This window comes from Bombyx mandarina, chromosome 05, assembly GCF_030267445.1.
Source record: "Bombyx mandarina strain Sakado chromosome 05, ASM3026744v2".
NCBI lineage: Eukaryota > Metazoa > Arthropoda > Insecta > Lepidoptera > Bombycidae > Bombyx > Bombyx mandarina.
The window spans coordinates 10,046,061-10,334,418 of NC_143212.1; the positions used below are offsets into that span (position 1 = coordinate 10,046,061).

At 36.6% G+C, this 288,358-nt stretch overlaps 2 protein-coding genes and 1 long non-coding RNA gene across 11 annotated transcripts; 1 reads left to right on the forward strand and 2 right to left on the reverse strand.

Annotated features, from left to right (window-relative positions):
- Nucleotides 1-35,077: 35,077 nt before the first annotated feature.
- Nucleotides 35,078-225,067, forward strand: LOC114252606 (agrin). Of its 9 annotated transcripts, none has more exons than XR_016323150.1 (27): nucleotides 167,029-167,253; nucleotides 174,466-175,252; nucleotides 190,861-190,896; nucleotides 192,631-192,840; nucleotides 194,399-194,611; nucleotides 197,421-197,645; nucleotides 198,989-199,204; nucleotides 199,641-199,862; nucleotides 203,058-203,161; nucleotides 205,509-205,623; nucleotides 208,378-208,617; nucleotides 208,945-209,244; nucleotides 209,370-209,522; nucleotides 210,128-210,403; nucleotides 211,065-211,211; nucleotides 212,781-212,914; nucleotides 213,553-213,853; nucleotides 216,068-216,235; nucleotides 217,467-217,830; nucleotides 217,938-218,150; nucleotides 218,275-218,669; nucleotides 218,751-218,997; nucleotides 219,098-219,262; nucleotides 219,540-219,736; nucleotides 220,109-220,298; nucleotides 220,630-220,725; nucleotides 221,699-221,835. XR_016323150.1 is itself a non-coding variant. In XM_089727694.1 (27 exons), exons 2-27 carry the CDS (start codon nucleotides 174,466-174,468, stop codon nucleotides 222,454-222,456), a joined length of 6,129 nt encoding a protein of 2,042 aa, XP_089583820.1. In that variant the 5' UTR covers nucleotides 167,030-167,309; nucleotides 174,392-174,465; the 3' UTR covers nucleotides 222,457-225,067. The 9 variants fall into 9 exon arrangements, 8 of the variants coding, with proteins under 8 accessions (XP_089583821.1, XP_089583822.1, XP_089583824.1 ...); XM_089727694.1 differs by lacking the exon at nucleotides 220,630-220,725 and adding an exon at nucleotides 222,311-225,067 and having other exon boundaries at nucleotides 167,030-167,309; nucleotides 174,392-175,252; nucleotides 221,699-222,063; XM_089727693.1 differs by lacking the exon at nucleotides 220,630-220,725 and adding an exon at nucleotides 222,311-225,067 and having other exon boundaries at nucleotides 167,030-167,253; nucleotides 174,392-175,252; nucleotides 221,699-222,063.
- LOC114252626 (luciferin 4-monooxygenase) lies at nucleotides 41,750-47,971 on the reverse strand. Its single transcript, XM_028187185.2, has 10 exons — nucleotides 47,262-47,971; nucleotides 46,981-47,188; nucleotides 46,703-46,915; nucleotides 46,270-46,375; nucleotides 46,041-46,197; nucleotides 45,741-45,886; nucleotides 45,497-45,626; nucleotides 45,181-45,402; nucleotides 44,356-44,526; nucleotides 41,750-42,332 (listed from the first exon to the last, which is right to left on the reverse strand). Exons 1-10 carry the CDS (start codon nucleotides 47,385-47,387, stop codon nucleotides 42,204-42,206), a joined length of 1,608 nt encoding a protein of 535 aa, XP_028042986.2. The 5' UTR covers nucleotides 47,388-47,971; the 3' UTR covers nucleotides 41,750-42,203.
- Nucleotides 88,445-91,422, reverse strand: LOC114239267 (uncharacterized). The gene is made up of 5 exons (XR_016323149.1): nucleotides 91,083-91,422; nucleotides 90,692-90,942; nucleotides 90,358-90,544; nucleotides 89,898-90,028; nucleotides 88,445-89,820 (listed from the first exon to the last, which is right to left on the reverse strand). It is a non-coding gene; the product is annotated as an uncharacterized LOC114239267 (long non-coding RNA).
- Nucleotides 225,068-288,358: the final 63,291 nt, after the last annotated feature.

A 288,358-nucleotide genomic window follows, 5' to 3' on the forward strand; every position in this document is an offset into this window, starting at 1 on the left:
TTAACATTGTTCTGCCAAAAATGCGTTTACTAAAAACATATTATTATGTTAATGCTGGCTGTATTTGGGTGCAGTAGTAGGTAGGGCTGTGCATATTTTTTTTATCTGCCAAAAAATGTTTTTATGTTTAATGGGTATTAAGTAGCATATGGCATTAAGACGTAGTCGCTCACACTGGGCTTCATCAAAAGACTCAAAATAACCCAAAGATAAATGGAGACGGCTATCCTCCGCGCTTCTTCTGAGCAACAGATTTGATAAAACATTAGTTTAATGTCACAACATATTCAATGTTTTTTGGCTTACAACTATTTCAAATCCTTCCGAGTTTATGTGTTCATTAAAGTTAATCTCACCATTGTATGTAGAATTAATTTCTTTTTTTAATACTTCAGGTTCTGAAAAACCTCCTTCATTTCTGTTACTTAGTACATTAGGAATTTCGACAGTTGTAGGAGAATAATTATAGCTTTTTTTATCTTTCAGATTTTCTTCTGAATTGTAGCATTGTTTAATTTTTAGTTCTTCCGTTTGTATTAGTTTGAATTTTTTTATACAATCCAAACCAATTAAAAAATCATAATTAAAGTTTACGTTATCTATTATAAATACATCCATAAAACCTTCAATATTATAGATTTTTATTTTTAATGTTACAATACCTTTTGTTTTCTTCTCACCATTAATAGTTTTCAAATTAACTTTTTCTATATCACCTGAATTTTCTTTGGGTTGTATTTTCAATAATTTTGCATTGATCAAAGACACATTTGACCCAGAATCATAAATTCCAGATACTTTTAAAGTATCATTTAATGTTAACTTGACTTTTATTAATGGTGGCACCTCTAGTTTTTTGGATTCTTCTCATTTAATTCGATTTCCAATTCAGAATTATTTATGTTTCGTACAACTGTTTTTTTATTATTTTCCTTAAACCAACAGCTTTCTTCGGGATGGTAACGTTTACCTTTTTTTTCCTTTAAACATATTAAGCAAGGTTTTATTTCTTTATTTTTTCTATAATAATATGTAGTATCGGAATATTTAATATCAAATTTATTATCAAATTTATTTTTCCCTACAAGATGTTCTAGTCTTCCGATTTCGTTATAAAGATCTTCTGTTCCCTGTATGTTTTCCCTATCTATTTTGTCAGCAACATAATTAGGTAATCCGAATGCTATCAGGTCTATGAGTGTCCCAGTATCAATCGACTTCCTGACTTCTAGCAACAATTTTTCTTTCTTTAAAGCATAGTCAAGTAAAGATCCAACTTGATATTTGAAAGCTAGAGCATATTTAACGGGTGACCAGCCTTTGCTTGCAAATGTCCTGCAAAAATTTTCTTCCCATTTTTTCCATTCTGAGTCTATATTCAATTTCATTAACATACAATTATACCAATCTACACTACTGCACTCCAAAAAAAATTTTAAAATTTCTATTTTGTTTTTGTCTTCTATTATTTTAAAACGCTCACATTCCTTATTGAAATCTTTAATCCATTGTGAAGCGTTTGGATTTCTCCCAGAAAATTTTTCAATGATGAATTCCTTAGAAATTTTGTTTAAATTTTGAGTTTCCGTTTTATTTATTTTTTCTTCAAGCATTTTTTCTAATAATTTTTCAACGTTCTGATTCGAATCGTCAATAGACTTAGCATTGCTCTCCGAAATTTCTTCCAAATAAAAATCATCAAATTGTAAATTTTGATCCTCGTCTAAATAAATTCTTGACATATCATTTGTCAAAGTAATCCATACTTTTCTGGTTTGGTGTCTTTTGTTTAAAGATTTTTTTACCTTTGCATAATTTGAAGTTTTTGTAATTTCTTCATGAAAGTTGGCATTTTGATATTCGGTTGGTATCCCAAAAATCTGTCCATCAGGTGTAGCAATTGAAGTTATGCATATAACATTTGATTTTCCATCTTCCGTTGATTTCACAGCAAAATCAAACCTTAATTTTTCCATTTTATTCATGGTGTTGCAAAAAATGTTGTTTTATAATGATATTGGGTACTCCAGAATAAATAAACAATAAAAGACTTAATTGCGTTTTCTGTTATGTGTATAATGAGAAAACAACATTTAAAGCCCTTAATTTAATAAAATTATTATATTAACAAACTGAACTTTCTTTTTACTTAATGTCAAACTTCACTGAATGACATTTAAGAAAAATCCTTTTTATAAAACTAAAGAGTTTTAGACTATGAAGGTTTTTCTTTACATATGTTGTACCCGTTATCTGTGTTGATTTAGATGTGTTTGTCTTAAGAACATTTTGCAAATGTACAAGTATTAGTCAATCTCTCTTTTGAATCAAACGTGGTCTAAAGGATACGGCATTCTTTCTCTTCATTAAATAATATATTCGATTGCTTACAAAACATGTATACTAATTCATACATTCCACATTAATACATTCCATAACCAAAAACGTTCTTTTATACATATTTCTCTCCATTAACTAAAATAAACATGCATGTGACAGAGATGCGAATTTTAAGATGGATGTGTGGAGTGACAAGAATGGACAAGATAAAGAATGAGTATATCAGAGGAAGTGTGTGGCGTATTTACGTTGTAGATGTCTATGGGCTCCAGTAACCACTTAGCATCGGGTGGGCTGTGAGCTCGTCCACACAGCTAAGCAATAAAAAAAAAAAAAAAAAAAAAAAGTGTGAAAGTAGCCCCGATAAGTAACAAATTAAAGAGAGAAAGTTAGCGTGGTATGGACATCTGATGCGTATAGAGAAGATGCATGTGACTAGGAGGTCTATGGAAATGATAGTGCAAGGTAGAGGGGGAAGAGGTCGACCGAAGAATACATGGGTGGAGTGTGTGAATGACGATATGAGAGAGAGAGGAGTGAGTGTTGAGATGACGGCTGGTAGAAGAGAATGGGAGAGAAAAAATAACTGTACCGACCCCACCTAGTGGGATAAGGTGGAGAAAACAGAAGAGAAGGACTAAAATAAACGGTTTATATTGTGAATCTAAACGAAACTATGTCTTAGAAAAAACGTATCTAAATACTAATCGTTCAAGAAGAAAGAACTTTTAAGTCAGTAGAGATAGTAAAGTGGACGATTTTTACGACTAACTTTCGTAACAAGTATTAGGTCGATTCGATTAGATAGATACAGCGTTTACGGGACGTGTTTATGGCAGCTGAGAAACACGCGCGTAACTTAAAGTCAAATTTACTGTTTCTATTTCAAGAACTTACTGAGAAAAAGCGGAGAGTAATATATGTGACATCAAAACAAGTTAATTAAAGCGTTTGCAATCGATATCGCACTAATTTGTTAAATTTCAAATTAATTGGTCCATCTATCGTCAAGATTAGCATTCAGAGAGAAAAATCTGTTTCCGATTTAATTATATGAGCGCGGGATTAAACCATAAAAGTTGTCTTAATTAAATAATGTATCAATTAGTTTAGATTAAATATTTTCCATTTAATAAGCTAACACAGGCCCTTATTTTTTTTTATTGTCATTAGTAGAAATTACAAGTACTTACACAGATGGTGTACGCAGCAGAAAAAGTACTCTTTTAAGCATTGTTAATACAGGTTAATGATTTATTTTGGATTTTATAATTTTATGCATGCTATGTTTTGACGAGGTCACTGACTTTTTGCTAAGAAAAATCTGAATGCTACCATTGCGTACATTTTTTTATATACAAAATTTGTGTATTTTTAATTACATGTTTTCTATACTTTGTATGTTTAGACATAAAACTTATTAGATTTGTAATTAAAAAAATTCAACATTCATACCTGCAGTACTAGCATTCGGACAATAGTCGTAAATAATAATAAAAATCACTGAGACTGAGGTTTATAATAAATCTATAGATTGCATTTTCTCGTTCGTTTCGTTATTGTCAATTTGAAAAAATAATCCAATTTGATTTTTTATAAAACAAAAACACTAAAACTCTAAAGCACTAAAGCAAAACGATACCGTTTGGTAAACAGAGGAGAAAAATGTACTTAGTGTTTTGTCTTTTAGATATAATAATAGTAAAAAAAAAACATGTTTTTAGTGTCTAGATGCCCATCTAATCTAAAGCGATACCGTATCTTCGATTTCGATCATCCATCGAAAACGTGTTCTTTTAAAATAGTGTTGGCAATTTTTTTTTTTTTTTGCTTAGGTGTGTGGACGAGCTCACAGCCCACCTGGTGTTAAGTGGTTACTGAAGCCCATAGACATCTATAACGTAAATGCGCCACACACCTTGAGATATAGTTCTAAGGTCTCAGTATTGTCACAACGGCTACCCCACCCTTCAAACCGAAACGCATTACTGCTTCACGGCAGAAATAGGTGTGGCGGTGGTACCTACCCGTTCGGACTCACTCAGAGGTCCTACCACCAGTAATTACGCAAATTATAATTTTGCGGGTTTAATTTTTATTACACGATGTTATTCCCTCACCGTGGAAGTCAATCGTGAACATTTGTTAAGTACGTATTTCATTACAAAAATTGGTACCCGCCTGCGGGATTCGAACACCGTTGCATCGCTCGATACGAATGCACCGGACGTATTATCCTTTAGGCCACGACGACTTCATAATAGCAATGAGTGAATATAATAGAGAGTAGTGTAGCACATGTGTAACCACGCTGCTCTAAATTATAGGTGTTATGTTTGTTTAACTCTGACTGCCATGTAGGTCATTTATGCCCTAAGGGCGCATTGAAGTAAGTTTGTCGATTTTTCCCTTCGATCTTCTTGAATATCTAGTAGACTCCGACAAAGACGAGTCCGAAGATACTGAGAATGAATCTATTTCAAGTGACAACTTTTCAAGTACACGGTGTAGTTATTTTTGGAAAAAAAAGAAGATCTTTTGTAAGCAAAGGTCGCTCAAATTTAGATACAGTACATTTAAGAATATAATAAAGCATGTGCGGCGAAGTGCCGCCCGTTAAAGACTTCATTAGTTTCTCGGTTTAATAACTTAGTTTGTGTCGGGTGTCGCACAGACGTATAAATTGAAAGCAGCCACTGTTATGGCTTCCATTAAAACCTTTTACGATACACTAGCAGCTCTCGTTTCGTCTGTTTCAGTCACGCGTGTAAATTTCGAATTAGTTATTATAATTTAATTTTGGGTTAACGTGGCTGGTTGTTTTGTTTGCGTCTTCCAGTTTTATTATTGCAGATTACGTAATGTCTAAGTTAGAGAGGACTACATGCATTGATGTATTTATGTTCATCTTTTTAGTATTTTAGCGAACAGTTGGCATCTATAGTTAACGAATTAAAGGCTTTTTTCTTTTAATGATTACACAAGTGAACGAGCTCGTAGCTAACCTGGTTTTAAGTGATTATCAGGACCCATGCATCTAATTATATAGTATGACAGCTATATGCCAGGAATACGCAGGATTGTGACACCTATCTGTGCGGACTCACCGGATCCCATATCAACTCAAATTAAATTAAAAAAAAAAAATTCAACATACATGAAAGTACATACCATCAGTAATTACACAAATTATATTTTTTCCTGATTTGATTTTCATTGCACAATATTCTTTATTGTACACACAGTTAATACAATACAATGATTGCGAAAAGGTTATAAAATGGCGAGCTTAACTCAACAATTGAGTTATCTACCAGCTAGCCGTTCTTAAAAAGGGAGAGCTTTACACAATTGGGTAGAAGAGTACAATCTAATCAAGTCACTTATTAATACAATAAAAAAAATTATAATTCCTTCACCACGGGAGTCATTCCTGAAAATTTGTTGAGTACGTATAGCGTTAGAAAAATTGGGTCGTGTCACCAAGATTCGAACCCTGGCAGAGCGGTATCGTCCGATTCGAATGCACTGGGCGTTTTATCCATTGGGCCACGACAACTTCTAATATATCGTTGTGGCAAATTTAAAATCTCTTATGTGACATTTTGGGCCAAAATGATGTTTTCATATATTATGAAAACTCAGCAAAAACTCCCATGTGCATATCTCAATATTTCACTTTATTACGCCTCAATCTTCAAAAATCATAAGTGTCGGTTTGCATTTTATTGTAGATCAAAGTATCTTATGTGCTAAAAAATATTAGCGTCTTTTTTTTTCAGGAGTTAGTTTTATTAGATTTTCTCGAAAACTACATTTATACACATAGGAGATTTCAAATTTGCAACGACGATATATATATTTATGCATTTATATATTATCAATCTACTTATAAATTTCATGGCCGATTTATTTAAATAGTAATCTTAAAAATAGTGAAAGCTGAGACTCTACGAAAAGACAGAAACCCAAACAAAAACTGACTTTACGGAAAATGTATCTTACTTCATTTGGTTCCGTCGAGATTTATTTGCCTGCGGAGCTGTTTGTATTTCATTTTTCAGAATCTTATACATACCATTCACTGAATTTTGTATTATACATTTAATATAAAACAAGAAACTAGCTGTGACTGCTTTATACATAGATAATACAAATTCTTCAAAACTATCGCGAATTCATCAAACAGTATTGAATCTCATAAGGCCTTTATGTGTACCGTGTCTTGATCTTGTGGTGCGATTACGAAACTTTGCTAAATAACTTGAGCTAACTCAACCCCTGAGCGACCTCAACCCCATGTGCGTAACTTGTATTATTTAGTACCTTGTATTTATTTATTACCCGGTTAACGAGATCTTTGCGTGCCGGTAAATGAATGTGGTGTGCGCTATCCGGATCTTGGATGTCCCACGAGAATCTCGCACGCCGGATCCCGTGATGAAACATTCACGTTGTAAATATATTGAGCAGTTTCATTGTTTAAGTACTAGCCCGGAAAGGGGTAGGTTAGAATTTTATCTACTGTCTAGTAAACAGTTAATGTATGAGTAGGGATATTTAAAATAAGAATTATTAAAAAAAAATTAAATGAAAAGGCAAGAAAAATATTTTTGTTCTCTGATTCCCTTCTTCATTATGTCCAAAATACAATAAAATTGTTCAGATTATTAGAAATTTAGTTTAAAATCAATTATCTATCTAAGCAGACAATGCCCAAAACGAGCAAATAAATATAGTAAAATTACGCAGAACTTAGAATCCAACATTTTGAAATATATTATAATGTGAAAAGAGAATTATCAAGTAGTGAGTCATTTGTCAATACAGTCAATTGAGTATTTAAGTTTATAGAATTACAATATCCACACATGTGTACATACAATTGTCATATTGTGTGGCATAAAAGAACATAATTAATTATTATGACTGTTTGCATTTTAGACGGAAGCAAATGTCCATTTTAAACGGGTTCTGTAGTTATATTGCTGTAGTAATAAATTTTTAGTATGAATACCATAAGACTATTTATTTGTTGTTACCTATTTAACTATATGTCCGTCCGCCTGTGACTTCGAAACAGTAAAGTCTATTAAAGCATTAATTAATGCTGGAGCACGAAAGACATCATGCCAAGGGTCCTAAAGTTTACATCTTGACGGAAAATCAGATTTACGCTCTAATTATAGGAAAATTGTTTGGAATGTCCGGGTTTTTTTTTATAGCCCTTGTAGGCAGACGAGCATACGGCCCACTGGTGGTGAGTGGTTACCGTCGCCCATGGACATCAGCAATGCCAGGGGCATAGCCAAGCCGCAGCCTACCGAAAATGTAACCGGGTAAAAATGTCCGGGTATTGTGTAAATAATAATGAAAATTGAATACATGAAAAAACTAATATAATTTGAAAGATACGTGTGTATACACAATAAATATGCTCAATTAAAAAATGCATCCAACTCGGATAGCATCAGCGGAACTGACGCCTTTTTTCTTTTATTTTCTATCTGAAAGACAGTAAAGGTCTTGCAGTTTCATTATTAGTAAATTAAATCTGTATGTCAAATTAGGTAAAGTAAAATATTTTGTAGATTTTATTTGTACTATATGAAAAAAAAATGCTCATTTCTGTTAAAGTAAATAGCACAAATTAATCAAACAACCCGGATTATTACATAGTGTTTACTTCTAATTCAAATAATTTGGATCACTGTCTCTGATAATGTATAATAATATGATAATGATATTAAACAGAGTTGTAAGCTTCGATTTTTTACTATATCGTTGTACAGCTATGTAATACATAAAATGAAGTAAGAGCCTTATATAATATTATAACTATACTGAGTGCTTAGTCGTTTTAATGGAGTAGAAGGGGGGTGGGGGGTTGGGGGGAGTCCTGCTCCCGAATGTTAACTAATAAATTTACTTTTTACGTGATTCAAAGCGAGACTACGTTGTACTCAGGCAGTCGATTTTAACGCAGACCGGAATAGTCAATAAAATCTCAAGAACACTCTTGCATCGCTGTAAAATTTGATGCCGTTTTAATCAACCATTTCCAAGTGTTGACGTTGGATAGTTTGGTGGGCGGGTCTTGATGTTGTCGTCTGAAACATGCAAATGAAGACATGATCGCAACACCGGGATGTTTATGTTCGGTAGACGGAGCGCCGAGTCGAAGTGAGGCCCAGATGTTAATACAACTGTCGTGCTATCGTCCTCGCCATCGTCTTAAACACGTTTTACGTAACGCCGAGCATTCGATGGCTATCTACATAAATTTGCGGTTATTTGTAGTCTCATAACGGTGTAATTTGTGGGTACTAGATCCCGACTGCTCCCTTTGCTCCAATGTTGTATTCCGGTAACATAATTGAGGGATTAATGAAGGAGAAAATATTTGATGGCTCTGTTTAAATTGGCTATATTTCTCTGGTTAACTGCCGTTTTATGCGTACTCTTTTTGCAAGTTTACTGCTATAAAATATCATTGTTTTCGATTTTTAACTTAGCAGTATTTTAATGTTGAGCCCATTAGTTAGTAAGCGATTTTTTAGAATTAGTTTTAATTGGAAATAAAACGTTTGTTAAATGGCACGCTATTTGGATGAACTATTTGCCATTGTTAAAGGATAATTAACACAAGCATAGCGTAATGCCCACGCGCACTATTATGTCCTTGAATATCCTAAGTCCGCAGCTTTAGTGATGTTTCTCTCCATACATTTCGCCGTGATATAGACGACAGCGAAGAGCAATTTATCTCATTGATCCCTTTGCATACGTCTCAGTCACTGCGCGCCCGAATGGATCCTTATGTGCGTCTCCACTGAAAAGGATTTACGTATGTTAAGTTCTAACATAAAAGATGAAAAAAAATGTGAAAGCCTCTAAGACTGAATTCTGATATTCATCACGGCCCCAATAAGATGATGTATTCTTGAGATACTAGGACAAGAGATATACGTAAAAAGTTTAGTTTTTTTGTTTTTAGTCAACGAAAGCGGACGAGTGAGCACACGCTACACCTGATTGTGAATGGTCATTATTACTTATGGGCATCAGTAATGCCAGGGGCTAGCCTCGTTCGAGGACATGTCATCGCGCTCCAAACATTTAGCGTGGAAAAGAGTTCATCTGAGATCCGCCTGGTACATGGCAAAATTATGTGTGAAACCGATATGTGGATGAGCGCAACGGTTCTGGGTAATATGAAGGTAGCTTCGGTGATGGGAATGCGTAGTTAAAATGGGGATAAGATACTTAGAGTGCTTCCTGTGGAACATACGGTACAGAACACAATGGACTAAAGTTCAAGCGTAGATAAATAGACTATAAGCGGTACGCGAGATTGGCAATACGATTAATTCGAATGGCCATCTTTGGAATGGAGTTATTTGAAAGCTTAGCGTTGGCAGCTGTACACCATACCAGAGCGGTCTCTATTGGGGCGTAAATTGTCGCTTTGTTTTGCGAAGTCCTCCTAACGTAGAAGCCCAGTTAGCTATACCGTTCCCATGACTCCGATAATAGCCACAGCCCAAAATAGGGACCCCAAAAATCCAATAAACTCTAAAATGGATGCACCGAATTATTGTTAGTCACCTTATTAATCAGTTAAAGTAAATAGGGACTTTTAGATGAATTTTGATTAACTAAGAATACATCTATATATATAAATAAAATTAGAGTGTCTGTTTGTAGTATTGAAATAACCGCTTTTTACTACATGCATATATACGGTATATACATCAAAATAACATTTTTTACATTTTTTGTCTGTCTGTCTGTCTGTTTGTTCCGGCTAATCTCTGGAACGGCTGGACCGATTTTGAACCGATTGCTAATAGGTAGCTGATGATATAAGGAGTAACTTAGACTTACTTTACTTTTTTTAGACTAGCTTCGCCCTGCGGCATCACCCGCAGTTATTGTCGTACCGCGCGCAACAAGGCAGGCTTCGCCTATCAATAATAAAATTTAATGTTTCCGAAGCAAAGCGAGGGCGGGTCGCTATTTCACAATAAAGTTGAACTTACGCTATTGAAAGTATTTCTTGTAGAATACAGAATCTTATTAATTAAGAAGTACCCTTTTACAATTTAGCAATCGTTATACAAATTTATTCTTGTGTTCACTAGCGCTAATGGAATCGTTCACTTGACGTGAGGTGAAGCAAACAAAAGTTAACGCTTAGTTTGTGTTCGTTTTTAGCCGTATGCAATTTGTATAGCACCGCACTAGCGTTCCTGGGATAAGCAAATAAACTCAGTAAAGTTAAAATAATTAGGATGTACTTCAGATGTGCTAATGTTTAAAACTGTTCAGATAATTTGCATGTAATTTCTTATTTAGATAATAGTGTGTTTATTTCTGCCCAAAAACTGTCATGTGTAATCTGATTGGCAGCATAACCGTCGCATGTCTAAATTAGGATATTGTAAAGTGGCATTGTATTATTATCATAGTTAATATTGGTTCGTAAACTTATTTATGTGCTCTTATTTTTTATTTTATTCATAATTTCATATTTCTTCTTACAAACTTCTTATTTAAACTTTCAACCTCTAATTCATTCTATTAGAGTTAAAAAAAATTTTAAAGTCACTATTCTATTTATATTTATTTCTGAAGAGGTATATAAAACTTTGTGTTTATTACTTTGAAAATGACGGAGTTCCATACAGTGGTTCATCTCTTAGTTTATTAAGGATAAGTATAAATTGTCCAAAAATTAAGTGGACCAGTACAATCCAAAAGGCATTAGCCGCCACAGTTGCAAGGTTGTAGCCCCAGCGTCTTAAACTCTTTATGTTGATGAATTGTCTAGTCAGTCAGCCAAGACAATGAATTATGTTTGTTTAAGTTGAGACTATGAGTTTCTGTCTAAAGGTTGATAGTAATGTTCATGTTGGTCAGGATAGTCACCAATAGACCAAAAGTCGTGGTCTCGTCACGTCGAGCAAATCTCATAAGGTACAGACTAGTTGTAGTTAGACAATGCCAAAACCATAGTTAAGCTGCAGCCTTCTGCTAAAATATTAGAGATAAGCGGATCAATAATTAGTTATGTCGTATTCTTTTAGCTTGTAAATATTAATTCTTATAATATAATGCAGTGAACTAGTTATATTATATGTATACCAGTTTTTTTTAAATATTATTCTTTGTTAAACTTTTAACGAATTTCTATGGGCAAATGGCTGTGTGTTAAAGTGCACATAATTTAATTAAGGATTATTGTAATATCGAGTATTTAAATTGTGCACAAAAATGTAATGTTTTATTTATTATATTAGGCCCAGCTTATCGCAAAATGTAGAATGGAATGTGTGGCGGAATACTTGACCTAAATATGTTCCGGGCACATAGCAACATTTTACTGCCTTAGCCAAATTTAGTTATAGAAAACTTACATTAACATTACCGCATAATGCTTAAATACGATCACAAGCCATCAGTCAACAAGTTGAAATTACTATGTAGTTTTTAAGCATATGAAATAATGATTTCAGTAACACAAAATTTTATCTATTGATAAAGTTTACTCTTTTATACTATACTAGCGACCCAACCCCGCTTCGCTTCGGAAACTGTAATTTATTATTGACTTCTCCACTATTTAATGGATGTTATTATACATATAAACCTTTCTCTTCAATCACTCTATCTATTAAAAAACCTCATCAAAATCCGTTGCGTAGTTTTAAATATTTAAGCATACATAGGGACAGAGAAAGCGACTTTGTTTTATACTATGTAGTGATTAAAAAAATATATATATTATAATACGAATTTCACACCCTGTGTTTTTCCAATTTTCATTAAGTTAGGTTCTAAGTTGTTATTCTGATTATTGTTTAATACATAAACCGATTTTGCTGTATGCCGTGGAGCAATTGTAAAATTAGCATATTAGCCAAACCTCGCTAATGGATTACGCGCGTCGTCAATAGCAAGAGCAGTTGTAGGTACTTGTTCTCGACAATCAACATAATTGAATACTTAAAGCAGCTGAGCATCGAAGTGATGGCTAATATTATTTTTGTCACGAATGAATGGTTTCTGTCAAAAAGTAAGGGCTTAATGTAAATCCTCCTCTCAGCACCTTTTGTCAAAGTTTAAACGCGTAATTATAAGTTGTAATACCGGTTTTTTTTAGGTATTTATTAGAAAGTAGACTGAATAAACAGTCAAGCAATACGTTGAATTTCAAATACCACGTATCATGCAAATAATTATAAATGTAGTTCTAATACGTAAGGTTCAAATTGCTGTTCCCAAGATTAGAAAATAAATAGATTTAAATTGTTTTGTTAATAGTATTCAATTATTCTTGCGTTTTAAATATTTGAGTTTTCAACAGATGACTAGTCTCTTCACGTAGCTACGGGTTGGTGTTTATTCTACCTATGCTGATAGCCTTGAGAGGCTATTTCAGCTTCACCGTAACGTGTGTAGGTGAACTCACGGGGCTCAAGCCGGAGTGTTGCTAACACTGACCCTAGCAAGAGCAGTGCTTCGCAGAATTTACCACCGGATCGGAAACGCGACCCACTGAGACGATCCGGCGAGAAACTCAGTGGGCTGTGTCTATGGGTTAATTCGCTCGTCGAGCCCTTCGTCGCAAGCGACGGGTTCGACGAGGACGGTGACTGGTGCTTGTGGTGCCTAAAAGCACAGCAGCAGTTAATGGATCGGGAGGATCCGTAATGACGTGCTTTGTGCGACGTCGACTGTTTACCATTCGGTCTACAGAATCGGGTATGTAGTTTCCAGCGGCCACGACAAGAGGGTTCTCATGTCGTGACGCCTTCTCGAAGTGGCAGGTAGCTACCAGATCTCAAGATACTATTAGTTCGTTCTGTGTGAAATGAAAGTCCGTAATGAATAACATACTACTCGTCCGTGACCACGAAAACTGTGAAGTGCTCCAAACGTCGGAAATAATAATATAATGACAAACAAAATACAAGATTAAACCTTAAAATTAGTTTTGGTAAGTTAATGGTATGTTGGTGGTAAGGGTATGTTAATAATGCACCGTCAATGTTAAACGCGTCAGCGAAATTAACGAAACATTGATATATTAGAGGTTAAAGTATAAAATTGCCGATTTGTACTGAAAAATTGAAATCGTTTTTTTTTATTTAACATATTTATTTAATCAAAATATCTATGATTATTATCTATATATTGCTGCCATCTATTAGGAAGGCCATTTATGCCTTTGCGATTATCTTTGTTATCGTAAAGAATCCACTTTTCATCACATGTCACAATTTGATCCAATATTCCTTCATTTCTGTATCGATTCAACAAGGCAACACAAGTTTCAACACGTGTTTATTTCTGCAGATCAGTCAAATCATGATGCACCCATTTATTATTTATTTTTATTTCATTGATTTGACGCAAATGAGTCAATATTGTTGGCAAGGTATCGTTATACTATGGCGCTAATTCCCGGGTAGTTTGGCTCGGATCGGGTTCCACCATCTCTTTCAATTCATTGTTATTCACATGTGTCTTTCACATAATTCGTTCTTCAAATCAAAATTTCCATCACGAAAGCGTTTAAGCCAAAATTTTACGTTGCGTTCATTAGCAGTCCTCTCTCCAAACGCAACATTGATATTGCGAGCTGTTTCTGCAGCGTGAGTTCCGCGTCGGAACTTGTATTCAAAAATTTCTCGAGTTTTCGAAGTATCCATCTTTCTTGTCTAAGCTGAATAAAAAAAAAACTGAAAGTCGATAATCGAATGTTGTACATTTTTTAAAAGAAGAACCTCATAGGTACCATTTGAAAAAAGTTTCACTCAAAAATGTCAAACCATGAAGGCTCTATGTCAATTCGAAGTTATCTGCTACAATAGAACGGCAATTTCATACTTTAATCCCTACTATTTTATTTTATATGCAAGCGGATATATTGACTAATTTTGGATACTTATTCTATAATTTAAGGTTGTTAAAAAAACTACAGTTACATTTTCATCGCGGCAGAATCAAGCAAATCAGTGAGCGCTTATTGGATGCAATACTTTTTAAATTCCACAACAGCTCTTAATTCATGACAAATAAGACGTCAGCGAGATAATCAGAAGCTCGTTTGTAGATTTAATTTTTATTCTCAGTGTTTTGGCATTTTGATTATAATTTTAGGACACTATTTAAGTAAATAGTATAATAAATTAATAATAATAACTTATCTTATTGCCTATATTTTTGTTGAACGAGCTGACTGATTTGAAACTATGTGATTGTGCTGTATTTGTTACGTTTACGTAAGAAGGAATTCAAAAGAGAATTTGCATCTAATTTATTCTATTGAAATGGCGGTAGAGAATTTTCTTCGCATACTAATAAGGCGTTCCTTTGTTTTACGTGAATCCTCTAATAGATTTCAACTGAATCTAGTTTCTGGACACTTTCAATCTATTACCGCCCACATATTTTGTCAGACAGTCAATATCTCAGCGAGGTATGCAATCTCGCCTAAGGTGCTCTGTCCGGATCGCTCGCATATCTACAATCGGCGCCGGGTCTCTGCTGTGTGGGCATTCCCGCTTGGAGTTCAGGACATCTCATAGTCTACGATAGTAAATAGCTTAGAACATATTTGGATAATATCGAATATTGTAAAACTTGTTAGATAATCCATTTTGTTGTGTTAAATTATATTAGCTCATAACCGGGCATGATTTAACCGTTGAAGAATACCAATATACTATGTAGTTTTATATTTTTGCTAGTTTTGATTGCTATTAATAGAAGAATTGAGGATTCATGTGATGCTGACACCTATGAATCTGACATATAAAGTTTCAACTTAATAATTCGTCCTTCAACCCAGAACCCATGCCTGTTATGTCACAGAAGAAGAACCACCCTCTTCTTACTTAAACTTTGATTGTTCGAATGCGCGAACAAGCTCACGGCAAATCTGGTTTTAAGGGGTTAGCGAAGCCCATAAAAACCACCAGAATACCCTAGGTACTCATTTAGAGACACGACTTTGAAATATCAATTATATTATACAACGGATGTCCCATCCTTCAGAGCGGAATGCAAAACTGGTTCGCGACATATATAGCCAGGACAGTGGTAACTGCTTCTAAAGTTATAAATTTTGCGGCTTTGTATTTTATTATACGATGCTATTAATTCATAGTGAATGTCATTCGTGAATTCGAGATAAGTGTTTCAATAGAAAAGTTGATACCCGCCTTCGGGTTTCGAACCCTGGTAAAATCGCTTCGCTTATTACGATTAGGTCGGGCATCTTGTCATGGGCTACGACAACTTCAACCAATATTACTTTAAAGTTGAGGGTATTAGAAAAAGAAAAAACCTCTATTTGGAGCTTTAGGAAATTCGAGCAATGTATCACCTCATTTCAAATTGTTGGTTTCACCGCTTTACTTCCGTGTTATATTTCTGTCACAGTTTTGTCTTCTCAAACTGTAGTACTTGATTGTTAGGAAGTAAAAGCCGCCTGATAACACAATCAATGTATACCTAGTCTTGCCATAAATACTGAAGGAAAAAAAAATCTATTGCAAGTAACATTTATTACTTTTACAGTGTGTTAGTTTAATACATAAATATAAAACAATTTAAAGTATAAAAAGCTTATTCGAAGTGGTCTCGATTGGCTGCAATACAGTCCTTTAAACTTTGAGGCCAGTTATCAATAGAAGCACGCACTCTTTCCATGGGAAAATTTTTCACTGCCAATCGTACGGATTGTTTTAGGGACTCCAAATTATCATGGCGTTTAGAGCAAGCCGTACTCTCTAAAACTGACCATAAATCATAATCCAGCGGATTAAGATCGGGACTAGACGACGGCCAGTCTTCAGCTCTGATGAAGTCCGAAACGCTCGTTTCCAACCAAGACTGCGTAGACCGAGCTTTATGACCTGGCGCCGAGTCTTGCTGGAAGGACCATTCTTGATTATTGAACATGGTGTTGTTAAGGGGCTTCACTACCTTCTCAAGAATGGTATCTTGATACACTTGTGCCGATGTTTTGATACCTTTTTCACAAAAGTATGGCTCAGTCACTCCTTCATAGCTAATACCCAACCAAACCATCACTGAAGTCGGATAGTGCCCACGTTGCACTCTGACGACTAATTGGGAAGCTTTCTTAGAGCTTTGAGCATAAATACGGTCATTTTATTTGTTAAAATTTTGCTCAATTGTAAAAAAAATCTCATCCGTAAACAAAATTTTTCTATGACCTCCCTTTTCGTACCGCTTCAGTAGTTGTTTCGACTTTACCACCCTATTCTCTTTTAAATTATCAGTTAAGAAATGACCAGTACGTCTCTTATAGGCTGCAAGTCCTAAGTCATCTTTTAAAATACGCGACATGGTTCTAGGTGCTATCTTCATCTCCCGAGATAAAATCTTTTGCTTTCGGACAGGATTTCTTCGAATTCTTTCCTTTACTGCTTTGACTACCTATTTCGTACGAACACTACGTGGACGGTCAGATCTTTTTCTGTCACAAACAGATTAGATTTCATTGCACTTATTAATAGCCTGGTACATAAACATTTTACTAATATCAAGCGTATGGAGAGTTTTAAAAATTCCATTTGGCTCCATACCTACTTTGTGTAATGCAATCACAGAGATTCGGTTCTCTTTATCATCCCACTCCATTTTAATATCGCAAAATATTGTACAATGTATTGGCGCCAAAATGAGAAAACTCAATGAGCAATCATATAAAAATGACAGATTCCAAATTCAAACGTAATAATTTGTTTATTTTTAATTGTAACAGTATTTATGGCCAGACCAAGTAGAATAGGTTCTTTTTTTACGTAATTAAATGCTTTGGTGCGAAACCCTTTCAATTTTAATAAATTTCGTTTTCCCAAAATAATCTTATTGGGGTTTCTTCGAACGGTTCGGTAATGGGCATAAATATTGATATCAGGAATCTATTGGTATCAGGCGCATTGTCTGAACACCTGCTCGTCGCTGTATCGGAGCCTGGAGCAATACCCACAGGTAAACCCGCATAAATAACCATGATGTTTCAATTTATATTCATGATATTAGCAAGTCAAATGGAATGTACGTCACATTTGATTCCCTTTGTTGTTTAAACAAATATTGAAAGCTCGTGTGCTTCAGAAATTGCACGCTCGGCTTATTGCGGTCTAGACGGTGTTAAGCTATGGCTGAGTGAATATCTTTTGTTACAAGATTGTTTGTTAAGTTTTAAGCTTTTATTTCATAAAAAAAACAAAGTTCTTTGTTTAAAATTTCAAAAACAGTCTTGTTACTTAAACTTCACATAAGAACCTATACTTCTTGGGCATAATTGAATTATTTATCAACTGTCCTGTCACAAAAATTATTTATTAATTGTCATATTATTTACTTTACTCATAAATACTTTCATATTTATATATTATATAGATTTGGATTTTTACATTCTCTACAGTGAAATAATTTATCGGAAATACGCCATCCCTTAAAATACACTGTTATATGAATACTACTACTACTAAATAGTACCAATAATAGTACTACTATTTTTACGGCTTAATTTCCTTAGTCTTCCATCTCCAAGTTCTTCCGTGTGTGGGTATGGGTGTGTACAAAGTGGTATCGTCTGCATATCGCAGGCCGGAGATCTTCAAGCCACCAATTCTGTCCAGTCTTGAAGTATAATCCTTCTAAGAAAAAAAATACGATGGTTGAATATTACTGATTGTCTTGAAAAGAAAATTTTATAATAATTTTAATATTTTCAGTCTGGTCTACGAGTAGCGATCTACCATCGGAATGACGAAATTACGCGGGTTTGAAATTGTACTCTATACACAGCAACTTAGCATTGGTCAGTTGTTCAGTAATGTGTCTGATCTATTTCTAGTAATTTTTATTCCACGTATAGATAATTTTTTTATTTTTTTTATTGCTTTGATGGGTGGACGAGCTCACAGCCCACCTGGTGTTAAGCGGTTACTGGAGCCCATAGACATCTACGACGTAAATGCATCACCCACCTTGAGATATAAGTTCTAAGGTCTCAGTATAGTTACGACGGCTGCCCCACCCTTCGAACCGAAACGCAATACTGCTTCACGGCAGAAATATGCAGGGTGGTGGTACCTACCCGTGCGGACTCACAAGAGGTCCTACCACCAGTAACGAAGAATCAGATTTGAAAGTGTAGTAAATTTTCTCTGTTATGGCATACATACATATACGAAAACAGCAAGCCTTGATTTTTGCCGATTCTTCTCATTCGTGAACTTCATATCGAATCAATTATAAAGTCATGCCCAATGGGTCATTCTGGCCTAAAGGATAAAAAGCCCGGTGTTCCTGCAGGCAGGTTCCATTTTTTCTAAGGTAATATATACTGAGCGAATAACTTCGACGGTAATTATATCGTGTAATAAAATCCAAACTCGCAAAAAAAAATGTGCGTAATTACTGGTAGAGATTTTTGCGAGGCCGCACGGGTAGGTTCTACCGCCCCGCATATTTCTGCCGCATAGTCGTTGTACTATAGAACTGAAACTCAGACCTCATGTCCTTAGGTGGATGGTGGCATTTACGTTGTTATCTATGTGCTTTACCATGCCATGGTCCATGATCTCGTTCTCTCGTTTAACCAAAAAAAAATCATTTTTGTCTTCGTAAAACGGTTTTAGCTGAAATTAACTGTTATAGTCTCTGTTAAGCTGACGATGTAATTTCAGCTTGAATGCAGCCTCCAATGAGAAGGCAAATTGAATTATCGATGCGATGTCCTCGTCACGGCGGCGGCCGGATTGAAGTTCCGACGCGCGTCTAACGCTGCTCGGTTAAGTTTCAGTCTGACGGTTCTAATTTAGACTAAAATAGCCAATCTGTCCAATCCCCTATTACTGACTTCCAAAGTAGCTTAAATGTTTGTCGTTACTGTGGTTTCGGTGCTATCAGCTCCAATAAAATGTCTTATAATAATCGTATCGTACCTTTGTTTGATCTGCCTGGAATTTGGGTTGAATTTCATGAATATTATTAGATGGTTGTCAAAACTGACAAAAGACAAAATTATTTATGTTATTCGGACATGTGTTACTAAATACGTCAAAATATTAGGTACCTACGAATTTTCCGTTTAGAATACAGATTGATTTTGTAATTATTTTTTATTTCTATCAATCAAAATAATATGTACTCATGGTATCGTTGCATCTCTGCGAGTGCAGTGGTGATTGTTTAATGCCTTTCTTGAGGAACTCAGGTGTACAGGAGCCAACAATCTCTTCGAATGCATTTTGTATTGCCTCTCGGGTATATTAGCTTTTCTTTGCCCAGAAGTTGTCCAAACTTTGGAAAAAGTAGAAGTCAGTCGGCGCAAGGTCTGTAGAGTTTGGTGGAAACCATTTATCTAGCTCTTGTAGCTCAGAGAAGGTCTGTTGTGCCGTATGAATTTGAGTGTTGTTATGTAGGAGCACCAGGGATGAGTGATTAACGAAGGCCGCAGATTCGAGAGTTTCTACATCATTGTGTCCAGTTTCTCACAGTACATATCCGAAGTAATCCTAGTGCTATTTGGTAAGAAGCTGTGATGAATTATGCTGAGAAGGGAAGGGAAGCGAAGGGATGAGAGAACGAAAAGAAAGAAGGAGAAAGAGAAAGGTATTATACACTACTCCTTGTGTATACGACTGTCGCGCCTGCGCACGTCTCATTTAACAGTTTTATTCCACGGACTTTTTCTTACGGTTTTACTATCACATTTTTTTCAGTTCGGTCGCGCAGCAAAATCCTTATCTCCTCCAAGCCTGCCGTAAGGAACTTCGTTCCAATTATAAACGCGAAATTAAACCGCGAACGTAGTTTTTGTAATTTTAATGGTTTAATAAAAATCACAGCTGTTTCTTGAAGGAAACTTCAAAATATCAAATAACATTTTAACGAAATGTCTTCTTTATGATGCAAACTTTTACGAAAAATTTAAACTCTCTACCGTTTTGACAATTGAGACCTATTGTAGTCGGGGTTCAAACGATGTCCAGGAAGTCACTTCAGACGCCTGATCTCACACCTTTGTGAGAGATTCTTTGACCTGCTGAACCGTGATTTGTAACGAGTGGCTAATGATTCTTGAATTTCCTCATGTTGTAAAGCTCACTTTAATGCATTCGCGCGTTGATACCATTGTCATCATTATGCAGCCATGCGTTCTTGATTGTGGGCATTATTACTTGGTTATGTCCGTGGGCTCCGATGACTACTCGAACTCGGGTAAGACTGGCGTTAAAGTGAACTGACGGCCAAACAATTTTTACGCAAAATGTGAAACTACAATTTCGTGGTAAAATAGTAGTTAATTAAAATGAGAACTATCTACTTTTAAATACGAATTACAACTGAAAAAAAGCGGAATGATGAAAACTATAAAAAAGAATGCAACAATTGTAAAATGATGAAAAAATAAACAATGTACCGCTTCTGAAATTATTATCAGCGTGACTTTAAAAAAAAAAAAACAGTTGAAAGTTGCACGTCTTCGTTATCCAGGGCACGTTTTGAAACGGGATCAACTGAATCAAGTAGAATGAAATTCAATCTAGCAGATTTTATTGTTTTTTGCTGCTTCGCGAGTATTTCTACGACTGGATCAGAATTGTGACTCGCTAAGAAGATCTTGCGAGAACTTTGCGAGATGTTGTTTTGGGCTAAGTGTCGGTCATTTCAAGCTCATCGAAGAGTGAGGTGATCTGTGCTTTGGCTGCTGTTAGTATTAGAACTAGTAATATCCAACAGCTCGAGTGGATCGAGTGACTCCATTAGGACGTGATGACGAGTAACATTTGGTTGTATTTTATATTTGGCTGTGGACACGTGAGCGAATATTACACTCACATACATATCGACGCTTGAAAGGCAAACGTGACTAAGAGACAATAACTGCTTTGTACATAAATGATAGGCAATAACCATATTCGATTTGCAAAAAATATATATTTCTAAGTCTATTAAAATCATTTCAATCCTACAGCTAAATTCGTTAAAATAGATTTTTTTTCAGGTATTTCAACTTTAAATTAGTCTACTGTAAAGTTCACGCATTGTCGCTTAGTCACGTTTGCCTTTCAAGCGTCGATATGTATCTCATTTGGGGGCGAATGCGAATTTTATAAAGTATCACCTTACTACAAAGGCTTACTTTGTTAACAGATTTGTAGCATTGTTTTTTTTTATATTATTACTTATAGACTTCAGCAATGCCCAGGGGAGAGCCAAGCCGCTGCCTAAAAGTAGAGCCTGCCTAACGCTATCGTGTCAGGACAGAAGGTCATCAATCTTTCCAGGGTGACTCTCAGATATATGATCTTCTTGGATCCGAGTATGACCAAATTAATAGCCCAAGGAATTGCTAAAGAAGATAGAGTGGCTTTCCTGTGATTGTAACAAGAAAAGAATAAGATCAAGAACCCTCTTTCGAAGGTCTTCCTGCTTCACGTAGGGTTAACAGCAATTCGTCGCTTCTAGAATCAATCGTTGTCGCAAAGTTAGGGCAGCGGTCTGAAGATTTTTCGCGATGAAGTTAGGAATTTAATGCGACCCGTCTTCGCATACAACGGCTTCGACGAAGACAGTGACCGGTGCTTGGAATAGTGTGTATTGATAGATAGATATTTTTTTATTATTTTTTTATTGCTTAGATGGGTAGACGAGCTCACAGCCCACCTGGTGTTAAGTGGTTACTGGAGCCCATAGACATTTACAACGTAAATGCGCCACCCACCTTGAGATATAAGTTCTAAGATCTCAGTATAGTTACAACGGCTGCCCTACCCTTCAAACCGAAACGCATTACTGCTTCACGGCAGAAATAGGCAGGGCGGTGGTACCTACCCGCGCGGACTCATAAGAGGTCCTACCACCAGTAAAAGTAACCACTTAACACCAGGTGGGCTGTAAGCTCGTCCACACATCTAAGCAATAAAAAAAGGCAAAAAAGATAATTTTATAGTGGAATTTACTAGTTTCAAAAGCGGTCACAGAACACTAAAAACATTACTCTGAGGATGTATAGCAACCTAGTCGTACTATATACATAATATATGTCGTTTGTCGTATCACTCTTGTCAGAGCGGTCGTGATCGTCATCCAGCATTATTGTTGTGGGCAGATGTTATGCGCCTCACGAGCAATCGCCACTCCTCCCGGTTTGTGGTGAGCCTGGTGCACTCATGCAAACAGCCGCCAACTGCCGACTTGATCTGGTCGGTCTATCGCATGGGCACCCTTCCACGCGGTCTGGTGCCTTCTACTTTGCTCTGAACGACAAGGCGCGCTATGGAGTCATTTCCTCGCCGGGAGACATGTCCAAAAAATGATAGTATGCGTCCATGCACGAGCGCCGAAAGACGCTGCTTAATGCCGAGTTCTCGAAGAATGGAGATATTGGTGAGAAGTTCGGTCCATGAAATACCAAGTATTCGTCTCCAGCACCACATCTCCAGCGCATCAATCTTCTTTCTCTCGACCTGCCGCAAAGTCCACATCTCCGCAGCGTATAGGAATATGGGGAAAACAAGAGTTTGTACGAGCCGGATCTTTGTGGCTTTGGTAACGCTTCTGTTCTTCCATATCTTCTTCAGACTGTCCATTCCATTTCTTGTGATCGCCATACGCCGCTTTACTTCATCTATGCAACCGCAAAATAAACCATAAATCTAATAAATTAATTATTTTACGTTTTAAGTTAAAATAAATCGTTTATTAATGGTTGTTGTTATAAAAGTAGAAATTTCAGTCGCCCACGTACACATAGGCTGTCCTCCCAACGCTGCCCCACAGCACTGTAAAATGAATATTATATAAGGGAGCCGAAGATATCTTTTACGATAATTTCGCTAGAAATTGCCTTTAAGTGATGCCTCCGGGGTATGTTGTGTGTTCTATGCAAAGCATTATACGTAAGAAAATAATCTTAATGAGTTCTTTGCACACCTATTAATTTGCATAAAATTATGGCCCTAGACAGGATCGGTTTTAATCTTATCAGTGAGTCTAAATCACATAAATAGGTTTCAGAGAAATCATGGCTCCATGACTTGTAGAAATTTTATTGTCGTATTCACGATCTTTTTCTTGAAATTTACAGGAACCTCCTTGTTATGCACTATTAAAATTTTGGCAGTTAAATGTGCTAGGACAGATCCAACGCTTGGGTTATAATTAAAACTGTTTTTATGATTTTATTTATAGATAGATGCTCATTTCCAAGAAATGAAAAAGTAAGAAATGACCTTGCTACCATTTGGTCTGGGCACCTAAAGAACATCTATCTTTATTTTGTTTATAACTCCGGGACGAAAAATATGCAGATTGGTACCTATCTGTGTGTGGACTCACTCTGTGCCCCACTATCAGCGTCGTATAAAAATAGAGAAGTAAATCACGGTCCTCGTCTAATTCGTCGATTACAATAAATAGCTCGACGTGAAAACTATCCCATAGACACAATCCATTGAGTTTCTTGCCGGACCGTCTAAGTGGGTCTGGATTCCGATCCGGTGGTAAATTCTACGAAGCACTGTTAAGGTCAGTGTTAGAAATTCTTTCAAGCTTAGCCCGTGAGCTCACCTACCGGTCCGTGAGTAGTTGGAATAGCCTTTTAGGCTATCAACGATTAGGTAGGAAAATAAAAAGTGAAATTTTATGAATGTAAAATAGGGTGAATGATTTTTCTTTAATCAACGTTTCAATAGCACACTTATTATTGTTTCAACTGATTTATGACACTCGCCTCGTTTTCAGAGAGTTGATTGAGTGAGCTCCATTACTGTAGCGTATGAAAGAAGTATATTATTTTATTTATTTATTTCATTTACTTCAGATTTTGTATCCATATTACACTCATTAATATTTCATTTATACAAGAATTAAATAACAATAATAACTACAATCTCGGACTAAAACAAAAGAAATAATAATAATATCATTACTGCACTCCAATATCTGTTGAGATATCATTATATTTGATATTTTACTGTTGTGTTTATTCGCCTAGCTTTATTTGACATAAAATAGATATTTTTCGAAGCATCGGCATGGTTTTAACAGTTTGTCGAAGCCCAGAAACGAGATCTATCTTTCTATAGCGTCGAAATACTGTTGTCCTATCTTGCAAAATGGGACACGCGCGGCAGAAAAAAACAAGACGGTAATATTCAACCATGTGGAATTATAATACATCTAACTTCAAAATTATAATTTCAAAATTATAATTTGCATAATTACTGGTGGTAGGACCTCTTGTGAGTCCGCGCGGGTGGGTACCACCACCCTACCTATTTCTGCCGTGAAGCAGTAATGCGTTTCGGTTTGAAGGGTGGGACAGCCGTTGTAACTATACTGAGATCTTAGAACTTATATCTCAAGATGGGTGGCGCATTTACGTTGTAGATGTCTATGGGCTCCAGTAACCACTTAACACCAGGTGGGCTGTGAGCTCGTCCACCCATATAAGCAATAAAAAATAATAATAAATAAATAATAAGGGGATTCTAGAAGCCAGGGCCAGAAAGAATTTGGCTTATGAGAATTTCAGTTCAGTGCATCGAATTTGTTCGCTATGTTTTTTCCACACGTTAGGTCTAGTGATCAAAGCACTCATCTGTTAGAAGCGTGTCGGTGTTTACTAACCGGGGCGGATTTAATGAGCAGCTTGTTGTAGTTTGACAGAGTGATTTAATATCGCAGCGTGATCGTTTCAGTAAATCGGGATTAGTTCGGGGTGAGACCGAAGCGTGAGTTATTGCGGTGGAATATGGCGCGCGTTTGCTTTTACTTATATGTACATAATAAGTTACGTGAAGTTTTCCTACAAAATATATATTTTAATAGAACATTTTATTGTTTAAAGATAAGTTTCATTAAATACTGATACAGTTTTAGGTATATGTTATAATGATCCTGCTTATTTGTGAAAACTGTAATAAATTCATGTTTTAAGATTAGAAAACAGAGTCGTAATAGATCCATTTTATTTCAATTCAGTTGTACCTCATGTAGGACTCGTGTCGTGATTCGACAGAGCGATATGGACATGACTCATGGACCCCGATGACTTTTATATGTGGAACATGAACTGATCTTATACATTTTACGGCTACTACTCTTTTAGAAACCAGTACCTATATAAAATTAGTAGTTTCAGTTAGTAAAATAAATATAGGTAAAATTGTAAATTCAATTAAAATAACGCTCTCTAATAATTAAGTGTTAAATGAATTTAAAATACTTAAATTTAATTAGCACTAGACGCACTTCCACTATCATCCCATTACCGAGCGAATAAAATTGATAGTTTCTCCGCAAAGCCCTGTTCTCATTCTAGCTGTTTTTTTACTCAATGTATTCGGTTCCAGAATAAGTTACGCGAAGTCGTCCGCAGTAAAAGCTACGATCACGAGTCGATTGCTGGTCTACTAGAATAAAACGAATCTATCCAGAATATCGGAAAGCAATTATAACTAAAAATAGTGCTTGGAATTGTGTTCGTAATGTAAATAGCTGCAAAAGCCTAATACAATTATTTTTTTGTTCATTTGTTTTAAAAGTAGCTAAAGGAGAAACCCCATTTTGGGCCTAAGCGTTACACGAATGGGATATGTACCAAAAAATTCGTCTATTTTGCTTGATTAACCTATTAAAATCTTAGCTTCATTGACAATGGCCAAGTGTAGAAAATAAGTTGAATTCAATTTTTTGTTTTAAACAATCTTTGTAAACATCTGCAACACTTATTTCAATATACGTAACTAGCTCCACAAACGTGCGGATTAGAATTAGAACATCCATAAAATAGGATCGATTTAGTGGAAATCAAGTGTAAAAAATAATTAATACTCTTTTGCTTTAGGATAAATGACTGTTTTTATAGGTATTTTAATCAATGTAAATAGAGTATGGCCATCGAATCGTGACACAACTACTTACAATGGCGGCAATTCAAAATATCTACAACTGACGACATTAAATATAGCATGAAAGGGTAGTTTTGCATTTTTATATTAATGTGACTATGCCATAGAAAAACACAAATGTATCAAATCGTGTTATGTTATCTTTAATGTTGCCAACTGAAGATATTTTGGATTTTGCCGTAAAGCAGTAATTCGTTTCAGTTTGAAGGGCGGGGCAGCCGTTGTAACTATACTGAGACCTTAGAACTTATATCTCAAGGTGGGTGGCGCATTTACGTCGTAGATGTCTATGAGCTTCAGTAACCACTTAACATCAGAACTAAAATGAAATGAAATGTGATGAGATAATATGGGAGCACGTAATGATTTATATTTTATATAAAAAAGCTATCATATAAATATAGTATTTCATATAAAAAAGTTTTCATTAAAATTAAAATAAGACTGACCTAAAGTCTTAGTTACCAGGTCATAAAATCCCTTAAAAAAATCATTTCGTGCGCAGCGCGTTTCGCATTACGTTGTTTTTAATTTTTGGCTTTCGTTCGTTTTCGTAAACAACCTAACGCGCGATTTCTCGTAACAGGTTTCATTTTTATTTTAAAGCAACCTGTTGCTGCAACAGGTTTCGTAAAAAATTACTCATCTTTAGTAGGAAATAGCCTCAAAAATATCGTTTTTATTAAAATATCTCGAACAATAAACATAACCTAAAATGTAAACATTGTCTGATTTTACCAATTTGGCCATTGCTGGGAGACCTGAAAATTGGGCTCATGAAACCTTCTTAGGTATTGTAACTTATGCCCAAATTCTAGCACTGTAACGCCAGGCCCAAGTTTGTATGGATTTCGGGTTTGTCCTTTGTGTATTACGTGTAAAAATAAAATAAAATGGTCCGCAACCAATAAATCTTCCGCACTTCGTACTGTCTGTTAGGTAATCGTTGACTTTATAATATGCTTTACCGTACTAATTTTCCTTTGTTAGTTTTCTTAAGCTTATGAATAGGCATTAATTGAATATTATCTGAGATCTTTTTATATAAGAGGCACGCAAAAGCCCTTAGAATTGTTGCTGATGTATTCGGGACGTCGGCGAAGTAAGCCTATCCGCAGAGTTCCTAGTGCTTATATCGTGCAAATACTGAGACCTTAGAACTTATATTTCGAGGTGGGTGGCGCATTTACGTTGTAGATGTCTATGGGCTCCAGTAACCACTTAACACCAGGTGGGCTGTGAGCTCGTCCATCCATCTAAGCAATAAAATATAATAAAAAAATAATAATCGAACAACCTATATAGCATTTTTTTGTAATGTGTCATTTCCATTATTGAAATGTTGGAAATTGAAATTTGAATTGTTCGATCTTTTCGACAACGCTGAAGACTAAATTTAGTTAATTGTAGTTTATATTTATCTAATGTTTTTCCAGCCATCAAAGTCTGTAACTGAAGTTAAGATCAACACAACTAAGTGAGGGAACCAGTGACTGAAAATCGTTATTCAAGTTTGCGAGAGATAGTTGTCGAACTTTCTGGGTTTCACGAATCGATCCGTGCTATTTATTTAAATAATCATATGGGTATAAAACTTGTCGCTTTGCTAGTTCCAAAAGATTTGAATTTTCGATGAAGAGTCCGTGAAATTCTTGAACGATAAGTGGACATTTGGGCAGAAGAATTGAATAAGACATGCTTGGACAAGTCAACGCCGAACTGTTTTTTTTTGGTCAGGGTGCCGAATCTCTTACGAGGTATCCGCGCCCAGGTGGGAATGCGGGGTATGTGGGACTTGACGGTCTGCAGATGTTGGGAGTAGACCACAGGCCTTTTTTTTTTTAACGCTGGGGAGTCCATTTACGGATACCCGGTCGAGGGGGGTAACGGACCGGGTTATGTCGGACTCCGTCGCCTCCTGAGAGGAAGAAGGGGAGAAGAGAAGGGCCGAGGTCCTTAACCTCCCCCAATTTCTCACAGGAGACTACGCCTTGAAAAACTTGCCCCGCAGAACGACTACCGACTAAACCCCATCGAGCTCCACCACACTGACTACACGAAACTTACGGTACCGCGATGCGCGCCGAAAGTCTCGCCTTAGGCGGTACCCGTACTAATGTTAAGACGGGATTTCATCCCCGGGAAAATCCCGTAGAACCTCGTCTCGGGAGACACACCGTGAGCGGCGCACAGGAGCCACCTTGCACCGCTTCACCACCGGACCAACAGTCGAGTGCCAGGCGCCCCCGCACCCGGCACTCGATAGTCCCTACGAGGGCTAAGCGGCGACCTCTCGCACGCGCCGTCCACCCCGCCTTCTGCGCTGAGGAGCTGAAGTGGGATCCTATTCCCTTTCGCGCTCCTCAGCCTCACGAAGCGCCATGACCAAGTCACAGAACCCAGCCATGGCCTCCCACGAACTCCGGTCCTCTACCATACGGGCGACGACAGCCCGCAAAGAGAGGTCCTGCCCCAACACCGCGACGAGGTTTCGCCGCGGGTGCTCCCACCGTGGGCACGCTTCTAGCGCGTGCTGAGCGTCATCGTTCGGGTGCCCGCACTGGTGGCAGCCCGGATGTGGCTCCCTTCCGCAGACTCTGAACAGATACCTCCCGAAGCAGAGTAGACCACAGGCCTAAGGATATTTTTAGGGCCCTACCGCACTAAACGACTTGCACTCTCACACCTGACATCCGATCTCCACACGGGGTCTGAACCAGATCAGAATAGAGGGGTTACCCGCGGTCAGCACTAGAACCAGACTCGCGGCGTCACCCCTAAGACGCTCGAGCGACGGGTCTTCTCGGTAAAGTCAATTCCGAGCTAACGTATTGTTACCTACTGGTGAAGAGATTCAGCATGCAAACTAGCGTCAACGATGCCGTCCAACTGAACTTATGCAATTATAATTAGACAATAATAATTTAATATTAAAACAATAATAAAATAAAACCACGCTATATCGCGCGAGAGAGAGATGGGCAGACTTTTTATGATGCGCATGCAGTGCGATGTCACGCCGCGCGCTTATTCACAAACACTACACAAGCGCCACGTGTGAATGAGTTGAACGCGAGCTACATGGCAGGCGGAGTGGGGTGTTAGGTTTTATTTTCGTTATGGAATTTCTTGATTCGGTTGCCGTGCTCAAAGCCCACAATAAAAGCTATGCAATAGCTTAAAAATATTGTTTGAGCCTTATGCGGCGTTTAAGAGAGCAAATTCGCCGAAATAGGCTAGATTCGAGGAAAGAAAATTCCTGGATTTTACACTACAATAACGTGCCTTCACACAAATCCATCGTTCTGAACGGATCTTTGACCAAAGTCAACAAATACCATCAAGCTATTACTAAATTCATCAGATGTGGTTCCAGTCGACTTCTTTATTTTTCCTAAATTAAAATTAATACTTCTTGGCACTGGCATTCGGTACAAGACATAAAGAAGAATACGTGGCGAGAACTGAACAGAATTCCGGAAAACGCGATTAAAAACGTTTTGATGATTGGATTAATCGTTGGCGTAACTGTATCGTTTCTGAAGAAGCATACTCTAATGTGATAAAATTAATTTGGATGAGTAACTAATATTTTTTGTATTATTGACCTTGTTCCAGTTCCTTTTTTTACAGTGTAATATTATTTTGGTCGAAAAAGGCACATCATACTTTGAAACGATGATGTAAGATGAACGTGATCAAGAATTGCAAACTAGTGAAAGCTTAAAGAACATTATTTCCTTATTACCTACGTCTTGCGAACAAGCCGATTAACGGCGGTAAAAAAAATATAATTTATTCTACCCGTATACGGTTTCGAGAGATCGGCGCATCTTTTGATATACTTCATCCACTGATCATAAGTGGTCCATAACCACATCAATTACAAGTTATGGCACGGACGGAACAAAAGCATGCCAACAACTCGTACAAGAGTTGCATGTCAGCGTAAATATAATTAGTGCAGAAGGCTTAGTATTATGTTTTACCATTGGAATAATTGGAATTGTTCAAATATTAAATAAATTATCGTATATTCCTTCTTTTAAATTGAATAAATATATAAATTTTTTCAGTAAATTTATAAAAATGTAGAAAACGTGGATAGCTCTCTTCAACTTTTTTTAAGATTTGAATTAAAATACGTTATGTTTATTAAATTTAATAATATAAAATTAGCTTCAGAATTAATAATATATTATCATAAATATATTTTGTAAAATCACTCGGTGTGTCCCGTGACTTTGCCTGCCTTCTATTTGTTTTTGGCAATGAATGAAACACCTTGAATTTTCCCAGTATAAAGAGAGCCGCTTGTTTAGTTCATGTGCTATCTGTAGATATGTAGATCCTTTGACATGTAAAATGACGATCCGACGAACACACTTGAGTGTTGTAACTACTGTAGGAGATATATCCAGCGCTACCGCGGTCATGTCCATTACTGTTATAAAATGGGTACTGTATGTTGTAAACTATATCTAGGGTATATACTATCTTTGCGTAAGTATAAAAGTGCTAAAGGTGATTATTTAAGGATTGAGGACAGTAGTGTCTGATTATTCATCCAGGCATCACGCATAAAATTCTATTATAGATGAATTCTGATAAAACTCTTTGTTATCAAACTGTTTACACAGGATGTGCCCCGTCACAGCTGCTAAATGTATATCTCTGTATAATCATTTAACTACAGAAAAGTTTCATTTTATTTAGACCCCAAGTGTAAAAAGTAGAGGCACCTTCTTCACAACACAGTAAGCAGAGTATTTTCGCGCAATCGCGGGCCCATGCTGTATTAACATATTAAAATTATAAAACTAAATACTTTGAAATAGTGCGCATGCTGTGATATTTTTTTTGTGGCACGAAAAATAAAACTTATGCGTTTATTGCCACAAAACAAAGCTCTGTGTGTGGGAAGATACGCATTGTGTTTACAAAGCCTTTTTATTTAGTTTCACGATCATACACTCGCGCGGGTCTCTTCCATTATAATTAAACAAATATTTTATTTTAATTAATAATTTATCGAAGACGTCTCTCTTACAATGCTTTTTGCATTACACGATGTAATTTACATCGGGATATACAAAGGAATATTATATTGCTGTTTTATCTATAAGATATTGTCATAAATTATCCGGCTCGTTTGGATACAACGTTTCGCCATTAGTGTTGTTGTTTGTAACGGAGCAGATAATATTCCCGTTTCGAGCCTCGGCATTTCTGTATCGACGTAGGTATACTGCAATTACACCTCAAAGATTTGTTAGCAACCATTTCAGTTGTGGTCCAAAATAAAGGGGTTTGAATGTGAAGATGATGTGAGTGAGATATGAATTTCCAGCCTCAATGGACTCAATGGTAGATTATAGCGGAACGAAGTTGCATATGAGTGTGCTCAAAGTTAGCACCAACCCACTTAAAAATAACTACTCACTTCTTACAAACATAAGAGGAATAAGTAAAATATACTTTTGAGATAATGCGATCAAATGATAACATAAGAATAAAGATTAATCTGTCTATATAATGTCTTATTGCTGGATTGAAAAAGACAGTTAATATTTTGTGTGTAATCACTTAAAACACAATCTAGTATTATACATATTTTTATTTTTGAAATTACCTGAAGGTAAATCCAGCATAGTAAAAAAGTTTCTCGTAGTTTGAACCGTAGGCAGCGGCTTGGCTCTGCCCCTGGCATTGCTGAAGTCCATGGGCGACGGTAACTACTCACCATTAGGTGGGCCGTATGCTCGTCTGCCTACAAGGGTAATAAAAAAATAAAAATCCTACCTAAATCCAAATGTGAATGTAGCAGCGATTACGATTTTTAATTCAATGTCACTGAATTCACAATCGTCCGTGACCACGAAAACTGTAAAGTAATCAAAAAGTCAGAAATAATGTACTGACTATAAAATCGCGAGTTTAAATCGTACAAATAATTTTCATTATTTCACTGAATTGTTAGGCTCTACAGCGTAACAAACAAATGAGTGTGGTTGGGTAATTGGCGATTTAATTTAGCATAATAGTTTCATACTAAATTTTTTACTATCACAATACACATTCTTGAACTAAATGATAGTAGAATATTCAGCATTCAACTACTCTATGCTAGAATTATCTCTTTTGGTATGAAACACAAATACGAGACAATCAATAAGCGCTGGATGACAACTGTCGTTTTTAGTTGTATAGTTTTTTTTTAATTGCCATTGTAGGCAAACGAGCATACGGCCCACCTGACGGTAAGTGGTCACCGTCGCTCATGGACGTCAGCAATGCCAGGGGCAGAGCCAAGCCGCTGCTTACCGTAAATAGAATAACAGTAAGCATCTCTTCCTGTGTTTCATAAAATGCGGCTTAAGGATTCACCAGAGCATGGGCTAGCAGAATTCTTTGAGTATTTTACCAGCGCACGACGATCGCCAACTGGTATTTTTACTAATAGGAGAGGGTGCAGTAGGTTCTCTTGCTTATTTGCTCTGAGAATAAATTCTGCGTCCAAGTTGAAGTATAGCAGAGCAGTTACATGTACATTACTATTAATAAGACTTCAAGTCAATAAGGTGGTTAAGTGAAACATACTTTACGATTATATAAATAAACACTAATTAAAAAAAACTAAATATATTGGCATTAACTTTACAGCTTTATCTGTACAGTGAGTTTATTTACTTTTTATATTAAATTATTGTGGCTTAGAGAAAGAAAAAAGAACCAAATCGCCATAATATCATACAAAAATTATGAAAGTAAGTCTGAGAAAATAAGAGCTTAACAAAATCAAATTACCAAGATAAATAGGTAGCATTAATAAATGAAAAAGGTAAGACATAACATTATTTAAAAAGAACAAAAGAAACAAAACAAGAAGTCAGTACGGTGTCATATTATTATATTACTAGCGACCCGCCCTCGCTTCGCTTCGGAAACATTAAAACACACATGAAACCAAAAAAATAAAATAAAAAAAAGTAGCCTATGTTCATCAGGGACAATGTCGGCTTCTAATGGAAAAATAATTTTTCAAATCGGTCCAGTAGTTTCGGAGCCTATTCGAAACAAACAAACAAACAAATCTTTCCTCTTTATAATATTAATATAGATCAAAGTAAATTGTACATATTTTTTTATCATTAACATTAAAATATAGACGAATAAAATTATAAATAGAAATATCGATTGTATGTCATTAAATTATTCGGTATATCAAACTAATTTGGCTAGATAAATATGTCAAACTAAACCACTGTTAAAGTTTTAAGTACATTACTTTTATTTTATTATTATAGTATTTTACTATAGTATTTATAGTATTTTGCTTATACTTATTATCAAATGTATAAAATGAATAGCTGTTCGTTAGTCTCGCTAAAACTCGAGAACGGCTGGACCGATTTGGCTAATTTTAGTCATGAATTATTTGTGGATAAATGAACAATGGTAACAATTTTGTTTTTCCTTTGATGTGTCCTTCGTCGGACGGATTCCTTTTGTTTGTTTTAAGTTTATTTTATACAAAAGTTTAGGTCTATTATTTATCGATTAAGGCACTACGAAGTCTGCCGGGTCAGCTGGTAGTATATATTTTACGTATAATAGTATTTTACTTTTAAATGTTTAAAAATAAAAATCGATAATTTGAATCGGTATATCTTATTGCTTGTACCGTTTAAGTAACGCGGTGTGTTCGCGGCGCGGCGCCACGGCTCGTCCGCCCACGCGTCGCACGCATCGCGATCACGAGCTTTCACAACCAGCGGGAATATCATCTACTATGGCCCAATACGCTTCGAACTAATGTACAAAGTAATTTTAACTTAATTTCATTAAAATTATTACCCAATAAAACTACTAGAGAATTTCTGCCGAGAAGTATTCATGCGATTCGATTTGATTTAAAAGGCAGGACAGTCATAATTCTGATGGTCTGTTTGGACTCCGGATCCAGATATTTGAATCTTTCGTCCAGCATTCAGGAGTACTTACTAAGTACGGCACCACTCAATACATAATATGCATAGCTTATCATTACGAATATGACATATTGTTTTACCTTATCTTTTTGGTTTGCTCTGGTTGAAATCTACTAATTTAACTTTATTAAAGAACATTATTTTATGTGATACAAACGTTTAAAAACGGCTTCGCTCGCGTAAATTACAAAAATGTCGCCGGATCTTTTCAGTGGGTCGCGATTCCGATTCGGTGTTAGACTCTGCGAAGCAGTGCTATTGCTTAGGCTAGTATTAACAAATTCTCTCAGGTTGAGCCCGTGAGCTCACTTACTCATCCAGACGTAGCTGGAGTTACCCCTTAGGCTGCCAGCAAACAGGTAGGGGAAAAAAAGTTAAATTCTACGTTAATAGTACTTTATCTATGGTGAAAGAAACCTCAGTTTTTTCAAAATTTCGTGATGTTCAGTAATTACAATCGTGAAGACGATAGATAATAAGATTTCATCATAATTCATTCATATAATTTCTGTATTGCTTTTGGTAAAATTGCTGTTGGTAAAAAAAAAGTATCTTAAAAGGTAGCTGCAGCAAAAGAATGATTTAATATTGGATAACGTACGAGAGAAATTTCAAATCAGAATTCTTTTAACTGAGTCGTTTAATTGATTCTCGCAGAGCATTTGATTTTATCATGAACGTGATTTTAGCTGTATTTGAATAAAGCTCTCCCTTATTTTCCACCGGGAGGCTCCTGCGCAGATAGCCTTCAGTCCAGTCAGTCGGCGGAGTGCAGCGCGTACGCACGCGTGTGACGCAACACACGTTCCCCCAGAGGACCGATCGTTTTGTTTACAAACATTACCGTAACGTACGATTGTGAGAATTCCATCTACGCTCGGATGATGTTACTTGAATACGCATAATTGCTTGTAAATCGCACTGATAATATCGAATAAGAATTAATTCGAAATGATTTTCTTTAAGTGAGATGTCAACGCCTCGATCCTTTAATAAGCCGTCGCAGCCACTTTATGTGCTACTGCGGACATAAACAATGTGCATAATGTGACAGAAACATTGGTTGCGATCACACTTAGTGGTGTCAAACAAGATCTCGCGATATGAAGCTCTTGATGCTTATTGTTTATGTTATCGCTCTGACGATTTTCGTCGGAGGCGAATTAAAGATACGAGGTAAAGTGAGGAAGAGATTCACCGTTCACCGAAGACATAGAGCTGTATTGCCGCCTTGCAATTTCAACGAAACAATTATTGCCGACGAGTGGTCCTTAATGGAAGCCATTGGAAAATCTAAATACATATTTACGGGTAAAGTTTTAAATGTGAGAAAAATGAAATCGGTCGATGAAAATAAAGGTAAAAGATCAAATTTGTATCGTGTTCACTTGCGTCGAATTTTGAAGGGGGATGTTAACGACTTGAAAATGTTTCTAAAAGTGGAAGGATCTTTGGATGATTCGTTGAGTGGCTCAATACTTATAGCTGAAAGACCTAGAGCCCAGGAGCTATGTGCGCCGTCGCCTCGGCCGCGTCTCTCTGCAATATTCCTTAGCAACGAAGGCTTGCTCGTCGATGTTGGTAGAGGACCTATTCCAAGGCTGCGTATCGTAACTGATCCGGTGCCGTTGACTTTGTACCACTTGGATCGAATCAATGCTGCCGTTAAAGGTAAGTCCAAAAATAATGATAATTTAAAACGTTTCCTTGTCAAAATCGATATCGGTTTGCGATATCAGATTTATTCATATCGATTTTTAAGAGTTGTAATATTAAGAACGTTCAAGCAGAAGGTTAATAGGATTGAACTCGATGAGTCGAAACCGATTTATCTTTACCATCTACGATAATGCGTAGGTGTTTGTATCCATAATGCACGTTACCGCACTATGGCATTAAGAAGTGAGCCTGATCGACATCTTGACATCTGTTCGTTAACTTAATGGAGTGAATGCCTTCGGTACGTTTGTGCTCGGTCCGATGATGCATAACAAACATAGCTCTAGTTAACCACACAAGGATCAATCAATATCACGGTACGAGATTATCGGTAAAGCAAATACGTACTAATTAGTTAAATAAACATTTCCCAAAATGTTTAACAAATGATTTAAAAAAAAGTTGTTTTGGTAACATCTGTTACAGTCTTATTCATAATCTTTTAAATGCTATCATTCACGAAATAAATATTTCTGATACCACATTTTTAAGGCTAAAATTATTTCAATATCTTCGGGACCATTTGTAAAAGAGGATTGCGCAAAGTGAAGGAATATAAATAATATAACGCCGAGATGGTCTTTAATTGAATTCGCAGTGGGTCACGAATAGACTTTACTTCGAGTCAAATACTCGGCGATAAATTTTATTGCGAAAGCCATTTTAACCTCAAAATTCCAAGAAGATCCAATTTAAACCTCGCATAATCCGGGGACGAGATAAGTATCGAGCCAGCTCGTCTCCAGACTCCAACCGTCGGGCGCATACACACATACAAACTTCGAATGTATTGCATGTCCTTTATCTCACCCATCGTGCATTTCCAGATCATAGTACGTAGCTTCGTAACGTATACAGACCCTATGCAGTCCACGTGTCGTTTTACACGACGAAGCGATCATATCAGTACAAAGACTGCACGATCCGTGAGAAACCATTCAGATAATCACGAAAACTCGTTGTATACGTATGAGCTTTATTCCTTCATTACACATTAATGGGCAAATATTGAAGATCGCGTGAGACAAAGCAGGGAAATAAAAAAAACCTGGGAGTTTCTTAAGGACGGGAGTGTTGAAATAAATGATACTCTACTTCGTATCTTAAAATCATCGAAAGAGGGTGTATACTAATAGATTGCGGGGAAAGTTTTGAATATAACGTATATTTATTGATCACGATATTATTATCTTTGTACCTACCACACACGAAGATCATGTATGGTGGCATACCTTTGATATTAACGATCGTATCGTATATTTAATAATTGTTATTGAATCAGTGGGTAATTAAAACAGATTCTGTCAATAACCGGCTCCGAATGACCTTGCTACCTGTTGCTCGGTGGGAGTTGACAAACATTTCAGAATGTAGGGACTATTTATTTTTCTGTAATTTTTAATCACTAAATGAATAAAGTTAGTTCAATGCAACAAAAGCTTTTAAATATATTTTTTTAATTGCGTAGATTGGTGGAGCTCACAGCCTACCTGGTGTTAAGTGGTTACTGGAGACCATAGACATCTACAACGTAAGTGCTGCCACCCACCTTGAGATATGAGTTATAGTGAGATATGAGGTCTCAGTATAGTTAAAACGGCTGCCCCACCCCTCAAACCGAAACGCATTACTGCTTCACGTCAGAAATATGCAGGGTGGTAGTACCTACTCGTGCGAACTCACAAGAGGTCCTACCACCAGTAATTACGCAAACTATAATTAAATTATTTGAAAGATTACGTACAATTGAATTCAATAGAAAAATTATGAACAAAATTTATTAATAGCGTTATCAGTTGTTGCTGGAGTTATTGTTCTAAATTTTTTAAATACCATTTTCAGTTTTTCAATTCGGGTAAAGTTGTTGTCAATCAATATGTTTATTAAAATTGTGGAGCATTTGACAAAATAACGATGTAAAGTACGACGTTGAAGATTCGTCAAGAAAGCAAGCGAGGGAACTCGCCCGCCCACGCTTGTACCACTTTCCAAATTCCTCTAGTAAGCGCTTGCAATCGTCTATGTACGTGCGACGATACCTAACAACGTTTTCAAGTCTTGTTTCTACCCAACTGTCACAGAAGGAGGGTGATGTCGAGCGTTTCAATGCACGTAAACACGTCTAGGTTTTGGCACAGTACACTATGAGATTTCAAATTTTGAGGGAACGTTAGGTTCGTGTTAATTGTGAAATAATGTTGATAGGTAGACGACTCAAAAAGCCCAAATGTTCACGATTGACGTCCACGGCGAAGGAATAACATCGTGTAATAAAAATCAAACCCGTAAAATTATAATTTGTGTAATTACTCTTGTGAGTCCGCGCGGGTAGGTACCACCACCCTGCCTATTTCTGCCGTGAAGCAGTAATGCGTTTCGGTTTGAAGGGGGGGTAGCCGTTGTAACTATAGTGAGACCCTAGAACTTATTTACAGGTGCATTTACGTTGTAGATGTCTATGGGCTCCAGTAACCACTTAATACCAGGTGGGCTGTGAGCTCGTCTACCCATCTAAGCAATAAATAAAAATAAACCATAGTATGTAATGACAGTATGAATGCCGCAGAAAATCTTGAAACGTCAGTAAGAATGTGGAACTGTATTGTAACGATAGCTGCCCTATCCTTAAAACTGGAGCCCATTAATACTTCGCGGTAGAAATAGGCAGGATGGTAATTTGATTATATAACAAGACGTGTCGTGAAGTTGTTCGTGAACACGTATTTGATAAATGTTCTTTGAAAAATTATTTCCTGCTTTAGGATTAGTTACACGTCATGACATGTCTTTGTTCGAACGAGGCTTGCGGAGAGTATTTAATGGTAAGCAGCGGCTTGGCTTTGCCCCTGGCGTTGCTCACGTCCATGAACGTGACCACTTACCATCAGGTGGGCCGTATGCTCGTCTGCCTACAAAGATAATAAAAAGTTAATAAAAAAAAGTCCTATTACTAGAAATTTCTACATCGGATGCCTTACCCAGGCTATGTAGGATTTTTAAAAATTTTCAGCTTGTTACCTATATCTATAATAATTGAAAATGAGTTAGCAGTCCAATATACCATATACACTAGTACATAGAATCCACCTTTTTTTTATTAAGCAATAGTTACCAATCTTAGACATTATTGCGTAAATTCCGAAAATAAAATGGCGGAGGCGTTATCGAAGGTTGTTTCAAGTTGTCTAATCTGTTCGAGGCTCGATTATTATTCTGAGGTGCGTATTCTATTATCGAAGTTTACGCCGGTAACATGTCCGCTAAATTACTCCTACAATTTACTAATTACTAATACGATCGTGGCTGAAACAATAACTGCTGTAAAACGCAGGAATGTTGAGAAACACAATTAGTGAGAAAGTTTTATATTTAGTTTGTGTAGAGCATTTGTTGGCGATAGTTCCATGAATATTCAAGAGCTTACACTAACGGGACGTATCGCAGTGGCTGTTAAGTTGCACCGTGTTGAGAGCTTGTCTACTAATTATTATCTAGTTTATGAAATACATTCCATTACGGAACCAAACTCAATTGTTAAACAGTATGATATGTTAAAGGAAAGTTATTAAGTATAGTCACTTTATATGAATTGCGGAAACAGCGCAACTTTTGACTACTAAATCAAGTACAATACCAATTAGCACTACGCTAATTAGCTAGGTTATCTCAGGAGGTGGAGAAAGATAAAACGTAAGTACGTGAGTTGGTACGCTGATGAAGGTTGCATCAAATTGCGAGGTCTACCAGTCTAGTCGCGAGGCTGCGCAGGCGCACGCGTCTCGATGGCGCCAAAGCTGCCACTTGCGCAACATTGTGACCGTCGCGTGTTTACGATACGTCCCGAACAGTCCCGATCAAAAAGTTTCTACATGCCGACTGAAATGGCCACTATACATACCCACTTGCATGTGACGTAAAAAAACAGAAAAAAAAATGAAGGTTCAAATTTTGGTTTTAACGCTTTATTGCTTCACGACAATTCATGCACAGCTTCGTATTAGGGGTGTTACGAGAAAACGGGATACAGTTTACCACCGCATGAAAGATACAAAAAGTCCTAAATGTGTTTTAAACGAGACGATAACTAATGACTACGAGATTCTGTCGTCAGCCGTCTCTGAATCTAAATATATTTTCGCAGCCAGGGTCTTGAGCGTGAAAAAGATAAAACGTGGCAAGAAGCCTAACGTTAAAGTGTTTATGTTCTACAAACTGTACGTACGGCTCGTTATGAAAGGCGATGTTGAGGAGTTAAGAAGTCACGTATTTTCAGGAGACGAGCACACGTTGAATGGAGCGATTGTGTTTGTCGACTGGCTTCGGACGAATAAGTGCGCTTACAAACTGTATAGGCATTCTTCGGGTATATTTTTGAGTGATGGTTTTGACGAAGACTCGAGCGTCGGCAGAAAGCCGAGCCTACGACTTTTGAACGAGCCTCTACCATTGTCGCTTTACGATTTGGATAGAGTGAATGCCGCATTGAAAGGTAAATGTTTACTGCCATATATGTTGGCTTTTGGTGTTAGTTGGACGTCCCATCTTAATTTTACTGCTGTGTCATTTTTAGGTACTTGACAATTTTTATTGTAAACAGCGCTATATTGCTGTTTACATCTAAGGATTAGGGAAAAAAAAGCATTTTAGCTGCAGCTGTCTAATTGTAAGACAAAAGCGTGAATCATTAGCATTTATGATTGTTCATAAAGTAGTCCTGGACGGAAATATTTTAAGAAAGCTACTTCACAAATTTGTAGTGCTATTCTTTGCTTTTGACCGATGGCAGAAATCAAAAATAAAGCTAGCTTTAAACAAATTTCAATGCTACAATACAAGGTACAGCTAATTTAAGTAAACGATATTGATATAAGCGTGCTTGTTTACTTGGCTGATTTACATTGGTCCAGTGATTGTTGACAGTAATCGTCAGTGAATATCGTCTCAATAATTATTTTACACATTTCTAGTTTGTTTGTCAAAAACCAGTGGTTATTGACAAGTATTTATGAACGATAGTGATGCTATTTTTTGATACGTGATGCCAAAGTTTTGTGAGGTAGATGCTTGCCATAGTTACAGATAATAGACGGGAGCTCTATAATATTGGATTCAGCAGTTGATGAATATGCTATAACATCAAAATTAAATCAGATTTAAAGCCATAATTTCGAGATAATTGCTACGCCAGCGCGGCGTGTTCATGTATTATTTACTAGTATATGCATACTCTGAAATTATAATTTTACAATATTTTGGTGGTGCTGATGACAGTCTAATTATTGAAGAGAATGGAAACTTTATCATATAAACGGGTGAAAAAGTTTGCTATTTGTTACAAAAAAAATACGTTTTTTGTTTGCAATCAAATCTTTCATTTATGAAACTTTTAAATAGACCATTTACAGAATCATTACTGCCCTATACCAGAAAGGCATCCGTGGGCGGAGGTCACAGACGTCGTACGCCATGCAATTTACTTCACGTTAAACTATAATGTCTTATGCACCATTGCCTTTACATTATGACTTGCCTTCCTACGTTCGAATGTTGCTTAACTGAGCTCTTGGCAAATAAAATCCAAATAAGGTGGTATTGATAACAATACCTCAAGTCCGCTTCGACTTAAGGTTCTTGTTTAATGAACTCATACTCGTTACAGATACTTCAAAGTTTGATGATTGGTAATAAAAAAGATACGTAAAATTATAATTGAAAATCCAATTGATATGTAAAGAGTATTTACTGTCAACAAAAATAAATAAGCAATAAAAACAATTTGAAATTAACGGCTAAGTAAAAAATACAGGTATACGCGAGGGGATTGATTGGCATTGTTCCATACACGCAACTTCTATTGCGCGTGCTTCTTCATTAGTTACTTTCTATGATAGATACTAAATGCACACGTGTATTTGATTCCCTGGTAATTTAAGGTTATGTTTAATCAAATTATATGGCATTAATTTTACTCGTGTGCTATAAAATTCTGTTACCTAATATCTAATAGAACTTGATAAACTTTCCACCAATCAAATCTAAAGTACAGTAATACTGTTTGAAATTGTTCCTCGTAGGTATGAAATAAACATAAATTCTAATACCTATCCATTGAATTTGATTTGGATTATTAAATTATATAAAATTTACTCAAATTTTGGGCAAATAGTTCAAAAGATCAAAGTTTGCTTGCTGGAGGTTTGGTTAATGAATCGCGCAGTATGCGTCGCAATATTTTTCCGCTGCCGGTCTTTGGTATCTCGTTTACGAATCTGACTCCACCACGCAATTGTTTCCATGAGGAAACCTAAAAAAAAATGGTTTTTTAAATTAAATTTTGCAGTAAATGTGATTGAAAACATTGAAACAAATCTCCATCATTCTGGTAAGATGGCCGTTTCTATCAATCTATCTATCTAGTTTTGTTCAGATAGATAGTTCTATTTCTGAACGTGAACTATAATAAACTCGTGAAGTCATTTTTATGTTTATAATATTCATTTTAAGAACCAAAACATTTCAAGAAATCTGTACATAAATTACGAGTAAATATTACCTTCATGAAAGACAATTAGTCGAATATGAAAGAAGTTTAAAATTAAATAGTTTGCATATATAATATATTATTATTATTATTATTATTAAAGTTACTTTAATTTTCGCTTGTTATGTATGAAGTACGCGGGTGGCGATAATAAAATTGAATAGATTGTGTAAAGTATCTATTTAAGATATGACATATCTTTTGACCATTCGCAGGATTCAATCGTTGATAAATCTAATCTAATTTACTGCCAAATTGATAATAATATTTAGGTACAATAACATACCTAGTCAGGTCATAAATTCTGTCACATGTTTAATGTAAAATAATTCAAACAAGTTTATTCATTATGTAACCATTCATATACCAAAATGAACTTAACAAAACATAGATTCTTATGACACTAAAGTTTATTCAAAATGACCTCCGTGATTTTGAATACAGACCTTCAATCTGCGCGGCTAGTCGTCTATCGCAGCACGAACGAGGTCCATGTCAATATCAGCGGCTGCCTTAATCAAGGATGTATTGAGTGACTCCAAATTGGGATAAGGCTTTGAGCACGCCTTTTCCTCCAAGTGTTGCCATATCTTGGAATCTAACGGATTCAAATCTGGACTGGAGGAGGGCCAGTCTTCGTGCCGGATGAAGTCGATTTCACGCGCCGCCATTGTGTGCTCTTCGCTCTATGAGCTGGCGCCGAATCTTGTTGGAATACCCAGTGCCTGTTATTGAACATGGTATGAGAAACAGGTTCCACAAGGTTCGTCAGGACTGTATTTTGATACACAACTGCATTCGTTTTTACACCTTTCTCACAAAAATGTACCTCTGTTAAGCCCCAATAAGAAACTCCCAACCATACCATGAGCGAGGATGGAAAATGACCTCGTTGGACACGCGGAATACGGTTGCTCGCTTCTTCACTATTGTGTGCGTACACCTTATCATTTTGTTTGTTGTAGCTCTCTTCTACTGTAAAAATTTTTTCATCCGAAAAAAGAATTTCCCGATATTTTTTTCCCGCGTACCGCTTCAAGAAAGCGCGGCATCTCTTCAGCCTCAGGTCCATTAGACGAGCATTCAAACGATGTCCTGTTTTTCTTCGATATGCCCGAAGCCCTAAATCTTCATTTAACACCCTTTTGACCGTGGTTCTGCATAACCCCATCTGAAGGGCCAACAGTTTCTGCTTACGTTTGGGATTTCTTTGAATTCGCGCCTTCACAGCTTTTATCACTGCTGGAGTCCTAACAGACCGAGGGCGACCACTTCTTGACCTGTCATCTACACTAGAGTCTTCATTGTATCGTTTAATGGTTCGATAAACGAATCTTTTAGTTATATTAAAATTTTTCAGTATGTTAAAAAAATTGGCGCGTAACCGCAACGATGCAACGCAATAACTGCAACACGGTCTTCTTTAAGCGTCCACTCCATATTTAAAAATGAGTAAAATTCTAAAAGTATACATTTTTATTTTCATAAACAATTCGAAATTCGAATTCAATAAACTTTTTTGTGGCCAGCATTCTAAAAGAAAAGTTTTTACTGTACAATACTTATGACCTGACTAGTTATTATCGCGAAATTCTCAATGTTTGTCACTTACGAATAGTTATTATGGCATACGGATAACTATCGATGGGGTAAGCAAGCTTATGGGCAATCTTGTGCTATATGATTGCGGAGTACGTTACACAAAGTGATACCAACCAAGCTATTCACAATAACATTTTAGGACATTTATAACAATTATATAGCCATGAAAGTAAAATTCATTTACCCTCGCAGCCACGAAATCAATCAATTCTTTTTCAGTAACTTTAGAATTTGGTTTTTTGACTACAAATGCTGTAGGCAATTCTCCAACAAGAGGGTCTGGTGCCCCTGCGACTCCAACATCTTGAACAGCGTCATGCTGCAATAATATTGCTTCAAGCTCTGATGGTGCAACCTGCAAGTTTTACAACTTTCACTGTAGTGTATATCCAATAAAATTAAATTTTGAATTTGAAAATTGTCAAGTGTCAACTTGACGAATGATTTCATGACGATATTACGATAATTGTGTAGAGTTGATAGTTTTTCAGAATTAGCGGTTTTGTTTTTGTTTTGTAGACGTTAAAGGAGCTCATGAGATATAATATTCAACTAAACAGATTTTTTTTAGAGAATACGACACATACGTTGCTAAGACTTAAAAAAAAGAAAAAAAATATTTATCCTTTGTACTCTCTCAATTTAATTATCGATACTGCTTTTTCCTTATGTTGAGCGAAGATAAACAATCAAAAGAGAAGAAAAAGAAAAGAAAGGAATAAATCCATTAAGATATTTCAAGACTTTCAGGACTTTAAACAAAGTATCTAGAGTATCATCAGTTAAAAACTAAATATATGAAGCATCTTGTGATTTTGAATGTAATCTAACCCAAAGGCGGATCGTTTTCATTAATTTTACTGGGGAGAAATTTACTTATTAAAGAACGATATTGTCAAGATATTTTTTCAAACTTGTAACGGTTCCTTAAAATTAAATCCTGTATTTTGATCTGGTATGATCGTGTTTGAATACAAGTTACTGTTGGATTGCCTAGTATTTGATTTACCTGTCCAGCCTTGTATTTGATCAGCTCTTTAATTCTATCAACGATATAAAAGTATCCTTCATTGTCATAATACGCAATATCTCCTGTTTTATAAAATCCTTCTTCATCTAAATCTTCATTTATATCTTTTCCAATGTAATCTTCAAACAATACAGGACCTTTGACGCATATTTCACCATTTTGGTTAGGACCTAAGGTTTTTCGTGTTTCCACATCAACAACCTGAAAATTATAATATTAAGTCTGTAGTATAAAGCCACGAAAAAAAGATCAGGTTATTAGATAATAGGCTTAATGTAAATATTAAGGTTTTTACCTTTACTATATTTCCTTCCACAACTTTTCCTACACTGCCAAGTTTGTTATTGTCCTCTCTTTCTTCAGTTAATGCTCCTGTGGTTTCTGTCATACCATACCCTTGAAGAACATGTTTTAAGCCGGTGAATCTGGTAAATGAATTGAATTTTAGTTATGGTGAGGTCTACTTTAGCGGAATTAATTACCAAGTAAACAAAACTCACTAAGAATTAGAAGATATTAAAGTGGTTATTGTAAAATACCTTTTCTTTATGCTGGTCATGACTGATGAATCCAAAGGAGCTCCTCCACAGTACATAATTTGTACAGAGCTCACGTCATATTTGTCGATTAATTTGGATTTAGTTAAAATAACAAGTAGAGGAGGTACCATTAGTAGAATTCCAGCCTGAAAATATACGAGATTAATCAAACCTATTTTTAGAGTTTAAGCTCCCTTTATTATTTTATTCTGATTCTTCAAATATATTTACAGCTTTGGAGAAAATACAGGACAGTCATTCGTGTTTATTAAATTAAAAAAAAAAGTTCTCGGAACTTACCTTGTATTTCTCAATACACTGTAGATACACGTCTTCTTGAAATTTGTTTAGGTATAAAACAGTTCTGTTCTTGCTTATATTTAATAAGGTTAAGATTATTCCCACTGTATTACACCATGGTGCTAAAGTTAAAACAACCAAGTCTTTTTGACAAAATCTACAAAAAATTGTAAAATTAGTGAGAAGCAAAATTTCAAATAAATGAGGCAAAAGAAAAAAAAATGCGTACGATTTTTGAAAGCCAGTAACTAGTAAGTTGCGATGCGTTAATTTCACTCCTTTAGGTAGTCCAGTTGTTCCCGAAGAGTAAAGAATTATTGACGTACTATCGGTTCCTGAAAACAATATTCAAGTTGAATGATGTAAGGTATCTTGATATCTCCACCGTAAGGCGTCATGTAGGCTCACCTAATGTGGGCTTTGCAGACACCCGATGGAGAGCCGTGACGAAAATTGAGCGAGGTCTTGAGGCTTTTAGCAAAACCTATTCAAGCAAAGGCTTATACTCAGTTATAATAGTTACTGAACATAAGCTTTTGCTCAGTATTGATAGCAATGAAATCTTTCTCTTTGCCGTCTGTGTTTTGGAATTGCAATCCAATAGAGAAATCCGCAAACAGTATTAAAAAGAAAATATTTAATGTAACCAAAATTAAACTCACCATTGAAATCCTTCGATTGAAAGTCATTGAAATGAGTATATTTTGTGACAAGATCTTTAAAACTAGTGACGTCTTTGTCGTCAGATATTCCAAATAGAAAGAATTTCTGCACAATATTTAATTCCTTCAAAGTTACATAAAACTCCTTGTAAGCACTTGGAGACAGGAATATGTAATTCGGTTTCGATATTTTAGTTGTATGTATGAATTCACCTGAAAATTATACTTTAATTTATTAATTAAAACTTCATGATTATTTTACTTTATTTAATACGTACTTTTGCTATATGCACTGTTTATGAAAGTAACCGTAGCTCCTGTACAAAGCACAGCTATAGTTGTAGTCAGATACTCTGTCCTGTTTTCACTGCAAATAGCTACTACATCGCCTTTCCCAATGCCAAGTTGTTTAATAGCAGAAGCTATATTTACAATTTGCTGTGTCATTTCGCCAAATGTCAATTTCTCTCCGCTAGCTCCATTGATCTTGAGAACATGAATTAGTCATTATTTGATTTGCAATTCGACGATCTTTCATAACTTATGACCAAATGCTTACCAAAGCCACTTTTGCTTTTTCTTTCGAAAGTCTCTCCAATAAAAATTTTCCATAATTCATGTGATTCGGAAACGAAAAATTTTGCTCTCCATAAATTATACCCGCATTTTGCTTTTCTTTTTCCATTCTGCACAAGTTGTTTTGTAATCACTAACACGAGAATACTGAGCTTGTATCGTTGTGACATCGTATAATATAAGATTACCGAATTCAAGGTTGCAAGACCTGATAACAGGTTATGTCATAAGATATGAATTAGATTCATGTTTTTTTGTAGTTATTATCAAATAAATTAGAGTAATATTAACTAACGTAATATTATGTTGAGAAAATTGTCCTGTCACTTCTTGTCAATTTTGAATGAATTTGTGTTAAAGTAATGTACCAAAAAACCCACTGAGAATAACTGAATGATTTTTCTACTAAGCTACCATACTCGTTCTCAATATACATATGAATGCTCAAAGTAAACAATGTTGAAGTTAAAATATATTGATATTGAAAGGCTCTTAAAAAAATTATTGAGCACTTTCTTGTTACTTTGTGCTGTTGTTTATAAAATGTTCTTTAATCATTTCAGGAAACTCGAGATGTTTCCTGTAAGCTGAGATTGTTGAATATATTTCGATCTCCTATTTCCTTAAAAAGTTTATTTACAGAATAGCAGAATGTAGTAATCGATTTAGTACAGTATCCTATCAATTGAATTTAGATAAATCAATTCTTCGTATTAGCTATTTTAATTGTTGATATGAAAGATTATGAGTTAAATGTCTAATTAGATGAATTTTAGATCAATATGACTTTAAAATTATCGTGCGTGTGCTTCAGTAAGTTAGAAGCAGTTTAGCTGATCCAGATTTAACGGGCGTATAAAACAAATACATTTTACATATTTGCGTTGTGGAGATTTTGTCAATTTGGACTGAGAGCATACCTGTGTTCGCTCTACAACCTATAATTGTTTTTCAGGAGAAATAGTAAAAAACGGTTGTAAATATCTGTACGTAACCTATCTCCGTTCGAGTAATATCGTTTCACGGATTATAAGTTGGAGTTAAATGACTATCGGAGCCCTTATATATTGCCACGTAAATTCCGCAAACCATCATGAGAAATTAAGTCGAAGTCTCATTTTATATATTGATTGATAGTGGCACTTACGTGTGAAGTTTTACAATACGATGTACGACCACTAATTACGTAAATTTATAAATTAACTCTGCCACGCTGGATGCAAATTGATCCGTCGTTAGGTATATCACGGATGAATCTAGAATATACGTACACCTTAAAAGCCATAAGTTGGTAAACATGATTTGTTAGTTCGCCTTCGTGCAGGACCGGCTCGCCCACGTTCAAACCGGAGATCTTCTCACAAACATGACTCATAGCACCATGATTATTATGTATAACATAAATATCCAAGGGGACCTCAATTCGAATGAAGAAAACGTACGTTCTGTAAGGCTCCTGTAGGTAAATTGAATGGGAAACATGTTTGTCCAATTTGAGCATTACTGTTTGTTGTTTTTCTTAACTGCCATAGATGAGCATCTGAGCTGCAGTGGAAATCTGCTCCTGTATTTTTAAGCCGCAATGGAATGCAATAGTAGCTTTGACATCGCGTTGTAGGGTAGGTAGCGGCATTCGCGTTATAACAAGATCTAATAAAATCAGATGACTGCATCTACTCATATCATAGTCATATTTTTGCATTAACCATGCAACGATCTGGACGCGTGATTACTTTTGGGTTAACTAAGCAGAGTAGTGGGAACAACTGCAGATTATAACATATTAAACCCGCTTACGACAATTTTAAGAATACCTTGTAGACATATAGACATGTTCCAAACAACAACATTCCTACCATCAAGCTATCAAATCAAGACATTCTATCGGTGAAAGATTTTCCCTTTGTTATTTCCTACCACTGGTATTTTTTTTTTCTGAGCTCTGCATCGAGATATTATGTACATGGAGCTCTGTATAAAATCTATTTATTGCACTAAAACAAAATGGGTGTATGGGCACAGGCATATTAGAATTGCGTATTTAAAAAAATAATCTATTAACAAAATAAAAAGTTAAGTACTATACGAGGAAGGTTAAAATATAAAATTTAAGTCTACTACCTGTTCTTTGAGAACCATTCCAGATAGATGTTAGTTTTGTTTTTTATTTCACTAAATAAACCATTTAATGCACACGTCCTCTTGTGTTTGAGTCGTTATGTTTAATGTGGTCCGGGTCGGCTTAATGAAACGACCCCCTAGTGATAAGACAGTTCATGGAGACGTCATGAGTCCAGTGCCTTAAACATTATGTCCTGATTTGTAAAATCAATGTTTTTTGTTTGTTTGTGTTTGAAAAAGTGTTGTTTGTGTGTTGTTTAATGTATAACGAGTAAAATATAATAATAATAATAAAAATTTATTTATTAACCTTGAAAACATTTACACATAACAGTTTGCTAAAAACTCTCCACACTAGGCACTGCCTGTCTCGTGGAGAGTTTTTTACAGGAGTATCTTAAAACTAGTAATAATAATAATGATCGTGCAATAATGAACCAAAGATAAAAGCGGTATATTCCAGCTCAACTGATAATAAATAGAGAAAATATAGATTGGCGGCACAAAAGTGAAGGGTGAAAAAAATGCACGATAATACTTTTCGATTAAAGCTTATAATTCTTTTGTCACGTTTTGCAAAATAGATCAGTGCTTTTAAGCGCGTGACGAATTGCGCACGCCGACGCGACGTAACAAAATATTTGTTTCATTGTTAAGATTGTGTATCTAGATTTGAGACAAAGGTACGCATTATTTTTGTGCGAATGTGATGTTTCAGTAGATAAATAAATTTTGTGACTATTGAGTTGCTAAATAATTATGTTATGCCAAATAACTGTAATATAATTTCTTTAATTTGTTATTTTTAATTGTTACTTATGTTTATGCATGTGTAATATAAGTAATATCTTGTAATTTTAATTAGGTTTGTCTAAGACACAATAGTTCCTATAGGCGTATATATAAGATTTTTTAAAGCAAATCTTAATTTCCACAAAAAAATGTATCCTGAATGACATGTTCTTTTTTCAGCTAGTGCAGGCGTAACGTGGAGCAAGCGAAACCTACTCAAGAGTTAATAATTCTAGCTCTTTCTCACTTTAATAATAATAAAATCTATATATTAATACGTGAAGGAAAAACTTTGTATCCCTTTTTACGAAAATTACGCAGACGCAGGAGTATGAAATTTCCCACACTTATAGAGAATATAGAGAAGGAGTGCAGAATGTTAATATTATTTTAAATATGCCTAAAAATACATTAAATCAATAAAAAAAATATTACACACACTACCATGTATTTGACGCACACACACATGCATACTATTTATTTATTGTCAAACTTTTGTTCTTGACGTCTAGGCGTCTGTGGTCATAGACCTATAAAGTATCTGTGGTCAAATTGAGATTAAATTAAATATTGTTTGTCTTTATTAATATTTTTCTATAGTGTAGTCTTAGCGAAAAGCCGGTGTGCGTATTCGTCCGGGCTGATGTCTGTTGTCGCCGTCTTCGGGGCCTCGAACAACGGGACCTGTCCCTCTTGTGGCTGCGCGTGGATCACGGGGGCCGTAGCCGAATCTACGCGTGCCTGTACAGGTCCCACAGCAGTGATGCAGGTTCAGCTCTGTTTGAGCATGTGCAAGAGGGGACTAACCGCGTGCTTGAGCAGTACCCATCTGCGGAGGTGGTGGTTCTTGGAGACTTTAACGCTCACCACCAAGAGTGGTTGGGGTCCAGAACCACTGACCTCCCGGGTCGGGCTGCCTACGATTTCGCCTTGGCCTACGGCTTCTCCCAGCTGGTGACACAGCCCACCCGTGTCCTAGATATCGAGGGGCACGAGCCTTCTTTGTTAGACCTTCTGCTGACCACAGATCCGGCCGGATACAGTGTGGTGGTCGACGCTCCGCTTGGATCGTCTGATCACTGCCTTATTCGTGCTGCCGTACCACTCTCTCGTCCTGATCGTCGAACGACGACCGGGTATCGAAGAGTTTGGCGGTATATGTCAGCAGATTGGGAAGGATTGCGTGAATTTTACGCATCCTACCCATGGGGGCGGTTCTGCTTTTCCTCTGCTGATCCTGACGTCTGTGCGGACCGTCTTGAAGACGTGGTGCTCCAGGGGATGGAATTGTTTATTCCCTCCTCTGAAGTGCCCGTTGGGGGTCGCAGCAGACCCTGGTATAACAATGCCAGCAGGGATGCTGCATACCTCAAGCGGTCCGCATACGTGGCATGGGATAATGCCAGGAGACGTCGGGATCCTAACATCTCAGGGGAAAGGCGGAAATATAACGCCGCTTCCAGGTCCTACAAGAAGGTAATTGCCAAGGCGAAGTCGGAGCACGTTGCTAGAGTTGGCGAGCGATTGAAAAGCTATCCCTCCGGGAGCCGTGCTTTTTGGTCGCTCGCCAAAGCTGCAGAAGGAAACTTTTGCAGGTCAAGTCTCCCACCACTGCGCAAGTCCGATGACAATCTGGCCCACAGCGCGAAAGAGAAGGCTGACCTTCTGGTCAAACTCTTTGCCTCGAACTCGATTGTGGACGACGGGGGTGCCACACCACCGAACATCCCCCGGTGTGATAGCTCCCTGCCGGATATCTGCTTCACACAGTGTGCAGTCAGGCGGGAGCTCCGACTCCTGGACGTCCATAAGTCGAGTGGTGCGCCTCTGAGCTGAAACCTGCGCTAACGCGTTTGTATCGCCTCTCTTATTGCACTAACAGGGTTCCGTCTTCATGGAAGACCGCCCACGTTCACCCTATCCTCAAGAAGGGTGACCGGTCGGACCCATCGAGTTACATGTGAAGTGTTAGTCAAATTAAACCACCCGCACAGTTTTTAAAAACACTTTCAGTTTTATTGTCTTATAATATTATATTAAGAACAAACACATAGAAGGGGAAGAGGAAACAACAATAATAACAATAAACAGACTTCAACTATAAGCTAAAATTACGCAAGACTATGCGCAAGCACTGCGAAGCGGGTTAGCAGGTAAAATCATGCGAGTATCCGACGGCAAGGCAGTTTACGGACTGCTGGTGAAGTGCGCGCGGGGGCCACCCGTAGCGCTTGCGCACGGTGCGTCATTGCTGACTATATACAAAGAATGTTTGTCCCAAAAAACAGACAATATTAAAAATCAACATAATTTTTAAATATAATAATTCTACATCTAATATAATTTCAAAGTTATTATAAACAAAGTCAAACTTATACAATAATAATAATAATAATACATAGTTACACTACATCACCCCCCTCCAGAGACCGGGTTACGGGCGATAATATTGCGGAAACTTCACTCTACGCCCTGATCTAGTTCTCCTGATGACACCTTCATCGGCATCGAGGACAACTGGGTCTGTAGTATCAGGTGAATCTGTGTGAGTGTATGTATGTGTGGGTGATGGTGTATGTGTGGTATCTGAATCGTGCAGTATGTAGGCCGGCTTGATGCGGTCGATAGATACTGCGACGTTTTTACCGTTTAGGATTATTCTAAACACTTTGTCACCACGCTGTAAGACTTCATGAGGTCCAGAATATGCTTGTTTAAGCGAACCTCCCAATGTATCATCCCTCAAAAATATATGGGATGCTGTTGCTAAGTCCTTAAAGATGAATGTACGCTTACCGCCGTGACGAGAGGCTGGTGTGGGTCGTAGGTCTTTAACAAACTTGCGAAGTCGTGCCATGTAATCTGTTACGTTGACGGTATCGCTTACTTCGGGGTTAAAAAATTCTCCTGGTAAACGTAGCGCTTCTCCATATAAAAGTTCTGCAGATGATGCTCGGAGGTCGTCTTTAACTGCACTACGGATCCCTAGCAAAACAAGTGGAAGCGATTCAACCCAACTGTCGTTGGCATGACATATAATAGCAGCTTTAAGCTGTCTGTGGAATCGCTCCACGAGTCCATTGCTTTGGGGATGATAAGCAGTGGTCCGTCGGTGTTGAAATCCGGACAGTTGTGACAAATTTTTGAACAGCTCCGATTGAAACTGACTGCCACGGTCAGAAATAATGTCCGTTGGGCAGCCGAACCGCGATATCCATCCGCTAATTAGTGCTTTTGCAACAGTTTCGGCACTTATGTCTGGCAAGGGTATTGCCTCAGGCCATCGCGTAAATCTATCAATGGCTGTAAGACAATATTTATTGCCGTGTGAAACCGGTAATGGACCGATTAAGTCTATATGGACGAATGTGAACCTAGCTCGTGGTACTTTGAAGGCAGCGATGGGCGAATAAACGTGACGTGTAACTTTAGAGCGCTGGCAAGCTAAGCAGGTACGTACCCACTCTCTGCAGTCTTTTCGAACTCCAGGCCACACGTATCGCTCAGAAACTAGTTTCGCCGTCGCATTGGCGCCAGGGTGACTGAGTGAGTGTAGACTCTGAAAGACTTGTCGTCGAAACTGCTTCGGAATGAAAGGTCTCTGTACTGTCTCACCCACATCACAGTATAATTCTGTGCGTGACCCAGGTAGCTTCACCTTTCTGAGGCAAAGGGAAGAGTTATCCTCCAAAAGGTCTTTTACCTCGTTGTCTCCTTGCTGAGCCTTTGCTACTTGCTCAAGGTCAATGGGTTGCACGATCTCTTCGATTCGGGATAACGTGTCGGCAACAACATTGTCTTTCCCTGAGATGTGGCGTATGTCTGTGGTAAACTGCGAGACAAAATCAAGGTGTCGGAATTGGCGTGGTGAGCAGTTTTCTTTACGAGAGTGAAAAGCATACGTCAATGGCTTGTGGTCCGTAAAGATGGTAAAATCTCGGGCCTCCACCATGTGACGAAAATATTTCACACTCTCATAAATGGCTAAGAGTTCACGGTCGTAAGGGGAATACTTGAGCTGTGTGGAACTCAACTTTCGTGAAAAGAATGCCAACGGCTGCCACGAATTTTCCTTTTGCTGCTGGAGGACTGCCCCTATTGCCGAATCAGAGGCATCCGTAACTAACGCGAGCTTTGCGTTACATTCCGGATGTGCTAGCATGGCGGCCTTGCATAAGCTTTCTTTGCAGGCTTCAAAGGCTTGATGTTCCCTGTCTCCGAAATTAACGGGATGAGACCCTTTGACGGAGCCGGTCAGGAGGAGATTCAGAGGCGCTTGATGGACTGCAGCTTCAGGGATAAATCTGCGGTAAAAGTTTACCATCCCTAGGAACCGCCTGAGCTCTCTGACCGTTTTTGGTAGAGGGAAAGTCTTAATGGCTTCCACCTTTGAGGGAAGAGGTTTAGTGCCCTCAGCAGAAATGCTGTAACCTAAAAATGTAACCTTTGGGACACCGAACACACACTTTCCTGTGTTGATAACTATGCCATATTTTTGAAGCCTGGAGAACAGTTGGTGCAGGTGCTTTTTATGAGCCTCTTCATCCTTGGAAAATATTAAAAGATCGTCGATATAGGCGTACGTAAAATCTAGACCCCGAAGCATTTCATCAACAAAACGCTGAAACGTTTGTCCGGCATTACGTAATCCAAACGTCATGTATGGGAATTCGTAAAGACCGAACGGCGTTGTGATGGCAGTTTTCGCGATATCGTCCTGGTGGACGGGCACTTGATTGTAAGCTCTCACTAAATCCAACGATGAAAATACTTTGCAACCAGCGAGACTATGACTGAAATCATGAATATGGCGTATGGGGTATTGGTCTGGTATGGTGCGTGCATTGAGCATCCTATAATCCCCGCAGGGGCGCCAGCCATTATCTTTTTTAGGAGCTAGGTGTAGTGGTGAAGACCATGGTGATAATGACGGTCGACAAGTACCATTTTGCAGCATAGTCTCAAATTCGGCCTTTGCAATTTTTAATTTGTCCGGTGCCAGTCTACGTGGTGTGCTTGCAATCGGTGGTCCAGGTGTGGTGCGAATATAGTGTACAGTGTCATGTTTCGGTGTACTGTGTATGCCTGATGGGCGAGTGATGTCAGGGTAGTGTGCTAGTATAGAATGATAAACAGAATCACCTGATACAACCCGCACCGAAGAAATGTCCTCATGAGAATGATCGAGCGAAGCCGCGGTCGCAAGTGAAGTTTCAGCGTCGATTAAGCGTTGCCTGCGAACATCAACAATTAAATTATAAAAAGATAAAAAATCAACACCTATTATAGCCCTTGTGACATCCGCTACAATAAATCGCCAAGCAAAGTCGCGGCGCAACCCTAGGTTAAGAACTAAGTGAGCATAGCCGTAGGTATTAATAATTGTACCGTTTGCTGCACAAAGATCATATTTTGTTTTTTGACGGTTGTCTTTTAAAAACTTTCTCGGAAATACACATAAGTCACTACCTGTATCCACTAAAAATTGCATTTTAGTACGTTGGTCTGTAACGAATAAGCGACCAATACCTGGACAGTCGGTGGTCGCTACTACCGAATGCCCGCTGCGTTTCCCGAAAAATCACAAGGTTTCACACATGTCTTAGCCCGATTTCCAAATTTTGAGTGGTACCAACATAACGGGAATTTTCTGTAGTTTGAGTCAGACCTGGTCCTGGACCTGGAAGCGCGTGTGTGGTTCCGATGAAAGGAGTTTGATCTCTGCCTTGAGCGTGACATCCTGTCTAACTTTGTTGACAGTACCTGTACCTGGCGGGTGAGTTCCGCTATCTGAGCGTTAACGGCACTGCTTTCGGGTACTCCCACTGCTGCTACTTGTGGGCTGTTGGATACTACGTCGTGCACTTTATCTGCCAACTGCGACACGTCTTCGAGCGAGGCGTTGCACTGCGATGCTACAATAGCCTGGGTATTTGAGGGTAGACGACTAACCCAAATGGTGCGCACGAAGTCTTCTGGTACGTCTGCCCCGGCGAGGTCCCTTAGATGTCGCAGGAATTGCGAGGGTTTTCTATCACCGAGTTCCTCGTGATGCAGGAGTTGTTGGACTTTCTTTTCACGGGACTTGGAAAGACGGTTAATCAACTCCGACTTTAATCGCTCGTACTTCCCACTGGCTGGAGGATTGGTGATGATATCCTCCACTGTCGAGGCGTAGGCTTCATCCAACTGGCTGCAGGTATAGTGAAATTTTGTCGAGTCAGCGGTTATGCTCGACAACAGGAACTGGCTCTCCAGCTGTGCAAACCAGAGCGCAGGTTTATCCGGGTAGAACGGTGGTACCCTTACACCCACACGACCAAGGTCACTACTGCCACTTGCAATTGTTTTTTCCACACTCATATTGCGTTCTGTATGAGAGGTCACCAATGAAGTGTTAGTCAAATTAAACCACCCGCACAGTTTTTAAAAACACTTTCAGTTTTATTGTCTTATAATATTATATTAAGAACAAACACATAGAAGGGGAAGAGGAAACAACAATAATAACAATAAACAGACTTCAACTATAAGCTAAAATTACGCAAGACTATGCGCAAGCACTGCGAAGCGGGTTAGCAGGTAAAATCATGCGAGTATCCGACGGCAAGGCAGTTTACGGACTGCTGGTGAAGTGCGCGCGGGGGCCACCCGTAGCGCTTGCGCACGGTGCGTCATTGCTGACTATATACAAAGAATGTTTGTCCCAAAAAACAGACAATATTAAAAATCAACATAATTTTTAAATATAATAATTCTACATCTAATATAATTTCAAAGTTATTATAAACAAAGTCAAACTTATACAATAATAATAATAATAATACATAGTTACACTACACATGTATACATGCATACATATATACATGTTACATTACATGTATATCAATGACATGCTGTCTATTGATGGCATGCATTGCTATGCGGATGACAGCACGGGGGATGCGCGATATATCGGCCATCAGAGTCTCTCTCGGAGCGTGGTGCAAGAGAGACGATCAAAACTTGTGTCTGAAGTGGAGAACTCTCTGGGGCGAGTCTCCGAATGGGGTGAATTGAACTTGGTTCAATTCAACCCGATAAAGACACAAGTTTGCGCGTTCACTGCGAAGAAGGACCCCTTTGTCATGGCGCCGCAATTCCAAGGAGTGTCCCTGCAACCTTCCGAGAGTATCGGGATACTTGGGGTCGAGCGATGTCCAGTTTCGGAGTCATTTGGAAGGCAAAGCCAAGTTGGCGTCCAAAATGCTGGGAGTCCTCAACAGAGCGAAGCGGTACTTCACGCCTGGACAAAGACTTTTGCTTTATAAAGCACAAGTCCGGCCTCGCATGGAGTACTGCTCCCATCTCTGGGCCGGGGCTCCCAAATACCAGCTTCTTCCATTTGACTCCATACAGAGGAGGGCCGTTCGGATTGTCGATAATCCCATTCTCTCGGATCGTTTGGAGCCTCTGGGTCTGCGGAGGGACTTCGGTTCCCTCTGTATTTTATACCGTATGTTCCATGGGGAGTGCTCTGAGGAATTGTTCGAGATGATACCAGCATTTCGCTTTTACCATCGCACCGTTGTAACTATACTGAGACCTTAGAACTTATATCTCAAGGTGTGTGGCGCATTTACGTTGTAGATGTCTATGGGTTCCAGTAACCACTTAACACCAGGTGGGCTGTGAGCTCGTCCACATATCTAGGCAATAAAAAAAATCCTGAAAACTTTTCAATGTCGTTGTTTCAATGAATACTTTCGTGAATTTCATGTACTCGTAAACAACCCAAAATTACAATATGTGTATTCGTTTGTTATAAAAAGATAAACAGCAATACTAGATTAAATATAGGAAACCGACAACAAGGGTGTGCGAGATACTGACGTCATAATTACCCCGCAGCCTCCGCAGACATTAAGACGATATTGGTTCTGCTAACAAATACCTCGATCTAATGAAGCGTGTTATGTACTGACGTTAAATCAAATCCGTTCTATTGTTCCTAAAGATAATAATTATTTATAATAAAATAATTTAGTTTTAGGTTTTAGTTAAAGGAGTTTCTTTTAAAAATATTCGTATTGATTATCTCCTGACATTGAAATAAGTTTTATCAAAAGATTAGAATCATGATATAACAAACTGTTACAATCAACATTGAAGATGTCTCCAATGTTGTCATTGCGTTTTATTTTATCTTTTGTAATGTTACAAGTAAGACATGACAGCGGCTTGACTGAATTTTTGGGGCTTTTGAAGACGATAAGTGACAGTGGCCTCTTACTTTCAAGGGGATTGTTTGCTTGCCTGCCTTCAAAAGTAAAACTACCTGTAATATTATAAACACACTTGATTTATTACATTTATTTATTATTTCATTAAGTTGCACCAACAACGTCACCACTAATATATTTTGTAGCTGGACACATTTTATTGGTTTTTATGGTAGGCGAGCTTATGGCTGTGTTAGTATTAAATGCTTGTGGGAACACATAGACATCAGAACGTCAAAATAAAATATTGCTGTAGTCATTGGTGATAAGCAAGGGGATAAGCCATGGTACTGTGTATTTTTGTATATTTTTTGTTTGCCTTTGTAGGCAGACGAGCATACAGCCCACCTGATGGTAAGTGGTCACAGTCGCTCATGGACCTCAGCAATGCCAGGGGCAGAGCCAAGCCGCTGCCTACTATTAAGTACTCTCCGTATTTGTTTGAATTCAAAGGGTCCGGTAACTGATTAATACTAGGTGAGCTGAAAACTAATCTTTTTATTCACGATAAGTTTTTAAACTAGATCAATAGCAATTTAGCTAAACTAAAGACAGCAATGTAATAAAGTCGAATAGTTTTTATATTATGTACTTAAAATAAAAGACACGAAGAGATTTCAAAGGATTTTTAACCTTAAAAAAACGTTCCAGTGGTTCTTTGTAAATACCCGCATTGTGACCTAGTACTTTGAAATAAAATACCGACATCTTAAAAGTGTTCTTCAGAAGAATTTCTTTGGTATAAAAGATTTTTCAGAGAATTGTCTCGAAACGCTTTCGTTCGGTATTTTTATTCACGATGTCATTCAGAATTTATATTGAATGATCATTACTGTTCACTTAAGTGCTTAAAGAATGCATTAACGGCTTCTGGCGATGGAACATAATTTATTAATATGCTTTAGTGTGGGTCTAAGTGGTTGTCCTCTTACGGAGATCACAGACGACACGCAAACCAAGGTCAAACATAGTAATGACTTCATTTTATATTCGGGTCTCTTGTGCATTTTCAATTGGCTCGTTTATTACGTGTCAATAGTGGTAATGGACGATGTTGCTTCACATGGAGATGGTCAACGCGGAGGTTAGTCAACTGTAAAGCGAAGGTTTTTACTTATGACCGATTCATGTTTGATAATGTTGAGTCTGCACGGTTATTATTATATTTTTTTTTATTGCTTAGATGAGTGGACGAGCTCACAGCCCAACTGGTGTTAAGTGGTTACTGGAGCCCATAGACATTCACAACGTAAATGCGCCATCCACCTTGAGATACAAGTTTTAAGGTCTCAAGTATAGTTACAACGGCTGCCCCACCCTTCAAACCGAAACGCATTACTGCTTCACGGCAGAAAGGGGGATATATTTGTTGTGCAGCTGTCATGTGTAATGAAATAAAGCATACGAAAGTAGCGAACCATTAAATTGAGACCTCTCGTCGAGATCTCAATGTACTTGTATGTGTCCTAATTAAGATATACCCTCGGAGTAATCCGTAATCCCGATTTCTATATCAGAACAAGGACACTACAACCCGAGGTAGATTGACGCCAGGCAGACGATAAGGACAAGAAGAAATATTCTTTACACCGATTATACAAGATGGGATTCCAAGAAAACAAAAACAAAAATCTCGAGGCTAAATTGCTCGAGAGGGCCACTCTAGTGCATCGTTGACTTAAAATATAACAAGAGCAAACAGTCTACGGCTAGGTGGATTACAGGTTTTACAAGCAGACTCCTCGTTTGCACAAAAGCCTGAACGTAGTGCGGTGGGCGGGTGTGACCGTGAGAAACAAATAACCAGTGTCGCACTCACGGCCCCTTTTGCCTCGGTAATTGAACTTCGACTAATGGAATGGGGTTACAATTGCATTTGGCTTATCGGAATTTCTTCGTAAGATTGAAGCGCCCGCGATTCGGCTGTTCGTTGACAGGAGCACAATAGGGTTGAACAATGCCCGAAGTTGTGTTTCAAAAAACGAATTTGAAGTGTACCTTGCGGCTTGAAGGCTCGTATTCGTGATTATGTCACATGTCGTCTTCTCGCATTAAAACTGTATAATCTCAAAACTTGCTAAATTCTACAGGAGAGTGTTTTACTTTTATTTTTTACAACATTTATTTTTTAGTTTTTACCAGTTACATTATCTGTCTTTTAAAGTAAGATAAAATTATGTATTAATTTTGTTAATAGTAGTCAAAACATAGGGAAATAAAAAAAAAAACACTAAAATTAAACTACGCTCTTTTGACAGTATTTATAAGAAAAATACTGGTGATACCAAATTCCGAAATGATTCCGAATATTAACTCAATTTCGAATGTTTTTGGAAATTGTACCCTTTTAATGCGAAAAGACGATGTACCTATGTTAACAATTTGTGTTCTTGTTGTTAATTCACCGACCAATCTAATGTTAAGTGGTTAAGGTAGTGTAAATCCCCTACCTTTTTTGAAATGTTAGACATATGAAGATATTTAATAATAAAAAAAATATTGCTTAGATGGTTGGACGACCTCACAGCCCACTTGGTGTTAAGTGGTTACTGGAGCCCATAGACATCTAGAACGAAAATGCGCCACCCACCTTGAGATATAAGTTCTAAAGTCTCAAGTATAGTTACAACGGCTGCCCCACCCTTCAAACCGAAACGCATTACATCTGCTTCACGGCAGAAATAGGCAGGGCGGTTTTACCTACCCGCGCGGACTCTCAAGAGGTCCTACCACCAGTAAGGTTGATTATCTTGCCACTTACACTTTTTTTGCATAGGTATGTAACCCTGGCTCCTTAATATACGAATTTTGGGGAGCAACAGAAGAAGCTTAGTTTTAGAATTAGAGCAATGATAATACTTCCTTTTTTACATTGGAAAAGTGGAAATGCAAACGATGTTGCGAAAAGGCCGATTTGTTGGCATTTATCTATGTATCGTAAAGAACTGGCGCGTAAAATATTATGATGTATTCTGAAATCCAGTTTTTCCTCTTGACACGGATAGCAGGAGCAAGCCCGTACAATCAATCAATATTCGTATTCCGATGCGCTTTACTGTGTAATTAACATATTTGAGTTGTTAAATACAGTTAGAAATGAGTGCGAGCAAACATCAGCCATTATTGAGATGACTTTCATGATTTTGAGAGCGAAAAAGTCGATGCATAAATCCGTTTGCTCGGAATGAGAAATATTTTCAAAATGAATTTGTTATATTAATCTTCTTAAATACATGCCTCATAAGCTAAATACACATTATAGTTTTAATCTTTCGTTAGTGCGTTTGACTGGACGGTTTTTAGTATTCTTGTAGTCCCTTCTGGATAGTTTTTTTGTATGATACCACTAAAGTACTACTGAGGGTAGGACGTCAGGTGAGTCCACACGGGTAGATACTACCACCCTGTCTGTTTCCACTGTGAAGCGGTAATGCGTTTCCGTTTGAAGTGTGGGGCAGCCATTGTATTGTAAAAACTGAGACTTTAGAACTCATATCTCAAGGTGTTTGGCGGCATTTATTTTGTAAATGTCTATGGGCAATCATAGTTAACCATCTTCCGTATTTCTGCGTGAGTTTTTTTTTCATCTCATTTGTATACTTAATTTGTAAATATAATATGTAGTTTGAACATATGAATTAAATATGTATTTAAATCGATACTGTCGATAAATAAACGTGCAATGTATTGTAAGTAAAATTTTAAAGCAAAAATAATGTTTTTATTGCATTAGTTCGGTGAGCGAAATCGCGAACCGTTTTGTGTTTAGTCCCAGACATCACAAACTGAATGCCGCTACCCACTTTGATACTTGAGATTCCCTCAATTATGTTTTCTAACGGCCAAAATCTTTAGGGATATTAATTAACATACGTGTAAAACAATTTTTAGCATTAATCATGCAGTACATATCAAAAAAATATATAGAAGCGATTACAATTATTATCAACATAATGAAAAACTAACATTGATAACGTAAGATAGTGTGGACTTAATTGCTTTCTCTTATATAACTAGACAAGATTAATGAATGTAACCTACAAAACGTTGAAACCCATTACCGACTAAAATCCGACAAGTCAGTTCCATATATTAGCTCCGGCGAAAACGTTCCTGGCACAAATTTCCATCACTGACATTAACCAAATTAGTTAGCTTAAAGCCACCCCGTGAACTGGCCAGAAGCCGGTCGTTATGCGAACGAATTACCACTACTGTCAGTTATTCTATTTGATGCGAGCGGCTTAACTGCCGTTATTATTTGGCCTTTACTTAATGAAGTCATATCCAATTCGTATGACAAGCCGCAGACTCATTAGCGATTTAATACGAACGAGTTATGATTGTTGGAAGTATTCGATTTTTCAAAATAGTTTTGAGGCAATGGCTTTTAAATATTCTAGTGTATTAAAATATATAAGTAAGGTAGAAAATATCTTTATGATAATACAATTGAGACTTGAATGGTAATTTATATCTCAATGTGGACAAATGAATTCCTGTTAAGGGTTTATATGAGGCCGTCAGCGCAAAAGTGGCCTAAGCTTACCATACTTATTATGGAGCAATGAGATTTAAGTTTTCATGAATTTGTATTTGAGTAGGCAAAATACGTGCAAAAATAATGCTTACAAAGTCATCTGTTATCTATGGGTGAAACTATGGATAGGCCGGTTTTGCATCAAAATTCGTTAAAAAAATTGCAAGCAGCTGCCATTAAGCTGTAGGATCTTCTTTGGAGGCGTTAGGGCAGTTGTGAGCAAGGCCCACCGCTCCTGGCTGAGGTATTCGCCCGTCTATCCTGTTGAAGCCGGAAAGGCTTCTGAGCCACCAGCGATCCTTTCATCCCAAAAAAATAATATCAGGTAGGCCAGAAGCTCTTTTTAACATGCCTTTATTAGCTAGACCTGTATTTATCTATCTACGTACCTACCTAACGAATGTTTTAATCGTAAGTTTTTTGATACTATTTTTTTATTGCCTTGTCGGCAGACGAGCATATGGTAACCACTCACCATCAGGTGGAACCATCAAGTGGAACCTGATGGTGAATGGTTACCGTCGCCCATGGACTTCAGCAATTCCAGGGGTAGAGCCAAGCCGCTGCCTACCGCAAAATGAAATTGTTAAAGTTGTCAATTTAAGGTGAAATTTTTGTACATTTATCAAGGATCATAACGCTCCATTACTCGTACTATACTCTGATTGGGACATTTATTTTTTAATTCTTAATTAGACTCCTTTTGAAGCACATTTTACTTTCATTGTAGCCTTATTTTATGTTATCATATCGTTAGTGAAAGCTGTTTGGCTCTCGCAATGTGCTGGTATGAAACGCAGAGAAAGCTGCTGTCAAAAGGACGGAGTCGAGCTGTTGTAGGCTATATAAAATAAGAAGCTAGGAAAGAAGAAGGATAAAAAGGAAAAAGAAAATCCTTCAGGTTAACCTGGTGGTCTATTCGTAGTAAAAAGTAAACGCGGCTATTGCGATTCAGCATTCGGAACAAACGTTTGAGTCGAGCCTAGTGGCTAGAAAATCACGAAAGCGCAATAAAAAAGTAAGTTGATGTTGGAGTTTTGTAGTAGTTAAATACAAATCCAAATACAAAGTAACAAATATATCTACATCAATTCACGTATTATTTACTAATATTCAATTTTCCGTCCAAATCGGTAATAGTCATTTCCCAACACCGGAAATCCGTGTCGTGCCAAATTTACAAGGTTGCATCATTCCGTTGTTATGGTCGAATGTATTATGTTTCTTCCCATTACTGGCGGAATATAGAGCCAGTCTGTCACGAATACAATCGTAAACCCATAACGTAGGTGGTCGCTCACTGTGAGGCAAATATACACTAACATATTTTTATTGAACTGGATAGGGTTTTACGTTTTACTGCTTCTAACAATTCTTTATAGCTTTAAAAAAAAATATCAAGCATTTTTCTCGTGAACTTACGTAACTAATCTGTGTGCGTTTCAAAGATTTACGCTGTGTGAATTATCTCGAAACTTGATAGGAATCATTAAAGTCAAACTTTCATACGGTTCATAAAATTTCTTAATGTTTCCTAATTAAACGAACACTTTCATTATTGTTTACGTCTCTTGAAGTTTATTTTCCATTTTGTTTAATTTTTCTTTGTATGATGAGCAAAGTCAAAGTTACGTCTTAACGAATATCGTCGGCGTTTCTTTCTGTATCGTTATCTACTTACATATTTAACTTTACTAAGCTGAATCATGTCATAAGTTTTAATGAATCATGCGATTCTTAAAGTTGACAAATCGATATGGCACATGATGTAGTCGATACCGTAATAATATAAATGTAAAAAGTCATAATATTGCGGGCACGCTCCGATTGACTGAATGAATCTCATATTAAGATCAGTGACAAATGAACGCTTTCTAAGCAAAATAATTGAGTCGATTTATCGGGAGACGTCTCGTCTGGATAGCACGATGACACTTAAGGGTATCCATTACCATTAGCTCTTCAATTATTACTCACGAACATCGTAGAACTTTGAATATTACTAGAGTGAAATTCCTATAATTGATTTAATTTAAAATTATAATAGATTCTCTTTTAAGAAATATTTTTAGGTGTTCACCTATATTAAACGAATCTTATAAGTACCATACCACCGTCATATCTTTACTTCCGCCAAATAACCACGCGTTTCGCGTAAAATATTCGAAAAGCCGTGACGCATGTTGTAAACACCACCTTAAGCCGTGAGGTCGATGATTCAACCAGAACACATGAGGCTGTTTTGCGTCAGAAATAGACTGGGTGGAGGCAGCTACCTGTACGGGCTTACCACTGTTATTATACTATTAGTAATTTAGCAACAAATAAGTCGGTTGAATAACTCGGTTAACATAAACTAAAGCATTAGAAGTGCCGGGAATGATATAAACAAATTATAAAGGTCAGGTTAATGTTAAAGTAATTTTAATTTGTCCCACTCAAAACTTGTGATTAAAATTAAACGAATACTAATGCTAAATCAGTGATTTATTTTGTTTACTAAGACTTATTCTATTAGATCGGTTGTTTTACATCAAATGATCACACTTACGAGCCACAGGCGGAGTTCAACGAATTGCCTTCCCTTTAAATACGAGACGAAGGTTAAGTGGTTCGCTGTCTGTTTCACTTAAACTGTTGCCCGCAGCTTGGAGTAAAACGGTGGCCACCACTTGTATTCACAGCATCACTTTATTATGAGTGCAGACCAGCGGGTTAGTCGACACAAAACAAAACTACAGCGCTGATTTCGCATATTCTTGTTACATTTTACGAGCGCCTTTCTATATATTAAAGCTTAACAAGTACTTCACTCTTCTTCACATAGAGTATTCACATACAGTTTGCTTCAGAGTTTAAAGTTGACAAAATTGAATTTCAATTTGTTGGAGTAGATATTCTGGTCTTGGCTTTATCGGCAGGTGAGGGCCCTTGTTGATGTTCGGGTAGCGGTCAACTCAATACACACTTGTCCGCAATCGTTTTCAGTGGCGTTGAGATTGCTTAGGTTGTTGCTTCTGATTGAATTCATCCAAGCGGTCTGTGCCCGTCCGCTTCGACCATCTGACCCGGAAAATTAACCCGCCGAGATAACTGCCGATGTATGTCAAGTGCTGGTTAAGAATATCACCCGAACAACTGCCCGAGCTTATTAATAATTTATTCATATAGTTAGATCTTGACTTTGAATTCATAAGTCCAACGAGAGGCTTCTTCGAGGGGATTAAAACAAATATTACATAAAATAAGTTATATTATTTAATATCTTTCGAACAGAAGCCGTAACTGTTATGAAATTGTCGGGGAATGGGCGGCGCTCAAGACGGCACATAAAAGCATTATCGTGTATCATAAAAACAACAGAACATCGTACCGAGTTAATATTTTTAAAGCACCCATTAATCTGGACCGACTCGTATCAGTATTGTAGAGTGTGAAATCTCTGTGGTTTTATAGTGGTATGAATGAAGCAATTAACACTATGAGGATTTACGTCGTCCAATTTAAAATAGCCGCTACAGTTATTGTTTTTTGATACTCATTGTAATTGCTTTTTATTAATGAACTGAATTGGTGTTTCAGCGATGCTATTTAATCGAGAGTGGAAATTAAGATTTACAGTAATAAAAGAATAAATAAACAACCGGCATGCTTTTTCGTTGAACTTTACTTGGAAAAAAGAAATGATTCGTCATTTGGTTTATTGATAGAATCAAGCATTATTGCTTCATGGTGGAAACAGCCAAGATTGTCACATCTACCTACCATTAGCTCTCAAAACATCTCATAATAATAAAAGAGCAAATGGAAATAATGAAGGAGAAAAAAAAACAGAATATTGGAAAAGTGTATTAAAGACATTTTATATAAGACTCTTGAAGTAAGGCTTCGTTCTAACCTAATTAAAAATTCTATTTAGAGGCGAGTTCAAAGTTGCCCTTAATTAAGTCGGATAGCATGGCTTCAAAGTTGCAGTCTGGTTAGCACGGGTCGGCGTATTTGTCACCCACACGAGTTAGTGGTCTTTCGTTTCTGAACTTTATCGCGGCAATGTAATATTCGTACACATTGAAGGTGGTTTTATTTATAAATTCTGATTTTTTTTCGTAGAAGGCTTAAAAATATCACATCTCTTTCTGTTTGCTCAAGATGAGCGGGTGTGTACCTTGAGAAACGACGTCTTGTGATAAATTTCAATAGCTTTAAAAAAAGTCCTCCTATTTAAAGCAAATATCAGGAAAATGTATTGGCATTATTACTTTTCAAATGAAATAGGTCTTGCGGTATAAGCACCGAACCGTGTAGACTTAAATTTAACAAACTTTACCATCATTTTCGACGTTATTTTGGTTTTTAGGTTCCACCGAATCTTATACTTTAAAAGACCTCAGTCTTCCGTGACTATGAAAACTGTAAAATATTTGAAACTCAGGAAATTATAAAACGAATGTAATCAGTGCGAGATTAAGCCGTAAATATATTTTTTTGGTTAAATATAATTTAAAAATTAATAATTCTGCCCGTTTTGCTTGTTTTTTTTAATTGTCTTACCACTTACACGAACGTTCTGCGTTCTTCAAATATTTAGTTTTATGGATGAGAAGCGAGTCACGTTCATAAATTGATATTGGCTTTAAGTATCTTTGTTTATGGAAGACTCGTAATGTGGAATTGTTCGTTTAATTCACTGTCGTTTTAATAAAGTTTTATTTACGAGTTGTGTGACCGAATAAACGAGGGCATCCGGTGGGTTGACATTAACAAATCTTAGGCCACGGGACCAAATTTTTTATTGGTGGTTATTGTGAAAAGTACATTGAAGGCTAACATCGACCGACCGAATTGTTACAGATTATTTATGACGCCGCAGAAGAGTGCTGAGCGCATATTTTTCTAGTGGCGAATTATTTTAAAAGCATCTGGACGATTTTATAGTTTTCCTAGAAAAAAGCTGTTCTTGGTAGATGATTAGTAGCTGTTTCATATTAGACGGGTCATTAAGTCTCCGTTGCATTGGCACAAATATCAGTCTGGTTCTTCTTTTGATGTTAACCTCCAAAGGCTAGAAATAAGCAGGGTCACAGTAAGTGTATATTTTTTTTTGGAATTGTAATTTACATAAATCATTACGATTTCGAAAAATATCTTCAGTACAATCTTGTGCCAGTGTTGTGATGAAAAATAAAAGTAACACGTCCATTGCAATACACTATTCTCATAATAAACAGTTCGTTCGTGTGCAAAAGTAAATGATTCTGTGAGACCCCCTCTATTTATCTATATGACAAGATTAATGAATGCAATATTTCGCGCGAAATCGGCTTCGCTTCGGCTATTACACATAGTGTTGTGATCAGGAGTAGTTTCATTGCTTTTATTTATAGTTTTATTTAAATGATGAATGGCGTTTATTTATGTTATTTCGATTCAACTTACGGTAAATTTATTATAAAAAAAATTTCTTTCTCAATTCTTTGTGTCTCAATTTTAATATTATTATGTTGAACTTTTTACATGGACAGAACTCACAGCCTACTAAAAGGGATTAGCAGAGAATACATAGAAAAACTAGAATGTCGTCGCCCGTCTTGAGAGCGAGGCGAACGTGTTCGATTGTAACTATGATTTTTACGAAAATCAGAGCCTTGAAAATATATCGTAAAAAAATATTCAAGCCTTAATACTTAAATACGTTTATTGTATTGGGAGGTAGAGCGTCCTATAAGCCCGCATCGATTAACAATACCAGCTGCGAAGTAGTCATGCTTTGCGGTTTGAAGAGTGGAAGTGGACAGCGGGACGGACAGGTTTATAGTGCAATCAAAGCTTCGACCTCATGTCTTGAGGTGGGGGCGATATTAACGTGGTTGATGTCTATGGATTCGACACCGGGTGGACCGTGAGCTCGTCCGTAGACCTAAGAAAAAATAGAATAGACTGTAAACTTTCAAAAAGTCATAGAGCCTGTTTAAAAAATCAAATACTAACATTCATTTCTCAACGCCACTGTAATTGTGAAAACCAAACACACAACATACCGTTTCCAATATTCGTTATAATGTTCATGTTTTTTTTTGTCGTGGAGCTATTTCGTCGTTAGTTATAACTAAGTAGGAACATTTTTTTTTTATTGCCTTTGTAGGCAGACGAGCATACGGCCCACCTGATGGTGAGTAGTTACCGTCGCCCATGGACTTCAGCAATGCCAGGGGCAGAGCCAAGCCGCTGCCTACCGCTTAATACTCTCCTTAAGCCTCGTTTGAAGAAGGACATGTCATAGCGCTCGGGAAACACCGTGGAGAGGAGCTCATTCCATAGCCGGATGGTGCGTGGCAAAAAAGATCTCTAGAAGCGCACTGTGGATGACCGCAGTGGCTCCAGGTAGTATGGATGAACTCTACTCCGGTGGCGGGTGGTGCGATGGTAAAAACGAGATGCCGGTATCATCTCGAATAATTCCTCAGAGCACTCCCCATGGAACATACGGTACAAAATACAGAGGGAACCGAAGTCCCTCCGCAGACCCAGAGGTTCCTAACGATCCGAACATTGACCTCACGTGTCATGGGCGGCGGCTTTAATTTATCATCTCATGTTATTCATCTATTTATCGGTTGTGAATAGAATGGATAAAACTGAGATATACTGCAAAATCCCAAGTAGCACAAAATTTTCAATTGCTCTACATTTCAGGGCTACAACAAATACAGTGTCGATAGTTAAAATTATTTTAACAAGAATGTCAGCCTGTTATCGTTTTGAAGTAGTAAAAGTTGAGTACTATTTAATTATTTGAATATTTTCTTTGTCGCAGCCGACACTATCAGAACGGCAGCTTAAGTTGTTAATTTTTCCGAAAGCTGTGTCATATCTCACCGTCGCAGACAGAGGGCGAGAATTAGGGCATGTTTAAACGGCTCACGAACTTGATAGGGCATGTGGTCCGATAATGCGTTTAACTCTGCGGAGGGAGATGCTGGGCATAAATCATTGCTAAGTGAGATCGGGCCCGATGTGTGAACTCGTAAATCACCCGTGTAAATGAGGCCCGGCTTCAAACAGACTTCGACGGTGGCCTCTCTTAAAGCGCATTATATAAATTAATCTGTTGCAGGGTTAATCAATCCCGCAATCGGTCGAGTCTTGAAGCCAAGATCACGATTTTCATTTAAAAAATATGTATATCCAAATGCTTAATATGTATTGACTTAGTTTCACTGTATTAATATTTGTTAAAGATAAAACAAGCGTGGAGCTTGTTCCCATTATTTTTTAATTTATTTCTTAGATGGTTGGAGGAGCTCAAAGTCCATCTAGTATTCAATGGCTACCGGAACCTATAAACATTTATCCACCATAAAGCATGAGTTCTAAAGTTTTTACAGTACAACGGCTGCCCCACCCTTCAAACCGAATGTTACTGGTGGTAGGACCTCCTGATCTCGAGGCCACACGGGTAGGTACCACCACCCTGCCTATTTCTGCCGTGAAACATTAATGCAGTTTCGGTTTGAAGGGCGTGGCAGTCGTTATAACTATACTGAGACCTTAGACCTCATATCTTAAGGTAGGTCGTGGCATTTACGTTGTAGATGTCTATGGGTTTCGGTAACCACTTAGGGGTTACAGGTGGGCTGTGAGCTGGTCTACCCATTTATGCAACAACAAAAAAACGCATTACTGCTTCACGGCAGAAACAGGTAGGGTGGTGTAGATTCACGAGACGCCCTACCACAATTTAAGATAGTTATTGCTTTAATAGTTTCTATTACCTAGCTTACCGAGACCTATATATATCGCGTATTTTCATACCACTGCTCTGTTTAAATTAAGAAGTTCACGTCCTTATGAATCCATCAGATCCAATAACCTTTGCATTAGGCACCTTAAGCTCTAAAACTAGGAGCAGGCTTAGGGTCCCCGGTAACTGAACTCGTAACTCGACAAACAGTTCGACGTGTAACCTAACCCCATACATCAGCTCGCTGAGTTTTCGCCGGATCTTCTCAGCGGGTCGCGATTCCGATCCGGTAGTAGATTCATTCGCGAAGCAATTGCTCTTGAGTTGTTAGGTCTCCTCTGGAGGCGCTCGGGCAGCTGTTAGCAAATCCCACCCCTCCTGGCTGAGCCTTTGCTCGCCCACCTGTCCTGGTGAAACTAAATAGGCCTCAGGGCCACAAGTAATCCTTCAATCATAAAAAAAATAATTAAGAAGTTTTCGTTGCATTGAAATAGTGGTCATCTAATCATTTAAACGAATCACGAATTACTCAAATTATAAGGATTCTTTTAGTTATATTACTTGTTTAACATAAAATTATTATATTGGATGCAATAAAAGGACTTCATATGGTTAATACGTGCAGAGCGTCCAATAAAATATACTCCATAATAAAACGTGTTATTTCATGATATGAAATCGTTGAACGTGAATTCCTTTAGAATAATAATACTATCATGTACACGAGCACCATCGGGTCAAATTAAACTGGACCACGTCATATCTCCGTGTATTGGTTATTGAACACTCCCAGCGGCCGAAGGTGTAAATATTCGTATAATGATCTATTTGCATACCTACCCTATAATGTTTCGAGTCTGTTGCTTCACCGTCTGTCTCATTGCAATGAATACGAGAACGCAATTGTACTTTATAGTGCGGATGTTTGTCGTTATTTGATTATACCGAGGGACCGTGAAGAGATTGTAAAGAATTAAAAATGTATGAATCGATTTGCGCACGTCTTTGAGTTGTGAATTCCTTAATTGAGTGCACTTCAAATAATTCTTCGTTTAATCCCTAGCGAAATTATATTAGGAATGGATTAAGAATGTTTTACTGATTAACAATTTAATAGCACAAGACACCTGTATGAATTCGAACTACTTTTATTTTATTTTATTGCTTAGGTTGGTCGACGAGCTGAGGGCCTACCTGATGTTAAGTGGTTACCGTAGCTCATAGATATCCACAACGTAAAAGCCGCCACCTACCTTGAGATAATAGTCCTAAGGTCTCAGTTTTCACGGTACAAGGGCTGCCCCATCCTTCTAACCGAAACATATTACTGCTTCACGGCAGAAATAGGCAGGGTGGTGGTACCTACCCGTGCGGACTCGCAAGACGACCTACTATCAGTAATAACGCAAGTTATAATTTTGCAGGTTTCATTTTATTACACGGTGTTATTCCTTCACCGTGGAAGTCATTCGTGAACATTTCTTAAGTACGTATATCATTAGAAAAATTGGTTATTGCCTGCGGGATTCGAACACCGGTGCATCGCAAGATACATATGCACCGGACCTCTTATCCTTTAGGCCACGACGACTTTACTTTATTAGTGCTAAGAGCATTTTGTTGTGACATAATATCAACAAAGTATTCCACGAAGAACAGGTTATTTTGCGTGATTCGAACATCGACACAGTCGCATTGCTAAATAAAAACGCACCGGACGACGACTTAAATATGTCTCAAGGTGGGTGGCGGCATTTATGTTGTTGTCTATGGGCTCTCGTAATCACTTAATACCATGTCGGTCGTGAGGTTTTCCACTTATCTTTGTAATAAAAAAAAGAAATGAGTTCTAAGGTCTCAGCTTTCACAATACACCGGTTACCCCACCCTTCGAACCGAAACGCATTACTGATTCTCTGCAGAAATAGGCAAGGTGGTGTGATATCTATGCGTGCGGACCCGCAATACATCCTACTACAATTAATTACTCAAATTATAATTTTTGTGGGCTTAATTCCTTTTTTGTGTTCTAGCTCAGTAGACTGAAAACATTTATTATTGTTATTATGTAGCAATGTTTATAACATGATCCAGGCTAGGACCACCAATACCCAATCAAAGACCGTATCAGAAGTTTTTTCACCTATTTGCTCAAGTAACTGCCTTATAATAATGTTAATGAGCATCCTAATTTCTACCATAAGTACTGAGCAGGATATGTTATGATAATATGTATTTCTGTCCTTGCATCGAAGCAATCATATGTCCCGATTTGAATGCATTTGCAGAAATTTCAGATTATTTTGTAGATTATAGTATTTTTAGTTACCTACAGGAACACTTAACACTATGTAACTCTGTCGGATAGTCTATTCATCAACGTTTAGAAAAAATCTACGAGTATCGCACGGAACCCTTAAGCGTATTAAATTATATCTTATCATAATACTTTCTATTGACTCTTAATATTCAATTAAAAAGCCTGTTATAACATTAGGGTGTAAGGGATTTAGATGGTTTCGCAATTTGATATAGAGTTCAATATCACTTGGAAACGATCTTAGTCTGGTATCGTAATTGCACAGTGTGTATTAATTGAGTTAGTTGGCAGTAATAACGTTATATCGGTATTTAATGCGCCATCATTAGCTTAATATTCAGATTCATGGGATGTTACTGACCCGATTTCGGTAGTTCAGTTTACCAAGTTCCTTGTTAATCACTTCTTAATATTATAGTTTCAGTAAACTGATAATATTTTAAGGCTTCGGTAAAGTTAGTTGGGAAATTAGGAGATTTAATTTCGAACAGTGTGAATGACATAGGCATTTTCAAATTTAACTTTAAATAGTGTTAAAACAGTCGCAGGGCGTCTTTTCCTAAAGCTTACGCCTGTACGCACGCGGTCATAGGAATAGAAAGGCTTCTTTACTTCGATCTACATAACGCTTCTTTAAATTAAAAACAAGACACTTTTAGTTTCAAATGTCTACTCTTACTACTGTGATGGCAATCCCGATCACATATTGTTCTTATGTGTGTTAATCTGTTGTATTTGTAAGCAATTTAATTCCATGCGCATTTCGTGATTATTATTATGGTCTAAAAAAATAGAAATTTATTTGCACTCAATAAAATAGCACTACTTTTTTCAATAGGCAGCGGTTGAATGCAGTGGAATAGTAGGCAGCGGCTTGGCTCTGCCCCTGGCATTGCTGAACGGCGGTAACCACTCACCATCAGGTGGGCCATATGCTCGTCTGCCTACAAGGACAATAAAAAAAATAGCTAGCATCGCTTCATCACTATAGTTAGCATCACTCCGGTTTGAGCCCCGTGAACTCACTTATTAGTTAAGGTTACGCTGCAATAGTCTCTCAAGGCTATCAGCTTAGGCGGGGAAAAAAAAAAGTTTTTCAATATTGTCTACGTATTTCCTGACAATGTGTCTAAAGTACTCAATCATTAACATCTAGGCGTAATTTTTCTTAGTTTACGAAATCATTTAAAACGTTGACATAAATTTAACGAGAATGAAGACGTGAACGCTTGTTCCTAAGAAAGAACATTATTATAATTATAATTTATGTACCCGTTTTGTTATATACTCGACACGTTACCACATATTTCGCTGACACACGTTATTATTTATCGCTTTAGATAGAGTTTAAATCATATTTTATGATCGTCTAAATGCAAAATAAGATCTTTACGAGCTTGTTCCTTGTTTAGCATAGTGGCGCCATCTATGCATCACCAGGGAATATGTAGAACGATAGTATTATGTCTGTACTGTCTCTGTCTGTACTGTTGTAAAAGATGAAGGGCATACTTAAACCAGACAAGCTATATTATTATGTTTATTGAAAGATTTGTTACTGATATTACGTTTCTAACTTCGAACTTATGATATATGGTGGCGAGGTATCGTAAAATATGCAACAGTACGCCGGAGTAATCCTACACTACAGTTCGTTTTGATGGCAGCTGAGTTATTGTTTTGATTTGGGCACGTTTTTCGAATGCGGTCTCTGTTCAAAGCGAGAAATTGAAATTCGCTATAAAAATCTATTAATAAATCTTTAAATTTACTTGAATATTTTATAGGTTTTTTTTAATTTTTTTTTATAGCTTAGATGGATGGACGAGCTCACAGCCCACTTGATGTTAAGTGGTTACTGGAACCCATAGACATCTACAACGTAAATGCACCACCCACCTTGAGATATAAGTTCTAAGGTCTCAGTATAGTTACAACGGCTGCCCCACCCTTCAAATCGAAACGCATTACTGCTTCACGGCAGATATAGACAGGGCTACCCGTGCGGACTCACAAGAAGTCCTACACAAGAGGTAATACAATAAAGTTAAAACTTTATATTGAATCTTCTACATAATTTTTTATGTATCATTAAGTCAGTATTTCGGACTTGTGTCCGAATAAACCAACTTAAAACAGACCGACAAAATAACCAGATAGAAAATGTCAGTAAAATATTGAATCTCCCGAGAGCTATTTTAATTTCAGTTAAGTAAAAGAATCAATGCTTAATTGAATCGGTAAGGTAATAATATAATAAAATTTTGTTTTGTGCTGATACATATCGAAAATTGAATTCGAAAATTCTATGTTAGTTTACTTGAGTAAATATGGGCTATTTAATTTTGTTTTCTTACTCCAAATATGTTTCTCTCAGTTCTTGTTAAGTCACGTCGAACTAAATACAGCGAAATGATCAAATATTCGCTCGAATTTGTTTTTATTTGACAAACACGTATAAAGGTCTGTAAATACAACTGTATACACAATTCGGTAGTCTCCGGAAACCGGGTCGGATGTTGGATCCCGGCTGCCGTATCAGCTGGTGACGTACGCGGAATTGGTGGGGGTCAATCTTTATTTATTTTTATTCACTTGATGCCGGAGCTCCTCTGCCAGAGCCCATATACATAATGTGTTTTTTTTTTTTTTTATTGCTTAGATGTGTGGACGAGCTCATAGCCCACCTGGTGTTAAGTGGTTACTGGAGCTCATAGACATCTACAACGTAAATGCGCCACGCATCTTGAGATATAGTTCTAAGGTCTCAGTATAGTCACAACGGCTGCCCCACCCTTCAAACCGAAACGCATTACTGCTTCACGGCAGAAATAGGCGGGGCGGTGGTACCTACTCGTGCGGACTCACAAGAGGTCCTACCACCAGTAATTACGCAAATTATAATTTTGCGGGTTTGATTTTTATTGCACGATGTTATTCCTTCACCGTGGAACTCAATCGTGAACATTTGCTAAGTACGTATTTCATTAGAAAAATTGGTACCCGCCAGCGGGATTCGAACACCGGTGCATCGCTCGATACGAATGCACCGGACATCTTATCCTTTAGACCACGACGACTTCTAAATGTCTACGCTCATCTCGAAACTCAAGGTCGAGGTCTCCATGGTATCGTATGACGTCTTTTCTACTGAAACCGGACTGATAGTGGTACCTAAAAGTACTGGGAAATAATCATTTCAATGAACGGTGTAACGATACTGTTAATAGTATTTTTTCGATTACTGATTTTTTTACTTCTAGGGGTTGACAATTACTCAGATATTTTTCAAAAAAGAATTTTATAAAACATCGAAAGGAGCTTAGTAGGTTGCTCGAAGTGATAAAGCATTACAAATATAAAAATATCGGTCATGAAGAGAAACGGGCACTGATCAGTCAGGCTAAGATTGTATTTCTGAAGAAAGAGTAGAGGAATGAAATAAAATCGAACACTAAGGTCTACGACGGAGAACGTAATAGAAATGACAAGCTTCTCAGTCAACGCAACTGTATGTGAAATAACAAAATTTGAAATTCAATTCAAAAACATAGAAAATGTACGGGAGATCTATTTTCCAACATCATTTCTCACAAAAACAAATCATTTTTTGTTTTATTTTTCTATGAAAAGAAAACGCCTAAGTTATTGGTGATGATATTAATTTATGTTCTTATTTAATTATCGAAATTATTTCGAGATATAATTCGCAACGTCACGCCGCGCCGTCTTCAGAATATGGAAAACAAAATTAAAAATATTTCACTTTGACATCTACATTATGAATTTTAAATTAAATGCAAATATTTTCAAATAACGTTCTGCTAAAACAAATAACGAATGCAAATTAGGTACTACACTTATTTCGTTTCTTAACTGCAATATGCATGTCTCATGAATTACAAAGTACTAATTTACATCCCACGAAGTGATGGCTCCGATTACGGGCCTGGCACTCCGTTCTTCCTGTCGCAACTAAATACGGCTTTCATTTTTATGCCTGACGAAATAATGGTATTTTCGTAGTCGTTATATTCGCCACTCGATTTTAATTTTTAACTGAAAACTGGTACCATTTCAGGATTTTGCTGTTCCATTTTAACAAATTTGAAATGTTAGGTTTTAACTGTTATCTACGACGAGTTTATCTTTAATTAATATCTAGAATGAGTTACAATAATCTCTATAACTAAAAATGAATTGCTGTTCGTTAGTCTCGCTAAAACTCGAGAACGGCTGAACCGATTTGGCTAATTTTGGTCTTGAATTATTTGTGGAAGTCCAGAGAAGGTTTAAACGGTAGATAAATATGAAAATGCTCGCAATTAAATAAAAATAACAATTTTGTTTTATCTTTGATGTGTCCCCCGTCGGACCGATTCCTTTTGTTTGTTTTGAGTTTATTTTATACAAAAGTTTAGGTCTTTTATTTATCCATTGAGGCACTACGAAGTCTGCCGGGTCAGCTAGTTTAATATAATTATAAATGAATTTGTGTTATCACTTTTATGTTCTATACGGTTACGAGTGTCTTTTTAGATATATGAAGATTATTTATAGTCTAGTAGTGTAAAATTCGCTTTTTTAGATATCAAAGCAATATAATCACGAAAAACTGAATTTCTAAAAATAAAATGCTATCAAATTATTAGCTTGCACCTCTCAAATTATTTTACTGTAAATAGAAGAGCAAGTCAAATTGGATAGCAGGCGGCTTTACACAGACTTTTTCTTAACAAAAACATTTCGTGTATTGTTTGCGCAAAAACGATGATTTAATATTAAACATTTCGACGAGAGTACTACAAAAAAGCCGCCATAACTTTTATAATAACTGTCAAAGTTAATATTCTCTATGAAACTTGTTATTTACTTGATATCGTTTTTTTGTGATAGTGAGGACGTTTTTCTTCGTAGTAATGCTTTTTTTTTATTACGTTAGATGTGGATATTGAAGTTCACAGAAATGATAAAGTAAATTCCGAGTTCCATATTACTGAGGCTTTAACGCAGAGATCCCTTCAACCAGGAAACATTTAGGGAGGGAAGATAATTGAGTAAAAGATACAACTGGGGATTGTTTAAGAAACTTCTCTAGTACGTAGATTAGATGCTGAATATATAGTTTAATATCAGAGTACGATTCCATATTATCTATTAATTACACGAGAAATGAATAATATTAAAGACCAAATTACATGCGTTAGGTTACAAAATAGATTCAGGTATTTGTTGAGTATGTCTAACCGATTAGTTGGGTTGGATAGGAGCCGGGTCCTGTCAATGGCTCAGCCCTAATCGGTCGACCGTCGACACAAAGGTTTACATATATTTGATTTCTCAATTCCGCTAAGGCAACTGTTTCTTTGTATTTAAAAAATATAAAATCTTTCAGTAATTTGAAGCGTTACCATTATTTTATTGACGGAAATTATAAGAAGAACTGTCTCTCTGCTATGACGTATTGAAATGGTATTTCCAAAACGCGAGTGAACCGTAGCTTTTAAACTGGAAAGAATAACTGTTTCGCCGCAGAATGGTGATACCTATCCGAACTAGCTGAAAATACGGCTCACTATCTGTAAAGGTTACGGCAAAGACGATTATGACTCATGAATATTCACATCAACATCCGTCTGTAAGCTGGGACAAAGATTGTAATGTAAACTGACGTAATACAAATTGAATGGTGTTACAGTTGATATTGCCATGTACGCATTCTGATTATATTCAAATTGATTAATGATTATTTATGATCTAGTTGGTATCGGTGCGTCCGGATTGTGAATCATAACGTCTCTTAGGTATTGCCATGAGGACCCTTCTCGATTTCTGATTGACCCTCGTTTGAATTTCACAGTCTAATCATGTCTCGGTCTACAATAATAATATAGAAAACAAATTGAAGTTCCTCTGTAATAGCGACATACTTGAAAATTTCAATGCATATTTTGAGAAATGACGACAATAAACTTTAGTCAAAGCTAACGTTTTCGTGTCCATGTACTTGTGAAAGAGTTTTAATTGATAACAAACAAGCAAATGTATAGTTATTATTTCTAAGTTCAAGCGATAGTTTCTCGAACTGAACATTTTCGTCCTGTACTGGGTCTCCGACATCACAGAGTGCCACCAGTTCCGCTTTCGCACTCATTTATGATTAGAAGATAATGCAGACCATTTACCTTTCTAACCAGGTGGCCCGTGCAACCAAGCGTTTGGTATTTTATCTCGCTACTAATAGTTGGGTCTGCGAGAAGCTACAATTATAGAGTTATAGCGAGTCTGAATGTCTAGTATACTTTTTATATTGTTGTTGAAGATAAACGAGCGAACACCCGATGCTATGATGTCGCGGGAGCTAATATCTTTTTTATAGGCCGATGGGTTATGCCACCTCGAGGTCCCCTCCTCTCACTAAGGTAACGGTAGTGGGGTAATTTTTTTTACGGATGGACTAGCTCACTGCCCACCTGGTGTTAAGTGGTTACTAGAGCCCATAGACATGTAAGGTTCAGACATCAATTCAAAGTTCTCAAGTATAGTTACAACGGCTGCCCCACCCTTCAAACCGAAACGCATTACTGCTTCATGACAGAAATAGGCAGGATGGTGGTACCTACCCGCGCGGACTCACAAGAGGTCCTACCACCAGTAAATGCGACTGCGGCTAATTAAATGACTACTATCCATTCTCATTGGAGCGTTTGATCCCGAGGCAGAGCACGTAAGGGATAGGGGGGCTACCGCGGTCAACACTGCAACCAGACTCGCAGCGCACACTAAGGACGTCCGATTGACGGAGTCGTCGAGGACAGATGTCGACAGACGAGCGTCGAATCATCGACTCTACATTGGTCTTTAGTATTCCGAAATACCCCGCTGGTCCATAACCAGCCTACCGATTTGGAACGCGATACACCACCAACTGATCCTATATTGTGTCAAAGATGGTGATCACAACTACAGGGCGGCACGGTGCTGGTATCGTGCGGCGAGGCCTTTACTCCGTCACGTTGACCCATGACCTTCACTGGGGGCTAGACTGCCTCCTACATACAGGTCGCGGCTGCCTACTGTAAGGTACTTTTCTTAGGTCTCATTTGAAGATAAACTATTATGGCGTACTGCATAGGGGGCCACGTATTTCTTTTACCCGTGCCTTAAATTTCAAGGTATGAATGATTTAAAATAATATTATAATCGTAATTCAAGAACAAGTTATGCAGCTCGTTAATAAACTATAATTCGTATGATGCCTGAACATATTATCTGGTTAACTTTCCATGAATACTAATTATTTAAATTTATTTTAATTAGAAGACCTAAATTGTCGTAAAACAACGATCTTATTATCTATACGTTACTATTTGATCGTTAACAGTTAATTAGAAATGGTTGTAAAGTGTTTCTATGAACGGAAAAGCGCGAGGGTAGGCAATTTAAAATTTATGTATTCGAAAAAAAATTGAAATAAACGTATTATAATTTACTATGTGTGTGTAGAGAAGAATTTGACTCAGTTTGAATTGTTAAAAATTAAGTTTATTTTAGTATTTTTACTGCTGTTCATTAATTTTTTTTATTGCTTTGGTGGGTGGACGAGTTCACGGCTCACCTGTTGTTAAGCTGTTACCCGAGCCCATAGACATCTACAATGTAAATGCCGCCACCTATGTTGAGATATAAGTTCTAAGGTCTCAATAGAGGTTACAACGGCTGCTTCATGGCAGAAATAGGCAGGGTGGTTGTACTTACCCATGCGGACTCACAAGAGGTCCTACCACCAGTTTAACTTACTGACGATCTGTTATTGAGCGGTTGCTGTGCTCATAGATTTAATATAGATAGTTTTTTAAATTTGTATTCTAATGATCAGACGCGTCTGGTTGTCTTACCTTTGGAACTGCCGTAAATAGGCATCGACTCAGCGCCGGTACCGTGAGCTATCCCCTCACGTTTCACGAAACTAAAGCACTGAAAGAAACATTTTTCTATCGCACATGCGCATAAGAAAAATAGTTTTGTAACGCAGTGAAATCGTAGAATTTGTTAGGAGTTAACTTACGTCACGGAAGATAAATCAAGTTTATGTGGCATCTTCTGCCACAGCCGGATTTATGTGACTATCTAACGCGTTCCTTCTAATATATTCCTTTAGTAAAACTTTATCTGTAGATACGATGGTTAAGTAAAACGTGTAACCGTGGGAAGGATAAAGTAACCATTTGTTTGTATTTGTGTCGTCGACAACGTAATTAATAGTGACGTGTCCATTTTTTTTATGTTGCTACGTTTTATTCTTCTGGAAGTTTCTAATGACCTATGAGTGACTATCTATATGTATAAAAATGAATTGCTGTTCGTTAGTCTCGCTAAAACTCGAGAACGGCTGGACCGATTTGGCTAATTTTGGTCTTGAATTATTTTTAGAAGTCCAGAGAAGACTTAAAATGTAGATAAATATCAAAATTCCTTTTTTTTGTTTTAAGCTTATTTTATACAAAAGTTTAGGTCTTTAATTTATCGATTGAGGCACTACGAAGTCTGCCGGGTCAGCAAGTGAGTGATAAAAATATTATCCGATATAATTACGATGTAGATTATGAGTAATATATTCGAAAATTATCGAGGAATTCTCAAAATATTAAACGACAGCAAAGCGAGGAATTGTATTATGCAAATCTCGTGCTAAGTAATGGCTTAATGAGTTAAGATGAATTTTGCGCAGATGGTAGGGCCACCCAATATTGGTTACTTTGGTACGCTGTCATGGGCGTAGCCAATAATTAAGTAATAACAGTCTTAACGTCTTAATTCATAAAACGCCTTTGTTCAAACCGCTCGAGAGGCATACGTGACTCGTTTTGAATAAGCGTTACTAAATTTAAACACAAAGAACAATAATTAGGCTCGATAATAGGAACGCAACGTTTATCCACGTTTAAGGCTTAGTATGTAAATGATTATGATAATATAATTTTATGTTTAACATAAATGGAGCAGAATTTGTGTAGTCATGGTTGGAGTTGGCATTCAAGCGAGGTGGTTTCCCGGCCCTGTAACCGGTGTACTGACAAGGCGTGATGCAGCGAATAAATCACGTTTGGTACAATTTACTAGTGATAGCGGGAATTGACTTTAGTTTTACATTGAGATAGCCAGTTGTCAAATGTAAGTTCTTTTTTATGTTTATTGCTTAGATGGGTTGATGAGTTCACAGCCCACATGGTGCTAAGTGGTTACTAGAGCCCATAGACATTGAGATATAACCTCTAAGGTCTCAAGTATAGTCACAACGGCTGCCCCACCCTTCAAACCGAAACGCATTTCTGCTTCACGGTAGAAATAGGCAGGGTGGTGGTACCTACCCGCGCGGACTCACAAGAGGTCTTACCATCAGTAATTAATACAAATTAAAATATGCGGGTTTGATTTTTATTACACGATGTTATTCCTTCACCGTGGAAGCCAATCGTGAACATTTGTTGAGTACGTATTACATTATAAAGATTCGTTTGAATTGTAACTCTTTTTTGTGTGAATTCAGAGCACTTTTTTATAAAGTAGCAATGTGAAGTCCAAAAATAATTGTAGAAATGTATACGACCTGTAGTACATAAAAAACATACATAACGACATAAAAAAAAGTCCGCGACAGCATATGTCTATATGTTAAGGTTGGCTCACCATAACGTTTTTTATGCTAACCAAATTTGTTCTAAAATAAAGCATTATTTGTGAACTATTCCACGCATACAAAATCGCAGGCAAAAGCTAGTTACTAATAATTCGATTTTATTAATCCAGGGTAGTAAGTAGGCTTTCCGTACCTATGAGTTTCTGAATTTGTTCTCTATGTCCAGATTGAGACTTCGCCATATACATGTTATATAATGTTAATTTAATCTATTTTCAAGCCGAAAACCAAACACGATGTATGTATAGTATAGAATTATTATACATTTTATTTCTCGCTCATTTCTCTTGACTCAAATAGTGAGCCAATAAGACGTCCATAGCTGTCTTTATATTTCAACTGAGCGTGGGCGTCAACGTTAAGTCATATTTTAGACCTTTTGTGTCGTATCTCTTTATTACTTTACCTATGCATTAATTTTCCAAATTATATTTGAAAAATCTCTATTACTTCACTGTAACGTGAATTGACCAGATCAATCGGTCCGACTTAAACTTTCCGAGACGCTCTCAGTATATTCATATGCATAATGTTATGAAATTTAATCGATCAACAAATTAAACGGCGTCTCTTACGAAGTTTTCGTTAATTAATTTAAAACGTTTAGACCGTTACGATTTGTTTGTGCGTCATTTTACTGCTCACCGAATGTTAATTACAAACTTTTATTGGGTTTTAAATTGAAAACTTATTTCATAAACGACGTCCCTTATTTGGTTAGATACGAAATGGAGAATGATATTAATAATTTTCAATTTTTTTTTTTTTTGTTTATCAAGACAACTCTTTCTGTCTTTTGTTTGTTAATCGTTCTGGCCTTAGTTTTATTTATCGTAAACTGTTTCAAATGTTTAAATGTAATGTTGCAGTATTTATGTATGTTTATTAGCGTAGCTCACGGCTTAATATTAAGTGGTTACTTTAGCCCATACATACTATCAAAATGATAGAACATTTTGCCATGTCTAGTTTATCGGAATCCGTGATTGCTTCGCGGGTATAGCTGCGACGGTGGTATCCGTCCCGCTGTAGCAGGTCCCGCTGTAGCACAACATCCTTTCGGTATGTATGAAATTATAATTGAAGGATAAGACGATAAATTATTTTGTGTAATCATATCGTGTTTATCTAAACCTTTAAGATCAATGACCCGCGATATCTGGCCACAGATTCATTTAAAACCACATAGAGCTTTTCGAATCATAAGCTCATCGTTGTTGGCCGCGATCAAATTACAGATGATTAAATCAATCAAAGTACTGGTTTGCAAAATTGACTTTGGACCTATTCATTTACATTAATCATATAAGCCTAAAGTTCGTTTTTATGAACTCTGAATATGAACAATAGGCGTTTTTTTATGTTACTTTCTTATTTTCTAAGATAACAACTAGGTGTGTTTATAAGTTGGAACCTCTGGTAGCCACTTCACACTAGGGTCGTGAACTTGTCTATTGATTTACACTCATAAAAAGCAAACAGTTCTTTTTTCAAGTTCTCGTCAATAATATATATATTTATTTTGAAGCAAAAAGTTTGAACTTGGACTACTATGATTTTGGTCATAGATTAAAAAACGAGGCTCCGCTTCAAAGAGAACCAATAGCAGTCTGCACTTTCACTCCACTGATTTTATTGGAGGATTCATACGTACGGCCTTATTTTTACGTTTATTTTTATTTCAACAGAGCTACCCTTTACCTATATATTGGCACGTTGTTTGATTTTTAAAGAATGTATTGAATATGTGTTGCCGGTTTTTTTGATGAGTTTTTTTTAACAATTTTGGAAACCGAAACTAATAATTTTCATAGTCATTTTAATCTAATTATCTACTGTAGCATCTCTATTAGGTGGATTAGATTGATTGATAAACACATTATAAATCATGTTATTAGAAATACGATTTTTTGATTTGCATAGACAGATTAACATGTTTACTTCTCACCTGATGTTTAGTGTTTACCAGAACTCATAGGCATTACAAAGTGAATGTTGTCACTCAACCTGAAAAATATATAAGACTTAACACTCAATTTTATAGCCGGTGTGGTTAAAACTTAGCAAGACGCCTTACCACCAGCAACAACAGAGTTATTTGTGAACTAGAACGAATGCGATTTACTTTCTTTACTGAGAACTTTCCATAAAACAAAATCAATATATAAGGCACGCATAAATTAATTACGAATTCAATTTAACGATCAAAAATCAAATTTAACTTCATAAAACGTAACACGATACCACCAAAGTGCTTATCAAGTATCTCAAAAGATTTAGATACATTCAAATTTGTATGGGGATACTGGATCTCTATTAGAATGGTCCGTCGAGCCGGTCTACTTTCTACTATTATTTTTTATTTAAGTGTTATTGTGAGCAATCTTATTCTGAAACGTGGTTATTGTCTTTCACCCACTGTCGCTGTGGTACCGTTAGTGTCACAATTGTCATAGAATATTTGTGTAGAAGATATATTTCTTTCTTCAAAAAACGCATGTGATTCTTATAGAGTATCTGACTCACATCATGCCTTAGTATACAAGGAACGGATTGATTGGAGTCAAAAGTAGGTAATGCGGTGCTCATTTTATTACTTTAAAGAAGTAGTAGTGGGTCAAAGAAGCATAACCGATCCCATTTTCCGTATAGGATGCTTAAGGTTTGTGGTTTAAAAAATATCTTATGTTTATTGCGTCTTCAGCTACGTTGCGTCTGTTCTGTTCCTTTTAAAATTCATTATCATCATTGATATTCTAAAACAGTACCGCCTACGGAGGTACGATGACGATTCTTTATAGGAGCACCCACAGAATGTCTCCAGCGAGTTCAGGTTGCGTGGTTGCACTACACGTGCGTTCAGAATTCAAAGAGCCTACTTCGGTTCCACAAATTATCCCGTCCTGCTCACGCTTATCGTGTTCATAATATGTACGAGCAGCGTGGATTTCAAAATCGCAGTACGCACTATAGACCCCGGTCAATGTGAACGTGTTTTATGAGAACAATAAAGCAGTAATAGCTTTAGTGTTTCAATTATTGAAATATATCGCATTTTCTTTGGTTGAATAAAATGCTTCTGATTTTATTTTATGTTTTCAATAAAACGCGGCTTGCGCTTTTTTATATAGAACTTAAAATTGTGATTATACGAATTCGAAATTTTATATGAATAAATAGGTATCTATTTCTAGAAGAAATAAGAAACAATTGTGATGTCGACAACATGTCTCATATTGGGTGTCGGCAATTACGTGTTGATGTTTATACCCACTTGGGCATAAACATTGTCCCGCCCCCTGATCACGTAAAAATTTGCGACAGCCACAATTTTGCAGATGTTGTGCAGACGCGTCGCGACCGATCGCAAAACGTCAAATTATTTCGTATCACGTACCGCGATTGTTCGCTTACCGCTTACTGCAGTTTTCTGTCATACAACTAGCGCCAGTCGCAATCGGGTAGCAATAATTGGCACTAAAAAGCCACATTACTTTTTTTTTTGCTGAACAAACCGGCAAATGAATTTATAAAAGCGCGTTACATATAAACATTTCAAAATGTTTAAGTGGAATTCACGTTTGAAACGCCAAGTGAGAGCTGCTAATTCTGTTCTTTTCGATGAAGCGTTACTAAAAATAAGTGATCTAATAATAATTTTTGCTTTATTTTGAATAATAGCTATAAAAATGTAATTGTGTCGTGTCAAACACTGATAACATTTTTTTTTGTAATCGTTTGATAATTTGTAATCAGATAGTTGTTTACGTTACGAACCTATTTTAAAAAAGAATGGATCAAAATTATAGCCTAATTTATTAATTTCATTATCAATTAAGTAAGTACATAAGCTCACAACCCATCTAGTGTTAAGTGGTATAGACCTCACAACGTGAATGCCCACCTTTAGAAACGAGGTCTGAGTTTCAACTGTATACCAAAACGGCTGCCCCATTCTTCAAATTGCAACGCATTACTGCTTCGCGGTAGAAATGGGCGGAATGGTGGTCTTGCGGGTTAATCAAACGCCCTACCACCAACGATTTCTTAAAGAATATTTGCTAATTTGATTTTAAATAAAAGATGAATGAATCCTTAATCATGGAAGTCTTCCATGTATTTATGTCAAATACGTGTTTCATTGGATTTATTGATATCTGCCTGCGGGATTCTAACACTGGTTCAGTCGCATCTTTATTAGAAAGTCGACCGTCTCTACTACACCGCTTAGGCCACGACGATTTCAAATTAAATAGTAAATTCTAGAATAAATGATTTAGTTTTATGGTTTTATCAATAATAACGCGTACAACAGATCCATCTCAGGCCGACATGAGGCCGACAACGCTAGAACAACCAGTCGATGATATTCTAGGCGAGATGCTGCTATTCTTTATCAAGTAATAGATAGTGGATTTGTTTGACTTGGCTAGAGTAGGCTTTGATTTGAATACCAGAAATATAGTGCACTCTTTCACAGCTTGAAGGGAAATAAAAGCTGTGCAGACTATTCAAAATAATGTTCACCCAGGTCATGGGCAGTATGACGTGAATAGGAAACTGCATGTCAGACATTAACTTAATGTTCTATATTATTTTTAAACAAATGAATCTAATATTTTAAGACAATAAATAAATATTTATTTTTATAATCAGCCCAGTTTTTCGTCGACGAAGCCATCTTAAGAGAAGCTTCATTGCAAATATCAGGCCGATATTTAGTAAGTTATTTTTATTCATTAACCAGGTACTCTTTGCACTCACTCACGGCAGTAAGAATGTTATCAATCATTATATTATCTAGACTACAGCGGACAACAACGAAGAGTAGACACATCGTGAGCTGTAGTTGTAGAAAGAGGAGAAAATGGAAACTAAGGCGAACCACTGGCTCATGCAGCTTTCATTTCAGCAGAGGCTGCTCGTACGCAGGCAGAGGCCGCGCATCTTCCAGCTGAGATATATAAAAAAATTCAAGGAATTGACCAATATCGGCAAAAACCTTGTTTAAAATAATAAGTTCAATTTTGTTTTAATTTTAGCCGAGTCCATAATAGTTTATATTACCATAAAAACGAAATAGCGCTTGTTACAATAGTCAAGCAAATCCAAATATATACGTTTTACTTTAGGCTGGTACTACAGTAAAATTTATGACACTAATGAGTATATTTTACGCTAATAAAACTACTCTCAACTTAACATTTCAAAATAACTATTTATTTCTTTATTGCTAAGATGGGTGGACGAGCTTACAGCCCACCTGGTGTTAAGTGGTTACTGGAGCCCATAGCCATCTACAACGTAAATGCGCCACCCACCTTGAGATATAAGTTCTAAGGTCTCAGTATAGTTACAACGGCTGCTCTACCCTTCAAAACGAAACGCATTACTGCTTCACGGTAGAAATAGGCGGAGTGGTGGTCCCTACTCGTGCGGACTCACAAGTGGTCCTACCACCAGTAGAATACCAGTATTTAGCTTCATTGTATATTTTGTATTCACAGTATTTGGCATGTTCTGCTTCTAGTCTATAGGGTTATAGAGCTATCACCTTGCTATCATCCTACTTATCTCGGCCCCAAGTTCAGTTATGTTTCTTTGAAGTTATCGGCAGTCGATATTATATTTCAATTGTGGCTTCAATTTCATGCGGCAAGAAGTTGGACATGTATTACAAACAAACTACGATTTCCTAATTTAAGAATTATTATTCAAATAAAACAAAATTACACAAAAAAAATATTATCAAACTTATCTAACGGCCGTCTGGTGTAGTGGTAAGTGACATGGTCGCTACACAAGGGGGTCGCGGGTTCGAATCCCGCCAAGGGAAGATATTTGTATGATAAATATAAATGTATTTTCCAGGGTTATGGATGTATATTAAATATATGTATGTGTATAATAAAAATCCTACATTTATTTCCGTTATCTGGTATCTGTAACACAAGTTCTTTACGAACTTATCACAGGACCAGTTAACGTGGCGTGATTGTTAGTAAATATTTATATTTATATTATTATTATCACAATGAACAAAAATCAGTGGTGGTTGATCCACATTTTGTCTAAATTATGAATTATGTTTTTCATTTTGTAAGTAATATTCATGTAAGTATCCAACAAAATCTAGAAGAATTATGAATTACTAGTCGATTTGTTATTCATTCTATTCTATTATTTAAAACAGCAGTATATACAATAATATATATAACAATACATCATACAAACGGGGTTAATATAAAGATAAAATGATACAGAACAAATTGAGCACGACAGATTAAAACATTGTCTTAATAAAACAACCTCACAATTTTGCTTTCAAATAGTTATGAATCCATCCTTTACTATAAACACAAAAATGTTAAGGAAATATGTATATTTCCACTAAGCACAATTAAAAAATTATAGGGAGAAATAATTAGGCTATTCTTGCCCTCTCAGTTCACATAATTAAGAACAGCAGTTTTAAAAATCTACATAAAATTACTAGAATACAGAGGTTGGACTAAATTTAATGTCTGTTCTCCACAATCCAATTGAACCACCCTTGAATGTTGACATGGTGCTAAGTGCTGTGTTTCCTCTTCTCTCCCAAAAAATACAATGTTATGAATTTGATAAGAAACATCAATTTCAGCATCTTCATCAGAGTTGGGGCACTGGAAACCCATGTGTGTTTGCCATGTTACGCAATACAAGCTAACAATTATGGTATTGGCCATCATATGATGATCATAATGCAGTACTCTATGTACCAACAAGCATCTCCAACTGGCTTTCAATACTCACAATGGTCAACAGTGTTCCTGGTATGACAATAAACATTACTATAGTACTATATATTAATGGCCTTCCCAGTTTTAAATATACTTTTAGATTGAGTATTATTCTGTAGTCAGGTTACTGAGACAGAGCTCATGATGTTTTACTTGCCTAAAAACCAAACTTTTTCACTATTATGGTGCAGGTCCTGCATAGGCATATTCAGTTGTGTTAAGCCAGACAAATGTATCATGAAATGTTGCATCAATACTTAAAATGTTAAGATCACTATCACAGATCTGAAAAATGTAATTCTTTAGATAAGTACTATCAAATGTATGTTATTGTGAATGATAGGCTTCAGCAAAATACTTACTATTTGCACATTCTTGAAATGATAATGCTTGCGGTTCTAAAACCTTTCTTCATATACAGAAGATCTGATAAGTGCAAATGAGTGCCATCTATACACCCCGAAACCCCGGAAAGCCAAATTTATTGTAAAACCTATAATGAAAAGAAATTTATTTACTATTATATTATGTTTTCAATCACAAAATTATTATTGTTCAAATATCTATGTACTATAAAAATAAGACAAATTTTGAATTAAAAAAAATTATGTAGGAAAGATTAATGGTGGCCTGAAGGCCTATCCAGTTTCACCAGGACTTGACATTTCTTAGAACTCTGTTTAAAATATAGCTATATATAGCAAAATATAGCTATAGTTATAAAGCTTCAAGAATATAACTGATCTATATGATTGACTCGTGGAAATTGTAAAATCAGTGGAACTCTTGTGCTCTATACTATAAGATAATTATTTAACTTACCCATTTATAATAACTTGTGACCCATTGTACTGTTTGCAGAAACTTTAAATGTTTCAATAAAACTGGAAGATTGTTTAATGGCATAGCCACTTCCCTAATGGCATTGGATTTACTACAGTTTAACTCAAAATGCAAAAAGCTCATTCCCACAGGTTTCTGGTATGCAATTTTGCAATGCTGTTAACACCTGTATAAACAAGTTATTTAAAACATTTAGTTAAGAATAAATCTGAAATCAAAAAAACAATGCTACTTTTGAAGACAAGATTTTGTGAATCTTTTATTTTCTTCATTATTTACACATTAAAATGTTAAATTGAATATATATAAGTACCTTGCATTTTACTTTCTATTCTTGTTCGTCTTGATGATCTAGGTTATTAACGGCTTTAATTCAGAGCACAATTGTAAATATTGATGTTTCGAAATTCTGTAATGTGTTCTGAACAAACTTTCCGATAGATAAAGGGGTCAAGCTTGATCCCGAAGACAGCGTCGCAAACGCACTGATTTGTATGTATCCGACCTAATTTCCTTAGACTCCAAAGCCCCATTTATTATTTGAGCTCTGTCCATAGTACATACCTAGAAGAAATATTAATTTGTAAAAAATAAACTATATAACCTCAACATTATTAATGTACTTAAATTGCCCAGCGTGGTATTTAATGTTAATACTATGGAAAACACAAACACAAATAAAGATCTAAACCAATTACACTTACCTAAATCAAGTTAATTAATTTAATTTCACAGATTTTACACTTGCAGATAGTTAGCAACAATTCAGCACCAGATACAAAAGGTGTCGCAAATTTGACAAACGAAATTGCTAAATATCTGCTGTTGTGTGGCAGACAAAAGCATCCGTAATACCGACTATATGCCAGTTGTTGTTAGTTGTATGGAAAATAATGCACTAAAGTTTCACAAATCGCTCTGCAGAGGCAGCACTAGTGATGGTTCGCGATCTGCTTTTTTGTTGTAAGTCCGTAATACGAAATGGACAGTTGACAGCAATATTTGCACAATATTTGTCTTCTGCTAATTGTCTGCGAAATACGTGATACAGCTGCCGGGTGGACTGTGAGATTTTTTGTTGTCTATAATAATGAATTACTATTACAACTTAGCATCCTTCGCTAAGACTGTCGTGAGGCACCATGTGAAATGCACCCATTTGATAAATTATGCGCACCCCTCAACGTAGTACGTTCATGTAACTATGATAATTCTAAAATATCGAACAATAACTGTTCTTTTTTTATTTTATTTTTTTATTGCTTAGAGGGTGGACGAGCTCATAGCCCACTCGGTGTTAAGTGGTTACTGGAGCCCATGGACATCTACAACGTAAATGCGCCACCCACCTTGAGATATAAGTCCTAAGATCTCAGTATAGTTACAACGGCTGTCCCACCCTTCAAACCGAAACGCATTACTGCTTCACGCCAGAAATAGGCGGGGTGGTGGTACCTACCTGCGCGGACTCACAAGCGATAAATACCATCGTAAGCATTTACAAAATAATGTTTCAACAAACTGTTAATTTATAATTGTTTTATTACAGAATATGTCTTTGTAATTCTCTGTGTGTATTGGCCGTATTGACAAATCTCCCTACAAGAGGTGAAAGAACGTAGGCCAAAGAACTATTAAGATTTTGGACCGTAGATGACTTGACATGTATTTTTCGGATTCACGTGTAATTTGTTTCTCAATGTGAAAACTAAAATGAATAATCACACATATTATAAACGTAGGTACATTAGAATCAATATTCGTAATAAAACGAAAATATCATTTGAAATGTTAGAACTGAAAAGTTATTGTTAACGAATCAACGTAACGTCACACATTGATGGCTGTGATTGGCCAATGATGACGTCATATCGCACGAACCAATAACAAATCAGGAAACGCAATAGTGGCACCAATAATTGTCAAAAAATAAAAAATAAAATTTGACACGAAAAAAGTTGGACGCGCAAGTCAATTCTATCTATATATTAATACGTGAAGCAAAAACTTTGTATCCCTTTTTACGAAAATTGTGCCGACGGAGGAGTATGAAATTTTCTACACTTATAGAGAATACAGAGAAGAAGTGCACAATGCTAATATTTTTTTTAAATAATGCATAAAAGATACATTAAATCAATAAAGAAACATTACACACACTACATACCATGTATTTGACGCACACACGCATGCATACAATGAAGTAGGAAACCTATGGAAATGAAACGTCAACCAAAATTTCGTGCCACTGTGACGTCATCTGGCCACAAAACATGGCGGCTTTAGTGCTGTACAAAAGATTTCAATGTTATCAGGTTTTATCGATAAACGTTCTTGGCTCATTTTATTTTAAATATTGTTGAGTATTATTTATTTGTAGAATTTATACTTTAATGGGAAGTAAGTAGGTATATTGTTATGTGCAAATATGATATGATTTAGATGGGTGAAATCTAAGACAAGTTCGTCCTTCGAATTTGCCAAGTAAACGATATGATGATTTTTAAAAGTTGCTACACTGATTTTATAAAGTTGTCGTTTGTCGCAAAACACAAAGATATGGCGTAGTTCAAAGCCATCAGCCCATTTCTAGCATGCTAAATGTTATCGTATTTTGAGTACGTGTTTTTCTTAGACTATTACAATCTATTTTAATTGTTTTGCTGACTCTAAAGTCCGTAACATACTACCGCAGCGCACCCCAAGGAAAGTGCGCCGCACCATTTGAATCACTTTCGCTTGAGAGTGATTCAAATTTTAAACTTAACAAGGGACCGCGTGAAAAAAAAAAACACCTACAGAACATTTATTCATTAATTACAACGTCATTCCTTGTGACCTCCTCTCTAAAATCACTTAATTATTAAATATTTAACAAATTTACAATAGTGTTTTACTCACTGCGGAATAAAACTATTTTATTTAAATAGTTCCGAAGAGATTTTGTCGCTAGCCTTTTTCCCGAAATATCTAAACAGAATGTCTAAATATGTTTTGATGACATATTTTAAAGTGGTATTTATGATTAGTGTCATGATCAATAGATTCCGACCGAAAAATGGATTTTTCGGATGAGGGCTCCTTAATGAATTTAAATACATATAGATAATAGTTTTAGGGCATCGACTTTCTTGAGATCCTATAAATACGTTTTAATTATTATTTTTGTATGTTTTAAGCATGATAAATTATGAAATTTTATATAATCAATCATATTAAATCGATATCAAAGTCAATAAATAATGTACAACCCAAAACAGACGGCCGAACTGACGTGACAATGACATTTGGCGCGCTAAACATGGCGGATTTTCGGCCTCATTAGACGGAGACGAAGATATTTACGTATATTCATGTTTCATTTTATGTACGCACTGAAATACTGTTATATTGTTTTCCTGCGAGTTAAAGTGCTGAGTAAGAACGAGATAGATATATGTTTATGTATGTGCCTTCAAAATGGGTGCTATTTATATAAGCAATTGTACGTATAGAACAATATGTCGTGTCCCTACTATATAGGTCTATGCATGCATACTATTTATTGTCAAACTTTTGTTCTTGACGTCTGTTGTCAAATTGAGAATAGATTAAATATTGTTTGTCTTTGTTAATATTTTTTATAGTGTAGTGTTGGCGAAATTTGTGATTATAGAAGTATAAATACAATCATAATAGTGTACAAACTTACAATTCGAATTAATTATAGTCGAATTTCGACTACTGCGGACCTCTAGTATTTGTAAAATAATTAAAATAATATAATTAGTATTTGAAGAAGTATACGCATTTATTCATTTTCTTGGCCACCTCAAGATACCTCTAAGAAATGGACGCAACATTATAACTTATGTATATTATATTTTGACAACGATATCAAAGAATATGATTTAAGGCTAAAATATTTGAAACGATTTACGTGGGTTTTGGTTTAAATGTTTCCGTAGTCGAAGGAAACAAAGATAACATATCGGTTTCATTAAATTAATCCAGGACCGAGCTTGTGGACACAGACGACACAACTATTTGTAAGGATTAAGAGAAGCGAGTGACCATGTAACTTTGAACCTTTTTTCTTAAGTCACTTAAAGCCCTGAGTTATTGTTTCTTTCGTTTTAAAATCCATGGCACACGACAATCCTTTGTCGCTCGCAAGCGTGAATAGGACACAAGAAATATTGTTTCATTATTGTTAATAGTTGTTAATAATAATTAAAAAAAACAACACATACGAATTCATAATTACAGTGGTTTAAATGAAATAATTTAATGACCTCCCTTTGCGTACCGCTTCAGTAGCTGTTTCGATTTTATCACCCTATTCTCAATTAAATTTTATTTAAAGGACTCGATGGTTTAATTTATTATAAAAAAATAACACAACATTCCTAACCTAAAGTACATGTTATTATCCGCAACATGCTTCGCCAGATTCGTTTCAATTCATTATTTAAAACTACCGACAAATTTGGCCATAGTTTTAAGTGTGAACGGAGTTAAGTTTTAGTGATATGAATTGCGCTTTCGGTATTTTATCGTAATCATATTGAGGTTATGCGAAATTTATTTATCAACAATAATAATTGAGCGACTCAACGACTTATGTTACAAGTGTCGAAGAAATGATATATATAATAAGCACGTTTCCACGAAGGACCAAACAACGCTATAAATAATTATGAAGATCTCAATGAGCAATCAAGATATAAATAATAATATAGACTGTTATGTCCAAACTTTATTTAGGATTCATGTGGGAGGTGATTAGAGATGAGTAGTAAAGGACAGAGGAGTGATACAACTTATCCAAGGGGTCGAAGTGTTGGGCTATTTGCCAAGTCCACTAAATATAAGATAAGATATTACTGGTGGCCTCTTGTGAGTCCGCACGGGTAGGTACCACCACCAATGCGTTTCGGTTTGAAAGGTGGGGCAGCTGTTGTAACCATACCGAGACCTTAGAACTTATATCTCAAGGTGGATGGCGCATTTACGTTGTAGATGTCTATGGGCTCCAGTAACCACTTAACACCAGGTGGGCTGTGAGCTCATCCACCTATCGAAGCAATAAAAAAAAATATAAATTTGTACAATTACCGTTGCTAGTGCGCACTTCAGCACCAAGTAACCATGCGTTTCCGCTTCAAGGGTCGGGCAACAGTTATGTGATATCCATGAGCTCCGATAACCATTTAATAGTAGTTAAGCGACTGGTATAAACGGGCAATAAGTATGCCATCGACTGACAACAATTACTCGAAACCGATTGTAATCCTCGTACTGTCGTAATAAGAGGTTTCCGTTGACAATGAGGCATCGCGAGGAACATTTTGTGTAATTTACATAATTATAAGTGTTTCATGTGTGAACATTGTCCTGGAGGCGAAAATATCGTTCGAATCAAGATTATTTTGAGTGCCGATAAAATTTCTGATTACAATCTTACAAACGTGCGAACTGTCGTTTTGCTGTCGTCATAAATGTTCACAGGAAATATTTGCTACGACGTAATTTAGATTTTGTCAAGTAATCCGCTATCGTTTTATTTTCCCCAGTCGGAGGGCCCACGAATAAAATGAATTAATATCGTTCGGATTTCATGTTAACAATAGTATTCCATGTAGTAATTCCGTAAATTTCGAGAGTCCTAAACATAATTATAAAGATTGACAACATATTTAGGATATGCATTTGCAAAATATATCTATAGAACACATAAGAGACTTAGCTAGTATAAAAGAGGGAATAAACATGGTATAGCCGTTTCAAATACGCCATATGGTTTAAAAAAACATTATAACGATTTCATACATGCTTATCATGTAAAATTTCGACTTTTCTGATATTGCATCGATGGGTCATCGAACTAAGGGCCTGTCAGCTGTTGAATGACTATTGGAAACTCATAAACATCGAGTATCGCCATTCCTCTCCATACATGACGTCGAAGTTTCACTGTAATGCCCCCTTTAATAAGAATAAATGATTGGTTCGCGGCAGAAGTAGGCAAGGCAGTGACACTAGTAGGTACACCCTACCGTAAGCAGGCTTTCGAATACATTCTAGTCTATGTAATCAAGAGTAAAAAATTCAGTGTACCAACCAAAAGGTGTTTCGTAAATTCTAGATAAATGAATATAATAATTGTATTTAATATAAAGTTTACTGGGAACCCACAATTTGTGTTGGGGTTTAATACCGTTTGTAGTCAGGGCGAGTAACAAGTGCGGGAGATGAAATATGTTCCAATCAGAACTTTAGGCCTGAACTATTAATTATAACACTGTACGTTACTGATTAATTGTTTGGTATTTTGATTGACGGTTCTGTTTACATTAAATTGTGTTGAATACAAATTTTATTGACGCATTGACTTTATATACTCGTACTTAAATAGGCCACAATTACTTTAATACAATTAACTAGTTTTCTGTGTTTTTTAAATTTTTTTTTATTGTTTATGTGGGTGGACGAGCTCACAGGCCACCTGGTGTTAAGTGGTTACTGGAGCCCGTAGACATCTACAATGTAAATGCGCCACCACCTTGAGATAAGTTCTAAGGTCTCAAATGTAGTTACAACGGCTGCCCCACGCTTCAAACCGAAACGCATTACTGCTTCACGGCAGAAATAGGCGGGGTGGTGGTACCTACCCGCGCACTCACAAGAGGTTCTACCACCAGTAATTACGCATTAAAATTTGCATGTTTGATTTTTATTACACGATGTTATTCCTTCACCGTGGAAGTCAATCGAGAACATTTGTTGAGTACGTATTTCATTAGAAAATTGGTACTCGCCTGCGGGATTCGAACTTTAGGCCACGACGACTTCAAAATATATTAATTTATAATGATTCGAAGAGTACAATTTTAACTTCAAATCTTTCATGTTTTTGTCAGTACAATAATACTTCTAAAATTAATTAAAACTATATATCAATTAGCAGTCATGAATTGTTCAAGAGGTTAATTTTACTTTTTTTGTAAGCTAAACATATTATCATAATAATCGCAATATCATAAAAAAGCAGCAGCTTAAATACTAGCATAGAATAGGCCTTAATTCTCAATTAGTTAAGAAAAGAATAGTGCGTTAGCCAAAATCTAGATCACAATATTTTTTCAATTGAAATATTTCTTTAAAGGCGATTTCAAAAAATCGTGACATCGATATGAAATGCAGTTTCCCCGCTGCGGCATTTAGTAAAATAATGCCAAATTCAAACTAGAAAGCTCACATCGTAGTTACTCAATAGAATTTTAAGTCTTAGTTTTGATAGTCCATTAATTAGAAACCGAATGAATATTTATTACAATTTCTACAAACAAGTATATTCAGTTTAACAACTTATATCTTTTAATAATCCATAATATACATTGTTAGATCTACATACAGTACACATAACTTGAAAAACGAAGCGTGGGAGGATCCGTAAGACGCTACTTACATACATAAATGTAATTGTTCAAGTAAATATGCTTCATAATGAAATGATTGAAACATTACAATTTACATGTGTATACGCTTTAAGCGGCGCCATTTGTGTCAAGTTAAATAGAAACTCCAAGTTATCTTGACGTCAATATTTGCTTGACCTTTCAAGTGGCTGTAATTGCTTTTTAATAGTCAAATAGAGGAACTTAGAGATTGAACTATGAAGCAATATTAAACGCCTAGAAACCACACAACAAAGTAGAACTTGGATGCTTAGGTAATATTTTTAAAGTTGAGAAAAGAACGGCTTTCGACCACAGGATATGACGTCATCTAAAGACAGTGTGTTAATGGGACTACCGACCTTGGAACATGGCATCAAAGGGTTAATTGGATTGAAACGTCCTGCCCTTCGAAATTGGAACACTTGACTATTCTATACTAATATAGAAGTCTACAGTGGTTTTTACGGATGTTCCGTTATAACTACTGAATTATAAATCCGATTGACTTGAAACTTGGTATCCATGTAGAAAATACATGTACTTAATGGATAGGATAATATTTATATGAGTGTTTGGACTCCATACACCCGTTGCGAGGACGTTAATGATGAGAATCTTTGCGGGGGTGAGAAATAATAATGTTAATTTTAATGCCCAGCGAAGCGGACGGGTACAGCTAGTATATATATAAGAGTACTAACAGTTTTAAAAAGCCGAACGTTGAAATTAGTCAAAGCAAATTGAACGTGTTTACCTTTCGTGCTACATTAAAGTATCCAATTATATACGTCGTCGGGGAATCTACAACAATCCATATTTTACTATCAATAAAATCATAACACAGAGCTTCTTCAATACGAGAAAAGCACTCAATAGTGAATGTATGTACTTCGTGAACGACTATGGTGATGTTATAAATAAGCCCGACGTTGAAGGCCACCAGCTGGTTGTAAATTGAAATATTGCTTTGACGATATACAACATAGTTTAAACGAAAGAGAATGCATTTTATATACTATAAAAAGTATATATTATTATGTAGTATATAGTCAATAATGTAACGAGTAAAGGTCGCAAATGTAATTTGTATAATTTGATAAACATTGAGAGCAACAGTCGTAGTAAATATCAAACGGGCGCTAGCTTACCGAACCGCGAAAAGTCGCCGTAATGACGTCATACGTGTATTCGTGGAAACACTAAAAACGGTATAATTTTTATTCGAAAAGTGTGTTATGTTTACTTTGTTTTCTTTCTATGCTTTTAATAATATTTGAACATAAAATAACAAATCTCCAACTTTTTGAAGTGAAACTTCTTTAGAATCGTTGTGATTTCAAACTCGATGAAACGAAATGAAACGAAACGAAAAAATAAGTGTGCCGCGATTGGCTTGCCGAAGCGGTTCCGAGCGGTGCCGACAAATCACGAAGCGCTCCACACGGTCTCGCGTCCCCAACTAGTTCAGTGCACGCTGTCGTGGCTCTCGGAGCGCCCTGAGATACTTTTATTTCTATTTAGTTTGTTATAAACAGATGTCGCTGAACGTAAATTCAACAATTCCTGAATCGCGGTGACGAGATGTTACACAGTTGATAAAGGTTCTCGTATTTCTTTCGCTAAATCATACTTACCTGACGTAGGGATACCGTGGTCGTGCAAGCGTTTCCCCCAGGGTGAGGCTGCTCCATTGCAATGCGGAGTGGTTGACCCTTGCGATTATTCTTATTTTTTATAAGTTTCACTTTTACTATGTGTGACTTGCACACACACACATTTTTTTATTTTATAATAATATTACGTTACATAGTCAGGTTGGAGTTGACGGCCCGTATGGTTTTAAGTAGTTATCAAGCCCCTATACCTCACAACGCGAATGCCACCACCCAGCTTGAGACATGAAGCTATATATCAACTGAATAGTATATCATTTTTAGTTTTTATTACCCTTGTAGGCAGACGCGTCCACCTGATGGTTAGTGGTTAGCATCGCCCATAGACGCCAGCAATGCTAGGGGCACAGCCAAGCTGCTGCTTACCACTGAGTACTTTGCAAATCTCGATGGAAGAAAGAAAGACATGTGATAAATTCTATTCCACTCTTCCACTTCGCTATTCCACTCTTCAAATCGGAACGCATTACTGCTTCGCGGCAGAAGTAGGCATAGTTGTGCTACCGCTCCGTACAGGCTCAAGAAGGCACCCAACCACCAGTTGCTATATAAGTCTTTTTAAGGACCTAATGCCGGGTACTGAGAGCATCAACAGTACTTCGCGATCCAACGAATCCAAACGCGTCCAAAATTTCGGATTTCATATACGGTGTTTCTCTTTAACTGTAAACATCTTTCGTGAAGATGAGTGTTAAGTGCATTTTCATTAGAAAAAAATTATACTAAGCCGTATTCGGCCCCGACTAATTTTAGATTACGGATACCTAAGCCATTTTTTTCCCTAATAAGCTTTTCCAGTGATCAGTTTTGGTCTTCGAATGTCCTGTGCATTTAATTTGCTTGCCTATTTCCACTTTAAGCAGTATGCGTACTTACAATATGTATTCCTGCATATTTTAGTTATTAGGTTTACATTGCTACTGATCTGATAGACCAAGAGCTGACTGGAGCGTTATCAGCCCCAATATTCCTTTCTCAAGCATGCTAGCTGGTTCGACCGTTAGTTTTGTTATTAAAGATCCCGGTTCGAAAAAGATAAGTCAGTATTGTGTCATCAAATTCGTACACGTAAATATATGCTGCGGTTATAATACAAAAATACCCACGGACGTAATGAAGAAGACTGGCTGTAATTTTTGCAACTTAAAGAGGTTATTAAGGAATGTTTTTAAGAGCCGTATACTGTTATTGTAAGGTCGATAATTGCGTGCGAATTAATAGTGACAGGTGTAAAATTGACGGTTCTTGTTAAGTCAGAAACGCCACGGGGCTTAACGTAACAAGCCCTCACTGAGAACGCACTAAGTGCAACCGAGTTTTATAAAAATGTATATCGTGAATTTAAATTTCGAAATCGACATATTTTATTAGTGCTATCAACGTCACTTTTATTTCGCCGCCGGAGTTTATTAAAGGCAGAAATTACAGTCAACCGACTAATAATCTTTTTAGTTATTTACCGTTTATGATATTACGAGTATACATGTGTATGTGGAAGTTCTATACTTTAAGTATTATGTGAATAAAACAATTCACTTTTCCGTGAGAAAATAAGGCTATTATAAGTTTTTAAGGTTAGGTACTTTATGGGGTGATTAGTTCACGATATTGTAGTCGTCGTGGCCTAAAGGATAAGACGTCCGGTGCATTCGTGTTGAAGCGATGCACCGGTGTTCGAATCCCGCAGGCGGGTACCAATTTTTCTAATGAAATACGTACTCAACAAATGTTCACGATTGACTTCCACGGTGAAGGAATAACATCGTGTAATAGAAATGAAACCCGCAAAATTATAATTTGCGTAATTACTGGTGGTAGGCCCTCTTGTGAGTCCGCGCGGGTGGGTACCACCACCCTGCCTATTTCTGCCGTGAAGCAGTAATGCGTTTCGGTTTGAAGGGTGGGGCAGCCGTTGTAACTATACTTGAGACCTTAGAACTTGTATCTCAAGGTGGGTGGCGCATTTACGTTGTGGATGTCTATGGGCTCCGGTAACCACTTAACACCAGGTGGGCTGTGAGCTCGTCCACCCATCTAAGCAATAAAAAAAAAAACGTGATGTCAAAAACTAAATTACACGGCACGGCGACTGGCAATTCGCTTGTAACAAATTCACTTGTAGCTTAGACTAGTGTAGTCCCGAAAATCTCTAATTTATGACGTTTCAGAGAATCTGCTGATACATGATCCCGTTCGAAACTTATAATTAAACTGACTGTCGATGCTGGGTAGCAATTAATTAACCTGCTACTAAAGAGCGTAATAACAACGCGGTACAAGTTGCATATTAGTGAGAGCTAGCTAAAAGTCAGACTGGATTGTTGCAGGACAAGATATGAAAATGTGACCTTTGTTATCTTGATCTAATATTTCTTTTTTCGTTCGTCCATAGTAATAGAATTATGAGTTCAATTTGTTATTCTTTTTTTGGCTTCGTAAGTAGATTCCTTTCAAACATATGGCAATCATGCGAAGTTTACCGCGTCGGAATCTTTTATAAGTTAGTTTTAAGATGCACATGTCATGTCATACCACTCAGACGGCATCGACAAGAACGGTTCTTATCAAAGTCGTACGGTATGTGACCCTTAGATTTGTTTTTTTTTCAATTGGTACTATGGCCTGAAGTATCAGGTTAGGCATTAGCAGCATCAGGTTAGCATTCAATTGGCGGCACTGTGGTGTCTATCGGTTCCTCTAACCGCTTAACGTCAATGAACTGGATAGGCCATCTGATCTCTAAGCTTGTGAATATTCCAAGTAATCGAATTTATGCATCAGCTAAAATCCATTGCAATACCGACGCAATAAAAACGAGACGCTCAAGAGACGTTGTCCAGATAAACATTTTCCCACGCCTGAAATGGAATTCTAAAAAGCTCTCCGATAAAAGTATACACAACAATGGCGTAATATTTCATATTTTTTGTCAACATTGTACCGGATGGTGTGCTTTTATGCACAACTAAATGTCATGGCAGTCTGGCGCGTGTCGTTTTATTTGCGGGTAGGTAGTAAAACTTTACGTGAGATTAAACAACAAAAATAAAATGGCGCAAAAATTATGCGACGCTTATATCCCCCACTCAAACGGTAGGTACGTACCACAAATGTCAGATTAATTTAAAGCTGATGTACACCGTTTATTGTGCGAATTATAATCCGTAAGAGCGACGTACAGTTCAGAGAGAGCGCGACAGAGGCGAGTGCTAAGGAACAAAGCGACCAATTACCGAAGCGAGCACGCCGTGGGCTTTTAGTGAATAATCGGCCGCTTATACCTTCATACGAAGGATTCACTAGGATCGTTCACGAGTGGGACTGTGTGCAGACCACCCGGCTATCACACGCTCCAGTATCGCTATGCGCCTACACACGCTCCTTCTGTCAACACAATTTTGCATTGCTCTTTCGATTTTTCCCTCACCCCTGACATTTACAAGAAAAAACACGGTCATTACACAAACGCCTTGCCATGTCGCACGTTCACTTTTAAAATACTATTTACACGAAACGAATTATGTGAACTAAACGTCTCCGCGATCTTTAGTGTTGCTTTAAAACAGAGTAAACATTTTGCTTTACGCACGACTACAAAAGAGACTAAGAAAAACTTTACTCCTCTTGGCTGTTAGGTCGTGTCGTTTGAATGGACATAAGTTATTATTGTGAAGATCTCCCTAGTATACCTATACGAATGAACCTAGCCAACAAGTGACTAGGATCCGAGCCTCAAGGCATCTCTGTTGTTATACGTCACTGTATCAGTGGGCTCAGGTGTACGCAAATCTGACTGTAAACCGATTAGAGCTACGCACTGTATTAAGCATTCAGCTTAATTGTTATGTAGTTATTCGGTATTGTTATGGATAGAGGTTGCCATGGAAACGAATAATGGATTAAATTATTATTGGATTACGGAATACGTATATGACAGTCTTATACAAGAGCATTGTTACGTTCATTATTATAATTAAAATAAATATAGGTACTATGGTATCTCTGAGTCATCTAAGCTAGACGGAAATACATTATAAATAGAGGAAGGAGGAGATGTGTAATAACAACACATGTGTACATAAGTATCTGATGCGTGTCTGTGTGTGAGCCCTTCATACCCCATGTCCCCGTTATGCCCCCGCCCGCCTTTCTCACCCCTTATTTGTCATCGATTATGCCAAAATAGTCTCCAATTACAGTACAATCTGGTTTACAGCTATCAATTTTATATAGTTTTCCTTTAAGAACGAAAAAACAAACGAAAATCAAAATTAAGGTGTTGAGCATAATTGAATTGAACACCCTAAGTGCATTCGTGTGTATAAAATAGTGAGTCGGACTTATAGAACCGTAATTAGTTTAACATTGAACCCGTGCAAAAGGTGTGACGTTAATTTTCTGTAAACACATTAAATAAACTTTAACGGGTTTTCGCGAGAGATTCGGCTGGGAAACCGATTACTCATGGTGCGGCCGTGTTTTGCTGTAAGTACCTATTCCTCGACACGGAATTGAGAATTAAAAGAAAATTCGCATTTTATGACGTCGTTATTCTGTCCCCGGCAATTCTAGCTTTTAACGCTCCCGTTTTAAGTGTTTCGAGTTTTGATATTTTGATAAAAAAAAAATGAGAGGAATTTTATTAACCTTAGCAAGTTATTAAAAAAATGTGATTTAAAGAGAGAGAGAATCTTTTCAATAAAGCGAAGATACGTAAATTTTAGTTAACCCTAAATCATATTTTAAGCGCTTTCAGATAAAAAAAATTACAATAAAGTAGATTTACGTGAATACGTGCTTATAGAGCATATTTATATAGATATATAAAATGAATTGCTGTTCGTTAGTCTCGCTAAAACTCGAGAACGGCTAGACCGATTTGGCTAATTTTGGTCTTGAATTATTTGTACAAGTCCAGAGAAGGTTTAAAAGGTAGATAAATATAAAAATTCTTGGAATTAAATAAAAATAATAATTTTGTTTTTCCTTTGATGTGTCCCCCTTCGGACGGATTCCTTTTGTTTGTTTTAAGTTTATTTTAAACAAAAGTATAGGTCTTTTATTTATTGAGGCATTACGAAGTTTGTCGGGTCAGCTAGTTAGTAATATTTATTATATACCTTAGAGCGAATACCCGTAAAACTTAGTCAAGTGGACGCGATTTGTAGATCGTTTCTCTCCTATGACTAAAGACACTTCCTCGGATTTCAGTCAAAGCAGAACATGGACGTGTCCAGCTATTTAATGCAAGATTACGGTATAATGGGCTAGCGGCATGTGAAATAACAAAGGGCTAATGAAGCAAATGACGGCAGACCCACCAAGCAATTACTTGCTTCATTACATTACAGGGGATAAGTAGGGTACACCGATCCCTCGTGTGTGACTACTCAACAATACTGTTACTTTGGACAGACGAAAGCAAACGAAAACACTGTATATATATATATACATTGGTGCTATATTAACGAGAAAATCATAAGGCATTTTTTTTTATTGCCTTTGTAGGCAGACGGGCATACGGCCCTCCTGGTGGTGAGTGGTTACCGTCACCCATGGACTTCAGCAATGCCAGGGGCAGAGCCAAGCCGCTGCCTACCAAGTTTAAGTTTAATAATAATTTTATAAGTTTTTCATTTATTCAGAGCAGTTTTTTTTCTTTCACAAATGAGTCTCACTGCGTCCGGGTCTGCATAAAATAACAATTGAAGCGAATGAGCATTGTACTGCCACGTTGCAGTCGTGGGACACAATTTGTTGGACATTTCACTTGTGTGTCGTCGTTACAAAGCCACGAATCGAGCTGACGCGAAACTATAGATAGCTAGATGTACAGAATTCGTGTTTTTTACCCTTATTGTTCTGTGTGACTCCACATTTTTCCTTGATACATTTTTTTCTAGAACACCCACACTTAGCGCACTCAGTCAGAGCTGTCTCGTTAGCTGAATTCGATAAACGTTGAAACGATTGAAATGATTCGAATCCCAGCACTCGAACATAGCGCTTATTCTTATTTATATTTCTTTTATAAATTCTCTCGAGTGCGACTCCATCGCTATTCTAGTTTCGCCTCAGCGGAGGTAATATTTTATTTAAGTGTCTTTTCAATGTAGTCCAATACTTTAGCGAATGGCAGTGGCAGGCGACACGGCTCTGTTTAATCTCGCCGTTGGGCGTGGGCGTTTCATTTTTGCGGGAATAACAACTACGCGTCACCGCCAACTGCTACAAAGACCTAAGTATTAATATTACATCTTTTCTGTTTCACACAACGTGCGGCCTGTCGAAAGTTTCGCTTGTTTTCGGCTAATGAACTTGTGTTGCAAATATGTGGTGCGGTAACGTCTGGACTTAATTAAAGGCAGTTTTAAACTCGGACAAGTTTATAAAATATTTAATCGCTTTGTAGCACGTTACATTCCGGGGATTCCGTGCGCGACATCATCGAGTTCACCGTAAACTTAACGTTTTATAGAGATAATTTACAAATCATGTGCATTTAAGAGATTAGATCTGTGTTTATTTGAAACAAGGTTATTATATTAATGTGAACGGTCATATATATTATCTACTAATCTGCTTAGTAGCTATTTCAAGTTCCACTCGATGTCCAAGTCTTACCGGAGACCATAGATGTGACGACGCAGACTATGAGACGTTAGTTTAAAATCTAGGTTGTTTTAGAGTAACACCTACGTATTAAATCGTATGGCTGCTTCACGAGAGAGAAGAAACAGTATTACCCAGCGTAGTCACGTGGTGTGTCGTCATCAGTAATATCGCGCGTTTTGATACAATTAGCCGATGCTACTGCTCAATCACAGAACTCGTTTCTGTATAAGTGAGGTACGTATTTACTTAGAAAAACTGTGAAGTTCAAGTTCACATAGTCAAGATTGATAAGTGTATACAGCGCTTCTTATCACGCCAGGACGGCGGCAATCGCGGCAGAAATAGCTTGATGCTAGTTGTTAAAAATATTAAGACACAAAACTAAAATTAAAGACATTTGATTTAGAAGCCCAAGTTTCTTTGAGTTAAGTATGTTTGGGTTCAGTTCAATCATCTATGCTCGATGGTAAGTGGAGCAAACGACCACAAAATGCAATTATGGGACGCTGTCCGCCGCAGATATTTCATGAAAGCGTTCCATACCCATTGCTAACTATGAAAGTACTTATCTATACCAATATTATAAAGAGGAAAGAGTTGTTTGTTTGTTTGTATTGAATAGGCTCGGAAACTATTGAACTGTTTTGAAAAATTCTTTCACTGTTTGAAAGCTACACTTTTCCCGAGTGACATAGGCTATAATTTTTTTTGAGAAAAATTACGGATCCTTACTAAAACTTCAATAATGTAACCCAAAGTGTAAAAAAATTACCTAAAATATTCTTGACATCGCGTGCCCTGCGAAAACTATTGATTATAGAATAAAATAATGTACTACGACTTTGTAGAACACATTATTATTTACAAAAAGTGTCGCGACAGCATTTATGTCTAAGTATTATAGTTATGCCGCAATAAGTGAACTTTTATTTAAAAAAATAAAACAACGTCAAATATCGTTGAAATTTTTGTTAAAGACACGAGCGGAGCCGGAGCGGGCCGCTTGTATAGGAATATAGAGATGAGATTCTGCAACGAAATACTAATTAAGATGGAATGTAGTACGTTCAAATTCTTTTTAGTAATCAAATTATTAATCCGTATGTGATTACTGGATTGATTGGCTCATTTATTTATTTACTAAACAAACATAAATTGAACATTATTATACAATAATCGATTATGTATTCGAAGTAATCTTTCCTGAAATTCTATGTGTATCGTTGAAGCAAATACGTGGTTTTTTTGGGCGATGTTTCGTGATGTTTTTTTTCTATAGAACTAAACACTAGTCTGTTAATATTTATTACTGAAGATAAATAAGCTCTCGTTGCGGCTGATTTTAAGTTGTAGCCGCGATCCATAGGGTTCTGGGAACTTATCGTGACCTAGTTAGTCAACCAAAAATAAAAATAAAAGTAATTTTGTTAAAAAAAAAAAGCATATTTTAAAAGTTTTAATGAAATAATTGAAATGACTTTTACGATTAAATTTTATATTTTTGTATAAAAACGATTAATTTTATCTCTCTCTCTCTCTCTCACATATTTACAAAGTTTCTCACTCCACATTTAGAAAATACGTAACGTTGCACGTTTAAGGACCTTATATTAGTATTTTCTTCTGATCTATGCATTTATTTTATCGCCTACCCGCTTTGGGCTGAGTGGATAGGGTATGACGTTGAAGCAACTTCAGTCGTCGTCGTCGTCGTCGTGGCCTAAGGGATAAGACGTCCGGTGCATTCGTGTTGAGCGATGCACCGGTGCTCGAACCCCAGGCGGGTACAAATTTTTTTAATGAATTACGTACTCAACAAACGTTCACGATTGACTTCCATGGTGAAGGAATAACATCGTGTAATAAAAATGAAACCCGCAAAATTATAATTTGCATAATTATTGGTGGTAGGACCTCTTGTGAGTCCGCGCGGGTAGGCATCACCGCCCTGCCTATTTCTGCCGTGAAGCAGTAATGCGTTTCGGTTTGAAGGGTGAGGCAGCCGTTGTAACTATACTGAGATCTTAAAACTTATATCTCAAGGTGGGTGGCGCATTTACGTTGTAGATGTCTATGGGCTCCAGTGGTTACTGCCCACCTGGTGTTAAGTGGTTACTTAACACCAGGTGGGCTCGTCCACCCATCTAAGCAATAAAAAAAAGGTCACCTGTTGCCGAACAAACCGTCTTCGAGCCTCGGATGAGGAATTATCCAGACATGCTGAAGTTTGTGCGGGGCGCCCGTGCCACCCTGTACCCACGAGACACCGAATCAGCAGCTGTCGGTGCCACGAGCACCAGATTTTTCTTTCAGTGGAATATCTTGAATCCACCTAGATGTCGCCACCAAATCGTATCCTCGGCATACCTGGCTAGGTCGGGAAGTACAGTCATTCGGCAGTCAGATACTGTATCGCATCAAGCGTATAGATCAGCTTATAGATCTTCTTGTTGGATTTCCCTTATTAGTCCCCAAACGAGGGAGCGTATATCGAGGGAACACCCTTAGACACGCAAGTGAGGCCCGATGTAATTGACAAAGATACGGCGCTCCCTCTCATATGAGGCGGCCTGTGAGTGACTTCGAGGACAGTAAAGAACATCAAGCTTGTGAAATGATTTAGTAACGTTGAGCAATTAATGTAGCTTTGCCTATTTCTGCCGTGAAGCAGTGATGCGTTTCGGTTTGAAGGGTGGGGGAGCCGTTGTAACCATACTGAGATCTTTAGAACTTATATCTCAAGGTGGGTGGCGCATTTACGTTGTAGATGTCTATGGGCTCCAGTAACCACTTAACACTAGGTGGGCTGTGTGAGCTCGTCCACCAAATCAAAGCAATAAAAAAAAGGGCTTTTCCGTGTGCAGTCTATTCAAAACAATCATGTTAGAATTTTTTTGGGTTGTTTTAGTATTTATTTCAACTTAACCTAGAACTCCCGATTCGTGCTCAATTCAAGGAAGTGTTTTTATTTTTTGGCAAAATATTTGTTTCTCTAGATAAGCTGTCGAGGTCGGGACTCACGTGGAGCTTTGTGATTACTGGCGATCACAGACCATGACCCCGCCTTTTTTGCAATGGATCTATTAAAATCAGAGTGAATGACTGTTTCTGCGACTGACCTCTGGATGCCTGTGAATATTGCCTTACCAATAGCATCATCATCATTATCCTGCCCTTCTCCCAGTTACCTGGGGTCGGCGCAACATGTTTTCTCCTTCCATACTCTTCTATCATATATGTACCATTTCTTCGCTCACTCCCCTCTTACCCATATCGTCTTTCACGTAGCGTGTGGTGGGCGCCTAAGAATACCCCCAACCCAAACTTAGTTCATGGGTGTCGTAGAAGGCGACTAAGAGCCAAATAAAGACCAAAGCCAATAAAACCTCGGCCCAAGGTCAACAAAAGCATTCCCAAGGAAGGTTGACGACAGGCAGGCGGCCGGTCATAAAAAAAATTTGCCAAAACTTAGAGCAACATGAGAAGGAATTACCTTTTTTTTTTTTTTTATTGCGTAGATGGGTGGACGAGCTCACAGCCCACCTGATGTTAAGTGGTTACTGGAGCCCATAGACATCTACAACGTAGACGCGCCACCCACCTTGAGATACAAGTTCTAAAATCTCAGTATAGTTACAACGGCTACCCCACCCTTCAAACCGAAACGCATTACTGCTTCACGGCAGAAATAAGCAGGGCGGTGGTACCTATCCGCGCGGACTCACAAGAGGTCCTACCACCAGTAATTACGCAAATTATAATTTTGCGGGTTTGATTTTTATTACACGATGTTATTCCTTCACCGTGGAAGTCAATCGTGAACATTTGTTGAGTACATATTTCATTAGAAAAATTGGTACCCGCCTGCGGGATTCGAGCACCGGTGCATCGCTTCAACACGAATGCACCGGACGTCTTATCCTTTAGGCCACGACGACTTCAAAACCTTACCTTACCTTACCAATATCATGAAACAAAAATAATGCAAGTAAAATTATGAGTAAATCGTAACTATCTGTATTAATAATCGCCTTCTGGCTACGCTATCGCATTCTCCACGAACATGTCAGATGACTTGCCCGCCCACGCGTTGCCACGTGCATGCGATGCACCGAGCCTTGACAGTTGTCTCCACTGCCTACGTACAATAATTGATATTTATAACTGCATAAATATAACAGCTACGGACTTAACGCGGACTAACGAAACAAATATTTTTTTTCGATCGACAAAAAAAAAGTTATTTATTTTATTGTGTGCTTACAAAACGTATTTATTCTAACTAATATTATCAAACAATAAGTAATCTTTGATTATTTACAATAATCGCTTAATTCGGATACTAGTGACAGACCTATTCGCATTAAACGTGTACAATTTCCAAAAATATTCGAAATTGAGTTAATATGCGGAATTATTTGGTATCACCAGTTCTCATAAATACTGTCAAAAGAGCGTAGTTTAGTTTTTTTTTTTTTTAGTTTACCTATGTTTTGACTACTATTAACAAAATTAATATATAATTTTATCTTACTTTAAAAGACAGATAATGTGACTGGTAAAAAAAAGGTTTTAAAGATAATTAATTTTAAAAATATCACATGTTAAACCTTTAAAACACTCTCCTGTAATATAAGTAAGTTTTGAGATTATACAGTTTTAATGCGAGAAGATGATTATGAGCGATATTCAAGTTCAGCTTTCCTGAAACACAGAAAATAACCATATCTTTTGTATTGAGTTGAAGCTTGGTGAAAAAATACCAAATAAAGGTTGACGCTAACGGTTCACAATTGTATCGTATAACGGTTCTTCTACTAATAAAACAGGAGTGTAGGATTGCAGAAATAGGCCGATTGGTGCCACCCACACTTGCGAGCTCACATTATATCGTATCGCCAGTAATTGCGTAAATTTATAATTTTTACATAATATACAATTTATACATATATATCGACGCTTAAACGACAAACGTGACTAAACGACAATAACTGATTTGTACATAAATGATATGCAATAACCATATTCGATGCGCAAAAAATATATAGTTCTAGGTTTTTTTTTTTTTTATTGCTTTCGATAGGCAAACGAGCTTACGGCTCATCTGATGGGAAATGATAACCGTCGCCCATAGACATCCAAACTACATCAGAGACTCAGATGCGCTGCCTATCCTGGCCTGGATGGGCAGCCTTATGTATGTTACACCGGCTATCCTGTCCTTCAGACCGGAACACAGTATTACTGTTTTGCGGCAGAAATAGACAGGACGGTGGTACCAACCCGGGCGGGCTTCTACACAGAACCCTACCAACAGTACACAGAACCCTACCACCAGTACACAGAACCCTACCACCATCTATTAAAATCATTTCAATCCTACAGCTAAATTCGTTAAAATAGATTTTTTTCCGGTATTTCATTCAACTTTAAATAAGTCTACTGTAAAGTTCACGCATTGTCGCTTAGTCACGTTTGCCTTTCAAGCGTCGATATGTATATTTTTTTTATTGCTTAGATGGGTGGACAAGCTCACAGCCCACCTGGTGCTAAGTGGTTACCGGAGTCCATAAATGCGCCTCCCACCTTGAGGTGTAAGTTCTAAGGTCTCAGTATAGTTACAACGGCTGCCTCACCTTTCAAACCGAAACGCATTACTGCTTCACGGCAAAAATAGACAGGGTGGTGCGGATTCACAGGAGGTCCTACCAGTAAAAATATATATATTGAAGCCATGACAAGATTAAGGATTTAAGAAGGAAAATTTCGCTTAATGCCATTCGGTGTAGATTGAGAGATTGTAGATGTCTATGGGCTCCAGTAACCACTTAACACCAGGTGGGCTGTGAGCTCGTCGACCCATCTAAGCAATAAAAAAAAAATACAATATTTCTAAATAAAGAGAATCATACGTGTAATATTTCAATGTACGCTACAAGTTGGTGATACGCTCACATCGGATTATTATTGTTCTCCAGTAACAATGTAAGCTAACTCAGAGCTCAGTCAGTTTTATAAGTCCGTGAGTAAAAGCTTCTTAGTTACGACGATGCAACAAGGCTTGTATGCAAAAAGTCTTTTAAATGTAGAGCATATAGATTTGATGTTGTTGGGGGACGAGTTTTTATATAGGCTAGTTATAATTTTCACGAAAAATTAAGACATCACAGATATAGACAATAGATATATACTTATTACCATAGACTTTATGACCTAAAATCAAACAATGTTGATTACACATATTTTAACCTTAAATTTTCGTGATTCACCAGAAACATTCAAATGACTTACAGATGAATTGGATTTGGATACATAATAATAATCTCTTCAATTTTCTCAGTCTTCACACAATCGAGCACATCTACCTTCAAGCTTACAAAGATGAATGGAAGAATAAAAAAACCGTATTAACATCACGTAAATCATGATAGACATTTTAAACACCTATTAACAAGCAGTTTACCATACTCATTTTTTAAAAAACGGCGCTGCTTAATATTCCATGATACTTTTTATGTCTTCTAGTTTAAAGAAAGTGAAAAATGGTAACCGAAGCTTGCGTATAAATTACAAACATTATAATTGACTCAGAATAAAATGCAAACGTCCTTTTTAAGTAATAGATTTTTCTTCTAGTGTCTGTTAATTTAATGAATGTATATTATGAATTTACTTATGAAATAAAACATTATTATGAAGAGAAAAAAAAGATTACTGAATAATATTTTAAATATTACCATTATTAATTGAAGCATTCGAGAACTAATGAATAAAACCGATGAAGTCTTATCTATTGATGCGTTTTCATCAGACTTCTTCGGCAGGTACCTATTTTTTTTGCTAAATACTTGCATGCCCGGGACTACGGTTCTCCCTGTGTTTTGTACCATATTATGTTCCTTGGAGTGCGTTCGGAGAAATGACTTCAGATAAGTCCTTAGCGATAGGCAGTTTGGTTTTTTCCCGGGCATTGCTGACTTCCATGAGTGAGTTTAACCACTTACTCATGGTGTAGAAGTAACAAAAACCGGTGTAGAAGTAACAAAAAAATTATCCCAAAATAAATTGAACTCAGTAAAACATTTCGACTCGAACCTTTACTTTAATATTTCAATAACATGAGCACGTTTCTATTTACATGCAAACAAACAGCAGTTCGCATTCATATAAAGTTGTTTAATAAGCAGGTAGCTGAAGCTTGACTTTACACAGTACTCAGGGCTCGTTGCTAAACATAACATCTAGTTTTCCTTATTATTTTTACCGCATATAATTTTCATGTTAGTCGCTTTTTATGAACATTAGTTTTATTTTCAACATTTGGTTCAACTTATTACATATGAAGCAGTTATAACGGCGCTTAGTAATTTGAAAGCTGAAATTTAAATGCTAATAAGGAGATTGTCATGATAACTTTAATATATTATTATCAAGTTTTTGCTTATTGAGCTTTTAAAACGCAGGAGGTTTGTGTACTGCTTAAATATTTATAGTAGACGGCTTACAGATGCCGTAGTGAGCTTAAGGATTTGCATACAACAGGTCGCACGTTGCAGTGGGTTCTACAAATCCTCCAGTCGTGAGTCGCGAGGCAGACTGCGCGCGCGCATCTGTACCTCTTGGCGATTATCCCGATGCTATCTCATAAGCCCACCGATCTATTTTACGTTCTCGTGCGAAAAAAAAACTTAGGTGTATTCAATTATGTACATCGTTTTTGAAAGACCGCGCAATCGAATGCCAGTGAAATAATAAAAATGAAACGGCAAATTTATATTGTTGTGTTAGTGTTAATTTTTGCGACGTGCACGGATCTCACAAAAAGAGATAAGTTCAGAAAGCGAAACACTATTATAAAAGCGAACGGAAATTTCACGCCGAGGTGCCCTTACGACAATACCGTTTTGAGACACAATGATACGTTGCGACAGTTGGTCGTCTCATCTAAGTACATTTTCACTGGGAAAATCTCAAGTGTGCAAAAACGGAAACGGGGTAAAGTAAAAGGCAGTGTTTTCAAAGTTTATATCAGGAGAGTTTTGAAAGGCGACGTGGATTTTTTGAGCGATATTTTAAATTTTGAAACGAGAACGTTTAATTCTTCGAACAGAGCGTATATATTGGCCGAAAGTAGGTCAGTGAAGCCACGATGCGCCGGCGTCGTCCGAAGAGGAGCAGCATTGTTCTTCAGTAGAGAATTCTCTTATCCACTGAAGTTACTCGTGGATCCAGTTCCGTCTAATATTGACACTGTAAGGAAGATAAAGTCAATTATCAAAGGTAATTTTAAGAATGCACGAATTACTTTATATTTCCTTTTTTAATCTTGGTACTTTGGAAGTTACCAAAACTATAACAAGAGACAAAAAAGAATATTTTTTTTACACCGGGTTTTATTTTTTATACAAAATACCCACCCTTTTGAGTAATGAGATTACCCAGTAAGTTAGCAAGTAGTCTGTGCTTCTTGTTCTCCTATGGTTACAGATTTTTTTTACAATAAAATTATTTTTTCTTACACTATTTTTAATTCAAATTTATTTTCTATTTTTTAGTTGAATTTTCTATAAAAGTATATTTTTTTGTTTTTTTAAACTATTATTTATTTTTCATTTTTTAGTTGAATTTTAATTTTGTCCATTTTTTTATTCCATTTTTCAAAAATGTCATCTGAATCAGTCGTTAACTTATTCGAGAAATAGGTGATCGGCGCACCTGGTAGTTTTGCCTTCTTGGTCTTGACGCAGACACTCCGGGTCTCAGGAAAACAAAATATATCTAATCCTGATTATCCTAGTAAAGATAATGGATCAAACTGTTTAAAATATTGAATTGTCATCGGTCCTTAATAGGTATGCCAAATTTCGAGTTAATCCGACGTTTTGAAGGGGGTCACAATCATGATCAAAAATTCCGTTACATACTAACATACTTCTTCTTTTTCACCACCTTATCCCACTAGGTGGGGTCGGCACAGCTAATTTTTCTCTTCCATTCTCTTCTATCAGCCGTCATCTCAACTAACATACGTATGAAGCTAATAAAAGTGTATTAAAAACGAAGAACACATTATACATAATTCTATCAAATATGAATTATGCAAAGTATATAAATTAAGCATTAATTAACAATTAATTAACATTGATTAACAAACTTCAAGACAAATGAATTAGCTGAATCAGAACCTTTTGATCGTTCGTAAAAATGTTTAAAGAATACTTTGATTACATACGATCATTAATTATTAACGAAAGTAGTTCAGTTTTCTGCGAACGGAGAATTTTTATTTAATGGCTCATTTTTAATCAATTTAAAAACTGTTCAAAAGGATATGTTTCAGTTAATATACAGAGAGTACTCTATATTTAAAACTCTGATCAATATTCAGCTTTGCCATTCAAATTGTGGATAAGAGTTTTTGGCAAAAGTGTTAAGATCAAGCATCTCATCTTTATCTTCATCAAAGAAATGCACTCACGTCTTTAATCGTAGTTAAGCAATTTGAATTCAATACAAGTATTAACTTCAGTTGTATTTTATACTTAAGCCTTACTTATTGTTTTTAATAAATACATCATTTTACATCATACTCATTTGAGTGATTGATTACAAGAAGAGAGCGAACCTAAATTTAAATATAAATTTCGCTTCAATAATGAAGTCCTTTTTTTTTTATTGCTTAGATGGGTGGACGAGCTCACAGCCCACCTGGTGTTAAGGGGTTACTGGAGCCCATAGACATCTACAGCGTAAATGCGCCACCCACCTTGAGACATAAGTTCTAAGGTCTCAGGTATAGTTACAACGGCTGCACCACCCTTCAAACTGAAATGCATTACTGCTACACGGCAGAAATAAGCAAGGAGGTGGTACCTACCCGTACGGACTCTCAAGAGGTCCTACCACCAGTAAAAAGTTCAAAGTTCAAATTACTGGTAGCGATTCCAAGGTGCAAATTGTGAAATAAATTGGAAAACGTAAGAATGAAACGGTAAAAATATTTTTATTTATACACAGTACAAGTCTTAGTACCTGTTACGAGATATTATTAATTTTACTTCCTATAACTTTCGATTGCAGGCGAGATATTATATCACCTAGTGGTAAATAATTGCTCATGGACGTTAGTAATTCAAGGGGCACAGTCAAGTTGCAGTCCAATGAGAACGAATATTTTAAACCTCATTTGAAAAAGCATCCACAACCAGAAAACAGTAGAGGACAGCTATTAAATCTTAGACCATACTGAGACCTTAGAACTGATATCTCAAGATGGGTGGCGCATTTACGTTGTAGATGTCTATGGGCAACAGTAAACACTTAACACCAGGTGGGCTGTGAGCTCGTCCACCCATCTAAGCAAAAAAAATATTAAACTAGTAAAATGCACCCATTACAAATGATTATGATTTTGTGAAAAAAGTTACGTAATTTATTTTTCTATATACTTAATACTTAATAATATTATAAAGAGGAAAGATTTGTTTGTTTGTTTGTTTCGAATAGGCTCCGAAACTACTGGACCGATTTGAAAAATTCTTTTTCCATTAGAAGCCGACATTGTCCCTGATGAACATAGGCTACTTTTTTTTATTCTTTTTTTATTTTATTTTTTTATTTCATGTGTGTTTTAATGTTTCCGAAGCGAAGCAAGGGCGGGTCGCTAGTTCTGTCATAAAGATATGGAGTTATAACAATATTATGGTTCCTTTATGTTAAGCGGGTCTATACGATTCCGTCGTGTAGGTAAGAGTTGTAATAAAGGAAAACATAGCCATCTGAAAAATACAATTTACATAATACAATGTGTTAAGAGAGTTAGCGTGCCGCCGCGTAGGTACGTGCCGTATTCAGTATTTTTATGTAAACATTCACGGTAAGTGCTTTCCATAGTCTCCTAAGCACAAACATGTGTAGGTAGATTTGGTAGTATGTGCATATTTGATGTCGTTCCTAGGTGACGTACCGCCGCTTTATCTTAAGATGATAATCGGGTGTGAATTGCTGGACCCAAAGGTGGACTGCTGTTGTAAAGTCGTAGAGCTACTAAGTTTCGGATACGGTATACGAATTAACAGAGTAAATACGTAGATTTTACACGAACATGCAAAATCAATTGGGTCCTGAGTTTTTTTTTAGTAGATAAAATTTACAGCCCACTTGATCTTGACTGGATCGAAGCCTATAGACACCACAGACTGAATGACATTGTTGATGTTGAATTCTTAATTGTTTTGGAGCAACAGGTGTGCTGCCCTTCACGGGAACACAATTTCTTTGCCATGGTAACAGCTCCTTGTTTTGGTGGCCATACAAAGTAGTAGCAGATAGACATCGTAAAAAAATTGGAAATATTCTTCTACTGTCAAGTATAATCACCAAGTAGTAATTCAAAATTGTTAAGATGTCATACTGTAGTTTCAGATGTGGCTTTTAGCTGGATATACTAATGTTACCATGATTCTTTAATATCTATGTATTTTGATTTATTATAATTGAATTGAGTAACTTTATCAAAGTAATAGTAGAAATCATGGTATTTGAACTTTAAAAAAAAGTAGATAATAGCGCTATGCGTTTTAATTGAAAGGGCACATCCTATTTGTGTTTTATTCTTCAGAGTTCTATGTTAAACTAAATTATGAACACAAAGTTCCACTCCTTGGTCTAAAATGTATTCGTAGAAACGGACTGTGGGCGTAGGTCTGTCGTGTCTACCGTGAGAAAACAGAATCAAAAATTGTACAATTGTGCTTTTAAGTGGACGTGGAAAACGAGTATCTTATTATTCGATCAATCTCGGGGTATCCTTCGCTTTTGTTTTAAGGCCGCTCCGATGTCATTAAGCTCTAATTGAGGAGATGCCCGTCTGTCTTATTCACGCCTCATGAGGGTGCCGGTCTACACTAATTGGAGGCTAATAAAAAGAATGTGCTATACGGTTGTGTTGTATAATTGTTAGTCGAATGATATGGTAGGCGTAATAAAACCAATCCTTTTGTTTCTTAAGATTATTTTGTTAGTTTAACGTTTTTGTAAAATAAGTTAAAATCACAGAAGAAGTAGATGATTCCGAGGGCGTCTATTCTAAAGTTGAATCCATCGGAATATATTAAAATGTTAAAATAAAAACAAGAGCTGTTATAGATAAAAACATTTCTGCCCCGGAACAAGTGACCTACCGAGATGTCACATCGCCCCAGGACTATCAAGTTTATCGAGACCACCGACGACGCCGAAGGATCGCGCCCTAGCCTCCGACAAATTTATTGACACTCTTTCAATTAAATCTATTGTTGCCGCGAACAAACACAGCGGTCATAACAGAATATAACACGATAACTCGCCGCGTGTATCCGTAATGCGTTCCCATATCAACCGCCGCCCGCTCCGGTCGCCGTAAAAGGAGATTTATTAAAACTATTTGGAAACTGATTCGATCGAAACCGAACGATTTGACATTTAGATAAAGAATAAAATTTATTTTTCCCTCGGACGCGCCGCTCCGGCGGAGTGACAATGGAATAAAAAGGTTATAAAAATGCGACGGTTGCGGACGGTCGCCCACGTCCCGCGAGTGTAGTCGGCTGTTCACACACGGCCGGTGCGGCATATCTGGCGCGGTATGAGGCCGGCTGCCATGCTGGCAGATAAAACGCGACGACTGCGTTATTATAGGCCACCGCTACTCGTAAGCACGTGTAAATTTCTATGTGAGAACGTAGCAGATAAGCCATGAAGCGTGGGCGTAGAGAAAACTCATGGCGCCGAGAGAGGCCGCGGGCGCCGCACGGCCGCGCCATTGCAAACTTAACGCTTTTTGTGAAAACCAGTTATGCAACCATAGATTGTAGTAGGTTTAGTTTAATAAATTAATTGGATTTACCATGTGAATACTATTTCGAATAAATCTCGTGTTACCATTATTGCCTTAAATTAGGGTAGACTTTATTTCACGAGTTGCATATATTGATTCAAAGTTTGAATTTTTTTGTGCAGTTTACGTACGGATATCATTTGCTTTATATGTTAGCATAACATTTTATGTGTAATGAATTAAATACGCAGTTATTATTTATCAATAATTATTTATGTTAAAATACTTTTTTGTTAAGTCCAATAGATATAAATCGGAAAGTAATTGATCAATGAAGGGGAATCAGAAAGAGGTTTTCTACATGAAATCTTTTGTAATCTCAATAATAACCAAAATTAACAAACGAATAAAAAATATACGAAATCGAATATACGAAACCGTAGTTCTGCAAAGATTCTCAAACATTAGAAAATAAGAAATCTACCGGCGCTAGATTACAGATTATTGTGGGGTTCTCAGAGATCTTCTTAAATCCACGTTCGGAAATAAACGTAGGCTAATATCTGTCGTAAACGCCCACATTGACCGAAATCCGGCATCCATTGTTATATTTTACAATAATTGATTAGTTGAGGTCATTAAACAAGGAAAAAACCTATTAGTATTTTATTGAAGGCCTAATTTTATTGGTTGTTAGAAAACACGGCGTCTTTGAACTCGTAATACTGATTGATATGTTTCCCGGTGGTGAATGTTTTGGAATTATTCTACGAAACCCAAATAGTTAAAATAAATGTCGCACGATTTTTGGTAACGATTAAATTTGTTGTTAAAGACAGTGAAATTGTTGTTAATGGACAATAATGGTCTTAAAAAAAATGAAACAGGACCGATGAAATAAGATTTGCAACTGAGATTGAAAACGTTGTATTGAAAATTAAATAATTCAAGGGGCGTTGAATAGGAGATAAAAGTAAGAAGTTACATACATCATAATAGAGAGAAAAAGAGCTGATTTAAAATATGAAATGATAACAAAAGAAAAATATGCGACGCAATCTGGGTTGGCAATGAATAGAAAAAATAACAGTTACAAGAGACTTATGGGTGAAATGACACACTGACCACTGAATCTAGAAAAAAATATGTCATGTAAATGTAAAAAAGATAGTAAAGTCAAGATTTGTGCCTCTTGTGTCAGCATGAAGGCTTTGCAATTTTTACAAGGTCTCATGTCTCTTTGCAAAAGGAAGTTTAGTTTCAAAAAATATTTTACGGTAAACAGTGCTTCATCTGGGGCTCCTAATCTGGTTGATGTCCAAAAGCAGTCAAGTAGAGCCTCTGTTTCTTTAGCAATAACAATGACCGAAATGGACACCTAGTACTTTAAAAAGTGTATGTCAATATGACGTTGAATCGGGAAATATTACGTTACAAGCACCAGTAGGTAAGCAGATAGATAAATGATTTGGAATTCTGTGGACGCCTTCGTATATTGTTTTTGTATGCATTGAGGTAGATCAGTGAGTCGGAGATAAGCTCCTTAGAGAACGTGTCATGAGAATGGAACATTTTTTGCTGACGCATTGTTTTCGAAGACGGAGCCGTGTCAATGCGACGTGACAATAACTCGAAAATTTCCTACCACACCATTGGAAGTATTGATACAGCATTAATAAAAATATTGTAACGTAGGATTTTATTTGTTTAGTCTTAAGATTTGCCGATTTCTATTTACTTGCAAATCATAATTTTTTTGTATAAAATAAACTTGATTGAAGATTAGTCTTGAGCTAGATTCTATCTAATGTAATACATAGTGGCAATAAGAGGTGGTGGCAGGATGGTAACACCTATTTGTAAGCGCTCATTAAATGCCCTTCTACCAGATTTCAATGGTCTCGAAAAACCGTGACCGTTTAATGAATAGTGATAACATATGAATACAAAATATTCGCCATAACAAAGCAATAATCTATCTAATTAAAAATAAAATTGTAACCGTTAATTCTAAAGCACATATTTAAATATTAAGACACGGTCGATAATACATGAATGCTAAGCAAAACATATGGCTAAACCTCTCAGCGATAAACTTCAACTTTCGATTTAAATTTTTAACATAAAATATTCATGTATTGAATAATACGCAACAACTTTGATCCTTTTATTTCTCTAACAGTGCAACAATGCTGTAAAATTTACAGTATGCATAAACGGGACTCTGGGGTGTGCGATTTGTTTACTTTTAGCAGCATTGAGTATTCTGTAATGTAAACAACACGAATTTCAATTCAAGGATAGCATACGTTTTGTGTATCATGCTTAGCTTCAAAGTATACTACATAAACGGTATACGGTATTTTGATCTTTAATAATATTTTATAAGTCGACTAATTTTAAAAACTTCTCCTATGTAAAGGTTATTTGATTTGCATATTTCCATTGTATCTGGGCGAGTTTCCATAAAATTTAACAACAGTTGACTCCACGTGTCCTGTGAACGGCCGAGATGGTACTTTACGACAATCCTCTAGACAGAGTTAAGGTTATAGCTATAATTCAGTTTTATGGAACCTCTTTCAGGTAACAAAGTGTATTTCGGAAAGTTCTCACATAACTAACATTATCTGAGTGTTATCAAACAAATAGCGGTCAAGAATTTTTATTGTGTTGTTACAATATTATATGACGTAAACAATTTATAAGTCATCACTTTTAGTGCCATACTTCGTTTACTTTGTAAATATATCACTTAACGAAAGAATAATTGAAAACAGGAATTGGATTTTTAAATTAAATTGTTTCATATTGTGATACCAAATGTTAATTTTGTCTGGATATAACCTTCACAAATAAAAGAAGCTAGAAACTAAAATACCTAAACTTCAAATTTGCCTCATTATTGTTTTAGCGGAGCTTAAATAACAAAACAATGGAATACATCGAGAATAGGCCCGTAGGGTGATAGAGCCTTCATTAACTAAGACTAATATTTTCATAACAAAAGAACTTCAGGATATATATAGAAGGTACCTACATCTGGCGAAATTAATTTTATTCGTTACGAGATATTATAAGGCAGTGAGAAATTCTTAACAAAGGCTTTACGGGTCTAATAACGAAGTTTACGACTCGCAATGCGGTCGGAACACGTGTCAAAAGTGTAGCAGATAGGTTCCCGCAACAGCCTCGGGTGATAATCAAATGAAAACTTCAATAAGCGATCCTTGTTTTACGATCTTCTTCTAGAGCATGTTTTTTTTTGTTGTTTTACGATGTTTTGTGTTACCTTTAAACGGATTTGTGGTGAGTTATTTGAATTCACCTAACTGGTTCGAAAACATGCTATTATTTATCAAGGAAATTAGATAAAACATTATTGTTAAGTGCTTTTGAGAGCACATTAATATTTTCTAAATTCATTATGTATTTTTTAAAACAAATATTAATCAGGTTGTTTGTCTTTATATTCATTAGAGCGCTTTTTTTAATGTGCCCATCGATGGGTTTGAAAATTTATAAATTTGTTCTTTAGTACTTTTTACTTCTTGGGGATTAGTTTTGATATAGTATAGACAACATGTGATAAGTTGGCTACTATAGTATTAATTTCATTACAGTATTCACCTACAAAATTCCCGTTTAGTATACAAAAAGTAGGTAAATTTTTTTTTTTTGTGAATATTTTTTTATTTCTATCAATCAAAATTGCACCTTTAGTGTCGATGTATCTCTGCTAGCGTAGTGGTAGCTTTTCAATGTCCTTCTTGAAGGAGTCAAGTGTACCGGAGCCAACAACTGCCTCTCGGGTATTTTTTTCCTGCCAAGAATATTTCCAAACTAGGAGAATTAAAAGTCTGTCGGTTCAAGGTCTGGTGAGTTCAGTGTATGGCGCAGAACTTTCCGTCTAGCTCTTGTGGCTTAGGTACCTTTTGTTGTGCCGCATGAAGTCGAGCGTTGTCGAGCTTTTCCATCATTGTATTCTGTTCGTCATAATATACATCCTTAGTAAGGTTGTGGCCATGTTTTTTTTTTGGAACCCATAGACATCTACAATGTAAATGCGCCACCCACCTTGAGATATAAGTTCTAAGGTCTCAAGTATAGTTACAACGGCTGCCCCGCCCTTCAAGCCGAATAGCATTACTGCTTCACAGCAGAAATAGACAGGGCAGTGGTACCTACCCGTGCGGACTCACAAGAGGTCCTACCACCAGTAAATTATAGCAGTACTAAACTACCAAATGGTGACCATGGCGCTGAACCGGGGTCTAACCAACATGATGACCACTTATGATTATCAAAAAGAATAAATTTTTCAACGCAAGTGAGAAATCGGTTCAAAATCCCTTCGTTTCTGGGTCTGTTAAGCAACGCAAGGTATGTCTTGACGCGGCCTTTATGAAAGCGGCGTTGATCGTTCTGTTCTTGCGGCATCCACATAATAATATCAAGTTTCTTTTTTTTAGCTTGCCAATTTAACACAAAATACCAATATTTTTTGATGCTAGCGTTGAAAGCTGCTGTTATCTCAGCGGTAGATTGAGGTCGTCATTGTTGTCCTTAGTTTTCGGGCGATCATGAAGTTTATTTTTTAGATCAAAGTTTCTATGTGGTCAATAAAGTGGACTACTTACTTACTGGTGGTAGAACGTCTTGTGAGTCCGCACGGGTAGGTACCATCACCCTGCCTATTTCTGCTGTGAAGCAGTAATGCGTTTCGGTTGAAAGGGTGGGGCAGCCGTTGTAACTATACTTGAGACCTTAGAACTTATATCTCAGGGTGGGTTGCACACGTCGTAGATGTCTATGGGCTCCAGTAACCATTTAACACCAGGTGGGCTGTGAGCTCGTCTACCCATCTAAGCATTAAAAAATAAAAAAACTGAAGTGGTCAAACCAATAACTAATCGTTTGTAGCGTTAACTTCCTACATGTCATTAATGTTGTCAGTGGTTTATACGGCATTGCTACCGCGACGTAACTGGTATTCCATAATTACTCGTATTTTTATGTTGTCCGTACTGATTGATGAAAAAGATACGAACGTATTGAAAAAAAAACACTAATTAATAGACGTATGGTTGAAATTTAATGCAGAATTCAAAAATTCATAAATAAAATTAATTTGAATTTAGTAATTTATTGCTAGAGATACACAAATTACGTTTAAAATGGACAGTATTTTAAAACGATAACTTCTTTTGTAAAGCTCTGTTATTATAATGATATCGTAGTATTATGAATGGGTAAACTTATATATATTTCTCTCGAATGTATTAATGAGACGTTGTAGATAAAAAAATCAGATTTGCATGAGTTATTGGAATTATTGTTAGCAGCAGAGCGATAAATCATATGAAAATAAAACCTGGAAAGTCGCTATCAGTAAACAGAACTAAGCGCGATTTAGATTTTTATTTGTCTAATGTTGCAAACAAGCTTATCGCCCACGTGATGAAAAGCTGACATCGCCCGTGGCACTAGTAGAATCATGTCGCCGCCTACGTTAAAACTTCAAACAAATTCAACTCGTAAATAAATGTATACAATTATCACAGCTAGATATCGGAAATTTTATAGAATGTTTTCAAATAACCAAAAAACAAGATATGTTTAAAATGTTATAGAATATTAAGCGGCTTCCATTATGATGTAAGTATTCTTTGAAGCGCTTTACTTCCAAACAAGATGGCAGAAAGGGATGCGGTGGTCGTAAAGCGTTACAGCACAGGGTGGGTGTGCCATAAAAGTGATCCGATGCTGGCGTCACTCGCTTAAAGAAAACTTCTATTTGAATTGAAATGTCTATGTACATCTACTATCTGCTCCTTTTGTTTCTAAGATGGTTAGACAGCCTCACGGTCTACCCGTTTATATTACAACGAGCGGCCCGCTCCGGCTCCGCTCGGGTATTTAACAAAAATTTCAACGACGTTGTTTTATTTTTTTAATTAAAAGAACACTTATTGCGGCATAACTTTAATAGCAAGACATATGCTGTCGCGACATTCTTTGTAAATATGTAATAATGTGTTCTACAAAGTCGTAGTACATTATTTTATTCTATCATCAATAGTTTTCGCAGAGCACGCGATGTAAATAATATTTTAGGTATTCTTTTTACACCCTGGGTTATGAAGGATCCCTAATTTTTTTCAAAAAATATGATAGCCTATGTTACTCGTGAATAGTGTAGCTTCCAAACAGTGAAAGAATTTTTAAAATCGGTTCAGTAGTTTCGGAGCCTATTCAATACAAACAAACAAACAAATCTTTCCTCTTTATAATATTAGTATAGATATAGAAGTATACACAGCATTTATGTTGTTGTAATATAAACGGGTCATCATCATCCTTCATCATCTTCATCCTTAGATGAACAACGTAAATGCTGTCACCCGTCTCAAGACATAAGGCCTAAAGGCTCACAAGATGAGGCTCACAAGATGCTCTACTCTGTCTTTGGTTAGGTCAGTATTTACGTTTTTTCTCTCATTGATCTGCATAAGGAGACGATGTTAGTTGTTGACTGAGGTCCGTAGACATCACTCCTACTCATTTTGAGAATTGATGTCGAAGTCTCAATTTCGTTCTACATATAAAGATCCGGACTGGGATATAAAGATCCTAATTGTATAAATTCAAAATCTTTGCGAACCATTTTTTTATTATTAAATCCAGTTAGTTCCTCGAAGGTAGGAAAGAATTTCCCTTAAAAAAATGTGCTTTTCGATTTGAACCCCTTATCACTCGATATGAACATAACAGGCGCCATACCCACAATGAAAACAAAGACTCACGTACGCTCAGCAGCAGAATTGCAAGGACATTTTAAGTTCTAATATCCTGTATCAATGAAATCCAAGTGTATAAAAATAAACTGGACGACCTTGGTGGTTTTATCAGCTTCAAGCATAGTATGTAGCAACTCGGCATACATCTGTTTGTGTTTTTACCGAAATACCGATTCTAAATAGTAAAAAAAATATAGCTAAATAATATTAATCATATTATTTACACAACATAATACTTTGGCAAATTAGTACAAGCACATTAAGAACAGATGGCGATAATTATACATAGGTTCATTTCGACATTAAAATTTTACCATACTTTCCATGCACTTTCTCAACCCACAGTACATTTATTCTTTGATATTGTTTGCGTAAATCGAGAGAAAGCTTGCATATTATTTAAAGTCATGACGCTGCTACTTGGCTCGTTTAATTACCAAAATATCTGAATGAACCACCGCACACAGCGATATAAAAAACAGAAACACTACACCTGTTTTATTAACATTAGCGAGTTATATCCTTGACAATAGAAAAGAACGTCTTTTTTCGTCTAAAATCATTTAAGAAATTTACATCCATTGTTTCTCGGTTATTCAATTTTGATCCATATTTCGAGATAGATAGGAGTGCTACGATTATTTAGAGACATATTTAGTGTTGTAATGTGCTCAGGTAGGATTCGGCCGACATTCCGTCGCTTTGTTCAAAAGACGATTGTCGTCTGCCCACATATTTCCGGATTCTTAATGCATCAGAGAGAGAGAGCGATTAATAACCTTCTGTGAGACCGTCTATTTACGCAACATTAAAATGAACAAATTATGATGAAGTATATGCTTTTTTACTTGACTGAACAATTTCTAATTATAGCTTTTTAATCCTGTCGAGAATGAGATGAATTCATTGAACTGTCTAATTAGGAAATGAACAAATTCTGCGTTGTGTTTTTGTTAAGGCTCTTCATATTTATGTGGTAAACTCTAAAAAATTAACTCAAAGGTTAAATAGTGTTAACAGAGACCTTTTTACTGGTGGTAGGACCTCTTGTGAGTCCGCACGGGTAGGTACCACTGCCCTGTCTATTTCTGCTGTGAAGCAGTAATGCTATTCGGTTTGAAGGGTGGGGCAGCCGCTGTAACCATACTTGAGACCTTAGAACTTATATGTCAAGGTGGGTGGAGCATTTACGTTGTGGATGTCTATGGGCTTCAATAACCACTTAACACCAGATGGGCTGTGAGCCCGTCCACCAAACTAAGAAAAAAAAAAAAAACTCGTAACTGCTATAAATTTTTATTAGTCGTATTAGCTTTTTCGTAAATACTTTTTTGGTATTTACGACCAACAAAGTTCATAGCATAACCGACTTTATGTATCACTGCTTTTCCAGCTCACATATACATAGGCGTGATTGTCGTGACCCATTTCGACTAATGAACTCGAATGCTCAATTTAAAGGAAACAAACGTAAAGTATTTTAAATTAACGGCAGAAATAAGGAGAGGTAATATCCCTCCACAATATACGACTACTTTCTATGTTGTACAGAAAACTGTACAAGGAATTGCAATGATTCGTCTATGACGTCATTGTTAGATCTGATGAAAAAAAAATTTCCGAAAGTATGGTAGTATGCATAAAAAAAATACTAGAGTTCCCGCAGTAGTCGAGATTCGACTATAATTAATTGGAATTGTAAGTTTGTACACTATTATGATTGTATTTTATACTTTTATAATCACAAATTTCGTCAAGACCACACTATAAAAAATATTAACAAAGACAAACAATATTTAATCTCAATTTGACAACAGACGTCAAGAACAAAAGTTTGACAATAAATAGTATGCATGCGTGTGTGCGTCAAACACATGGTATGTAGTGTGTGTAATGTTTTCTTTATTGATTTAATGTATCTTTTATGCATTATTTAAAAAAAATATTAGCATTGTGCACTTCTTCTCTATATTCTCTATAAGTGTGGAAAATTTCATACTTCTTCGTCCGCGCAATTTTCGTAAAAAGGGATACAAAGTTTTTGCTTCACGTATTAATATATAGATATGAATTTAAAACATTCGAAAGTTAAAAAATCCTTAACGATTATAATTATAGGATGAAATGTAAGACAAATTATGATCTTTGGTTTCGTGGGAATTTGAGCGTCCACCTTTGCTTTTAGTATTCTTGTTATTTTCAAATTTTACTTGTTGAGGTACATTTATATCCTTTTCGTCTTCGGAAACGTAGAAGCAATGAATTTTACGCATAGTACTTAGCTTGAAATGAATGGCTTTCTATTTATCGTTGTCTAATGATTAGTTAAGAGACATGCTCTTACGTAACTGTGTAGGTGGGATAATTAATGTTTTCAACTGTCAACACAACACAACTATAGTAGGAATATTGACGTTCTTCAAAAACGTTGAGTCAAAGCCCAGGTTTTTTGTGCGATCGAAAAGTTGAATGTTGATTTTTAGAATTACAGCTTCCATGTAAGTAAATTTTTACATATCTATAAATATATTTTTGTATTATCACCATGAAATATTTTTGTTCATAAAAATGTTAACGCGTTTTCTATATATCTGACTAAGGTTGAGTGCAATTAATACAAAGGATACGACAGGAATATTAGAAATTTTTATGATACCTCAGTTTTGCACTGCATACATTGGGTATGTTATAGTGGGCTGAAAAATCGTATGGACTCACAATTAGCGTCTTCTATCGTCTAGAGATGTTACAGAATACATGCATCAGGATTTGTCTAATTGGTGCCCTGTTATTTTACAAAATCGAAAGCTTTCTTTGAGAACGGCAACTTTACTTTTGATATTGTCAATTATCAAAAAAAAAAAATTGTCCGTAGAAATTATACGTATTAATATTTTTATTTCCCGTGTACGGGCCCACCTGAAGGCGAATGGTTACCGTCGCCCATGGACCTTAGCAATGCCAGTGGCAGAGCCAAGCCGCTGCCTACCGTAAATATATTATAAAATAATTTTCTATGACAAAATTTGGATTCAACACTCCCGAGTCACACCTTAAAAACTTTTTCTTTACATTTTATATTGTCATTGACTCATAATGAATTGTAAAGTACTCGAAATATAAAATCACTATTATTTTATTTTTTTAAATAGCCACAACTATCACGAAAATAGTAAATATGTAGGATGTATTGTGTCAATATTTTAATGATTCAGGTTAGAATTATGTTTCTACCAGATTAATGCCGGATTACTTACCACGGTTAAAGTTAACACAACCACTAACGCCATCTAGTTTATTTTTATTAAGTTAGATTAAAGTGTTCGCCAGATTGTAGGATTTAAGATATCTTTGCACTTCTGTTGCTGACTGTACCACAAGGTGAAAAATAAGCAGAAAACTTGTCCTAGTTTATGCGTATTATCTATGAACTTGTCTTTTTTAATAAGTTTAATCATATTTCGTGGATTCAAAATGAAATGGAATGGTGTTTTGCAGGGTTCAAGCCCACATGTCAATTCATTTTAGGACGCTTTTATTAGTTTGGTATATGTGTATGTAACGGAATATTTAAACGCTATTTTCATCGACTCCAAACATCCGATTAACTTAAAAACTTTGCTTCACTCTAATATCCTGACTAGCATGTACAAGATTAACAAAAATATGAAGCTAATTGCTAGTTCGGTTTGCTATTTAAGCGTGTTGTTGTTATGTGGTTTTTAAGCTTTTTAAATTTTTCGTTCTATCACATTGCTTTCATAAAAAAATTCGTTTTTAATCCGTGTCATTGTGTGTAATGAGAGATGTGTTCATGTGTGTGTGTCAATTCCTACTGTAACCACATTTTAAAACTTCAGGCCTAATGCGCATAATTTCACCAGAACATTATGTTTCTTCAAAAATAAAGTTTCGATACGAAGACACGAATAAAATGAAATCTTTTATCTTGCACCGTTTTAGTTGTAAGAAATCACGGCCCCGCACCGTTCGTGACTGCGCGCCCTAACATTAGAACAAACACCCACTTTGATTTACTTCCAACAATGCTGTGGGGGCACCGATATTTATTGTTATCGGCTTAGGTGACGTAATACAGCTGATTTACTAATTGTTTTTATGCGTTATTGTTGCAGGTATGGTCTTCACAAGGACGGGTGAGATATATCTAAAATATAAATCAAATAACATGAGATTAAATTATTTAATGTTTTTAGAATATTAATTTTGTAATTAGTTTAATGATAAAACTACAGTTTGACTTTAGAAAATCAACTTTAATTTCTTAAGTAATTGAAACGAATATTAAGAAGTTTTGAAAAAAAAAAAAACATCAGAAAAATATGACCAACGCGATATTACTATGTAGATTGCTATCGCATTAGAATATGGCGGAAATTCTATGGAATTGATGTTTAAGGTAAACGCTTAATGCATAATGTAGGAGGTGTGAAATAGTCCGAAGAGTGAACCGTGAGAGTTTTATATCACAGTATTATTCAAACTTGGTATTAAGTGGTTAATGGAACAATTTTAGACGCCACAGATTAGAAACCGCTGCCTTTCTCCGCATCTCCTAAGAACGTGATTATTTCTAGACAGAAATAAGCAAGATGTGTCCTTATTTTATATACTAGTGGTCTCCCGGTAATCGAAATTCGACTATAATTAACTGAAATTATAAGTTCGTACACTATAACGATTCTATTGTCAAAGACTATTTATTATACTTCTATAATCACAGATTTCGCCAAGACTACACTTTAGACAAATTTTAATAAAGACAAACTTTACATATTTAATCTATTCTCAACTTATCTACAGACAGACAGACAGCAATAAGAAAAGTTTAACAATAAGCAAATAATATGCATGCGTGTGTGTGTCAAATACACGGGACTGTGTGTAATGTTTTTTATCTATTGATTTAATACATTTTTTATGCATAATTAAAAAAAATATTAACATTCTCCCGTCCTTCTCTATATTCTCTATAGGTCTGGGAAATTTCACACTCCTCCGTCCACGCAATTTTCGTAAAAAGGGGTGCAAAGGTTTTGCTTCACGTATTAAAATATAGATATTATTAATTTCGGAGGTCGGCTTTTGTTATACGATATTTTTTGCACGGCATAGAAATCATTAATGAAATTTTATTAGGCGCGTAATGACCTATTTATAGAAATTGGTGCGTGCTTCACTATACGAACAACGGCCTAGTTGTGTCGCTCGATACCAGGTTGCCGGGTGAATATCTGAGTATATCTACTAGATCCCGGTCGTATCGTTTTGATGTTCACGGAAGCTATTATAATAATAATAATAAGCTGCTAATACATTTTGCACACTTTAGGCACACCAACCTTTGTAACGAACAGAAAAACATTTTACTGTTTTTTATTTATTTAATTGTTAGTAAAGAACTACTACTACTGAACTGCTACTGAAGAAAATTTCATAAAAATTGGTAAAAAGACATCTCAAAGATTTTGGGACCTAAAATAATTAATTTCAATCGAATGCTTTCCGACGACTCAGCGTTAGAAGCTAGAAGTTCCTCACGTACTTTTGTTATTCCATTAAGTAACAAACAGATTCAGAGAATAACAAAGTTATATTATTAGTCTATGTGATTATTAGTTTTGTATTTTTATTCTGTTTGAACCTGAATTACGGATTCTCAGAATCTTTTTAAAGTTTATGATAATCAGTATTTCATTTTAATATTTAGTCTGCGTTTATTTTAAGTTTAAAATTAGTTACGTTCCTCAATTTACTAAAATTTTGTTATTTCTGCATATTAATAGTTTGGCCCTTTTTAAACTAAAGCTTTGGGTAGGTACTTTAATTAAGCGTTGTGTTTAACTTTAAATAAATAATGCGCTTGCATTTAACTAAATGTATCCGTCACTACGACAAACTGGCTCGTTTAGCTTAAAGTATTCGCTTAGTAAATAAACAAGTTGAAGGCAAGCCCGGAGGCTTTCGCCAACTTTTGTTTACTATGTCGTCGACGCACTGTGGTTTCGTTCACAAATGTAGTGGGACATGTGAAAATACGTTTTAACGTCTTTAGTATCTCTAGTGACACCAGCAATTATTGCACACTTATACAGTAGTGATAAATCACTGAAATGTAATAAGTATTTCTCTACTGGTAAAATATCATAGCACAGGAAAACACGAAAATAAATTAATAATTACTATCACTACATAGTATAAAACAAAGTCGCTTTCTCTGTCCCCATATCCCTATGTATGCTTCAATCTTTAAAACTATGCAACTGATTTTGATGCAGTTTTTTTCAATAGATAGAGTGATGGGAGAGGAAGGTTTATATGTATAATAACATCCATTGAATAGTGGAGAAATCAATAATAAATTACAGTTTCCGAAGCGAAGCGAGGGTGGGTCGCTAGTTCAAAATAAATTGAGTTGTGAGCACGTTTTATTCCAGTCGGAGGGTATTGAAGAAAAACTACGTAACGATTTAATTTGATAATTACCAATTTAATAATAATGAATATACAACACAAATTGTTTGGAATTACATTTAGTTGATCTGTTAATCAGATATTTGGCTTTAATGATATTTGGATCTTCTGTAGTATTACTACTAATAGCATACAAAGTAGGAATCTAATTCACGTCGCTCTAATAGTCGTTAGTGTAAATAGTCAGATATGCATAGATAGTATAGAGTAGTTAGACGCGAAGTGGAAATCTCAGTTTCAAATACATACCGATACTGCCTAAAAGGCATGATTGTGACAACAGGCAGGGCGGTACTACCGATTCTTTTAAGTTGTCCGTTGTGTTTAGGCCCACTGTACACTGCCTTGTTGACAGTAGCGCTACCATAAGTCTTCTATAGTGCATCACGGAGCGTAAACATAACAGATTTTAGTGAAATCAAAATTTGTAGAGAAATCTCACGGTTACGATGACTCGCTTGTTTAATTCTATTTAAGTGAATCTTCGAGTTTATTTCCAGTGTTTGTTGTTGAACGTTAATTTGATTACTTAGTGATCGTCGGTCTCTTTCTAATCCAACGAAATTATTTAGCGTGTATGTAATTTGAGGTTCGTCACGTACCTTCGTCAATTTCATAAAGTAAACAAATTAATCCGATAGAGGTACTGTGTTTGCTAAATTAATAATTCGGGTTTTGTTTATTTAGACATATTCATATTATCATTTATCTCGTTCGTATTGGATAATGACTATCTGGTACTTGAGCACGACGCGTTATTTGCGCTAGAGATTTTGGTAGGATAGTGGTTTCTACCCATAACCGTGTGTGTCCCTTTATGCAAAAACTACTGCGATGATTGGATGTCGTTGAAACTTCACAATGTGATAACCTTTTTTTTTTTTAACGCTGGGGAATCCATTTTTACGGATACCCGGTTGAGGGGGGTAAGAGACCGGGTTATATCGGACTCCGACGCCTCCAGAGAAGAACAGGGAGAATAAGAAGACCGGGGTCCTCCTCTTCTTCCAATTCCTGCTGGGAGACTACGCTTTGAGAAAGGCGTGCGAGGCACTGCACGGCATCAGCCACGCAACAGATACCCCGCAAAACCGACTACTGACTAAACTCCATCGAGCCCCACCACTCCGACTCCACGAAACCCACGGTACCGCACAGTGCGCGCCGACGGCTCGCCATCGCCGGTACCCGTCCTGATAATAGGGCGGGATTCCATCCCCGAGAAGATCCCGCAGGACGTCGTCTCGGGTGACACACTGTGAGCGGTGCACAGGAGCCACCTTGCGCCGCCTCACCACCGGACCGACAGCAGAGCACCGGGCGCCTTTCCCGACAGCCCCTACGGGAGATGAACCAGAGCTTCGCGCCCGTGCCGCCCACTCCACCTTCTTCACTGAGGAGCCGAAGAGGGATCCTACTCCCTTTCGCGCTCCTCAGCCTCACGGAACGCCATGACCAAGTTGCAAAACCTGGTCATGGCCTCCCAAGAATTCTAGTCCTCTAGCATGCAGGCGATGACAGCCCGCAAGGAGAGGTCTCTCCCCAGCGCCGCGATGAGAACCCACCGCGAGTGCTCCCAACGCGGGCACGCCTCGAGTGCGACAATGTGATAACCTAGAGTGGTACAAAGTTTGATGTTGTCAACAGTTTTAAGAAACTAATGTTTTTATACAAACAGTGATAGTCAGACCGGCGGCTTAACAAGAATTTAATAAAGTTCGAATTTATCTATTAACTTCAAGTTGTACTTCTTAACAGTATCCATAAGCTTCACGATAGTACACATAAATATTCGTATTTAAACATATAACAGACATAGCGATACCGATGCTCGGATGCATATTACAGTCACATCAAATTCAAATTTGTTTAAAATGTTCAGATATTGAAGGCGTACTTAGTAAATTTCTCACTCTGTATATGCATTCACTCGACTAGTTTTAATCCAAGCTAACCTTATAAGCAAGTACAGTTATGCACATATTGCTTTGTTAAATAAATTGGTTTGTGTAGGGCAAAGTAAACTTAGGCGGTGGTCGGCGATTGACTTTATGTCAATTACTAGTGGAAAATATTTGATGTTTCCATTTAGACGTTCCATTTCAACCTGAATTTGTGTTATCCGATTAATAGTTTCCTTCGTGTTATTGTGACGTCTTTATTGCGTATATTGGTTAATATATTTATCTTCTACAAGAGGCACGCTCCGGCTCCGCTCGGATCTTTAACAAAAATTTCAACGATATTTGACGTTGTTTGTTTTAACGCGCACGCGATGTAAAGAATATTTTAGGTATTTTTTTACACCTTGGGTTACATTATTGGAGTTTTAATAAGGATCCCTAATTTTTTCAAAAAAGATTATAGCCTATGTCACACGGGAATAGTGTAGCTTCCCAACAGTGAAATAATTTTTCAAATCGGTTCAGTAGTTTCGGAGCCTATTCAATACAAACAAACAAATCTTTCCTCTTTATAATATTATTAGTATAGATTACTATAGATTACTTAACTTTACTAGTGGTAGGGTGTATTTTATAACGCATACTATTCTGTCCACATCTGCCGCGAATAATTGCTCTCCCGTTTGATGTTGACCTATCTTGAATCATAAGTTCTTGGTCCCAGTTTTACAGGAAAACGGATACCCCGTCTTTTAAACCGAAACGTATTACTGCTTCATGATATAAATAGGCAGGGCGGTGGCACTACCTATCAAATCAAACCCACAAAATTATAATTTATTATTATTAATAATTACTGGTGGACCTCTTGTGAGTCCACAAGGTTAGGTACCACTACCCTGCCTATTTCTGCCGTGAAGCACTAATGCGTTTCGGTTTGAAGGGTGGGGCAGCCGTTGTAACTATACTTAGACCTTAGAACTCGTATCTCAAGGTGGGTGGCGGCATTTACGTTGTAGAAGTCTATGGGCTCCGATAACCACTTAACACCAGGTGGGCCGCGAGCTCGACCACACAAATACGCAATAAAAAAAGCGATGATATTCCTTTATCATGCAAGTCATTCGTGAATTACCTATTTCATTAGAAAAATTTGTACCTGCTTGCGGAATTCGAATGCTGACATAATCGCATCACTCATTACGAATGCACCGGACGTCTTACCATTTGGGCCACCACGTGTTTCAAGATAGGTGATAGAGTTATTCTTGTAATATCTATGGGCTCCGGAAACCATTAGCCAACACTACAAGTCGGCACTGGCGAGCTCGATTGTTTCATCTACAGCAAAAAATTATAATTTGTTATGGTCATATAAATCTTATCAAAAAGTTAGTTAATCTTAGGCTCTATGGGACGTCTAGTCCTTCACGGCGTCGTTAGCACGTAATAGGCCGAAACGTGTGTAGATAGTGGTGAGAGATACAACGCCTCGTTGCTCGAGTTACGTATAGCTGACGTTTTAGTTAATCGCACCATGGTACACATCTTCCAACGTATTTAGGGGCGATCTAATCTGTATAGAATCAACGTGACATATGCCTTTTCATTGTACATATCGACGCTTGAAAGGCAAACGTGACTAAGCGACAATAACTGCTTTGTACATAAATGTTAGACAATAACCATATTCCATGCGCAAAAAATATATATTTCAAGGTCTATTATAATCATTTAAATCCTACAGCTAGATTCGTTAAAATAGAATTTTTTTCAGGTATATTTTAAATTAACTTAAAAAACTGGTGGCAGGGCCTCTTGTGAGTCTGCGCGGGTAGGTACCACCACCCTACCCATTTCTGCCGTGAAGCAGTAATGCGTTTCGGCTTGAAGGGCGGGGCAGCCATTGTAACTATACTGAGACCTTAAAAATTATCTCAAGGTGGGTGGCGCATTTACGTTGTAGATGTCTATGGGCTTCAGTAACCACTTAACACCGGGTGGGCTGTGAGCTCGTCCACCCACCTAAGCAAAAAAAAAATATTCAACTTTAAATTAGTCTACTGTAAAGTTCACGCATTGTCGCTTAGTCATGTTTGCCTTTCAACCGTCGATATGTGTATGTCCAAATAACTTCATGAAACAACAGTAGACAGTTCAATCCAGTAGTCATAGGAGTTGTGATGAAATGATACGATAAATTAACTTTTTTTTGTTCCTTCCTAAGATGATGGTCTTGAGAGACCACTTAAGCGTAACCGTGCGAGTAGGTGAGCTCACGGGGCTCAAACCTGACGTTGCTAACACGAACCCTAGCAAGAGCCGTGCTTCGCAGAATCTACCACCGGATCGGAAACGCGACTCACTTAAATTAACGCTAGATTCGCTAAAAGGGCAATAAATAATTGGCAGTGTATTTTAAAAATAATATAATTTTTTCTTTATTTTAAGAGCAAGAAATTACAAGTTAATAAAATTACTGTATTGTAATACGTCCTTGATACGTGTTTAAATATCCCACTTAATTGAAGTAAGTAATTGAAATCGGAGAAATTAGCTTTAAAAGCCTCCGTTACATAAATACAGTTATACAGGTCAAACCACTGTAAGCTCGTATTAATAGGAAGATATTTATTCTTGCGAACTCTCAACAAATTTACAGGAAATCATCCCCGAAGTTTCTACGGAAAGTGGCAAATAGGGCAGTTTTAAACTACATAAAAGAAAGTCTACGTTGGTAAGTTCAGGACTAACATGAAACTTATGTGGGTTGTACTGTGATTGTATATGTTTACTTGAATAAAATTTTCTATACTCCGATCAAATTTCTAAAGTTACTTTCTAAAACAAAATTATTTTCGATTAAAATATTTCTATATTTATATATACATTTCTTTTAAAAGTTTTATTACTAGTATTACAGTATGTCTCTTAAATTACAGGAACTTAAAGTACATAGAGTGAAAAGGCTTAGAGGTTTTTCTCAAAGCTACAATATTCTTTCAATAGGTTAGATTACGATTGAATTTTTTAATTATAAATAATAAATAAAAAATTGTATTCCTATAATAACAATACGTGTACAAATAAATCCTTTGGTAGTTTTGACTAGGCAGTGGCTTGGCTGTGACCCTACCATTGCTGTCGTCCATGGGCGACTCTAACCACTCGTCATCAGGTGAGTTGTATGAACGTCTGCCTACAAGGGCAGTAATGAAAAAACCTATACCATTGTTATAAATAGGTCTAAATACAAAATGAATATCTATTAATGTGGCGGTTAATTATTGTCCAAGTTTGTAAGTTAGATAACAAGTTGTTTGGTGTTGTTGCGATTAGTTGCTGTTACAATAAGCGTAGGTTTTATTGTTGCTTGTTTTGTGGAGGCTTGCTCTAAAACACGATGCGATCTCCATCTTGTTTGGGATGAATTTCTCAATAAATTTATGAATATAAGAAAAACACTTTATGTATTTATCAACAATAGCAATATTTATCAACAAATTTGAGCCCTTACATATGCAATAATGTAGGTTAGTGATAGTATTAGTTGACTGTAGTGAAAGGGATATTTTAGAATTGTAGTAATTTATAGCAGTAGGCCTGATATCGAGGGGTGAAAGGCTATTTGGTTTAAGCGACATTTCGCTTAATACACGACATTTATCTTTGTAATTAAAGATGATTGATGAAGAGAGAAAGATTTTATTTGGTTTTAGCATCAACAGTTGAAAATTTTATACATATTTTATTATATACTAGCTGACCCGGCAGACTTCGTAGTGCCTCAATCGATAGACAAAAGACCTAAACTTTTGTATAAAATAAACCTAAAACAAACTAAAGGAATCCGTCCGATGGGGGAGACATCAAAGGAAAAACAAAATTGTTATTTTTATTTAATTCCCAGCATTTTCATATTTATCTACCTTTTAAACCTTCTCTGGACTTTCACAAATAATTCAAGACCAAAATTAGCCAAATCGGTCCAGCCGTTCTCGAGTTTTAGCGAGACTAACGAACAGCAATTCATTTTTATATGTACCTATATATATAATAGATTTATACTAGCAGACCCGGCCACACGTTGCTGTGGCTAAGGTTTTTGTTTCTAAACAACACGTGGCCGGCTATGTTAATACGAAAAATTAACAAAGTAAGAACAATTGGATTTCACTTATACTTTAGCCTCAGCAACAGGTGGTGTTTATGCCATTACATTGTAGCTTATGTGAAACGTTGGTATCTTTAACACATGAGATATTAAGAAGTAATATTAAGACAGTATTACAATTGTCTGTAAAAACTGATTTAGGGCGCCATCTGTTTTACACTTATGAAACTTACAATTAATAACAATAATCAACTTAGGAAATCATTTTATTGTTAATTAATAAATATTCCGACCATTAATTGAAATAAAAACCATCCTATGGCCTAAATTGGAACAAACCACAAATTAAAAACAAAGAAAGTTAAAATCGGTTCAGTAGTGTAGGTGTCCATCGCGGACAAACAACATGACACGTAATTTATATATATTAAGATTATTATATATTTTATTCACCCGCCGACCACCCGTCGATTGGCAATCAGTTAAGTATGTTAAATGGAATTACAAAAAAATAAATACCGTATCAATAATTGTGACGTTCATGTTTTAAGGTTTCGTGTGCAATTCACAGTTAATCACGGACTATAAGCTATCGAGTACACCGGCCGGCCTGGGTTCGCCCACGCGCTTCTTTGCAGCTTGCGTGTTTCCAATGACGTTATTTTACCGATGTCGTTGCCATGACAATAATAAATAATTATTTTTTTTAAACTTCTGTAAAAAAAAAAAACTATTCATTTATTTATTTCATTAATCTTGAACGTATACCTTTTTTAGGTTTTTTTTTTTCGGGGATGTTGGATTAAATGTCCTCGTTGGTTGTAGCGAAGATAGCACGTTCCACGACACGGCGGGTACGTGACCTCTGTATTTCCGGGCTAAGTTGTTGCGGTAATAGCGCTTGTTAGTGTTCGTCTTATCGCTGGAGTAAAGTGGGAAAGTAGCTGTAAACTACAGGTCTTAATAGTACTCAATGCACGGTCTTAAAGACTTCGTTTGATAATTGTAGTTTTTTATTGCTCTAGAAAGACGGACCGGACAGCGGAGGAGCTTCCGGCCCATTTATTGTGGTTAGCGTAGCCCATAGAAATCACAGCGTGAATATCGGAGACTTAAAATTAGGAGATCACAAATGAAAAAGATAGTATTTCTAAAAAAAATGTAGTCGGCGGTTAGTTTTACCAGATTTTTAACACAAGCGTTTTAACAGTTAACATAATATTATCTTAAGTTTTTATGGGTATAACGTATTTATAAATGTACTGTATTACTTATAGCTACATTATTGTACATAATAAATTCGCAATACCTAATTATCTTATTTTCCTACGTAATTGGTACTCATTGATTATGAATTCGTATTTTGAATACGAATACGTGTTGTATGCATTGTACTACCGGTGGTGATCGGTTTTGAAGGATAATACAGTTGTTATCTTAATGTCCCTAGAAACCTGGTCGATTAAGGAGACCACCGGTATTCAAATTGTATTATGTATGGCCTCCACTAATGAACTCCATGTTGTCTTTTTACAAGATAACTTTGCGGGACGCAGACAATGGATACAGTCTCTTAAACAGGCGCCATTGGCGTACTATTCTCGATGCGTTCCAATCCATATCATTAAAATACAACAAGCACCAAAATTTTATTATTGAAGCGTTAATTTTCTTTTATTGTTTTTTTGAATTAAGTAATTAGGCATTTACCTACTGTTAGGTGCAGCTCAGAAAATATTCGAGAACGTAAGTGTAATTATCATATCATGACGTAAGCTTTAAGCCTTAATCAATAGTTAAATTATAGTAAATATGCAAACTATAGTATAGAAGTGTATAAAAAATGGAATAAACATACTATACATAAATAATCATAAGCGTTCCCGATTATATTCTAAATGCATATAATATGTACCAAAAACATACAAACGACACAAGACTATTTGGTCTAAACACATAAACTCTATATACCAAACTATATACCAAATGTCCTAAATAAGGATCTAACTGGGAATGCGATACAAATCCGTGGCTGAGTGATCAAGGTCACTTACCATTAAGCCAAAGGCGCGACCAAAATTACGGGTATAAAGTTCAAGTTCTTTTCAAGTAATAAATAATAAATTTAGTAATAAATAGGAGGGTTCCTAGAAATAACATCATAGTGCAGATGAGACACTTTAACAGTATATTTGCTGCTTTTAGCCTTTTTCAATAGTTATGAGAGTTTGGAGCCCTTATGTAATATTTACTTTTATGATGGTATAAGCGAAATGACGATGTTTACGGGTAAATGATTTGAGGTTTTATTGAATTATCTCCTCCTCGCGTCGTTTCCTCACTGCTGAGAGTCGTGACCATTATACATCATTTTACTCCTTGTAATGTCCCGCCAGCGCCTCCGATCATTGGCGGCATGAAGGACGTCGTGGAATGGGATCCCTAGTGTGAAGCGGATTTGGTCGAACCACCTTATCGGACTGCGCCCGCGCGGTTTCTTTTCATCGATCTTCCCTGTCACGAATAGTCTCTCTAAGCTATCCGGTGTTTTCCGAGCAATGCGACCGAAGCTCTCGATTTCTCTGCGGCGAAAGCAGAGTGTGGACAGTCTTGTCTTGATCTGCAGTTGGTCTAAGATAGACAGATTGCTTCTCTTCGCTGTCCAAGGTATCCGGAGGATTCTTCTCCAGCACCACATCTCAAAAGATCGACGCGTTTGCGATCAGCCGCTTTAAGAGTCTAGATCTCCGCTCCGGGCAGGAAAATGGAAAAGATCAGAGTGAGCACCAGTTTTATCTTTGTTTTCTGGGTAATGTCTTTTCAGATTTTACCGAGCTGGATTTTGGCTCCCTTTGCCATTCCGATACGCCGTCGTATTTCAGGTTCGCTGGATCCGGTATTGTTCATGTTGGAGCCTACGTAAATAAAGTTGTCAACAAGCTCAATGTTTAGTGTTCCACTAAGCTCCAACTTTTTTGTGCGATCACATTTCATTATTGAATTCTAGTTATCCAAAATAGGCTGACTAATAGTTTCAATAAGGTTCACAGTATCCCACAAGCAGTTATCAGATTATTCTGGTTTTAAATAAATTTACTTGTCTTCAATAACAAGTTACGGTCAAAAAAATCCATAAAAATCATTACATTACAACAACGTTTTCAAATGCAAATTATTTTCTTTAATAACACGGTTTACTACTCGCTTATTAATGTATCCTCGACTTAAAATTAGTCCAAAGTATTCGCTGGCCACTGTAAAAAAAAAAACAATTCAAATTTCAATCAAAGGAAATAAAAAGCCGACCATACGCAGTGCTGTCTGCTGTTTGTATTCATGCAATCGGGATGAGAACCGTTATAAATTGCAAAAAGGCAAAGTCTGCTGAACTGAGAGCAATTTTTCGAATTTTCTGAACAATACAATACCTCCTGGAGTATTGTGTGAAGACTTTGATGTTTCTATTTTAGATTCAACTAGGTTTTCAGCTCAACTTTTTGCCGTAGATGTTGGATATTTTAGTAGTGCATTTTTAGTAGTTCATAAATTGGTTTAGCAGTTTACCGTAGGTAAATGACGTTTTGATTTTTACACAAACTAAATAGTGGTTATGTGTATCAAAATCCTTTGGGATTAGATTGATTGTATTCATATAAAAAATATGAAATCCGGATATTCCATACTTTTTAAATTATGAAGGATTTTTTATTGCTTATGAAGCTACCGTCACCAGTGGACGTCAGCAACGCCTCGAGCACAACCAAACTCTTGCGTAATCTCTTCTAACGTAGTTTGCAGAAAAATCTTAGTAGAAAAACCCATACTGTATATTGGTTCATCTTTAATTACGCTGCAAAAATGCAGTGGGTCAACATTCGTTAATATTCCGAAATATTACTCCGAAATATACACCAGACCGCGAAAACTAGGACATTGTCGTGTGTCCATTTTTATCACGGGTAAAAATACATAATATAATTTAACATACTTCCGTCTGTCTAAAAGGTCATAAATAAATAACATCGAAGTATCAACAATTTAATCGAGAGATTATTTGCATAGAGAAAAACCTTCAGGGAAATCTGTCATCGTTATCTTGGGGCACATCCACGTGATTGGAATGGGGAAGTAATGACTTAATACGAAGCTTTCACAGTAATTGTACATTATTACTTAACAACATATCCATTGAGATCATTAAGGCGTCGTCAGGTTTTCTTTAATGTACGTGAGGATCCATTTTCTATGCATATCTATTTGGGTTTTAACAAACTTTAATCACCATCAAAGTGTTTATCGAGTTTATAGTATTGCTTTTACTTGCAAAGATGAAAGCCATCGTTTTATTGTTTGAATGTATAAATATTTAACTTTATCAAATAAACATGAGCGTTATTTGTTTCAAGATATACCATTAATAAACATGGAATTATTAGATTTACATTATAATGACATAATAGTAAAAAGAAACAGGAAACTAATAACTATCTAACGAATAATAAATAACTAACGAAAATATATTTTATTCTGGTAACGGTATTTACTTTCTTCACATATGTACCCAACATTGTCCTCCGATAGCAGATAGCGTCACAAATTCAAACTTTTTTGTTTTTTCACTCTACCTTTTCGCTGATAGCCTAAGAGGCTATTCGAGCGAAGTTGTGACCGACAGGTAAGCTCACGGGGCTCAACCTAAGAGAATTTGCTAACGTCAGCCCTGGCAAGAGCAGTGATTCGCAGAATCTACCACCGGATCGGAATCGCAACTCGCTGAGAAGATCCGGCGTGAAGCTCAGCGGGTTGTGTTCGCGTGCTTCTTCTAGAGCTAGAAATAAAAAAAACTTTTGACGAGGATGACGGCCGGTGCTTGAAGAGCTTAAAAGCAACGAGATTAGTTGGTAATTGAATAATAGTTATTAAGGCTTTCAATATTAATATAATTTTATGACATAAAAACATGTACAATCTACTTTCAATACAATTGCACTGTATTTTCAAGGAAAGCATACTATTGGACATTAAATAATGGTCATTGATCAATAGCTTCAACGTACAAGTATTGAGGAAGATATACGAAATTATTAAGTTGAGTACAGACTCTAAGTTAATTTAGGCAGCCAGTTTACCTTATCCTAGTATTGCAGCGTCAAAATGTTCCAAGTTCCAGAAAGTTATCTCTAAAGTTGTGCAATCTACCTTGTAAGGTCGGACCGATCTCTGTAAATGGCTCTCTAAGTGCTCCAAAGCACTGTAAGCCGAGTACGGTACCGCAATTGGAACTTAGACGTATTTTATAAGCTAAGTTATTTAAATTTTGAGGCTTCAGTTCATTTAGGCAAAAGATAGTTTTTTTCCTTAACAGGCCTGTATTATTTAAAATAGATCGTGAATCACTTTAATCTAAGTGTGAGGAATGTCTGAGGAGATTGTAAAAGCTGTATTACTAAGCTTTCGCTACAAATGAATATTTTAAAATTTAATGTAAAATATATCTAGTTCGAGATAAGCTACTTGAATCTCTGGTATATGAACTGTGCTTTAAGTTTCGACACTTGAAAGTATTCCTAGTTGTGGCGTTGATCATCATCTGTCATCATCATCATCGACGGCTATCTTCTTTTAAAATTAAATATGAGAATGAATCAACTATCCAGGCTTGGTGCTTCTGGCATTGCTGATATCCATGCGCGACAGCGACTTCTTACCATCAGGCCATAAGTCTTTCTACCCACGATTTATATTCATAACTGAAATAGATTTGGCTTAAAGGGTACGTCAAACGCTACAACAATAGGATTCACATTTCGAGTGTGTCAATATACGTAACGATCTTTACATCTTGATATCTATGGGATCAGATATTAATTTATATTTGGACATCAGTTTTGATACTAGTCTACAAGAATAAATTAATCAATGTGAAGCTTAATGGGATGGAAATAGCAGCGACGATGATAGTACCAAAAATTCTCTTTCCCCATTCCGAGTATTTGTTGGAACAAAAACATTAATGCCGCGGAATCTCTCCTTCATTAACGTTGTGAAAATTAGTGAGCGTTAGTTTGAGGTATTCGTAAGAGTGTAGAGCCACATGCAAGTCATTATGCGGACGATCATTGAATTAATTACGCGAGCGCTAGAGTGCGGAAGTTGGGTCGCTTCGCGCTCTCCACCCGCCCGACTTGGCTTACAATGGGGACGCTCTGTCTCTTATGAATCCAGTTTTTGCATTAAGTTGTACAATTTCTAACTGCAAAATCGTAGATTGTTGGTTTAAAAATCGTCTAAATTTTTTGCAGGAATATATTACATAAGCTGTGTCTTTCGAAAATTCCATTATCAGAATCCAGGAAGGAAAAACAATCCAAGAAATCATTATATCAGTTATAGCTGTATTGATATTATTGTAGCAAGTTAAGCATTTCAAAACTTTAATATTAAAAAATATTTTAGAATTTAAATTATACAGTTCCCTAGCTGATTGTCATTTACAGTTACATAGTTTGCGTTCAAGCCCCGATAAGAGCTTTGTTACACTTCCTTAATAGAACATGAGTTGGCCGGAGTCGATGTTAGCATCTGGGTTATTACGTAAACGGCACTCAGCCGTGCAATCTTACTGCAGGCGCCGGTAAGATCGTTTACATCCATGGAACAGCTACGACTAGCAATCGCTTCGATCACGCGAAGGTGTTAACAAACCAATTTAGCGATTGTCACTGTGGGTTGTCTATTACGTAATAATTGAGTGAGTTTGATGTGCTACGGAGGGTGGGTGAGCTTGGCTGACTACACTGAATCGAATTAGGTCGGGAGAGCGATGATATCTTGCTCACTTCAACGTCGCTTGTCCGCCTTCTGATAAGACAACCTCTGAACGCGAGACACTCGTCGGTCATTTGTTTATTGCTTTCTGTTCTCCTTAAGTCTCCTTAATAGCCTAGGGAAATGTTTCTGTGCTGTGCCTTATCTAGCTTTATTTTTAATTTAAATAGATAGCGCCCAGTCTTGCGTTCGTTTTGTTTTGTACTGCTTACGGCAGAGACCGTCACTGTTACAGCGTTTTATCAGTTGCTACGTAAAATAAGGATAGCATAATTAATTCGGGTCACTTCGGAATCTAAATTAGTTATTTTAATTCAAATTAATACATTTTAAAGCATACGGAAGCTTTTACTTTAAAGTGCTATATTATTATGTAATGATTATAGCATACATGAAGATTTACAGATGAGTAATGTATTGTGTTTTCGATTTAAATTTCTTTTGCTTATCAAGTACTTGACAAGGTTAGCTTCAATGAAAAACAGATTAAGTTGTCAAAGTGGCAACGGGGAAAATAGGCCGCCTGCAATACCTGATTATCGTGTCACTGAACAAGAAACTCAGTTGTTCTTGTAAACAGTTTAGATAATTGTATGTGTATTGTGCCAATCAGTATTGAATTATAACACTTTGATAATGTATGAATGTAGGAAGATTTTTATGATCTCGCACTTAGGGTAGGTCTATCTATTATTTTGCTTATTTCAGGTGTGAATCAGTTTTTAATTTCTATTTGAATGGTGGTACGAACGTTAGGCAAATCCGTTCAGACGCCATAATAATATGTCCAAAAATCGAGAATTATCATGTTTAATAAAAATAAATAAATCCTTAATAACGCCTTAAAATTATCGGCGAACTCAAGGACCTTTATTTAGTAGCCACTTTCAACTAAAAGTGTGAGCCTCGTTTCAAGTTAATTACTAAAGCAAGCGCCTTAATGTAAGAAGCCTGAATTAGTAATGGAAGTTAAGCGTTAAGGTGAGAAAGGACTGAACGGCCGCAAAATACGCCTCATCCACCAAGGTTTTCATAACTAAGGGAATTTCGTCATTATAAGTGACCCCATTTACCAGTAATCTATGGAAGTCTGTGCTTCTATTTTAGATCACTGGCATTAACAATTAAATGGATCACGTCCCAGAGGTAGCCGAAAGCCGACCGAAGGGGAGTGTCTCCGTGCCGTAACGTAAGGGGCCGACGTGTAACCCATATTTGACATTTTGTGGTATTTGAACATTCCTATAAATATAATATACATTGACTATGCAAAAATTGGTGCCGCATTGTGACAGTTTGGTGATTTTATTCAGATTGTATCGCATAATTTTGTGTGGCTGTTGTATGTATGAAATCCATATTTTATGTGCCATTATTTTTGTTTAAAATTTTGTATTAAGATATGCTATCGTTACCAATCAGGTATTATTAAATTTGAAACAGGACTACGCTATAGATTCGCACGACAGATTGACAATTCGAAGTACAACATAAAAATAAGATAAAAGTGTAAAGGAGATTGATTTAGCCTAAGGAATTGTGCATTAAAAAAGCGTGAGTAGTGTTGCTCTCATAAGATCAAATGTCATGGTTTGCACTTCGATCGATGTCGTAAAATGCATATTCTCGGAGTAGTTACGAGACTTATTGAATTACCGCGGCCACCATAATATTAAATTATATTATATTAACATAAATTGTGATTATTGTAAAACACGGTATACTTTTTTGCACAACACTAAATGGCTGGATGAGCTTATGGCCCAGTTGCCGTTAAGTAGTTACCGGACCTGTAGATATTACAACATCAATGCCATCATATAACTTGAGACTTGAAGCTTAAGTTTTTTATGACCGATATGCTACCCCTCAAACTATGTTTTTCATGACTGCTTCTGTCATTAATAAGCATATCAACATTTCATACATTAAATTTTTTAAATTCGTAGTTAATAATTATATAAACTCTCTACTCTAACAAATTATCTTTTCTAATTTTTTTAACTCTTCGGTGACGTCATAAGTTACTTAGTTTGTGAACATTTCAACTTCGATCAATAATAGGAGTAGTAACATTTCAATGTTCGTCTTTAAGTGTTTGATAATATTGACTTCAAGTCTAGAATTCATCACAAGCCGTCATCACAAGTCAAGAGTTTTCGCGCCTGGCCGTCCACCCCGCCTTCTGCGCTGACACCGCGACAAGCTCTGACCGCGGGTGCTCCAAAAGCTGGTACGCTTCGAGCGCGTACTGAGTCATCATCGATGCGCGTCATAGTTCGGTTGCCTGCACAGGCGGCAACCCGGATGTGGCTTCTGTCTGCAGACTCTACACACAGGTACCTTCTGAAGCAGTTATGCCCCAAGAGGACCTGCTTTTGTCGCCGATCCGACTATACCTCCAGCACGGGCACTTGGGTCTCGAGCTTGTGCCGGCGGATGAGCTCGTCACAATAGCCTAGTTGACATAAAGGTACAGTTTTGATGGTCTTATCTATTTGATTGTTCCAGATGATACCACCATAATAATATATCAAGTGCACCGAATAAATGTATTAAAATATGACCACTGTTATTTTCTTTTATAAAAATCGTGAATCACATTCATGATTATTGATACCATATTAGTCTCTGTTAAACTAAAGTATTTCTCCGCCCTGAACCGGTCGCTAATTGAGCTGTCATAAATATTCTTCCGATTGCTTTTTCACTTGACTCGCATTTAATTTCAAGTTTGATTGTATTCGTTTATAATATTATGCAAAAATATTCATTTAGCGAGTAGTAAATGCGCTGAGCAATAACATAAAGCATTTCAAGGCACGATAATAAATTTAACAATTTATTTACTAGACATTAATACGACCTCCCTTCTTATCGAATTCCCCGAATGAGAAGAGTCCAACATGTGACCTAACCTAAGCCATAAATACAACCTACTGAGTTTTTAGGCGAATCTTCTCAGTGGGTCGCATTACCGATCTGTTGGTAGATTCAGTGAAGCACTACTTTCGTTAGAGCTAGTATGAGCAAATTGTCCTAGACTGAGCCCCGTGAACTCACCTACTAAACCGTGCATAGCTGGAATAGCCCTTCGAGACTATCACCGATTAGGGACGGGAAAAATTTATATACGGCCTGACGGGTAAGTACCACCATCATGTCAATTTATGCAGCGAAGCCGCCATGCATAGTTCGAAGTACTGGAAAGGCGTTATTCAATACAATTGAAGTACCGATGTAAAGTGAGTTCTCACTTACTTACTTACGTATGTAACGATAACATTTCCAGATGCTTGATATGAGTCTAATGGTCTAATTAATCGAAAACAAATGCGAGCAATAACAACCTAACTAACTCGTTCGCGAATATGAAGAAAATAGCCCCATCTCGAATCGTCTATAAATAAAAACAGTTTTAATAAAAGCAGTACGTCCAGCCGGCAGCGCGGCGCGGCGGCATATTGCATTCGTGCAGTATAAATTCGCTAATATGCCTGAACTCGTACGATAAAGCCTAAAATCGCGCAAGTTATTTTACTGCTCGTATAATTCTTTGGATTTTTGACAGCGCAATCGAAGTTTCTCGCTAGGCTCTGCCGGCGGGCTTTAATTAAAAGCGGGTACGTAGTCCAATTGTACGTACGATCGTAGCGTAAAACAACTGTTTGTTCGAACTAAAGCACGTAAATTAGAAGCTCTGTCTGTAAAACATTGCTGGCTCTCTGACTAATAGATTAAGCACAACGTTAGCCGGCAGACCAAGATACTTAAAACTTAGTGACAGTTTTTATTGAGTATGATTATGGTGCCTGCAGTATTTGAAATCTAAATTAAAAGGCCTTTTAATAGCTAGGCGAATTTATGCCTATTAAAAAAAGGTAATAGCTACCCCCTTTGTTTCACAAAATCCAGTGCGTACCCAAAATTTGGGACTGAAAATGATTTAATGTTTATGTGCAAATGTAATATGTATATTATTTTAAGTAACAATATGTTTATTGTAAACCTTTTTCTGCGGACAGACATGTTCACGGCTCTCCTGATATTAAGGGGTCGCCAGAGCCCGTAGATATAAAAAGCGCGATTGCTGCCGCCCATCTTAAGATATGAAGCCGAAAGCTCGCTACGCGTAAAGTAGGGCATTTTTATTTATAATTTTAATGTTGATCAAACCAAAGAAAGCAACTAGTTTAAGAGTCGTAAAAAAATGTGTGCAATTTTCATATCGTCAACATTTATTGTTTAACATTGAGATGTTCAACGAGATTGAGATGCGGCTATTGCAATTTGTCGAAATCACGATTTTGCGCGATTTGCCAAACAAAAAGGAATGAATCTTTTTTTTTTATCGGCTGTTCTAGAGCCGTGTTCTGGCCAATTCTAACGAGCTCATTGGAAATTCAAATGGGGCCGGACCGGCGCACCCTGTGATCAATAATATTACATGTACGTGCTTCCTGAAGTCACTGGTACAAGACCGAGCGTTCGGACGTGGGAAGCGCATGAGACGACCGCAGATTAAACCATCATACAACATTTGAAATAAGATAAGATTATCTTCGACCGGTTTCGTGTATTACACTTGCTCCGCGGTTCTACTGCGGTAGAATTATAATATTAATTTATATTATTACTAGCTGACCCGGCAGACTTCGTAGTGCCTCAATCGTTAAATAAAATACCTAAACTTTTGTATAAAATAAACATAAAACAAACAAAAGGAATCCGTCCGACGAGGGACACATGAAAGGAAAAACAAAACTGTTATTTCTATCTAATTCCGAGCATTTTCATATTTATCTACCTTTTAAACCTTTCCTGGACTTCCATAAATAATTCAAGACCAAAATTAGCCAAATCGGTCCAGCCGTTCTCGAATTTTAGCGAGACTAACGAACAGCAATACATTTATATATATATAGATAGATCAAGAAACTAGTGATTGGAACTGATTCTAGATTTACCGAAATAAATACGCTATTTGTTTGCTTTACGAACAAATTTAAAAAACTCTAGAATCATATAAAATCTACTTGATTTGGTTCTCGTATATTTTTTCGTTGTAAATAATATATGTCCTAATCACATATGAACACAGACCGGTCTGTAACCGTTTTGTAAAACTCACACGGACTGCAGGAAAATTATCGTCGGCAATTAACTTGTTTTACAATATAGGTGTCTCGCAACAAGCTTGTTTGATCACCTCGAGCTCTTTCACGGCAACGTAACGTTTAAAACTTGCGCTTCGTTATCTTAAATGAATAAATAAAGTGACAATCCTCGCAGAAATGGACACGTTCACTGTACAAGCCACTCAAGTGAATGCCATTTAAATGAAATGATAGTTCGATAGAGTACTTAGTTTAAATTGTATATTCGTGCACATTGATAAAGTGCAGCGTTCAGATATTGCTAATGATGGCTTTAAGAAGATATCGAATCTTTTAAGACTTCACTTTAAAATACATCGATACTGGTATGCATAAAAATTATCAGACTCCGCGCAGAAACTTGATTTCCAAGTCGGATCCGAAAAGCAATTACAAAGTATTATTAATTCCGTTCGTAGCGTATCCGAGGATACCGTTCGTGTACTAAATGGATGCGAAGAAAATTGCACTAACTAACGATCATATCGTTTCTTGAATACAAATTCAGGTCTTTCAGCACGCGGCCGACGACCGGCCATTACAGACGTATTAGACTCGGTAAATTGAAACTGCAGTATGATTTATGGTTTGATTTCACGAACTAACATAAAGTTTTACAGCTCAGGAGATTTGAATTTTATAAAAAAAAAACAAAAAAATGAATCCAAAAATGCTTTTGCCGACCCCATTCAACGAGTCATAATAAATGTATCCAGGTATCAAGCATGAAAAAAATTACCAACAGTTCTGTTGAAAAATAAAAAGAATTTAGCAACGGAACGCTTCCTCGTTCCGGGAAACACCGCTTTTTAAACATTCACGTGGGATAACTCACTCGTCGTGTATGTAGATAGCGTAAAATCGAAACACATTAATCTCGCGTGATAACATTTTGACGAATCCGTGTAAATTTCTTCAGAGCGAAATTACGTAGCGGCGGGAATAGAACGCTCGCATGAAAATGTCCTCGTTAACCAAAAAGGTTGGTCGGAATATGGAGAGCTTTCTAGCGGGAGCTCTTAGTTTAAAAGTCATATTTAGCTAATTACCGTTCGGGCTGCGGTCGCCCGGCTGGTGGTTTGGCGTACTGTGGTCGAGAATTCCACTCGAAGCTGTGTCTGAATATATTATGGTCACGTTGCCCTATTAAAAGTAAAATTTAAATCCTCAGTGTGGCGTACCTTTTGCATGCTGGCAGCTTACCGCGTACCCGGATTGGACTATAAACTGCAACGGTAGCAAAATAAACACTTACCTAGAATTTGTATGCTGTTACTATTTTAAAAAACATGTATTGCTTACATCATTTTTACGGTATAGAAATTGAGTTTGCGAATTTCTGAAATAAAATTAATTTATTGTGTATTTAATGGCTTTCGTTTATAGATTTTATAATATAATTTCGTGTTTTTTAAACAGAAAATTATGTCGTAAAACTTATGACGTCAATTATTTTACAAATTTTATTTTAATAGTTTTAAAGGAATGGAAATGTCCCTGAGTAATTCGGCTCTTGTCTGAATGGTGGGCCAGTTGCCAATTTAGTGCAATTATGAGAAGAGTGGGATTTTAGGATATTGAGGTCTAAGAAGGACGCACGACTTTGAGTAGCCCGCTTAGGTAGGCACCATTATCGTACCTATTTCTGTCGCGATACAGTTGGGTTTTCCATGTTTGAAAAGTCGAATAGGTTTAATATAGACCATTTCAGACTTTGATTTCAAGGTACATTTATACATATTATTATACATTGTTCAGGGTCGCATTCTCACTTCCTTCGGATATGGGTCGCGACGGGGTTTATTTTTCCTACCTATGCTGATAGCCTTGAGAGGCTATATCAGCGTTACCCTAGCGTGTAGGTGAGCTCTCGGGGCTCAAACTGGAGGTGTTGCTAGCACTGGCCCTAGCAAGAGCAGTGCTTCGCAGAATCTACCACCTGATCGGAAACGCGCCTTACTGAGAAGATCCGGCGAGAAACTCAGTAGGCTGTGTCTATGGGTTAATTTACTTGCCGTGCCGAGGGTTCGGCGAGGACGGCCATCGGTGCTTGAGATACCTAAAAGCACCGTTAATGGATCGGGAGGATCCGTAATGAGAACGCGACGGGGTATCGTCTCAGTGGAGCGCCTTGTGGTTGAAGGCATGATTAAGGGTACAAGACCACGGGCCAGATTACCGTTAAGATGTGTTAAAAGACAAGCAATGTAGATACTTTCTATCTATGATATGTGTATAGTCTATGGGAAGCATCGTGACTGTCTTTTGTTTTCTCTTCGCATTGCTTCGTCTTTGTGTGTGGTAATGATTGTTCATTAAAACATTTCCATATTGTAAAATACAGTTTCATTTACTCAAAGAACAATAGGTTATGGGCCCAGGCACGGCTACCTATTTAGAAGAAAGAATAAAAAATACATCGTGCGGTATTGAAGACTGACTAAAAGTGAGGTTAAGTTGGCCGGTACGTGCCGACTGAAAATTGTAGTCAGGAGGAATATTAATAACGTTAATTACGCAAGATGGAAGTAAATAATACCACTCATGTGATGAAACTGGAAGGTGCGAAAAATTGGAATGTTTGGAAGTTTCAAATAACAGTATTGTTGAGAGGTCAAGGATGGTTGGACGTTGTTGAAGGGCGGACGGTAAAACCAGAAGACGCTGTTGCAAGAGCTGCCTGGGAAGTAAAGGATGCTAAGGCTCAATCATTGATAGTCACCAGGATGTCTGAGGATGTCATGCTGCATATCATAACTTGTACATCTTCTGCTGAAATGTGGCAAAAGCTGTTATGTGTCTACGAACAAAAGTCGGAAACAAGCATTCACATTATACAGCAACGTTTCTTTCAATATAAATATGAGAAAGGAATTGATATGTCGGTGTTTATATCTAAAATCCAAGAAATGCAGAGTCAGTTGAAGCAATTGGGTGAGGAGATCTCAGACAAATTTACAATAACTAAAGTTTTGATGAGTTTACCAGATGAATATAAACATTTTATATCGGCATGGGAGTCCGCACCCGATAATAAACAAACATTTGATAATTTGGTGGCAAGGCTATTAGTAGAAGAGGAAAGGTTGAAGGAAAAGATTGAAGAAAACCAGGAGACGACGTCAGCGTTCGTAGCCAAGAGAAATGTTAAGTGTTTTAAATGTGGCAAACCGGGACATTACCAGTCAGAGTGTCGAAATAATAGAAACAATGAGAAAAACGTGGACTTTAATAAGTGCTTTTATTGTGGTAAACCGGGACATGTTAAGGCGCAGTGTCGTTATAGAAAGCTAAAGGACAATAAGAAAATGAGTAATGCGTTCGTTGTGTGTAACTCAGAAGACGAAAAATATGAAAAATCAAAGTGGCTAGTTGATTCAGGGGCTAGCGAACATATGTGCTGTGATAGGTCATTGTTGTCATCATTTTCGAGTGTCTCGCAAAAGTCGGTAATTGTAGGTAACGGTGCTACTATTAGTGTATTAGGATCTGGACAGATGGCGGTACAGGTCCATAATGGGAGTGAATGGGTTGATACAACCTTAGACAACGTATTGTTCGTTCCCGAACTAAAGACAAATTTATTCTCTGTGAACCGCGCTGCAGACCGTGGCTATGTCATGATGACAAACAACAATACTTGCCGGTTTTACAAGAATAACATTGTTTGTGCTGTTGCGAATAGACTCGATAACTCATATTATATGGAATTTCGTTTTAAAAGTGAGCATGTAAATGTAGCTAAAGTAGTAAAGAATGACTTATATAAATGGCATCAGAAGTTAGCACACCAGAACTTTGATCATGTAAAGAAAGTGTTGGCGAAAAACAACATTGTTGTGAAACAAACCAATGTGCCACAATGTGAAAGCTGCTTAAAAGGAAAAATACATAGGCTACCATTTATGAAAAGCGAAAGTGTAAGCACTAGGACATGCGAATTAATACATGGAGACACATGTGGACCCATGGAAGAAGAGTCCATTGGTGGATCGAGATATTTTGTAGTCCTGAAGGATGATTACTCAAATTTCCGAACTGTGTATCTTGTCAAAACGAAGGACGAAATAAAGAAATGTCTGGAGAATTTCTTAAACAGAGCTGAAAATGTAACTGGTAACAAGGTCAAGACTTTTCGAACAGACAATGGGCTGGAATTCATAAACAAAGAAGTGAAAGAAATGTGCTCTAAGAGGGGTATCATTCATCAAACAACAGTATGTTATACTCCTGAACAAAACGGTAAGGCCGAGAGGGAAAATCGAACTCTTGTTGAGGCAGCAAGAACAATGTTACACGCTAAGAACTTACACAAGAAACTGTGGGCAGAAGCAGTTAATACTGCTGCTTTTGTATTAAATAGAACTGGTAAAGGCAGAGAAGGGAAGTCACCGTTTGAATTGTGGACAGGCAGAAGTTATAATATTCACCAACTGCAGGAGTTTGGTTCACCAGTTTATGTCCACATTCCTAAGGAAAAGAGAAGGAAATTTGACATGAAGGCTGAGAAGGGAGTAATGGTTGGCTATGGCGAAGAGACCAAGGGTTATAGAATCTATTTCTCTGAGAAAAATTGTGTATTTATACAGAGAGATGTGGTATTCTTAAATAAAGAGGAAGATAAGGAGGAAGAAACTACTGTTATGTTGAATCTAGATAGTCAACCTACAAATGATATGGTTGATTCAGTGACAGTGGAAGAAATAACTGAAAGTGAAGTATCTCAACCTGACCCAAGTGATACTCATACTAGTCTCATTACAGATACGTCCTCAGTGGAAATTGAGAGTGAGTGTTCAAGTGAATACATACCTTCGGAGGATGAATCGTTGAAGGTTGATGAAATAGTACAGGTACGAAATGAAAGGCCAAAGCGAACAAAGAAACAAACATTGTTTTATGAGTGCAATAATGTAGCAAGTGAGAAATATGAACCAGCCACATATGAAGAGGCCATTAATAGAACTGATTCAAGTAAATGGAGAGAGGCAATGAATAAAGAATTGCAAACCTTGAGAGACAATAACACATGGGACTTGTGTAGTGTACCAGCAAGTGGAGAAATTATAAACAGTAAGTGGGTCTTTAAAATAAAGGAAAGTAAGGACAACATTCAGCAATATAAAGCGAGGTTAGTCGCTAGGGGATTTGAGCAAAATAGTGAATTTGATTTGGGTGAATTATATGCACCAGTAGCAAAGTTATCTACTTTCAGAGTCTTTGTAGCTATAGCGACTAAGTTAAATTTGCCTATACATCAAATGGATGTTACTGGAGCATTTTTGTATGGTGATATAGACAGGGAAGTATATATTAGGCTGCCAGAAGGGGCTTTCTCTGGGAAGAACAACATTTTTAAATTAAATAAAGCTTTATATGGGTTAAAAAGTTCTCCTAAAAGTTGGAATGCTAAGTTTAATTCAGTGATGGCAAGAGAAGGATTTACAAGATCCAAGTATGACTCATGTTTATTTAAAAGATGTAATGACAATAACAAGACCTATTTGTTACTTTATGTCGATGATATATTGTATTTTGGGTCAAGTAAGAAAATTGTTTTACAAGTTAAAGCTATTTTGAACAAAGAATTTAAAATGAAGGATCTTGGTTTTGTATCTAATTTTCTTGGTATAAATGTAAAGCAAAATTTGGAAACTGGCACTACAGAGTTAGATCAAAGAAGTTATTTGGAGAGTGTATTACAAAAATTTAATATGGAGAATTGTAAGGAAATGCTAACTCCTATGGACCCTAACCTAAATACTAAACTATTTTCAAATGAAACCATATCTAAAGATAAAAAATGTGAAACATTGTGTAGGCAAATTATAGGATGTTTAATGTATGCTTCATTAGGAACTAGGCCTGATTTGTGTTTTCCAATATCTATGTTAAGCAGGTATCAAACATGTGCAAATAATGAGCTACTAAGTGCATTAAAGAGGATCTTAAGATATGTAAAGTATACTTTAAATTATAAGTTGATTTATAAGTGTAACTCTCAGTGTGTAACGGGTTATTGTGATGCTGACTGGGGAGCAGATCTTAAAGATAGAAAGTCTACCTCAGGTTACTTGTTTTTATTGTCAAATTGTTTAATTTTATGGTGCTCTAAGAAACAGGCTTCAGTTAGTTTGTCATCTACAGAAGCTGAATATGTGTCAATGAGTATGGCTGTGAGCGATGCTTGCTGGCTTGCAAATCTACTAAATGATTTTGAATTTGAAAGTATTTACCCAATTAAAATATATTGTGATAATCAATCAGCCATTATAAATGCAAAAACAGATAATATAAAGCGTTTGAAGCATGTAGATATACGCTACCATTTTGTTAAGGACTTAGTTAAGGAAAATAAGATTTGCATTGATTATATAAACACTAGTCAACAACCAGCAGATATGTTGACAAAAGCTTTGTGTAAAGAATTGATTATAAGACACTTAAATATGTGCGGTGTCCAAAACAAATATAAAAACTAAGTTCAAGAGATTGTATTGTGTGTTAAAATTAGAAGTTGATATGTTTTGTTATTGTATTATAGAAATGTATTTACATTGAGAAGGGGTGTTAAAAGACAAGCAATGTAGATACTTTCTATCTATGATATGTGTATAGTCTATGGGAAGCATCGTGACTGTCTTTTGTTTTCTCTTCGCATTGCTTCGTCTTTGTGTGTGGTAATGATTGTTCATTAAAACATTTCCATATTGTAAAATACAGTTTCATTTACTCAAAGAACAATAAGATGGACCGACCAAATAAAGGCTGCTCTAAGCAGCCCCGTCAACGAGTGCACAAGAAAGGCTGCGGTACGCGAGGAACGGTGACGTCTTGTGAAGCGCACCACCACCTGACTTAAGACTAAGAATAAGATATACATAATATGTTACGTCTCACGATGTCGCGCCATCTCTCCCTGTTCGAGGCCATTCTACTGCACTCATTTAGGGGACCTCCCACTGCAGTTTTAATTTGGTCGGTCCACCGCATTGGTGGCCTCCCGCGCGGTCTTGTACCATCAACGCTTCCCTGTACAACGAGGTGTTCTATGGACCGGCCATCTCGTCGCGAAACGTGTCCGAAGAAATTCACCATTCGAGACTGTACTATACCAAATAGACGCTGCTTCTGCCCCTTCCAACACTACATGACGATCACGACCACTCTGTCAAGAGTGACACGACTGAGAAGAAGAAAAAATATGTTACGGCATTTAGGTTGTGATTGCCTATGGCCACATAGGTCACTTAATATTAAGATGATGATGCTTGTTTTTACCATCGCACCGCCCGCCGCCGGAGTAGAGTTCATCCATACTACCTGGAGTCACTGCGTTCATCCACAGTGCGCTTCTAGCGATCTTTTTTGCCACGTACCATTCGGCCTTGGAATGAGCTCCCCTCCACGGTGTTTACCGATTGCTATGACATGTCCTTCTTCAAACAAAGCTTGTGGAGAATACTTAAAGGTAGGCAGCGGCTTGGCTCCGCCCCTGGCATTGCTGCAGTCCACGGGCGAAGATAACCACTCACGATAAGGTGGGCCGTATGCTAATTATATGCTAATGAATAATTTCTATATACATTTTATTAATATAATTTTCACCGAATATTTCATAAAAAGCTTTGTATCTCTGTAGCATATTTGTTATTTGTTGAAAATCTGTAAACTATTCCCCGTATTCATTGGAGAGGTTCCACTTGACCTGTATCGGATAATTCCTCTGCAGCATTGTTGTGCAAAGTTATTTTGATCGAAACTGCTTATTGCGGGATGAGCATAAATTTAATTTCTTAAAATATTATCTTAATCAACAATATGTTATTTAAAAAAAAGTTCTCCTTCTGCCCAGATGTAGTTACTTAGCTACGATAAAATCGCCGTAACATAATACGTCATTTAGGATCATTGAAACGAATTAAACATATTATTCATTATTTTTGAAGTCGTCGTGGCCTAAAGAATAAGACATCTGGTGCATTCGTATTTAGCGATGCAACGGTGTTCGAATCCCGCAGGCGGGTACAAATTTTTCTAATGAAATACATACCAAATGTTGACGATTGACTTCCACAGTGAAGGAATAACACGGTGTAATAAAAATCAAACTCGCAAAATTAAAATTTGCGTAATTACTGGTGGTAGGACCTCTTGTGAGTCCGCACGGGTAGGTATCACCACCCCGCCTATTTCTGCTGTGAAGCGTTTCGGTTTGAAGGGTGGGGTAGCCGTTGTAATTATACTGAGACCTTAGAACTGATATCTCAAGGTGGGTGGCGCATTTACGTTGTAGATGTCTTGGGCTCCAGTAACCACTTAACACCAGGTGGGCTGTGAGCTCGTCCATCCATCCAAGAAATAAAAAGAATTCACTAGATATTTTAATTCAAGACAATTTATGTATTTGCAATTGTAGAAAACAGCATTCGGTATATCAAGAGCTTTTTATAGTCCTACGTTGTTTAATTCAAGGTTACACAAATATGGCATTAGTATATAATGTATAATATATAACTAGTCAGGTCATAAGTATTGTCACACAGTAAAAACTTTTCTTTTAGAATGCTGGCCACAAAAAATTTTATTGAATTCGAATTTCGAATTGTTCATGAAAATAAAAATGTATACTTTTAGAATTTTACTCATTTTTAAATATGGAGTGGACGCTTAAAGAAGACCGTGCTGCAGTTATTGCGTTGCATCGTTGCGGTTACGCGCCAATTCAAATTTTTAACATACTGAAAATTTTGAATATAACCAAAAGATTCGTTTATCGTACCATCAAACGATACAATGAAGACTAGTGTAGATGACAGGTCAAGAAGTGGTCGCCCTCGGTCTGTTAGGACTCCAGTAGTGATAAAAGCTGTGAAGGCGCGAATTCAAAGAAATCCCAAACGTAAGCAGAAACTGTTGGCCCTTCAGATGGGGTTAAGCAGAACCACGGTGAAAAGGGTGTTAAATGAAGACTTAGGGCTTCGGGCATATCGAAGAAAAACAGGACATCGTTTGAATGCTCGTCTAATGGACCTGAGACTGAAGAGATGCCGCGCTTTGTTGAAGCGGTACGCGGGAAAAAAATATCGGGAAATTCTTTTTTCGGATGAAAATTTTTTTACCGTAGAAGAGAGCTACAACAAACAAAATGATAAGGTGTACGCACACAGTAGTGAAGAAGCGAGCAACCGTATTCCGCGTGTCCAACGAGGTCATTTTCCATCCTCGCTCACGGTATGGTTGGGAGTTTCTTATTGGGGCTTAACAGAGGTACATTTTTGTGAGAAAGGTGTAAAAACGAATGCAGTTGTGTATCAAAATACGGTCCTGACGAACCTTGTGGAACCTGTTTCACATACCATGTTCAATAACAGGCACTGGGTATTCCAACAAGATTCGGCGCCAGCTCATAGAGCGAAGAGCACACAAGACTGGCTGGCGGCGCGTGAAATCGACTTCATCCGGCACGAAGACTGGCCCTCCTCCAGTCCAGATTTGAATCCGTTAGATTACAAGATATGGCAACACTTGGAGGAAAAGGCGTGTTCAAAGCCTCATCCCAATTTGGAGTCACTCAAGACATCCTTGATTAAGGCAGCCGCCGATATTGACATGGACCTCGTTCGTGCTGCGATAGACGACTGGCCGCGCAGATTGAAGGCCTGTATTCAAAATCACGGAGGTAATTTTGAATAAACTTTAGTGTCATAAGAATCTATGTTTCGTTAAGTTCATTTTGGTATATGAATGGTTACATAATGAATAAACTTGTTTCAATTATTTTACATTAAACATGTGACAGAATTTATGACCTGACTAGGTATATATTGATTTTATCTTTGTTCAAATCTATTTTTTGAAAGAGAATGTTAAAAAAATATGTTTCAATGTCAACGACGATACTCATACTATCATCATATGTCATCTATCATCATAGATGACATATGATGATAGACACTACACTATGAGTATCGTCTATGATGATAGACTGTCTATGATGATAGATACTACACTATGAGTATCGTCGTTGACATTGAAACATATTTTTACTCATAGTGTAGTGTCTATCATCATAGACACTACACTATGAGTATCGTATCGCTGTTCGCTTCTCTTTTAAACACCGTGTTCAAATCTGTAATATAAATATACAACTATTGTAAAGTTCTGAGTACTTCTAAACACGAATAAAATTCCTGAAATAGTCAGCGATTATAGTAAGTTCTTTACTGTAGTTTGAGTGTTGAGATCGGGGTCTCAATTAACGCATTGTAATAGAAGGTGTACTTCTCACGGGTGTTTCTCGCTGTTCCCGTTACAAGTAAGTTGAACGCAGGTGTACATTGTCACTGCAATTCAATCGTTTTTTTGCATAAATTCTCATTAGGCAAAGCTTGGTTTAATATGCTCTTTACATTACATGTTTCGAACTACATAAAATTCATCAATAAATCTGTATTTTGTTGGTAAAATAAACACAAAACTGCTCTTCGATTCAGAATACGATATAATATAATAGGTTTTCGAAATACTTCATCGAAAAATATTTTCGCTGTTCTAAGTTCGGTTTTGAATAAAAAAATCTCTGAGATATATTATAATACATTTTGTTGTCGAAACTAGATATAAATAAGTTGAAAAATATTCGATTTAGAAATTGAAAATTAAACACGATCGACATTCTAGAAGACATTGATGAAGTTTCACTATGATTAATATTGTAAATGTCATTTCGTGAATATTACACGTACGATGAACCGCCAAAAGAGATATACATCACGTTCTGACTTCTTAAATTAAAAAAAAAAAAAATTTAGTCGCCTGTAGTTGAGTAATTATTATTCAAAAACCCTAAAAAAAAAACTCACCTAATTGTTTCTAACAAACGAAACTAAAGGTATTATATGTATACTAGCTGTACCCGTCCGCTTCGCTGGGAATTTAAAATTAATATTATTATTTCTCGCCACCGCAACTGGTGTAGGGAGTCCAACACTCATATAAATATTAGCCTATTCATTAAGTACATGTATTTTCTACATGGATATCAAGTTTCAAGCCAATCGGATGCATGATTCAGCAGTTATAACGGAACATCCGTAAAAACCACTGTAGATTTATATATTAGTATAGATATAACGTAAATAGTAACATTTATCAACTATGCCAATAGGTAACTTGGTCATTTAGCAGGCGCGGCTTATTGCAGCGCTCTTACAAGTGTCTAGGGGAGCTGCGAGCTGTTATTACACGGAAATTTATGAGCTGAATGGCTTGCTAAGCTCCAAGTTTACCGTAAACAACAATAGAGAACTTACCCAATGTTCAGGCTCCGGTCTCGGTCTAATGTGACAGGGAAAATGGAAAGAAATCCCAACTGAAAAATTTGTGAAAAGCCACGCTATGAGAGTTTATTGGTCGTTGTGGAATCTTTCATTACGTGAAATATTATTTAATATGAGATTAATATGACAAAAAAAATTTTTTTTTTATGTTTACGTATGCATGTGTGTGCTGTATTGGTTATATTAATATTTTTTTTAAATATTTTGTATATTGAAATATTTTCGAGATAAAAACGCTTTTATTCACGATATTGTTTCAATAATGTTTCTCTTGGTTATTTAATATAGAAAAAAATATCAAAATGGCAGCGCGAGTCTAAAGATTTTAGCGAGTACCTATGTTGTAATAAAAAACTTTTTTCACTAACAAAACTTGTTAATGAATTCAGTTGAGCTCACAATTGGTTAGCATTAATAGATAAGTAGTTATTCCAGTTCATGCCCAATAACGATGATTCCAGTCGGACTTCATATTGTTTTGATACGGTCGATAAACAGCTTATTCATAAGCTGATGTTAGTGCTACTTTAAAGATCAAATTCAAACACATTAGTTGATCCGTTTTTACCCCATTGCTGAAGAAAGGTAAAATTGTTTGAACATATTATATTTGTATGTATGTTTAATGTCTTAACGGATTTCAAGTTAACAGGTTTCATTGACTTTGTCTCAGTTGTGGGATTAATATAGAATATATTAATTTTATACGGCGGCTAAAAAATTTTTTTTAAAAATGTTAATTTTTCACTGCGTTCTATATTGTAGAGCACAGACCAAATTATTATTTTAGAGTAAATCAACTTAAAAGTATGAATTTAAACAAATTATTAAACGAAAGAAATAAACCTAACCCCAAAATTTACGTTTTTTAATTGCAAAGCTAAAAACAAGCTATGTCAGGAAAGGTATTGCGAGACGAACTAAAGAAAAAGTAAAGAAATAAGTCGTATTTGTGTGTAGGTTAAGCGTTTCCACTTAAACACCGCCAATTGAGCAATTACCTTGTACCTTTCTGCAATATCTTTACTAAAATAGCCTGTTTAGCGCTTTTGACATACTTCCATTAGCTATTTATTTGTATGTAACAGAAGCTGAGAATTTCATTTTCATCTACTTCAAGATATACGATTAAATTTGAAAATCTTGACACGCATCAAAGACCAAATTTAATATATAATATAATATTTCGATCTAGTAGGTATATTTAATATGTTTATAATTCGATCACTAATCGAGGTCAATGAAAAGATTTTCTGAAAAAAATGAAACGAAATCGGCAAAAAAAACAGTTGTTTCAGACTGTATATAACGGCCAGAGATATACCTACACATATTAACTTTTATACTCAAATGGATTTTATTTTTTATTTTTACACGACTTACGTAATTTTCTTAGTGTTGTTGATTATTGGTAATAAATACAACATCGGTTTTCTTACTTATAGATTTTCCTTTTTGAATCCCTTAGTATGCTGTAGTTTGTTTGACACATAATCCATCATGTTCAAGCTTATGATGAAAAAGCTAAATCGTGTACCCACAATGGAGGATACGTGAGCTTCAATACGCAATGGATTATACCCGCGGTGACGAATTAAAGCGAACTTCAAGAGTCTATATTTCATACAACATACATGTCGGTCTTAAGCCAGAGTTTTCACACAGTGGGAATGAGGCGTTCGCTCTGGCCTTTTCATTTTTCATTATTATTATTATTTTGTAATTTTATTTTTTTTGACTTGTTTTTTCGTTTATTGCAAATATTGTTACTTATTTAAAAAAAAAGAAAATATTTGAGAAAAATCAAAAAAAAAGCCCGCTGAGTTTGTTTCGCCGGTTCTTCTCAGGACTGTGGCTTTTTTTGGAACCGGTGGTAGAGTTTACATTGTTATTTATATTTTGACATTCAACAAGTGTGCTATACTGACATCTAAGTTGAAACAAATGATTTTGAATTTTGAGTAAGGTCTTTTACAATGAAAATACAATACAATTCTATAAAACTTGAACATTACTATTTTATTACAAAAAGCTACGTCTTAGTTCTTACACAATTAGCCATTTTTTGATGATTATAGTAATTACAACTTCTTTTATACAAACGAATGTAATTACTGCGAAACAATTCACAAAATATAGCTTAATATTCACAATACACATTTTAGTGATTTTCACATGACTGACATTAATTTATTTTACATAAATTACTTTTAACTAATATAAACTAACATTGTTATTAGCCAGCCTAATAATCGATGTCGCCAACATCATGTGCAGAACAATTACAATACTCAATCAATTATTATTAATATTTAATTATTTATACAGTCATTTGTGTTTTTAAACAGTAATATAAATAATAATCATATTCTAAACATTTTCACATCAAAACAGTGTCTGCTAAATATTAAATATGCTAGAATAACAGTTTTATCTTGCTAATAATAAATTAATATTAATATAGAATAAACTAAACTATATATTATTATGTTAATTATTGCCAATAGTGGGGTTTGCGCCCATATACACGTTTCAAGGCGTTTCACGCGTTTTCATTGATTAAACGGATATGATCGATAGCTGTGCTAGAGTCGGTTAGTCGGAGCTCCGCCAGATCATTACCGATATGCGAACGGCGCCTGCTGTGGCTTGGAAACGCCCTTCTGCCCGTTATTAATTGCCACACGAACAAAAGCAAATGACTTCGTAGAGGTGATCCCGCGAGGTTGGGCCGACGTTATCCATTCAGCCGGTGTAGACGTCCACGAAGAGAAATGTTCATTCACGATAGGAGAATTTATGACTTTGATTTACGCGAGACTTTTCACGTGGTGCCCTCGACGTCTCGGTTCCATCGTAAATAGAGAAGGGTCGGTTGACGTTTCAGACCTCCGTTATTGGTTACAGCGTCGCGGAGCTGTCAGTCTCGCTATTCAACATCTGAAACTGTCATATTAATCCGTTGATTTATTTTCGAGTGTTATTGGTATTTGGTATGTGACTGACTCGGTGGTGCTGTAGTTAGCGGCCCTGACTATTGGGTCGAAGTTCGTGGGTTCGATTCCAACATCGGGCACACATTGTGTGTTGAACAGGTTTGTTTGCTTTTTGCCTGGATGGTCATTATCTATCTATATATATTTCTTTTATTGCTTAGATGGGTGGACGATCTCACAGCCCACCTGGTGTCGAGTGGTTACTGGAACCCATAGACATCTACAACGTAAATGCGCCACCCACCTTGAGATATAAGTTCTATGGTCTCTTACAACGGCTGCCTCACCCTTCAAACCGAAACGCATTACTGCTACACGGCAGAAATAGGCAGGGCGGTGGTTTGTTCCCAGTTATTATTATTATTATTATTTGGAAATGCCTTGAAGTTTTGATTAGTTGTCAGCATTTTCGTAAGTATTATTTTTGTAGAAATGTGAAATGTATTTTTTTAATATCTTGAATATCAATTGTAAAAATAATGTTGAATTAAAATTGCGTTCCGGTTTGTATACGAAAGTCGACAAAGATCAGTTGTTTATTTAATATTTTTACGAAATTGAAAAATAAAAACAGAATGAATTAATATAGATTTAGATTTTAGAATTTAGATTTCGGTAAACATCGGCTTGGTTCTACCCCTAGCATTGCTGAAGTCCATGGGCGACGATAATCATCTCACCATCAGGTGGGCTGTGTGCTCGTCTACCTACAAGGGCAATAAAAAAAAGAAGATGTTTCATTATATTTCCGATTATTTTTGTAGATGGAGAGACAAGGTCAAGGTCAATCTAGTGTTAAACGTTAGCTTATAGAATCGCACCTAGAATAATGTCGCCCTGTAATGTTATATCAAAGTCTAACTTGCTTTGGAAAAACGAATAAATTACAACCTTGAAAACGTATGAATGCTTCGTGGCAGAAAAAAAACAGGAATACTGTACCAAACTAAGCGGGCTTATTACACGCTGTACCAATAAAATATGTAGTACATTATATCCAACGAATACCTATTCACGTGTGTTCTTAATTAAGATTTTTCACGTCCACTTTACAGCGAATTCGACAATTGATTTGAAAAATGAAAAACATTTAGCTAGTTTGTAGGCAGCGGCTTGGCTCTGTCCCTGGCATTGCTGAAGTCCATGGGCGACGGTAACCACTCACCATCAGGTGGGCCGTGTGCTCGTCTGCCTACAAGGGCAATAAAAAAAATAAAAATAAAAATAGTATAGTGGTTGTGGCGATGACATTGTTCGGCGGCGATGTTGCAGCTGTTAGGTAGTTTTATCTCACACAATTTCAATTTTTCATCTGCGGCTGTCAGCCCGCCGCCGGCAGATAAGTAACGTTCGCGTCGCGTGTTGAAGTTTGTTTAGCTCCAGTTTCAGTTCGCTCCACTTCCTTTTGAAAACTTCTTGTATGAGAGCCGACCTCTCGAGATATCAATAATTCTTACGATTTGTACCAGTTTCCAATTGATAGACGCAGGCTCCGAAACTGAATTTCCGATGGAAACCTAGCAAACATCTCCGCGGAAACATCAAAGTGGCGTGCTCGAAAGTTTCTTGTTTATGTAACTTCGTTGACGGGCCGCTGATCGGGTGACTTACAATTGTTTCCGAGAACGGTCACATTCAAACCACATTTTCATTTAGAATACTCGATTTAATAAATTTTATTTAATTTTTTATTTATTTATTGCTTAGATGGGTGGACGAGCTCACAGCCCACCTGGTGTTAAGTGGTTACTGGAGCCCATAGACATCTACAATGTAAATGCGCCACCCACCTTGAGATATAAGTTCTAAGGTCTCAGTATAGTTACAACGACTACCACACCCTTCAAACCGAAACGCATTACTGCTTCACGGCAGAAATAGGCAGGGTGGTGGTACCTACCCGTGCGAACTCACAAGAGGTCCTACCACCAGTGAAATAATATATATAAAACACCAGTGAATACCTCTCAAAAGATACAGTTTAAAGAACGCGGGTGTTTTATCTGTAAGGACCAGAACCTTACAGATAAGACGCCCGTTTTCTTGTATCCTGAAGTGGATAGGGCATGGTGATAAATCGAACATACAAAATGGACATATACCGGTAGGCATCTTGTGAGTTCAAACGGGTAGTTTTATATAGCGTGATTATCCTGCTTTTTTCTACCATGAACGCATCATGCATTTAGATTCGAAGGTGGCATTCAAGCTGTATTGTCTCTAGCCTTCGATGTGTAAGTCAATCTGCAAATCTGTTCCAACTAAACAACAATTATGACTATCATTGTATCGCAGTCTGTTTGTTTACATATTTTGCTTAGAGTTAATTAAACCTCTGTTCTTACTCTCAGAGTTGGTTGAACTTTTGCACTGATAACAGAATTAATGAGTACTCGGCTGGATTTTGGGTAAGAATGCTCTGGTGACAGAGGCGGGAGGCGTAAGGGCGGGCGGGGTAGCCGCTTCGCCGTTTGGGCCAGTCCGCTTCGCACCGTCCTCGCGAAGTTACGTTCTTGGAACGTAGACAACGCGGTCGCCAAGAGTATCTCGTCAACGTAAAAACTCAAACCTACAGTGTAATTTACTACGAGAAGTACTGAAGATAATGGGGTTAATAATTTTGTCGAGATCTCGGTATATCGGACCGTGTAATGTGTTGTGTGAATGTGCTTCCACTGCGTACATGTAAAGTGAGCTCAAAACGGTTTTCCTTTTATATGGGTGCATTGGTTCACCGGCCGGAGCAGTTTGTCACCTACTTTTTATGATTAAAACGAGCGAATTCGCGTCAATATCGTTTGATCAAATAACTATGATGCTATTTACGTTGCCCCGTAATAATATATGTTGCACATTCAATTATTTTTATAATTCTGTCGGATAGGTACGTTTAAATCTTCAAATTCAGATTTTTCGATCATATACGACAATTTTCACATTTCAAAATAACGTTATTATTAAAACTTCTTTTTTTTTAAACAAATAAATTACAAGAAATTATGTACAATATAATAATAATAATAATTATTATTATTATGCTTTAATAATAAATCATACCTGTTTCCCTTTTAATTATTTAGAAATGTCGACATGACGTTTCTTATTGATTATGGTGAGACAAAAACTATTTTCACTGTCGATATTAATGATACATTAATATTTTGATACAAAAAAATCTGTTAAGATTTTAAGTTTTTGATTCAATTAATTTTAACACGGGAAATTAGAAATAATCAAACGAATTAAGGTACACATGTGTTCGAAATGCTATGAAAGGGAAATAGTATTTTTTTATTTAATTTTCTTTCCCAGTTCTGACGGCTGGCATTTGTGATCAGTTATGCCTTAAGCTAGTCTGGTTTTGGCAGTGAAATGTAACCGCAACCTAAAGCACAGCAAAATAATTGTAATGTAAATGTTACACTTCACGAAACTCAGCCGTTCTATGTATTTGCAACCACGACACACAACATATTTGACGTATGTTCATAAAGTATATATGAGTCGTCTATTATCAAAGCCGGCAATCTGATTTTGAACAATATTGGTAAATCAGAAAAACGAATTATTGACTTTGTATTCCATTGCCAGTCACAAAACTATTCGGAACGACATCTTAGATAAATAACAGGTTAACTATTAACCTTTATTTAATGCAGGCTTTGAACCGTATTCTTTGAAGGAGACGATTATATTCAAATCAATCTGTATTGACATATCAGTAACATTTTTTGTCCAAATGCAGATTGCCACCTTTGATAATAGACGACTCATATTCGACACAATAAATAAAAATTACAACTCACATTTCAAGAATACGTAACATCTTCTAGACCCCAAGTACCAAATATTTGTTTGTATAGTAACTGTCGATGAAATTCTAAAATTTATCAAAATTCTTTCTTTATAATTTTCTTCCACATATCATATAGAAAAAGAAAAAATTGTGGCGAAAATAGTTTTGGTCGTATTTTGATTGTTGGACGGACATTAAGTTCTTAGAAATTATTGTAGCCTTAATAAAACCACACTCATTTAATTTTTAATCAACTGGCGAGCTAATCAGGCATTCCGAATTATAGTGTTACAACCGTCAATCCACTCGTTGTCCAATTGAGACATCGATATCATCTGTCAATGAGGCTGACAGTACGGGTAAATAATATTGTGAGTTTATAGATTCTAGTCCTATAGTTCCCAACGTCAAGAAGTTCCATGACTTCAAATTTTCGTTTATATCTAAAATAATCTATAAGCTAGTCAGTCTCTATTTTAAATATAAATACGAGAATAATATCAAATTAGCCAGATAGAAAAGCACCACCGTCCCCATCAGACAGCTAGCATAAGTTTTATTACGAAAATGAACGTACTTAAGTAGGTTACTTCACGATATCTAGATGCCTGTCTAGTTCAAAACGATTTAGGGTAACGGTTGGGCTGGACTAGATCGTCATACTATTTGCATAAATTCCCTTACAAATACCAAACGGCGGAGCGTAAATGTGGGTAGGTATAATAATTATTGTTTAGGACAGATTTGCTAGTTGATGGATGGGTTTTAGTAAATTGATTCAGATTACAAGTATATTTAGAATATATGTACATATGTAAATTGTATAGTAGTAGACAGCGTCTTGATTTTTAGTCTTGACATTGATGATGCCCATGGGCGTTGGAAGAAAGGTCATCAGTTATGTAAAGTTGTATAACGATGAAATTTAAAATTAAGCTTTCTTTGAAGTCTTTGAAAACTGTTTTTATTATTACGATTTGTTTTCAATCGTAGTTATTCGCAAGTGAAATCAGAAAGTGACGTTTTTTTTAAAAGGTACGTTTAAAAATATGCAAAAAGAACCTTTCAGATCGAGGGATGGGATCTTAATATTACTAGTAGTAGCCGCTAAATAACTATATATAATAGACAATAACACTGCCATTTAAGTGTGAGCGTGCCAGAAAGACAGTGAGAAAAGTTCCCATTATGCAGTCACTTTTAGCTGTTCCCTCCAATCCCGCTGTGGTATCTGTGGCTCTTTTTTTTTTTATTGTTTAGATGGATGGACGAACTCACAGCCCACCTGTGTTAAGTGGTTACTGGAGCCCATAGACATCTACAACGTAGATGCGCCACCCACCTCGAGATATAAGTTTTAAGATTTCAGTATAGTTACAACGGCTCCCCCACCCTTCGAACCGAAACGCATTATTGCTTCACGGCGGAAATAGGCGGGGTGGTGGTACCTACCCGTGCGGACTCCCAAGAGGTCCTACCACCAGTGCTTTTGCCATGAATATTTACAATACTAATTCCTGTGTCCTATTACAGCGATGCTGTTTTCATTTAAATATTATTCACGAAATTTTTAAACATTGAATGAAACAGAAGGCAGTGCATTATGCACTACATTATGTAAATTTATCAATAAAATTAGCGAGTCACATATCAAATTTGATTCGCGACATTCACAAAGAAAATCGATCTTCATAGGTTGTAGAGAAGAAACACCCACGTTATAAAACCTTTGGTATTATCAATATCGATCATTCGATTGACCTTTCTGAAAATATAATAAACGTGCCGAATTGATTAACTACAGCTATCGGATTTATGTGTGTTATATATTAAATATCATTGTGAAGAAGACATAAAATCATGCTAAGAATTTTTTGCTCACGTAGTTTATGTCCCTATTACGCAGCGTCCATATTTTATAGGCCTCCGATGAGTGTCTTGGGACATTTTTATGGAAGGACCTATGATTAAAAGCATCTGCAAATTACAATCGAGTTTCGGAGGCCCTAAAGGCATTTTATTGTGTTATAAGTCACTTCGGAGTTTGAACGAAATCAAGGTTGGGTCGTTAAAACCTTTGAAAGGGAACTTCTACTCTTATACCTATGTTGACATTTTTGCCCTAATTTACAAAGTTGTTTTTTGAATATATTTTTTTATTATCTTTTTTCTGACTTTCGGAAGACGTTGTTCAGAGATACGTACTGTTTTATAAAAAATAATGTTTATTGATGATTCAAAAAATACGATTCGATCGGTTTTCATAGGCATTAACTTATTTATAAGCTTGGCAGGTGAGCATTTGGCGTACCCGATGACCACTGACGTCTTAACCATTAGCATTGTAGCGCTAATGCGTTTTCAAATTGGGTACTTCAGAAGCGTTTAAAACAAAAACTTGTAAACATTTTGGAGATATACTAATTAAAAAGATGAGTATGTAAGGTTCTATTTTGAACACTGTCTAATCAAACCTTCCTGATTCTATTGTTCCACGCTAAGAAATACATATAAGACATATAAGACAAGAAACATTTACATCAAATACCTTTAACAAAGATATTGACCCTGAATAGGAGCTGGGCCTGGATTCTGTCAGTCAGAGTAAATCAGTAACAGAGGAGATCAAATATTGGTTTTTAGGATTCTTTATTTGTTCGCGTATTTTGCGATTGACTTGAAACTTTCGAAGTTGTTTTTGATACTTCAGGGATATTAGGTATTCACTTCAAACATAATATAAGGAGAAAAGTCGTGCGCAAGTCTTTTAAAATTATCATTTTTCATATACAGATATATTTTTATGTATTTTATTATATAGCCTTTATCTTTCAAACATAAGTAGGATAAAAATATTGCCTTTTTAGGTAGACGGCCCACGTGATGTTGTGTGGTTACCGCCGGTCATTGTCATCGACAATGCCAGAGGTAGTTGCTGCCTACGGCTAAGTACTCTTCGCAAACCTCTTTTGAAGAAGGGCATGTGTTGGCGCTCTGGCAACACCTTGGAGGGTTAATTCCAGAGCCAGATGATTTTGTTGATTCTGTTTTCCTGTAATATAATTTGTTTTAAGAAATAAATATCTCAGGAAATTTACTAGCTAGGGAACCGTAAAAATGTCACATTTGAATGCTTGGATACGAAATAGTCCCTGCGGCATAGCTACGTGGTTTATGAAGATACATTCACGGTGCTCGAAAATTTCAAAATTATAAAATAGCGTAGTAAGAGCGAATATATGAAAAATCTATAAAAAATAATAAATAAACAACAAACTCACGACGCGCCTGATGTTCAATAGCGCCCGGGAGATAGACAACAACTTAAATAGCGCCGACCTTTTTGAGAGACGGTATCGAAACTTCCATAATTGTATTGTAAGTAGCAATGGTTGTCCTTCCTTTTCCTAAATAAATCAAAATGTATTTACATACAAACGATTGTTAATACAATAAACAAACGATATAGTCTCCATGTTATTAAGAACAATATTGAAAACAAACCCTCAGAGCTATTGAAACACGTAAAAACTGCACTTACAATTCAATAAAACGTCCATGCGAGTAAGTGGGGCCTTTTATTGTTTCACGACTTATCCGAGGCCGTTCACCTCTGCTGAAATACAACATCGGAGTAAAAACCTTGTCGTTCTAGCGTAGTGTATTGATATAGGAAGGTGATGTTGACTTTTTAGGAAAACTTATTGGTTGATTTACATTAGATTAATGTTTTGACGGATTAAGTTTTAGTGCATTATTTACTTTGAATTTAGCGATTTTTTTAAAAGCGGTTATCGATTTTCTTACACTCGTGTGCTTTTAATTGTTGGACTATTTATACAAAATCCTATATCTATCAAATGACGTAAACTTGGGAAACCAGTGGCAGTTGACCTAGTAAAAACCTGAGTCAGTGAAAATCAGTAGATAGTAACGGTTTTAACGGTAGGCAGCGGTTTGCGTCTGCCCCTGGCATTGCTGAAGTCCATGGGTGATGGTAACCACTCACCATTAGGTAAACCGTATGCTCGTCTGACTACAAGGACAATAAAAAAAAACAGTGAACATCTCACTGACATACAACATATCACTCAATGACTACTAACGCCCTTGTTTTATTTGAAATAAGGGTAGCTACTCCCACTGTTAAATATGATTTTAACAATGTAAGTTCCTGAAATCGAAATGCGAGATATTTTACAAATAAAGCGAATCGTCGGAATTAACTTATGTAACTATGTTTCTGTATTGTTAGGCCTCGATTTACACAAAAGGGTTGTTAGGTAATGTATTATTGCCAGATTTTGTCCCTGGTATTTTCAGAGCATGAACTTCATAGATTACGTTCATAGATTACGTTTTCATACACGTAACTACATATAACTATGTTTTATATAGTAGCAAGTTACCTACGTATAATTTTAAATGCCAAAAGTATTGTTCAAGAATCGTTAATGTTTGGTATTATAAATCTCAAGAATTAGTTAAAATTATAATAATATAGGAATCTTGCTGGTAGCAAGGCTTAATTTTGAGTAATTCGTCCTGTCCTGGTGAAACTGGAAAGGCCTCCGGGCCACCAGTAATCCTTCAATCATAAAAAAAAGTAATTCGCGTTGGTAACAATACTGCTTGTTTTGTCGCAAAGTAGTCTCTCAATTGAAATTTCGATAATTGAATGTTAAATAGTTTCTTCTATTGTCAGCCTCCGATAAATCTATAAAGTAATTTATCATAATTATCATCAACTTACACTAGTCCACTGCTGGACATAGACCTTTATCTGTTTTTCCGGTTTTCGGTTCTCTTCATTGACCTCCTTCTAAAATTTTTAAATCTACAAAAACATAAAATATCTACACATCATATCTATCTATACCACTATTGTGAACTTATAGTCGTTTGTTGTAATCTATTATTGCCAGATTTTGTCCCTGGTATTTTCAGAGCATGAACTTCATAGATTATGAATGGTAATGAATATGAATAACCTTGGTGAATAACCTTTTTAGTTATTTTTCTAGTAAAATTATGGTTTTTCCGATGTGGAAAATAAAAAAGATCTTATTCTAATGGAACGAAGGTGTCATGCAGCGGAATTTACGTAATGAGCTATAGATAGATAGCTATTATCGTATTAATATATTGGGAGCTCATTTTACATAACTAAATTTTCCACAACTCGCAAATACGTTTAAAATGATTAGTTCAAATATTCATAAGAAAAAATAACGAAGAATACAAATTAACAGACTAATAAATTAAACTTAAAATAATATTCATTCAAAAATTTTACTGATTAATTAGCGGTGTAGATTTGATGACAATCTCTTACTTTTGAACTGGGCCGAAACAGTTCAGCAACGACCTCAACTCGATGCCCGTAACTTTTACGTAATTACTTTTGTTTGTTTTTAATTTAATTAATTGGGACGGATTATCCTAGTTATCGCGGGGATTCACACGAAACTTTTTATTGATTCAGCTGTTTGCAGGTCGACGAACCTTTATTGACGGTACGAACTTTTGAATCCAAGTAACGAAGTACATAATATAATTAAATCAGACCCTCTCACTGATACTTATTTGTTTCACATTCTTAACTAAGGCTGTTCGGTAATCATGTTACACAACTCTCACGTGTCAAAATCAAGGGAATAAATACGGTTAATTTAAGTTAGGCTTGCCTGTTTACTCACGTTTTCATTTCTTTGTCTACCTTCCGGTAACAGGGGCGGCGGGAACTTGCTAAAATGTACAAGATAAATACCACAGTCGAACAAGAGAGTTAATTGAGATAAACAGATGTATATTGTATTAAATAAGTTCGAGCTTCCAAACATTACGAGCGTAACGTAACGAAATCAACAAACTTGGTCTACAACTTACCATAACATTCAACTTCGTTCTGTTTACTAGAAGGGTATTTTGTTTGCTATCAGAAATAACGTTTACAAAATTATCATGTCGGCGTTTAACGTTAATAGCATCATGGAAACTTAAAATGTAGCATCCTTTATATTAATTTTCAGTGTCTTACAACGTTTATTATCCAATATTTTTTGTCATGAAACCTAAACTCAAATGAGGCGATTTATCTTTGAAGATGAACGGGCCGGGCTACGATTACTCCGTGCCTACCTCTACAGCATTCTACGCTACTAATAACCGCCCTCCGCAATACGATCGTGGCTACGGACAGATTAGTGTTGGTCCACTTTACAGTCCATCTTCGCATCCTCTTTCCAACTACGCCGATATTTATGAAGGCAATAATGACACTACCCTTCGGGCCGAAGAAAGACATTGGTACATAGAAAACCATAAAAACTTACAACCCGCTTATAACTTAAGCCACGATACTATTACCCACGATGCCAAAAGTAAAAAAGAAGAAGAGAAGAAAACTGAAGTTCCTGTTAGATCAGAGACGTCTCAGACGAGACAGAGAAGGAAAGAAGATCGATGCTCGTGCGAATGCTGGCCTAGTACAGAAGTGAATGTGGCACAAGAAACTAATGGAAATGACGGGACTCGGTCGCTTTCTGGAGTCGATATTGTCGCCTCATATGGCGTTTATGGGAATCCTCACGATGAAGACAATTCGGGTTTTGCACGAATTACCGAGAAAAGTACAATTTACGGACAAGGCAGCGATGCCCCCGTTCAAGGTGTGATTGTGAATCAACAGGGAAATAGTGCCGTTGTGCGATCAGGTTCGGCAACGGAACCCACGTGTGGAAAGTGTTGTGTGTGGTCGTCGAACCCCCCAGCAGCTAATTCCGAAGATTATTGTTGGATGCATTACTGTCGGCCGGCGTTAATTATTTTACTGCTTCTGTTTTTTCTAGTTTTGTTAGGAGTTTCGACAGGGTTCCTACTGACAAACAATTGTAAGTATGATAGCCATTATCTTTTTTATAATTTTAAGATTTCCGTAATTAAAATTTTCTATATAATTTTAAGGTATTTATTTAACTGTTGAATAACGAAAACTCTGAAAAGATCAATTTTTTTTTATTTCAAAGTGTCTTAAAAATTATAAAGGTTATCTATCTTTCAAAACAAAGTTATTTACTAAAGTAAACAGTTTTTTTCGAAGTGGTAAATTGTTGATCTACCATGAACTCATGTCCCTAGGTGGGTGGCGGTATTTCCTTTTTTGATGTTTATGGGCTCTGATAATTACTTCACATCGGGTGAGACGTGAGCTCGAACACCCGTCTAAGCAATAATAAAAAGAAAACGCTAGCTGAACGAACTAGCTGAGCGTCAAAAAATATTACAAAAAAAAATACTATTTTACTTTTATGTTGACTTTGACTGTCGTTGGTGAAACGGTTAGTGGTCGTGACTACCATACCGCGCTATAAGGATTAGACTCCCCGTCGAAGTCAGTTCCTTTGTCAAAGATATTTGATATCCGGTATTGAAGTCGTCGTGGCCTAAAGGATAAGACGTCCGGTGCATTCGTATCTTGCGATGCAACGGTGTTTGAATCCCGCAGGCAAGTACCATTTTTTGTAATGAAATACGTACCTAACAAATGTTCACGATTGACTTCCATGGTGAAGGAATAATATCGTTTAATAAAAATCAAGACCTGCAAAATTATAATTTGCGTAGTTACTGGTGGTAGGACGTCTTCTGAGTTCGCACGGGTAGGTACCACCACCCTGCTTAAGCAATAAAAGAATTATCTGGATTGTTCTGGTCTTGAACCCGTTCCCAGTACTCAGGAGAAACCCTTGGCCTGTGGCAGTTTATAGCGAAATGCTTATTTAAAAACTAGGTGTACGCCTTCAACTTAGAACGCGTAGACTTAACTTTACATCGTGTAGTCGGGGACCCATACTCAGCTGAAGATGAAAATCCTATATTCATTAACAAGATAAAAAGTATTTCCGTTGCAAATTTTGGTTGACTAGACGTGACAACGTAACAGACAGACAGATAATCACGAAAGGCCGTCTTAACATCAAAACTCTTGGCTGTGAACAGTTTTGAACCAAATATTAAAGAAATGTAATTGAATCTAAATTATTCAGACAGGATTATCCAAATCAAAATCATTTAAATTTGGCTCTTCATGAGCCAAGATGTTTCAAATAATAAAAATATATATTTAATAAACACGTGCGATTGGTATGGCAGCCACCCTCAGAATGTGGAAAGTGATTAATCAGAATAACTAAAGTGTTATCACAGCCTAAGGAATAACTCATCCAGTATACTCGTTACAATTGATGAGAATTTGCCGGAGTGCAAATCCCCCAAGCAGGAACCAATTTTCCTAAGCAAATGTGTATATAAGACTTATATAAATATTTCTCACATTATGTTAGCTTAGAGCAACACCACTGCATCTCTTCCCGTGTATTTGGTAAAATGGACAGCAGCTTTCTCTTACTAAAACCTTAATCTCATGTCTTAAGGTGGGCAGCGTTTATTTAAAACTAGCTGTGTCATGAACGCATTCACCGCTATGTTCAATGGTAAACCAGATATTCCGTTAATATTATAAAAACTATTGTTATTAAACTCGAAAATTATCACAAGAACTATAGAATATACGTCATATACTATTTTATTATTATAAGCAAGCACGTATTTTTGGTAACATTAGAAAGCCATTTTACCTATGAATTCTGCTATATAAGCAAATTCAATTAACAAAAATGGTAATTTGTTTTTCCATCGCTGCCAGTATTTATGAAGCAATTACATACACATCCATGTTTTCATGAATTCTAAATGAGATTTTCCCGTATATGTTCAGTTCAGCGACTCAAAAGAGAATACCTGTTCTGGATTATGCAGGCTCACCATGTTCAAACAATAACTTTATATGCATAAACTAAAGTATCATCTACAGAGCTTTCTGAGTGTCACTTCATGTTGATCTCTAGAGTAGTGAATGTAAGTTTTCATCTATTTTAATATTTTATTGCACACGTTTTGTGTTGTTTTCTTGGGTCAGGAGAAAATCGGATATGCGTTGGGGATGGTAGGCAGGGCATGTCGGAGTTGAATCGACTTAAAACCCCTGTAGTTTAACAATCCGTGGCCGAATCTTGGATGCGGCAGAGTTTATCCAAGGCAGGCAAGGTGACGAGTTTCGCACGTAGCACATGGTGCTCCGCCAAACAATCCCTAATGGGTCCCAAACCAGCGGTGGCCACCGACTGCCAGGGTAAGTTGGACTTACAAGCTCACGCTCCAACTATTAAGTCATAACCGGGCCAAGGCCATCACAAAATGAACGCTGTAACCCGTCTTGAGATGTGAGGTTGAAATTTCAATTTCTATTATCTACCCTTCAAACCAGTACGCATGAAAGCCTTGTTGCAGAATGATCTGAAACAGGGAAGCTTGTGTACATTTTACGGGTTTGGTTTTGATTACACGATATTATGTCTTCATCGTGGAAATTCTTCGTGAACACGTATTAGGTAAGTGGTTCCTTAGAATAATCGGTACCTGTGTTAAAATGACAATTTCAAAATTCCGAACCAATATTTAATTTTCCTCTGTTGATCAAAAACTATAGTTTTATTTCAGAGCATTGAGATTAAAATGTCGAGTCGCAATAACCGATAGCAATATTCAGAGTGAAGTATTTACATATTCGCAAATCATACAGCACTACTCTACGAACAGTACGAACGTATTGCTACAATCGGAAAGCACTCAGTCGCAATAGATTGCCGAAAAGTCAGATCGTTCTTTTTTCGAACGGTAGAATTAATTTCCACCGGTGCCGCGGCACGGGAGCCCGGGGACTGACTCACGTTCAACTTTAGCTTTTGAAGCCGAGCGTGAATGGCTAATCGATCGATTAATTTTCACGCTGTTTGAACACAAAATTCTCGCGGAATGCAGTAGTCATTCTTGGAATTCGTGAAAGGATTCAGAAGTGAATTTGAATTGGTTGATTATTTTATTTACTGTGAATTGGCTGCCGTGTACCTTGCTATAAAAGATATAAATTTTTCTAAGAATACGCCTGCTCTTATTTAGAATATCGCTTCTACAATTAAGCTACCATTAATAACAGGTTTCACAAGTATGTACGTCAAATTCTAGGTCTATCTTTGACTAAAATTTTACATTAAGACCATCCATATCCGTGCTCAGAGGAACTATAGAATATTGAGGCGCAAAGTGTCGGACAGGAGGATTTATTTTCTACGGTTCCTATTGTGTCACTGTGCTAAAGATATCAATTATATGCTGCCCATATTTAAAATGATTAACTGATCGATCAGGATTGAGTTACCATATCAGGAGTATTAGCTAAACCTTGATACAAGGGCTATGCGTATATCAGAAACATAATGCCATCGCTCATCTTGAAACACAAGGTTGAACTCTCAATCTCATTTTGGAAATGGTTGTCATAATCTTCGAAACTAAAATTATGTTTGCTTCATTGGAAAATATGTACACACAACGTGCTCTACAAACCAGTTTATATCATGCAAGTAGTGATAATTATGCAAGTAGCCAAGTGATTTCAATAACTTCTACCTTATTTATTATTGTAATAAATTATTTCATCAAATCCGATACTAGTCGTAAATTTTTATCGCGTTTCGGTGAACATGAAATTAAGCAGATATCGAGTGCCATAAACAGCAGCGATTCCCGAGCATTTCAATCGACCGATACGAGATTAAGTCCGATTCGAACGTAACAGGAAACTGGAGCGAAATCGATTTATACATCGAATCGAGTTGAGGCGGCTGTTATGGCGCCGCAACAAATTGAAATTGATACCATCGGTGGGCAGTGGCTGGCGACCGGATATTACTGGTGTCATGCGCAATCACGCACTTGCCTTCTAGCTGCAGTGACTAGGTGGTCGCTGCAACTAACTTGGTTAGATCGCTAATAAACCTGAGTGACGTCTAAAGTGTACCTTGCAATGTCGATCAGCCTTGTGGGCAGTAGTTTTATGCAAAATAGATAATATCTTCGCGGAAACTATATAGTAAGTTATCAAGAAACTCTAAATATATAATATTTAGATGGTCAAACACAAATCAAATAATTTAATGATTTATTTGGTGCTTCTCAACCAGATTGTTTAACCCTACCTATCCGATGGTAGTTGAAGGGACTGGTAGGCGATGTTGGTGGTGGTGGTGGTATGGGACGGGAATAATATGAGAGTGTTTGCCAACACTGGCCCTACAAAGTGCAGTGCTTCGTAGAATTTACCACTGGATTGTCTATCAGCTAATTCGTACGTCGAAATCTTACAAGAACGGTGATCGGTGCTGGAATAGCTAAAAAGCACCCAGAGCGGACGGGGGGATCTGCGTAGACACGTTTTGGGCGACAGCGTCTGTGCGATACCTCGTCGCTTGGGTCAGATGTTTTTTTGGTTTAATAGCTACTACTAGTTTTAATAGCTAACACTTAAATAGTGCTTTCTTTATATTTAATTTAATATTCGTTTTTTTTTTCATTTCAGTTAAAGCGTCGGATACAATTCATAAAATAAATCATAATCTTGAGCTCCTAGTTATTGTGGTCCAATTTCGAGCATTGGACTAATAACATAAAAACAAAATCGTTTCATATTAGCATGTTAGCTTTACAAAAGAATTTATTACCAATGTGAGAACCAACCTTAAACTGGTTTTCCATTAACAACACAATAACGTGCAATTAATTGAAAACTATCGCGTTGAAAATTTCTGATTGTATTGCAGTGAAAAAGGTTCATAACTATACGGATGATATATTTTAGAGATCTTATGCTATTTAGTAGCCTTAGATTCAGTGAGTGACGTTGAATGACTCGTTTAAGCAAGCATATTATCTATATACATGTATTAATACGTGAAGCAAAAACTTTGTATCCCTTTTTACGAAAATTGCGCAGACGGAGGAGTATGAACTTTTCCACACTTATAGAGAATATAGAGAAGAAGTGCACAATGCTAATATTTTTTGAAAATAATGCATAAAAGATACATTAAATCAATAAAGAAAACATTACACACACTACATACCATGTATTTGACGCATACACGCATGCATACTATTTATTGTCAAGCTTTTGTTCTTGACGTCTGTTGTCAAATTGAGAATAGATTAAATATTATTTGTCTTTGTTAATATTTTTTATAGTGTAGTCTTGGCGAAATTTGCGATTATAGAATTATAAAATACAATCATAATAGTGTACAAACTTTCTTTACATTTACATTACATTACCTTTCCAATTAATTATAGTCGAATTTCGACTACTGCGGGACCTCTAGTTATATAAAAACGACCCCAACCCACGTTTTACTTATTATTTATATTCTTAATGAATCTTTCGTGATTGTGCTTTTTACAATCATAACTGTCGTCCTAAATAGTTTACGAATAAGTCAGTTTTTGATTAATCGATCAATCTTTGCAGTCGCGTTTGCACACAACCGACGTATGATTCATTACAGTCTGAAGTTTTATGAAAGGCTTCCCTTGAGACATAATTCAATACATACCTTTTGTGCATATTTTTTTATGACCCGCTACGACTTATTAGTTTAAAAACCTTCGTGTTTGGGAATCGTTACTCATTTTCATTATAGTATAAATTATGGCCTCGCATACAATTAAAGTTCGGGACATGACTATGGCCACGTGCGTGATTCACATAAGTTAGAGAGAACTGTCAACGACATTTTGATAATTTGTTAATAACACTGAACGGATTGTATCCAATTAATTGTTAATTTGTATACTAATTAGTATTGTAGAAGTTTAATAAAACTGTTCCATGATGATACTAATAGATTTATCATCCGCCTACAGCTGTCCATTGTTGGACAAAGACCGTTACTATTTTGCGCCCTTGAGATAAGCTTTGGGCTTTTTTCATCCACTTCCTGCAAGCTGCTCTACAGCTTGTCATCTCTTCACCTGGACTAAGTCGTTGTATGGGACTAAAACTTCCTTTTAATTTAGGTTTATTTATTTATTACATTTCATGTAAAATTTACATTGGCAGGTCTAATGCCTAAGGCAATCTCTACCAGTCAACCAAAGGTAGTGCAGAGTAAATAGTGGTAGGTGCAATAAAATTTATATTAAATCACAAATGCATACACAAAAAATATATACATGTATAATATTGTTTGATGTCGGTATTGCTATATAGAGAATAAACTCGTGTATTGTAAATTAGGATTCACTGCTAAATATTATGTATAAATATATGTATGTATAAATACATATTATACCTAGTCAGGTCATAAATTCTGTCACATGTTTAATGTAAAATAATTGAAACAAGTTTCATTCATTATGTAACCATTCATATACCAAAATGAACTTAACAAAACATAGATTCTTATAACACTAAAGTTTATTCAAAATGACCTCCGTGATTTTGAATACAGACCTTCAATCTGCGCGGCCAGTCGTCTATCGCAGCACGAACGAGGTCCATGTCAATATCGGCGGCTGCCTTAATCAAGGATGTCTTGAGTGACTCCAAATTGGGATGAGGCTTTGAGCACGCCTTTTCCTCCAAGTGTTGCCATATCTTTTAATCTAACGGATTCAAATCTGGACTGGAGGAGGGCCAGTCTTCGTGCCGGATGAAGTCGATTTCACGCGCCGCCAGCCAGTCTTGTGTGCTCTTCGCTCTATGAGCTGGCGCCGAATCTTGTTGGAATACCCAGTGCCTGTTATCGAACATGGTATGAGAAACAGGTTCCACAAGGTTCGTCAGGACTGTATTTTGATACACAACTGCATTCGTTTTTACACCTTTCTCACAAAAATGTACCTCTGCTAAGCCCCAATAAGAAACTCCCAACCATACCATGAGCGAGGATGGAAAATGACCTCGTTGGACACGCGGAATACGGTTGCTCGCTTCTTCACTACTGTGTGCGTACACCTTATCATTTTGTTTGTTGTAGCTCTCTTCTACGGTAAAAATTTTGTCATCCGAAAAAAGAATTTCCCGATATTTTTTTCCCGCGTACCGCTTCAACAAAGCGCGGCATCTCTTCAGTCTCAGGTCCATTAGACGAGCATTCAAACGATGTCCTGTTTTTCTTCGATATGCCCGAAGCCCTAAGGCTTCATTTAACACCCTTTTCACCGTGGTTCTGCTTAACCCCATCTGAAGGGCCAACAGTTTCTGCTTACGTTTGGAATTTCTTTGAATTCGCGCCTTCACAGCTTTTATCACTGCTGGAGTCCTAACAGACCGAGGGCGACCACTTCTTGACCTGTCATCTACACTAGAGTCTTCATTGTATCGTTTGATGGTGCGATAAACGAATCTTTTGGTTATATTCAAATTTTTCAGTATGTTAAAAATTTGAAATGGCGCGTAACCGCAACGATGCAACGCAATAACTGCAACACGGTCTTCTTTAAGCGTCCACTCCATATTTAAAAATGAGTAAAATTCTAAAAGTATACACTTTTTTTTTCATGAACAATTCGAAATTCGAATTCAATAAACTTTTTTGTGGCCAGCATTCTAAAAGAAAAGTTTTTACTGTGTGACAATACTTATGACCTGACTAGTTAGTTTATACAGTATTAAAAGGAATATATGAATAAATTCACTTAAGAAATAACTTATTTCGTTATAGATACAATAAATTAAATACCAATAAAGTTCAAATTGACGCCACGAAATGAAATTAAGTGCTCGGAAAACTTGAAAGGTCTTCAATCCCAGAAAATCAAGTATCTTAAAGCAATTTCACGAAAATCTTTTTTTTTGGTTTAAATAAATAAATAAATTTTGTAGCTTAAGAAATGGAGTAAAAACAAATTTGAATTGGATTTTAGATTTTTAAAGAAGAGCTTTTGCTCTTTTATAAACAAAAACAAAAACATCTTAAATAGCGTTACTTCTAAATAATAAATTTGTATCAATGCAATATTCGTGAAAAGTTTTGTAGAAATATTTAATTGAATACTCTTAGTATTCACAGCGCAGTATCATAATAATATGCATTGTACTATAGACAATTCCTGGGTGGTTCGATACTAACCACGCATGTATTTTTTTATATTAATAAAGATGTGGTGTCGTGGGACACCAGGTAGGAACGAAGTTCCTTCGGCTAATGTAGAATCGACACAATTTGCAAAAAAAGAAATGGTGCTCAATTTTATGTAGGTTTTCTTGGTTTTTCTCTTAAATTTTGCTGATTAGTTTTTATTTAAGTACGGGAAAGTATTTAGGAAATTCAGTATTTTAGGAAATAATAAATTACGTAAAATAAAAAAAATAGTAATTCAAATTATCAATTAAAATAACAAAATATATCTCTTTATTTTTGGTTGACAACATAAAATTACATAGAAATAGAAATAATTACTAAATAGAGAGAGAAGGGATTAGAGAACGAAAAGAAAGAAGGAGAAAGAGAAAGTTATTATACACTACTCGCTTGTGTATGCGTCTGTCGCGCCTGCGCACGTTTCATTTAACGGTTTTATTCCACGCACTTTTTTCCACGGATTTATTCCACGCACTTTTTTCCACAAATTTTTTCTTACGGTTTTACTATCACATTTTTTTCAGTTCGGTCGCGCAGCAAAATCCCTATCCCCTCCAAGCCTGCCGTAAGGAACTTCGTTCCAATAAAGTCCAAAAACCTTAAGCACAACGAAAGGAGAAAAACTTTACAAAGCTACGAAATTATTTCTTGGTGTATTTTTTTTCGTACAATTATTATAACTGTATAAGAAATAATATCCACGATATCCTTTGAGCCGATTTCATGTTAGTAGTTGGTGATGATGTTACCAATAAAAAATATTTTTACTGTTGCAACTGACGAGTCTTATCTATTGTAGCAGGAGCCTATAGATCTCGATATTGCCATTAGTCGATGATTTGAGATTTTGAATGGTTTTATTTATAGTTATATCCATTGGAATAGCCGATCTATATTGGCCACTACATTTCAGATGTTACGTCTTATTTCATGTCATAAAACTTTTTTACAATAACAAAATCACATTATTATTGATTGTAGTGGCTGATATTTATCATGCCTAAATATGTGTCTGAGATATTCAATTTAGTCTCATCTCTAATACCAGGTAGAGTCCAGGTAGAGCTTAGTTGCTAAATTGAGATAATCAAATATTAGGGGGATATTCTAGTATTTAGATAATTGTCGTGAAATATAGTATTACCTGACATCAACTAATTGCTATAATTCAGAAATTTACCTTGCCAATTAGGGGTGTAACAATACTGTCAGATTTCTTAAGTGCTTAAATAAATATTGCGTAAATTATGTGTAATATGTTCCTTAGTATCCATTAGTTAGAAGATAGCTAATCAAGACATTGAGATGATTGTATATCGACTAATTTTTTTTTCCTACCCATGCTGATAGCCTTGAGAGGCTATTTCAGCTTCGCCCTAAGATGTAGGTGAGCTCACGGGGCTCAAACCGGAGTGTTGCTAACACTGGCCCTAGCAAGAGCAGTGCTTCGCAGAATCTACCACAGGATCGGAAACGCGACCCACTGAGAAGATTCGACGAGAAACTCAGTGGGCTGTGTCTGTGGGGAACTAATAGAAACCTGTTAGCGCAAAGTTCAGGTTTCAAAGAGTTTAGATTTTTTAATTTTAAATAGTTGACGAGAAAAATCCATCTCATTACATAGTAAGATGGTAAATATTACTACAATGATTGATACATACCGAAATCAATTTATTGCACACCTCATTTTCATTTGACGATTAAATTAAACTTAAAATCAGCCATAAACTTCTTTGAACATAAATAGTTTTGCGTTTTGGTGTTTATTTATTTATTTGGGAAACAAACAGTACAATACAAATATATAATATGAAAAAAAAAATTGCTAAAGCAATAACCAAATATGTTTCCACAATCAAAATCACATATAAACATATAAGTAGAAAGTGAACAAGAAGAGAAATTTACAAATTTAAATTACAAAAAAAACAAAAGCAACACAACACGCACATATTATTTTATACATCAACTTAGACTATAAAACTGTGTTGTAATACACTACACGAAACGTTTCAGCTTAAGATGAGATCGATCGTTCTCTAACAAGTTATTATTATAAATACTTAACAGGAAATTCCCTCTCTAAGTCTATGACTAAAATAACAATATTATCAAGAGCACCCATCATACTACCGATAATCCTCTTAATGTAATATCCATTGTAATAAGAATCTCGTATAATATCTGCTTTCACTAACCTAATTTCCTTAAAGCAGTATAATACTGGATAGATCTGATTTGATTACGCTGATAAGTGGACAGCGACAATAGATCGGGCGATTTCGTCATCTAATGAATACGTAGTTTGGCGTTAAGCACCGTAATACCCATCACTCCTTGCGCTCTATAGAGTTAGTCGAATAATCAACTATTATGATTTTTCGGAGCGGAATTTACAAAAGGTGCCATGGAAAAAAGCTTTTGCCGATGTGCCAATGACGATATTACAAATCGGATAAAAGATGTGCGATGGATAGAAATAAACACACAAACATACCTTAGATAATATAATGCATAAAAGAATGTCGTATCCGTTGTGTGGTATAATATTGGGTTATTGGTTTCTTCTTGAAAAACAATTCAATTTAAAATAGTACAGACTTATTTATTCTCTTCAGTTACAACACCGCAAGAACACTCAACTATTTCGAATATAATATAACCTATGTCGCCTTATGGGTTATACCGTGATTCGATCTTAGTATCAATTTTTCCAAATCACTTTATCGTGGTCCCTACCACCGCCCTGGCTATTTTTCACAGGCGAATTTCGAATCTTAGTTTAATAAGTGTTTCTTGAGATACAACTTTTATAAGCGGTTGGAAAAAAAATGAAATTTTCGTAATATAAATTACACTCACGTAGAAGTAATGTTGCAATCCAAGAAGATTTTGGATACATAAAAATTTTAAGGGTACATTCCATTCATTTCATTCTAACAACTTGAAATGAACTGAACCCACGCCGCTTAAATATGTACATGAGTATGAAGAATCAAACAAACAAAAAAAAAAAAAAACAATTAGTAGCTCTTTATATAGCATAAAATTACACATTTCCTTTCTATTTAACTGTATTTCTAAAACAACAGATGTTTACATGCTCACTAACTAACTTTTCGCCGTCGAAATTTCTGTTCCGTAACTATACGTTGTTGAAAAGTGATTTTTCTCGTACGCTTGTGAATATTAAATCTGTTTGAATTTTCACGGTACGACTATCGAGCGTATGGTAGGTACGCAGGGGCGTATAAGCTTTTTAAAATTCAGTTTAGAACACGGACGGAAAACCGCCATTTGCATAGCACCGGTTTACTGAGCCTTCGCAGCACGACATGGGGACTAGGCTCCGTCTGGCATTGTACACAGCTATTGGATTCGTTTAACACGTGACTGGAGACGGACCGTAGTTTAATAGCCTCGTATATGTAAAGGACAGGCGCGGTCTACGTCCAACCAATTTGCAATAAAACAATATGGCGAGCCGCCCCAACACAACCCGGCTAGCGTCCGAGCCAGCTTTCGATTTCCGTGTTTATCTCAGCATTAGTCGTGACATCTATGTACGCTCATTTTGTACTTACTATATTACGATCCGCAAACAAAAATCATGTTGTAAATTTATGATTCTAAGGCTTCTGTTTGAACTAATACATACGTATAAGATCAACTTAATAGAACTTCTGTTTTTATTTTTCTTTCATTTGGTCTGGTTTTCTGTGACAAATTCGGATAATCAACGAAAACATTACCAGCGGAACTTCAAAGCGTCGCTAGCAGAATTAATCTGACTTGACTCGGACACCCAGATTATCTTTTTTGAGATCCATGCTATAAGATTAATAGAAGTAAGACAAAATAAAGCAAATTCTTGCTGAGTAAATTCGTTTTAAAAATCACATTTAATGAACACCCTTAAATGCTTATGAGACTGTATTTTTCTTGTCACATTGTGTTTTCCTTTGACGCAGGTGTACCTATTTGGTGGTGGTTTACTCTGCAAACCGAAACATGATTGTTCCGCGGCAAAAATAGTCATAGCTACAATAAAAATAAGTAAATAGACAGGATAATGGCGATTAACTTGTAAACGTAACACCAAAAAGGCCTGCCTACCTTTCTACGAGACAGAAAAGGAGTAAAAAAATTGCGAAGGAAATATATTAAATATTACTATGTTAAATACTATTACTATACTATTATAGTATTACTATATTAATGTACTTGGCGAGGATTAGACTATAATAATAATAAGCGGGGACAATCCATACAAATTCATCTGGCTCCAAACTAGAATTCCCTATACTGTGGGAAACAGAGACTGATATACACACTTATACGTTTGAATACATATAGATATTAAACACCCAGGCAAAGAGAATTTCAAAAATGTTGGCCCGACGTGGGAATCGAACTCACAACCCTCGGTCCAGCAGTAAGGAGCGCTAACTGCTTCATCACCGAGTTAAACATCGATTTATAACTTTTTTGTCTTTACTCCTTAACGGTTTGTGGTTAAAATTACATGTTACATAATTCGAGACAGTTCCAAAGGTCTGTCAGCACGAAAAGAATATACGACGAAAATATTTTCACAGGACTCGAGGGGAGCCAGCGAAAATGTCGAAGTCAAGAACCCTTTGCCTCGACTACTTAGATCGTTCGTGTGCTCTCCATTTTTATCATATCCCTATGAAATCAAATTTATTATGTGAAATTCAACAACGTTATTAAATTTCACCGCCCTAGTTTATTGGGCAGTGAATAAAAACCATAAAATGACGCTTAATTCATCAGTTCTATGTACTATAATACATAATTGTAAATACATAATTACAGTAGATACATAATTGTCCCAATTAAATATAAATTCATCTTAAGCAATCAATTAAATGTAATCAAATCTTAGATTTTTATTTTTTTTTATTTTTGTTGTTAATGCATTGTCGATTGCACCTATAATTGAGGTGACATCTGCCATGAACTATTGTCAATTTGTCAATGTTTTGTATTGATGATCACTTTGTTGGTGCAACTTAATAAATAAATAAATATTGTATTATGAAACTGAAATTATTATTAAAATATAGAAAAACTAATAAAATAATATATATTTCATCTTTTAGTGTTTGTAAATCTCAATTTTAGTATAAATGTTCATTTTTATAAAATGGGAATTATAGAACCACAACCGGATGAAGTGAAACAAATAATAAAAGATAAAACAGATAACCCAAGGAGGTTTGAAGTCAAACACGCAGCCAGTCGTAAAATTCATGCTATTCCCTATGCAGCGTGATAAGAGGATATGCTGCGCCGAGTCCGGATGATAAGGAATAAGGGCAAACAGAAGAATAGGATTTGTTATTATTATTATTTATTGCTTAGGTTCACGAGCTCACAGACCACCTGGTGTTAAGTGGTTACCCTCCCATAGACATCTACAACGTAAATTATACCATAAGATAATAATTCTAAGGTTTTTTACTAGTGGTAGGACCTCATGTGATTTCGCACGGGTAGGTACCACCACCCCACCTATTTCTGCCGTGAAACAGTAATGCGTTTCAATTTGAAGGGTGGGGCAGCCTTACACCCACCCACCCACCTTCAGAAAAGAGCTCTAAATTTCAGTACTATAGTAAAATGGTTACCCGAAGGACGGAAAGAAGTGTGTGGAAAAAGTTTTTTATCAATAAATTATGGAAAATACAATATAGGCAGGTCGAATATGTTTATCCGTAGGTTTTCCGAAAGAAACGAATTTATATAAAACAAAATAAAAACAGGGAAATTAGCTATTTCTTCGTATAATTTTATTGCTCACTGTACGCGATACATCCAGTTGATTTTGCATATAAATGCAGGAGACGTAGCACTGTGCTCACGCTGTGCCTGTACATTTGCATTGTTCAGCCAGTAATAGGTGACCACCGCCCGGGAGAATCGTTGTTCTACGTGATCCAATAACATACGCTCGAAGACACAGCATTTTCCGATTACCATTAAAAAATTTATGGCTGCGTTGAATGAAGCAACTGAATTAGATCAGATTCCGAATCTTGTGATTGAATTTATTGTGAAGGGACATGGATAAGTGTCGTAATTCTGCCGGTTTTTATCGCGGCATAGTTATGTGGCACAGCCTGCGTTCATATTCGATAGTGAAACGGTAATTCCGATACAACTCAGAATCTACCTTATATCTCAAGCTCTCTGTAGGTCTGGTTGATATTACCACCCTGCCTATTTCTGCCGTGAAGCAGTAATGCGTTTCGGTTTGAAGGGTGGGGCAGCCGTTGTACTGTAAAAACGAATACCTTAGAACTCATATCTCAAAGTAGGTGGCGGAATTTACGTTGTAGATGTCTATGGGCTCCGGTAACCACAAAAGACCAGGTGGGCCGTGAGCTCGTCCACCCAAATAAGCAATAAAAAAAATGTATATATATAATTTATATAGGAACTGGGTCATATTTTTTTAAATCGACGAATAGTGAAATCGCGAATGAAGGCTGCGCGAATAAAGACCACTACTCATTAGAAGCTGAGTTGTACATAGTCTTCAACTAGCACGTGCTCACCTTCCAAACTCCATCCAACTATTTCTAAGCACATGATACGGCTAGACCGAACGGTTGTAATAAATAAGCAGTTGAAGCGTCTCAACCGCAACATATGACTTTAAGTGTGTCCCACGTTCGTAGTGTCATAGAGTTAATGAAACAGTTAATCTGTATTGCGGTGTAGCTTTACTATAGTTCGGTTTTGCAATCACATTAGGCACCATTTGGTTTGCGGTTTGTAAATTTACCAGTACTGTTCGCCACCGTTGGTTTTAAAGTTCATTATTATTGTAAACCTGATGGAAGTGCTTAGAATGTCGACCTTACGTCCGAAGAGGGCGGCAGTAATTGACAACGCCGCGTCAATGAATCCCTCAATCGCGTCTGCATATCTGTAAGCAAAGCCTCTTGCTTCTTGCATTTTAAAAATAGTACAAACTCAATATGTTGCTTAAAAAATAATAAACAATTTGAATCTTGTGCATACTATTGATTTTTATTACGTTACTTTAAAATGATGTATGAAAATTTGGTAATAATTGTCGTATTTAAATTAGGATACTAAGTAGTATTTAACAATATGTCGTTTAGTTAAAAATACTCGTATTTAATAATGTATTAAATAAAAATAAAATAGACTGCATTAGTCTCTAATAGTGGGTAAAGATATCCTCAAAAGATAGGTCTCTAGATGTCACTTGTATCTAGTTCAAGTCCACTGCTCTACCATGACTTGCTAAGCCATTCTATACTATCTCATTTTGTTGGTCCATCTCTTATCTTAATATTTGTATAAATAGACTTTTAAATTTTTTTTTTTAATAGTTGTCGAATCGTAAATTAACTTAATTTCATTAAAGTATTAACATAACTGAAAATACATTTGCTTTGTTTCAGATTTACATTATCAACCAAGACCACCGGCTCCGGAAGGTGAGTCACTGATATGTTTAAATAAACAGTAATCTGTGTGATTTAAAGTACTAGAGGGTTTCTGGCACACAACTAATTCAAAGTAAATAGCTGCGATACGACCTCAGAGCCTCGCAATGCTTATCTTTGGTCTACAATCCACATATGTAGGCAGGCTGTGCGGGTGACATGCCAACTTGAAGTCGCGAGCCAACAAAATTGCTTTGTCTCCGAGACTTAGAAGGGCGCTTCCCGCATTATGTTGGCGACACTGACAGCATACATTCTGTCATGTTATTATTTTCGGCTTATTTCGTTGGACAAATAAATACTTTATATGTTTATTGAACTTTTACTGAGTAGCGTAATACGTGTAAAATGACGTACCTATATTGTCTTTCGTACATTTGAAGACATTTTAGCAAAGACACTCATTGTGTTGATAAATCACAGCAGGCACCTGACAAATAATTTGAGAACCAACAACACTTCTTTATTAAATATTAACTTTATTTGAAAATCGAACATTTATACCTTTATATAGACTTTTAAAGAAACGAAGAGAGTTTTAAATCGTATCAACGGGAGTTAGAAACCCTTTTCCTTACTCACGTTCAAACCGCACCAGTACGAATTTATTTACCGTCCAGATAATACGGATAATTTAAACAGCACTCAAGGCTGAAAAAGTGCCGCGGTGAATTTCCTAATTTTGTTCCATTCACGAAGCATCCGCCATCATTTTTATCTCCCCTCCCTGTCTCCATTTATCTCGGTCTTCTCCTGCAGCGATTCGCATTCTAACATTTCGTTTGTTTCTTACAAAATTGTTATTTCCGGGCGCTTTATTTCTTAAGCGAATTCGTTGACACTCGGCAAGCTTTATACGAAAGCGAAGGAAATAAATTCGCGGTTGAATTCTGATACTTGACCTCTTTTCGAACAGAAAAGACACGAGTCAAACGTAATAATAAAACACTTTGTCGCTCGCTTGCATCCGCAGACAATTGTATGAACATTTTGTAATGTATTGTTGAAGGTATTTTATTTAATAGCCAAAATGCTAAGTTTGAATCTGGATAGTAATTTAAAAAAAAATACCATTTAATCGAAGTTAGTGCTATTAAACTTACGAACATTATTCCTTTTTCTTGTTCCTAATAAAACGATAAGAATTGAGCCGAGAATAGCATAAAATTTTAAAATCAGAAAAGCAATTTTAAATTAACTTTATCGAGCCGCGGTGTGACTGCTCCTGGCAGTGTCTGCTCAGAATTTTAAATAAGCGAAAATCGGTAATCCCTGAAGCTTGAGCTAACAAAACGGTGCTGTGGTGAAACGGATGTTTGCATCTTATTTTGGTTCTCTTTTATAATTCGGTCACGATTCTTACAGGTGAGGTATAAAATTGGGATTTGAGTTACCTTAAATAGAACACGCTGCGTTACATCAAAGCCTCGTTAGTATAATTCCAGTAGGTCTCCGAAGTTATTTTCGTTTCTAATCAATTTTAAATGTCAGCACGAATGGTTTCGCAGGCTTTTCTTGTGATCTGATTAAACATAATTGCGTGTTTCTTCTCTTCTTCTGAAAATGATAGTATATATTTTTTATTTATTCATTTTCACTTCTATAAAGACAAGATCGATTTTTTTCGAGTAAAAAAAAAGTAACCTTAAGGAAACCTCACAGATTCCTCGGGTATAGCATTACAAAATGTATAGGCAAAAACAAGAAAGATGTAACAATTTACAGAAGCGTGCGAAAAAACTTTTTGCCGTTGGGGTGCCGAGTGTGTGTCCCTGGGGGACGGTCGAGCCCATTGCGCCTGTCCTACAACCTGTCCAACATCAACTGCCCCTGTATGCTCCACTGCAGGCCGGACGTATCGGAACCATTGCTACTTGCGAAAAGAGGCATGTGAAAGGCGTCTCAACTTGCGGATTAAACACGAAGGAGAATGTGGTAAGATTTTACAACGATTTCTAACTTTCGTAGCGTGTTTGTTTTTTAAGTTTATTGGAACGAAGTTCCTTATGGGACGATGCGGAGGGTTACCCTAACCGGGAAAAAGCGTCCGTAACGTAAGATTTTTGTTAGTAAAGCACACAGTGCACGACCTAACTTTGTAATAACGTACAAATTAGTAATGCACACAGTGTACGACTTAACTTTGTAATCTACAAAAAATAATTAATAATTTTCATTTCGAAGTCTGAAGCAGACAGCCTATGAGTTGGTAAAGCAAACGGGGCTTAAGGAAGGTTTCAGGCTTGTTTAAAGCGGGGGTGTACATTCTAGAGGTTTATAGTATAAAGTAGAAAAGTTCTCATGTTCGGGCGTGGCTGGAATAGCCTCTTAGGCTACCAGCGAATGGGTGAGGAAAAAAAGAAAAGTCCTTTGGAAACGAACTTGTTTTGCAAGTGGTTCCAAATTGCAAGTCAGAACTCTATAGCGTGAATAATACTCAATTAATTTTTGTAACGGGAACCAAGCAGTAAATTTTACCTAGGTATTAAGCCGTCACTAAAACATATAGACACTACAAAGTGTATGCCTCCGCTAATTTTCGGTGTTTCCCGAGCGCTATGACATGTCCTTCTTCAAACGAGGCTTGTGGAGAGTATTAAGCGGTAGGCAGCGGCTTGCCTCTGCCCCTGGCATTGCTGACGTCCATGAGCGACGGTAACCACTCACCATCAGGTGGGCCGTATGCTCGTCTGCCTACAAGGGCAATAAAAAAAAAAAAAGTGTGTGTGTCCGCTCCGACGCACGACTGGAGTTTACTGGATATAAAAAATTAAACGAAACAATACGAGAAATAGTTCTATATTACGACAACACGATACACTACAGATTATTAACAAATTAACGAGACACAAAACAAACGACTAACAAATATATGAAAATACAATAATGAGAGAAACGCGCGATCAGTACGAGGCTTTGTGGCGGACTGCCGGCGCAGCAGCCCGGCGTCACCTGCGATAACGCGGCCGCGCGTTGGCTCCTGATTGGCGCGCGCACGCATCACGCAATCAGGAGCCAATCAGGCGCATAAAGCATTTCGTGTGACATGCTAGGCGCATAACGCATTTCGTGTGACATGCTAGTACGATTTTGGTCCCCATAATTTTCATACCCCGGGCCTATATATGTAAATCGATTCTAAAGGAGTAAACTCCAAAAAAAAAATATATATATATATGATGGCAAAGTGTCAATTATATTAGAAAACCAGCTATACGAATACGCATGAGTATATGTAGTAAATAAAAATACGTGTGTAGGTTGTAGTAAACAATTGGAATGTAAGGTTAGGAAGCATTGGTACTCCAACCAATGCAATTTTTTATTTTACGGGTTTCATACCTTCACGAGGGCTAAGATCATTTGCGAACACTATTGTTTAGATTTTGACAGAGAATCGAACTATGGCGTTATTATGGGTATATTAGCGGTCTACCTATCCGACCGTGGACGATTCGAAAGACGAAATTTAATTTGTGTAAACTTTCTACAGAAGCAGGAGATCCGTGTACGAGCGTGACTTGCCCTACGGGGGCAAGGTGTGTCTCAACGTACGGACAAGCTGAATGCAGGTGTCCTCGTAGTTGTCAAAGACGAAAACCTGTCTGTGGGACAGATGGCAAGGAGTATTCATCCACATGTCATCTCGACAAGCATGCATGCGACAATCAACTGAACGTGACTATCAAATACCATGGAAAATGCGGTAAAGAACGTTGTTGCCCATACTTTTTTTTAGTGTATTATATGGTCCCTATTATTGGAAGACCTATATTTAATTACGTAGATAGGTAAGCGGGTTTACGGCTCATCTGGTTTCAAATGGTAACCACGTTAATAACACCACCCATCTTGAGACATGAGTTCTAATTTTCAGTTCTATGATACAAGGGTTGCTCCACTTTATTTTGGCTGGTCGTCGGGAATTCTGTGAAGACGTTCAGTTAAGCAAATTCATTCTGTTTATTTCTACAGAAAAGGACTCATGCATTAAGGTGTAAAAAGTGAGACTGTTGTTACACAATGAAATTGGGGCATCGACAAACTTTCTGAAATAGATTGACGACTCCTTAAATTACAAAGATTTATTAACTCTAATAACTACCTTAACAGAATTATTGTAGTAACCTTGTAAAAAAATGAAAGAAAAGTAATCGAAATAGGTAATTAGACTCATCGTAATTATGGAAATGCAACACGTTTTATCATTTCTTACTCCTCCAGTTTCCACATTTAATGAGGTATTGTTAATTGCGAAAGACTTTGTATTGTTACCGCGCGGTGTCCAAAGCGTTAATTCAAAAGAACTCGTTAGTGAATTCTCTACGCTTTTATTAGTTTCAGACGTATGTATGTATGTTTGTAACGGAATTTTTGAACATGATTTGACCCCCTTCAAAACGTCGGATTAACTTGAAATTTGGTATACTTATTAAGAAGATCTGATGATAAATCAATATTAAAAAAAAAAAAAAAAATATTGGAAAAAAATTAAATTCAACTAAAAATCAAAAATAAATAATAGTTTAAAAAACTAACAAAATACGCTTTCATAAAAAATCCAACTAAAAAATAGAAAATAAATTTGAATTACAAATAGTGTAAGAAAAAATGATTTTATTGTAAAAAAGCGTGTGGGGTGCTTTTCAGGATATTATCAAAATAACCCTTCTACTCATATGTGTTCATAAAACGTGTATAACTACTTATATCATGCACCCCACGCTTTTTATACAATAAAATAATTTTTTCTTATACTATTTTTAATTCAAATTTATTTTATATTTTTTAGTTGGATTTTCTATAAAAGCGTATTTTGTTAGTTTTTTTTTTTAATATTATTTATTTTTTCAATAATAGTTTTAAGTTTTAAGAGTACACAAAAGATTTCGTCACTCGATAAAAAAATCCGACCAGCATTTCATTTTTGCCAGAAAGAGGACATTATTATGACGGGTGTACGACAGTATCCGAATGAAATCGACACTCCCAGGGAAACCTTTCGCGCGTTTTCTTTGAGTGACACACACCCACACCTATGGGAAAACTATTCACGAACTTTGAAAAGTCACTCTGAATGACGTGTATCAAATATTCCTTTTGTATTTAATTCTTATTTATGTTATAAAATTGTAGATGTATTTAAGTACCGCGTGTGATTTTAATAAAATGTATTACTTAAGACTATTCTTATTTTTTTTTGAGTTAGATAGTTAAACACACGGCTTACCTTTTTGTATTGTATAGACCGGTGAATGAGTTTAAGGTCCACCTGGTGTTAAGTTACCGCAGTCCATAGATATAACAATGTGAACGTAATCCACTTGGACCTTCAGGCCTGTACCCCATCGTGGGAGTCATTCGTGAAAATGAGCTAGGAACATTTTTGTTATGAATACCTGGTAACTGCATAAATACCGACGTAACCACATCGCTTGACACGAGTACACCTAGCGTCTTATCCTTTGGGCCACGACGAATTCTTTTTCCTCGCTCTTCATCTGGTCTTAAAAGGTTTCTAAAGCCCACGGAATATTAACAAGAGTAAATACTACCAACCTTCTTATTTTTATCGGAGTTAGGATAGCCGTTAATAAGTAAGACTTCGAACTCATGCTTCAAGGTGAGTGGCGGTATTTAGGTATAGTACGTTCTTCAGTTTTCGCGAGTCGTCCGTGACCACGGAAACGGTGAAGCAGTCGAGACGAAATAGAAAAATAATAACCACAGAATTAAACCGTAAACGTAGTTTTAATTTTGTTGGCATTCATTTTGTATCGTCTATGACAGTGATTCTCAATCACTGTATCGTGGCACTCTTGTGTGCCGCCAAATTCAAAGTAAGCCAAAATTATAATCATAAATTATTTTGCATAGTATATTACGGGTGGGTACGTAAGTAACCGACCTTTAAACTTATCATTTTCATTGCTTGCCGTCGAAATCTTGGAACCGTTAAAAATATCGCGACAAAAAAAATTGAGAATCAATGGTCTATGAGCTGCGACTATTGCTTAATACCAAATAGAACTTGACCCCTTTCCTTTATACCCGTCTAAATCAATGAAATAAAATTTTAAAAAGTTTAAAACGGTACGCGTCTTTTTCATAACATTCAATCAATAACATTTTTCCTTCAGACGAGTAACGTTTGTTTTGTAACCCTTTTCACAAAACTTGTCTCGGAGCATTCGATCTGGAACTAAATTTGTACAAGTCCGAATACCCGCACATTCCGACATCCTTTGTGAGATTCTCTATTTACATTACGGGCTTGCTTTGAGCTTTTATTAAATTGTTTTATCTCGTCTTTGTCTACGGCCGCCTCCTTTTGCTTTTATTACAACAAAAGACATTGATTTCGACAAATCTGTGTTATCCCGCCACTTTTACTAACATATAGTTCATTGAAGTACAACGTCTGTCTTAAAAAAGTACGAAATGTATGTGAGCGGCAGATCAGTTCTTATTTCGAAATCCCTTTGAATTTCTAGATCTATTCGGAATGTCCTCAGATCCATGTTCGGAGCACGAATGCGCCGATGGAGGAGTTTGTCAGCTGAATGAAGTCAGGTCGCCGACCTGCCGATGCGGTCCATCTTGTGATTTAATCGTACGACCGGGCTCAGCTGTGTGTGGCTCCGATTACAAAGACTACCCCAGTGAATGCGCGTTACGAAGGGAGTCGTGCCGAACTAGACAACAGCTCACTATAGCGTACCGTGGAGAATGCGCTTCAGGTTGGTACTACAATTGCATTACAACTCTAAATTGCCTAAGTAACAAATAAAATTGCGTATTTGCCGGTGGTAGGGTATCTTTTCAGCACGCACGGTTAGCTATTACCACCCTGTTTGTTCTTGCCGTAGGGTGGGGCAGCTTTTGTACTGTTAACGTGGTGGGTCGTTACTAGTCGTTAGTTCCATCGTCAACTCATCAATAAAAAATATAATTGATTATTTACTAAATTTAGTATTGATTGTACTTGCTTCTTCGTATCATACGCATTCTAGTGTCGTATATCTTCTTCAGTTGCGGCTTAGTAGTTATTGGTACTTCGAAGAAGATTACTAAAAAGAAGATACAGAAGACGTATCAATTAACGTTTTTTTAATATTTAATTTAAAATATTCTATGATCCACAATATTGTTACCCGCTAGGGTTCGGGATAGATAAAAATTCACTGTATTCAACACTTACAAAACTTAAAAGCCTTCACAAACATTCTAAAATTCTCAGTTCACTTCTTTCGCTTCGCTTCAGGTGATCCGTTCGCTGTTTCACTTCTAGTTGTTCCGATTACTAACTAACTGCGTGACATCTCTGCAACGCTTTAATAGCCGATACCACATCCCTAGAATGATCGAGAATACTCCACACATTTCGAGTATTGTGTTTCCGCTATCTGACAATAGATGGCGTTGTGTTTTTCGAGCGTTCTAGGTGCTGCTAGATCCTCCGATATTCCTTCGACTATTCGGCGATAGATGGCGTTACTCTTACCGACGCAGTAATATTTAAAAAAACGATTTTACAATCAAGCAAAATACATTTTCATTAAAATTCCATCTGTACCCCGATTCTTTTGTCAAGTTAAAAACCATTAAATTATCTAATCCGAAACGTACTTACTTTAATTTACATAACGTCTCCCTGTTGAGCAACAAACACTCACGAATATTTATAGATGGTAATATGAAAATTTTTAGATTACAATTTCATAAGAAAATAGTCTTTCACCCAAGACGCTTGTGTCCTAATCTGAAATTAAATCTTTATTCGAAAATGCAACCCTATTGTGGGCGCTGTTAAGCAGGAATTTTCTTCTGACGAAAGTAATTTTTGTTACGAGAATCGCAGCATTAAGGCGATCTAAAGAGTTATAGGGGGGTAAGACAATCATTTGTACACAGGCTCTAGAAAGGGTTGTTTATTCCACCTAGCTTACGTCCCTATCTGACACAATTTTATTTCTGACAATTTTACTTTTTTTATAAGCTCAAAGCGTATCTTATTGTTCTATAAAAGGATAATAAACAAAAATAAAAATTAGGAGCTGATTCCTGTAACAATATTCAACAGCACAACACCCGTGCGACTCTGTGAAGTGCGGTCTCCGAGAATTATGTACTCTGGATGCGCGCGGTGTTGCTGTGTGTGGATGCGGCGTGGAATGCGAGGCGATCGTCCGGCCAGTGTGCGGAACCGACGGACGGACGTATGACAGCCATTGCCATCTAGAGCGCGCCGCGTGCCTCGATAACCGAGATATCCGTGTTGCGTACGCGGGACCTTGTGGTGAGTCGAATTCGCGAATCATCTAGCCGATATGGGCAATACAATGCGAGTCACGTCACTTCTCGGAATCTGGGTCAGTGATAATATATCAAATTCTTCGGTGGATTATTGACCGTAACTCTGCTCCGCAAGTAATATGTCGTGAGTTGTGTTATGCTTACCTACTATTAGTGGGACTATGATTAGATTGTAATTTTTTGTTATTTTTATGTAGTAATTAAAATTGTATTTACATACATCAATACTTGTAATCATGCCCGAGTCTTAAAGCATTGTTGTAATTAGTTATTTTTGTGTGCATATGGTATATACTAGCTGCTGTCTTTAAAAATAATAATTCTTCTAAATTCTCATTAGGACTTGAAGATCTTGTTATTCAGATTTAGTTAGTGTTCGTTTTTGTGTTTAAATATGAAATAAGTAATAAATAATTCAGGCTTGGAAAATCCGTGCGCTCGTGCGTCGTGTCCGTGGGGCGGCGGTTGTGTTGCGCGTCACGGCGCAGCGCAATGTGCGTGCCCGGTTTGTGACGCGACACTAGCGCCGGTGTGTGCCACAGATCATAATACTTACGGAAGCGAATGTAAAATGAGAATGCACGCATGTCAAGAAGGGATAAAGGAAGGGGAACTGCGTGTGCTCTACAACGGATCTTGTCGTAAGTTTAATCAAATCTAGAATTATTTTTATTTCACTAATATTAACTAAATATAAATAATAAAGAATACTGTAGCGATTTGTAAAAAAAAAAAACCGAATTCATGGCCTACCGGTTTGTTTTTTAACTATAAAAATGAGTGTTAACAAGAATGAAAATTATTTTTATATTATATATTCACTCCATCGTTCATATTTAGATACTGTCCATAGACTTTGTTGGAAAGTCCATTTTTATTTGTTTAAAAAAAATTCAATGACCACGAAATTACCGTTGGAAGTGGTACTGGTATTGCATAAACAGTGTGTACGTACCGTGCAATGATATAGTTGGCTCTAATATTATTCTGCATTATTATAAATCTGCAAATTTATTTATCTTATGCTATAACAATCCTAAAGTGACGAAGCAACTCCTTGTGAAATTAACCAGAATACTCAGAAGCCATAAAGTAACGCGCTTTGCTTTTTATAACTTTATGGCCAGGCCAAGCCAAGATTACCATATACTTAATAAGCGATCTCAATTGCTTGTTAACGCAATAAAATTTCATTAGAGATAAATTACACAGAAAGGTGACTAATTCCTTTCGCCTTCATATTTTTACATTTCAACAACGAAGAATGCTTCCATTTGTCATTTAAATTAAAGTGTCCTGGCCGCAGCACTGAATTTAAAGATAAAATAAATTAAGAAAATTCCTTTCAAAGAAAAATCGCTATCAATTTCCTGTGATGAAAATCTCTTCCTTTCGCGAAATTACTGATACTTTTTAGCTTGATAAAAGTCGCGCAGGGCCTGGTTCCTGTTGGATAAGTTTATTGAAGTAACTTTTCAAAGGACTAGGATTAGATTAGATAAGTTGATTGTTTAATGGCGACAAATCGGCTCGCTGTGGGTTTTACTTAGACTAACTACTGCAATCGATTTTAAATCTTTTAGAAGAGAACAAGATTACGAGCTCTTTTAAATTTACCAGCTATCTAATACATTTTAAAAACTATTATACATTGCCGGTACCGAAGTGAATGCTGTTTAGGCGAGTCATAGATTTAATTTAAAGTTTTTTTTCTCGTGTATAAGTTGCTAAATTACAACAGGTAATTTTCGTAAATATTGAAGTTTTCATTTCTTGCTACAATGAACCTAGACCCTATACCAAACTTCTGGATCATTCTAAAGGTCGATTAGAATTTCCGTGATCTCTGAAAAAAAAGATGCGACTAGCTAAAGATGATTATGCGAACGTTTTGATTGCTTGAAAAATTGTACTATAGTTACTCTGTATTATAAAATAATTTTATTTATTTTTCATTTTGAGAACAATGCTACAGTAAATGAAATGTATACCGCAGTCAGCAAATGAGCTGAGTTTATCCTTAACCGGCTTGAACACGAAGCAAAGATAAAAAACAGAACTGCAAAACAATATATACAAAATAAAAACAAATTAATATGATTTTAAGATTAAGGTTGAAATTAGATTGTAAAAAAAACACCTCTGTTCTTGTGTTTTCCGTTAATGTTTTCCGAATCGAATCCAATCGTATTGCAAAATTCGAGGGTTCGGAGCATTACTAAAATGTCGTATCCGGAATAGAAGACAATTTCAAATTGGCACTGTCTCATTTTTTTTTTATTGCTTAGATGGGTGGACGAGCTCACAGCCCACCTGGTGCTAAGTGGTTACTGGAGCCCATAGACATCCACAACGTAAATGCGCCACCCACCTTGAGATATAAGTTCTAAGGTCTCAAGTATAGTTACAACGGCTGCCCCACCCTTCAAACCGAAACGCATTGCTGCTTCACGGCAGAAATAGGCAGGGTGGTGGTACCCATCCGCGCGGACTCACAAGAGGTCCTACCACCATGTAAATTCCAGTAGTATAGCATTATAGACCAGTAGTATAGCATTCAATTATAAAAACTTGCGTTTTATCAAGATTTTATTGGTCGTATCTAGTAAACCGGTATCAAACTTTCAATGTTCGTAGTTTTCTTAATAAATTACATTTGATGTTAAGCGACTGCCGGAGCCCATACAGATGACACATAATTCTACTGCCGACACCGACATTAAAGTCAGAGAGTGATTAAGGTCACAATTGTATTGATATTTCCTTTTAAACTGGAAATTGACAGCAGAAATTATTTCCAATCATTTGACATTTACGAAAAAAAAAAATATCACCGAGACTGTGATTACTTCTTTTAAGTGTTTGCATCTTAAATAAAGCTTTAAAGCTCTCGACGGAAATTGAACTTAACGAGCTCGACTTTATAATGGAGTGATGAACGAAGGCTCAGAATTAATTTTATTAGTCAAACGCGTCGGACGCCATTGATTAAACAATATCTGGGACAGGTACAGTGTCTTAATGAAATTTCTACGACGAAAACATTCTGCGATTTCCCATTTTACAATAAATTAGATAAGATCAGTTAGGAATGAATTATTGTGAATTCAATCATTTCGTACCAGCGTTTAACTACTCGCTGCGAAGTTTGGAAATCGTTTATGTCAATCAAGCTAGAAGTAAATTTGGTTTGTGCAGAACTGGTTTATTCGAGATTTTATTTTAAGTCTACAATTTCTGCGAGACGTAATTAATAAAGACTCCTTTGTATTGTGTAACGGTTGTTCTATAAATTTAAACACCTAAAACGCGATGTTTCGCGGCAGAATTACGGGTTTGCTGTTGATTGTGGTAGAACCTCTTGTGAGTCCGCGCGGGTAGGTACCACCGCCCTGCCTATTTCTGCCGTGAAGCAGTAATGCTTTTCGGTCTGAAGGGTGGGGCAGCCGTTGTAACCATACTGAGATCTGAGAACTTATATCTCAAGGTGGGTGGCGCGCTTACGTTGTAGATGTCTATGGGCCCCAGTAACCACTTAACACCAGGTGGGCTGTGAGCTCGTCCATCCATCTAAGCAATAAAAAAAAAAGATGATAACGTAGATTTATGAGTTTTTCTGGTTTCGTTTTTTTATTATACCATATTTAATTCCTTGTTCGGTCGTGAATATGTTTTAATTATGCATTTAATTCGAAAAATGGGGCACGTAGGCTTTGTATCACGGTATTTGGGGTACAATAAGCATTTTGCCTTTCAGTCCACAGTATACATATTGTGTACTGCGTTGTACAAATTTAAACGAATTATCTTCATCTGTAGCTGTTAATTTTGTTCAGAAACCTGCGCTGACGTCACGTGTCAAGGAGGCGGAGACTGTGTGGTGGATATTGAAACTGGACGCCCTACATGCCAATGTAATCACAACTGCACTGAAGCACAGGTAGCTCAATTTTTTTCTTCTTAAAATAGCGAGATAAGTAACAAAAATTACTACATATAAAAAACTAGAGACACAAAAGATAGTAAAAACAAAACTAATTTGCAAGAAAACCGGTCTCTTCGGTAGCTATTTCTCTTACACGCTTAATTAAGAGCTTCACTTAAAAAGTATAAAATGAAGTTGAATTTTTAAATTTTCTCGGATAAAGTTCGCATTCCTAGTTTATAAGGTTTAGAATACAAACTTTATAACATTTAAAATATCTTACCGTCTACGTGGTATGAAATTGATACCGGAGTCCGTTAATATACACAGCACATGAGTTCTACCACACAATTGTAAAATAAATGTTACAATTGAGTGGTAGAACGTCAATCGTACTCTTCAAATTTGAACACATTATTGTGTCGTGGTAGAAGTGGGCAGGACGCTCATGGTACATCCACCTGGGCGGGATCATAAGGAGCCCATTTCAGTAAATGTGGATTTGCGATCGCATGATGCTGGTATAAAGCTCATAGCTGCCCATTCTCTGGGGAACTTTCGAGTCGCGTTTTACAAATCTCCCAGGCCGAGATAGTTTTATGCTATTCTAAGCCAAATTGACATATTTGACATATCGTCGTTGTCAAACCAAAATCTGCTCTATATGCAAAAACTCTATTATGGATTAACGAGTAAAAACATTTTCGTATAAAATTTTATATGAAGGTGATTTTTTTAACTATATCAAATGAAAGATATAGTTAAATATTAAAGCTATAGACACATAACAGTTTTTTTATACGGTAGATAGGGCTGTGAACTATAGGAAAAGGTCAAAAAGTAAAAATCTCAAAAAGTGCACATAGCAGATTTTCGTTTGACAACGACGATATGTCGAATGCGATCTCTTAGAATTGACAAAATACACATTTATTGAAACAACGGATGAAACATCGCGAAACATCGTTTGTTGCGCGTGTACATCACCACATAGTATAAAACAAAGTCGCTTTCTCTGTCCTTATATCTGTCTGTCCCTATGTATGCTTAAATGTTTAAAACTACGCAACGGATTTTGATGCGGTTTTTTTTAATAGATAGAGTGATTGAAGAGGAAGGTTTATATGTATAATAACATCCATTAAATAGTGAAGAAATCAATAATAAATTACAGTTTCCGAAGCGAAGTGAGGGCTGGTCGCTAGTTGTCTATATTCAAAACCTTCTCCCGAGTAATAACAAGAAGAATTTTGAACTGATTCAAATGAACGATACGCCAAATGATGCCACCGAATGAACATACGAATTTAATTAATAAAAGATGCCAAGCTGAAATACTTATAATTACAAAGCTTATATTTTTTGTGTAAACATCACAGTGAAACTGATTTTAAGAATTGAATGAGTATTATTAGGTCATGGAACTGTTTGTGAAAAAAAAATTTGTGAGAATCGGTAAAATTCTGATCTACATTGCGATGATCCAGTGTGATTAGAAAATATTGATTTTTAGTTTAGTAGATTTGGAGTCAACGCGGCCAAAAGAATAAGACGTTCGTTGCATTCGTATATAGCGATGCAACGGTGTTTGAATCCCGTAGGCGGGTACAAATTTTTCTAATGAAATACGTACTTGACAAATGTAGCAATAATTAGCATCGTGTAATAAAAATCAAACCCGCAAAATTATAATTTGCGTTATTACTGATGGTAGGACTTCTAGTGAGTCCGCACGGGTAGGTACTACCACTCTGCCTATTTCTGCCGTGAAGCACTAATGCGTTTCGGTTTGAAGGGTGAGGCAGCCGTTGTCACTATATTGAGATCTAAGAACTTAGACGGTGTTTTGGGTTCTATATTTATCTATCTTCAAAGACTTCAAAGTAAAAACACTTTTTAATTGAGGCTGTAACTACCAGATAGTTGGAACATGTACATATTATGTGACCTGATGGGTCAGATGTTTTGGTATAGAGTTTTTATCAGTCAATATCAGATACCAATTTTTTCTAAGTAAATATGTCCCTAGCATGTATTCAAGTACAGAGGTACAATACGGTTTTCACGACGAAGAAATCACATTGCCAAAGAGTAACCTCACAAAAAATTATGGATTTCGGATTGCCTTCTTGCCTATTTCTGCCGTGAGTCATTTATGCATTCCAATAGAAAAAATATTGGAGTTTACGTAATAAACGAAAACTATTTATCTTTGATATCCCATGTGAATGGAAATAAACAGAGACCGCAACGAAATATTCAGCGATAAAAGGGTTAACCAAAAGCATTTAAAATTAAACAAAGCATATTTTTTTCACACACGAAAAACCTGACATAATTTACCCGTGTATTTGGGTGGCAGGAATCGGACGTGGTATGCGGCTCGGATGGTCAAACATACCCCTCGCAATGCGAGTTGGACTCGACAGCGTGTCGAGAACAAAGTGATTTGCGGTTCGCCTACAAAGGAGATTGCGGTGAGTCCTGTTAATTACACATCATACAGACTATTGACGTCAAGTTCGGAATGTAAGGATATAATGCCATTGTATTTGACCCTGTTTGGTATTGTCTCCAGTTTTCTTTCATAGACATACTTCTCACTACTTTTATTATTTTACGTCATTATTTTGTTTCCGAAGGACGATAATTACCACGAAAACTGTAAGGTGGGTGTAATTATAACATTGTTTGTTTGAAAATGTTTGCTTAGGTTTATTTTGTTGAGAATGATCTTTAAAGATATATTGTCGTATATCATTAGGATATATTTTGTTGCTATTTAAAACTCAACATAAATTACATAAGGATACCTACGCAATGTGTTATAGTAATCGTTTCTACGAACTGAACTAATACAAATTGATTTTCTATAGCTTTCATACGAATTTCATGAATATACAATAATCACGTAATTAAGTGACACTGTCGAAATGCTATCAAAGTACTCAGAGATTAAGCGAACAATTCCGTTTCAATGCATCAATGGATTACAAAGGTGCATTGATCGCGAGGGCCGTGACCCCGACTTAACCTGTTAATATAATACGGATAATTTCAGAAACTCGATCTCCCCCAAGATATTGTACATTGCTAAAAGCTTTACGACATGAAATTATTCGTACAAAGAGTTTAAGGTACAAAGCATATTTGCAGTTATAATGAAGGATTAATGGCGCGTCGTATAAGAAATTATAACGCGTAAGTAGGTTGTCAAATGCTCAAATATTATTGTATGTGATATGAGACAATGGTGTAACGTGAGGGAATTAAGAATTTATCGCAAACGTTTTACCTTGTGTTTACAGACATATATTCAGGAATTTCATATAGAGTTTTTGAGCATATTAGTATTAAATATTTACATATATATAATACATATATTTATGAAATTCATGAAGATAAAAAAATGTTATGGATATTTTATCGAATCCCCAAACTTCCAAGCCGCGATCAATGGACTAGCCGTTTGATGAACATGAAACCTAAACTTGTCAATATTTGTAACATTCCCTGAGAAGAGAGATCTAAAGGGATTAAAATCCTCAATATCGGGCACTTTGAGTACAGACAGATTAAGTAAAGCGCCTTTGTGGCATCCTTAACTCCCGTTACTTAAACTTGATACACCAAGGTGTTGAAATTTCGCTTCCAAAATTTGCTTCGTTGTTTCTTGTCATTATCCCACAATTCCCATTGTTAGTAAATTCTATTTTGCTATAATATTGGCTTCATTTTTGTGATTTCATAACAGTTTGTCATCACATGAGTATGGTTTTGTTCCACATTTTTGAGCTTTTTTTTGTTACACGGTAATTACAGTTTTAAAGTTCTACTGTATAACTTTCTAAATTTAAGTATAATAAAATAAATTTATTAAATGCAGACTAGTCCGTAGAGATTTTTTTTATATAAAATTTTAATTATTCTTTATCCCGGCAAATTTATTCTGGGAAGATTTTAAGGCGAAGTGTAGTGTACTTCAATAAGTAATTAGAGATTAGTTATCATTTTATTTGGAACTATTGGAAATTGGTGCTCATGTAATTTTATAGGATTCTTACAATTATGTTGGTAAATAATAATATAACTATAAATAAACAATAAAGGTACAAATAATCCTAGTTTCCATCATATTTTGCCTCTTTCAATTCGTATATCAATCCCAATGACGGAACGGGATGTAACTATTGCTAGGTAGAATACATTTTGTTTGTAACTAGACCGTTAGAAAAGAACTTGTGTATCGATTTTTGTTGATGGCTGACTCATTTTGAATTCTGAAACTAATAATGATATTGTCGTGATGTGACAGGCGATCTGAAATTTTCATATACAATAAATAGTATCATTTATGAAAATTTTCGATGCAAGGTATAGATAGCTATACTGAAAAGTTGTAATATTTACGTTTTAAACTTTAAAATCGTTGACGGTAAAATAATTAAAGAACACAATATCATAAAAAAAATTATCAAAAAAATCACATCGCATACTTTTTAATTTTAAAATCATTTGTAGTTAAAGCCTCGAATAAGAATTCACTTTTTATCACAAAAAGCAAATTAAAATGAAACAGCCCGTGTTTTTCACCTACTTACTTTAAAATTTTATTACGAAACATCTTCCATTTCCCGTCCGACATTAATCGAGCGCTTTCACGAGTCTTTCATTTTGCGGGGAAGTGGTAAACAATCGTTATTAAATTTGCACGGGTGCTTTCCCTCATCCCTCATTGCGGGCACGAGAGCGCCCAATTTTCTTTAAGGACACAGTAGAGAGGACATCACGGGAAACTCACAAATGTCCATGGTAATGATATTATCTGAAGAGCCATTAATTTCTTGAAAACTTTAGTCGGATCTTTAGTATCGTCCACATCCATTAAAGTAAATAATGTATGATATGTGGAATAGTTAGTTACTTTGGCATAACGCAAAATTTTACTCCCCACTTCATTTACGTAGAAAGTGAAAATATTTTTGAATTGTAGAATGTTAAGGAAATAATGTTAAGCCTTATTTCGAAACATTCTTTATTGGTGCTCCACTTGTGTTGATCTTACCGTGATGTTATATAGCCTTTAGCCTTCCTCGATAAATGGGCTATCTAACAATGAAAGAAATTTTAAAATCGGACCAGTAGCTTCTGAGATTAGCGCGTTCAAACAAACAAACTCTTAAGCTTTATAATATTAGTATAGATTTTGAAATCATCTTTTATTTTGGCAGCGCTGTGCGATGGTATACAATGTTCGTTTGGAGCATCATGTGCGGCGGGGGAATGTATTTGTCCAACCGACTGCACTGGAGCGGCGCGTGAACCAGTTTGCGGCAGTTCTATGCAAACTTATCCCAACGAGTGTGAACTGCAGAAGGCAGCCTGCAGATTGCCTCCGCCGGGAACACTACACGTCATATTTTATGGAGACTGCAAAGATCGCCTAGCCGTGGTGCCGCCAATAGCTATGAGTACGTTTATAGTTTTAAATTTATAAATTCATTCATCTTCTTTAAAGACACGACTAACTCTTTTGTATTGAGATTACGTGACACAATCCGGTGTTTGCTTGGTTTAACACACATTACGAATGCAATAGAAAATGAAATCAATTTCATTTTCACTTTCACTGAACGCGCCGTGGCTCGGACGGTGGGACGCGGCGAAAATATTTACTACCGGACCGTCATCGACACAGTTGTTAGGTGTAATTCCAATAAAGCGAGCCCGCCCTCGATCAATTAACTAACTTTCCGCTTTATCGCTCGACTAACACGCAAATATTTGGGGATGGGTAGCGACGACCGCGATGACCACGACCGAGGCGGAGGAAGGCTCCACGAACGTCGCGGCGACGGATGGGGGCGCGCCAGACTCGGCCGTGTGTCGCGACATAAGATGCGACTTCGGCGCCAGCTGCGAGGTCGGGGCTGATGGATATCCGCGTTGCTCCTGCCTCTTTGAGTGTCCGCATGACGATGAATACTTCCCGGTTTGCGCTTCGGATTTTAGGCTTTACCCGAGCCTGTGTGCTATGCGCAAAGAGGGCTGTCAAAAGCAGCTCGAGCTGAGGTTGCGGCCGCTGGACCTTTGCAAAGGTGGGTCTTTGTGCTTCACTAACATAGCTAAACAGTTTGTGGGCGGAATCAATAGTAGTTTCGTTTTGAGTGTTATTATTTAGCGAAATATACACGCTTTCGAAAATGAAGTGTCGTAACCGCAGGTATGGAAGTGAGGCCTTGCGGTAACAACAAAGCGATGTTGGATCCAACGACCGGTCTTGAAATTGACTGTGGAAACGGACCTCACCGTCAAGATTGCCCCGCCGGTAGCTACTGCCATATCACATTGACCGCCGCGCGATGTTGTCCTAAAAGTAAGTAGCGCGAACATCAAGTTGGAGTCCAATTACATTAGTGTGCTCAGTAACTTTGATCGAAATTAATTTCTCAACATAAATTGAAAGCTGAACACAAAATTAAGTCAACGTCAGTGACAGTTTTAATATCTCTGTAGGCTTGTCGTTTACAAATTAAAAATTATACAGTCTGTTACGTTTAAAATTAAAACGAAAATCACGGGTAAGTGGTCTATTGTGTTTTCCGTTTAGATACTTATCATTGTATTGTTGTTTCGTTGTTATGCTTAAGTTATATAAATATAAGCAGAAAGACATATTATTATGTATGTACGTTTTAGCGTGTGTCTAACATTAACAAAACCGTTGAAAGGCTTAAATAGAAATAATAAACACACGAATACGTCTATCATTTTCACATTTCCATAACATTACGTTTCCCCCTTTTGTGATTCCATTCATAATATAGTACCCACCAAACCGGTGATTTGTCACGGTGAAGATACTAACGGTACGTGGCACCGCGACTAAATTGTATGAAAACACGCTAACCGTTTGTCGTTCTGAGTCCTTTGTCGTCCCGGCGGAATATTCCGATATCACATGCGAGAATTTTCCAACAGACGATACGAAGGCGGCGGATGAAAAAAAGTCGCATTGTTCGGAGAGTACGTATGGATGTTGTTCGGATGGTTCGACTCCAGCCACTGGTCCTCATGAGGAAGGTTGCGTCCCTAGCACGAGTTGTGGTTGCAACAGACTTGGGTCAGTTAGGGAGCAGTGCGACGAGAGCGGTCAGTGCTCGTGCCGGGCGGGCGTGGGCGGACTCAAGTGCGATCGCTGCGAACCCGGGTACTGGGGTCTGCCCAGGATCGGAACGGGACACGCCGGTTGTATACGTGAGTATAGCTTACTACCTTTAGACACAACCATAAGAACTAACCGCTTACCTACAAGCGAAATCCGCAGCCCAGCTTGGGACATATGGCTGAGTTCTTAACTGCACTGGATTGATACAAGAAACAAATAGTCAAAATGGAAAATCCGCCCACTGTTGATGTGATTTAATCACTCTCTGACTTTAATGTCGGTGTCGGCAGTAGAATTATGTGTCATCTGTATGGGCTCCGGCAGTCGCTTAACATCAAATGTAATTTATTAAGAAAACTACGAACATTGAAAGTTTCCTGAAGATACCGATTTACTAGAGACCGATACGAGCAAGAAAAACCTTGATACGCAAGTTGTTATAATTGAATGCTATACTACTGGTATATAATGCTACACTACTGGAATTTACTGGTGGTAGGACCTCTTGTGAGTCCGCGCGGATGAGTACCACCACCATTCTGCCTATTTCTGCCGTGAAGGAGTAATTCGTTTCGGTTTGAAGGGTGGGGCAGCCGTTGTAACTATACTTGATACCTTAGAACTTATATCTCAAGGTGGGTGGCGCATTTACGTTATAGATGTCTATGGGCTGTGAGCTCGTCCATCCACCTAAGCTATAAAAAAAAATCTCAACATTTTTTTGGAGTAATAAAGACTTGTTTTATTTAGCGTGCGGCTGTTCGGCCTTCGGTTCGGTCAGAGAAGATTGCGAGCAAATGACCGGGCGATGTGTTTGTCGAACTGGTGTGCAAGGGCAGAAATGCACTGTTTGTGCCGACCACAGACGCAGACTTGGACCTAACGGATGCTCTGATCGTGAGTTAAAAGTATCTTACCACCAAATATAATTAAACCTATAACGCTAATAGAATATCATTGTTTGGATGTAAGCTTTAAGTAAATGCTTTAAATGTAATTATGCTAATTTGAACTCATCTAGAGTTTTCATAGGAGAAACTTTAAAAAAATTAAACGTAATAATAAGTGATTTGAATCAGTTAGTTCGGACAACAATCGTATGCAAATAAAAAAAACACGTACTAATTTCACCTACACGGAACTTTGGTAGTTGAATATAACGATGTGTGAGTTTATTTTAGCTGGGTGGGTTATTTTAGCAGTGACACATTGTAGGTTAAAAGTTATAACAAAAGTTATTTGAAAGTGAATATTTATGCATTTTATTAAGACGCATGATGTAGTCTTTATAATTTTAAACGTACCTTATCGGGAGAATGCAAAGCATTTCTTAAGTATATACCTCCTCCTCGCGTCGTTTCCTCACTGCTGATGGTGGTGACCATTATATTTCGACAGGATTTTACTTCTTGTAATGTCCCTCCAGCGCCTCCGATCATTGGCTTCATGAAGGGCTTCGTGGAATGGGATCTCTAGTGTGATGCGGATTTGATCAAACCACCTTGTCGGACTGCGCCCGCGCGGTCTCTTTCCCTCGATCTTCCCTGTCACGAAAAGTCTCTCTAGACTATCGGGGATGTCTATAACATACCTTTCTAATTGTCTATGTTTTGAAGTCCACATTGAATAAATAATATTATAAAAGGTTGCTTCTGTTTTGATTTTCACTTGTCAATAAAATATTTACCTTGTAATAATGGAAACAGTAAAACAAAATATCAAAATAAATCCCTCTAAGCCATTACGTACTTAAATCAATTTTTACATTAAGTATTTACCAAAAAAAACAAATCCGAAGGGCTTATTTTTGTTTATACCAAAGCTTTCTTCATCCCTTTTTAATATGAAACTATACATTTTTCGTGAGGGGTGTCTTTATTACGCGAAAGTAGTGGCACCTTACTTGACCCTTGTCAAGAAAATGCTTTCTTCACGTACCCATACCCATCTCTTAAAGACAGATTCACCTTATAAATTTTACTCCATATAATAATAGTCTGTAATTCGTGAATAAAATAAATAAATAAGCTTCGGCGTAACAATAAAAAATATCTCAATCGAAAATATTGAATTGACAATTGTGTAAGTACTACGAAATCGGATATCTCTACTTGAAATATGTATAAGACCTATAAATCCTTATTATCAATATTTATTCTTAAGTAAAACCAATGAAACTTCTGTCTAAAGAAAAATGAGTAGGTATTTTTGTGGAAAGATGGGGCTGTCTAGGCATCACATGTGAAGCCGTAACCGTTGTCTATGGCGATGACTTATTTCAAACCTTGCTTAAAGTAGAATATATTATAGTGCTGTGGTATTATCAGCAGTTGAACTTTGTAGCGTCCCACTTTCCGTTGTCTAATGATGCGAGCTTACACGCTGATACCACTTCGAGTAACTTCCAGCGTATATTTTGTTTAAAAGAAAGTAATTTAGGATTTTATTCTAAAATTGTTTCTGTAGCGGAAACAGGAGGCGTAGCGTCATCTTGTTCGGAACTGTCGTGCTATTTCGGTGCGGTTTGTACTGAGCGTACAGGAGGAGCGCTCTGTGAATGCACAGCAGCACCCTGCCCCGACAGTGATATGAACATGCTGGTGAGAAACATCAATAAATACTACAATAAACAAAGTGAATTTTAAAATTTTTGGGGACATTAATAAATTTTTGGGGTCATTGCCTTAAAAAGTTTCCTGTTCCAGTCAATCACAAATCTAGAAAAAAAAATTTCGTTCTGTCCTAACGTTTATACTAGGTTTTTCCGGTTAATTATTCACAAAAACGAAAATAAAATACCTTTTTTGGTATAAAGTTTGCTTTTGTGATATTTATAGTAATAATACTAAATTTTCAACTTTATTATAAATTTTAATTAATGTTAACACTTTCAAAAAAACCGCGCTATGAGAGTGGGGTGTTTACGTTTACACAGTGCCACTAGATGGCCCCGAGTCATAACCAACGATCAGATGTTTTGTCCAAGCCCAGAAAAACTTAAAATGTCACGAAAGTGTAAATACGATGCTGATGCATTTTGTTTCATATGTGGTCAATTTATTAAAGTTCAAAAGCAAACTGTTTCATGCCATGTATTTTTTTTCGTCTAATTACAATCGAAATTTTATGATCGGATCAAAGTCAAATTTGATGTTGACCCGTGAATTATGATTCATTTACTTAAACACACGCAATAACAAAAAAAAATTGGTACCCAATGCTGACCAAAATCCAACAGGTATGCGGCAGTGACGGCAAGACTTATGAGTCCGAATGCCATCTAAAGTTACAAGCGTGCCGCACGCAAGAAGACATCGTGGTTCAAGCGTTCGGTCCTTGCAAGCTAAATGAGCTGGCTGGTACAGCCGGCCCCCTCAGACCCTCATCTCCCATTCAATTCACGCAACAAGACGACGGAGCGGCATCCAAATCAACCAGACATCTGCTCAACCCAGATAAATATTACAATAAATACGATTGGACGAAGAAAGAAACATCCAGTGATTTCGACAGTATTTTGACGGGCCAGAAATTTAAAGGTGAGCTAAATACACGAACATTATTATTATTATTGCTTTAGATGGGTGGACGAGCTCACAGCCCATCTGGTGTTAAATGGTTACTGGAGCCCATAGACATCCACAACCTAAATGCGCCACCCACCTTGAGATATAAGTTCTAAGGTCTCAAGTATAGTTACAACGGCTGCCCCAGCCTTCAAGCCGAAACGCATTACTGCTTCACGGCAGAAATAGGCAGCGTGGTGGTACTCACTCGCGCGGACTCACAAGAGGTCCTACCACCAGTATTAATTGAATTCATAATCCGGTTTAAAGCAGAATTAAAATTGTTTTTAGAAATATTGTTTGAACTCATCAACATATTCACATAACAAAGCAAAAAAGTGGATATAATTCTAATATATTTTCAAGCTCGATATTGGTTACGTGTAATTAGTAAAATATTAAGTTCCCTGTACGTCGTAATTGCTGACGTCTTATCATGCTTGGGATAATTATGTGGCGATCTAATTACTACATACAGCAATGTTTTTTTTTTTTTACTAACAGACGACGAGGTCATGTTTCGTTTTCGGCTGAATAATTTATGTTATGCCGAATATATTGCCGAAAACATTTATGTCGTTATTTATGTATTGTGAAGGATAATATAGTCCGATTCGCCTTAACGTTTTTGTGAGACCTAATGTATTACTTAACGAGACGTGACCTCGCGTGCTTGCTTTTTCCGACGTTCATTACTTCCAATGTAGATTTACACGATTCCAACCCAATTTGGAGTCTTATCTTGATGGTGTTTCGGGAGAGCCTTAACTAATTACGATTGAACGTTTTTGTCATGAGTTTTTGTTCTCGCCGACTCCATTACGTATTCGGTTAAAACGCCTTTATCATTGACGTTATTGATTGGACTTCCGTGTACGATTTGTTTTCTATGCGGCAGCTTCGGGATTCGTTAGTGACATTGCTTAATTGAAGAACTCACTTTGGGTTTTATTGTTTTTCAATTTTTTCAAATACGCAGTAGTTGAAAGGTAAATTTTATGATGAAATAATTGGCGAAAACTTAATTTAATTAATTCTGGGTTTGGCTTGTTAGTAATTGATTGGTATGCTGTTGTTAGGTTCACTTCTATCCACGTCCATAAATAAAACTAATTAGAAAATAATAATAATAAAAATATTTGAATGTTTTTGTTTTATTTGTCTTTGTTCAAAATATAATAAATTTAAGTGATTGATATCATTACTTATTTGGTCACAACACTACAACAATCAAATTAGAGCTGTCATCGAGAAAGTAAAGTAAAGTAAAGTAAAGTAAAGTAAAGTAAAGTAAAGTAAAGTAAAGTAAAGTAAAGTAAAGTAAAGTAAAGTAAAGTAAAGTAAAGTAAAGTAAAGTAAAGTAAAGTAAAGTAAAGTAAAGTAAAGTAAAGTAAAGTAAAGTAAAGTAAAGTAAAGTAAAGTAAAGTAAAGTAAAGTAAAGTAAAGTAAAGTAAAGTAAAGTAAAGTAAAGTAAAGTAAAGTAAAGTAAAGTAAAGTAAAGTAAAGTAAAGTAAAGTAAAGTAAAGTAAAGTAAAGTAAAGTAAAGTAAAGTAAAGTAAAGTAAAGTAAAGTAAAGTAAAGTAAAGTAAAGTAAAGTAAAGTAAAGTAAAGTAAAGTAAAGTAAAGTAAAGTAAAGTAAAGTAAAGTAAAGTAAAGTAAGTAAAGTAAAGTAAAGTAAAGTAAAGTAAAGTAAAGTAAAGTAAAGTAAAGTAAAGTAAAGTAAGTAAAGTAAAGTAAAGTAAAGTAAAGTAAAGTAAAGTAAGTAAAGTAAAGTAAAGTAAAGTAAAGTAAAGTAAAGTAAAGTAAAGTAAAGTAAAGTAAAGTAAAGTAAAGTAAAGTAAAGTAAAGTAAAGTAAAGTAAAGTAAAGTAAAGTAAAGTAAAGTAAAGTAAAGTAAAGTAAAGTAAAGTAAAGTAAAGTAAAGTAAAGTAAAGTAAAGTAAAGTAAAGTAAAGTAAAGTAAAGTAAAGTAAAGTAAAGTAAAGTAAAGTAAAGTAAAGTAAAGTAAAGTAAAGTAAAGTAAAGTAAAGTAAAGTAAAGTAAAGTAAAGTAAAGTAAAGTAAAGTAAAGTAAAGTAAAGTAAAGTAAAGTAAAGTAAAGTAAAGTAAAGTAAAGTAAAGTAAAGTAAAGTAAAGTAAAGTAAAGTATGTAAGGTATGTATATGAGTAAAGTATATGAGTAAACGTCAGGTTCGCAAACAGCAACGACGGCAACTGTCGGAGCGGTGGGCGCCCTGCTTGGTGACCTCTGCGCTGAGGACGCGGAGTGCTCAGCACTCGCTGGTGCATATTGCGCGCGCGGCGGCTGCGTGTGTAGACGTGGCTTCACACCCACATTGAACAGAAAGGCTTGTGTTGGTAAGTACAATATTAAGACAGAGTATAAAGCCCATAACCACAAGGTCTACTCCTCGTAGAAAGGAGGCAAATGAAGTAGGCTGCTATCTCATGTTTACACCAACAGTAAAGTAACAATTAATTTCAGTTTGGTAGCCGTTCGATTTTGATTTCCTGTCTCCAAATGAGGAGTGAAATTTACGTGATGATTTCGTAGCGAGTTGGTCGCTAGCTACATCAATAAAATCTCTAGTTCTTTACTATCGGACACGTTTTTAATATTACGGCATGTTCATAACAATATGGCCGCTGCTACAGATGTAATGCCCCAAATGATGATTATATCACTATTTACTCTGCACTACCTTTGGTTGACTGGTAGAGAATGCCTTAGGCATTAAGTCCGCCAATGTAAATTTTACATGAAGTGTAAAAAATAAATAAATATATCAATATACCCATCAGCTTTTTGTGACGTAAATCGTCAATGCTGTAAAAAGAAACCCTTTAGTCTTCGTAGTTTTAGTTTATACTTACAGTGTTAAGGAATTCTTATAAAAATATATAGTAACAACCGGCAGAAGTAACTACGCAGTAATTCACTCTACGAGCAAACATATATGAGACTTAAGATTAAGATTTTACTGTCCATTTTTTATTTGTCAAGTTGTTGTACTTGTGTTGTTGCATTTGAGGCTAAGCTCGTAACACATATAATTTAAAAAAATAACTGCTCAAAAATAATTCACTCTGGATGGTGTAAGTACATATTCTAACCCATACTCAATACATTTCAATCTGTTCTCCTTCCTAGAGGTGTTGTATTGAAAAAAAAACAGTGATTGTTTTCTATCAGTCATTTACGTTTATAATAGTTAAAAGTCTCAACGTGTCATGTTTTTCAAAATTTGTTATTGATTTTAGGCTCATATTTGTACCAGGATAACATTATCGAAGCAGCAGCTATTGATAATCTATTTATAAGCAAATCTGATTAGAGTCTAAATCTGAAACAGTTCTACTTTATTGTAATAGTCTTTGTAGACTTGCTTTAGCGAATGAAACCACGCAAAGGAAATTTTATTCAGTCGACCTACTTTCTTAGCTTTATTTTGTATTCATATTTTTTTAGGGGTACATTAATAATTGTGTACATTTTACTACAAAAGTAAAATTTCCATCAAAGTAATTATCTAAAATAACAATTGTATTTCCCACCCGTTCGTTAAAATCCGATACGATTTATTTACAGAGCAAATAACGCAAGAGACCACAGAGGAATACAGTGCTTGCCTATCAGAGCCTTGTTATAATCTCGGGACTTGTATCGATTTGCCAGGATCGACTTACACATGTCTGTGTGCCGGTCCTTACACCGGCAACAACTGCGAGAGTCTGGTCAAAGACGAACTATTGAATGCTTATATCGAAACTCCGTCTTTTGACGGCTCATCTTACATACGGCTAAAACCATTGAAAGCTTATCACAAGTTGAACATCGATATTGAGTTTAAAGCGTTCTCCGAGAACGGGGTTATACTTTACAATCAACAAAAGGCGGACGGAACTGGTGATTTCGTTTCGCTTGCTTTGGTCAACGGATATTTAGAATTTAGGTGAGCCCTAGTACTTATATTTGTTGAACGCTAAAATATTCTTATATTAAAAAAAGAACGAGTTATTTATAGCCATCTCTTTTCTACATTGCCTTATTTGTATTCAGGTACAACCTCGGTAACGGCGTTCTAGTTTTGACGTCCTTAGAAAAAATATCTATGAACGAGTATCACAAAGTGTCTGCTAAAAGATATCATCGTGACGGTATATTGTCAGTTGATGATATGGAAGATGTTGTAGGGCAATCAATGGGACATTTGAAAGCTTTGGATCTCGCCGAGGATGCTTACGTTGGTTCTATACCTACCAATTATTCGAGGTAGGCTAACTAGTTACTTATCTTAATACAATTTACTCTTTATTGCTAATGTATTTTTTTTCATACTATTTTTAAAGTCACTTTTCTTGTAATTACAGTCTCTTACATAAATATTTCTTTTCAGGGTATTTGATAATATCGGTACGCGTAGCGGATTTGTCGGCTGCGTAAAGTACTTACGGATAATACGTCATCTAGTAACAAAAAAATTGGGCCGGCCCGACTCATTAGTGATCGCCATTGAAAACGTTCGGGAATGTCAATCGAATCCATGTATGAGTATTCCATGCACGAACGGAGGCACGTGTAAATCTATTGAAGGGTCGGTCACCGAATATACTTGTAGTTGTCCTATTGGATTCCAAGGAGCCAATTGTGATGAGAGATTAGATCCGTGCGAGTCAAATCCTTGTGGATATGATGAAGGGCTATTGTGTGATATTGGAGGCGACGGTGGCCATGTCTGCCGATGTTTATTTGGAGGTGAAATCGGCTCCAATGGAAATACTTGCAGCAATGGTACATCTTTGTTTAATAATTTCGGAAAAATACTCTAAATACCTCATTTACTTTATCAAAATTTGTTGGGGCCTGTTTCAGACGTAACTGTAATTCAAGAAACGTGGTCTCCTCAATTCAATGGGACTAGCTACATTGAATTACCGCCACTCGAAGGCCTGGGCAAAGCGTTCAGAATAGAAATTTGGTTTTTAACGAACCGATTTTCCGGAATGCTCCTCTACACAGGGCAGTCTAATAAAGCCAGGGGGGATTTCATTGCGATTAACTTGGTTAATGGTTACTTACAATTTAGGTACAATTTGGGCAGCGGTATCGCAAATATAACGTGAGTAAACCACTCAATTATTATTTAATAACCAAGATTTTATTTAAACAAATAAATGCTTACTTTGGCCTGAATTTCTCTAGCGTTGAAATCGTTACAGGTCCCCGGTACCAATTACAAAAGGTCGTTGGCACCGAGCTCGAGTATCGCGCGCTGGTCGACACGGAAGTCTACAACTCGACCACCATCCGACCCAAAAAGGCCATTCATTACCACCACTGACACATTTAGAATTGACTTTACCGCTGTTTATAGGGTCTTTGCCGTGAGTTTAAGTTACCGAATCTGTGATGTATTTCTTCATGTATTTATTTTTAAGAAACGTCATTCCGTTATTCATTTTTCGGAATTTATTTTTCCAAAATCACTAACCGCACAGGCGCTAACTAACTTAATTGATTCAGTGGGATAAAATGTGTTTTGATCGAAATAATTATGTACACTTCGCTTTTGTAAAAACGATAACACAATTTAACATAATACTCGGTTTTTTATCCCAATATGAATAAGAATCATGATAATAGATTTACGATTGTTCGCAGCGCTTACATCCGACCGCACAAAATGTCAGGAGTGACGAGCAGTTTTATTGGAGCCTTGCAACAGGTCTTTGTGAATGGTAATCCACTGACTCTGTATAGTGCTGATACGACTAAGTGCTCTATGATTCAAGACGAAGAACATTTACCTTGCGCTACGACTGGAGTTACTAAATACACAGGACCACCTTGTGGAGATGGTGAGTAATTGAAATTTAAATTTTAAAAATCGAACTGAGATTGTGAAAATATTTATATAAGATGAATCCCTTTAATAGTTTAAATTACGCGTTCAGTGTTAAAGCAAAATACTTTGTACCAGAAAATTAAGAGTATATTTATGCTATTACTCACCTCCTTTTAATAAAGTAGTTTAGATTTTGTCAATAAAGTAGATCAGGATCCGACTGATGCATGACCATGACCACTCTGTCAAGAGTGTACGAATAGGAAGAAGAAGATTTTGTGCTAATGTGGAATATGTACCGTGTAAATAAACATGAAAGTTTCAATAAATTAATCATGTATGTTATGAAATGGTTGAGGTTTTCATGTTGGAAATTTTTCGACAGGTCTCACTCCGTGCAAGAACAACGGTACATGCATCCCTTTGCTTAACGAATACAAATGTATTTGCCATGATGGTTATCAAGGAAGGAACTGTGAAATAGAAAAGGTTAACGTGGAAATGCTTAATGAAAGAAGCCCTGTAAATTTCGATGGCAATAATTACTTTTCCTACCGAAGTAGAACAAGTCGCAGGTAATTTCTTGCTTTCTTTTAGCTTAACTGATTTTTCGGTAATACAGCGGTAATAATGAAAAGTTCCTCGTCATAATGAGAATCGCGTGCCCACAAGGGCTTAATAAAATAAAAAGCAATTAATCATTTCAGCGGAGTGTCATATGGTTTTAGGTCCTTTGGTAAGAAAATACACTTCCGCAATAATTTGTACCGAGAACTAGGTTGTATAATTAAAAATAATTTAAACCTAATTTCGAAATTAAGTTTGCTTTCAAAGAATACTTTACATTGTTACTGTTGGGTTAATTTACTTTGGTGTAAATAACTAACATATTTTCTATATTTCTAGCTTACGTACTAACAACGGACATTACGGTGTAAGATAACATTGAAAGGATCCGTCAGACACTTCTTAGTTCTAAACTTCACTGCAATCTTAGATTAGGTAATGGTGTTTTAAAAATAATGCTTTGGATTACGATCTTTTTGAGGCTGATTTTAGAATGGCAAAATCTGTGAATCTTTCGGAGTTTAGTCTGTTTTTTTTTCGCAACAATTGTAGGTGTAAGATTTTCTTAATATCGCTAATGGCAGCATATAACATGCGTTTACCTGTGAAGTTGCCGATGTAACATAAATGGCCAATATATAAATAAAAAATATAAAAGGTAAAAACCTTTTATATAGTCTACTCTTAAACATATTTTCTCAACGTCATTAGTTTACTAAAATCGGTCCAAAACTTGCCTCATTAAGTTAATCAATGTTTTCAGTAAATGGTCTATGAATATTTAACATGCTTCTTTCTACTTGTGTCCACTTATAACATCATTTGGTTCGGTATTGTTTTTATGATATGGATTAACTTGTAGTAGGATATAATAATATGATTATTTTAGGGCAAACTTTACTATTCAATTCCGTTTTTTTGTTAAATAAAATTTTAATTTTAACCGTAAAATGAATTTAAATATAATTCAGAATATTGGACTTTAAAAAAATCCCTATTGATTTGTCGGTAACTTAATGTTCCTGATAAGTTTTTTTTTTGAAGTTTCCTCAAGTATAAAGTCGATCTAAGTCAAATAAGTTACCCTCAACTTTAAGTATTTACATAAATGCGTTAAACTTAACAACGTAAATGGAAACACTGTTTCTAAGATAAACGAATGGATACTTACACAATTTTCCTCGTAGCTTCCCTGTTAGAGTGAGATTTTGTTTTTCGCGAGTTTTATCTTTATTATTTTTACCTTTTCGTGAAATACTTTTTTTTTGTTTGTTTTGTTACTGTGCTTTTTGGATGCTAATTTTGTTGAGATAGCTTGATAGATTGAGATAGTTTGGATGTTTAAATTTGTTGAGATCGTTTTTTGGCAATGTTAAATTTCGCTAAACTTACATACTTATGTTTTTAGGAATAGCGGAGCTCGCGGTATTAGATACGAAATAAAATTTCGAACTTACAACGATTCGGGCCTTCTTATGTGGCGACGTAAAATAGGTGTTCGTCCCAGAGACTTTATAGGATTGGGTCTTAGCGATGGAAAGCTTCAGTTAATATATACAGATACAGATTCTAAGGATATGAATTCTGCTACCCACGAAGATTGGTTTCAGTCTCTAGAGTCCAAGAAAAGGGTTGATGATGGGAGGTGGCATACCGCGACGATACGGCGGAGGAAGAGACTGGCCATGCTTCAGGTTGACGACTTGCCACCGGTCAGAGGATACTCGCAATCATTGCTTGTGCCCTCGAAATCGAACCCCAAATTATGGATCGGTAAGTACCTTAAAACTGTAACAGTGAAATAAAACGAATTCAGTCTCTTCATCATTATCATCCCGCTACAGGACACTTCCCAAAATGCGACATGATTTCAGATTTATTGTCCTATAAAGATGTTATTCAGTTATTTCTATGTATCCTGTACCTACACAAGTAGTTTACAAATTTTACCAATTTCAGTGCTTTCGTTTTTGATAAAGTTATTGTCGAAGTGCTATTTTAAGCTATAACATTTCTACAGGGGGCTCACCGACATTGCCTCTGGGGTTGCCAGCCGCTCTATACAGTGGCCTCCGCGGTTGTGTAGCGAGTGTCAAAGGGAACGGACGACATATCGACCTAAATTCACCTATACGACCGACGACAGTCTTGCGACATTGTAATTAAAAAAATTAAGTGATTAAATAATATTAAAAGTATTATTTCTTAGATGTTTTAAATAGTATATAAAATTTGACAATACAGATGTATTCTGATTTTTATTGTTTTTTTTTCTTTTTGTAGTATCAAGTAGTATTTATATTATGATTTCAGCATCTATGTTTAGTGCAATCTTTTGTATTATGAACATAAATTGATAATAAAATTCTCTCTTCCCTGTACTGTCTGAATTACGTCTATTTTACTATTAATTTATATTTACTTTTAATTTAATTTACTACAAATATAATATCCACCTCTTAGTGCATATTCACATAAAACATTGCCATAATGATAATTTACTATAAGTTTACAACTGATCATATCATTACCCAATATAGGTGCTCGGACACATCAGACATAAAAATAGAGTATAAATCTTGCAAGAACTTCTTAATATCAAGAAGATCTTAGTATTATATTGTTATCTCTAGTAAATTATAGTATACCTATAAATGTTTATTCGAAGACAAAATATTTTGGAAGTAGAAATGATGGTACGTTATGTTTTTAGATTTCAGTTGTGATGAATGCGATTGATTATCTCTATAGATTGTCCTTTATTTGATACGTGGTACCCGCAAATTTGATCCTTAGTTAAGAAGTTTCCGTCACACATTTTCCGCTTATCTGCTCCAACTGCAATCCATCACAATCTACTTTTAATCGTCATGCCTTTCTTCTAATATTTTAATTTTAAAGTTTAAAATATCCGCGGTATCCTATAAATAATAGGTATGTTGAGTATTAATTTTATTAAATCACGATGTATTGCAATAAAAAACCAGACTGATACTTTCATTGCTCTTCAAACTCTTATATTTTACATTAAAAGTTTACATTAAAAGAAAATTGTAGTTCAATGTTTAACTGCTTTAATAGTTACATACATTCCAATATGAAATAATATCAAAATACATTGTAAATTTTCATATCGACGTGTCATATCATTTTTATTTAGAAATCGTTAAAAAATATTATCCCGAGATAGTTTTTAAGATTTGATATTTTATAATTAAATGAACGAGATACGAGTTTTCTGTTGGTGTGTAATGTCGACATAAAATAGGACAATGATAATTTTTTGGTTATCAGTAGGAAAGTGATTTATTAGTTTTTATATTTATATGTAGTCGTGGTAGAAATTACGCGAAGTGAAAAGTATTTTACTAGCAATCCGAGACGTGGAATGATACTCGTGGATCTTTGGAGATCTGGTGGTTTTTTTAAAAGATATATAAGAAGCACATATCAGCAAATCTCACATCTCGTTATTTTTAATTTACATGATTTCTTTTTAAAGTTTAAAGGTAAACCGTGCCATAATAATTTTACCGTACATTTTCTGTTGTAATTTACTTTAGTTCAGTTTTTTTTTTTGTAAATAATAATGATAATTTATTTTAGCATTCCTAATATTTTAATAAATTCAGTTCATAACATTCCCTAGATTATATTATAGTGTGCCATTCATTGTCTTTAAAGAATGTCCTTAGCTTATTTTGTGAAAGAAAAAAAATATCCTTTTTTTAGCCACAGATTTATTTATTCCGTATAGTGATGTCACAGTTTTAATGTTTAATGCATTGTTTTGAGATTATCAAGTTTTATTTAAAGGTTAGAAATGTAAAATATGTAAATAGTCTTAAAATAATTTTCACATTGTTTTTACTTTTTGTAGACCTGAAACTCAGTATGACATATAAATAATATGACTATATATAATCTAAAAACAGCTTAAGGTATATAAAAATCAGTAGTTTTCATCAAAATAACTAAAATAAAAGATAGTAAGTGGTATTCAGTATTATATTTAGATTAAGAACATAAAATTCTTTTTAGTTTTCAAACTAACTTACAAAGGTAAACTCTCTTGAAAGCATTTTTTCTGCAAAAATTTGCGATCGTACTTGAGAATAAATATGTTAAAATGTATAAAAAAAAACTATTCACTTCTTAACGGTATAAGTGTTTTTCAGTAAAATTAAATGAATATTGGATTCACTGTAAAATACCCGTCGTAGCGTTAATAAAATTTAACTGTACTAAAAATAACGAATTTCATTTTGATTTAAATTTTATAGCCTTGTAAATTTGTGTAAGAGAAAAGAAGCTAATTAACATTATAGTGAAACTATGTTTAAAGGTTTAGATATTTGCCTAAGGTAATGTTTCGGTTCAGGTTTCTTGTGTGCTAAATGTAAGGCGCTTAGATATTCGTTTCTCTACATTTAACGTAGGGATCTATTTGTAATTTAATGTACTAATAAAACAATGACAATATTAATAAAAATGTAACAGTTTTGCAATAAGCCTTCGCATCTCGCTTCGCGTTCGGCGAAAAAATTTACTTAGATTAGAATCCGTATAGTGATTTCATACTTAAATTTATGTGATCCGTATTACGTTGAGAGTTGTTATACTTTTAAAACAAACACGAGTAATACACGTCTGTATATATATAGGGTTTTATAAATATCTTCCAGTCCAGTTTGTCACGGAATATAATTATGTTTTATGTAACTTAGTTTGTTGAGAATATGAAGAGATAATATTAAAATGAGACTGCAAACCGCAATTGATTCTTGTCATTTTAATTACCTCACCTTAGAATTAAGTTTCAGATTTTATATATTTTGAAAATAAAGGCATTCGTGAATTTGTCTCCCTATTTTAACACTTCAGTTGTGTTACCGTAAAATGCCATTGGGATTTCTTAGCGTGATCGAAGCGCTAAGTAGGTATTTAGAAATAATCACGCTGTGACTTTTGGTGTGTAGGTATTATTGTATATCTTATACCTTTAAACGAGCAATTCTTGTATATTAATATATAATAATATATATATATATAATCTGAATCTCGGAAACGGCTCCAACAATTTTCATAAAATTTAGTATACAGGAGATTTCGGGGGCGATATATCAATCTAGCTACGATTTATTTTCAGAAAATATTGTTTTATTCGTGTTTTCAATAATCAACTCTTCCCGACATCTACTGGCGAATAATAATACTATTTTTCTTAATTGAGGGCAACTAACCGCTTTAAAGACACAACAAGATGGCGTTGTCAAAAAAAAAATAAACTGAGCAAAGCTCGGTCATCGTCTAGTGATATCAATTGAAAAAGAGTTTTTTTGTTGTTTACGACCAAACTGATAATTTTTCAGGCTGAATCATTTTGAAGATATGAAATCGACCCTACCTACTGTGGTACCACTACTGTGTACTGTACTCACTACCTGAATGATGATATTTTATTGATGTTATTTTATTCTGACTTACAGCAGTTGTTTCGTTTAGAGGTCTTTCAACTCAATGAAACTAAATAAATGTCACCGCATAGCATGATGCATGACTTAAAATAATCAAATAGATTAAATCGATGTCTTTTTCACCCTTCGAGCGGGAACGTTTGGTGGATTCGTGATCAGAATAGGTGGGACGGTACTATCAGTTCATACGGACTTATCAAGGACCTGATCTCAAATGACGAGTACTTTGGGTACCAACGACGCTTTAGAAATACAGGCCACGTAACTCGATCGAGATTTATTTATTTATTAAGTTGCACCAACAAAGTGATCATCGATACCAAACATTGACCAATTGACAAAAGTTTAAGGCAGATGTCACCTCAATTATAGGTGCAATCGACGTGCATTATATCGATGATATGATAAAATTTATATATATATATATATAACTAAGATTTGATTACTTTGATTGATTGCTTAAGATTAATTTATATTTAATTGTCTTGACAGATTTTTCCTATAAGTTGTGAGACTATTAGAAAAAAATATCTATTTCACTTAAAATTAGTTCAGCGCATTCGGACAACTCTGAAGGAACATTATTGTAGTCCCAAAGAGTTATGTCTTAAACGAAAATAACCGAACTGTTTTTTTGCATAAATATGCGTTAAAGCGCGCGCTGAGATATTTTTACATTTAACAACAACACCGTATTAATGTTGTTTTCAATATCTGAAAGACATGTATACCTATATAAGTGAAGACACTACTTCGAAGGATGATGCTGATTAACGACCGAGCGAAGCTCTTTAAGAACGCGTCTTATCAGCTCTTCGATCGCAAATTTATGGATACTAAATTAGTTAGCTGTTTAAGCAACAGTGCCCTTGTACGAATGGGGGTTTTAGGTGCCGCAAATATTACTAACGGCCCACAAACACGAAAGCTTTTAATTTAATGATACGGACAATTGCGGAACCGTCCGCGGCGAGTTGATACAATACGCCCAACACGATACCGGAACGACCCAATAGCTATTAGCCGATTAGATTGATGAACAAACTTATTTACTACTCCAATACGATTCATTATTAACGTTTTTCATGGTATCGTCTATTAATTTCTTTGATTAAGTCGTAAAGTTGGGTAACGGTAGGCTTAGCGTTAATTAAACCCACTTCGTTCTGGTTTCAATATGCTTCACTGATCACACTTTTTCTGGAATGCAAGTATTTCTGAAACATAAAAAACGTGCATTTCGAAGATGTCCAACATTTACAGAGTGTATAAGTCTTTGATAGTGGTAGTAGATGAGCACACGGTCGACTTTGTGGTAAGTACTTAACGTCTTTCTAGGATACTGGCAGTGCTAGAAGTGGAGCCAAATCGCTAGTTTCTGAGAAGCACTTCAAACTTGAAAAATGTTACAGTAGGTACACTCAAGAAAGACCGTGAAGGATTTTATACAAAATCGATCGGCACGTACCAAAAGGGAGTCCTGAAAACATTTGGAGGTATAGTTGTAAGATTGATAGGATTGTTTGGGTGTTAGCGGGCAGTGGGATGACCAATGGCTAGAACAATGACACATATATACGTCATCAATATAGCTGTCATCAAGAGAAAAATTGACATCATTCAAATTGTATTCTTTATAAATAAATAAAATAGCTTTTTATTTTTAAATCTTTTATACCATAACGCAGCTTACCTAATTCTGAATATTAATATTAATAGGTATACTCAATCTAGTAGTTATTTATTGATTTAGAGGAAGACCTCCTCCAACTCCATCCATCATTCGCGGCTTTGGAACAAATTTATTGAGTTCTTCCATGATCATTGATCTCGTAATTAGCCCATAATTTTTGGACTTGCCTTCAAATATTTTACCTAGCGGACCATTCCAACGCATATATGTGTTTATTCTACAGTTCAACTTATATCAGTATAACATGAAAAGTTTTCAGCCCCAAATTCTGTTGTACTCTTAAAGTCCTTTAAAAATATGCAATAATCAGTAAGTATACGACTATAACTATACTTTTAGTAATAAGTATACGTAATACGTATAAGTATAAGTATACGACCTATAAAATAGGTATTTTATTAAGTTAAAAGGGTATATATAGTAAATCAAAAAGATAAACCGAGCACTGGTCAGAAAGGCTAGACAGTAATTATCTCTAACACGATGTTTACGAACGGAGCAAATAAACACATCAAGATACCCTTAAGGTATTTACTACAAAACTGCGTAATATACGAGGGCACAAAAGGCTCACGATACGAACGGATTGATATATCATCCTCCAGCGAGGCCTCCTCTAATCTCAACTAGCCTGAATTATGGTGTAGAAAATATCTTCTCATTCTTTGCATAAGCCATAAATCACGTGAGCCACCGGAATCCCTCCGGGCATTATGAAGGAGGAAAATAAGCAATAGGTAGATATTAACCACAAAAAGTGAAATGCCATTTTGTGTTGTATTTCAAAAGCAAACGGAGGAGATATTATTTTACATGATAAAACGTTACTAAGCCACGTAAAGTTGATCCGATGAATTTTTCACCTAACAAAAGTAATTGTCACTTGTCATTTTCCCTGGTCTGTTTGAAATATGTATACGAAATGTATTTTGAACGCAATACAGATAGCATATCAGATTTAAAAGGTTTCGTGTCGCACGATTGTGTTGTAGTGGAAATACTGTACACCTAAATAATATCTTAAAGCACTTAACATTAAATAATAAAATACACGTTCGTAAATATTTTCGGCATTATTTTTTGTAACTTCTGGGTTTTTTAATAAATAAAGCTATAAATGCTGATGATTTAATTAATGAGATGCGTGTTGTAAAACGGTACGGGTAGGCGCCGCCTTTTTCTGCCGCAAAGCGAAAATTCATTATTTTTTTATTTTTTATTGCTTAGATGAGTGGACGAGCTCACAGCCCACCGGGTGTTAAGTGGTTACTGGAGCCCATAGACATCTACAACGTAAATGCGCCACCCACCTTGAGGCATAAGTTCTAAGGGCTCAGTATAGTTTCAGCGGCTGCTCCACCCTTCAAACCGAAACGCATTACTGCTTCACGGCTTCATTTGATCCGGTTTGAAGAAAGGGAGGAAAGAAAGTGAATATACAATTGAGATTTCGATCATGTGATTCGTATTGAACCTCAAAAAGGCTAGCGGTATTCGCTGTTGGGCCAAGAGCTAGTACACCCATTAAGCAATAAAAAAAAGAAGGTTAAAAGTATCGGCATACGAACGAACCTACTAAATGGTAACGAAATGGAATCATAAAAACATCGCGTGCTCGTCGCAACCGTTTTATCACTTTATTAAATGCTTGAGTCGTTACTGCCGGTCGAATGTTTTCGAGGTGTGAAGAAGTTAATTCCTAAGAAAACTATTTGCGGTTGCATGATCTACACTAATTTTGCAATGCTTGTGAAACTACATTTTTGACACAACAACACATTTATTTACTTTTAAAATAGTTGTTACGCGAATCTTCTTTAACGTTCTTACTATTTTTAACATTATGAATATATTAGTATATGTATGTATATATTGACGTGACAACGTCTTATAATTCGATGGAGCCGGCTGCACGCACGAAACAACATGACTCATGCGGCGTTACCTCGCTCTGAGGCGTTCCATTTAAGGCTTGAGTGAGTGTTAAGTGCAAGCGAGAGCGCGCAAAGAACGACAGAGAGGCACAATCGGCTTCCGCATTCGGCAGCGTTCGACATCTGTCTCTCTCCTACTTGAGTGAGCGATGCATCCGCGTGGACAGCTGCTATACAAAAATGAAACCATTCCATCAGTATTTTCTTATGACATTGTCACGTTCAACTATCGTCAGTAAACCGAATTAACAGACAACCGATTTATTTTATTTTATTTAAATTGATTTAATTAATGATCCAAAGTCGTAGTGGCCTCAAACTTCAAATAGAGTGTACTCGTATGAAGCGATATGAAAATGCTCGTATTAAAATCCCACCTCTAATAAACTACCCATCCAATATGTGTTCATAGGCAATGTCCACGGTAAACGAACAACATTCCTCATGTCCATAATTGATAGTTACAAGTGTGACAACTTAATAGTCTCCCTAATACTGAAAATAATATTGACCTAATAATAATGTTACGGGATGTCTTTTAATATCTAACTAGTAGTAGTAGTTAGCAATTAATTAAATATCATATTTATTGCTTAAAGGTCTCGTTACCAGGCCATAAAATCGGCTTACGGACCACAGAACAAGCAAAAAGTGTCAGAAAAACATTTCAGCATTACTAATCATGAAATTTTTTATTTATAATAATACTATTTACAAAATAATAGAGACGTGTGAAATAAAAGTAAGATGTTATACATACCGATTGAGGTGAGATTTATTTCATATTTAATACGGACGACACCGCAGTAGAGACCTAGTTACGATATTTTCATGTTCTCGTTTTCTAAACTATAAATATGTATGTGATGCTTCGCGTCACGTATTTTTCTTTCAATTGCGTACAAATAAGACTAAGGTGAACATGAACGTATCCAGATTCCTGTCTTCTCCAGGGATTTGTAGTTCGTGTCTCCGCAGCGCGCGACGTGTGCTGAATACGTATTCGAATCCTGGTGATACGAGTCACGGCAGCCTTCCGTTTGAGAGCTGAAAGGAATCCTTAGAGTTACGCTCATTATAGAGTCGCTACGTTGCTGTCCTTTGTGTCTTATCGGAAAATAATGTTATCTTTATTTTGACTGTGAAAATTTACCTTTTTTTTTGTAACGAAGTTCCTTATGAGACGATGCGGAGGGGTACCCTAACCGGAAAAAAAACGTCCGTAACGTAAGATTTTTATTATTTATGTATAGTCTTAGTATGATGGCTATACAGTGTCTCATGTATAGTCTACGTGATGATGGTTTTCTATGATAGAACATAATTAGGCTTAATTATTATTATTATTCATATAAATAGCTTTTTCTTTGTATATTATTATTATATATTTTTTATAAATCATTGTGTATAAAATAAAGTTGATAAATTTTTAAAGTTTTTTTTTTTTAATAATAAAAAAATCATATTAAAAAATGTATACCCGAATAATTATTTTCTTTATACCTCGAATATAACTTAAAATTGATATTTTTATAATAAGGAACTTTGTTCCTATCCGGTCTCCACGACATCTTTTTATAGCTGAGATGGGAGAGCGAGCTTACAGCCCACCTGGTGTTAAGTGGTTACTGGAGCCCATAGACATCTATAACGTAAATGCTTTTTTTTTTTTTTTTTTTTTTTCCTACCTATGCTGATAGCCTTGAGAGGCTACTTCAGCGTACCCTAGCTTGTGTAGGTGAGCTCGCGGGGCTCAAACCGGAGAATTGCTAACACCGCCCTAGCAAGAGCAGTGCTTCGCAGAATCTACCACCGGATCGGAAGCGCGACCCACTGAGAAGATCCGGCGAGAAACTCAGTGGGCTGTGTCTGTGGGTTAATTCGCTCGTCGAGCCCTTCGTCGCAAGCGACGGGTTCGGCGAGGACGGTGACCGGTGCTTGTATTGCCTAAAAGCACCGTTAATGGATCAGGAGGATCCGTGATGACGTGCTTTGGGCGACGTCGACGGTTTACCAAACGGTCTACAGGATCGGGTATGTAGTTTCCGGCGGCCACGACAAGAGGGTTCTCATGTCGTGCCGCCTTCTCAAAGTGGCGCAGCGATGCCGACTGTAGATACTTACTGACGGGGTCGAGCTCCAGGTCATCGTGGAGGTCCACGTTCCTCTGGAACCATGGTGCTCCGACGGCTATCCTGCAGAATCGGGATTGTATAACCTGAAGGAGTTTCAAGTTGGTGCGGGCCGCGTGAGCGAACACTACGCTTGCATACGTCATGACGGGGCGTATGCAAGTTTTGTAGAGGGTTACCTTATTACGGAGGGACAGTTTGCTTCGTCTACAAAGCATTGGGTAGAGTCGTCCTAGTATAAACGCGGCGCGATCGCGTACCGTTTTTACGTGGGGACGGAATGTCATCCCTCTGTCGAGGGTGACGCCTAGGTATTTGACCTTCGGGGCCCACGGTATGGGCTGGTCAAAGAGAGTGATGGGGCTAACGGCGGAGGTGTTTACGCGCCTATTGGGGAGTGGGGTGCTCGAAGTGGTATTCGGAGGGCGACCCCTTTTGAATAGCACCGCTGTGCTTTTCGTGGGGTTAATGTCTATTCGCCACTTCCGGAACCACTGTCCCATGGTGGTTACTGCGGTCTGGAGTCGCCGATGAAGCAACGACATCTTCCTACACGAGTAGTAGATAGCCGTGTCATCGGCGAAGAGCGCTAGATGGGTCTCCGGAGACCGGGGTATATCGTTGATATACAAACTAAATAGTAACGGGGAGAGTGCGGAGCCTTGCGGGACTCCGGCAGTCAGATGACGGGGACGAGAACGAGTTCCCTCTACTCGATATCGAAACGAACGGTTCGACAAGAAGTCTCGTATGATGAGCACGAGTCTGTCTGGCACTCCCATGTTGTACAGTTTGTAGATCAAACCGTTGTGCCAGACTTTGTCGAACGCCTTCGCTACATCGAAGAAGAGGGCGCCGGTCGGGATTTGTTTACGCCTATTTAGCCCTATTAAGATGTGCCCCGTGAGGCGGTGCACTTGTTGTACGCACGAGTGTTTGGCGCGGAATCCAAACTGCTCGTCTATTAGAATTTTATTCGCGGTAACGAAGTCCCAGAGGCGTTTCCGAAGGAGCCGTTCGTAAATTTTGCCTATCGCTGGGAGGAGACTGATCGGTCGGTAACTAGCGGTTTCATTATTCGGTTTGCCCGGCTTGTGTATACCGATAACGTCTGCTTCTTTCCATACCGCCGGAAAGATGCAGTGCGTCATAGCGGCATTTAAGATGGTAGCCAACATTGTTATCAGTTGGACTGGTAAGAGTTTTAACGCGCGGTTGCGGATGCCGTCGGAGCCGGGTGCCTTCTTAGGTTGAAGGTTGTCTATTACTTCTCTAACTTCGTCAGAGGTAATGGGGGTAACGCGTCCGAGGGTGGCAGGGAAGCTCTGCGCTCGACCTCCCTGTCGACTGCCTCGGTGTGTTCGGGGTCCGCGTATTGAGTGCTGGTGGTGCACTGCTCTTGCAGTGCATCGGCCAGCAACTCTGCCTTGTCATCGTCATCGAAAGCCGGTGGTTGGCCTGAAGGGCGTACGAGAGGAGGCATAGTAGCGGTAGTTTCGGACTTGAGAGTCCTTGCTAGTCGCCAGTATGCTTGATGAGAGGGCGCGAGTCCTTCTAAGTAACTATCCCAATTCTCATTTCGGGCGTCGCTTAGGCGAGATTTTACATCCCGCTGTAGACGACGCATCCGAATCCGGTTTGAGTGCGTGGGAAGTTGATCGTAGGCCCGGATTGCCGCGTTTCTAACTCTTAGGAGGTTCCTAAGTTCGGGGGACAGTCTGATGCGGTGGAAGCTATCCTCCACATCGACTTCTTTTGAGGATCTTATGATCGCGGAAGAGATGTGATCCGTGATGATGTTTATGGATTCGACTGTGTCCTCGGGGGATGGAGTTGAATCCGGGCCGCAGGGGAGGATTGGTGGAGCGGCATCGGCTAAGCATTTGCCCAGCTTCTTCCAGTCCACCATGGTCCTCGTAGCTGTGACTGGGTTGTGGGGGCGACCGAGCTGCATAACGACAGGTCGGTGGTCTGAGTCGAGCTCTGACATTGCTTCGATGGAACGCAAGCGCAGAGTTACGTTCCTCAGCAGTGCCAGGTCTATAGTGCTCGGACGGAGCGCGATGTTATACGGATAACATGTTGGAGTTGGGGGACCGACTACTTCAAAGGTAAGGTCGTCTATAAACGCGTCGAGACGCCTACCGTTTATGTTTGAACTGTGGCAGTTCCACCTAGTGTGGTGGCAATTTAAATCGCCTGCCAGGATGACGGAGTCTCCCATGCCGAACAGTGACTCGATGTCACTGCTCAGAAGGGGCTTGTCCGGGGGGAGATAGACGGATGCGATGACGATCGGCTGGTGACGTAAATGCGCCACCCACCTTGAAATATAAATTCTAAGGTCTCAGTATAGTTACAACGGCTACCCCACCCTTCGAACCGAAACGCATTATTGCTTCTCGGCAGAAATAGGCAGGGTGATGGTACCTACCCGTGCGGACTCACAAGAGGTCCTATCACCATTAAAAAATTCTTACTTCTTAAAAATTCTTTCTTTAAACTTCGATTCTAAGTTTTAGTAAATTAATGTTTAATGACAGCCCTGATGTTGTATTCACGTAGTGTAATATTTTGTAAATATTTGTGAATTTAAACGGTTAAATGACACAAGTTTGAGTAAAATATGTATATTATGTATTATTATGCTCAATTTATCATTTTACTTTCTTATCACACACACACGCTTACCTACTTACTAATATCCGGAATTCGACAATAATTGCTGACACGGCTTTGAATGATTTTATGTAATGTTTGTGTTGATTGTTTTGTAAGTAATCATAATTCTCGATAAGGGTGGGGAAAAAATATTCTAAACTTTTATATTGATGTCACTAAAGCTCGTAATAGCTACTAAACAAACGTATGAGGAAACTGAACTAAGAATAAAATGGTACTGAACTTTGCTTTTGACTATTTATATAGAATTTTATCATATTCCTCTCATGTTGAGATTTAATTTCGGAAAAAGCAATACTATATCTACCTTCCTCCTTTATTGTACTGCTATTTTTTCGGAACTACGTAAATAAAATAGATATTTGTATTAGGATTCGTATCATACCTGCATATAAACAAGAATATATATTATATTACCTTGTTTCTTTTGCTATCTGATTTCCTTGTAAGGATTAAATAAATAAATAAATGCTCTGTTGAACTTCACAAGTGAAAATATTACCTATGTAGTTGCCAGTTATCGTTTCTTAATTTATGTAAGGCGGGCAATAAATTCTAAATTAAAATGAATTTTAATTTGAAAATATGGAAATTTAGAGAGAGAGAGAGAGAGAGAGAGCATTCTTTATTGTACACCAAAAAACAAATAAACAGTGCGATATATTAAACACAAAAAAGTACAATTGGCGGCAAATTTAATATCAAATTCCGTCAATTGTTTATTGTTTAGTGTTTCATTTTTACTACATTTGTATCTTTTTCATTAATTTAATTATAGACATAAACAAATGTTGAAAAAAAGGGAATTTTTATCTTTCACTGTGCGAAACGGTAATTTCATAGGTAAAGAACTAATGGTATCCAGTACATTATTGAAGATTAAAAATTCCGTCACATATGTAGTAGGTGGAAAAAAAATACGCTCGTAAAATTTGTTCTCCATCAATCAGAGTTGCTTGAGGCTAACGAAAGTAATTCAACATTAAAATCTTAACGAGAAACTGTCGGTCTAAAAGCCCCATTGAAATCGCATTGTATTGTATTACATAATTCTACTCCTCAAAGTTGAAAGTACAAGGAATAAAAAGTACGGGTTATGAAAGGTCGAGCAAGAAAATAAATTTGGGTTGATATATTGTCCCGGAGGAAGGGCCCGCATCATATTAAGAGGCGTGTTGAAATATTACAATCATGAGTTTCATTCTTTAGGTAAACATAAAATTAATCGTATGCATCAATATCCTTTTTTGGAGCCAATTCGGCTTTCAAATTTCTAAGTAAGGGAATGAAAACGGAACTTTTTTTTTTTTCTATTGCCCTTGTAGGCAGACGAGCATACGGCCCACCTGATGGTGAGTGGTTACCGTCGCCCATGGACTTCAGCAATGCCAGGGGCAGAGCCAAGCCGCTGCCTACCGCTAAATTTTTACTTAATTCGTTAGCTCGCAAAAATCAACTCGACTCGTTTCGACTTAAATTTGAATGATTCGCCGTGATGCTTATTCATTTTGGCGTGTAATGATACGGCCATTCAAGTCGCTGAACAGAGAGCGCGTTAAATCGATTCAAATAGTATTCGATTGTTGCCGAAGCAGGTATTCCTAGCACATCGGGACTCGATCGCAGTAAATTGTGATGGCATTTCGGCCTTTCGCAATCGGCCGAGTCACCGGGGTGGAATTAAACGATTTATCGTACTCACGGAGTCCGATTTCCACGGATCCCTGTCAAGGGTTGCGATGTTGTTACACGGGTCGTTCTCAATGTGTGTATAATTTTGCATTAGTGCCCCGGGGATGTGTTAGAAAACAGTTAGCGTAGATTCAATAAAGCCGGTCCCGCGGCCACGAATGGCTCCTTTTTCTACATTAAGTTGTACCGTGGTTAAAGAATTGCGTTTTGTAATACGATACAATGTACGACACGGCATTTTACAAAACGGTTCCACTCTTAACACAAAAAGAAAAATTCCCCAAAACCCTCTTAAAGCACGGTATTTCTACAACAAGAAAACGAGATTTTTGTTTAAAATTATTTAAAAAATGACGTTTTTTTTTTTTTTTTCCTACCTAAGCTGATAGCCTTGAGAGGCTATGTCAGCGTAATCCTAACTTTAGTAGGTGAGCTCACGGGGCTCAACCTGACGATGTTGCTAACACGAACCCTAGCAAGAGCCGTGCTTCGCAGAATCTACCACCGGATCGGAAACGCGACCCACTGAGAAGATCCGGCGAGAAACTCAGTGGGCTGTGTCTGAGAGTTAATTTACTCGTCGAGCCCTTCGTCGCAAGCGACGGGTTCGACGAGAACGGTGACCGGTGCTTGAAGTACCTAAAAGCACCGTTAGTGGATCGGGAGGATCCGAGATGACGTGTTTTGGGCGACGTCGACTGCTTTCCATTCTGTCCGCAGGATCGGGAATGTAGTTACCGGCGGCCACGATGAGAGGGTTCTCGTGTCGTGCCGCTTTATCGAAGTGGCGCATGGACGCCGACTGCAGATACTTACTGATGGACTCTAAGTCCAGGTCGTCATGGAGGTCGACGTTCCTGACGAACCACGGGGCTCCGACGGCTATCCTGCAAAAACGGGATTGAATGATTTGAAATGATTTTAAGTGTATGCGGGCCGCGTGAGCGAACACTACACTTGCATAGGTCATGACGGGGCGTATGCAAGTTTTGTAGAGTGTCACCTTATTTCTAAGGGACATTTTACTTCGCCTACATATCATCGGGTAGAGACGTCCTAAAATGAAGGCGGCACGGTCGCGTACCGTCTTAATGTGGGGACGGAATGTCATCCTACTGTCGAGGGTGACGCCTAAGTATTTGACCTTCGGGGCCCACGGTATGGGCTGGTCGAACATCGTGATCGGGCGAACGGCGGGGGCGGGGGTATTTACGCGCCTAGTCGGGAGGGAAATGACGTTATGCACTATGAACACTTATTATATGGGAATAGCCGATATGTTACTGCTTATATTTATGTACATCATTATAATAGGTAAACAATACATACAGGCATAGTTGAGGTGTTTCATTCAGAAAAAAATATGTCCTTTTTGTACTGGCTTATAGTTTCATATAAAATGGTTCCGCACAACTTTCGACTTTGTAGGAACGTATCTACCGTTTTATCGGAGGGTTACCTGTAACCTTTTCAGATGATTTCATAACTGTATTTACATGTCCTATTCTTCTTTTATATTACTATATATCTATGTTTTGAAGAATTAATGGAAACATTATCAAATTATACTCACCATCTCTGTATAGCGTTTTATGCAGTTTAATATTAAAAGGGCCTTGAACTTAAAGACGTCTTAGTATAGGCCGGGTCGATAAATTTACATTGCGATACAACTGCATCAATTGTCATGGAACTGTTGTAAATTGTTAAAGTACATCCACACAGCGCAAACTCAGCAGATAGTAAACACAATTCGAACAAGTCAGACAGTTACGTAGCCAAAACTGGCGTCTTAGTCTGGTTCGGTATGTCCCAGAACTTGAACTAAGTCGTATTTAACTTGGTCGAACACAGCTTGTGTTACTGCCTCATACCAACAAATTTTGACACTGTATACTTAAGTATAATTTGTGAACGCCCAACTGAGAGTTGCGGTTAGACTTTAATTTGCTCTGACCTATCTTTAGTTTGAAATTTCAATGTTCGCTTATCGTCTAAGCCGAGGGACGAGTTTTAGCGTTTCGCAGAAGCATTTTCGCAAGTATTAATGTTCATAATATTAACCGGAGCGGGCAATTAAGTTCTAATTCTGCTCCTGTTTGCTTTTAGAAATTAAGGAATAATTCGATCTATAAAGTGTTCTTTACATAATAGCTATTCATCGTCATAGCTATTAATAAAATTTACTTAACTTGTATATACTGAAATCAAAATTTATAAGAAAGTTAATGTTACATTACGGCACTTCTAGTACTGCTTAGAAAATTGGAAAAAATCGAATGTGTTTATATAACTATACTGAAATGCGTATTTGCAGCAGAAATAGGCAAGATGGTGGCACCCACCAGAGCTCACGATACTAATACAAGTGAAGTTGTTTCCGGTATTATCACGGGCAGAATTTTGGTTAATTATAATAAACATAGTGATAATACGGAAATTTGCAAAAAAAAACTGCATCTAATGCAATACAACGTAATGCATCATCACTACATAGTATAAAACAAAGTCGCTTTCTCTGTCCCTATATATGTCTGTTGCTATGTATGCTTACATCTTTAAAATTACGCAACGGATTTTGATGCTGTTTTTTTAATAGATAGAGTGATTGAAGAGGAAGGTTTATATGTATAATAACATTCATAAATAGTGGAGAAATCAATAATAAATTACAGTTTCCGAAGCGAAGCGAGAGTGGGTCGCTAGTTAATCAATATATTCCTCTCAGCTGTAGTTTCAATCGTAAGGTAAGTTCCGCTTTATTTACAATTCGTCTATTCGACGGTACGTACATAAATTGTGGAACAGTTCAACATTTTATATTCCGCCGAGCAAGGTCTCACAAAGTCGAGAACACGGGGTCGCTACGTCACGCCTGACTGGCTCTCTACGACAAAATGCACTTCCCCGAGCCTCATGCACTCACGAATGCATTTACATATTGATCTCCAAATCACATTGGCTGCCTGAACGACAAATAAAAGATAAAATTTTGCCGTTCTCCATTGAATATGCCCAGTCTGAGTCGACGTACCTCAGTTATGTAACTAGTTTTGTCAGTTTTGTACCTTTCAGATAACTTGTTCAGGTAAAGCTTTTGTTTGCTTAGATTTGTAATCTTAGAGTTTACTTTTAATAATCTAATAAACGTCATCTACAGGACAGATTGCAGAACAATCAAATTGAATTAAGTAAAAACAATGGTTTCACTTTTTGATTGTATCAAAATACAATTTATATGTCTTAGGCACACACAGTTCAAATACTAGATTTACTTTAGTATTTAGTGTTTGTTTATAAACAGTGCTTAGGTCAACGGATATATTAAAACAGTAAACAATGTGCGATTACAGAGTGGTTACTATAACGTGCCTGTATCACGCCGTTGTAGTAGATTGATGAGTGTATTTTCCTAATTGATAGACCCTAGAGATTTCTATATCTACCTACCTCTCTATCTACAACGGCCGTCTGGTGTAGTGGTAAGTGACATGGTCACTACACAAGGGGGTCGCGGGTTCGAATCCCGCCAAGGGAAGATATTTGTATGATAAATATAAATGTCTTTTCCAGGGCTATGGATGTATATTAAATATGTGTATGTGTATAATAAAAATCTTATATTTATTTCCGTTATCTGGTACCTGTAACACAAGTTCTTTACGAACTTATCACGGGACCAGTTAACGTGGCGTTACTGTTAGTAAATATTTATTTATTTATTATTTATTTATTATATTTACCCACTCAATACCAGGAGGGGGCAATAAACTACTATCCGAATTGGAACAAAACTTTTTACTAATTTTTGAACTAAAAAAATATTGCAAGACGGGCGTGGAGTAGCTTATACATCGTCTCTTTTTTATGTCTGCCCCCAAACCGGCATATGAATGCGGTTTAACACAACACCTAGGGAAGTAGGAGTCGAGCGAGATTGAGATCGGAGAGACGGATCTCGCCCTTATTTTGAAGGGTGGGACAGCCCATACAGCTGAGACTAAGATCTCACGTCTTAAGGCAGTATTCAAATTGTCATCTATGGATCCCAGTAATTACTTAAGACGACAAGCGTGCTGTGAGTCTGTACTCCATATATGCAGCAAAAAAAGAAAATTTAGCTTATCGAGAGTACTTAATGGTAGGCAGCGGCTTGGCTTTGCCCCTGGCATTGCTGACGTCCATGAGCGACGGTGACCACTTACCATCAGGTGGGCCGAATGCTCGTCTGCCTACAAAGACAATAAAAAAAAAACGAATGGGCAACTACATGTCACAACTACATAGCTGTGCTAGATGTATTATTTGTTTTCAAACTTCGAATCTCTGCCGCACTGTTCAGTTTGAATGTAAAAGCTTTTGTTTTCAATCACGCATGAAATTACTTATTCGCGCTTCGAATGTCGCTATCCCCTTACCGAATGCAGTTTAAAGTTTATGAAGTCGACGATTGTTTTCACAATTCGCTTCACATAGTTTTTTTTCTTTTATTTATTTATTTTGTTTGTTATCCGACCGTTTTACATTTTCTGTGACAATACTAGTTTTCGAATTTCAAACTAAGCTGTATTATCGATTCCAAGAGTTTAAAGAAGACCCGAAAAAGCAAACTCAAAGGTTTATTGTTTAAATCAATAACATTATTAAAACTGATTATTACTTTCGAAGTTTCGTGGCCTAAAGGATAAGACGTCCGGTGCATACGTTTTGAAGCGATGTAACGGTCGAATCCCGCAGGCGGGTACTAATTTTTTTAATGAAATACGCACTTAAAAACTGTTCACGATTGACTTCCACGGTGAAGAAATAATAGCATCGTGTAATAAAAATCAAACCCGCAAAATTATAATTTGCGTAATTACTGGTGGTAGGACCTCTTGTGAGTCCGCACAGGTAGGTACCACCACCCCGCCTATTTCTGCCGTGAAGCAGTAATGCGTTTCGGTTTGAAGGGTGGGGCAGCCGTTGTAACTGTACTTGAGACCTTAGAACTTATACCTCAAGGTAGGTGGCGCATTTACGTTGTAGATGTCTATGAGCTCCAGTAACCACTTAACACCAGGTGGGCTGTGAGCTCGTCCACCAATCAAAGCAATACAAAAAAATTTAATTAATTAGAAGCAAATTTTAGTTATAACAAAATAAAAAGACTAAAAGCAAATTCTTGGTTCTCACAGTTCTCACAGATACCAATTTACTAAATAATAACTATGTAGTTGCTTGGTATGATTCGTTACAGAAATAATTCTGTACAGTTTTCATAAATGCATGAATATTACACGAACAGGGTAGTTTTTGCAAGTTTTGTTAGCATTGAATTAATAAGAAGCAAATTTTAATTATAACGAAATAAAAAGACCAAAAAGCGAACGCTTGGTTCTCACAGATAGAAATTTACTAAATAATAACTACGTAGTTGCTTGGTATGTTTCGTTACAGAAATAATTCTGTACAGTTTTCATAAATGCATAAATATTACAAGAACAGGGTAGTTTTTGCAAGATTTGTTAGCATTTTGTTGAAGGTATACGTTACATAAAGTATAATAAGTAATAATAATCATCCTTTAACCCGTCGGTGTGTAAAGAAAACATGTTCCTAAATTAACACGTTGTACGACCTACCGCTGGGGCCAGTGTACTATACCATTGGGGCCAAGCCAAAATCAGTCATCAAAATTTATAAAATTCGATAGTATGCACGGAGGATAAAAATAAGCAACTTTTGCCATCCTAGTTTAGACGTTTTAAAAGGCTCACGTGTGACCCTCATGGCCCAAATGGTTCAGTGAGATAAGGCTCACTGGTGAGCACCATGACCTGAATGAAAATTCTAGATTTTTCATATGGCGCTCAACGTTTTAAATCACAATTTAACTACCAAATTTCGAATCCATTGTAGAACCACATTAAATAAAGTAATGCTTACACTGGCGTATACATAGCCAATGCACCGACACGTACCGTAATTGCCTCTGTTGGTAGTAATTGGCCTACTTCAACAAAGGCAGCATTAAAAGCCAGAACGTTTATTGACATAGAACATGACGCATGTAGCCTATTCATTAGTGGCATAGCCCATCCCCTAACCTGCGGTGTGTGCATAATACCAAACCGTAACGATTTTGATCACTTAATTGTCTAGTCAAGAATAATTATTTAAATAATAACTGTGTTGAAATTTATGTAACAATTAATATATAAGGATTAATTCTTAATAATTACTATATTTTTTTATTATATGCAATATGCATTGAAGTTATTACTGACTTGACGACTAATAGCTTCATCATAAAGCCCTGATAGCAGATCCCAAGATACTTAATAATCAATGTTTTTAGTTATTGGAACATTGTTAGCGTGAAATTAAAAATTCGAATTTTAACAAAGTACACTTAGCCTTGATTCAAAACTTATAATATTAAAACGAAGAAAAACAATTGCATGGAAAAACTGATAATTGAAATCACTAAGGGGTTTTAATTCTACAACTTATGAAAATACCCAGTTCTATTGTTTTTAATAAACAGCAGCATCAATAATATCTGTACATTAAATAAATAGATTAAAATCTCAAAGATTAAGATCTCAAAGGAAAAACCAATATTTATAAACGAGAACTGACATACCAAAGAATTTTGTACATTAATATTAATTAAACAAACAATAGTGAGTGAAGCATGACACAATAGCAATACCATTAAAATCATGTATTTGCGCGTAGCATATTGTTTGAAACCGCAAAATTCCGTGTTAGGTTAAATTACATAGCGCATTGTCACACTCGGCGTTATAATTACGTAAACGGTCGTAAATAATAGTTAACAAGTTTGGTGGACGATTTTATTAGTTATTTTAGTAATTGATGAGAACGCGAGGCAGACAAAAGCAACCCCTTTAGCCTTAATGAGTGACACAGCCATATGCTATTTGTAAATTTAGTAAGCAAACATCTCTGTTTAATTTTATGGTTGTTAAGCTACATTATAGTTATAATAATAAAGTTATAATAATAAGTAATAATAATAAAGATAAACCAAAAACTGTGTAAACTGTTTGAATGCAGCTCGTTGAATCTCTTTTAGATATTTTACAATGATTTATATGATGAACAGTGATAGATATGTTTGACATACAAAATATATTCTATAACAATTTTTTACTTTGGTTACTACGTGGACTTTTTGGCGAGAACGCGAGGAGTGAAGTTGTGTGATTTGTTTTATTTTGTCTATTTACATATTGTGTTTCTTCAGGTTTAAATGTGTAATAACGTTGGTTTATTAACTGTTTAAAATCTGTGAAAGTGCACAAATGTGGGAAGAGAAAACAAAGCCGCTGGACGTAACTTCTCGGGATCCTCCAAAAAGTCCACTGAAAAAATCTCAGTAAATGACCACCATTTTGCTGAGATTATATTTCATCCCATATCATCTCATCACATTTCATTTAATTTCATCCCAGTTGATTAACGTCTCAAATTAATCATTTTAATTTCATTTCACTCCATATTATCATTTTTCATAAAAATATGAATATAAATTAAAATAAGACATGACTTAAAGGTCTTAGTTACCAGGTCATAAAATCACTTAAAAAAAAGATGTCAAGAACAAAAGTTTGACAATAAATAGTATGCATGCATGTGTGCGTCAAATACATGGTATGTAATGTTTTCTTTATTGATTTAATGTATCTTATAAGCATTATTTAAAAAAAATATTAGCATTGTGCGCTTCTTCTCTATATTCTCTATAAGTGTGGAAAATTTCATACTCCTCCGTCCGCGCAATTTTCGTACAAAGTTTTTGCTTCACGTATTATTATATAGATAAGAATATAAATTAAAATAAGACGTGACCTAAAGGTCCTAGTTGCCAGGTTGTGGGGCATTGCTTTGCAACCAGTCATTATTTAGTAGGTAAGCGCTTTTTGTTGGTTTTATACCCATAATATTTAAATAACGTGCTGTACAGTCTTAGGCTTATATTACGTAACTTCTTGTCTTGTAGTCCTGATGCAAGCAGAAACCAAGGCACAGGTCAGCGTTCGATGTGACACTTAGTCCATAACATCACCGAATTAGTCACCTACTATTCTCAGTTAGTCGCGATTCTAATCCGATGGAAGATGCAGTCATGAAGCAGCTGGTTTTTAGCTGTTAGGCTCAATTTCGAGGCGTTTTAGCAGCTATTAGCACTATGCGCCCCTCCCGACTGAACTCGTTCTTGCTCTCCCGAACTAGCGAATTTTGAAAGCGTTCTCGTCATCTTTTTTTGTTTAGTGGCTATTATTTTCTAAAGAATGAAGCCCAAGGTGAAGTTCTAAAAAATAACTTTCATACTAACTTGTATAACGGGTTTTTACAAAAAGACCTCTTCATGAATATAAATTATAGTATAGTTATATCTTAAATAGTTAGTTGTACAAAGCTGTTGTGTTATTTATGACTCCACATCAGCCGAGATTGGTAAAAAACTACCGACAAATAAAATTCGTGCTTTGTAATATAAGTAGTAGCGACCAAACGATTCCAATAACGTTTACGTGGCACCCAAAAAAAACGTAGCGTTTGTAGGAAACAAACTGACAAGCCCTTGGAAGGCGACGAAAGTTAATTTTACGGACTGTGAATGCTTCTTGAGGAGTCTACCCGAACAATCCGCGAAGCCATCGCCATTAATCACGACGAACAGACAAAATATCATTAGTTCGTTTTCACGGCTGAGAAGAATAATAGTTTGAGTATTATTGACTTTCTGTTTTTTTATAGTATTTGCTTTTGCCAAAAAATGTATTTTACATTGCATCTTATGTTGTTTTTTTTTATTGCCTAGATGTGTGGACGAGCTCACGGCCCACCTGGTGTTAAGTGGTTACTGGAACCCATAGACATCTACAACGTAAATGCGCCACACACCTTGAGATATAATTTCTAAGGTCTCAGTATAGTTACAACGGCTGCCCCACCCTTCAAACCGAAACGCATTACTGCTTCACGGCAGAAATAGGCTGGGCGGTGGTACCTACCCGTGCGGACTCACAAGAGGTCCTACCACCAGTAATTACGCAAATTATAATTTTTGCGTATATTTTTATTCTGTGGCATAAAAAGTATACTATGTGTTAATGTTTGTCTTTGTGCGAACATATGTATGAGTGTAAATCCAAGTACGTTCTATTTTACGTGATTAAGTAACAAACACACAAACTTTCACAGTTATGATATTGTTATATTAAATTTCGTTGATTTGATTGGTGGATTTTTTCAAATACAAAGCAATTTAGTGTGAGTGGATACTTTAGCAACAGTCTTCGTTTGAAATATAAAATTGTCCCAAGAGAATGCGAATAAATATTTCTCAATAAAATTGAAACGTTTACACAATCACATTTATTCTTGGACAAAAATAAAACACGGAGTCGGTTATATGCCGCGATCCGGCTAATGTAAAAAGTTTAAAGTTTTCTTTAGAAAAATTTGCAAAGAGCCAAGTAGATGACATGCAAAATTTTCTGAAAGTTTGCCTATAAATCATATGAACTCATCGCAATGTTGAAATATTAGGTGGGTATAGGGAAATCTTAATCCACTTTTCTTGTAAAAACTCGGAAGAAATAACTTTGTAATCTCGAAACGAGTAGGTGCTTGGCAACGAACTGAGACCGATAGATATACTTATTATTTTTGTTGTCAAATTGCATTTGTAATTGAAAAGATTTAAGATTTTTAGAGTTTTGTTTTATTGCTTATGTGGGTGGACGAGTTCGCGGCCACGGTGATAAGTGATTACCGGAGCTCATAGACATCTACAACACCCTTCAAGCAAAACGAATTACTGCTTCACGATAGAGATAGGCAGGGTAGTGGTACCTACCCGCACGGACTCACAAGACGTGCTACCAGTAAAGAAGAATAAAGACAAAAAGTTTTTCCACTAAACCAAAATATAGTACATACTCTTACCATTACTGGCTGCTAAGGTATTACTGGTTTGTGCGAACTCAAAACACGCCCTACGTTCAGTTTATAACAAAAACTAACAGCTTTTAAAATAAAAGAACGAAAATAACATTTTTATTCTCCGGACCCATTCCCGTCTGGACGAAAGAGTATCGAGACGAAATTAAGTATTATGTCAGTTATATCTCGGGCTTTTGAACCAAGGAAAAGAGCATTGGAATTGTCTTTGAGAATAGGTGAAGCTCTATTGCCGGGAAACGAACTTGTCCCTAAGATTCCGGGAGATTTTACCAAGAAAGTTGAGAGGTTTATATTCGATTCAGTTTACATTTAGTTTGTTATCACAACTTTGATGTTTATGCTCCTCTCAGTTAAATTGAATGACAGTAAACTATCTTAAGGTTTTTATTGATTTTAATTACTACGTTATCCGTAATTCCACTTACAAAGATTTAATTATGAGGGCCAATGCTGTCTTTATCGTCAATGTTTTAATTATGGCCGAATAAGGCAGCAAACTATTAATCTTAAAAGAGGAGATAATTAGGAAATGAACTTACTTTAGTCTGCAAAAGAAAGGAGAGAAATTAGAAAGCATGATGTTTGTTTTCGACTCGACTAAGCAATAATCAACCCATTTGCTTAAAAACAATCTGGCCAAAAAAAAAGCCGTTTAAATAAATAAAACCTTAGAATTAAAATTTAGAACTGGTTTTTCTCAATTTGTTTTCAATTTTTTTTTTTTTTTTTTGTTTTTTTTTGCTTTTGAGCAGAATTCAGCACAGAGTTATTAAGAATGGTACAAGAATGGGTGGAAAATAATATTTCTGACTTCCTTAGAATATATGCTTTCCTTGTAACAATACTTAAGGTATGAGGTGTGGAATTCGTACTTTATTTAATGAGAAAATCAAATTGATTGTTTTTTTTTATATTTTGCCGAGGGAAACTTGTTTTAGATTACGTCATTCTTGATATTTGGTAGGCAGCGGCTTGGTTCTGCCCCTGGCATTGCTGAAGTCCATGGGCAACGGTAACCACTCACCATCAGGTGGGCCGTATGCTCGTCTGCCTACAAGGGCAATAAAAAAAAAAAAAAGATATTGTCATATGGATGGAGTGGAATCTAGTCAATCTAAATCATATACATGTATATATAAACATATATACTTAATTATAAAGTGAAAGAGATTTTTTTTGTGAAGTAGGCCCACATTTCGTAATACTAGAATGAATTGCACACTGAACACTGGCCGTATTTATTGAAACATCAAGTCCTACAGCTAACAAATTTTCAAAACTACCCGCCTTTGTAAATGTTTACTGAATTCGTAATAATTTGATGATATTTAAATAGAAAACAAACTTTTATCTGTGACTCGACAGGGTTTCTACGCCCACAGTTTTAATATACTTTTAAGTAATTCAAAGACTGTTATAAAAAAGTTCATCGATCATAGAATCACGTTGCCAACCTGAAAAATAATTAAAAATTAATAAGACACAAATTGGATTTCGCTTGAAGCCTTTTAAGCGTCGGTACGAAACACACTCGATGCGATATTCACGTATGAATTATTCATCTTTATGATCTAACCGAGAAAAGTCATTAAGTTTTCTTTGGCGAAGCCTCGGTTGTGGGCATCACATAACTAATTAATCATCCTATCCGACGTTTTTCTCCACTTTCAGATATAAGTTAATCATAATTATTTTTTCCTCAACCATTCGGTTATAAAATAAGCAGATTGTGAAGTTTCTATCTTTATTTATTTTAAGGACGAGGAAAATGTCTAATTCAAACGTCTGTGTCACAGAAAGGGTTGTGCGGGTAGTGAAGAAGTGTGTCATTATACAGACAAGTTACTGTGTTAAAACACCATAGCAAATTACTATGTTACAAGACCCCTTGCAAATGCAACGTAAAACCACCTTATTACTTCACTGTTTGTTTTTAGTAATCTCTGAACTTTTAAGATGTTGGCACCAAGATAATTTGGTAATGAGAGGTGCATGTATGCTTCCGTACGTCACTCGAGTTGCGTTTGTCGAAGACGACTTTGTGCGGAAAAGGAATTTTCAGTCTTTCCGACCTTTGCCTCTATCTCTGCAAAATAGCATCTTCATTGTTGTTCATAACCTTTCAAGCGATCTCTGGAAAATATCCCACAAATACAACGATACCCTTTAGCGACGTTTATAAACACGATTACACAAACAAACCCCACTTTTCTGGAGCAAAGATTGTAAAAAGAGAAAAGTGTGTCAATATTTACTTTAATTACCGAAAAAGGTTTCAAAGGCGGACAGTAAATATCAATTAAGAATTGCGATGGGTTTTTTTTGCAAGAAAAAACAAGAGGCTAAGCGCTAAGTTGTCCTTCATTAGCGAGATACAAATCCTTTCACTAGTATTTCTCGTTCTAATTGTAGTATCAGAGGGGAGAGTAAGCTATTGTGCGCTGTCTGTCGGATTTGTTTTATTTTGAACGCTCCAAGAAATCACAACAGAGCATTCTTAAGCTCAGTATAAAAGACTAAAAGACACTTTTGAACGCACAAACGCTTCATTGATCTAAAAAAGTCTCCGTTCTATCTGTTGTCATTAAGTTAAATGCCAGATACACAGCATTCTTTAGTTTTACTTTGGACTTTTTTCATTTAGACTTAAAATATTTGTTTATATTTACAACCTTTTTTATTACGTAATGAAAACTTACTAAAATTTTCAATCTAACCATTTAGAATATTTTATTAATAAATGTGGCATGAGTAAGTATCTCTAAAAATACGATGTTATAGCAAATCAAACTAAAAATTAAAATAATCTGCTTTGTTCGAGTGAACCTGGTCAAGATAATGTGTCAAATTAAGTAACAGTAATTACTGGTGGTAGGACCTCTTGTAAGTCCGCATCCTGCTTATTTCTGCCGTGAAGCAGTAATGCGTTTCGGTTTGAAGGGTAGGGCAGCCGTTGTAACTATACTGAGACCTTAGAACTTATATCTCGGGGTGTGTGGCGCATTTGCGTTGTAGATGTCTATGGGTTCCAGTAATCACTTAACACCAGGTGGGCTATGAGCTCGTCTACCCATTCAAGCAATTAAAATAAAAACAGTAAAATATTTGATTTTCATGGTCGATCCGTGTCAGAAATTTCTAATTACTTGGAAGTCTTAGATTGGTGAAAATGAAGTTCAAATATCCCATTACTTAAACAGATAGATAGCTCTATACGTCAAGCTACAAAAAACCTGTAAATGCTTATATGTTACTCTTTTTAACAAAGCATTAGTATCATGGGTATGTTTATACATGAAGAGTATTAAAGGTTAAAAAACAGTAATGCGATTTTTGTACCAGCGTAATGTCTTAATGGCACCTCGAGGGATGCCTAAGTGAGCTCGTTTTAGACAGTATGGGTTTAACTCGACGCAAACGGATCTCACGCTCCATCGCGTGTAACGCCTGATGGTAGATCCGCACTGAACTGAGCCCCTACTAATTTAAGATAAGTGCTCACGTAGCGGGCTCAGCGATTCGGCTACGAATGGAAAATACCTCTGAACTGGCGGGCTCCGATGCGCGGCTCCGTGACAAATAACGACCCCTCTAATATACGAGTAACGTAGTCAGGTGTTCAAAGAGTTTTGTATCTTCGAGTTTTTACTAATTTGTTTTCGATACTAAAACTGTGTTTTACATAATTACAGTTTTAGTACTAACTGTTTCTTTCAAAAACGATACTGCTACAGACGGTAAGCATCAATTTTTTTATTTGTGTTGACGCTGGAATGAACCTTTATGTAGCGCGATCCGCCTTTCGTGTATTATTATTATTTTATACTTACAAACAATACTCATACAAACTCAATGAACAAAATAAAAACTGACTGTGGCTGTTAGTGTCATCGCTAACAGCCGATAAATGACTGATGTTCTTTCTCCATTAGAGTGTGCTGTAGCCATAGTTTGTGTTTAGCTGTTTTGACAAATTACTGCTTTCATGTGACAAAAAATTACTATAAGCTTATGATGTTTATCAATACGAATAATAATAGCTGAAGAAGCTTCAACGATATTAGTATTTAAATATATGTGAATATTTGTATTTGTATATGTAGACATTAGGCTAAATTTATATTAAGTATAAGTATAAGACCCACATAGACGATGGTACACACGCACATATATGATACAATATTGACTTTCTTTCACTTAATAAGACGTCAAGTCAGACCCACGTGTTTGTCCTAGACCTGTAAGCTTATCTACCTGTCTCTAGAACAAATGTAAATGTAAGTAGAAAGCTCAGTGATCAAACAACATTTTGGAAGCTTACGAGATAGTGTAGTAGACGTTTTGATAAAAGTGATAATATCACGGATGTATTATATTCTATGCATCTAGGTTACTTCGGCTTACACTAAATCCGTTTCATTTTTATTTGCGCAGCATTATTTGTGATTTATTATTAAATATACAAAGAAGTAATTAACAGTAGTGGTGAAGTCTAGTATTATGTGGTAAAATATAATAATTTTATAAATTTAATTTATGTGAAAATCTTCAGTAGTATTTAAATTACTGAAATAAAACTCTCAGAAGGTTGCGTGTTCATATCACGTCGGGGTCACCATTTTCTGTTCATGACGATGGTGAAGAAGAAACCACGCATGACAGAATTTTGATAGTTTTATTTAACTATTTTTAAAATACATTATTTTACAAATGTGTTGACGCGTGTCACGCTGCTGGTCGACCGACACGAATCTTAGGCCGCGGGCGCATCTTCCTCCCGCTGCCTTCCCCCGTCCCCTCTCTCGCCCTGAACGTCGTGAACATCCTCCCCCCCCTTGGAAGCTGAGGTTCCAAGGAGCTCATAGGCATCTCCTGTGGGCAGAGCGCAAATTTTTGTTAACGCTCTTTTGACGATGCCCTTTGACGTCTTGATATCCACAACTCTGCAGATTCCATCAGGTCCATAATACATGTGGTGAATTCGTCCTAGGATCCATTTCATTGGTGGAAGTTGATCATCCTTGACGACTACCATGTCTCCAATTTTTACGTTCCGCTCACCATTCTTCTGCCATTTTACTCGCTGCTGAAGCTCACACAGGAACTCTCGTGACCACCGTGTCCAGAACGTTTGTCTCATTCGTTCTAACTGCTCGTATCGGTTGATCGATATCCTGGTTGTAGTTGGAGCCGGTAACGATGATAATGGACGCCCGATAAGGAAGTGCCCAAGTGTTAAAGGTGTAATATCAGAGGGGTCCGCTGACATAGGTGTCAGGGGACGGGAATTTAATATTGCCTCAATTTGAGAGAACAACGTTGTTAATTCCTCAAAGGTCAAACCGTTATTTCCTGCTACACGTTTTAGATGAAACTTTGCGGCTTTAACGCCAGCCTCCTAGATACCACCAAAGTTGGGAGCGTAGGCTGGATTGAATTTAAACTCTATGCCCTCACATAAACCGAAATCAGTAACGGACCCATTAGCGGCTTTAAGCATTATTTTCAATTCATTATTCTCCCCAACATAATTTTTGCCGCAATATATTGTGCGTGGTTTACCGCGCCTAGAGATGAACCGACGTAAGCAGAGGATGAATGCATTAGTGCTTAGTTCACTCACGACCTCTAGGTGCAGAGCTTTAGTGCAAAAGCAAACAAAGAGACACAAGTAGCATTTGCTTGTTCTTGCGCCACGGCCTTTGCGATTCAATATAAGGAAGGGACCTGCAAATTCGGTGCCACAAGTCTCAAACGGAGCAGCTGGATTGACACGAGGATCAGATAAGTTAGACATAATCGGTTGTATATTTTTGCCTTTTATTTTGGTACACTGTACGCAATTATTAGTTGCCTGAGTAGATTTATCCCTCCAGAGAATCAATTGCAGATGGCGCTGCGGTGCATTTTTTCTATGTCCCCTGTGACAACAAATGCATTATAACGAAAACGTGACAAGATCGAAAACAAATCGTCCTGCACTACCGGCCCTACACGGTGTATGTCATTGAATGACTTACCGCTCGTGGTTTTACATGAGCCATCGAACACGACGCGCATAGATGTAGTTTCGCTTTGATCACGTGTCACAGGGTGATGAGGTAAATAATACCCGAAAGGAGGACTCTCGATTGGTGATAAATGGCCCAACCGTTCATACTCATGAATAAAAACTTTATATTTTTCTTCTTTATATTTTTCTTTCAAAATCGGAAACTTGTCGAGTTTTTTCTCTAAACTAAAAAATCTACATTTAGCAGTATTGAAAGAATCACCCAAAGCTCTATCAGGCGACTCACTCAAAGGCATCAGTACTGAGAATCGACCTTCCTCAGTACGCTTTGTATTTTGTAAAAAATGAGATTCACATACCTCTTCAACCTTTGAGAACTTCTGCCTGTTAAGAGGGGGTAATTCCTCAATCTCCCAAAACCTAGAAAGAGATTCATTTATATTTCGGGAGAAATTACAAATTTTGTCATGAACTCCTGAACCAGAACCTACACCAGTTGGCCCAGATATCAACCAACCTAATCGTGATTCTTGGAGAGTAGGCTTATTTCGCCCAAGCTTAATCTGATGACCATAAACGATCTCCCAGAAGACATCTGCCCCTAACAACATATGAATATCAGAGGGATTAAAAAAGCTTGGATCAGCCAACTCAATGTTTGCAGGTAAGTTCAACGTAGACATGTCTATTTCGACGTTAGGTAATCTATTTGTTATATGTGGTATGACCAGACAAGATACCATCATGTGAAAAGAATTGACCCGTGATTGTATTTTTATGTTACAAACTTGTGATGCAGCACAGACTGTTATTAATTCCCAATACTTTTATAGGATTTTGATGAGAAATAGGTAAGTTAATCTTTCTTTGTAGTTCTTCCGTGACGAAAGACGCCTGGCTTCCGTTGTCGAGAAGCGCTTTCACGAGATAAGTTATATTACTGTTCGGATCAACTATTCTCACCTGAGCGGTACAAAGCAACACTTGACCAGGCATCATCGCAGACAGCGACACCTGTTCATTGGCACTACGGCCTTGAGAAGAAGAAGATGGGTTAGGTATGTTATTGTCTGTGTTCACAGTACCATTCTCTTGCAATTATTTATGTAATAACGAATTATGTTTCGCATTACATATCCGGCAGCCTTTCCTGAAGCAACGATAAGGACGATGACCAGATTTAAGACAATTGGAACACAATTTATGTTTATTAACTAGGCTCAACCTTGCATCTACATTCATATCTTTAAAGTTATCGCACTCATAAAGAAAATGATTTTTTGAACAAATAATACATGATTTCGACGATGAGTTTGCAGCAACAAAAGATTTAGTATATTTTGGTTCTTTAGTTTGAACGTGTTTATCTGTCTTTGGTTGTTCAGTTTTGCAAAAGTGTACAGTTTCCAAAATATCAGCACGATTACGTAAAAATTCACAAAAAGATTCAAGAGAAGGCGGCTCAGTCAAACAATTCCTGTGCTCCTCCCATTTGCGACTTGTGGCGCCATCTAGTTTTGTTGTCATCATAAAAATGATCAAAGTGTCCCAGAAGGAAGTAGGTTCCTTTAGGGTACCTAGAGCTCGCAAGTGTTTTGTGAAATAATCAATAATATAACGCAGTGACTGATGGGATTCCCTAGCAATAGGTTGAAATGAAAACAATGCCCTTAAATGATTGTTAACAAGAAGTCTTGTATTGTCATATCGTTGGCAAAGTAGGTCCCATGCTACGTCATAATTTTCCGACGAAAACTCAATTGATTTTATCACTACCGCGGCACTACCTTCCAACACGGACCGCAAATAATGAAATATATTAATTTTCGGAATTGACTCATTTTCGTTTACCATAGAACGAAAAGTATCTCGAAATTCCAACCACTTCAAATAATTGCCGTCAAAACTAGGCAAATTTATTGTTGGCAACTTAATATTAAGAAATTTAGATTTGGATTCAAATGAATTTAAAGAAGCATCGTTACGACTACTATCATTCAGTTTTTGAGCATCTATACAGCTCTCAATAATATTCTGCGCTTGTACGATTAAGGAACAAAAAATATTTTCCATTGTTTCCCTTTCTTGTAATTGCCTTTCTTGTTCTAGAGTATCCTCGCTTAATAATTCAATTTTTCGTTGAACTTCATCAAAAACGGTCAATAAGTTTTGAAATCTTTCTAGTTTAAATTGAAGCTCATTAAGCTGAACCTTAGACATTACTTTAGAATCAATTGCTTCTATAATTTTCATATACTTTTGAAAGGCAGTTACTCTTCCCTTAATCGTACCACGTTCCTGAATTAATGATTTCAATTCCGCCATAATTTAAAGTTGCAACTAAATGGGCGAATAATAAATCAAAAACAATTACCAGAAACGAAGTTAATAAATGTTAAATTAAGAAACCAAACCATAAAGGCCGCTGTAAGTGTTCAACAGCGGCAGCCAAGTCGCTTAGTCCAGTCCGTCACTGATCCCGTCTTACGCTCTCTTTGTTCCACGATAAATATACGCGCAGGTGCTTTGGTTGGGATCCAGGGGCTTCCTTTGCGGCTCGGATAGCTGGAATAGTCGGCAAAAAACTAATAAAATAGCTGTGTATACAATCACTTTTCATGAACCTATCTTTTATACATAAATCATAAGTAGTGCAAAAAAGCTATTGAATAAAAGCCGTAACTTATTCCAACAATTAGCATACGAAATAATATTTTACAAAAAAATTGCAGTTAATGACAAATAGTGCGAAGATTCGTAGCAAAAAATGTTTGCGTGTGTGCGGGTAGATACAATTTCATTCCCCGGTAGCAATTAGCAAAGCATCAAGAAAAACTTACGAAAATTATGCAAAAATATATCATTAAAATAGCAAACTATTACATTAAATTATTAGTAAATCAAATTAATTACGTATTGATTACGATCGCATATTGCGTCGACAAACAATAACAATGTGGGTATATTTGATTTACACAAGCAAGCGTTCTGCGACAAAATGAGGCAAAATTCCCATAATTAATGAAAATATAATTGAAAATTGGCTACTTCCTTAAACGAGCTCAATGCAGCAGTAGATATGACGATCCAACAGCTGTGCAGTCGTCAGGTACGAGCAATCCAACAACCAACATTAATGGGCTATTTTTCTTTTCGCCTTTACGTCACATCACGTCCGATCCGTCTTCAGAAAGTTTCATCTTCAATTTACGATCACGTCGGGGTCACAATTTTCTGTTCATGACGATGGTGAAGAAGAAACCACGCATGACAGAATTTTGATAGTTTTATTTAACTATTTTTAAAATACATTATTTTACTAATGTGTTGACGCGTGTCACGCTGCTGGTCGACCGACACGAATCTTAGGCCGCGGGCGCATCTTCCTCCCGCTGCCTTCCCCCGTCCCCTCTCTCGCCCTGAACGTCGTGAACAATGTTATATAATTTGACTTGGAGAGAGGAGCAGTCGGTGCCACACAATAAATACACTTTTATAAGTTAACAATTAAGAGTGAAGAACTTTTTGGGGATTTTGGAACGAAGTTTCTTATGGGACAATGCGGAGGGGTACCCTAACCGGGAAAAAACATCGGTAACGTAAGATTTTTATTAGTAATGCACACAGTGTACGGCTTAACTTGTAATAACGTAAAAAGAATAACATATTTTTTTATCATTCATTAATCACGATCTCAGAGCGTTCGTTTGCGCTACATATAATAACATTCCTATTACTACCCTGCTAAGCCCATTGAAAAATAAACAATATCTATAGACTAAAAGGCGAGCACGTAGTGATTCTCTGATCAATATTAGTGCATCCGAAATCGTATCTGAGTGCATGCGGGATGGAACGTGAGTGCATTTTGTCGTCGAAGAACCCAGTGAAGCATGAAGCCTGAAGCCTGCTGCATAAACACACGCTGGAAACTGAACAACTAAGTCACCAGAGACTGAACATCCAGTATTGCAACTTTGATCGAGTCTTTGCGAATCCCATTGGGTTTATGTCATACAAAGTGCCACAATGTTGCCAATATAGGTCGCATCCAAAAGTAGTCCACTGGGCTTCGACCGATGTGTCTATTTTGAACTTCAGTTTCATTATCTGTAAAGTATTGGATGATTTTATCACAGTTACATCTTAAGTCACGTGACTGTAATAAAACGACATTTTTCTAGTGATATAGAGTTGTTGTACTGTTAACTCATATCCTATTTACAAAGCTACTTGGCGCCGACAAGCGACACTACCACAGATTTTTCTACAGGCTTTGAATATTGATGGATTTATAAACACTAGCAGAACTGTAGAGCTTACTTTTATTTCGTGTCCTGGATTAAATGTGGAAATCTTTTTATTGCCTTTAAGCGCCATATTTCCCAGTAAATGATTTTTTGCAGTTTGAGTTTGAAGAAGGACAAGGAAGGATTCGTGATAGTAAAAAATAAAACAACGAAGTCATCATAATTCGCATGAGAAAGTTACCATCTAATTACAAAAAAAAATTCCATTAATAGACATGTGAAATAACCGGGCCGGAATACTGGTATCTATTAAAGAAAAGTTTAAAAAAAATGAAATTGTATACAGTTTTATTTCGTAAATTCTGTTTTTCCAAACGTAATTTTTCTCTGTGTTGAATACTTTAGCAATACTTATTGGTATTCAATTTTCTTTCTGGCTTAATCTAAATAATCCATAGAAATGAGATTCAAGAAACGGGATTCAATTACGCATTGAAATATCAACTGCTCTGACCTGATTGGGTTTATTCACGTAACTGAAAGGGTAAATATTGGTAATAAAATGTGGAAATATAATTCGAACAGAAATAGGCTCCGCATGTTAATACAGAACATTACTAAAATAAATAATTCGTGTACCGTATTTGTTTATAAAATACTTTATTACCAATAATTATTGACAAAGACTATTTTTTTTAAAAGCACAGGTGTGCAAACGACCTTATGATTTTCGTGATGTTAAGTGGTTACTGAAACTTTTTCATTTTTGAGGACTCATTTACATTTGATTAATAATCTGATAGCTGTTTGTAATTCTAGTTTGAAGATCTAGCTAATGTAATCAACCATTCAATCATCAACCAAAAATCAACTATTTTTGTTAGCACTTAAATGGACGAGCTCGCGGCCCACTTGGAGACCTTACTGGTTAGCCGGGTCAATGGACATCACAATAACGAGATCGAAGTTCCCTTTGAAATCGGAACACATGATGTCTTTGCCGTAGGATAATGGTATACATCCTTTACTCAACACCTCAAGTAATTATACCAATTTATCAATACTATACAGGTTTTTCGTTTCCAATATCAGATATTTGTTACGAGTTAATCGTGAGCACCATTCCGTACAAAAAATTATACGTGCCTAAGTTGGGTGTAATTAGTCACTCTGCTCGATATTACTGGACTGGGCGTCTTAACTTATGTACCCCAACATATTATGGCATTGATCTTTACGTAGTCATGCGTATAAACTTTTGTAAGGGATATTTTAGGAAGGACTATCGATTCTAAAATTTATCTTATCGAAAATCGCGTTATTTTTGTGGCTTATTACGAAAAAGCATACTAAAACATTAATAGCGATAGAAGTGTCTAAATGTATTTGCCATAAATTCTTGCGGTTTTCTTATAAAAAGGGTATTTGGCCGTGAGCGATTTTCAGAACAGGGCGAAGCTTTCAGAGCCTTTTACCCCTCTTCAATGCGATGGCCAAAAATCCGAGATAAGAGCCCGTTTGATAATTTCGAGAGATCTCGAAAACTTTTCACCTTTCAGTTTATCCGACTCTTTTAAATCCAAATACGCTTAAATTCCATTAGTGGCGTCATGTCATGGTCTAATACTAAAAAATCCTGCCTATCTGACCTAATTTTCGTAACTAGGATGGGAAAAACTTCAGCGATAATTTGCGCACTAGACTTCTCAACGAACTAGTTCAGTACTTAGGCTAGAAGCTAATTCCCAGAACCTACAGCGCAGTCAACTATACTTGAGACCTTAGAACTTGTATCTCAAGGTGGGTGGCGCATTTACGTTGTGGATGTTTATGGGCTCCAGTAACCACTTAACACCAGGTGGGCTGTGAGCTCGTCCACCCATCTAAGCAATAAAAAAATAAAAAGTCATTGACCTCTATAAGAAGTCTTTTAAAATGAGTCTTCCTCATTTCAAAGTAACTATTTCCACTATACTCCAAAATTAATTCAATACTTACACGAAGCTGGACGAAGCAGTTTTTTATTCGGCGAATCGGTTTGCTCAATTAAAGCATAGCTTGTAAACAGAAACTCAGAAATTACCTCTGATCGTAATTAGGTAGGTTTTCTTAGCTGTATTGGAGTTGCGGCGTGTAATGTTCGCAGGTTGCCTCTTTGCGGCGCTCCACTGGTATTCCAGTGAATGTGGGGCCACAGCAATTGCCTCCGGCTCTTTCAGGGAGGCGGCGCAATTAACGCCTCAAAGTATCCGGGCTTCAGGGAACAGGAAACCGTTCGCATTGCAAATACCCTTTTTAAAATGTTGACGCAATGGGCATCGAATACTTTAATGATCTTGAACATCGAGGACCTTTTAATAGAAGGTTTTCTTTTGATTTTTGTTGTTTTGTGCTTGCTTGTGGGGTAAATAGAAATTATTTGATTTTTAAATTTAATTAGTTACGTAAATAACGTATTTACAAATAATTCACATACGAGAAATTTTCGTATCATCGCCTCAATTCTGATCTGAACTTTCAAAATGGTGAACACGTTAAAATAATGTTTAAGAGTTGTTTGTGTCTTGTGAGTATTCAACCAAATAGCTATAATGAACTGAGTGTGAAGTTATCCATAGACGTAAGTAGTACTGCGGGACCCATAAACTCGATTATAACAAAATCCTCATCAAACCATAATGGCTGAGGGTTATATGAACTGAAATTGCTTTATTTGATACAAGCACGGGAAAATAAGCCATTCAACCTAAATATTTGTAAAATCGCTCATGGCCTTTATTTATAACTAGCTGATTCGGCAGACTTCGTAGTGCCTCAATCGATAAATAAAAGACCTAAACTTTTATATGAAATAAACCTAAAACAAACAAAAGGAATCCATGCGACGGGGGATACATCAAAGGAAAAACAAAATTGTTTTTTATTTATTTAATTCCGAGCATTTTCATATTTATCTCCCTTTTAAACCTTCTCTGGACTTCCACAAATAATTCAAGACCAAAATTAGCCAAATCGGTCCAGCCGTTCTCGAGTTTTAGGGAGACTAACGAACAGCAATTCATTTTTATATATATAGATTTCTCTTGCCGCCGAAAAAAAACTTGCTTGAATTTGCATTTCAATAAAATGTACACGTTTCCGTTCTTAGAAAGAATGTAGATTATTTAGTAATGTAGAGAACCGAACGAATAACTAATTCATTATTGTAGATGATGACCGAGCTTTGCTCTTTTTTTTTTTATCATAACGCCATCTTGTTGTGTTTTTAAAGCAGTTAGTTGCTCTCAATTAAGAAAAATAGTATTATTATTATTCGCCAATAGATGTCGGGAAGAGTCACAAAGTTGATTATCGATAAAGTTGATTATTGAAAACACGAATAAAACAACATTTTCTGAAAAGAAATCGTAGCTAGATCGATTTATCGCCCCCGAAATGCCCTGTATACTAAATTTTATAAAAACCGTTGGAGCCGTTTCCGAGATTCAGATTACATATATATAACTAGTCAGGTCATGAGTATTGTCACACAGTAAAAACTTTTCTTTTAGAATGCTGGCCACAAAAAAGTTTATTGAATTCGAATTTCGAATTGTTCATGAAAATAAAAATGTATACTTTTAGAATTTTACTCATTTTTAAATATGGAGTGGACGCTTAAAGAAGACCGTGTTGCAGTTATTGCGTTGCATCGTTGCGGTTACGCGCCAATTCAAATTTTTAACATACTGAAAATTTTGAATATAACCAAAAGATTCGTTTATCGTACCATCAAACGATACAATGAAGACTCTAGTGTAGATGACAGATCAAGAAGTGGTCGCCCCGGTCTGTTAGGACTCCAGCAGTGATAAAAGCTGTGAAGGCGCGAATTCAAAGAAATCCCAAACGTAAGCAGAAACTGTTGGCCCTTCAGATGGGGTTAAGCAGAACCACGGTGAAAAGGGTGTTAAATGATGACTTAGGGCTTCGGGCATATCGAAGAAAAACAGGACATCGTTTGAATGCTCGTCTAATGGACCTGAGACTGAAGAGATGCCGCGCTTTGTTGAAGCGGTACGCGGGAAAAGAATATCGGGAAATTCTTTTTTCGGATGAAAAAAAATTTACCGTAGAAGAGAGCTACAACAAACAAAATGATAAGGTGTACGCACACAGTATTGAAGAAGCGAGCAACCGTATTCCGCGTGTCCAACGAGGTCATTTTCCATCCTCGCTCATGGTATGGTTGGGAGTTTCTTATTGGGGCTTAACAGAGGTACATTTTTGTGAGAAAGGTGTAAAAACGAATGCAGTTGTGTATCAAAATACAGTCCTGACGAACCTTGTGGAACCTGTTTCTCATAACATGTTCAATAACAGGCACTGGGTATTCCAACAAGATTCGGCGCCAGCTCATAGAGCGAAGAGCACACAAGACTGGCTGGCGGCGCGTGAAATCGACTTCATCCGGCACGAAGACTGGCCCTCCTCCAGTCCAGATTTGAATCCGTTAGATTACAAGATATGGCTACACTTGGAGGAAAAGGCGTGCTCAAAGCCTCATCCCAATTTGGAGTCACTCAAGACATCCTTGATTAAGGCAGCCGCCGATATTGACATGGACCTCGTTCGTGCTGCGATAGACGATTGGGCGCGCAGATTGAAGGCCTGTATTCAAAATCACGGAGGTCATTTTGAATAAACTTTAATGTCAAAGAATTTATGTTTTGTTAAGTTCATTTTGGTATATGAATGGTTACATGATGAATAAACTTGTTTCAATTATTTTACATTAAACATGTGACAGAATTTATGATCTGACTAGGTATATATATATAAAAGAATTGCTCGTTTAAAGGTATATGATATCTTATCTCATCTTACATAAAATCTATAAAGCTAATATATTTTCTGTTTTAGTAGAAACTATTATATAATAATTAGTCACCACGTCACTAAAATAATACGTATAAATTAAATTAGAAGTTTGCTAAAATTTCATGAAACCCAACTCCGGGAACATCTAGCTTTAATGTTGAAGTTATTGGCTTAAAGTTTCAAAGTTAGCATTGAATTTGTTACATAAGTATTGAGATGCTCCAAAGGGATTTCTAATGAAATGAACAAGATGTCGAAAATGTTTGTTTACATGCTTCGCAAACTCATAGCGTTCGGCGTAATATAATGATTAGAGCAAATCATTGAAATGTGTAGTTAAATATAATTCATTTTACACAATGAAGAGGCTGTCTCGATAAAAAAAAATCTTTTTTTATTGCTTAGACCGGTGAACGAGCTCACAGCCTACCTGATGTTAAGTGGTTACTGGAGTCCATAGACTTCTACAACGTAAATGCGCCACCCACATTGAGATATAAATTCTAAGGTCTCAAGTATGGTTACAACGGCTGCCCCACCCTTCAAACCGAAACGCATTACTGCTCTACGGCAACAATAGGCAGGGTACCTACTCGCGCGGACTCACAAGTGGTCCTACCACCAATAATGTTGAGAATCGTTTTTTGGAATGCGTTTTCCAATGACTCGACAATTGTCGGATCAATCGTTTAGCTTCCATTTGCCCAGTGATCATACATAGCCTTTGTAAAGCGCGACCTTCCCTTAGACACAAAAAAAAAAGTAATATTCAAGTAGTTAACATTAATTTTGTAATACAGTATAAATCTTTTTTTTTTTACCAGATAACGGAAATAAATGTAATATTTTTATTATACACATATTTAATATACATCCATAACCCTGGAAAAGACATTCTATATTTATCATACAAATATCTTCCCTTGGCGGGATTCGAACCCGCAACCCCCTTGTGTAGTGACCATGTCACTTACCACTACACCAGACGGCCGTTAAACGGTTACGAGCCAAAAATATTTGACCAACAAAAAACAAAATTATTTTCTCGCTTATTTCAATTGACTGGGCAAATATGTGAAATTTGTTTATTTTCGTAATGAAATTAGACAATACTCGTAAACTGGCTTATTGGACAAACGTTAAGTATTGTAATTGTCAATGTAAATGTACACTGCTAATAATATTATAAGCTGGTTAAAATTCGGAGCCAATATTGAAATTATGCTCCAATTGGTTATTACGTAACTTCAGATTTCCCTACATTATTCCATAGTAATAATACTATCATGTTATTTAAAAGTTTGGCTCTCCCTAATGTCTGCTCGTCAAAGATGTGTTAATTGCCCACTGTGATATTTACATTTGTATTTAATAATACGCAGATATTAGAAAAAAGAATTCTCCGTTAAAATTTATCTTCAAACTACCTCTACTTTTTTTGTTACATAGAAACTTTGCTCCACCAAAACGGTCCCACCTTGGAGTGAAAGTGAGGCTTAAGCTTGCTTTCCCAGATCTAGGAGCAGAATTGTCAGAACTAAGAATAGTGCACTGTGTCTTAGTGTAACTTATAACACGGGGTAAAAGTGGTACTTTACCAGTAGGCTACTACTGAGGTGGCGCCCGGCTGCGTATAGTCATGTCTATGGCTGCAACACGTGGTTGGGTAGTTTCGGACATCCATTGACTAAACTTCTCCACCACGCTGAGGAATATATACCCAAAGCCGCTAGACGAAAAATGCCCCAATCATCAATACTGACGTCTGCCGAGGGGATGAATCGCAGGACATCACCCCTGTTAAAAATAACTAAGGCCAATAATAGTATCATTGTAATATTACGTAAGTTCAAACAATAATTTGAAACAATAGCACAAGTTGCTATTTTCAATGCTAAAGAAAGCGCAGTCCAATATTTTTTAAATACAATACGTGCGTTTATTAAAACTTTCAAATTCGACTTTGTTCTTTGAAAATGAAAACTTTTAATTAATTAAATAAGTTTACGAACCTACCGGGCAAATTTAATTATTTCCGAGTTTATGAATGAAAAGTTGGCGGCGCTCCTCGCAGTGATACCTGCGTTGCACTTCTATTTTGTTTCATAATTATTCGAAAACTTTCACAGGAATTTATGTATTGATAATTTCGAATGTAATTGTCAAAATGTGTATTTTAGTTGCCATGGAGTGTAAATAAAGACACAATCACGTGGTACCCCATGGATATCGATACCATGGGCACAGCCAAACCTCTGCCTCTGAGGACTCGTTTGAAGAAAGGCATTACAACTCTGTAGTATATTGTAATAGATGACAGTACGTCGCAGAATAGATCCCAAAGCTTACAATGATCCGTAAGATTTGAGACCTAAAACAACTTAAAGTTACGTCCGTAAACAGATGTGCTAACATCTCAACTAATCATAAGGCATTTATTTATAATGGCGATGTTTCATTTCTATAATATAAATCAGTAAGTAAGGTCATGATTACGGATCTCCTGCAGAGGTGGATACCGCTCATAAAAGTCAGTCTAAGTTTGTACAAAAAGTACAATCGTTCAGTATTATGCATAATTATGCATGCATAATATGCATATGCATATAATGCATGCCTTTTGGTAGGCAGTGGCTTGGCTCTGCCCCTGACATTGCTGAAGTCCATGGGCGACGGTAACCACTTACCTTCAAGTGAGCTCAAGTGCTCGTCTGCCTACAAGGGCAATAAAAAAAGCATAGATAATAAACCGCTTAATTGTGTTCATGACATTTGAGCTTATATTAACTAATAATATAAGAGCCCATTTTACTATTGCCCGTACCATATAAACTAAAATAGTTGTCTAATCCAAAAGCTACATCCAGATTTAATACAATTCTTATGTAATTTTACAGATTTGTTGAATATCAAACCAAATCATACCATTTATTCAATTTACTGACATTTCAATTAGCAATATTAATCTTACCACACATACACAAATCCCTTTAGTAGCGCCAGATAACAAGGTAGCCAGGTTAATATCTACCTGTACGTAAAGGATACTGCCCAAACCGCTGCATAATTACGCAGTGCTACAGAGGATCGAGTCCATGATTACCCGACACACTACGTAATCAAGGACCGCTAGTAAATGTGGGTTCAGCTGCAAACACAGCGACTGTCCGAAATAGTCAAAGCGGAGACTAAATTGAACAAACAGCAATTGTTTTTTCAGTCGTTGAAACAAATGGAAATTCTGTTAGACAGACGTGTTTTTATTGTTCGTTTGATTTTCATTAGAAGTTAAAAATAATGTAAATACAAGATATATAAATTCATATTTATAACTTCAATATACATAATAATATGTACATATATTTAAAATAGCCTGTGCTTAGTAAATTAAAAAAAATAAAAATATATATAGAAGATATAGCTTACCCATACAGAGTTATAATATCATGTATTTGACACACACACGCATGCATACTATTTGTTTATTGTCAAATTGTTTATCTTTAATATTATTTGCCTATAGGGTAGTTTTGGCGAAATCTGTGATTATAGAAGAATTATTAATCTTTAACAATAGAACCTTAATAATGTTCAAGCTTATAATTTCAATTAATTATAGTCGAATTTCGACTACCGGGGGACCACTAGTTATGGAATAATTTGTCCTAGATAAGTTTTTCTTCAGACTTTCTCTAATAGTGTGCACGTTTTTAATTGTAGGTTTTCTATTTTTTCAGCTATATCTCGGGTGTGATTGTCTAAAATGTTGAGGCGCTTTCTACACGTACATTCAAATAAAAACAGAGATTGCCGTCAAAGCTCAGTTTTATCTTCTTCATTAACTATAAGCGTCTGTTTGTTTTAAGAGTGTGTTTAAAATAGATAGGGCAGATATTTTTGAAAAAAAAAGGCTCACGATGGAAACCAAATTGAAATAATTGAGGTATTTTATTTAAAATTAATAGATATAACAGTAATGTTAATTCGCTTACGTGGTAATAGTGCATGAACAGCATTAATTTGATATTTGAAAACAATCACCAACCGACAAACCCTCAACTAAAACTCATGAAAATTATCTAATGTTAATTCTGTTAATGTCTGTTAATTCTATTAAGTAAATATGACATATAGATAAAATGTTCTTAAATTCACCCGAGAAGCATGTTCATCGTGACCTCATGGATAAACTGACGACCGCACTGCTCTACGTAGGCATATCGATACACAGCCAGTATCGAGTCGATAGTTCAAACACCGCGTAATCAGGCTTCGTCGATTAATGTCTGCAAACAAGGCTATTAGCTAAAATGCTTGAACTTACCTTGAACTATTAAGATACATTAACCTACAGTCTGATTTATGGAATTTATCTACTTTCGTTACTTTTGTGGCATTCAATTAAATCACCCAGATAAAATAATCGCATTACGTTCTTCAGTACGTAATTCGTAAGTACGTAAGTTCGTAATTCTCAATTATATCGATAAAGTTATGTCAGCGATTTGGACACACAAATTGGAAAATAAACCTTTTTTTGTGATCAGCAAAAGCTGAGGTGAAACGTTTTATTGATGCGGGTCGCGATTCTCTTTAAGATCTGCAGTTAAATATCCAGTTTGTATTTACTACATCAGATGCTGCTTAAGCCCCCATCTGAAAATTTTATTTGAATTTAAAACTACTTTCACAGATTTTATTCTCGTGTTTTTTATAGCCAGCATATTGACGACATTTCGAATACTGTACAGTTTTCGTGGACAACATAAGTGCTCTACGTCGATATCTGATAATGGTGTTGATTCACAATCCCTAAAATTAGTTTTAATCAAGCTCGCCCTTAATAAGAAAAGCTTTCTTAAGTTATTTACGCTTATAATTGGTTTTCAGTTACGTTATGAAAAGAAAAACCGTGAGCTACAAAATGCCGAATTCTGCGAAATGATTATACAATGTAGGCATTGTTTAAAAACATTGTCTTGATATTTCATAAAAGCGCCGTCCGGACCGGCCTTTATTTATTCTCGAGCATTAATAAATGCGGGAGAAAAGAGATAAACCTACGCCATCCGGGTAAATTGAGCACTTTTTCACCTTTACAGAATTTGCAGCGTCTTACAGTGTAATCGCGGATTACCCGGTAATAATGTTCTGGAACCACCTCGTTTGTTTTCCTCGTGGAGGGCCAGTAATGAAGGGAGCTGCGTCAGTGAATTTTCTACACCTTACTACATCTTCAAAGAAAGGTGAGGGAAAGTTACCGAACAATTTCGCCTTAGACTAATAAAATTTGTGAATTTTCAGCTGCTCCATCAACATCACTTAGCTCACGGTTTCAGAAAATAAAATTTGAATTTTTTTATCGTGTTATTTTTTTATTTATTGCCGTTGTAGGCAGACGAGCATACGGCTCACCTGAAGGTGAGTGGTTACCGTCGCCCATGGACTTCAGCAATGCCAGGGGCAGAGCCAAGCTGCTGCCTACCGCTTAAAACTCTTCACAAGCCTCGTTTGAAGAAGGACAAGTTATAGCGCTCGGGAAACACCGTGGCAGGGAGCTCATTCCATAGCCGGATGATACGTGGCAAAAAAGATCTCTGGAAACGCACTGTGGATGATCGCAGTGGCTCCAGGTAGTATGAATGAACTCTACTCCAGTGGCGGGCGGTGCGATGGTAAAAACGAGATGCCGGTATCATCTCGAACAATTCCTCAGAGCACTCCTGTTAATATTATTTTTTTCTATTTTATTAATAAAAAGAGCTATGAAAATAAAACTCCTGTATTTACTACTAAACTTATTTTAAACCTGTTTATAAACAGATTTATACGGATATTCAGAAAATACACTTTCGTATTAGGTACGTTCTCGAACTCCACGAACCCACTTGAGATTCTGTCACAATATAATACTTTTTCTTTTGCTCAAACTAATTCGGCACGTCAAAGACTCCTCGATACGACAATTTATTCGGGGCGAAAGTTAACGTCCTTCACCAATTTCTTGCATAGGAAAGGACTGTAAAGTAAATAGGCAGCAAGTTGAATACCCGTTCGCGTAGAAAAGTTGAATATTTGTGAAACCGGTCACGTGCCTTGCCGATCTAATTTACTGTTCCCAAAAAGTACTGGTAGCATTTCGACGGGTGAAATTGGTATATTAGGTGAGTTTACAAAAGTTCGTTACTTACTTATTGGGTATTCATAGTGAAGTGACGCTGAGTAGCAACGTACGTTTTTCTCTTTTATTTTTCGATATATTTTTTGTTTTCTTCTTTGAAGGTTATTTTTTTGTTTTTAATACAGTTCAGTTAATATGATATTTATATAACACTAGCTGACCCGGCAGACTTCGTAGTGCATCAATCGGTAAATAAAAGACCTAAACTTTTTTATAAAATAAACTTAAAACAAACAAAAGGAATCCGTCCGACGGGGGACACATCAAAGGCAAAACAAAATTGTTATTTTTTTTAATTCCGAGCATTTTCATATTTATCTATCTTTTAAACCTTCTCTGGACTTCCGCAAATAATTCAAGACCAAAATTAGACAAATCGGTCCAGCCGTTCTCGAGTTTTAGCGAGACTACGTTTACGGCGATTACTGGTGGTAGGCCATCTTGTGAGTCCGCACGGGTAGGTACCACCACCCTGCCTATTTCTGCCGTGAAGCAGTAATGCGTTTCGGTTTGAAGGGCGGGGCTCCCATTCTACAGTAAAAACTGAGATCTACGAACTCATATCTCGAGGTGGGTCGCGGCATTTACTTCGTAGGTGTCGATGAGCTCCAGAAACCATTTAAAACCAGGTGGGCCGTGAGCTCTTCCGCCTAAGTAAGCAATAAAAAATAAAAATAAATGTAGCTATTTCCGGTATGCATCAAATTTGGAAGTTTTTTAAATCATGCGTTGTTTCGTAAGATTCCTATTGTATTCGTATCCCGTAAAATTAACATATTGCTGTTCAAATTCTACGGCAACTCCACTTTGTAAATTCAACACGTGTTCACGATAAAGTTCCACTTCGTAGAATAAAATGATGTAATATAGGCAAACACGCCAAAGGTTACGGAATTTGCCTAATTGTTGATATGATACAAGTGAGTGCTCGTTTTTGTAAGTGGCGGCATTTGTATTGAAAAATGTATCACGTTGTATCATTCAATACAGTATAATATAGCACGCTTACATTTATATGTTGCGTAAATGAGCGAACTAGCTGACAATCCACCTAATGTTAATCGATTAATGGGGCCGTCAGACACCACAACGTGACTGCCGCCTCCTTGAGACATGAGATCGAAATTATTTTACTTCAAATAGAAGCATACGATCCACGTGAGGTTGATTGGTCACTGTCGTTCACAAATTTAAGCCACGAGAGAACATAATGAGGTCTCCTTTTGGAAACCTTTTTAAATATAGTTATAGGCGCTTGGCAACTTACATATTTACAGGTTACAGGTTGTAAAATAAAGTTACGGTTTCATCTTCATTAAGTTCTCAGAAATGTAAACTGCATCTTTGGGCATATCGTATGGAACCAAAATTGTATCGTCGGAGATTGAGTAGAAGGTCGTGCGATCGTTCTCATCACAGATATACTTAATAAAATACTAGGTGAAAAGAATGGCCCTGTAGAATTGCGAAATGCAATAGATGGACAAACATTGCAAGTTGCTTAGTTGAGTGAACGAGCTTGCAGTGTTAGCACACCAGGCGGTGCAACATTACCAGAGCCCATAGACATCAATTTTCAAATGCCGCCATCTACGTCAATATTACTTACTACTACTACTACTACTACTACTAATCCTACTACTATCACCACTACTATTACTACTACTACTACTACTACCATTACTACTACTACTACTACTATTACTACTACTACGAGATAAAATCGAAGTTTCAATTGTAGTGGCATGATGAAGCAGTGAAGATGCGTGCCGCAGGACCAGAAAGCGCGATGAGTCAGTCGGCTGCGATGGACCGGTTGAGGCTGCGATGCTGGCTTGCTGTGGGACGACGGGAGAATGCGGGAATAGTGGTAGCTGAAGTTCTTGATGCGCTGATGATGAAGCGTGAAGGCTGCAATTGTTCCATCGCAGGTCATCAGTTGTAGATATTATTATAACGACGAAAGGAAAGATCTTCCACCGAGCGGGTGATATTGCTCCGTAGACCGACGGTCCGTTTGTTGTTGTTCGGAACTTGTATAGATACAAGCTTATCTTGAAAATGTCGTAAACGAGATTCAGGCATCTGTCAAATCAAATCAGGCATCTTGCGTTGTATGATGGTTACCGCCACAATAACACCGTCTAACTGCTTCGAGCTTTAAATGGTAAAACAGATTTAAAAAAAATTATACTCCGATTTGCTTTTTTCTTCCGTTGGTCTTGACCATTTTTCTCCATATGCTCTTTTACGATTACGAATGGAACCATTATTTGGAACGAATCGTTCTGAAAATTATATAAGCTCTTGAGATTCCGTTTCCCATTACGAAACGAGAAATAAATCGCATTTATTTTAACGAAACGAAACTCCAGAGCTGCTTTCGACGAACGCATTATATCTGCGAATAGTTGCACAGTTTTACTGAAATATCGAACCTATAAAGTCTGCAATTTTGAAAGAGTAATGGCGGATTCCAGGTGCTTGCAATCACTATCGAGAATAAAACTTAGCAACATAGACAAATTGCCAACGTAACGAAAACTGAATTAATAGAATATTTGCATGACCGCTTTTAATACTCACTCTTCTTTTAAATTTAATGTGGCTGTCGATATGAAACATTTTGTTTCGGTTAATTTGCGTTTGGTTGAACAAACACAAGTGATTTTCTTGTTATAGAATATTTCGGTACGCGGTAATGGAAATAAAATTTAAATTCCTTTACAACACCAATAATTGAATGTACTTTTGCATTTACTTTCAATATTTTTCATTTTACTTCAATTAGTATATTTCTGATTATAATATCATAGTGTGAATAATGAATGAGCCTTTTTATGGGGCTGTTTGAACAAGGTCTAACCTATGTTAAGTCTATACCGGGGCTCATAGTCATCACCACGTAATGCCATCACCCACCTTGGGATATGAGGCTTCAATTACAATTGTAACAATCAGACGAAAACAAAGGCTTCATGCTTAAAAGCGGAAGGCTTCACGGATTCACTGAAAAAATAAACCGGACAGTGACATGTACCAAAGCGGGCTTACCATACGCCCTAACACGAATAAAACTTTATTATATTAATATAAATACAATAAATCGCTTTAGAATTAACCTTGTTCTATTTCAGTTAATGCTAAGTCAAAGTCACGTAGAACATGGCAGACGGTGCAATGAGTTATGCGGTGCACATCTACTGCAAACGATCGCGCGTTCCGCTGCATATGAGATCCTAGACTTTTGATAGAATACAAATGTCTTGGAATTAGAACAGTGACGTAAGACCCGAACTAGTACATTATAGGAATGTTATACAAGCTATCGGTTTGAATCTGAACTGAAGGCTAGAAACGTCATATAGAAACACACGATGATTGAGAATTTCGGTGAATGGTATATACATATTGTTTCGCGCCAGGGTTCGGGATAAATAAAAAGTCTACCGAATTACAAGCTAACACTGTATTAGCACTTAGAATACTTAAAACATTTCACAAACACTTTAAAATTCTTAATTCACTTCTTCCGCTTCGCTTCAGGTGATCCGTTCGCTGTTTCGATTCGAGTAGTTCCGATTACTAACTAACTGCGTGCCATTTTTTCAACGCTCTTATAGCCGATACCACATCCCTAGAATTATCGAGAATATTCCACATAAGTCGAGTATTGTGTGTCTCCTCTATTTGACAATAGATGGCATTGTACTTCTCGAGCGTTCTAGATGCTATCCTTCGATATTCGTTCGGCTATTCAGCGATAGATGGCGTTACTCTTACCGGTGTAACAATAAGTATTGGAGAACAAAATCGATTAAACTTTTTAAGATCTACCTAAATGTATAAGGAAATCACCGCAATTTTCGAATTGAGATTAGTGACTGAAGACAAAATGCCATTATTGTGACCAGTAATAGTTACGGAGAACGTAAATTTTATGCTGAAGATCGCCTAATCGAGGACCGTTTAGAGATCGTAGATGAGGAGCGAAATAATGGTGATAATCCGATCCGATAAGAACAACGGCCCGAGCTGTGAACCTCGATTTTCTTTTATTGAATCGGAAAAAAAACATTGCTTGTCCAGCGATTTCGAAAGAAGACTTGCATGTTGTTACTTGTGAAAGTTTTTTGTTCATTTTAATTTATAACACCAAGATAAAGTACCGAACGTTTACTAGAGACTTCTGATACATTTCAAGCAAATAATTCATGTAGTCTTAAAATGAACCTAGATCAGTTAAGTTAAGCCTGCTAAGCTATGAACAGCAGTAATCATTTAAATAACGATATCTTTTGCATCAGGCGACGTTTAATAACTCATTCTAGAGATTACAATTTATTAAGTTCACTTTACAAATTCCAGCAGTTGTTATCTCGAACTACGAATAGTAAACAGCTTTGATACATTCATCATAAATCTCACAATTTTCCATTTTAAGTTTACAAGAATTTTCATTGTAAAACTTTTGAAGTTGATTCTTCTTCGTGTAAAATGTATTTCGATTGAGCATCGCCAACATAAAATCGCTGCACGCCAAATAGCTTTATAGAAAACTCTTACGTCGTGTTTTTAAATATATACTACGCTAAATAAAAGCTGATTTATTCCTGTATTCCATTATGTGAAATTTAATTATCTGTTACCCTCGTTACCAATTACGTTCAATCACACACATAATACAATTTTCCAGGATAATTCAAACAAGGCAACAAAAACAAATTTGAATTAACAAACCTAATTCCGTCCGGTTGGGTATACACGAGTTTTATGATTTATCCGTGGAAGGCCCGACGAGGCGACAGTTACGCATTCAATAGGGCTGACTGCGACAAGAAATTAAATGCACTATCAAGAATTTATTTTTGGATAAATTATTAATGGAAGGTGTGTGTGAATGACGATATAAGAGAGAGAGAGAGAGGAGTGAGTGTTGAGATGACGGCTGATAGAAGAGAATGGAAGAGAAAAATTAGCTGTGCCGATCCCACCTAGTGGGATAAGGCGGAGAAAAAGAAGAATAAAGAATTTATTTTAGCTCGGATGGCCTGAGGCTTTCCCAGGGCAGTGGACATGATGTGAATGCGTCATCACCATCCTTGGAACGTAAATTTGAATCTGAATTGTATTGTTTTATTATTATAACTGAAACGTATGACTGCTTGCAGCAGAAATTGCTTGAAAGAAGTTAGTAACATATTTACTATTGCCGTTTTATAACCTTCATCGTAGCTTATGCCGTCTTAAATAAAATGTTTTGAATTTATTGAACCTTTAATGTAATTCGGCAGAACTGTAGATGCCAATATCTTGGTTTCGTTTTCACTTATTTGTGTATTTTCACAGTCGATCACGTTGGTTTTACTTTTTAAGATACAGATGCTAAATAAGTGCTCAGTTATTACTCTATCTTACAAATTTGATAGCATTTGATTGTTTTTTTGCTTTTTCCAGTGCACGGCCGCGACTCGAGATTTTTTGCCCCGGCGGCGATCTGTTATACAAGCAACGTGCCCTATTCAATGCCACTTTAACTTTGAAATCCTTCGGGCTACGTCGGTCCGAGCAATTTAGAAGGCTATGCTTGGATCTCTTCTGCAAGATCGAATTATGAATGAGAGCATTTGCAGGAATACCACGCTAACCGACATAGAAAATGAGAAAATCAACATTAATGATATGATTGGTGAGACAATTGAACACGAGTTGAAGTATTTAAAATTTTACACTATCTATATATTATGTTAATACGTGAAGTAAAAACTTTATACCCCTTTTTACGAAAATTGCGCGGACAGAGGAGTATAAAATTTCCCACACTTAAAGTGAATATTTAGGCAGCGGCTTGGCTCTGCCCTTGGCATTGCTGAAGTCCATGGGCGACGGTAACCACTTACCATCAGGTGGGCCGTATGCTCGTCTGCCTACAAAGACAAGTAAAAAAAAAAAAAGAATATAGAGAAGGAGTGCAGAAGGCTAATTTTTTTTCAATTTATGCATAATAAATACCTTAAATTAATAAAAAAAAACATTACACACACTACCATGTATTTGATACAACACATACATATAATTATACCCTTTGTTTATTGTCAATTGTCAAACTTTTGTTATTGTTTAAGGTCTGTAGTCAAATTGAGAATAGATTGATATTGTTTATTTTTAATATTATTTATCCATAGTTTAGTTTTGGTGAAACCTGTGATTATATTATAGAAGTATGACAATACAACCATAATAATGTTTAAACTTATAATTTCAATTAATTATAGTCGAATTTCGACTACTGCGGGACCACTAATTTTGTTAAATATATTGTGATAAATTCAAGTGTATCCTTAATCCAAAATCCTTGAACAATTAATTTTAATAATTTCATTGATCAAAGATTTGACATCCCTGTGAGAACACGTCTCCTATAAGTGGGTAGGGTAGAATATTGGCACGTTGGGCGTAAAATAAGTCTCAGGTGTACTTGATAGCCTTTATTCGCCAAAACTGATAAAATATGCTTTTCGTTCGAACCCACCAGATATCGTTAGTCTGCCACGTGAAATTATGAAAACTTATTCTTGAAGATCATAAATGTCTTTGGTAAAACGAATTGCTTTATGGTTACGTATTACGGTACTCATTTAAGTAGAAGATTAATGACAGTCGTCAGTTCGTAAGAAGGAAGCAATGAGAAAACTTCAGTAAAATGAAGTGAAAGCTATTGAACGAGCAAAGAAAATTAACATTTTCAATTTGTTATTTTAACTTCGACACGCTCGTTTTAATTAAAGCTTTCTCACTTGGTAAGTTTTTTTTTAATTTTAAGAACACTGAAATATATTACTTTTCTTTTTTAATTTCTTTACGAACGGAAACTAGTATTTTTGTTTACATAGGTAAGTTACGTATGTTGAAAACGAATTGGTAAAATGGCTAACAAACTTATACTCATTATTTTAATTTCTCAGGATAACGAACATGGTAGGCATCGGCTTGGCTCTGCCCCTGGCATTACTGACGTCCATGAACGACGGTGACCACATACCATCAGGTAGGCCGTATGCTCGTCTGCCTACAAAGGCATTAAAAAAAGAACGAATTCGCTTTATTTACTATTCGGATATATTAGTTAAATACTAACGCTATACCTATTTCTATCACGTATACATATATCACGCTTCGGCTTAAAGAGACGGGACGGCCGTTTCATTAAGGCAATTTGAAAGTTCAACCTCATGTCTAAATAATATTAGGGTTCGAATAACCGCTTCGGAGTGGAAGGATGGTGAATTCTTATCGCATGTAATTTTCATTCAACTTCGTTCAACAGAAATATTTTTTTCGGCGGACTCACTCAATTCGATCCGATCCGTGTACATTGATACACTCATCTGAATTCAGCAGGTTCGTGACTTGAAAACCAATCGACAGACGCCGTAGTTAATTTGTACTGAAACTGCCACTTGAAGACGATCACGAGTTTCACTTAATTGGTTTAGAAGTTGCGGCGAACAAACAATATTGTCGTTAGCAATAAATATAGCAAGCGGTGCTGGCTTCTATTGATTTAAGTTGAATAGTTTGGAATTACAAAAGCACTTCCGTTGTAATAATATTTATACTTTGAAGAAGTAAAATAGTTTCTGTAATTGTTCTTTAATAGTTATAACAAAGCGAGTACGTGGATTCCTCAGTATCAATGTTTGTTTAACAGAATGTGAGCCGTGATAATTGCAACCCTTGTAATGATACAATATTAGAAACTATTATTCTTCTTCTTAGTCGTTGGTCATCAGTTCTATTATTATTATTATTATATTATTGGATTCATAAAATTACCAATTCTATTTATTGCGAGATGTATAGATTTTAGGTTTTTTTTTTATTGCTTAGATGTGTGGACGAGCTCACAGCCCACCTGGTGTTAAGTGGTTACTGCACCCCATAGACATCTACAACGTAAATGCGCCACACACCTTGAGATATAGTTCTAAGGTCTCAGTATAGTCACAACGGCTGTCCCACCCTTCAAACAAAACGCATTACTGCTTCACGACAAAAATAGGCGGGGCGGTGGTACCTACCCGTGCGGACTCACAAGAGGTCCTACCACCAGTGAAAACTACTAGTCTTCTTGTTAGTCGTTGGCAATTATCAAAATTACCAATTATATTAATTGCGAGATGTATAAATTGTATAACTATATACGTATTTTATAAATACAACTACTAAACTGGTGAACAATCTCATCTGGATATTCAATTCTCACGATATGAATTGATATCTTGCTATTATGCTGCCGTTTTGGTACTTTGAGTGTTCTCCAACGACATATGGCAATAAAAGTTATAAAGACTCATTCAGCCTTTATGGTCTGAATCCTGTCTGATATGTAAACCTCATTGTCTTATATAATGTGAAAGGCACGACAAATCTCACAAATAAGACGTTATGTTTAAATTTCGAGTTGCGATTGTACACAATATTTAGAAGAAGAAAAATATAAATTTCAGTTCGTAGCTTAACAAATGGAACGGGACTTTTACAGTATTATTTTAAAGATTTAGCTCAACGAGATGAGTTGTACAGTATTACGGGGTACGTTGTAGCCGCGATCCGTTTAATACCGCTCCCAGTTCATACTGATCCGGTTTAAGCGCTAGATTCAGCTTCCTAGCTACAGAAATAATATAACTTGACACCACCGATCGTTGCGCTTGCAGCTACGCGCTACTGTGCTGTGCTTCATTTCAATATAATTTTTGAGAAATGATAAGTACGAATGCTTGCAATTCATCATCGAAGGCAATTCGCGGGTGGGTACCACCGCCCTGCCTATTTCTGCCGTGAAGCAGTAATGCGTTTCGGTTTGAAGGGTGGGGCAGCCGTTGTAACTATACTGAGACCTTACAACTTATATCTCAAGGTGGGTGGCGCATTTACGTTGTGGATGTCTATGGGCTCCAGTAACCACTTAACACCAGGTGGGCTGTGAGCTCGCCACCCACCTAAGAAGAAAAAAAAAATAATCAGAGTGACGCTACTAAAAGGTTAATAGTACTCATAGCACTGCTCCCAGCAGTGTACGTGTAGAATTGGCACAATTGGATACCACGATTTCGCTCATTTATCTGATTAGTGCGGACATCAGCAAATACAAATGAGACTTCAAATGTCAGAGAGATTCACATTGTGACCTCTTTGTTCTCCGGCTACACTTAACAAGGGGTAAGTTGTGACCTTCTTACCCGTTTAGTTACGTGATGAATAAAATTATCCTCGTGTGAAATACTTTGAGATATCTTCGTGTTGGAACACATTTTCAGCATTGTTTTACAATCTTAATTAAGAGCGTTCTGTGGTTGGGGTCCGTGACAATAAAGTTGCAGCGCAAATTGTTAGTAGCTGTAGCACTAGCTTTTGAAAAAAGTCCAATCCACTGCAAAAGTTCGGCATCCAGCTATTTTAATGAGATAACTCTGAATGGAAGAAAAATATTTCGCAAAAAATCGGCACAGTTCTTACAAGCTAAAAATATTGTGAAGCACATAATTCTATACAGTACAAACACATTTCCCATTTAAATTAGCATAGTATTGAAGTTTGTACTTTTTTATTTCATTGAAATACTTATTTAAATATTTTTTTTATTAGAGAAGCTATTTCGAATGGTTTCTTAACCTTTAACATAAAATTGTCACTGTGTTGTAAATGAAACAATATATTCATTGATTTCATAAAGCGAAACGATTTATCCGTTTAGTTTTATTTAAAAGTTGCTATTGAATATATTTTATTTGCTATCATTTACGAACAGAAAAATACTTTCACATCTCATTTTATGTTTTACCCAAAAGTATTATCAGAGAATGTAGCGTATTTACTCAAAGATCGCTTCGATTATAAATTTGATGACTACAGCGGTTGCTGACATTCGGCGCACTCACAGAAACTCCGTCGACGCGTGATCAGAATTTTGATGGGCGGATTAAGGCGTCCCGGTGCGGCCGACTTGCCTTCGTAGATCCACTCTGATGGCTCCTAATTAAGACTCGGCTAATGGAGAGACATGCTACTTCGTAATTCAGAGACGCTCAGGGATTCCATTATGGTGACATAGGCTGTATAATATTGGCCCAGAGTAGTGGAGAGCTAAGAAGTGGCTCAACGTAATTGATTAAGTCAAGCGAGTAAAATTGGACTGAGCTCAAATCTGATTAAATGAATTGCTACATGGTCTTTGATGAATGAATTTTGTTTTGTTTACCAAAATGTTTGCTGTCGGAGAAGGTTATCAGAAGCTGTTAAACAGTGACTTTTGTATGTGTAAATACAATTTCAGAGCGGATTTCAGGTGAGTGATTGAAACCGGAATTCTTTTTTAGGCAGAAAATATTTGAATGATGGAAGTATTCGATCAGAGGGGATTGCTACGTCACTAGTACTGAAGATAAAATTATATAGAATATTGAGATAAAGAAATTGGTAGAAATAAGGAAGGATCACATGACGGTATATTTCGAATTCAATACTTAAACCAAAGTGATTTCTCTGATAGTTATTCTCTTATAGGAGTAGTTCTCGAAGATGTGTCGGGTCTGACAGTCTCATCTCTTTTTATTAAATATTTTTATTAGATCTTCACTCTATAATATGTATAACATCTTACCCGTTATGCTACGGACTATTATAATATTTTTTTTATTGCCCTTGTAGGCAGACGAGCATACGGCTCACCTAATGGTGAGTAGTTATCGTCGCCCATGGACTTCAGCAATGCCAGGGGCAGAGCCAAGCCGCTGCCTACCGAAATATTTATTGATCGATGTACATTCATTTTTGTAACAGTTTAATCAAGAAGTTCGTGACTCCTAATTGAGATTACAGGAATTACGGGAAGCACATTTTTGAGCTTTTATAGGACAATATACGCACGCGTTACTATTAATGGCCATGAGGGGCCATGTTGAAAAGCTATATTTTTCCATCCTGACGTATAGGGGGTCCTTGCTTGCTGTAATGAGAAATTCCGGTGTCACGGCATTTTGTATGACGACGCAAGACCGCCATTTTTGAACGTGCTCTGATACAATTTGTGAACTTTTGACGGGTCGGATTAAAAATGGTGATGTTGCGTTTTTTCACGGCAAATTGGTTGAACGGTTCATTCGGCGACTACGCGTGTACACGTCACAGCGTTCCAATTAATTTTTTTTCCGTGTTAAGTATGAACAATGTAAATAAATTTCAACAATTTCAAAGGCTGACGTTTTAATGAGCGGCCCGATCGTCGTTGAACGAAATACAAATTTCACTATGTATCTTTAAAACGTATTCTGTGCAGCGCGTTATTATTCCGTTGATTATTACATAAATTCGTAGACCAGACATTTTATTATTTTTTTTGTAATTTTCATGAAAGCGCTCTTTGTAGTTTTCCTCCTATTTTTTAATAAATTTCAAAGAAAAGTGTCATTTTATTTCCCCGGGGTAACGCTACTCGCATCAAAGCCCCGTTGTAGTGCCCCAGTATTTTCATAGAAAGTACCCAATTTTGCCTGAGTCGATAACACTTTCATGATTATGCGATGATGGCATCAATTTTCATATCATTGAATGTAGTTTGGGGTTTCAATGTAGATATAATATTGTTTTTATAGAGGGTAATAGGATTTTATTACTAAAATTAATTTTATTTTCTACTACATAACACAAGTAGGCTGAAATGAGGGAATAATATTGTGGAATCAAAATTGCAAGGACATGTTTTTAATAATAGCTTATGGAAAAGAAATTAACAGCAGGATATATAATAACGACAGGACGAAAAAACAGTAGTTAAGACACTAGAAATTAAAACATATAATTTTAAAGTTATAATTTATACTAAACGATAGAGCAGTACGCGCGCCATTTTGGGTTCCCAGTAATATTCGAGTGTGGACCGGTCCTCCACCGCGGGCTCCTAGTCTTATTTCTCCTGTTGCGATTCTTCCTTCGTTCCGTCATCCTTAGTGTTTTTTTTCGCCGATGATGATGGCATGAATGTTGATAACATGTATGGAGTAAGTGGGACATCACTGACAGTGCAATAAATTTGTAGTGACGAAATGACTAGGTAATACAAGCTCTGGTGTGGCCGTAATGCTGATGATTCCGATGCAATAACCAAAGTGATTAACAATGATAGTTGAAAATCTTCCAAAGGCCTTACCGGTCGTTTTTCTAGCAGAATCCAAACAAAATAATGGTGGCTAAATACTACTCACTAGCTTTTGCAAGTGAACACTACAGCTTTATGGGACTTCGGTATCATGAGTATTACAGTCAGGCTGCAACATCCTACTGTTTATGTTCTAAAGCATTGATGTGTTCATATTCGATGTGAAATCCTAATGGAGAGCTGTGAGCGCCAAAGTTTGCCTATTTTAAGACAATTTAAAATTCAAAATCGTTAATTTGTCGTAAAAAACTAAAAGGTGCAGAAAGTATTTTCGACGGGTATTTTAAAGTTAAAAAAAAACCTTTCGACATCGACTTGATGGTGGTAGCGATCGTAAATATAGTATCCCAAGGCTTGAGTTCGATATCATGGTCGAAAAAGGCTTATTTTTAATAATAAGTTAAAGTACACGTAGATCTAGCTGTATTTTTTTTTTTCTCGTATACGTATTTCGTCGGGCTAGTACAGAAAAATCTTACCTGAGAGCCATTGAATGTAAAACGACTATTTAAAGTTTCATTTAACAAAAACAACGTTGTAATGTAAGTTAACACGGCCCCACGGTTAAGGAACAGCCGTGGTTTTTAACGCAAAAATTATACATTCCAACGATTTTGCGACACGCGACCGAGCGTCGACAGCGAGACGCTTGCGTGACTCTAATCAAAGAGGAACTTTGTAGTCATTAATTTAAACTATAAAATTAAACGCTATTATTCTTTTATTAACCAATGTTGCCACATTATCTTGAGTTTGGGTCTTATCAGCACCTAAGTTGTATAATAATAGTCTTATAGAGTTAGTTCTTAGTATTTATGTGTTTAGTTGTGTCTCTGACATTGCTAATGTTCATGAAACTCATCAGGTACAGCGTAATCCTCTTAGGCTTTAAAATTTTATACATCCCAAAATATAAAACAGGTATTAAATAACAATCATGATACAAAAAATTACCTTCATGGGTACGTTACGGAATTTAATTTAATTTTGATGTATTCTTCTTAGATAGTATTAACAGAGTAAACCTTAACATAAATAAAATAAGCATGCTACAAAACTAGACAATAGACGGGGCGTGACAATTACAACACACTTTCATGGCTAAGTGTTGTATGATAAAGCTCTATTATTCTATTTGAATGATAAACTTAACGCTTTTTTGTTAACTAGTGGTCCCGCAGTAGTCGAAATTCGACTATAATTAATTGCAATTATAAATTTGAACATTACTAAAATTTTATTGTCAAAGAATATTATACTTCTATACTCGTAGATTTCGCCAAGACTACAGTATAGACAAATATTAATAGAGACAAACAATGTTAACCTATTCTCAATTTGACCACAGACTTTGAGCAACAACAAAAGTTTGACAATAAACATAGAGTATATATATGTGTGTGTGTGTGTGTGTGTGTGTGTGTGTGTCAAATACACGGTAGTGTGTGTAATGTTTTTTTTTGTTGATTTAATGTATTATTAAATTTAAAAAAAATAGCATTCTGCACTCCCTCTCTATATTCTCTATAAGTGTGGAAAATTTCATACTCCTCCGTCCGCGCAATTTTCGTAAAAAGGGGTACAAAGTTTTTGCTTCACGTATTAATATATAGATGACCGATTTTACTGCCCATTAGACTGCCGTCGCGTGAATTTTAAATGAAATCAATTCTTAAAGAGTAAACTTTAACAAATTCCGATAGTAATAATAAAACCTTTCGGGGATTTAATGGTCGCTTTAACAATGAAATGAGTTACATTGCTTGATGCTCCGAGATTTTCATTGAATCAGATATATTTAAGACGTGTACATAATAATATGTCAGAATGATTTAAAATAAGTTTATATCTACACTAAAAAAAAATTGTTCGATAAGAAAAGCAATTTAAATCTTCGATAAGAAAATATATCAATTTCAATCTTAATTTCAATCTTAACTGTAAGGGAGTGCTCTGAGGAATTGTTCGAGATGATACCGACATCTCGTTTTTACCATCGCACCGCCCGCCACCGGAGCAGAGTCCACCCATACTACCTGGAGCTACTGCGGTCATCTACAGTGCGTTTCCAGAGGTCTTTTTTGCCACGTACCATCCGGCTATGGAATGAGCTCCCCTCCACGGTGTTTCCCGAGCGCTATAACATGTCTTTCTTCAAACGAGGCTTGTGGAGAGTACTCAACGGTAGGCAGCGGCTTGGTTCTGTCCCTGGCATTGCTGAAGTCCATGAGCGACGGTAACCGCTTACCATCAGGTGGACCGTATGTTCGTCTGCCTACAAGGGCCATAAAAAAAAATATTCAAAGTCGAATAGTTTTGTTTAAAAGGTATTTTCTGGAAAACATCGTAACGTACACCGTTTTAAAAGATGACTCGAATAGTTCTTCGTTGTCCTCCCCAGGGAACATACGATAAAGTAAAATAAAATACTTTCTTGATTTCGTTATTTTCATCACACATGTCAGTACAAGGTAATTTAAAAATCGTTGATGTTTTGCAGGAAATATTGCTTAGCTAAAAATATACCACTGGCCAATTGAAAGTTAATTCGAGTCGTCGGAGCGTTCGGGTTAACGAAATCAAGTTTCTACAACGAAAAATCAATTGTATATTTTACCTTTCTATTTTTTCTGTATTTCAATAAAATGTCCACTACGATAGCCATTTCATCACTGATGACGTCACGCACACTATTAAACAACTGAAAGCAACAAGTTCTATTCAATATATTTTAAAAACCTCCTCCTCCTCGAGTCGTGCTCCTCATGTCTGAGGGTCGTGACCACCATCACCCATGAGCTTCAATCTTAGGATCTTTCTCCACTTTCCCCTGTCCACGGCGTCATGCAGCGCGCTGTACACTGTACTGTCCAAAGCGGTGCGGATCTGATCGGACCAACGAGTATGGCTGCGGCCTCTAGATCTGTTGCCTTCAACTTTCCCTGTGATCATAAGTTTTTCCAGGTTATCGCCATCTTTCCTCGCAATGTGACCAAAATATTCGAGGATCCGCTTCAGACATACAGTAGACAGTCTGATTTTGATGCCCAGTTGCTTCAATATCGACACGTTAGTCCGGAAGGCTGTCCACGGAATTCTTAGCATGCGTCTCCAACACCACATTTCGAAAGCATCGATGCGCATTCGGTCTGCTGCTTTCAACGTCCATGTCTCAGCTCCATACAAGAAGATAGAGAAAACAAGAGTCCGCACCAGTCTGGTTTTAGTTTTCAGGCCTATCCCGTCTATTCTTCCAGATCTTCTGTAGCTGAGACATCGCACTTTTAGCCATTCCGATACGTCGGCGCACGTCAGTTTCACATGAGCCTTTGTTGCTGATGCAGGACCCGAGATACACGAATTCGTCTACAACCTCTAATCCAAGCGCCCCACTCAATCTTAGAACATTTGCACGATCCACCACCATTAATTTCGTTTTTGATCTATTTATGGAGAGGCCTAGGCTGTTGCTGATACAAAACCTACACACAGATAAAATATTTCTAAGCCCCACTACGAAATAACGAAATAATGTTTCCAGAAAAAAAAAGGTAATAATATAATCATATTTTCATATTTTCAGCACAGCAGGCACGTATCATTTAACGGGATCAATCACGCGCCGAAATTTACTCACACGAGGAAGGTTCAATGTGCCGAAATAATTCCCCCCATATTTTCAGGCCTCAGACAATATACGCTACAAATTATTAGGGAGGCGTATCTTTGTTAGGGTGCATCACAATAATAATCATTGGATATTTCTGCTAATTTGACAAGCGCCGTAGCTTTAGTGTTTTACGGAAAGCGAGACGAGATTAATAATTTTACTATTGTTTTTAAAATTGAAGCCATTAACTAAGCTAAGCAAAGCCCTACGCTAGTTGTAGACAAATGTGTTTTTTTTTATTTCTTTTTTTTTTTATTGCTTTGATGGGTGGACGACCTCACAGCCCACCTGGTGTTAAGTGGTTACTGAAGCCCATAGACATCCACAACGTAAATGCGCCACCCACCTTGAGATACAAGTTCTAAGGTCTCAAGTATAGTAACGACGGCTGCCCCACCCTTCAAACCGAAACACATTACTGCTTCACGGCAGAAATAGGCAGGGTGGTGGTACCCACCCGCGCGGACAGTGTGTGATGTGTTGTACATCATCGGCCAATTGCAAGAAGTCACTATGTGACATAATCATTATTTTGGGAAAACAGCATTTATATCCGTGGGAACATATAATACGAAACTACTAACATATAAGATTATATAAATATATTAATATAAAATATATGAATTGTATAAATATTTCAAAGTAAAAAAATCCTAACTAAAATCAAATGTGTTACATTACATATTTAAAATAATGGAAAAAAAATGCTTTTAACATTTCCAACGAAACATTGCTTTGACCACTAATCACTTTATTCCCGGAGGTTCATTTTTACACAAAACGCTGATTTTCACTTACAATAATAAGACGAGAACCACGTTTATATTATACATTTTCTTTTGCAAGCGCAAAGGTAGAATTACCTTCTCTTTGTAATGCTAATTTTAAAACCAAGGAATTCATTTTTTATTCATAAGTTTTTCTGTTCTAAAGCCAACAGTCGGAGCATCCGACTCGTTTGTGATGAGTTTTGAAGTTAGAAAAGTAAAGATTCATGTTAAATATTTTTTTGAATTGCCTGTGGAGGCCTTCACGCGATTTACGTCGGTCGCCGCGGTAAACGTTAGGAATAGCGTTGCGAGCTTCGGGAATTTATCTGAGCTAAGCCTGTTGATTCAATCTGTTTATTGACTGTTGCTATTTAAGGATTGTATGAATAAGCCGCGAATGAACCTCCCGTATTATACCTGAGCTGCACATTCGACACTGGGCAAGTACACGTTAGGTTTTTCCAAAAGTCATTTCTTATTAGTGAAATGAAAAAATGCTTATTAACCGGTTTCTATAGATACACGAAGCCTATCTTAACACAGAAAGTGAGCACCAACTAATGTGGGCTCTAAACGCGCCTTACATTTATTGCTCAAGATACATATCAGGGAAGAAATCAGATGAGGGAATAAGGTGAGGCCTCTACTACTGTGGCTGGTCCAGGAGAAAGCTGCAGCGGCCGGGTCGCAATTGTATCTTCAGATTAATAAGCAATATATGCGCGATGCTCATCATGATAAAAAAATTAGTTGTCTTCACAATCGCAACAAAAAAATAGTGACGTATTGGAAATCGTTCAAACATGACAATTCGCGTTTGTTTTTCTGTTGTACGTATTATTCTAGGAACATGTCATAAGAAGTACGGGTAAGTGAGTTATTCAATAAATAAAATAGGAAAATCCTAAAGGCTTTTCCCTTATTAGCGATAAATCTGAGTCAATTATTAAACGATAAGTATGTACACTTACTCGTAAATATATACATTGTAAAAAGTATTATAAAAAAATAAGTGTGTTTGTGTAGGATTGCGTATAATAAGAAATGTATATTGAAGTAAGGTAATGAAAATAGCAACGCTGCAACTAAAGTAGAGTTATGGTCGTATTTTATTTATTGCCCTTGTTGGCTGACCTGCATAAGGCCCATCTTATGGCAAGTAGTTATCGTCGCCCATGGACGTCACCTATGGCAGGGACAGAGCTAAGCCGCCGCCTACCATTAAGTGCAACAACTCCACAAGCCTCATTTGAAGAAGGACTTGTCATAGCGCTCGAGAAACACTGTAGAGGAGAGCTCATTCTAATGCCAAATGGTGCGTGGCAAAAAAGATCTTTGGGAGCTCACTGTGGATGAATCTACTGTAATTTTCTAGGTAGTAATATGGTGGCGGGTTGTGCGATGGTAAAATTAAAGATGGCAGCATAATCTCAAACAACTTCTCAGAGCACTCCCCATGGAACATACGGTACAAAATACAGAGTACCGAAGTCCCTCCGCAGACCCTGAGGTTCCAAACGATCGTACACAACACGGCAACAGTATTTTCTTTGGTTTTAGCCAGACGCAAAGGTAATTGAAGCTTAATTAAGCAGCTGGAGGTAGGACCTCTTGTGAGTCCGCACGGGTAGGTACCACCACCCTGCCTATTTCTGCCGTGAAGCAGTAATGCGTTTCGGTTTGAAGGGTGGGGCAGCCGTTGTAACTATACTGAGACCTTTGAACTTATATCTCAAGGTGGGTGGCGCATTTACTTTGTAGATGTCTATGGGCTCCAGTAACCACTTAACACCAGGTGGGCTGTGAGCTCGTCCACCCATCTAAGCAATAAAAATAAAATAAAGCTTAATTTTGCTCTTAATAATTTCATTTCATAGTTGCCGACGTTTCGAATTCATTATGATTTTCGTGGTTTGGGACGATAAAAGTATTTTAGACCTATTAACATTATAAGCCAGCTATTTCCAGAATAATTTCATCGGTGCATTTTTTCGCGCACATCTCCGCAAGTACTAAATGGCTTTTCGTGTTCACGGGTTAAGAGAGATCAGAATTGGAGCAAAATTTTGGTGTGGTTTTATAAAATCTGATTGGCAAACTAAAAAAATGTTTTAGACATTTTTAAATGTTAGAAGATACACAGTAATTCCTGTATTTGTGTTGCGTTTTCACGCTGAAACCGTTGTTACATCGATTTTGACTAAATTTAGCATGAATCTAGTTTGATTCATCCCACTGCCAAGCACGCCTCATTACCCGCATAATGTACAGAAGTTCACGCGAGAGTAACGAGGGAATAAGGTAGTTTTTATATAAAAAGGTAAAAACAAATACAAATACTTAATGTAACATTTTATCATAATTTTCGATTCGATTTCGATTCGATTTCCTTTTTTTCTCGTTTTGTTTAATAGCTATAGACGAACTTTCTTGAAATGTCAGAGATCATGGTCGAATTTCGATCATTTGGCAATCATAAATAAAAAAATACTGGTATTTTATAACTATCCATCTAAATCAAATCAGTACTACAATTTTTTTATTTATTTTAATAGTGAGGAAAACGAGCAATAGATAAACAAAATTTTAGCAAAGATAAAGTGATATAGTGTACTTTGTATCCTGAAAAACTGGCACATAGATTGACTTATTATAAACACCATCCCACACTCAAATTAGTTTACCTATTGTAGATATTATAGAACAGACACGCACAGAAAAAAGTCTCCTAATGTTTTAATTAAAATATTAATGTGCCAGGTAAGTTTCCCTATAATAATTAAGTCATAGTATCAAAAAGACACTAATTAGTTAAACACCTGTCCATCTCTGGCTGTTATTATTAGGTATATCAATGACTGAACAATGCTTCAGGTCAATGAATTAATAATTCGCGAATGATTGACACCCAACATGTTGTCGTGACCTAAAGGACAGATCGCCTAGTGTACTTGTATTGACCGTTACGATTATACCGGTGTTCAAATACAACCAAGTACCAATTTTCCTAATGAAATACGTATTTAACTCATGTCCACAATGAATGAATTTAGCGGTAGGCAGCGGCTTGGCTCTGCCCCTGGCATTGCTGAAGTCCATGGGCGACGGTAACCACTCACCATTAGGTAGGCCGTGTGCTGGTCTGCTTATAAGGGCAATAAAAAAAAAGGAACAACATCGTATAGTAAAAATCAATCCCGCGAAAATTCTACAGACGACTAAATCAGAGATTTAAAAATAATAAAAGTCTAAACTAATAGAGCTATTTTCAAAAAGGCAAAAATAGCATTACTCTCTCAACACGAATTACTCGTAACACCAGTTACCTGAAACATAAAGTGGTATGCTTTTGTGAGCTTTAAACAGTTTTAACTTTTCATGCGAGCAGAAAATGTTACTTGGTTTTATAAAAATACCGTGTAAATTCTTGTATGGGCGAAAGGCTAAATTTTGTATTGCGCTACACAGGACAAAGGTGTGTATGTATAATACATGAAAACGAATATACAGTTATTATTTTTGTTGAATATAAATTAATCAGTGATTAATAGCTAACAAGTTTTAAAAATGAAATTCATTCAGAATATTTTCATAAATTTAAGGAGATTTAGTAAGTTGTACGATATATAAATAAAGTGGCAATCGAAAACGGACTTCGTAATTTTTTTTTCGTTGAACAGATCGATAAAAAAGAATAAGATATTTTATTTTTGCTGTAAAATCTACCATTCAGTGGGTTGTGACTGTAGGTATAGTTGCACATCGAACTATCCGACGAGTTCTACGAGAATGGTGATCAGTGCATTTAAAATAGAGGCCAACATAAATATCAATTGGGCAGGTAAATATTTCTAAATGCCATTGTGAATGCCGTCGGAGCAGGGTGCTTTCTTCTTTGTTTGCTTCTTTGATTTCGTCAGTAGTAAAGCTCTGCATTTACACTTCTTGGCGGCTAAATCGGTGTCATCTGTTGTCAGTACTCGGCTTGTCCACGATTTGAGCACTGATGGTGCATTGCTTTTGCAGTACACTAATCAGAAACTCTGTTCTTTTATCGTCATCAAAAGCTGGGGGTTGCTCTGAGAGGCGCAGGTACGAGAAGGAAGGACAGAGTGACAAAAGTCTCGGACTTGAAGGTACTAGCAAGTCATCAGTAAGCTTTATAAGAGGGCGTGACTCCTTCTAAATAACTTTCCGAGTTTGTATTTCGCATTTTATCTAGACGAGACTTGCAGTAGATGTCGCGTCCGATCTAATTTGATTCAGTGAGATAACGATAGTAAATCCCGATTGAAGCGTTAAACTCTTAAGAGATTCTTAAGTTCAAAAGACAGGCTGATGCGATGGAAAAGTTCTCCACATTGACTTGTACCGATGCATTGTCTACTAGGACTGGGGTATGACGATAACCGATCTACAGGACGATAGATCGGCAGCTGAAGTTGAGCTCTGATATTGCTTCGTAAGCACATAGTTGTGTTCTTGAGCAATTCCAGATCTATTGTACACA

Coding starts and splice junctions, on each gene's coding strand:
- LOC114252626 (XM_028187185.2), bottom strand. CDS start 47,387: ATGGAAAAAGAAAAGCAAAATGCGGGTATAATTTATGGAGAGCAAAAT. Junction 46,916..46,980: donor AAACAGTGCATATAGCAAAA/GTACGTATTAAA, acceptor TATAATTTTCAG/GTGAATTCATACATACAACT. Junction 42,333..44,355: donor TTGATTTCGTGGCTGCGAGG/GTAAATGAATTT, acceptor ATTTTTTTTTAG/GTTTCCTCATGGAAACAATT.
- LOC114252606 (XM_089727692.1), top strand. CDS start 167,215: ATGTGTTGTGTGAATGTGCTTCCACTGCGTACATGTAAA. Junction 194,612..197,420: donor CAAATACCATGGAAAATGCG/GTAAAGAACGTT, acceptor GAATGTCCTCAG/ATCCATGTTCGGAGCACGAA. Junction 199,863..203,057: donor GCTCTACAACGGATCTTGTC/GTAAGTTTAATC, acceptor AATTTTGTTCAG/AAACCTGCGCTGACGTCACG.